The following is a 268,514-nucleotide window of genomic DNA, read 5'->3' on the forward strand; positions in this document are numbered from 1 at the left end:
AATTTCTTCTAATAGGCTAATACTAGCTACTTTGGGGTATATCTTTCTATGCTAACTTATGAAACTGTCTTTTGCTTGCAAGATATCTGTCTATGTTGCCTTATTTATTTAGCGCATGCTCTTATTCCTTAAGAACAATGCCATTAATGTCCACTTTATTGGGTGAATTTTGACTTTATGAATTCAGATTTAATAAGAGTAATAATTAGAGGTGTATCAGTTTCTGGATGTGGTCTTTGGCGGCCAACGTGATCAATGCTGCATTATGTTTCATGCTGCCACATATGTCACACACTTGAGAGAGCTGAGTGGACTCTGAAAGCACCAGGGCCCTGTAAAATGATACAACTTGTTAAGTTCAGAGACAGGGTCCCTAATGTTTCTAAAGCTGACTGGGAAGTCGCTTTTCCTGAATGGATTTTACATTTCAAATCATCAGATTGTTTCAGGTCGCCATGGGACTGTGATTTATGGCCTTTCTGATCTGAACGACATGAACTTGCCACACGATGGCACTGTCCTCTCATGTGCTACAACCAGGGTTCACCAACAAGGATTTGGACAAGTCCTGGACTGGCGGTTTTCTCTAGCTTTGCTGTTTTTTTTCATTTTCTTTATTTATCCCAGTGCGGGGAACGATGTAGCCTATTTTTAATGTTACACGTGCCGATAATCAGCTTCTCTCACCTCGAGAATGACTTGACTTGACCTGGCTAAATTTGTAACTCCTATTTTTACTCAAGGATTAAATGTATTTCGACAACCAGTCTCCACTACATGCCATCAAAGACAATTCGAGGTTAAACGTGCAAATCTGACAAAAATACTAGATTTAAAGTGCAAGATTTTTAAACAAACGTATTAAAGCACAAACTCACGAACCGCCTTTCTTTCATAATATGCTGCAGATAGGGTATTCTGTTGTTTTGTGTTTATTTGCTTAGCTCTTCAAGTTAACTCAAACTGTATTATACCACCAGGGATAATTTGGCTGCAGCCAGGATTACAAACATTCATCATAAAAAAACATTCATCACATAATGCAACAGTCTGGACATGTCACATGGACACACAGTACAAGTGCAGGATCACGTGAAATGAAGAGTGCAAACAACTGAATGCCAAAGAGCCTGCATAAGATTCAAATTCAGAAGCCCTTTGCGCAATCACTGTAAGAAAAGTGAATTTATCCATCCGTGGATACGGTAAGCACATGCCCACAGTCCTCATCCCTTTATGGTTTGACAAGGGAAAAAAAGTTTTCCTGTCAGTCGGTTAAAACTCATTGTTGCCTGTCCAGCCAATCATAGTTTTTGACGACACAAAAGAGGCTAAAGTTGGAGTATAAAAAGGTGTGCGCTAATAAAGTATGATGCCTATCAGAGTGCGATATTAATCCAAACCCAGACCAGTCGCGCAATAGGTCCAGCACAAACCAAGGGATCTTTTTAAACCAAACTGCACACCTTAGAGACAATGCATCTGTCTCAGACTGTGCTGTATCTTAGCTTGCTGATTGCTTTGGGTCCAGTAGTTTTGAGTGACCAAGAGACGCACCAGCAGCCCTCCGCCACCAGCCCAGAGGACACGGAGCAGTGCGCTACCTGCGAGGTCCGGCAGCAGATTAAAACCATGCGATTAAACGCGATCAAATCTCAGATTTTGAGCAAACTGCGGATGAAAGAAGCTCCAAATATCAGCCGAGATATTGTGAAGCAGCTCCTGCCCAAAGCGCCGCCGCTGCAGCAGCTTCTCGACCAGTACGACGTGCTGGGAGATGACAACAAGGATGTGGTTATGGAGGCAGACGATGAGCATGCCATCACGGAGACAATAATGATGATGGCCACTGCACGTAAGTCTTTATTTTGCTTTGTTTTTCGCATTATGACATGGACGTGGTCAGACGTCTCCAAAATAGTTTTTTTTTACGCACGGGACAGAGCGCACGAAATACGCTGTCAATAGTATTTATTTTGACAACACGTAACTTGACCAGGTTTTGATATAGGATATGTGGATATACCAGCATTACCAAGATTTAAAACTGCAAAAAAATAGGTCAGGGGAGTTTGGAAGACAGCGCGTGCGGTCATTACGCGCACAGACTGTAGGCTTTTCTAAACTGTATTAGCCCACTTTCAGAGTTCAAACGGCGTGTCAGGGATGTTTCATTACACCAGTTTATTTATTTATGTGAATTTAAACTGCACATGGTCATCAACCCCCTTCTCTCTCTCTCTCTCTCTCTCTCTCTCTCTCTCTCTCTCTTGTGTCTCTCCAGCCGAGTCCATCGTCCAAGCGGACGGGGAACCAAAGTGCTGCTTTTTCTCTTTTACTCAAAAGTTTCAACCCAATCGCATAGTCCGGGCTCAGCTCTGGGTGAATCTGCGCCCGTCGGACGAGGCGACCACAGTGTTCCTGCAAATCTCCCGGCTGATGCCGGTCACAGACGGGAGCAGGCACATACGCATCCGCTCCCTGAAGATCGACGTGAATGCCGGGGTCAGCTCTTGGCAAAGTATAGACGTCAAACAAGTGTTGGCTGTGTGGCTGCTGCAGCCGGAGACCAACTGGGGCATCGAGATTAACGCCTTCGATTCGAGGGGAAATGACTTGGCCGTGACCTCGGCAGAGCCCGGAGAGGAAGGACTGGTGAGATGAACCACTATTTTACATTTAACTGAAACCTTATGATAACGTTTTTTTATACAAGTGATCGCAAGCAGTTTGTCTCATCAGTTAAAGTGAATAGTGTTGGCGGCATGGGGGCAGAGCTGTTTACTGCTACAGCAGCAGAATTAGCCCATTGTATCTGTCCTAATCAATATGATGATTATTATTACAATAAATGGACCGTCCTGCATGAAACAAAAATCATTTCTAAAAGTCCAGTGCGTTTTGGTTTCTCTGTTGTGCTGTTCCGGAGGTTTTAACTTGGGGCTGTGCAGAGAGGCTTTGCAGAGTCAGCAGGTGGTTAAACATTCATGCATTTCACTGCTGGAAGAGGGAATCAAGATTTAAGACTTTTGAAAGCTGTTAATCAACACAGACTCCATGCAGGCGCACACCTGCATTTGGACAAATGCCCAGTTCACAATAACCTCAAATCTTATCGCTTGATTACATAAAAGTCACCTGCCCCACATTCCTTAAAGTATTCTGTATGACTGTGCAAATCAGAGTAATTGCCGGCACACAAACACACACACTGCTGCTATCAATGACAAACACTTATCGTACGGCTCAAATACTGGCACGGGCTCTCAGGCAATTAGAATACCTAGACGGCTGTGGTTAACCAACCGTCAGATGATTTAATTTCTTTAAAACTCAAAGTTTCATAATATTATCGGGCCATGTTTGAGCACCAGCTGCCAAAGGGTCGAGGGCACCAGATTAAAAGATGCAGGAAGAATGCTGTCATCCGCCTCCTTTTGCAAACCAGCTATTTTCAAAGTATTCACACGCGCTTTGTCGTTGCAGCAACCGTTCATGGAGGTGAAGATCTCAGAGGGCCCCAGGCGTGCCAGGAGAGACTCGGGCCTGGACTGTGACGAGAACTCTCTAGAGTCCCGGTGCTGCCGTTACCCGCTCACTGTAGACTTTGAAGACTTTGGCTGGGACTGGATTATTGCTCCAAAGCGCTACAAGGCCAACTATTGCTCCGGGGAGTGTGAGTACATGCACTTGCAGAAGTATCCGCACACCCACCTGGTGAACAAGGCCAACCCCAGAGGGAGCGCCGGCCCCTGCTGCACTCCCACCAAGATGTCGCCCATCAACATGCTCTACTTTAACCGAAAAGAGCAGATCATCTACGGCAAGATTCCTTCCATGGTGGTGGACCGCTGTGGATGCTCTTGAGTTGGGACGGGGAGACCGTGGCGAGAGGGAGAGGGGAGGCCGGAAGGGCTGTGGCTTCATCCGTCCTCCAACTTCAAACTTTTTAACACAACCAGTCCACCAGTTCCAATGCTTTCCTGCAGAACACGGTGCAGTAGAACCAGAGTAGAGGCCACAAACAGCCCGACCTTCCCGCAGGGCAGCGCTATCACAACCCGGCATAGCTCTTACTTTTCTATCCTCCAGTGAAATCTTAGCCATAGAGGCTTGAAGTCAGATGGATGCAGAAACATACACATACTCACACACACATGCCGGACTGTGGAGGGAATGTAGACAGAAAATGATCAAAGTTATCCAAAAACTGTTTTTCCCCCCTGTATCTGTGTTCTGTGCTGTCCATTTATACACACATGCCGACAGATTATACTCGTACGCCGTCTACTCCACTCCACTTCACTTGTAGCCAACATAAAAGCTATTACACTTTTTTGCTAATGTGTTTGTGATAATCATTTTTCAAGTTATGTCGTCAGAGTGAAACCAGGAATCCTCATGGACTTTTTGAAAGGGCTTGGAAAAACACAACTGGAGACTCATAAGAGTGATATTTCTCACTGGCAGAAAGTGTTTTAGTGCACATAGGGTCATAGAAGTCAATTGAAAAAGATGAAAACTGGCTGCGCGGCAAACCCTTAATCACTCCCATATTATTTGAACTGCATCACTATCTTGGAAAATCAAACGCAATCCTAAACAGAGGTGGTGACGTTGTGGTTGGTCAGTCCTGAGATCCTATTGACACAAAACTGTTCCACCAGGGTGAAATACCACTTTAGGTCTTGACATGTTTTCATGTACTCTACCATACATACATGCAGCAACATACCCGACTGAGGAGCACTCTTGCTCAGACATAATCTTCACTATCCAAGAAAACAGCCTGACCCTGGACCCTGCCCGATACACTTGAATTATTCTGATTGTAAATTCACATGACTGGACAGAAGGACTTGAACTGAAGGCAGGCACAGTGAATGCAGCCTACAAAATGAAAAAAAAAGAAATGTGTTTAAGACAGAGAAAATGGATTGTCGAGATGTATGAATGTTGAGATCATGCTTAAAACTCTGTCGACAAACAACACAGTTTGCACTATGGCACACCAATAGAAGGAATTGGTTGCTACAAAAGTTGTAAAAACTGATTTTGATATGTTTGCTAATTTGTATTGTATACATATGCCATTGTTTCCATGAGGAGTTGCCTTTCTAAACCACCTGTTGGTAAATGTATAAAACCACAATCTAGCAAGATGTAATGCAGCAACTCTATATACTTGTTTTAACAAATAAAGTTTCTAGCTTGTTTGTTGAGTTTTGTTTCTTTGAGTATTTTGTATTTTGACAGCATGTCCTACCAACTGCACTTCACACAGCAAGTATGCTCATTTTCTATAAATCTGATTCTATACTGATGCATTTAAGCTATATTTAGTTGCGATTCAGATCCATGTTCTGGAATACGTGGGGGACACAATGTCTTCTTGCATTTCCCAAATCAAACATAATATGAAATGACCTCTTGCAACCATAAAACAGAATCGGTGGCTTCAGAGATGACTTAGTGTCATTCTGCTGACTCAGTCCAGACTTGATGTTTCAGTGTGAGTAACACCATGACCTGAACCTGAACATCGCAGCACCATTTCACACTTCAGCAGCTGAGAATCTTTATGCCTTCAACAAATGGTGTAAACTGATTACACAGGCGATGTGTGAGTGTGTGCACTGGGGGCATTGGTGTGTGTGTGTGTGTGTGTGTGTGTGTGTGTGTGTGTGTGTGTATGCATGGAGAAAAGTAATGACAACACGCACACTGTCTACCTGACTACACTTGCACAATCCCATCACCATAAGCCTGTTTTATTGTGAGCGTAATTCAGCCCAATTTCCCTGACTTAGCTTCTTTTTTCTTTTTTCTTCTTCCAATGAAGGGATGTTGAAAGTATTGCTGTCTAATGAGAGGATGTGAACTCTGGTGCGCTCTGACAGCATGACCTATCCGACTGACGGCCTCATTGAGGCTTGACTTCCGCCCAGTAGAGGGCGAATTGAGCACTGCCCCCGAGAGCCACTTCCTTTCCTGCTGAGAGCTGGAAAGCTGCCATGACGATCGGCCGCAGCAGAGAGCAGACGGGTAGAGTGGATCCACAGAACTTCTTCTCCCCGTGGGGGAAGGATTTTAGATTTGCTGGTGACGAGGGGGTGGGGATGTCTGAAAAGATCTGTAAACAAGAGAACACTCAACGACACTTAACAAGAGATGAGTTAAGGTAAAATAGCAAATTCAAATTTGAGCTTCATAAATGATTGCTGATTCAAAAGCACATGGGCAGTACTGTGATATCTCCATCTGCAGTTTGACACGGGCATGCACTTATTATTAATATAATACTCTTCAACAGTTTCCAACTCTTTATTTTCACATTGTTACTAGTGTGAAAATATGTATGAAAATACCATTGCTCCCAGGTCCCATGTATAAATGTCTGTTCAACTGGTTTTCATAGCTTTCTGCTACAAAGTTTCAACTTTACACATCTTTGTGTCTTCACATTTCATACACAGCTGTGTATGAATCCCCAGTTCAGATAGTAAACATGAAAGGTAAAGCTGGAAATTAGAAGAGCTAGAATCAAACAAGCATGAACGTGGTGAGCCTCTCGGCATCGTACTTTTCCCTTCAGCTAAGAGGTACAGCCGTAAACAGCTTGCGCCGGTATGAGCGGCTCTGATTCCTCTTTATCATGCTCAGGTGCATCATTTCATCCAGTTCTGTCCTGCAGTAATTGCTGCTGTCTGCTTGTTTCAAGCGTCTTCGCGAACGGGAGCTGGGAAACTTTTTCACTGAGCGTCGCTACATCTGTCAAGAGTCAGACCCTGGAGGACTGCATCCGCCAGCGACATTCCACCTCTGACAGGTGAGGAAGTGAGAGTGAGAGAACGGGAAGAAGGATGTTGGAGGGGTAAAGGAGAAGTCCAAGGCAGCTGGAGACCCCGTTATTGGACAGGATTCCTGTTGTCGTTAAATGGTGCGTGATATAGCTGCTTAATAACGTTTGATAATAATATGAAAACAGGCTTTGCTTATTGAATACTAAGAAACAAAACGTTGGCACCTTTTCAACACAAAGTTGATTTGAAGTCAAAGAAATCATATTTTCCTATTTACCGTTTGTGTATTCTGGCCCCACTTTTTGTATTATTTTTGCATCTTTTTGGAATTCTGGTGCTCAAAGCTTTCAAAATATACATTCAAAACAACTCTTTCCAGAAAAAGGGGAGTGCACAAAACTTACTGTCAACATGTTTCTTCAGTCGATCACAGAGTAATTTGACTTTATCCCCTGGGAAATATGGATATCGGTCCCAAACGTCACGGCAATCCACCCAGCGGTCGACTAGTCATTTGACCCCAAAGTTAATATGTCAGACTCATAGTGGTGCTAGATGAAAAGTCAGGGCATCACCAAAGTCACCGGTATTCATCCTCTGTCAAACAGGAATGTTTCATGGCAGTCCGTATTATCTCATTGAGTCTGGACCACACGGACCGGCCGTGCTATCTAAAGCATGTTAATCTACACTTTTCTGTGAGTAAGCAGAACACAAGAGACGCGGTGCCCAGAGTTTATTTTAGGACGGTCTAATAGGTCTCTAAAGAAGGTCAATGTGCGCAGGTCAAGACACAGACAGGTGGTAGCAGCTATTCAAGAGAGCTTTCACCTACTAGAGGCCTTTCCAGGAATGTGCGATGTATGGATGGAGAGGAGTTGAACTTGACTCTAGAGATCATGGTCAAAGGACCAGAATAGAAAACCTGTCTGGGTGAAGAGATGAGAAAAGTGAAGGTCAAAGTTGCTGCAGTGTACTTGTTCTCCAGCAGTTATCAGCTGAGCTGTTGAGAGTCTTTTGGGATGTGGTTATCCATTACAGTGGACCTGAAAGTCCATTCAATTATTTTAGTTATGGACCATTGTGTTTTTCTGTTAATATGTTTAAACTATACATGTAGTGTGCGTACAATGATTGTCTGCTCTGTGTTCATTTATTTGGAGGAATCATATCTCAAGGCTTGGTACAGCTGACTTACTTACTTATTTTAATAAACATTGTACCTAATGACCTGCTTAGAGACTAAAACAATAATGTTTTTCCTCACCGTGTTTCCATTATTCCATAGAAGCCATCATAGATATAATCAGTTGGCTTTAAAGAGCAACATCTCTATAGGCCTCCAGATTTCCCCCACATCTGCATAAAGGAGGGGATACCCTGACCTGGCCGTGGTGCAGGGCCATGGACAACCGGTTGGGAGAGAAAAGGGGCTTGCCAGGTGCATCCCAAAACATTTGGAGCCTTTAACAGATGTGCAAATCATCTGGAGAAGTGTTGCTGACAGATCGCTCTGTGGCAGAGATCGTCCTCGACAACAACACGGTTCAAGACTGACGACAGATCAAGAGACCGAAGCAAACGTGTCTGCAAGGTTGGATGGCATCGTGAATTATAACTAAACAATGCTTACAGCAATAATGCACTGAAATACTTGTATTGCCTCCCCCCCCCCCCCAAGAAGAACAAAACTTAATAACTTAAGCTCCTCAAATGGTGATGTATGACATCCTCTGAAACCCGCGGGATCGTAGCTGTTAATGTCTTTCAGCGGCTGTGATAGTAGCGTGTCGGGAAAAATAACGCTACAAATTCTGGCGAGGAAGATGTGAATGAAATGGGTTTTATGGGTTTTATGGGTACACACGAGTGTCCCCCACGACAGACATGCCCATTCTAAATTATTATAACCCCATACATTTTGGGGCGAAATTTGCATGCAGTATAAATGTGTTATTTTAGGTGTATTTCAATATTTCTGAACTAAACAGTCTTGGAATAAGATGATACGTGTATGACTGGAAAGCAGAGACTTATGTGGCTCCAATGAGCCCAATTGAATTCATGTGTGATGATGTTAGTCCTCATAGTAGCCATTTCATTGTTCTTGTTTTAAAACTAGACATCGCTGTAGGATAATCACAGCTTCATATATCTTTACAACCACAAACTAAAGGTCTTGGTGTCTTAATGTGGTATTTTTAAGGGATATCTGATCATTAAAAAAAACAAAAAACATTCAAGAGTGGTAAAATATTGTTACATTTAGCACCAAATCTGTGTAACAAATGGTTTTAACCCAGAAATTGCTGCAGCACTTTATGAGACATAATAATGTTCTAAGACCATGTACACTTTCACAATTTATTTTGATTAATTAATACATTTTTATTTCTGATTCATGACTAGAACACAAACTAGACTTGGCAAACACTGCTGAGATGCATCTGCATCTCATACTAATCTTCAGGTTCCCAGCTTTCAGATGATGTATACCACCTCTATGTGACATATACTGTTGACCTGCTATTTCCCCCTAAAGATCCCCCTTAAAAAAAAACATGTCTGTGTGGGTCTCTAAGGGTTAACGGATAACATGGGGCATTCTTCCATAATATCAATTTGATCATGTTTTTTTCTTGTCCTTTCAATCATTTTCTTTATCTTCACCCTCGTTGATTATGGGCTGGTCAGTAACCCAACATGTTTCTGTAGTGGGGGTTGCTTTGAGGTTTTAAAGATATTATGTAGAACTTATATAAAATAAAACAAGAATTCTTTTTGCTCCAAAATAATATTTTTCCCCACTACCAGGCTTGTAACATCATTACATTATAGACTATTCAGAGATCTCTCTGATCCAGAATTAAAGTTTGAGAAACAACCATTTGAACCAACACCAGATTTTCCCCATGAGTTACAAGTGGAGGTACAATCAAGTTCAAGTTTGTTAAAAACAGTTTTATGTGGCAACTTAGAGAAAATTTGAATTAATGTTTTGTTTTGGAATTGGGAGTCCAATGTCCAATCTGACTGAAACAACATGCCACTGGTAAGCCACTTTATGTTATGAAGGCATGATGTTCAAGATGCACATTGTAATCATGTAGCCAACCAGCAGAGGATGATCACCTCAAGCCAGACTGACAGGTTGTTTGTGAAGATCCCTCTTGGGTCTACGGAAAGCAATGAAAAGCAATAAAATCAACCAGTCTGGGACACGATAAGGGCCAGATGGCCAGCTGCTGAATGCTAGCTGTCTTCACTTCTCGAGTGATTTATCCTTTCCGTCTGCACTCCGCTTGCTTTTTCACTTAGGGATGAGGAATCACCATTCCTACCTCGAGACTGACAGTCACCTCTGGGAAGCTATCATATGATTAATGACTTTGTAAAGCTACTGGACGTTTGGAGACAGGACAAATTTGGTGTTCACTCCAGATATGTTTACAAAATTCCTCAATGTCAGTGTTTGTTTGCGAGGAGGGGTTCGGTGACGAGCAAAAAATGTGGCCCAAAGCTATCCAAGGTCCAAGGCAGCAAAGCATCGCATCTCTGGGGACGGAGGGTTGACAGTGATGAAGAATAGATGTTCCTCCAAGGAGACTAAGAAGGGGGGGGCAGGTCATGGAAACCTCCTGTCTCTCGATAATATGCCTATGCTCTTAACACAGACGGATGTAGAGTAGTATCAGGTATGTGTCAAGAGGCCGGGATACATTTTGACTTCTCAGTAATAACATTTATGGTACATTTTTACAGATTACTGCGCACAATTAATTTTACAAGGAGCTCAGTCGAGTGACGTCCATGCGTCAAGCAAGACTTTCAAGAATTACGCCTCTGTGTATATATCCAGGAGACTGTCTGAGCACAGGCTTGACATTTATCGATATGAAGGGAAACCCACCTTTCAAAAAGGTTTCAGAATTTATTCTCTCAAAGCCTGAAAACGTCACATGATCTACAGGTTTGCAGCTGAAGCAGATATTCCTTGAAAGCAGATTTTCATGGAGCATAGCAGCCTGACCTATTTGCCCCGTGAATTTCTGTAAATGTACTTTCCTCTTTTCTTTAATGACCGAAAATGTATCCGTCCAAGTAACATGTCTTGGAACACAACTTCAAAACTTGCTGTGGGAATCGTTGACAAGTGATTACAAATTAAAAGGAGTAGACTTGATGGCCCCACTGTGGATGCCCTTGACCCATGAAATTGAATGTGGTGTGGCTGTAAATTCTCCAACAGTTGAGAACCTGTGGCTTTTTAACACCCATCACATTAGTGTGTGCCTGAAGCCCATAAAAAGAACTAAGTGACTCTTCGGTGGTTGGCAGAAAAGTGCACAGTCACAGCACGGCACCACCACCAATTACCAGCTGAAAAACACAAACTTAGATGCAGCAAAGATTTTATAGTTGGTCCCATATGGACGGTTGACGGTTTGACGCTTGATTAGGTCCTTCTGGGAAAGTTTGGTGTTGATATATGTGTGTGTGTGTGTGTGTGTGTGTGTGTGTGTGTGTTGGGTTTTGGTGACAGATTAAAACCTCTTTGTTTGCGTCTGATTTAAAGATTCTGTCATAGCTTTTTATGTTTCAGAAACACGTTTTAAAACCCTCGTCAGTCATTAGGATAACAACGATTAAAATGTCTACATCCAGCATGATGGGGTCACTTGCAGTGACGAACCATCAGACAACAATCCCCCATCTCTAGTCTATGCAGCATTTTAGCCTGTTTATGGTATAGTTTTAGTTTGAAGGCTCACACTGTTAGTGTGTCCAGTCCCACTACTGTCTGTTACCAGGGGGCAGACGTTTTTAGCATATGCTTTGAAAAACAAACTGCACATGGGTTGTAGGATTTCCTGTGATCCTTAATTATACTACTCTGCACTACTCATACAGTGGTTACAGTTGATAACGCCGTCCTGACCGACGATGTTATGGCAGAAGCGCCATGTCCGTCCTCCTGTTCCCCCCCAGGCTAACACTGTTAGCTGTGAGTCATCGACTTAGCCGTCACCACGGTGAGAGCCGTGTGGAGGCAATTGATATGCTCGGAATTTAGCACTTTTAAGTTTGATTTTAAACACAAATTTGAGTATAATTCATTATGAAATGTTGTTAGTCAAATCGTCTGATGATATTCTTTTACTATGTGATCATATTTGTAGTAGAACATTTCCTCTTTAAAACAGTCTATCTTTGGAAAATACGATGCCAAACAGTCAGATTGTTTGATCTGTTTCTTGTTATTGGTTTAATAAGTCCAAATGGCTGTATTAAGGAATCTAGGCCACCGTCATCAAACAATATGCGTGAGGACAGGGACACTGGAAGTTAGTCGGAGTTGGTGGTGCTCAGACAAAGTCTATAAAATGACTTTTTTTGTATTAGTTTGAATGACCAACAACATTTTGCTCCCATTTTAGAACGTTTTACACATGCGCTAATGGTTGAAGAAATACAGCGTTCTATTTTTATATGAATTAACAAACGGACAACTTTAAATTTGAAATAGTATAGGAATACTTCAGGCAGCACTGTGTCTCTGTGATCCTCTCTCTCTCTTTTTGATGCTTTTAATGGTTTTATGTGAAGCACTTTGAATTACCTTGTTGTTGAAATGTGCTATACAAATAAACTTGCCTTGTACATTGCTACAAAGGTGACACTATTCTTTAGTATATCGGCTACAATATAGTATAGAATTGAACACTTATAATATATACCGTGGCTAAGTGGAGAGCAGGGCTATCCTTCGACCAGAGGATCGGCGATTCGATCCCCGGCTCCGCTAGTCGCATGTTGATGTGTCCTTGAGCAAGACACTTAACCCCAAAAAATGCTCCCGTAGCTGTGCCTACGGTGTATGAATGTGATAGAATCTTGTTTTGGATAAAAGCATCTGCTAAATGACTGTAATGTAGTTTAGAGAATATTATAGATCCAAGACGAAACAGACAGAGGAGCAGGACTGAGAGAAAAAAAAAGTGATTCAGATTTGCTGAGTAAACGTTTTTGTCTTCAGTAACAGCCCCCTGCGAGTAGTGAATGCTGCAGCCCACTCAGCACCCCTTCTTCTTGCGTCCCTGCGCGCACATGTTGGCAACTGAAGTGGCATTTTCCACCAGCCATCCAGACAAGTTAACAAGCTTTAAAAATGTAATTCCTTCAGAGCGACAGGTGTTTCAGTTTCACAAACTGGTGATTCTCAGCTGAATGGGTCCATGATTGCTCGTAGTAACTTACGTAAATGATTGGCATAGATAAAAACTGAAATTGATTGAAGGCTTTTATGTTCTGACACCTTCATGTTCTGTTTGTGTTTTCAACGTTGTTTAACGTTCCGTATATGACCACAGATGTCGTAATATTGTGCCCCTTGCTAATGTATTCCACTAATAGCACACAGATCTGGAAAGTCGATTTGTTTTGGTTGTATTTACTATCTTTGGTGGTTAATGCACTTGCATAGCTTCCCAAGCTATTGCGCTGCACCATACCTCCGTTGCCAAACTGTGCGCACACTAACGTACGTCATCATTGTATACAAACTGTAAAAGGGTCTATAGGTAAAGTTACACACAGTTTACAAAGACTATCATTTGGCAAAAAAGCTGAACGGGCTATTTGTGTTGTAATAGATTAACGCAGGGATGACGAATATTTGGAGGCCAACCCCGGACGTTAGCATCACGGACGTTAGCATCACGCTGGTTACCTCTACATAAAAGTCAATGAGATTTTTGCGTTGGATGTTGGATTATTGCAGAAAATAAGCTCTGTCTCAAACAAAGGTGTATGATACTGACACCAGGGGTTCTCATGCTAATAAATCCCAATAGGGATCATGGTAAACAAGAATATTAGCATTGCCATTGTAAGCATGCTAGCATAGTGGCATTAGCAGCTCGCAAAGCTGTGTCAGTTCGGGTTTAAGTGCAAGTCAAAATTGCCCTTAAAAAACCCTTAACATAAACGCTAGCAGCAGAATACGAACAAATGTATAAAGTATGTTCTGTTGATGATCACTATGATTCAATTTAAAGGGGCTCAACTCAAGCATTAGACAGACGTAGCTTTAAACAGAGGGGCATTGGTTAAAGACCAGAATACGCTTGATATGAAGTAGTTCGTTCAAAGATTTGTCCGACCATGTCTGAAGGCCAAAGTGTCTGTGGCTGTTCTGAACGGCCGCACGAGGACAAAGGGTGAAAGCCTGCTGTCATAGGTGCAATACATGATTACAGTTTACTTGTTGATGTTTCGAAATGTTGAGACATGTCTCTTCATGGGCATTTTCGGCAATATAAAAATAAAAGCTAATATGAAAGGTATGGTCTGGTTATAAATTACTTTTGAACACGCCCTAAAGATGTATGTTTTTAATCTATAAACTATATTCTTTTCTCATTTGATTGAAATTCTCTCCATCTAGTTTCACGCTTCTAAACAGAAACAGGTGTTGCTTGCACCCATTGCTGGGCAAGGTACTCTATGTGACTACTTCTCATTGCCGTTCCAAAAATAGAGCGGTAAAGGGGTTAAATTTAGTACACGTCGTTTTATTTTGGATTTGATGACTCTGTGCACTGTTACCTCTGGGTTGTGAGTGGTGTACAGTTCCCCGGGCTGCTGATTACAACTTGAGAAGCAGTAGCTCTGCACATTAGGGCAGTAATCGGAGAACAAATATCTATCTTAGATGACGCTGTGTGTGAAATGAGTATTCTTGTATCGCGTTTTGGTTATTCAACATTTTGCTCGCTAACCAAAACTGTTCCTTCATAACGTTCTTCAGGTTGGGTAAATCATTAGCAAATACCTCAATGTGGTTGCAGAAAATGTCAAAAACAGTGAAACAGGTGGTTTAAAAGACAGCTGGCAAAATGAACCGTTGCTGACCTTTTAAACAGTGTGGTCACATGGTCAAAAGATGATCATCAGTTAATCCTCGCCAATTACTCTGATATGCCCCTCGGGCGCCGACGGCAGCATGTACTGAGTAGATTCTGCTGCCGCACGCATTTCTGGACACAAGCAACTGAGGAGTGAGAAGTTTCAAACAAGAGTTTGTGCAGGAGCGAGGGGCAAAACAGCCGAGGGGAGAAGGGGTGAGGGGTCCTCACTGGTATTTATCCCCTTCCCTGAGGCACTTTGCAGAGTGTTGGCCCTGCAGCAATGCTGACGCCATCTGTGGGTTCTCTCAGCAGAGGCCGTGTAAAACAAGACGTGTGCTGAGGTTTGACCTTTCACGGTCCTAACTATAATATTATCATAAGACGAGCGGTCAGATTGCACTCTTCCCTGTGGTGGGATTCAGTGTCCATATGAAAAGGCGATGAGTGAAAACCCCATGTGGCGTTACGTGTTCCTGTTATCCAGGTTTGGTCAAATCACAGTTAATGTTTCTTTAATGACAAAACCAAACTTTTCCCAATGAAACTCTTCGCTAAAGTACCACCACCTCTCATTACATAAGGCCGATTGAAAATAATTAAGACATTTTATGTATGCTAAAAAAAAAAAATCATATGCTTTGAGACTTCTGCCAGTCTGCTCTTTATTTAGTTGTAGAGCGAAGCCTAATTCAGCTTGTTAACCAACAGGAAACCTCAAGCAACACTGAAAACCAGAATGATGACGTAATAGACTAATGTCTTTAGGAAGTGGCAACACCACAAGTTAGTGCGGCGTCAAGGATTTGCTCACCTTTGTGGCTGAAATTACAGTGCAAATCTCTGAAGTATTTAATGCAGCCAGGGATAATATACAACTATCTGTCAATACTAAAGGGCGAGCAGCTGGCACTAATTGAGGGAAAAGAATTATGGGTAGTAACTGGCAGTGTATATCTCTGGCTTGAAGCTTGCCAATACCCATCCCATGATGCCACAATGAGGCTCTGGGGTAGTAAGATACTCTGGCTTTGGTACAGAAGTGAAGTTAGGGAGTCAGATATCCCTCTGTGGGGCGCAGAATGCTGTTGTTGATCCAAGTAAATGCAAAATATAAAATAAATCAATCTACGAAACCATAACATCAAATTCAAACAGACGCAAAGAGCAAATCTGCATATGAACACGGCCCGTCATTTTTGTGCAGTAGCTATACTGAGGTTGAAATATGAGTTCCTTGTTGCCAGGAATCTGTTGACAAAGTTCAACAGATTTACTGTAGTTGCACTATTAAGTGTGACCAATGTATTGTCTTTTCTCTACATCTGCAAATCCCAGGGCACGTTTTTCCAGTTCCTTGACAAAACTACGGAAATGTTTGGCTATTTGTGAGTAAAACACTCAAGTCTGGTCCTCAACTATTGGCCACTAACTAACAACGTATTAACGTATCTAACAGTCATACAACAGTCGATGCTGAGAGAACATTACCTGTTTACATTCTTCATCTAGACCTTTTGAGTCAGTCCTCCACAGCACAGCTAAACCCTTTGCAATCATAATAGTTTGGCTTCAGCGATTCTGGGTCAAATTAATTACAAGTAATATATTGCAAAAATGGGAAAACTAAATAGAAATGAACAATTCAAGGTTAACATGAGTTCAATGCTTGATCCATGCACAAAATACTTTAATCTTTATGTTTTGCAATGAAGTTGGACATCATTTGAGCAGAATGAAAACAACTCAAGTAGATGAGATTATTGAGAATAATCAGCAGCGTCAAAATGAGGCGACTGCTTCATAGATTTTTGATTGATTTGTCGTCTTCTTCTTACAGCTCTAAAGGCCTCAGCAGAGCTTTAGCTTCCTGGTCTGTAGAAGGAATGTCCGACAGGTGTTGGAGAAACGGTCGTCCGTGGATGCAGGTCTGGTTGCTCCCAGCGAGCTGCTGATCCATCCGTAGAAGGGTTTCCTCCACATCTTCCCTGGACAAATTTGTAGGTAACTGACGGGCAAGTCGTACTGCTTCACCCTGTGAGGTGAAAGATACAATTCAGATATATATATATATATATATGATAGAGCTAACAGTTTATCCACTGCTAATCTTAATTCATAGCGTCTCTCACTTGCAGGTAGTTTGTGACTTTAAGTGGCCGGCACTCCTGTACGGTCCGGGCCTTCCTGTGAAGAACTGCTGTCAGGATCTCCCTGAGGTCCTCCACACCGAGGAAAGGCACGCAGTCTGCCATAGCTGTCACTTCCAGATGTCTCTCGGCTGACGTGAGGCCTGGCCAAAACAAGCAGAAAACAAGGATTAATATACTCCAGACGCTACTACTATCTCCAGGAAAGAATAATAAATAAATATTGTGGTTTACGGCTGGAATGATGACTAAGTCAAATAAGCGAAGGGCCAAATGGAGTGTTAAATGACTAATAGAAGCCCCAGCAGACTGGAAGGAAGTTGTCTTGTAGGGTGGAAGAGTGATAGCTTCTCATTTCATGAGGAAATACTGCAAATCATGCACAATTTATATTTCTGACACACAACTTTGGATGCAAAATGAACTCAGAAAGGTACGACAAAAAACCTGGATGAGTAGAGGTAGGTATAATATTTTAACCAGTCTTTTAAAAATGTATGTAGAGAGCAATAACTGACAGAAAATGACACATTTTTAGAGAATCCTAGCTAAAGGATGGGATACGCAGCAGAGGTTGTGCAACGAAACCACTTTATATGTGCCGCTTACCTTGCACCCCACTCGCACGCACACCCACCCACCGAGGCTGGCAGTGCCAAATGAAAATTCCTTGAATTTCTTAAAGGGCAACCATTCTCAACACCGGCCCACTGGGGTACAAACCCCACTGTGAGACCACTCAGTCCGGCAGAGAGCCAATGTCAACTGAGGTGAACCATTCCAGCAACGAAAACAACCAACGCTCACAGGACACCGTACAAGCGAACAAAGAAATAATGTCTCAATAATGATGACGGAATCGACAAAAACAAGTTTAATTGGAGTTTTTCTGACATTATATTTAGAACTAACATCACCCTGACTGATGAATTAATCTATTACAATATATACATGATTAAACTACACTGATGTACACTGTAATTATTAGAAAACTCTACCTGTCAATATAAGGACCATCTCCTTGAAAAAAAAACTATGCTCAGTACAAACATAATTCTGCTTTCTGCTCGGCTCTTTGCATTATATCTTATATTAGCTGCATTATACTAACTTGTTGTTTTCAGTTACCAGATCTTTGGTTAATATGGCTGATTTCTTAGTGTGTTGAATGTTAAAATATGTGCTCAGTTCAAAGATAACCTGTCACAACACTTTACCTTTCTCCTTGTATGTGTGTGTGAATAAAGATGCTGTTCTCTATTTCATCATTCATAGTTTTTTCATGATGGACAAATTTGTTGAAGGAATGGGAATATTTAGTTGTACCCACAAGAAATAGAAAACAACACAGAAACTCTGTCAGTAATAATTGCCTGTAATCCAGTTACTCAGGTCTGTATGTTTGACATTTCTAAATGAACTATGACATTTAATGATGGCTCCTACATTGTGCTAAATAACACTTGACGATCCATGAGACCTTTAAAAACACAACAACAAAAAAATAAAAATAAGATTGACCGGTTGTGCTAGACCATTTTGTAAGCAGGTTCAGAGGGACACAATTGGCAAATGAATGTTCATTCAATCCTATTAGACTGCCTCATACAACAGCGTTATTTACAATGTACCTGGAGTGAGTTTGATTTTGAACCCATTAGCCATGAGCCTGCGATCGCAGAAGAGGGCCCCTCCGTTTAGCTCAGGGCTTTGCTTCTCCATGTTGCACAAAGCCTCAGTATATTCAGCCCCCCCTAGACTTCTATAAAACAGAGACAAGGAGATGTTTAACATACAACAACTGTGTGTTTCGGGAAATTAGAAAAGTCATGATAGAAACCAAGGATCACGATGTGTTTATCTTAAAAACGTGTCTCTTGCATATATGTATGTAACGAAATTGGATGAGTGTGCAGTTTTCCAAAGGGTTGGCATTTTGCTGGTGAGAAGTGGCTGATACGTTACCCATCTGTTAACTGTATAGGGTTCTGGAGACTCACTGCTGGAAGTATATTATTCTCTAGGAGTCTCTTAAACAGCAAGGCCTCCTCCACTCGAAATGTGTTTAACAACATGAGCCTCTGACCATATAAAATGACCCAGGTGCTCTGAGAGGCCAGCCGGTTTACAAGACGGAGGCCCCGTGGCACTGCGCTGCTCTGGGATGAAAGGCGCTGAAGCTGCAGCCGAAGGGCAGCTACGCTGCAGGGGAGGACCTGTGAGGGCTTAGGTGCAGGGCTCCTCATCTTCTTTTGGGGCTGTGCAGAGAAGAGCTGGTCCAGCAGCTGCTGGTTGGACAGCGGGCCCTTGCGTTTCTGGCCCTGGGCATGGCCCCTCGGGGTGCTCACACTCGTCTCTCTGGGGCCTTCAGCCGAGGCCAACTTGGTCCTTTGGTCGTGGTGTTCCAGGTGTTTTTTTGCCTTCTCCTCATACCTGCAGAGTTCAACCAAGTCTCTTTGAGTTAAAACAGCAGTGACTTCAAATCTATTCCAAGTTACCAGTCCAGCATGCACTGATTTAGATATTTGTATGGCAAAAACACGCCTAAATAAGTGGTATGGATCTCTAAGACTTCTGGAAAATCTTGCTTTATATACAATGTTGTACAAACTTGTGTGTTTAACTTCTTCTGTGTAGCACAGCGGCTAAGCTGCCATCTGTTCCTGTCCACAAAACTTGTGTTTCCATAGATCTTCATGTGTTAAGCATTAGGGCTTACACTTCAGCACCCCATTATTCAAAGAACCTGTTTCGTGAACTTGTGCAAGTGTAATTCCTAGAAGTGGTGTGCCACTTACCAGTGGCGGTGAAGGGAGCCAAGCGCTTGCCACATCTTGTTTCATGTTTAAGACAGCAGTTACGGCAAGGCGGGATTCTAAACAGATGTCTTTTTCCATACGCTCTGCCATACCTTATATGAGGCCCCAGCCACTGCTGACACATGATTCAGCTTTGTAATGACTTTAAATTGGTATGCAGTGATCTAACGTAATTGGGTTGAAGCGCCGTCGGCGCTGTGTAATAGTGTTGTTCTATGATGCTACTTAGCTCAGTGGATAGAGATCGTCGGGCATCTGGACCATTACAGAAGTTGCCAATGACCGTGTGACCAGATTTAACTCTCATCCTATTTCATAATTGGCTTTGATTAAATCAATTGATTGTAAAAACGTGTGCTGTGCTCTTTGACCTGCTAATAGCGCCATTTCTTAAATGTTTTTTGTACTTAGATCTTACACTTCGGAAGCAAATTCCCATCTTGAGGCTAGAGAACGACACACTACTTCCCAAAGCGCCACATTTGTCTGATCACCCCATTTTTATATTGTGTTTGTTTTGTTTTTCAAATAACTCCACCCCTGTCTCACCTTCATTAATGTAAATCCTTTGACTCTGAGGGAGCGAGGATTGAAAAAAACACCATCTGTTCTGTGCCAAATCTGTTCTTGACTGGCCAACTATGTGTCACTCCTCATACCACTTGTGAAGTACGTGTAGGTGAGATTTTAAATGGACAGAGAGACTGCAGCCTGAACCTGGAAACAGGACAGTTAGATACAAAACGTATGTTGTGGTTTCTCTTTAGAAATCAAGAAATATCATAGACTGTGTGTAAAGGCAAGAATCAGTTCATAGCAGTCTTTGTCTCTTAAATCTTCTCATAGTGTCTCTATGAATGTCTCCGTTTAGGGATTTGTGTAGGTATGGGAGATTAAGACAATTGCAATAACACATTAAATAAGTAATTTATCAAATCTGCCACAAATGTGAGAAACATGTGAGAAATGTGTATTCTCTGGTTAGATGGCATACTTTGGAAATAGAGGATATTTCACCATTAGTGACACCTGTTAATGTACCGCGGTAAATCTACCTAACCCCCTTTTAGACACTGGAAATTAGAAACACAGCTCATATCAACAAACTTTCCAGACTAGACAGTACACATGCAAATGACAGGTCAGGCCCCCCCCCCCCCCCTCGCAAGTAACAAGAAATGGAAACAACTGCTTGGAAAGGTGAAGGTCTGGAAACTCACTTCTTACGGTCTTCCTCCCTCAGATTTTTCCACCTCTCGTGAACGGCGACGCTGATATCCTGCAGGCCGGCTGTGGGTCTCTCCCTGAGGACCTCTGCTCTGGCCTCCTTCTCGAACAAGGCGGCGGGAGACAGCGGTGCCCTCATGGCGCGGTTGCTGATCAGGTCGTAGGCCGTCAGAGCAGCCCGCTTCTCCGTTATGGCGTTGAACATCTTTTTGTTTGGGCCGCTCTGACTCTCGATGTCGTCGGAGCCCGAACGACTGCTCATCGAGGGTTGGTGGATTTTGACGGGCCGCAGGGGTTCTCCCGACGTGGGGTCGGTCAAAGCCGTCCCCCGGCTCCAGTCTGCAGCCGATATCTGGCCTTTGCTTGACTCTGCACCTGACACAGCATTGTCCTCGGGTCGCTCTGCTAAACCCATTCCTGCTGCCTGAGCGCAGCTCTGAGCCGTCTCATCGTCATAGAGAGAAACGTTAGACTCAAGCCCAGCTGGGAAATGGTTGACAATCCAGTCCTCTGCTACAGAGGAGGAAGAGCTGCCGTTGGAGGACCGGCGGTCCAGTGGAGCATCGGTGCTTCTTGCTGTTAACAGAGCTGCGTCACCATGTTCAGGTGCCTTGTTGAGGAAGTTACCGCGGCGGTTGGTGAGACCGTCATCCCTCTCTACGCTTTGTCCGTTGTCCGGTCGTGAAGCATCAGTCTGCAAAGTGCTAGGCCGAGAAGAGGACGTCTCACGGCCGAGCTGCTTCTGAGCTGGGGGGTTACCATCGGGCCGATAGCCATAGAGAGAAACCAGCAATGCATCTACTGCGGTCAGCAGAGCCTCCTAAAGTATTGACGATACACAGAATTTATTCCAATCACATCTGGCAGCCTCTAGTCTTTGTCTATTCCCCCAATAAACCAAGGCTGGAGCATTTTCTACCAAAATTCTATCCGATTATCGTGAATTTCATAGCTACCTTGTCATGAAGAAGAACCTGGGTCTTGTCCGGTGTCAGATTAACGTCGACTGAGGACGGTGGAACCGTAATTGTAAGCATGGCGGTGGGGTAGCGGTTTCGGGCTGCGTCACCCGGATACTGAGCGGTGTAGTGTTGACGTAGCAACTGATGATCGATCACACAGTCCCACCAGGAAAAAGTGTTCAACAAGAAATAAAAGAGTGAATGAATTAGATTCAAAAAGTGTTCGTTGTAAGAATTGTGTTGTGTTGAGTGATCCAGAAAGACTCTACCTTCATCACATCTTTTTGGTGGACAGGCCGGTTGTTGACGAATATAAATGTTTTGTCAGGGTTAGAAGAGCTTGTGGAAGAGTAATCTGATCCAGGCTTTGGAAAAAAGCCATCTAAAACAATCTGAATAAAATAAGAAACAATGATAATATTAAACAGATAAGCACAAAGCAGGTAGCAGACAGAAACTAGGAAAACATGACACTACAAGGCAAATAATGGTCGTAGTAAAGGGCTGAATTTGACATTTTCTTAAATGAGACCTTCTGGCTTTTTGCAAACACTTTACAATTGACATGCTCAGCAGCCGGCTGGCACAGCGGCATAACAGTGTAACGACTTGAAACCTGGACGTGACATAAACTTCACCGTCAATACACGTTCAATGAAGACGGCACGGCTGAGCCATTCTGCTGACGGCACAGCTGCACATCTGGGAATGAGGCCTTTCATTCGGCTTGTGCGCAAGCAAACACGCACTCGGCACCGGTCGTAGCATACTGTACATACGCTGTCACGGTATAATGAGAACAAGATTACCTTTCACCTAGAATCATGCCAGAGGCGCTTCTCATGCGCTCAAACTGATGACTCGACACAAAACCGAACAAATACACTTAAAACTCCATTATTAATGTCAGCTAGTAAGAAATTATGGAAAGCTATTAATGTTCTACAGATTGTAGGCGGCGTGGCTATGCCCCCCCCCCCCCCCCACATGGCCTAGGGCTCATTATTAGCAGCAACGCACGCTAATGAAGTTAATAAATGAACTGCTGTTTCAGGTCGGGCGCACATATGCTTCTCTCTATTCCTGCTCATTAGGGTCACTTTATGAGAGCACGAATGGCACCTCTGGCCCCAAAGGGCCGCGGCTGTGTGTAGTCCCGCAGCCCAACGAGTGTCACATTTTGTTCTGCAGAGGAACAGCTCTTACAACTCTCCCGGAGCGAGGCCCCGGAGAAATTGTCAACCCGGTTCCCTTGATCACGAAGGGACAAAGAGGAGGAACGTTCTCTTTCGTTGCTAAGGGGAGTACGAGGGAAAAGGTGAAAGGTCGTCCTCATAACTGGGCACCAAGGCAGCAAAACAACAACAACAAAGAGGAAAAGGGTGAAAAGGGCTGCTCCACATCTGTCAGGCTGGATTAGTTGGCAGGCGAGCAGCAGGTACGAGCCGCGTGACACCTACCGTGACCAAGCAGAAAGTTGCCGCTCGACAATAATTCGATTACGGTCAGCACAACAAAGCTTAGCTAACGAAAATCACTCACACTTCATCAGGAAAGAACTCAGGAGAAAAGGGCAAGGGAATAGTTGGCCAGCCACCAGCTGACCACATCTGCTGGCTTCAGACCAGGCGTTCGTGATGAGGTTATTAGCTCGCGGTCCAGTGCGTAACGTGCATGCTCTCATTTGCTCTGGAAAAAGTATCCGTCTTAACCAGGCTTTTAACGTAATGGTGACAGTTACAATTAGACGTTCCTAAAGCAAGTAAAACAATGAAGATGTTGAGTCATCATCATTTATTCCCAATGCACTTCAGAATATTTTTCAAACTTGTTTCTTTTCTTGTTAAGCACTTGGACTTGTTGACAATGACCTTTTTTTTAAAGGGGGCAGGTGTGTGCCTTATGAAGATGAACTGCCACAATGTGCTGTGTGCCCGTGACTCCTCGTCGTCTCTTCACATTCACGACTTCCTTTTTTCAAAGGAGACTTTGTCCGACTGAGCAACGGTCCATGAGACGGTCAGACAGGGTTAGCTCGATCAAAACTATATCTCTTCAGTTACATTCCTCCTGTTTGTTCTTAAATATCTACAGGCAGGGCTCGGCAATAAGGGTTGCAACGTTGGCAGCCATTTTCTAGAAATTGGCAACCAATTGTTGGCCTTTGGTTGCCGTCAGTGGCAACTACTTTTTAACATATAAATAATAGCCACAGCAAACAGGAATGGTTGCACCCTAAAATATGTATTATTTTGTATATATATATTTGTTGCATTAGTGATATTTAAATATAGGATATTATATATTTGGAGCCACATGATGTGGTGTTACCAAACGTATTTTTAAGTTTCGGCAACCAAAAGCTGATACCTGGTTGCCAGCCTGGGAAGCACTTTTAAAGGTTGAGCCCTGATAAGACACGAACATTCTTTTTCTACTTGACTTACACACAGGCATGACTTCACTGAACGACTGTCAATTAACTGTATCGACTTGTATAGTTATGGTTGGTGATTTCAACAGTAGTGCTGTCGAATTATCTTGCCCCCCATGCCAGGCTGAACTATGTGTAGTTCTCTTTCTTTTACCATTTTTACATATCCGTCTTCCACTGGCAACCCCGTGTTTAACGTCGCATTGCTATGAATTGTGGGTAATTCCCTTAGGCAAAGTCTGCAGAAATGCGGACTTACGGAAAGGGCTCATAAAGGGCTCAACATGTCTGCGAGAGAGCCCTCAAACACTCGACGATTTGACAGTTGGACATCCGTAAACCCTTAAGGATTTTGCGGTAACGAGACCGCAAAGTCCCTGACTGTGGAGGTTGTGATTGGGCCATCGTGCAGGTGTTTCGTGCATGCGCACGAGTCCAGTGTGCAGAGGGAAGATTCAGACAGCGTCATGTTTCCTGTGTTAACGGAGTTTGTTCATGTCTCTCCTCGTCTCTGTGGTGTGTCAAGAGAAAAAACACTTGATCCAGAGCATCAGGAGAGCTCGGCCTGTTGGGGAGACGTTGTACACTGCGTGGAAATAGAATTACAACGTTCAGGGCTCCACGGGAAACAGGGTGACGCTGGAACATGTGGGAGAAGTTTAAGAGAGGAATGAAAACAAACAGCATTTCTCAACAAAGTTATATTTCTGAATAAAGCCTACAGAAACACTCATTGTTATACATCATAATGGGCTTTTTGCCCCCCCCCCCCCCCCATCAGTAGCACCTGAACTCTACCAAATCATGACAACAACTTTGCCGCCTTTTTTTTTTACAGACAAAATTCAAAAAAGCAGGCAAGCTGTCAGTGTCTCCGTATCAGGCGAAGGCTCCATGTCATCCATGCGTCCTCTTAAAACCAATTCTATCTGCATGACACAATTTGATCCCATCAGCCATAACACCCGGGAGGAGATTGTGTTACGTTTAAGTTCTTCCTCCTGCAGCCTTGACATTCTTCCACCCAAGCTTTCTAAAGAATGTTGTTAATTGCATAACACCAGACCCCCTGGAAATAGTCAATACTCCTCTCCTTTCAGGCCATTTCCCCAAGATACTGAAAACAGCAGCAAATCAGGCCTCTATTTAAAAAAGAACAATCTTGACACCTGAAACTTGAAGGCCCATATCAAACCTCCTCTCTGTAAAATCATTCAAAAAGCAGTTTTTCCATCAGCTCAATATCTTCTTGAAACTAAATAATTGTTTTTTTTCCAATCTGAGTTCTGACCACATCACCACACAGAGACTGGTCTCATGAAAGTCCTAAAATACATCAGACCTCTGCAAAGTCTCTGTCTTAGTACCGGCGGATCTCAGTGCTGCGTTTGACACAGTTAACCATAACATACTACTGGACTGACGGGTAACTGTGTGGCACTCTCTCTCTCTCTCAGTCTCCACTGGTCTATATCTTATCTGCAGGATAGAGACTATTCTGTGTCAGCTGATCCTCACAAATCTGAACGAACAGCAATGACTCGTGGAGTTCCCCAAGGGTCCATTCTCGGTCCAGCTCTATTCAACATCTAGCTCGCATCTTTGGGAAACAAGAAAACATCCTACCATAATGATGCGGACGACGCACAGATTTACATACCTATAAACCCAGATTATTATCAATCTCATCTGGCACAGGCTAGCTCACCCTCCCCTGGGGTCAGAACCAAAGCCGAAGCAGCTTTCAGTGTTTGAGCACAGCAGATCTGGAATAAACTTCCAGAGCACTTGAGGTCTGCCACAAACTTTTGTTTCTTTAAACTGAAGCTCAAAACGTTTCTGTTTGCCACTGCCACCGAGGTCATTCAAAGATGTTCAATTCTTATACTTCTGCACCTCTTAAATCATTTAAATCTACCTTATTTATACTTATTTTTTCTCTCTTTTATGACTTGTCTTATTTTCAGTTTTACTTGTTTTGTATGTTAATGCTTATGTAGAGCACCTTGAATTGCCTTTGTGACTGAAATGTGCTATATAAATAAACTTTCTACCAGCGATGTCGTGAAAACCAAAAGAAAACCGTAGTTTTGTTCATTTTCTCTCTCAACGCTGCATATTTCCCCTTAACTAACCTCTGGTTGCTCCTGGTGATGGTGGCAAGGGAGCAGGTTGGCAACGGCGCCGGCTCCCAGCGTGGCAAGGAGGGCACCTCTGTGATCGGCCACCGTGGCCTTCTGCCAAACCCCCACCTGCAACAATATGATACCAGTCAGCTTCCATGAGTCAGGCGATTCACACAGCATAAACACGCGTCAAGTTAGTAACGTGCATTTTGTTTCCGTCAAGTGATTCAGCCAGAGATGGACAAAAACCAGCAAAGCAGCAGACGTCGTATCAGTCTCTGACCAAATTTAGGGAAGGGAACGTTAAAGATATGGAAAGGCCATTGTTGCCAATGTCAAAATGTATACGTTTTTTAATTTACATTAAAAATGAACCATTCCATTATTTCTAACCAAGAAGATCTGTTGGCATTATCTAAACTTCAAACCCAAGACGCCACACGCGACAAATACTTGTAGATCTATTCATGTGAAAACAGTTGAGTCGACACGCTGCAATAGTAAATCCCAGGGAAAAAAATCGTAATTACAATATTGGCTCAAAAACATTTAGTTTATACTATGATTTTGTTCAGGGACCGGGGACACAAACGTACCTTTAAAAGATCATGTGCTTATATCCTTTTGGAATTACGTCGGATCAGAAAATATGAATATGTTGACACCCACAACGTGTGGGCGAGTAGTTTGTGTCCACCAGTGAATACATTACCCGGGTGTTGATTTCTAAAAGCATGCACTCTGTTCGCAGGGCATGTCTCGGCTATTAAATACGCAATTTGGCCCATGTAAACGGATCAGTCCTGTAAACGGTTCGTGAAGAAGCTGTGAAACACGACACAGGCCAAATAGCAGAGTTGGAGATAAAGGATAGGGGCAACTGAGTGCTGATTGTACAAAATGGCTTCAGTACCTTCCTCTGACTACCTCTAAACTGATTTCTATGAACGCGTGGCCCCTGCGTGACCCACACCACCTATACACTCCTGTGTACAAACTGGCAGCAGCCTGAAACGGAATCCGGGGTTAAGTCCGCAGCTGTGTTCAGCGACTTACTCAGGTGTCATAATCAGCCAAATCAGAGCTCACAGTCAGCCATATTTGTGTTCGGAGCACCTGACAGTTACGCTTAGCTGTGGTGGGAAAGGGCATGAGGGATGGAAATGTCTAATTGCTAAATAATTTCGCCGCTGATTAATCGAGGGTTATGCAATGGAACAACCGGCTTTTTCTTAATTTATTTATTGTGTACTCCAAAAGTCTATAACCCTGTGCAACCCAGAGGGCAGGTCACAGAAAGTGAAGGAAAACGGGTTAAAAACTTGCTCAAAAAACTAAATTGCTGACATTGACCTTGCACCAAAAACATGCAACCTCCATTTAACTGATGACAATTAATGACTGATGTTGACGATAAATGATTAAAACTTAAGTTGTGGAATGTGAAGCACTGTTTTGGTATGTGTGTTTGTTTTATTTATTGAAGCTTCTATTGTCATTAAGTCATTTCACCGTTTCCATTTGGTAATGGACAAACAACAAACACTCCTCACGAGCAACGCTTTAAAGCAATTTACACATTACTTTGCAGACACTACAAACGCAAACTGTCAACGCGAGAGTCACATTTTTTTTTTACGATGGAAAGTAAAATCATGATCAATAATTCCTACTTTTTGTGGAGTCAAGGTGAGTGATATTCAGGCATGACTGCAGACACGTTCAAGGCTCTGACTTCTGTTCACTTCAGCACGTCTCAACCAAACCTTTCAAAAGAACCTTTAAGCTGCACCTGAATATCAGTACATTGGTTACATACCAAAGAGCCCTTTCATACATGTATGTTCCTAGAGGTTAACATATTGTATCCCTAAGTGTTATTAATAAATACTAGAGCAGAAACTGTTGAAAGTATATCTAATTTGATAATCAGTGTCATTTAAGTCATTTATCAAGTAAAAGAATCAATTTTCTGACTTTGTGTTGACTGAACGAATTAAAGAAAAAGGTTTCAACAGATTGGATTAATCAGTAATAAAGAGGATTGTTAGTAGGAGCCATAATGAATTCATGCACTAAAGTCTGTTCAGGCAAGGTTGTACGTTTTTGAGGGTAATTAAAAAAAAGTCCTTATAAGTCTTATTATTGTTCCTTAATAGCGACGGGTATAATTTGTTGCATGCACGACATTTTGAGACGCGTTTCTTTTAATGACCTGAACTTTCATCAAGCAGAGCCAGCAAAGAACTCACTAACCTTTCTATCAAGTTAATCAATCTGTGCTCGCTTGGCTCGATAACAGGTTTGTGCGTTCCTCAAGTGCTTCTACAAGTCAAACTAATATTTTCCGTCACACGTAACGACTTCACAGCTCAAAGACCCGTGTTAGCACAGACAACAAAACAACAGGAGGCTGGAGACAATTACTGTCTTCAAGAAGGGGTTTGATTAATACTTTACCTGACAAGCTCCTGAATATCCTTTTATAACCGTCTGTTTAAGAGCTTTTACACGTTTGACACAGAATTTATATTATCATGAGTGAAGCTTAGACAGGGAATTGGGTGCAAGCATATGACAGGATTGGCAGTGGGGATTATAGGCTTTTTGTATTTTTCGCCCCATTCTTCTTGTTGTAATAACTGTTTTTATGTTGTTGTTTTTTCATTTATTGATTGAATGTCAAAGAAAACAAACTCCCCCTTCCTACCCTCGTCCAATAGCATTGTGGAACTGAGTTATATGTTAAATAAATTCATTAATACAGATATATTTTTAAAAAGATGCACTGAATCTCTATTTTTCCTATGCAGCATTATTCTCCATACAGACCATTTTTATTTAATGTAGAGTTAATAGTTACTCCATTCACTTTATTGTCAATACTTTATTTTGCTGGAAGCAACCATTTTTTAGAAAGAGCTTTATAAATATCATGTATTGTTATTAGTAGTAGCACCAGATGTAGTAGTAGTAGTAGTAGTAGTAGTAGTAGTAGTGGCAGTAGTATCATAATGTTGAAGACCAATAAACTTCATGGAATCAAGCGTACCTTCCTTCGCTCTTAGATCAATGTCATCGTTTAAGTTCGCCACACATGCAACACTATACTGTAAATACATGGAATACTAACTAAAGCTGAGGGTGAGACGTTGGTTCATTCGAAGACTAATGAGGACATCTAGTGGATGCTGAGCATGGAGGACACGCTGTGTGAGCAGGGATTTAACCCCTGCATCACTTGGGACATTTTTGGCTGTGTTAATGCATTTGGCATTCATTTTGGCAAGGTTGTTCGGCATAATCCACTGAAATCAGAGACACGGCTTCCAGCGTAGCTCTTGGAAGGACAATAGCGCGACACAGCAGTGTATTCAGTCATCTTTTGAGAAAATGATGACTAGTTAAAATACACCCATCGTGCAGATCGACAGCTTAAGTATGATTTATGCTGCAGGATTGGTTTCAAACAATTGTGATGACATTTTGATCTCCGCTTTCCACCGTAAAATTCCATGTACCAAACTACAACACTTTTACGATCAACTGTCAAGCCCAAAGGAGATCATTGTTAAGGTCCTCAATCATTTTGAGCAGCATATCACTTTAAAAGGTAGAGCTATATGACTAATAGCGGTGAGTGACTAATGGAAATGTCCCCAGTTTTGATTGTAAATAACATATATTAAGCATATATTTGTATTCTGCTGAGTGAAAGCAGTGAAAGTTGTCAGAATAGATTTTTTTCTTTACTAACTGAAAACTGAAAAGGGAGAAGGAGTCACTGACCTTATTGTGAATGAGTGTGAGCCTCAAGTCCGGTTTTATAATGGCGTAGGCCATCAGCAGCTCCTGTATTTTCTTCAGCTCCTCCTTGCACTTCTTGGTAGAGGAGTAGTACTGACGCCTCACTGGAATGTTCTTGAAAAGCTTCAGTGCACTCACTGTTGTGCCTATAAAACACAAAGGAGCGGAGGTGTGCAACAGCTTCGGACATAAAATGTACCTTTCGCGCAACGAGGCTCAAGGACTCCGGTAGACAGATCTAACTGGACGCTGGTCAAAGTGTGTGTTACTCTGAAACGTTTCATAACAAACACTCAAACATTAAGTCTAAATCTGTCAGCGACAAGGCGATGCATTTCTAGTTAACCAGTATACTTTTTTTGACTGATGTCAAAGTGTCTCAATCTGTGACTACAATGTTCCACGTGACCACTTCATTACACAAAAGCGGTCCTCGATTTTCGATTCAATTATTGTTGCCTTGCCTTGACCTAAGTGAGACGGCTTCTGAGAGACAATCTGCCCGGTGAAGTTAAGCGTGTACTGGGTGCTGATGTCATCCTCCTCCGTCTTCGTGATGACAGCCACCTAAAAGGAAAGAGTACAATCAAACATCAGGTTCCCGACGAACCCCGTTTACATGCTGTATTAAACCAGGGTGTATATTTCACTCCTAATATATACTGATAAATCAAAAAGTCACGCTATCTGTGCATTAATATTAACGTGTGCATGAGTGAGAACTGTTTTCTGAACTTTAGCTCAGTGCATGTAGACAACTTACTGATCAATATATAATATAGAACTTCTGATACTTTTGTCCCATTTGGCTTTTTTTTCCCTTTTGATCTCAGCGTAACGTAATAATTGTTAAATTCTCACCTCGGCCACGGAGCAGATGGAGCCCAGCGCCTCTCCTCTGAAGCCGTACGTCTCCAGACGCTCCAGGTCCTCGTCGCTACAGATCTTTGAGGTAAAGTGTGTCACGGCCATCACGGGAGTATCTTCTGCTTTGATTCCGTGGCCGTTATCGCGCACTTCTATGCGGTCCAACCCGTAGTTCTCCTGCAAAAATGCAATAACACTTGTAGACTGCCTGTACAACTGGAGGGGGAATCCAAATCAGTACTTTGACTTGTGAGGATTAAATAAGCACACGCTAACCTGCAGACAAAATATATAGCTATTCTCTATCAATGTCTTTATAGCAGTGTGTTGTTTTACACCATGCTTTATGCTGATATTTTATAAATGTCACTATCCATTACAACAACAACAGCGCTGCTAAATAGCCGGGCATCACCAGCTCTATTGAGACAAAGCCTCCTACAGACAACACTACTTATAATTCATCATTTACTAACCAATCATATTTTTCAAAATACATTCCTCCCTGTTCCAAAGACCTTTAGAGACCGTACCAGTTTAACGTCAACGCTGGAAGCCCCAGCATCCAGGGAGTTTTCCAGCAGTTCTTTCACAACGTTCACTACAGAGGTGATGACCTGGGAGCTGGACAACAGCCGAACAGTGTCCGGAGGCAGCTGCTTCATGATTTAAGGAGCCTGTTGTGGAGAAGTCTGGTTTTAGTTTGATGCTTTTGTTGAGTCACCGACAACATGACACGAGAATGGAGCGAACTGGAAACCTGTAATTCAACACTGCACATGTTGTTATTGTTGATGTTTTCAGATGAGTTCAAACCTGTCTCTGAGCCCAAGGGTCTGACCCAAACACCTAACACATGATACACCAGTGTCATTCATGTCAATTAAAATATGGGCATAGGTGCAAGCCTGTGATGTCGACAATACAGTGAGCAGGTGATTTGTTTCATTGCTTGTTGGCCTCGCCTAACACATTAAGAGAGGCCAACAAATGCGTCCGATTGCCCATTTGCATTAATTAACAAGCTTGCTCTTGATTGAAACAGAAGATCTAAGTCTTGACTTCTGGTTTCAAAATTATCCTTTATGGCAAAAATACTGATTTATTGCAGTCACCTGACAGAAAGACTTTAACGTTACCTATTGCCGTTATGTTAGATTTGTACAAATGCCAGTTTACAGAAACACGCGAGTTATCTTATTTTAGTCAGAAACAATATAGAAACGTGATGTCATCACAGTATTGTTAGGTTAACATTAGCTAACTTAAGTGCTGTGGAACTTATCTGAGTTGCTTTGACTCGTTAGCAAACAATTAAAGCCACACTTTCCTATAAACGTAAACAAACTCCTATTCAGCATAATATGAAAGATAACAAATAGCTAAATGTTAGTTAGATACTGACTTGGACGATGCAGACCCGGTTGTATCGATTCATAAACAACAGACACGAGCCCCCCAGCGGAAACGACCTGATTCCCGCCCCCTTCCTCGCGCGTTGATTGGTTAGACGTCACATGAAGGCGGGTTCTGTATATGGTGGGTTATTTCTACCCTGAGTTTAGACTAAATGGTTCAACCGTTGGTAAGGCTAAAAAGAAACCTAGCTTTTTGTTGGAATGTCATGCCAAAACCAAACACAGACAGCCTCTAACCAACCCTTACTTCAAACCCATGTTATCTAAACGTCAACATAATAACCTGGTTCGTGGAACTCGTTGGTGTCGAGTCCCAGCCTCAGTCTGGATATTGGGCATAATACCCTGAGAAACATCAGAACCAGGACTACTTCCGCTCAGGTCAGTCTAACGACGTGCTGCTGTCTGCGCTCGGGACCTGCACACATCAACAAGGACATAAACATTTCTCCCCATAGCAGTTTGTTTCTATACCTACCGCCACTGCTCGCTACTACTTGTAAGTTTGCAACGCTCGGTGTTTAATGTCACGCTTTTAACCCCATAACGCGTCTTTTGCGGTTTCCTTGCGTAATGACGCTGAACAACTCGGGTCAGAACAGCGGTGGTTTGGTCTGGGCTATGTACTGGTGACGAGGACCCGTCTCCCTGGTCTCATGTCTACACATCTAGTTACTTGGCAAGGCAAGACATTAAAGTATAGATAACATTGGGCCACTAAGAAGTTTTATCAGCTTGATTTCATGTATTACTAAAGGTAACGTTATGTAAGCAACACATTTAGCTATTGCTACGAAAGGTAATCAGCGAAAGGACTATATTTGTATTGCACCAAAGCACCCACTATTTGTATGTAAATATTGTCTAATTATTCTTTCCAGTGGTCTTGTGAGTCCTCTAGTTGCATTTATTGTTAGGGCTGATGTAATGTTAGACTGAGACTTACATTTGGTCCAAAGTCAATCAGATACAGTCTTGTCATTCATAGTTGTGTGTGTGTGTGTGTGTGTGTGTGTGTGTGTGTGTGTGTGTGTGTGTGTGTGTGTGTGTGTGTGTGTGTGTGTGTGTGTGTGTGTGTGTGTGTGTGTGTGTGTGTGTGTGTGTGTGTGTGTGTGTGTGTGTGTGTGTGAGTAAATATACATATTTATTTAATAACAAAATCTAATCTGGCTGTTAAAATAGTAGCATTGGGTGCTGAACGTTGGCATGCACCAAGCCTTGTTGGGAATGTGGAGGAAATGTATCATTGGCTTTAATAACTGCAGCTTTGCAACTCTTTGTTTCTTTAATCCAGTCTGGCAGCCGAAACTCTGTCTGAGGATAAAGTTCAATAAGATTGCACAAACTTGCCATAACATTTAGACTGACAGGGAGGTCAAAGTGCTACAGTGACATTTAGATAGAATCATTTGTGTCTTCAAATAAAGAGTTACCAAATAGGGAATTGTTTTTTCAGCACAGCAATAAAGACCACAGGAAAAGAGTAATGTTTAATCTTTAGTAAAAACATTTTTCACCCCACTGATGAGTCTGACAGCCAATGCCGAAAGTTCACTCCTAACAATATCACTACATCTGCTTTACTATGAACATCGCTACTTGTTGAAGTAGGTTATAGAAGGAAAGCAGAAATCCAAATTTGGCACCTAAATTTGATTTGTGACCAAATGTATGTGTTCTCTGTTCACAGACCAGAATGAATGTGGGTGTGGCACACAGTGAGGTGAACCCAAACACTCGGGTCATGAACAGTCGGGGGATCTGGCTGACCTATGCGCTTGGTGTTGGAATACTTCACATTGTGCTCTTGAGCATACCCTTCTTCAGTGTGCCCGTGGTGTGGACTCTAACTAATGTTATACACAACTTTGTAAGTTACATCCTCACACTGTCACCAACTGTCGCTCCCCCAAACCGATAATCATCCTGATGTTTTTTGATGACATTTTGAACTCAACGAAGTTAGTTGCAGCCACACAGGACGAATGAATGTTGCATGCATGCTCGGCCGAACAGCCTGGTGTCTGTTGCCCTTTTTCCTTGCTTGTGTGCTCTTGTTAAGATATGCTCTATATTTGGGGGGGAGGCTGTCCTTGTGACATTATACGACAATTTCCCCCACTCCGCATGCGGTCCGTGGACAAAACTGACCTTTCATTGTTACATGGCCGGCCTCAAATAAAGAAACAAAGTCGCCGTGTGTGACATCATCATCAAGTAGTGCGAGCTCGAAGCAGTTTACAAGGATTGTGTATCGCAGCCGATACGGAAGGCTATTAACAGTAACGGCTGAGGTCAACTATAGCCTTTTGTTTCCCACACAATACAGCTGCAGTGTGCTGATTATGCCTCGGCCGTATGTCAGCATTTAAGTTGTATTTCTTTTCCCCTCTGTAATGCAGCTTTTCCATTTAAAGCTGCATTCTTGTTGTCATTGCTAAGATTACTTTGCAATTAATCTGCATCATCCCGTCCTTTTTTTTGTCTCCGTAACGTGTATTGCACCAGGCAGCAGCTGTGTTATTTCCGTTTAGATTCTTCTGCCTCTACTCTTTTTGACTAAGACACGAAAACTCTTGCAGCAAAGAGTTTTTTTTATTTTAATACTTTTTAAGGAGACAGGAAAGTAAACAGAGTTTGGTATACAGCCAGAATCTTTATTTGCAAAAAAAATAAAAAATCTCTCCACCAGTCTAATTAGCTTTTCACACTTTTTCGAGATATCCTTAGCCCGGGACTAACTGGGATGAATTAGTCCCTATTCACACACGCACACATTGTCGATCCTGGGTTGATCTAAGATCCACACTGCATTTCTACTAGCCCCGATGTTAAATGTCCACTGTAACACGTAACTAATGTTTACATTCTCGAATGATGCACAGATTGGGCAACAACGTCTAAAACGTGATGAAATTCCATTGTTTACTTCAGCCCCGTTTCACACGGGCAACCTTTGGCCAGACTGGAGGCTGTCCCTGCTCCAGAGCACGGCCAACAAGCCCAAGGCTGAAGATGGTTAGCCCTCTTTGGAATGTGCCAGGATTGTGTCAGTGTGAAAGCTTTTTTTAGCCCTTATCCTGGGACTAAGAAAGCTGTCACACTGACACAATGCAGTGCAGCCCTTTTAGATGAAAGCTCAAACTCCCTCTTTTACATTTGAATTTCCATATTTACACTATTCACAGAAAGGAAAACTCCCATGGAATCAGACTGCAAGCACTGCACTACTGGTTGTGTTTTTGTCTCCACAGGGAATGTATGTGTTTATGCATGCGGTGAAAGGCACACCCTTTGAGACCCCCGACCAAGGAAAAGCCAGACTTCTCACACATTGGGAACAGCTCGACTACGGCGTGCAGTTCACCTCGTCTAGAAAGTTCTTCACCATCTCCCCGATCATTCTGTATGTATTAGATGTCACGTGATTCTGTCTTTGCACTGATTTAGACACAGATACAGGAAACGTTTTATAGTCGTGTCAAATCCTGGGTCACCCCCCCTCACCACCAGACATTAAACAAAGCATTGCATCATCAATGGCATCAGCTTTGGAAATTGAAATGCTGAAATTGATATCGTATACATGTTGTCTTACCATTTCTTCTATTTTAAGGGATGTCGTGGTTCACTTTTTTTAAATCAACCCGTCTTGTTTTGCAGATACTTCCTGGCAAGTTTCTACACAAAGTACGACACGGCGCACTTCGTCATAAACACTGCCTCGCTTTTAAGCGTTCTGATCCCCAAGCTACCACAGCTACACGGAGTAAGAATCTTCGGCATCAACAAGTATTAATTTATTGCAAAAAAAAGAAGAAAAAATGCTGTGGCCCACGGCAGCAGGAGTCGAAATGTCGGCTGTAGTCCGTAGCGCAGACGTGTGTACTAAGTCGTACCGTTTGTGTAAAACGTCACTGTCGTCGTTTAGGTATATCAGGTTTAAGATGAAATGTTTAAAACAAACAGGAGTAGGTTTGCAGGTGACAGGATGCCATATGCATTACTAACTTATGTGAATATTTAACGATGTATTTTTGGCCTGCATAGACCTGGGCTGGCCCAGGAATCAGTGAGGCTTTTTGGTCGAGTTTTTCTTTGCCCTCAATTCACATGACGACACAAATTGTGAGTTTGAGTCCGTTTCTAGCCACAGAGACGTCCCTAAATGTATTTTTCAAAGATGTTTACTTCGTAAAGGGTAGGGGCCTGTGGCTCAGTGTTTATTGGTACACTCTCATTTTGTAATGGGTGTCAAACGTATTCATGCCGAGTGAAGAATAGAATCATACTCTTTATTTGCACGATTTCCTCGGTATGTGAATCTTCTCTCGTTTGTAAGTCGAACGGGGCAGACTGTCTCGTTGTACAGGTTGTTTTTTTTTGTGAATGTTATGTCCTGTATGTTAAAGAAAAAGTGTAGAAATGAGACAAATTCTTATTGTCTGGTTAAGTGTTTACTGAGGGAGGTCTACAGTATCTCTGTGATCAACTTACATTCATGTAGCTGCTCTATTTTAGATTGACTTTTTGCTACCATCAAGGCAGCTAGTCCTACTTTGTTTGGCCGTAGCTCTTTATTTCTTCTTCTTAATCTTATTAAAACGTTTGTGCCCTCTACAGCGCTTCATCTCTTACTGTTGTGTATAAGCATGTTTATGTAATGTAAGGAGAAGTTGTGTCATTTTCACATAAGGAAAGTCAATTCATTTGAGGATTCTCTCAGATTATCAGGGAATCATACACATGGTTTTCTGTTAAAGATGAATATAGAGCATTTACTAGCCACCTTTGATGTGAGCTGTTCATAAACTGTTGTCAGCTATGGTGGAAACCAATTCTGACCTTAGAAGCAACACTGGGCTTATCAGGAAAGACATCAACACCAGCCTGACCGGTATGTTTAACACAAACACAGTTCAATAGATGTAATGATTGAGCATTACAACAAAGTGCACCAGAGGCTTTGGAATCAATCAAAATGCATAACATCTGCAAAATTAATAAATTGCATACAGCAGCATAAAAAAATAAAATGCCTTTCTTTGCAAGTTGCTGGATACTTTCAGATTCCACATTAAAAAAAGGACAAAAAGTTAAGTCAGTTGCAGAGGCAAACCACCTCTTGAATATTGACACATCAAACATTACAACACTTGTTTTTAACATCACCTGCAAGTTAATGTGACAAAACATCCACGTTTCTTTTATTGCGCTGGTAACACGGTAAATGTGAAAACCTCAAAGATGAGCACAAATAAAGCAGCAGCTATGAAGAAAAGAGAAACGTCCTGCAGCTAAATACTGAAAAAACAAACAAAAGCTTCCTCACCTGGACCTGTTCACTAAGGCTCTTACGAAAGAACTGAATTATTAACATTTGTAATGCTAATGTCGTATTCAAATTCAGACTTGTTAATCCTACCAATGAGCCTGTAAGTCACAGAAAGGTCACAGTCAAACACCCAAACCTAAAGGACAGTCAGCCCTACGGTGGGAACCTTAGTTGTCATCTACAAACATGCTCTCAATAGAATGACCAAATGATTAAAAACTTTAATTAAAAGAAATGTTTATGTAAAACATTGGTTTAGTCCTGTGATAACTGTGAATTCTGCAGCTCAGACACGTTCATTATCAATCTCTCTCTTGATGTGGCTGCCCAGTCCATTCAGACCCTCACACTGCTTGCCCAACACGCCTTTGTAAACCTCAAAGCGATGGTTCAAATCTTTCTGTGAGTGGATTTTATATTTGGTCCCCACGGCCCCGTCGGCGGAGGAAGTCCCGTAGAAGATGCGACCTATCCGGGAGTGCACCAGCGCCATGGCGCACATGACACAAGGCTCCCGGGTCACATACAGGTCATACCCGGTGCATATGTACGGCTGGGAGCTCGCCTCTGCACCATCGGCGCTTTGAGAGGTGTCCGGGGTTGGCGGAGTAAAGCGGCAAGCGGGGTACCTGTCAAAGGAATAACATCCGCCGCCCTGGCTCTGAGCCACGAGGTCGATGCAGACCATGACCGCGTGGTGGAGGGGGTGGTCCCCTCTGCAGTCGTGGCCCACCGCGATGATTCTCTCCGTCGCTGGGTCGACCACAGCGGCCCCCACCGCCTCCATTCCCAACGCAGTCCCCGCTCTGGCAGCAGCCAAAGCAGCTGTCATGTACGTGTGCATCCTGGCTTTCTGGAGCGGACTGAAGAGCTCCCCTCTCAGGGCGACGGTCACCTGCTTGTCCTCGTGGAAGGAGGTGGGCCAGTGTTTGCTCGCCAGCTCAAACTGGGGTCGGGTCAAGGCGGGACGCGCGGGGACCTTGACCACAAACGGTTGTCCCAGTCCGTCGCGTCGAACGCCACCTGAGGGGAGCAGGGAGTCGATGCTCACAGCCTTCAGGTCTGGGGCGTCGCTGACAAGGCACACCAGGACTTCCAGAGGGTGAGGACTGCCCTTCTCCCTGACCGCCCGCACCCTCTTGATGTGCTGGAGGCCGTTCAGCGGGTAGAGGCCGCTGAGCTCCCGGAGGAGTCGAGAAGTCTCTTTCTTGTCGACGATGGGGGCCGCAAATGCCTCGATCAGCTCCACATCCTGGGACTGCTTATCTGACAGGACCGGATAAGCGACCCAGGAGTCGGCGTCGGACTCGGACCCTTTCCAGCGTTTCGTCTGCGGCTCCATTGTTTCGGTGTTCTCCTGTGAAACATGATTTCACATCAGAGTTAAAACAAAGTCCGTGCATCTTTCTGAACAGAGCGCATGATGACAAAGCCTTTCAGTTGTTCTGGACAGGAACTAAGGCCGGTCTGTACAATACAACCGCTTTAGCCCAGAAGACCTTTGAGCTGCAGGTTGTGTCCAAACAGTCGGGGCAGATTTTCTAACTCAAAACATGAACCATCCAGTTTTAACTTAAAAAGATAAGTGGACTTGAAATAAATCCTTTAGCCCATTTTGGATGCAATACTTAATTTCTTAAATAAAATGTAACATGTACCTGTGTCAGTGCTCATTTGAATTATATTCAATAGCTTAGTTGAAGTAAAAAGGATTTATAGTTAGAGCCCAAACTGATACTAGAGTGTTGAGGCCGATATTGATATCCATATTTTTGTATTCCTAAATAACCCTTACATTTGATTAATCAAAAGTTGTGACCAATATTATGTACTGGGGCAGAACATTTTAGAGTTGAAAAACTAAATTGTCAGTGTTCTCCCAAGGACAAACTGTCATGGTGTCAATGGGGTTTCTTAATGACCTCAAGCATGTCTTCTGCACGTCTTTACTGCAGTTTCTTGTTACTTATCTGCTGATACAATACACTGGTAAAAATCTGAAATCAACCTCTTGTATGGGCCATGCTTGTATATCGGGCGCCATTAAATAAATCCATAGGTAAACAACGCATAGGCCAACACAAGGCACAACCAATGATGATTTGACGATTTTAGATCCATTTGATGTATTTAATGCGAGAAGTTGAAGAATCAACAGAAATTCATTCCAGTTTTAACAATTGAATAATGATTAGAGCCATTCATCCATTAAAAACACCAAGTTTAAAGACACCATTCTTCTTCCGTAGACGTTTTCTACGTGGATCCCTTCAAATATTTGTAAAGAATGAAACCATAAATTAAACAATTTCAAGTTGCTACCCTTTCTGTATTGTTGTCTTTGACAATGTCTTTGTCTTGGATGATGTCCAGAAAGGTTACAACAGCAGTAAGATCCCTTGAGGCAGCACAGATGTTTAACCAAGCTAGAAGCGAACGATTACGGGTGAGATACACTTCACAAAGCAGCCTGGGGGAGACAAGCGTAGCATCATAAACTATCAAGCCTTCGTGCGGCCTTTCTTCATTTCCTCCCCAGGATAAGCTTCGTCTTCATAACTTTGGGCACATGTCGTACGGTCAGCGACACTCTGGTGCCTCGGGTCAGCGTCTCTCCCGGCGAGGCCCCGGCAGCAGACAGGTTCACCACCTTGTCCGTCAGCGTGTCCCGGGCGCAGGGCTGGATGCCGTGAAGGAGACGCTGGTACATGTCATCCTGGAGGATCAGAAGACTCCGAGGCTTGACCAGCAGGGACAAGAGGAAGCGGTTCTCCTCCGTCTGCGGTGCGTCGCCCTCCTGGACGCTGACGGGCGTGTAGAAGTCCAGGAGGGTGTGAGACCCCAGGCTGATGGTGGTGACAGTGGGGTGGTACAGAGGGCCGTCCTCATGAGGCATGATCCCTTCCCCTTCTTTGTACTCGTTCACCAACACGTGATTGGCTGCTTTCCCACTGAATGCACCTAGGGAGGAGATTTTCTCACAGTACGTCCGGAGCCAGTCGGGCATCTTTTCTGCCAGCATGCCTTTGGGGTGTGGTAACCCTCCCCAGTTCTGAAGCCTTCGGCCCGACAGCTGAGTCCATTTGGTTTTGGGAGACTTGTACACCTGCTGCTGAAGATAAGTCTCCTCATCTTCAGATATGAAATCTGGGATGTAATACACTGTTGGTGGGGCGTCCTCTATGACAAACTGCTTCAATTCCTCCAAAATACAGGCTGGGTGTTCCATGCCTCCTTTAGAAAAGTCAACATGAAATGCTTGTTAAAAACACCCAAGACAAAAAAAAAAAGTGCTAATGCTAGCAAATCTCCCTGGTGGTGGCTAACAGGGAGTAACGTTAGCACAGTTCTGTTTGATAACTACTAAAAAAACTGACTGTAAATCTACCAGACGCGTCTCAGATATGTATTAATACGTGCAGGCCAGGTACGGGTTATCCAATTAACAGGTTTATAATAAAATATCAACCACTCGCTGGCAGCAGGACGTCCCTCATCAGCCACAGCAGTAATATTACGATGTAATCAGAGGCATTTCCTTTAGCTTTAGCAGCATTTAGCTCCCTCAAACCCTGCACATACCCTCTCTGCCTTCAATACAAGAAGTACAGTACAGAGACAGCGTCAAACGTATTGTATGATACAAGTTAATGGACTCATATTAAACCAGTTCGTTGCAGTTAAAAAGCCAGTCTGCGACGGAGAAATCACAAATGGTAAAATCACGTACAAGTGAGAGTAGTGGTGCCTTTAAAGTTGTAGTACTTAGAAACCCTCTGGTGTTAAAAGCAATTCTACTCTCACCCAAATAAAGTGCTTTTGGTTTTAGCTTTCTAAAAATGAACCCTTTAATTGCTGGTTTATAGTGGTGATACTCTAATCACTCACGTCGTCGTTGCCTGATGATTCCGTGACATACAAGATACATGTAAGTAATGTAAATAAGTGTTATTTCAGCTACACTGAGTATCAATGTGTTGCCTTTTACAAAACTGAGTGTTTCAGTACATGTATCAGCAACCCTGCCGACTTTACCAACAATGCATCACGTTGAGCCTGGGTTATTATTTACATTTTTTTTTTATTAAAGTTCCACTTTTCTGGTAGCCGTGAAGGCAGCACAGCCACATTCCCGATACAAAACAGCGCCATGTTGGTTACACACAGCCGAGCGCCACTACCGACCCAAACCTAAAGAATAACATATTTTACATTGTAAGTGACACAAAATCAAATTTACCTCTTTCGACATCAAAACGTATACCGTTTGGTCAGCTAGCTCAGTTTCGACTCCATGCTTACATGCTTGTGCAGCTGACTAAAATGTCCCCCAAAATAAAGCTTCAAAACTTTGGATCCATGCTTTGTTTTCCAAACAGCTTCTCAAATGATTGGCTATTTAAAAGTATACGTTTGACAGGTGTAACGTGAATGTTTTACCCGTATTTTTGCAAGTGTCTAGATGTCTGTACTTAATCTAAGGTCACACACTTTCCGTACACGGACTTATTTACATGTGACGCAGCCACACGGCCTCAGAGCGAGTTATCGGTGAAGAAAGACTACAGAGCATACTCGTGCTTTCTGCGGGCTTTGTGTGTGTTTTTTTAGTTTACCCTGAAACCTGATGTGATACCGTCGCCATGTTAGTGTCCGTTTTCAAATTAACGCTATGGGTTTAAAATTAAATGAGAAATGAGGTGAGGTCACCCTCAGTCATTAGACTATTTTAACTCCCAGTTGGCTAGCATTCGGGTCATGACCATGTTCCCTGCAAAAGTAAAATGTCTGCACAGGCTGCTACAGCTTCAGCACACATTGTGGCGCTCTCCTTCACTTGGAAAAGCACCTTGCTCCAGACTGGTTTTGGGCATTGAGACAAGCTGCGACGACACTGGAGCTGCTGTGCTGGACGAGACAGGTGCAATATTGGGAGAGTCTCTGCATTCACAGAAAGAGGTTCATCTGAGGTGGGTGACAGAGCTGTACTCAGTTAACAGGATCTTTGCCTTAGGGGTTTTGCTTTTGACTTATCTCCTCCCCTCTTGGAGCGCTGCAGGACTGGTGGCATCATCCCCACAGTGGCACAGCAGCTCCACAGAGAACACATAGAGCGTGTGGTCCAGGAGGCTTTGGAGAGGAGCGACGTGGACCCGAGCCGGCTCTCAGCTGTGGCCACCACCGTGAAGCCGGGCCTGGCCCTGAGCTTGGGCGTCGGCCTCGAGTTCAGTCAGAAGTTTGTGAGGCAGCACAACAAGCCCTTCATCCCCATCCACCACATGGAGGCCCACGCCCTGACCGTGAGGATGCTGCAACCTGTCGCCTTCCCCTTCCTGGTCCTGCTCGTCTCTGGTGGTCACTCACTTCTCGCTGTGGCCCGAGGAGTCGACGACTTTCTGCTTTTGGGTCGCGCTCTGGATGAAGCTCCGGGGGATACACTGGATAAAGTGAGGCCTTAACGCTAAGATACGGTGTGTTTGTTTGTGGCCTTGGTGTTGAATTTGTGATTATAATCAAAAGAAATATTGTCTTCTGTGGGTTCACAGGTGGCAAGACGTTTGTCCCTCATAAAACACCCACAGTGCTCCACACTAAGTGGAGGACAAGCCATAGAGCTTCTAGCAGAGGATGGCGACAGGACGAGGTTCCCTTTCAGGACACCTATGGGACAAACATATGACTGCTGCTTTTCTTTCGCTGGACTGCGGAATCAAGTTAACATGACGATAATGAAGAAAGAGGCAGAGGAAGGTACGAGGACACACAAGGTCTCAGGAAACGATAACCGTGACCCATGTACCAGTGATCAAATTCATGGACGTTTTTCTACAATATACATTTTGATTTGTCCAACACAGGTGGAACTTAAAAAACATGAATTCCTGCATTGCAAGAATTCCTGGGATTACTCATGTTATGAGTTTCACCGGTCCTTTTCCTGCTGTGACAAGTCAAAATGTCTGCTGTGAAACAGATCTTTGAGCAAAATACAAGATGAATAGATGTTTGACAGGTTTATATGTAAAACATGCGGTTTGGGAACATCTACATTTTTCATTTGCACACCAGGAACGAGACACTCTTAATAATCTTTATTCAATAACATGTGCTTGGCTGCTGTTGCTACTAACTCCTGAGTATTGTCACAGGTGGACAGAAACTAGATTAGTTAGATAAGTAACTTTTTTTCCCTCCATCTTTAGGTATAGAACAGGGGACACTGTTGTCATGTGTGAAGGACATTGCAGCTTCTGTACAGCACACAGTTGCCTCTCATCTTGCAAAGCGAACACATCGCGCCATCTTGTTCTGTAAGGCAAACGGCCTGCTGCCCTCAAACAGTCCCACCGTGGTGAGTTCGTTAGTCCAGGTTGTATTTTATAGTTCAATTTATAATATTATGAATAACATTTTAAATCTACAGTATATTCTAATCTAAGTAACTTTCTTTTGTATTGATCTTTCACATAACATTAACATTATATATGAGGGGGTCCTCATATACATACAAATAAAGAAGAATAAAAAGACCTCTGCTGTAATGAGTTGAGAGCCACAGACAGGGTAGGGGTATTGGAAAGTAATGAAGGATGGACATACAAATATAGAATAACACCAGCATCATCCTTTAATTAAGAAAAAACTGTGGATATAGATTCAAAGATTTCATCATTAACTCTTTTTTGACAGGTGCTGTCTGGAGGAGTTGCAAGCAATCAGTATATCCGCAAGGCATTGACCGTTATCACCGACGCAACAGGACTACGCCTGCTCTGTCCGCCGGCCAAATTCTGCACTGACAATGGAGTGATGATTGCATGGTGTGTCTATTGGTTTTGAGTGAATCTGATTGGCTGTAGAGTTGTGTCCGTCCGAGACAAACTCACTTTTCTCTTTGTTAAACAGGAACGGGGTGGAACGCCTGAGAGATGGGAAAGGGATACTTCCTCCAGATGTGGATGTCTCCTATGAGCCAAAGTAAGTCGACACTGAACCGAAGATTTCATTTGCAATCTCAGTGGAGATTATTAGAGATACAGATTTGACCATTCGCTCACATACATGTTGTATTCCAGGGCACGGCTGGGTGTTGACATGACAGCAGAGGTGAAGGCAGCGGCGATCCGGTTGCCGTCAGTCAGGATGAAGATCTCCAGATGACAGACTATTGGTCTTATTTGTGACCCCGAGATTTTCACAGTTCAAGAGTATATAGTGTGTTTATACTGTATTATAAACATGTTTTTATACATCTCAATTGATTTGTTTTGATTTGAATACTCCTTACAAAACTACTGAAAATTTGATTTATTTTGGTTTTCTATGACTGGATTTTTAAATAATATATCCGTCATTCTTGTCATTACCAAAAATGAGTTCAGCTTATTGTGAGCGGGCGACCGATAAATATGCAAAACTAATTATTTTGTAATGATGGCAGCATTTGTTTGCTGTATGCATGCACTTGTATATTTATATTGAAATTTATATTAAATCCAATCTGCCCTCGCTTAGAACTGTAGAACATTTTAACAACAAAATAGATCTTAGGATAAACAGCGGTTAATGACCTTGAGTAAACCCCATTCACATCTGTCAAACCACTGTACTCTACAGCAGATACCATTTAATTCCCATTGAGGCATATACTTGGTTGTTATTGGCTAAACAGCACCCTCTAGTGGTTAGTTTATGTAAACGCACCTCAGCACACTGGAGAGGAATCACTACAGTAATTGACCTGATGACAAATGAAAATAATTTTCTTATGGATCATATACAGAGGAAATAATTTGCATGTCATACACATTATTTGGGCATAATTTTCAGAAAAACACCTCACACTAACACACATTTGTCTTTTCAGGTCTGTCCTCAAATTCCAGTTACAACCACTGGACCGCTGGAAGTTAAAACTGCAAATTCTCTTTTGAACGTTTTTCTAATCTTAGTAAAAAGCCCATGAATGGTTTCAACCACTGAGAAAAATATAAACCACTTGTGGCATACTATATTTTTTCCACATACACTATGGTTTGTTTCTTGTGTTGTTCAACTGGATACAATGGTAGTCACTATTTCGACCACATTAAGATGGACACACAACTTGTAAACATGTCTGACAAACCACAACATTTAATCATCAAACTGGTCAAACACAGCCCACAAATTCTGGCTTGTTGGACATCCTCTCTTAGTAAGAAAAGAACAAACATCCGTTCAACAAACCCAACTCTATGGATCCGTACACTGGTGACATATAGCAGAGAAAACTCACAGGAAGGATGGGATCCTTTCAAATCTCATGACAGTCAACAGCCAACCATTTCACAACATTGTGCAACATTCTGGTTTCTTCTTTGTGCTGCAATGTTCACCGGGACACAAGACTTAAAAAATATATACTGTATATATATTTCAAATGCGAAATTTAGTGGCATTGGCATAAAAGTTTACACACGTGTTGGAGATGTTCTTGCATAGTTTAATACTTGGTATATAAAGTTAGTAGCTAGTTTGTTGGCTTGTAAAGATGTCTTAGTGGCTCCAAACACCTAAATGCAGCTGCTGCCAGTCTGCTTTTTAAAAGGAAAAAATCCATCTGGGAACAGCTGGGGGCTGATTCCTCTGCATTTTAGATCTCATTTAGGTGTTTCATGTTTTCATATCATTCTAGTGGACAACTGGTCAAACGTGGATAAAGTGGTGTCTCATTGTCATTTTTACTGCTACAATATTTTCATAGAAAAAAAAGAACATCTGCATTGTGAAAAACATCTGAGGGTGGATTTATTCCTTTACCTATTCACGTTTTCTCTCTAATTGATCAAAGCACATTATCTAAAAATAATTCCCAAGATCCACTGCTTCCAACACTAGAGCTCATCGTGTTCATATATATTATACTCCTTGGCACTGATCAGCCCGTCGCTGTCCTGGTCACTCTTGCGGAATATATCAGCCATGATCTTCTCATAGAACGGGTCATCACGTGGCTTCCCAGATTTTTCATACTCCACCTTCAAGTATGCTTTTACCTGTAAACAAAAGCACATTGTCGTTCACACTTTGGAATCAGTAACAGACATTTATTGTACTTTTACAACAATGTTATCATATCATGAGCAACTGTTGTGCCTCACAATCAACATGTCATATTGCTGATAATTTAAACTGCAAATGGTATTGATAGCAGGTCCTTCATGTCTTCTTTTAATGTGCTGATAACGTCATGAGTATAAGCTTTCTTTACATTTGGTCATAACAATAATTACTGTAATTCTGGGATTGAGCAAACATTTTGGTCCCTTTTAAAATGGGCTTCCTTGGTGGTTTGCAGTACTAATGTCCTTTATTTTGTATTGACACTGCTGTAAAGAATTACTGTGAGCAAAAGCAGTAAATTAATTAAAAGTAAAGTGATTTATAGCCTCACAACCTTCTAGTACAATCCATGGATGTTTATGATGCGAGATAATGAGATAAGAAACCAGCGTGGCCTTCAGTCTTACTGAGGCGAGGTTACTTTGGGTTGGAATGTTTTATTCTTTAGAAGCGGTTTGGAAAGCCTGCGATTAGAAAATAAAGTAACAATGTGAAATCAAGTTTAAATGAAGGTTCACTGGGATGGCAAACACATTTCTAGTTTTTTTTTGTGCTCATTGGATCCGTTTAAAAAATACCCACTACTAAATGACAATGTAAGGACAGTACAAACAAATACACTTATTTAATTACTTTCTGAGAATGAGATGACATGATTTATACAACTCTCAAGTCTGTGTGTCGAGTATGAAGCTTGAGCCAGAAGCTATTAGCTAACTTTAGCTTAGCCTAGCATAAAGACTGTTAGCAAGGGGAAACAGTGTAGCTCTCTGCAAAGTTCAACGATACACCATTAAAGCTCACTTATATCATATTTGTTTGAACAGTACATGAACAGAAATGTAAAAACATTCATTCATTGCTTATGACATCAGTGACCATACCCCAATTTTATTTTTTAGATGTCCTCGAACCCTCTGGACTAACATCAATCCTTGCATAATAAAGAAAATGAATTAAAAAAGCTCCCTGTGAAGATTTTCAGAATAAAACACCGTTCTTATCCTTACTTCTCCCCAAACACTTCCAAAGCTGTCAGAGACGCCATTTGGAAGAAAGCGCAAAGTGACAATCATCTGCCTGACTGATAACTGTCTCAGGAAGTTCAGGTGAGGTTTAAAGTCAACTGGTCGGCTTAAACCCTGACAAATCTAAGAGGGAAGATTATTTAGATCTTTCCCTCAGCACTGATTTAATTGCAGCACCTCTGGCTCACATTTTTAACTTGTTATTTGCATCAGGTAAAATGCAAAAAATCTGGAAGTCTGCATAGGTTTTTGTATTACATGAAGGTGGTAGTGACTTACATAACTACCCACCAATCTCTAAATTGTCCTGCTTATGAAAACATCTGGAGTCTCTAGTTCCTAGAGTCAAGACAGACATTACAGCCAGAGCAGTCAGGACTTAGATCAAGTCACAGCACAACAACAGCTGCAGTATATGTATTTGACAATACCATTGAAGCCTCGAACAATCATCAACAATGAGTCATACGCCTATCAAGCAAACTGAAGGTTCAAATGAGATTTTAGTCTAGAAACAAATCATGTTTCTCTTCTGCTACTCAAAAGACCAAACAATCAATCTTCAACTCTGTCTTTATTATGTTGATATTGTATATATGCATGTTTCTTACTTCTAAGCCTTCAAGAAGAGGTCTTTTATGCCTAGTTACGTCTCCTCTCCGGTGACATTTGATTACAGTATCACAGGTATCATCCTGAAAGGAAAACATGTACACACTGCACAGGAAGAGGAACCGGTGTTTAAAAGAGGCCTAACGGGCCCGTGGGGCCCCCTAGCATGTTAATCCAACCGTGGTTATTGCCTTTTCTGTCTGAGCTACTTTTGTGATAATTACCAGCTTGTGAATAATGATTACCTCAGCCTTTGTGAGACTTCTGTCTCTGTCAAGGTCCATCAGTCCGAAAGCCTCCATGCTGCGTGGTCCCCTGGAAACAGAGTAGACCTCCACCTCAAAGACCACCGTAGCATTGGGCGGCACAGGATCTGTTCCATCAGGAGGAAATAACAGCACGTCAAGACTCTAAAAGACCACCAGCAATAATAACGCCATAATCATTAGTTACTGATCATTTTCATCATGCGCTAACGTAGGGGTCTCCAACAAGTAGCTCGTGAGCTGCCAGTGGCTCACTACCCATTTCTGAGTTGCTTGTTAAAAGGTTAAAGAATATGTAGATTCAAAGTCACTTTAAACACGTTTTAATTTCTATGCAATCAAATTCACAGACATCCCGCACGATCAGCCATTAATTAAACAAGTAACGCTGTTTCAAGTGTGGCATTAGTCACATTACTATTAATATTACCATTAACGCACATTACTGACTTTGCTTCTTCCCCGGAGTCTTTGTGCTTTCTCGCTTCACAGGTTTCTGTGGATCTTGGTTATATCTGGACCGTGGTCTTGCCTGCTGCCGTGGTCCTACCTGACTCTTACTTACTACTCTCTTAAATGAATTGTTTGTCATATGCATGTAATGCGTTGTAACTCTGTTATGTTGTTCATTCTGTACACATGACATCTATTGCACTTCTGTCCATCCTGGGAGAGGGATCCCTCCTCTGTTTTTCCTGTTCCGATGTGAGGGTCCCGGGACAGAGGATGTCGTATGTGTACAGATTGTAAAGCCCTCTGAGGCAAATTTGTGATTTCGGGCTGTACAAAATCAGTGACACTGTAAATATTAGGCGATGTTAGCACACCAGATTTGACAATGATTGCAGAAAATAGCCAGACCACTAAAAGGCAAATATACTATTTTCATGAGGAAATGTTTTTACCATGAATGTGAATGACAAATGTCTGCTATTGGTGATGAACAACTTGGTGCTATGAGAAGCTCTCGGACACTTTTATTTAGTCAAATTAGCTGTCAGAGGAAAAGAAGGTTGGAGACCCCTGCTCTACCGTGTAGGGTGGAGTTGTGAAGTTGGTTTGACAACATTTCAGGAGGGATGGGAGTTGTGTTTTACTGTGTTTATCTGGTTAGTGCTTCTACTACATATTCAGACTTTGTGATGAAATGGACAAAACAGCCACTAACTACATAAATGAATTGATCTTAACGTAGTGCTGATTTGGCATCAAGAGCTAAAGTCATTACGAAAATGTAAAGGCTAATAAGGCATTAATTCAGCAAGAAAAGAGAAATAATGTCAGTAGAGCAACATGCAATTAAAGCCGTTCATCTTTACTGGTGGTCCCATTGCAGCTGAACAACAGACGTTTTTAACTCTCAGCCCTGGAGAGCTTTACATGGACGTCAATGTAAAGCAGGCTGATGCCGGGATAACTAAAGCGTGCACTCTTTAGCAAAGCAATTTCCTCCATAGCCAAACAGTGAAATCAACGGATGAAACCTGAAATGCAAATCCCCAGGCTGTGCAACAGCCTGAGTCAGATCACAGCATAGTGCATTTATGAACAACATGAAGAGGTTTGTAGGACATTGTAGTTAAAAGGTGAAACACTTATCGGCTGTTAGTTTTCAGAAAGTGCTCCGGTGCATGCAAGAAAGAGCGAGAAGAAGTAGAGACCTTTAAACCTTTGTGCATGCTGACAGTACATGCCATGGGGGGGATGAGTAGCAAACACTGCGAGAGGATGTGATGCCCTTCCAACTAAAGTGCTGTGAAAGAACACAAGACAGCATGATGGCAGCTCCTCCAGCAGAGACAATACTAACATAATAATCACTTTAAAGGATTTATTGTTTTTAACTCATTAATCACATCATATGCATACCACTGCTGCCCATTTTCATCGATTTCCAATGTTCCCTCCGGCCACAGACATGCATTCATTTCACTAAGACATTCAGTTGCAAACATAAAACTTGCTGAAAACAGGTGATCCATCAGCATGTGGACAAAAACATTTTTGTTACACGTTTTAATTGCATTACATTGACATTACAAACTGAGGCTGTGAAGTTTGAAAGACATGGATGTTCACCAGGCAGGGAGTGTCTAAAAGACTCTATCAAGTTGCATTATGGGAAGTGTAGGATCCAGTGTTCTTAGAGTGTGTAAATCTGTGGTTTAGCATTGTATTGTTTGGTGACGCGTGGTACGGATGCTCATGATGTTCGGCCCAGAGCGGAAAAACGACAAAATCTACGGTTTAGCGATGGGCAACGTAAACCCTGTGCTGACACTTGCAAAAAATGACTGTGTATTGCATTTACTTACCTTTGCCCGTTGCTCCAAAGGCCAGGCCAGGCGGAATAGTTATTTTTCGTTTCTCTCCAGGACACATGTCTTCCATCCCTTTATCAAGGCCCTTGATGACTTGTCCGACGCCCAGCACGAACCACTGAGGGTGCCCAGCTTTGTCTGATCGACTACAGCAAACACAGTAGAAAAAGAGACAACATCCTCTCAATCAATCAGCCTTTACATCTATAGCATTATTGTGTTTTTGGTTAAGGACTGCACTATTACAGTGGTTTTTTTATTATATGTAAGGCTCAGCCCCCACCTTTACCACAATTACTCTTTGTCCCTTATGACCATAGATCCAGGTGAGGACTGATGAAATTCTATACGCAGGTTTAACTACAATTCCCAGTGTTTACCCAACCCTACCTTCATTTAGGTCACACTGAAATAAGGGTATACAATTTTACAAAACACATACAAATAAACCGTTGCATAACATGCAACGTGAAACCTGTAGTGAAATACTCATCACTCCCTTCAGTTATTAAAGCTACATAATAACAATATTAGTAATGATAATAATACATTAATAAAGTTCCCAGCCTCATTTGACTTGTAGAGAGAATATCTATTAACTGCAGCTAACTTTTTCTCAAACCACCAACCTGCAGTAGAACTGAGCACCACCTTGGGCGAGGAACCCATCGTAGTGGACGTTCATCAGATCTCCTCTTTTACTCTTTTGAGTGCACTGCTCGGGTTTGAACAGGACTTCAATCTGGACCTCGCCATCCAGCTCAGCTGTTGTCGCCAAAACACACCATAAACTGAGCTGCGAAAAAACGAAGAGGCACAGTGTGCAGCTCACCAACCTCCACATCATGCCGCTGTCTGTGTATGCGTGGCAACTTCTGGGAGTGACGTTTGAACACACCGGAGGACGTGGAGAGCTGCTGCTGGTATCCGGGGTCTGTACTGCCCTGAATTTGGACTGTCAGGGATTTCTGCCTCCTCGTTCCTTAAGTCCCACCTCCTTCACTATAATTGGCCCAAGCCCTGGTGGCCCTGGCCCTTCTTTAGCGATCACTCATTGGACTACCGAACCTTGCTGTGGCTTGCAGCCTGACAGACTAAACTAAGAGCAACAATAACACTCAATTGCATTTCAAACAACTATATATGACTGTATATTGTATATGGAATGAATATATGAATAACTAGAAGTGAAAAAATGTGCTAAAATGTGAAACACACTACATGTAAAGATTATGCATTCATATAACTGCTAAACTAAAACTGTAAAATACTTCCGCATCAAGTCTGATTCATTTTCATCACATATGCATGCTAGTTTATAAAATAAAACCTTATACAAGTAAGAGCAGCTTCCGGTACAGAACAGTAAAACGTAATGCCCGGGACTATAGAAGTACATGGAACAAAAGTTAGGCTACATGAAAAATAAAAAAACATTGAGCACGAGCCAGATTTAAGTAGTTCCATCTTTACTGGCAACAGTGGTGGCATCTTCAACTACACTAAGGTGTGACGAGATGAAATGGTCTCCAGTTTTGAGGAATGACAATTTAAACAGTGCAAAAAAGATAGATAAAATAAGTTAAAGTTGAGCATTTGGTAGGTAGTCTATCACAGAAAGATACAGTATAACAAATGATCCTGTAAATCAAAACGTAGATAAGGTTATTGTTGCAACATCAGTACTATTTTTTTACGAGACAGCTTTTTCACAAAATAATGTCCCCCTAAGCATGTAACTTACACATACATCTCTCTATATAAATAATTTAAATGAATAGCTGAGAGAGGATCCCATTATATCCAACGGGTATACCAATAGCCAACATGTTGTAAAAAAAGTAATTATATGTTGACTTTCGTGACCTGCAAAATTATCTTTTAAATTAACAAACATGTGTAATTCATGGCACAATTCATACAGGATTAAAAATATATATTTGTTTCTCACCATTGAGTACAACATTTATTTTCAGAAATAAGTCATTTGGTGTCTCTTTGCAGTTGTTCTGCCCATTTTCTCGTCTTTGAGATCGCTGTCTCTTTGCAGCTGTTTTGCGCGTCTTAGTTGGTCTTTTGTAGTCTTTGTAGTCTTTTTATGTTGCTTTGTGGTTGAGTCTCTTCTTGGCACCGCCACTGTGAGAATTGGGCACCTGAGCCTGGGGGCCCGTTCAGCAATCCATCCATGGTTATTATGGTGTTATTAATAGGTAAGTGTATTACCTGCAGAACAGACAGGAGCACCAGCACGGAAACAAATGTACTGCTGTGGACAGCGGCAGCAGCAAAACGTATTTTAGAGACCTAAAATAAAGGCCTAGTTTAAAGAGAAAGCGAAATCAATATCAGATTAAGTGCTATATTTAGAATATATTCTCATGGGTAACTGAACTGAAAGTAAAACTATCTATAATATGTTTGTCAACAGAGTCTTGTGGCTTTGAAGAGAGCAAAGATAAAGTTTTACTTTCTGTTTCACAAATATAGCGTAAACTTAAAAGATAACTTTTTAAGGTGAGCCTTATAGGTGCCCCCCCCCATCCTTTGCAATACATTCCTTTGCTCTCGTGCTGGTACTCCTGCCACGCAAACAGATTTAATCACCCTACTGTGAAAAACAAAAAAAAACATAACAAGACTTGACAGACACGAAGACACTCCAATAGAAAACTTGAAAGCGCTATTAGTTATCTTTGAACGCGCGCATCACTTCGATTCCACCAATAGGAGCCACGGGGGCGTGAACGTGCGCCTCTATGTATTTTTGGACGCCGGCGTTTCTGAGTCATCGCACCTCAGTCAGTCAACGTGGTAGCAGACGCAACGGCCGTGTAGTTGCCACCGGATATATTTGGAACCACGACTTTCTCTCCAACTGCCCGACAGGATTGAGATGTTACATTTTAGGTGTTCGACAGTGCTGAAGGAGTTGTTTGAAGTCACCCTCAAGCGTCCTCTATCCGGCTCCATACAGAAGCCCTGGTCCCCGACCCGCCACCGCTGCTGCTTCGGCGCCGCCTCCGTTGATGCCAGAGCCGTCTCCACTCCACTGAAGGTCCTCTATGCCGCCACGCACCGCCCGGCGCTCCGCGCCGCGCCCCGCGCCGCCCTGTTCCGCTCGTACTGCACGAAAACGGAAGGCGCCGTGGAGCTGGAAGAGCAGCTGAAGAAGGATGGCGTCAGCAGCGAAGAATCCAGCGACAAGTAGGTTTCAAGCACTTCCCCGGGGAACTACTGTGTGGCACGTTACGGTCGCCGTAGGATGCATGGCGAGTAGTGACGCATGCGGACGCAAGCGGATGTGCGTTACGCTGTCTGCCAGCGGTTACAGACGCTGTTAAAACCGCGTTAAATAGCGCTCAGTAACTAGCCAACATAACATCGTACACCTTAAAATACTAAACGGGTGTATTGTCTATAGACAAGCTCACCTAAATACACACGTATGATATACAATAACACAGCTTACCATCTGCCATGGCTTCACAGCTGCAGCGAGCATACCATGTGTGTGACTTGAATACTGGGTGCAGCCTCCTATGGCTCGGTGCCAAGAAGCTATATAAATACGGCGCTAGCAACTTAACCGAAAGTCAATTAGGATTCTGTTTTACCTTGACGGGTTCGTATGTGACGTTAGGTTTGCTTGAGACCACGCGCTGCTCGGTGCGGGCAGGTTTCAAAGTGAGGCGGCGGGGATCCCCGTGACAAGGTCAGAGATAATGTGGAGGATAATAACACCAGCTCGTGGACGGGATACGAGATGGATAAAAAAAATTCTCACTTTTTTTAGTTTTTGTTATAATCATTGCTGCGTGAATTTGATTTGTGGCTTCTTTTGGTCGCTTCTACTGTGACCTCCCACTCTCCTTAGTGACGTGATGTGGGTCACAGTTTGAGGGCCGCACCAGACTACTGACAATACCCTTCTGTCCCGTCCACAGTAGGCTGATAGAAAGTGGAAAACAAGAAAACCCCATTTAAGTCTCTGTGTGGCTTCAACTGCTTCATGTGACAGTAACACATAGAACATATATACTATTACAATTGTAATGTTTAAATGTCCACAGTTGTAGTTTTTCCAATAGAAATGCATGCCAACCATGTGTGCATAGTTGCTCTTCTTATCATTCCCTGACTTTTTTTGGTGTCTGTAGAAGCACTGCCACTTCCATATAGGGCTGCAGACATGAAGCCTATGCCGCCTTGTCTCATAAGGGACTGCTCCATGTCCAAATTGTGCCATTTGTCCAAGTCTATGCAGTTGTCTCGCTGTTTAACAGTAATTTCAGTCCTAACTGCCTTTGCCATTTGTAATTACAGAATAACGCACTTGTACAAGACTAAAGATAACAACATGAAGCTCAAAGCAGTTTCTACGGATTGTACAATGACAACTTTTACCTTTTCAAAATACCAGAACTTTTACCAGATTTGAAGTGATAGTTTGTCTCAATGTAAATACAATATGTGAAGGTATTTTATTTATGGAGTTGTAATGGTATTTACAGAGCTATACAGTTTTAAAAAGGTATAGATCGGATTATTTGAAGTGAGGTTGAGTGAGCTACTTTGGCATAATCAGTGTATTACTTACAGTAGATGTCGGGAGCACCAGACCTGGAGCAAAACAATGTACTGCTGTGGACAGGGGCAGCAACAACACATTTGAACATCAATTTAAGTGTACACTATATTTAGAATATTTTCTGATGGGGAACTGAACTGAGGATAAAACTTACACCGTTTTTGCCAACACTCTTGCAGCGTTGATGAGAGCACAGGTGCGTCATCATTCTCAGTATGCTCTCTTCAATGCTACAAGAACCACAAAAACAGTTGCCAAGAATGCCACAATGTTTCACTTTCAGTTCAGTGGGAAAGGGATGTCTGACGATAAGCTAAAGCGGTAAAATATTCTTGATAGCACAACCTTAAACTAATATTGATTTTTTTTTAGGGTGGGGCCTTTCTTGTGGGTGTCTAAAATACTTTTTTGTTGCTGCCCCCGTCCGCAGCAGTACATTGCTTTGCTCTGTTTGTCTAAACTGGGGGGCGTGCCGTCCACCATCTACTGTAGATAATACACCGACTACAGATAAGTACCTCATACAACCCCCCCCTTCAAGTCACCCGTTTATCCCTTAAGAGTGAGCTGCAATCTCCCATATCATGACACTACGGTAGAGCATGTTCCCAATAAAAAAAACCTGGTACTGATTTTAAAGTCAGCCGTCCAGATACACGAGTAATGAAAGCGCTTTCAGATTTATAGAGTCAATCCTGTTTTGTTGGCAATTTCAAAATTGCCCCGTTGTTCAATATTCCTTATGTCGGGCATTTCACATTCCTGGTAGTCAGCTGGCTGTCTGTACAGTGACTCCAGTCCATTTATTTCCCTTCTGCCTGAAGTGGACCGCCTGAATGTGTGCGCACAGATGCACAGTACGACAGTGTCCATGGAAACTTACCGTACTCTGAGGCCGGTCCTGTGATTCATATTTTATGGGTCAGCAGCAGCAGCAGCAGCACAAAAAAAAGAACTGTTGATGCACGAGAGGGGGATGACGTCATGAGGCCTCACAAGATATATCTCAGAAAGAAATGCAGTTTATGCATTGAGAAATCAATCGCGATACAGCGTTTTGATTGTTATTCCCTTCCGAGAGCCTCACAGACGTGTTTTACAGAATAAGTGTCCCTGGCTTAGGGCCAACTACCCGGATCTATTTGTGCGGTCAGTTACAGCTTTAGTGGGTTGAGGTGGATAAGATTAAGATATCAAAAACGGAACAGACAAATTACTTGTGAAACACATGACTGAGTTGGAAAGTGAAAGACACACTTGGTGTTAATCTCTCTCTCTCACACACACACACACACACACACACACACACACACACACACACACACACACAGTACTTAGGGAAGTGTGTTAAGTCACTGATATGACCATGGATATCACCACACTCTCAGGCCAGATAATTGAATATTCATTTACAGTTAGCGTTTTGATGTTAAGATGACCCCTGACATGGGGTGAATTGAACAATAATTGCTGTGTGAATACTACAATACTGGCCATCAATACTGCGCTCTAAATCCTCCAGAGCAAAACATACATTTCAAAATCACAGCGCAATCTTTACCTAGTATCCAGGAAACTCTCAAAGTGCTCCGCTTACACCAATGAGCAGCCATCCAGAGGCAAATGGACTGAGCCATCTGCCTGTAAACAGGATTTTTAAATGTACCAGTAGAGAGAAACAAGGTGTGTTTAGGTTGTATTCACACCCGATTTGTTCCGCAGTTTTGGTCATTAAAGCCGCCGTCTCAACCAAGCAGTTCGCTTCGTTACACATTAGAACCGTTATAGTCTATAGCCAAAACCAAGATATTGACAAGTTTAGTCCAGTGTCTGCTGGTGACAACTGAGAGTATCAACCGTCCACAAGATTATGTGATATGCATACGTGGCACACGTTAATTCTGCCATCTGCCCCATCTTGTTGCAGTACACTGTCTGTCGGTGTTCATGACCAATGAAGTTCAGTTGCAGCATGTCTGTTATAAATTGGTATTTTTGTGTAAGCTCTTGCCAACTTCCCTGTGGCTTCTTTTATTGTTTGTGTTACAAACTTAAATTGTTAAGAAGTTACCTAAAATTATTAGAACTAAAGGGCAACAGTGGGTCAGTGTCTGTTTTAGGCCCGGTGGGCAACTTGACCACAGATGTGAACGCAGCCGTATACTATAGCACTGAGGATACCTAATAACAGCGTGCCTGAGCAGACATTAACACTAAGCATCCGCATGTTGCATTAATGGTAGGATGTCTGTATAAGGCCACAGGCAGATCTGAACAAACAAGTTTATTCGCCCCAAACATGTTTTTTTTCCTTTTTGCGACAATGTTCTGAAGGGTCGTGGGTCGCATTCGAACCCTGGCCGCTGCAGTAAGAACTCAACCTTGATTTATGAGGCAGGTGAGCTACATGGGCTTTACACTTTTTAGAATTTTCTTTTTCCTCAGGCAAAGTATGTGAAAAATGCTTCTTGTGCTGTAGTCAGTTATTTACAGACTCAAAGCAAATGTATCATGAGCCTTGGTGAAGTGCCCCTTAAATTGCCTAAATACTTCCTAATTGGCCCTCAAAGTGCTGCTTTTTGGGCCCTCAAGGCAGAAAATGCATGTGTCTAGAAACACAAACACTCATCCCCTGCTTAAGGGTTTTCTCATTACAACTCTCTTAGAATGCGGTTGCACAGGTTGTATGAAATACGATTGATCCTCCCACTCATCCATCACTCTATCCTCAATTCAACTTGCACGTAAACATGTCACTGTGAGGCGTATCATCCGTTGCACACTGCTTTTGCCGTTCGCCTTGTGATAATGCGGTGCACCTGTCCACTGCCGTGTGGAACGCTGTTGTAGTGACAGATGTGCTGGTCAATAGCACTCCCTTTGAATTAGGCATGCCTGACAGACGGCATTTTTGACGATCTTGGTCTGTTTGCACATGTTCCGGCGTAGTTACCTTGGCTGTATGTGGAGTGTTTACTCTGTGGAGAGTGGAGGACGTACCAAAAGGAGAAGAGATGGAGGCAGAGAGGGAGGTGCAGGCTGAATCCTTGCGTATCAAATGCCGATGTGTATCACGTGACATGGCCATTGCCCCATCAGTGTTGAATTAGAAGCATCTGTGCCATGCAAAAGCTTCTGTTTTAACAGGGCACCTGTGAGGACAAGTTTGGCTATTCGTGGTAAAAGGTTACATTGAACGGCATTATGCCTTCTTCAATGTGATGCATGGTCTTTAGAAGCAGGATGTTGGAGTGGGACAGCAGACCGTACAGGATAAGTCTGGAGCACAATAGTCGCTGCTAGTTATCGAGAGAAAAGGACTTTGATTCGATTGGACGAGACCATTTTGAATTCTGGTCCTGCACTGAGTGGAGTTTGCCCCACCGCAGACCACGCTGCTGTGTCATGATCAGCGTGTGAACGGGCCACAATGTTGGCTTTATTAATCCAAGAGCCACTGTGGGCTGGACAGCGCTGACGACCAGAGAATTCCTGGAATTTAGGCCGCTTAACACCGCTCCAGACACTACCGCCCCGTGCTGGGGCATTATGTTTGTGTAATCAAACTATTAGAGATACAGGACCACATATAGTCACATGAGTGACTTGACAAAGCAGTCTAGCTCGCTATGCAGAGGGTTTCTTATGATTTATAATTACCCCAGTTAAGGTTTGATTGTTTGTTTTTCACTATAAAGGATGTTCACTGAAAAGGGTGTCCTGTGATGCAAACAAATTATTTCCTTCTTTACAAAATGTAAGGTAACGCAATTATCGGGATAATATCGTGCATTCTTATGGCCAAGAAATAGGGCCATTACATTTTCATATCGTCCCATGCCTAACAAATTGCCCAGGAGGTATTTGTTGTCAACTATTGTCCAGATTGAAAGGATTTCAGAAGAGAATTGGTGTTGTCTTTAAAATGCTTATTTATATCCTTTTTATAATATTATTATTGCTTTGCAGGCGCCAAAGCTGTTAGAGCTGCGTTTCTCAACACAATGTTGTGAGCGAATGGACCATGTAGTGACCATATAATGAACAAATATATAAAAGCCAATAGTTTGTATTAGTTATAACCGTACTGATTGTGTGTCTATTAAACAGGTGCTTTTTTTTGGTTAAGGAGAGCTTAATGTGCCTCCATATCTGTGACATTTTGCAGGTGGACACACCTGCAAAGTGTTGGCTGTTAGTTGAAAACAGCTTTGAAGCATTGTGCTCAGGCCGGACATGAGCATGCCGCCCAACGGTGACCCCAACGGATCCACACTGACTCTCTTCTCCCTGTGGAAAATATGCAAACACTACAGAGCACAGTAAAAATGGAAAGTTATAAAGCCGGCTGTATCTTCTTGTTGGCGGTTTTAATGTGGGCCTGTTTTACAAGTCACGTTGTCCAGCTGTGCTGTATCACAGAGGAATCTAGAACTCAGTTTACTTCTATCGGGACCAGGCCCTCTATACTAATTTAGCCCATTTTTTGAGCAGTGACCACCTTTTGATCTGTCTTTATCTCCCGATTTCCAGCCCAACATGGCGCTACCCATCAGGGAGCACTGCCAACAGGAAACATTCAGTAACGTTGTCCCGCACAATGAAGGCTTTGGGCGCTACGTGCCACAAACAGACACACGCGCCCCCGTGGCTAACGCTTCCACTTGGATGGCATGTTTCCAGTATAGCCGCTCGAATCCCTCACTAATGTGATAAGATTGTATCAACTGCCACAGATAAGCTCTTGTGTTTACACTGGCAAGCCAGGTGGGAATGGGCTTCATTGTGGCTTGTGCTAAAGGGCGATCCTGTTGCACGCCAACCATGCCTTCACCGCAGTGCCACTGTGTTTACTTACATTTACACAACAACACATGCTTTGCTGCTCCCATGTACACCGTTAACGTTGAGTGCTCCGTCTTATACGCGTGTGTTTGTGTCTCTCCACCACTTTCCAACCTAGGAGAAGAAATGCAAGCATTCTGCCCAGTTTGGAGGACTTGCTCTTCCACACAGTCGCAGAGGGTCAAGAGACGATTCCTGCCCATAAATTTCTCACAGTAAGTCCTTCAAGTTCAGTTCAGCGTGATGGTTGGGGCTAATGTCACAGCATTGATAAGTGCATTAACACCAGATTGTCTCCTCGCTTTTAATTGTTTCTTTTGCATTGGCCCTGTTCAGACTTGGCAGTAACATGTGGACAGTAACATGAGATATACAGCTGCAGTAGTATAGCTTACAGGCCTATATATATATATATTTGTTTTATGTTTCTGTCACCCAAGGTGCATGTTAATGCCATGTCTAAACAGGGCCATTGTTTCTATTCAGAGGTGTTTCTAAATACTCTTTAATTCTAGGCGCTTAAAGCCACGGGGCTTCGCTCTGGAGACCCCAGACTGAAGGAATGCATGGACACCCTCAAAGAAACTCTAAGGAACACGCCAGATGGCGTTACGCTGGACAAGCACCTATTCAAGAAGTAAGGCGTGGCGTGTCTTGTCTGTACACCATAGTGGCACTTTGTTTTTTTTACAATGTTTTCAAAAAGCATTTTTATACATTTTGATGACCGTATTTATTACCAGCAAATTCATTGAAAAATGACATCCATTGAGTTCTGAGATATGCACTTCCATTACAATATATTCTATGCATGAGATCCTTCTTTTCCTGAACGCAGTAAGAATGATATCAATAGCTGTGACGTAAGGTCATGTAATTATAAAGTCCAAAGATGTGTTTTTTCCATTATTATTACATTACATACTTGGTCAAAGGAAACTCCAGATTGCGCTCATTTGAAAATCCCCAACCTCCCTCCTTTCTTTTAAAGAATAGTAGAAAGTCAATAGATGTGTGTTTACCGGTTGATGAGCTATAATTTAGTTTCACTTCTTCTTGTCACAAACTGAGAAAACCACAACACATTAAGGCTTAAGGAAAAGTTTGCCCTCATTTTTCCACAGAGGCGCGCTCCACTTCTCTTAATTATTTTGGCCCTAGCAGTAACATAAAACAGGAGCGTCAACATGTTCCCGAAACCCTCGGAGAACGTGGTGTTGGTCATTGACACACGAGTCGCTATATGGATTCATGTTGGACGACACTATATAGATAAAAAGCAGCTGATCAATATGTAATGGTGAAGCCTCTTCATCAGCCACTTTTATGAACATTCACAGAAGTTTGTCACACTTCAGGGTTGTCCAAACTTGGTTGACAAACTTTTCCTCCAGTTGCATGCAGTCACAGTGTTTTAGCATGCTTTCTGTGGTTTATTCATCAGGTGTGTCCAGAGCAACATTGTCCTGCTCACTCAGGCCTTCCGCAAGAAGTTCGTCATCCCAGACTTCCAGTCCTTCACCTCCCATATTGATGAGCTGTATGAGAGTGCCAAAAAACTCTCTGGAGGACAGGTGTGTCCTTAGATCCATGACTCTTTTTTTTTTGCTTCTCCCAGTGCATCATCGTGAATGATTTAGCCCGCACAGATTCATCACCATCACTCTGTTTTAACAGTCTGGTTTCAGTCTGCATTCAGCTGGTATCAATGGTGTACATCAGTCCTTGATTACAGATCCAGCAGCACCCTGATCTGATTGAAAACCACCGTATTGCCATCTCACACCTGAAGGAAAAATCCGACCCAGAATATGTTTAAAAAAAAGATCATAGTGGTTTTTCCCCCAGCAGCCGTGAGCGAGCTGCCTTTTTCACACGTCGGTGCAGGAGTCTCTTCTGTGTGTTGAGTCAAGTCATTTTAGCGACCAGAATGTTCACACATTTAAAGACAGGAGAGCAGCAGAAATTATGAGTAAAGAGGGCTGATTCTCAAATTGTATGAACCTCCCACAGGGAAACTCGCAGCTCTCAGTTGAAAAATGCATCTGGTACATGGGGTTCCTGCTCCCGAGGCCAACAGAAGGGTCTGTATTTGCAGAAATAGAGACCCTGTTCACGGTCGACATTTTGAGGCTAGCGGCAGGTCCTGAGTCTATTAACTCCAACGGGAGAAGTTCGGGTGAATACAGCATATGACAGTGTTTTTCACTGCAGAGCCACCAAAGTAAATATTGGACCCTCTTTTCACAAGCCACATATCTTCCAAACATTCTGACATGAAGTGGTCTTTTCCGGACAGACAAATAAGGACTTGTCTCTTTCTTAGCAACATACGCTGCATAGAAACATAACATATGAAAAAATGGAAGTATATGGGAAATTACGTGCTGTACTTTTTAGCGGAAGGTGATGAAAAGGCACAAAGTAAGCAAAGCACTTTGTCCAAAAGTAACTTTCTTTTTGACAGGGGTACTGAGGGTGAGTTTTTCCTCTCCGGTCAACAGATGAGGAAGTTGTTATTTTGCATTGCCAGTGGTGTTGGCTTTCCATTGAAACCTGAGCCTCAGCGGTGTAATGTGAACCGCTGCTGCGCCGGCACTCTTTCAGCTGCCTTGCCTCTCTTTCAGGTTGCCGACTATATTCCTCAGCTTGCCAAATTCAGCCCGGACCTGTGGGCCGTCTCCCTGTGCACAGTCGACGGACAGAGGTGAGCCACGAGAAGTATTACAGCGGTACTGTGATGTTTTTGAAATGTTTGTGTGACGTTTCTCAGTTACCATTACAATGGCAGCTCTGTGCTGTGTTCATTCCTGTGTGGGATCACTGAGACCCTGTAGGTTACATAAATACCAAATTGCCTCCAGTGGTGTCAGTGAGGAATGCTAACAAGCCGCCAGTTGTGATTTAGAGAAACTATTCATAACGTGTATTAGTAAAACATTCCGTTTCTAACTGTCTAATAAAATCTCCCTTTAGTTTGTAAAACATGTTTTAACCTGAAGGGCCACATGATTATTAGACACAATATTTGTCACAAAATATTGATTTAAAGATGCTTAGCAAGGGCGTGTGAGTCATACCAGCAGTCTGCTGTACAGAAAGAACACACCCTAGAATTGGCCAATCAGAATCGAGTATTCATTAAAGGCGTGTAATAATGCTTAATAAATCTGTCAGACAAGCATTACTCAAACTTCATGGTTTGATTTATTGCAGGGCGTTGCATTGTAATATACAGGTGTTTTGATCAGCTTGTTCTCTGATAGACACTTGTAAATTGACGAAGGAGTGTATATATTTGTTATGTTTGTGTAAGAGAGGACGTCATAAAGATAACATGGTACTGAACTGATTGTGTCACGCTGGAACGCTCTGTCACTGAAGTTTATGATTTTCCACCAACACCAACATTATTCTATGAAATGGCATCTTCATAAGTATTTACTTGATAATATTTTTCATTCTGAATACGTTGTTTCTCATCACTGAACTTGTATTACAAATAAAAGATTTACCTTTATTTAGACGGGATGGTCCCATTGAGATTTAAAAAGGGGGTTCTGGCCAAAATTGCAGGGTGAAAGATTTGCATAAAAGCACCAACAGCGAAGAGTTTAAAACTTAAAAACAACAGCAAATTACATCAATGATTTGGCGGTGTCATTCTTGTACCAGGACAGGTACAGTCAGTGTTGAAGTAGTCCTTGATCCTTAATGTTGATTGCAGCTGCTTTGTCTGCTTTCATACCTTGGTATCTGTTGTCTTCCGTAGGCACACAGTCGGAGACACCAAGGTCCCTTTCTGTCTGCAGTCCTGTGTCAAGCCTCTGAAGTACGCCGTCGCTATTCACGACCACAGCACAGAGTACGTGCACAGTTTCATTGGGAAGGAGCCCAGTGGCCTGCGCTTCAATAAGCTCTTCCTGAGTGACGATGGTGAGCGTTTAGTTTTCTCCTTCCATTTGTTCATTGCATATTCTTCCGTGTCTGTGAGCTTATCTTCTGTCCGCACACACTTATCAGCCCACACACACACACACACACACACACACACACACACACACACACACACACACACACACACACACACTATCATTCCTCCTCAAAATGTTGCGGTGGAGACCTGATGCAAGTTTGATGATTTGAGAGTGTCCAATGGAGGGCTTTGACTGTGTTTAGGAAGTTAGTGTTTCCTATTTCCTTAAATCATTGAGCAGAAAGTGGGATTGAGTTATAGTATCACATCCTGTGTGTCCAAATCTTTAAAGGTTGCATCTCAATCATTGAAAAACATGGATAATGTTTAAATAATAGAAATATTTTGAATGCTGCTGTTACAGTGACTGATGCTGTTTGCTACATTCCCCCAGAACCCCAAAGACGCTAGGTAGAGCTGCACGGTTATGGCCGAAATGTTGATCAAGAATATTTTGATCAATATTGAGATCATAATTATTCACTGGCTTTAGGGACATCATATTTCTATTGACAAGCTACTGCACTCTGCTTTACTTCTGTTGCCAAACTGTGTGCGCACGCTTACTTGCGTCATCGTTGTTTACAAACTGCAAATTGGGTCAACAAGAACTGGAATAATTTGTTTTCATGTATTGAAATGCATTCAATATTCATCTTCAACGGGATTCGTATTGTAGTCACCGTTGTCGAAACAGTCAGTCTTGCAGGTGTGTGGCACAAAGCTCGGTTTAGTTCATAACACAACAGCAGACGCTAAGTGAGGACAAATTTGCCAACACACTTTGTCACCTGCCAAGCTGTGTACGTGCCAAAACCTACAAACTTGCATAACACTTCGTTACGTGCCATGTCATTAAATAAGTCCTGCTGCTATTTCATATATACCTTTCTTAAAATAGATGTTTTTTTGTCTGTAGTTTCTTGAGTCAATGTGTGCTCTACATGTATTTGATTGTCATTGTGTGACCGGTCTATATACAGAGCTCTCACACATGGCCGCGTGTTTACACTGTGTTCCTCTACAGCACTCTAACGGAGCTCTTGTTGTTTTGCAGATAAGCCCCACAACCCCATGGTTAATGCTGGCGCTATCGTTTGTACTTCACTGATTAAGGTAAAAGCAATAACACTTCTCCCCCTCCGACCTTCATGTGTGTTTTTATGTCCAGTCTGTTTGTCATTTCCACTGAAACCGTAGCGATATAATTCCTGTATGGTGGGTATTATTGAGCTGCTTTATCAAGTAAATAAAATCAACGTTAACGTAATTATTGGCCGCAGACACAATTTGACTTTTTAACAGTGGCCCAATTAACCTACATTTGTTTGAACACAATGAAACCCACTCACAGTAATGCAGAGTTTTGCCGATTTAACACCATGTCCACGCTTGTCAGACCGTTTTGTTATTATGTGGTGGTATTGTTACTCACTCAGCAGACTATAGACTTCCCTGTGTGTGCAGAGATTTATGACTCTTGACTCAGCTGGAATCATTTCTAGGTCACTACGTTAAGTCCACTGACGTGTCTTATTGTGGTGATTAAGACTTGTGCTAATCCTTCCTGAAGGCACTTAGCGAGCCCCAGAAATCTCACACACACACACACACACACACACTGTTATTGGCCCTGCTGAAAATAACCTGGATGGAGAGCTAGTCAAATGCAGGTGCACGCAAACCTGCACCCGGTCTGCGATAAGACCTCACCTGCCACAGCTCCTCCATTTTGTGACCAAAGTCTGGTGTTACACTGTTTGAGTGTCTCCCGGGTAACTCAGCGTGAAGACAGATTGACAGAGAGTCCATCAAATCAAACGAGCTGCTGTTGTTATAAGTATCTTCAGCATTATATAAAGGACCCTACAGAGGAATACAATTATTTTCTTTCTATTGGTGGTTGTGACTGCGATCGCCCCCAATACTGGACCAATTTCAAACACAGTATTTGTCACATAGACACAAAAGCAATAGGGTCCAGGTTGAACAATATTGAAGTTACCCTTTAAAAACCAGCCTAATCCATTCGGTTTGATTATTTACCTCCTTACAGCTGTTGATGTTCTCAAGTTTGATGTTTAACTCTTTAACCTAACCAGCCTCTCTTTGAATAGTTAGTGCTAGCAGTGAATCGTTTAGAATAATTGTCTCATGGACACACACTCGTACATCAGTTGTCTATAAATATCTTCTTACGGATGCAAGACTCAATCACAGATGTTTGAAGTTTCTTTTTGCTGTATTGAACTATAGATTTTTTTTTTTCTTCTTTTTACACATTCTGTGTTAATTGCTTCATGGTCCTGTATTTGACTGTAGTTTTTTCTGGAGATGACCTGATGTTATGTCAAGCTTTTGTCCTAAGTACTTTAAACTGAATTTGTATTCATTATTGATTTTTTTTAAGAAACAATGTGCTACCCAGTTTAGAGATGGGATTACTATTATTAAGTTGTTTTTGGGGGGAGGAAGCAATCTAGAGAGGGATTTTAATGAAATCCTTCACAGAGTAATTAAACTGTGGATGATGCCAAATTCATCCACTATGTTTGACAAAGCATGCTGAAGCATGTGGCCTGTTTGATCTTGATCTGATGTTGGACCTCTAATACTCTCAGGGTCTGGGACCTGTGTGTTTTCAGTGTCCATGTTGTTAAAATCACATTCCCTTTTCTTTTTTTTTTCACCTGTGATTGTTGTGCATTATCACCATGCAAACATAACCCTAGTCAAGTTAAATATAGTTAGCCTAATATTCTGTCTGTTGACAGGGAAATCCTTCGGACACATTGGCATTTATTTGCAATTTTAGCCTTTTGAGATTAAATATTGTGCTGTTGTTTTTCCATGACAGCAAACCAACATGCAGCCACTTGACCTGGGGTCGATGATGGTAGATTTAAATAAGTGGAACAAGTGGTTTTACTCTCTCAATCCCAATAACTGCTATTTCTCTATAGTATACAACAGACGCATATTTTAGTTTTCGTTGCTGTTGTCACACAACTGCTCAACTTTAAAAGGTTTGAAGTCACAAAATACTAAATCCCGGATTAATAGTTGTTTAGCCAGTTAGCAGTCTGTCACCTTGAAAAGTGTGTAAAATAGTTTACAACAATACACACACGTAACCACAGACAGCCGTGGGTAAGTTTGCTTTTGGTTGTAGTTTAACAGTTCTAAACATTGGCTTTCTCTCAGAAAGTAAGATGTGAAGATTGGTTTCAATCTAATGCCAGCACGATAAGGCTACACTCCTTAATTTTGTGTCCGCAAATCGCTATCTGTAATATTAAAGGGTTGGGTTTTAGTGAAAAACACACAAGGGATTATCACCCATCTCTGCAGCTTCCCACATTTTTAGTTGATTTTTTTTACATTGTTTTGGTTAAATGGCTTGCAGCTCTACTGTTTTGATCACTTTCTCAGCTCTCATTAATGTTGCTTTCAGCCGCGTCAGGAAAAGGTTTTCAGCAAACAACTGTACATTGTATTCCTCGGTACCAAACCACAGACGGATAACGTGAGCAACTAGCTGGTGAAAGGGTGAAGCATTAAGCAGCTTAAAGAGCCAGACATTTCCCTCTGGAGTTGATAGAGAGCTAAAAGAAGAGTGGAAAATTAAGCTTACATTCCTCGGGTGGTCAGAAATATGAACCTACATTAATGCTAATGTACCTTTGCCCCATTTGTGTGTTTGGTTATACATTCGACCAAGTGGCAAAAATGGCCGCTTTTAAGTACGGAGCTGGAGTCCGGACATGTTTAGCTAGCTTAGCAAAAAGACTGAAAGCAGGGGGACGCCAACTAACCTGCTGGTGGGTGAGCACAGGTTATGGTTTTGGTCTCCACACGGGCACAATGATACCAAACCTGGCACACTTACAATCACACTTGTTTTTGCAACCAGAGGAGTCGCCCCCTGCTGGCCATTAGAAATATTGCACGTTTGGTTGGCTTCACTTTTCAGAGCTGGTGGTTACCACCTGAATGAGAGAAATGTTCGTCTTGCACACGGCCTAACAGACACTCCATTGGCTCCATTAGTCTGTTTATAAACAGACATTATGTTAATAACGTTGTCATGTTGCTTATTTCTAATGCAATGAAAGTTGGATTTAGCGCTGTGACACCGTCTTCTCAGGTTGCTGATGTAGGCTACTTTTTGAATTTACCAGACCGGGTCGTAACGACAAATGCCTCTGATTTGCCTAAAATCAATCCGGTTTCAGTTCGTACACCAGACCAGACTGGCACAACCGGAACCTCTCGTTCCAACACATTGCTCCCTCTAAAGAAATTCAAAGATGCGCAATACATGCTCGCTGTTTCACCCTGCTTCAGTCCTTGTGCCAAACTAGCTAAACACGCCCTTGACCTTCTCATCTCACTCTCTGAAGGAAAGCTTATAAAATGTTGAACTACTTCTTAAACATTGCTGGCAGTGGTGCGAGCAGATCTTTACTGCACAGAAGAACATCCACTGTGTTTTTAAATAATTTATTATCCGAGATCTACTTTTTTTATTCTTTGAAATGCCACAAATTCCAGTAAGCTCCTCCTTACGTACGCTAAGGAGCACTTACAGTAGCTGAACTAGTAAAATCAAACAGGTTTCCACCAGTTCCTCTTTGATTTATGATACAGTGTGACGGGGCTTCTCCTCCATCACACAGAGAACCTGTTCAGCTGCCTTCTCGAGAAAGACAACATCACATTTGACGAGACAATCATGTGTGTCCGTGTCCACATCCGCTCACCATTGTCATCAGTGTCTCAATGTGTTGTTTTTTTTCATTTTTTCTATACTGAAGCACAAATGTCAAGCCGTTGATCAGGTCGCCCAGTTTGCTTTAACCCCGGTGGGAAAACTATGGGATGGTTGCCGTGGCAGAATGCCCCAAACTGTTGTTACATGGTGCTTGAAGGCTACATGTTGTTGCTGTTTTTGTATGTTGTTGCATATTTTCCAGACTTAGGAACTGTGGGAAATAATGACTGCTGCTGCAGGTCAAATGACGTTGGTAATTTTTTCTTCCTTTTCCATATCTATCTCCTCGCACTCTCCCAATCCCCTGATCCCCCCCCCCCCCCCCCCTCTTCTCTCTTTCTCCCCCAATCAGCTGTGTAGAAACCCCATTTAGTGACTCTTTAACACCTCCATCCGTGTCAATAACTTTTTTTTTCTGCACAGTAAAGTGTAGAATTTTTTTAAAACGTACTGTCAGTCACACATGAAGCATTCGCATTTTTAAATGTAAAGTTAATCTTTTCACGCCATCCACATCATAAATTGTTCAGTATTTTTATTATTGGCAACTAATGCTATAGTACTTAAAATGTGCATGCAAATGTCCATATATATATATATATATTGTTTTTTTTGTTGCTGTGTTTTCTTTGGTGTAATAGGTAGCATCAATGAGCATGCAAAATGTACACTGAGCTACAATACAAACTGTGGATATATTTCTCAGAGGAAGACCATTCCTCCCTTTGTTCCCTTCCCTCTGTTTTGGCTGACAGGCTCTTTGCACATGACACATGTTGACCTACAGTAGACGCACATCCTCAAACACACCTGCATTATGGTAACCCATAATACAAACATGCGTTCATACACCCATGTGTATTTTATGTAAAAACATACACACAGTCAGAGCTGCTTCAGATTTTGAATTCTTTTCTTTTTTTTTACTCTTCAGACTTGAAATAATAATTTAAATTTAAATAATAATTTTGGAATCAGTGAGATGGCATAGTGAGACATGTTTTTTCTTTAACTGGCTAAGCTCTGTTAATGCACATGTCTACTAAATCTCCCTTTCAACTCAAACCTATTTGCAAGCTAATCTTATTAATATTTTGTATCTACCTGTTTAATTCTTGGCAAGTAACAAGCTCATGTGATTTTTACATTTTGTTTGTAATAAAAATCTATTCATGTCTTTTCTAATTCCGTAGTTTGAATTTGTCAGCATTATCATCTTAGTATAATCTTTTTCTGATGTTGTGCTTGTCCTCTGCTACATCCTTTGGTAGATGAACTGTACTAACTGCTTGTTCACTCGTTCTCCCCTCAGCAAGGTGCAAGCAACGCTGAACGATTTGACTATGTAAGTATAAGAGGTCAGTCCTGGTCAATCATTGAAGTCAGAAGTAGTCGGTTAACTTTCATGATCTTTGTGAAGAGTCCATGTCTAGATGACTCGGCACTGTCTGTATTACTTAGTTGTATTGTTTATTTGATTTCTCTCTTTAGAGATTCTAATCAAGGTAATTAAGCTGTGACCAATTCCTTACTACACAGTGATTCTAAGAAGTGTTTGAGTGTTAATGTGTTTGCACCAGAAAAGTGACCAAATAGTGACTCAAAAGAAAAGAACAAGCTCTTATAAACCACTACCTGCTCACCACCAAACCACAGACAGACAAAGTGTCCAACCGGTGAACATAGTGGAGCATTTAGCAGCTAAAGAGCCAGATATTTCCCTCAGGAATTGGTGGAGACCCAAAACAGACCTAAAAGAGTGAATACTAAGCCAACATTCCTCAGGTGGCCAGAAACACGACTCCAAATACTAATGTTGTTCTCTATCTGCTGAATGTGTAAATAAGAAACTGTAAACAAGTTTGCCATATCAACTTAAAAGATGATGTGTTAGTGTTCCCCCTTTTTTTTCCTTGGCCAAAAAAATCAGTAAATGTAAAGTTTATGTTGCGATAGCTCTAGGACGATCCCAGAAGAATGAATCTACTAAAAGCAAAATCCGTATACGGTGACACTAGTGTGTGTATATATAGTACATACTGTATACAATTTGTATGGAATTGGGACACAGCTATTTTTATGATGGACAGGCCATCAACCAGTGGTAGAATTTGACCTCATACCATTAACCCCTTTTGATCATGTTGTCGCTTTGCTTTCCCTCCAGGTCATGAACTTTCTGAAAAGAATGGCGGGAAACGAGTATGTGGGTTTCAGCAATGCCACGTAAGTCCCTCTAAATCATGGGTTGATGTGATCCAAATTCTCTTTTTTCACCCGCGAGACATAGCAGAAGAATTGCTGCACTCAGGGTTCAAACTTTGAAGCCTGCTGTTGAACCTCTTACCACTCCACAAAGAGTCATGTCACAGCAGGTGTCTTTAATCAGCTCTTAGATAATGTGCTCTAAAACCCAATTGGCTCTGTTGATGGTTTGAAACCCAAATCCGGAACCTGAATCTGTGGCAGTGCAGTGCACCATGGAAAGAAACAAGCTACGCATATCAGCGTAAACAATAATGACTGGTGAATCTATGTCTCACGTGGCTTGTTATAGTTGAATCCAAGCCACGGGATTCATTTTAACACGTGTAAGCTGTCAAAACTCAATGTATCAATTAGAATATAATAACAGTGTTAGTTGTTCCACTCTCATAAATTCAACAAAATAGGTGCGGTAGAGTGTAAATCTCCGTCAGGTGTGTCCGCAACAACCACCGCTGTCTTATGTGATTGAATGTATCTAACCCCACGTCTAGACACCACTGAGCTATACGGCGTCGTAAACGCACTTCATTCAAACTTCAAAAAACAAACAATGATGAATGCAGGCAATTGGCCTAGAAGTCGGCGACTAAGACACGTCAAACTATTGTCCATAATTGGATAACTCGGACCACCCTCTCCACCACCTACTGCAGGGACAGCGGAGCACTTTCTCCAACAGACTCATCCAGCTCCGCTGTCACAAGGACAGATACAGGAGCACATTCCTGCCCTCTGCAATAAGACTTTATAATAAATCACCTCAAGACTATAACACCGCTACACTGTTGTTTTACTCTGCTGGTTAATCTTTGCACTACTGTTTAGTTAGTTCATTTAATACTATACAATTTAATTGTATACGCTGTGCATTTTTTATATTAATATTTTTTACTCTGTTGCTTTAATTGCTTAATTATATTTATTTGCTGCTGTAACGAACAATTTTCCCCCTGGGGATGAATAAAGCATACACCGATCTATCTAAACTCAAAAACTGTACTCAGCAGTGTGTTAGCCGTTAGCAGTCAGCCAAACACACAGTCCAAAACAATAGAAGTGAGCAGACTAAAGACCGGGGATGATGGACGCAACCAGTGGCTCCTTCATCCCCCCTTGTTCGGACCACACCCATCTTCGACCACAGGCTTAATTTTCGTCACTGCATCTTGCACGGTTGCTATGCTATCATGGTCACAAAACCTGTCCTCAGAAATGTAAACACCTGGCAAAGTACTGTGATAGAGTATTTTCCCTGTGTACCTTGGAGAGTGGTAACCGGACCGTATGGGTATCTCAGGCCTTTGCTTTGATAAGAGGGAGTGACTCAATGGGGTGGCAGTTTAACCAGAGCATGTTGAGGTGTGAAGATTCTCAGAGATAGGCAAGGGTAATAAAGAAAGTTCTCTTTGTGTGACAAGGCTCAGAAGATGAAGGTTGAAGCTTGAAACTGCTGATCAATTGTTATAATGTAAATACCTGATGTTCCCCCACCCTGTGGGCTGACATGCTTATAAGCATCTCAGAAACTGAATTCTTGGCTCATCCTCTGCAGACTGAACTGCAGTCTGTATGACGGTGAAGCCTTCTCTGGCCAGAGAATAAATACTTTAAAGACAAACTTCTTTCCTCAATGTTTCTTGTTTCAGTATTCAGTATTATAGGACTCACTCGGTACGATTGAATAGTTTTTTTTTCCACCACAGTACGCAAAACCACCCCTGTGTTAGTTCCTGCCATGCCATTTTGCCATTCTGACACTATCTAAGATCACCTGCAGTTATCAAATTGGTCAAACTTTGACCCATATTGCTCATACAGTAGGAGTTATTTGTTGTATTGGTGGATTTTATCAGGATTGGAATTGGCATCAGTGTTGTAAATATCATGATTTCTGATGACACCACGTGCTAACAATGTGTCCTGAAAAAGAGCAAGCGCTGGGGGTCACGTTGCAGTATCATCGTCACATGATAGCATGAGAGGTCTGATTGTACTGTACACATGAGGGGAGGGGTGGTGGCATTTCAACACACGAGTGCAAACACACACACACACACACACACACACTCGTGTGCAAATATTTCCTTCCTCTATGTAATTGGAGCTCTCTGCTCTTTGTGTGACAGATTCCAGTCGGAGCGTGAGTCAGGAGACAGGAATTTTGCCATCGGCTACTACCTGAAAGAAAAAAAGGTCTGAACTTAAACAAAGTTTAAAAGCAGTAACTGAAAGTATTAAACAAAATTAAAGTAAGAGGTGGAGGAAGTTACTGCCAGAGGCCCAATAGAAGAAAAAAAACATATTTTTGTGTTCCTCAATTGATCATAATTGTTTGCTGGATTCTGGTAATCCTTTATTAGACTTGTTATCTAACATTAAGAAATGTGTCTGTCTCTTTCTTAACTGGAAATTCAATGTACTGCACTTGATGAATGTTCTTGTTTTATATTCTGTTTCTCTGCAGTGTTTCCCAGAGGGGACAGACATGACATCTGTACTGGACTTCTACTTTCAAGTGAGTCTAGCAGTGATTTTTTCTTCTTTTTTTTTTTCCCCCAGTATCAGTTTTCAACTCGTTCATTTTTAATGTAAGCAGAATATTGTTTTCCTGTTTTTTGCTGCTCCTCCTACTCTATTGATTCCAACCCTGAGGGTCAGAGATCCTCCTGGCTGGATCCTCTTTCTGCTTCTCTCCCAAATGTAGTCTCATATCCCTGTATTTCTTTCATACTCCCTCTGTTTGTCATCATATTTACTTCCCTGTATTCTACATCTAGCTTCTTCTCTATGTGCAGACGGGTGATTATAAGGCGTGTCTTAATAAGGCGCGGCTCCACCATGATCTCCTCTGCATAGATTGCCCAAGTGGCTGAAACTCTACAGAATGAATGAATACAATTCTTCTTCTTTTAATGGTTTTATTGAGAGAATAGAGCAAATCAAAACGATTTGTTGTGAGCGCCGTAACATGTGATTCACATAGTTTTCATGAAACCATTCATTCAGCCCTGAATGAAAGCTTTCTTGTCACCTTTTCACCTTCCCACTTGACGTTCCCATTTCTGCTCTCCTGTTCCCACACCGCCGTGATTCCATTCGGCTGCCGTGACGTGAGACTTTCTGTGCGGAGTGAAAGAAGTATTGTGATGGAGAACTGAAACAAGTTGTCCTTTTTTGTGTGAACCTCCAGCTGTGTTCCATTGAGGTGACCTGCGAGAGCGCCAGCGTCATGGCAGCCACCCTGGCTAATGGCGGCATCTGCCCGATCTCGGGTGAGCGCGTGCTGAGTCCCGAGGCGGTGAGGAACACCTTGAGTCTGATGCATTCCTGCGGCATGTACGACTTCTCAGGACAGTTTGCTTTCCATGTAAGTAAAAAGGCACGAATCACAAGTATAGTAGAGGACATGTTTTTTTGTTTTAGTTACGACGAGAGGCCGCTCTCTCTATTGCCCTTCCTAGCTCCACCTTCTTGTCCAAATATGATCAGTTATCGCTCTAAAAAACCAAGATGGCGATGGCCAAAATGCCAAACTTGTGGCTTCAAAACGGCAATCCACAAACCAAGTGGGTGTCGTTATGGTGATTTTGTTCACATCTTACATACAGTCTGTGAGCCCCACTCAAAAGTTATTCACATAATGTAAAGGCTTTGTGTCATTTGTTCGTTTGTTTTTACCAATACTAAAACAATTTGAAATAGTGGTGAATGGTTTACCCACAACAAAAAACTCTTTAAGACTTGATATAAACGTGTGTGCTTGTATTAAGTGCCAACACACCAAAGCCTCAGCAAAGCAGAGCTGTCACATCACATGGTCTGTCTGAGCTGAGGTGTTTGTGCTGATAGGATGGCACATTTTAACGAGACTCTGCTCGGTGGCAGGAAAATGTAGAGAAGGAGCAATGTGTGAAAATATTTTTCAGTTCTTCATGAAGCAGTAGGTTTTAGTCAACTGTGTGACCAACTGCAGTTTCACCAAAGTGAAACTCTACTCTCCACTGATCATGACTTTTAGCATATTCTGTTTGAGCAAAATGTCACAGGCGGAGCAGTGGAACGATTCCTCTAACTGATGAATTATTGAAGCTGTGTTGACTTGTTCTGTGCCGACTTTCCTATTTCCAGCATTGTGCCGTGTTGCGACTGTAAATGCACACAGCTGATCTTCTGTTATGTAACTGTTCACCCTGTTGTAGGTCGGTCTGCCGGCCAAGTCTGGAGTGGCGGGGGGGATCCTGCTGGTTGTGCCCAACGTGATGGGCATTATGTGCTGGTCACCTCCACTAGACAAGCTGGGCAACTCCGTCAGAGGAATACAGTTCTGCACGGTATGTGATGTCCGGCATCAGAAGAGCAGATCACAGCAGGCCTGCAGTGTGTGCTTAGAATCCATAATCCCAAGAAATACCTGCGTCGCTACTTTTTAGAAAGACAGGTTGCAGTAGTAGAACACCTGCGGTCGACAATATAGAACAAAAAATATCTTCTTCACTTGCGTTTGGTGACAGCGTTTCGGTACATAGAGCCTCATCGGGTTACTTTAAAAGACAATAGGGGCATGTCTTAAATATGTTGATAGACAAACATTGACCAATCAGGTCACCCTAAAAAATGTCAACCCTCCATCAGGAATCCTAATCATCACATCATGGCACCAAAGGCCTACAATAACCATGAAAACATATACATAATCACATACGGAAAGAGTATTGTGATATTGATCAAAATACGCAACATAATGAAGAAAATCAACCACACCAAGAGGAATATATTAAATATGTCATTTCAAATTGGTTGGAGCTTAACAAAAATGTCTTCAGGATCCTGTCTCTAGACAAGTAAGGAAAAGAAACGGGATTAGAGAAAAAATATATAAATAGGCTATCACGAAGCTCCTAAAGACGAAGTTCGTCATAAAAAGATCATATGATGAGATACTCGTGTTATCTATTTGGGATGGAGTACAAAACAAACATACCAAGGCTAAGAACAGCCCAGCAGCATTTTTTAAGAGCTGAAAATATATTGTTTGGATCCATCTTGAACAGAGCTGATGATAGCTTGACATGAGGCGTGCCTCACTCTGTGCCAAACGTTAAAGAGTTAAAAAGCGTTTTGGAGTGATTTGTATTCCGTACATATATTCATAGATGTACTACAACCATAGTCACTCAGTGCAGTGAACCATAAATACACACGCATATCAGCATTGAACTAAATCTAAGAAATGTATCCGCTTTCTTTTTCATTTTGACAATATAACTTTACGTTATTTTATAATATATATATGTATATATATATATATATATATATATGTGTGTATATATATATATATATATGTGTATATTGTTATTTTTTAATAATAAATAATATACTTTTTTATTTTATAATAATGGGGCTTCAATGAATGATTGTTTGTACACAAACGGTCACAAATTAAACTATGCAACAGAGTACTGATTCAACTTGCTGACATACTTCTAAAGTAACCGAACCTGTTTAATTAGTAAGTGATGCTTGACTAATGATTACCGAGAGGCCAGACCCAGATACAGAGCTCAGTAGACACTGCACGCAGGAATCCGCGTTTGCCGCAAATGTAATCAGATTCCAGCTCATATGCTTCTTTTTTTCCCAACGTATACACTACCGGAATCATTGGCTTTTCAGCTTCCAGGCTCGTACCCATCTGATGTGTGTATCTTCCTTTTTCATTCCAGGACCTCGTGGAGCTTTTCAACTTCCACAACTACGACAACTTGAGGCACTTTACCAAAAAGCACGACCCCCGCAGAGAAGGAGGGGACCAGCGGGTAAGGACAAACAGCATGATGTTGTGAGGAACAAACCATCCAAAACGGCACCCATTTCCCTCATCAAACACACTGACCAGAACACTATCTCTCCAAGAATGCGGGTGACGCCGAGGTTACGGTAGTTCAGATTTAACTGCTGTTTGCGGCTGTTGGCTAACGTGTTGCTTCTCCATGACTGCACTACACCGCAAGCAGAAAAAAAAACAAGCTATGCAATTTCAGATAAAGAGCAAACCGGGATAACCCTGGTCCTCTTTCTTGCTCCATCCTCGGGTGCTCTGTCTCTTGTGGAGATCGCTGCAGGTGTTTTCAGGCAGACTAACTATTCTTGCGAAGGCCTAAGCATCGGGAATATTTTTTTTACATTTCTTTTTAAGAGGTTTTTGAATGTACAGTTACAGTGGGCGGCTCGGTTGGAAACATAGATATGATGGTTGGAAAACTCACCGGCGACATCTGTTGGTTGGAACGCACACAGGGTAAACAGCAGGTCCGAGATCAGTGGTCTTTACTTCCAACTATCACAAGCACAACGGTACCTAGCGACCGTTAGCCAAAATGTCAGTAACTTGTAGACGACACAAAGGCATATGAAACCTGGTGAGTAGCATCACCTCCTGACAATAATAGGAAACATTATCGAGAGAGCTGGCTAACGTTAGATATCATTAACCGTAACAATGCACCGATCAGTCAAATACTGTCTCAAATAGCTGGTGTATCGGTGACAACGAGACGATTTTGGTACGAGATACCATTATTTCACTAAATAACAATTAATTTATGTCTATGCATTTATTTGTTACATTTTGTTTTACAAAGTAATGAACACAATGTTTAAGTCAAACCTGATGTTGCCTTCCACATAATAGACTGATCCCAGTCTCTTCCACACAGTGAGGCATACAGCTTATTAACACTGGTGCCACTGATAACCAGAGCCCAGTGTCGTTAATAACAAAGATGCTCTATGACAATCAAACGCATGTAGAATACTACTGGCTTGGCTCCAATGTGAGTTCAGTGAGGTCACGACCCTTCCCCCTTTTATTCTATTGCTTGCACTGCAACAGAAAATCAACTGGGACACATTTTGAATGTTAACGTTTCCAACTCTGAAACGGTTTTTAGCTTTTTTCTCAAATCCGTGATTCCGTCCGTGATTGTGTTGTCATAGAAACTATAGGGCCCTACCTAAATACCGCCATCAGTCTGTCGCTGGCCCGCGCCGAGCCCCCGTCAAAAGATATTTGCCACCGGGCCTTACAAGTTCTCTGGCGGACACCCTGCACGGAGGCCCACTCTGACGACAAACTAGAGTCAAAGTCTGTCTGCCTTAGAAGCTGCCATTCTTAAAGCAAAGTGCTGAAACTTGTGCAATTTAGCCAGTAAATCAATACATGGACTGTTTTTTTTTTCGCTCAGGTATTGCAAAAGATGCTTCGACAAACCACAGGCCACTTAGACACGACACACACACACACACACACACACATACGCACGCACAGAAGGAGCGGGACTAATTTGTTATTCGTGTCAATTGAAACAGCAGTTCTCCTTCGGACCCATGGATTACGAGAGCCTCCAGCAAGAGCTAGCTCTGAAAGCCCCTCTTTGGAAAAAGGTGTCCTCCGCCGAGTCGCACCAGGACAGCTCCACCACTGTAGTCTATAGGATGGACAATGTCACCGAGAGAAATTAAATTTAAAAAAACAAAACAAAGGAAGGGACACCCGCCTGTCCCACCACACCCCCACCTCCACTGATCTCTCTCCCCACCTCTCGCACAAACACCACCACCACCACCACCTTCCCTCACCCTCGAATATGTTTACATAAATTATGTAGAAGATTATTTATTGCCTGTAAAGCAGTTGGTGTGTTTGTGGACAGTCGGGGGAGCTTCTTTTGTTTTTATTTGTGATGGGTAAAAATGGGATGGGTTGCTGCTGAATTTTGCTATGAATTCCAAATGAACTCTAAAGCCTCCACCTGCTGGCTTTCTGCTTCAATGTAGGCTGAGGGTTGATTTGAAATTCAGTTTTGTGACGTGTCTGCGTGTGTTTGCGCATGTGGAGTGTCAGAACAGCCAGCTGTTAGACCAGCAGTCTTAAAATATACATTCAGTTCTCGAGATAATAGTTCACTGTAGCTTTCACTGAGGCCGGATACTTGATGTTGATATTAGACCATAAGTACAGATGCTGGATGTAGCGCAGTACAGTGATGAAAATATCAGTATAATAGAATGAAGGGTTGTTTTTTTTTTCAGGATTATTGACGGGACGTTTTTGGTCAAAGGAGAATATTGTTGACATATCAGTTAGCTGTGAAAGCCTGGGCTGGAGTGCAGCAGTGTTATGACTAAAATGATGTAATTTCTCATTGTGTTTAAAAGTGAGCCATGAAGGGCTGAAGGGATTTTAATATTGCAGGTATTTTGCTTTTCCAAACTTAACATGCTGGACTTTTTTTATGAAGAAAAATCCACCCAAAAAGAGAAGGCTTGTCTGAGTCGCTTACCTTGGACACAGTCTAAGAACCAAAGAGCTTCTGATCCTCCTTTGTAGTTTAATGTTAAAGTGTTTTTCTTCACAATACACAAGCACTTGTTCCATGTTTATGTATATGGCTTTGCTGTGAAATGCAGTATGCTTGCCGAAAGATGTCTGAAGTAGAATAAATACAGAAATATTTGATATGCGATTAGGAGGAAACCCCCCATTGGAGTCACTATATATGCAAAAAGAATTGCAGGAGATTATAACTGCACATTTGTATGTGTTCCTTCATTGGAATGACTTTGACATTTAGCATCGTTTGTGCCTCCCTTCATAGCTTTAAAAAAAAAGAAATAGAATACACAACAGACGTTCGCTTAGAAAACACAGCTCCTGTGCCCACTTGAACAGAACTGGCATATTGGACAGAGATATGCAGTAAAAAAAAGACTTTAACCTGTAGGCATTTGTGCCAGGCAGTTAGTTTTTCTGATCATATGATGATGATGTGATCAGAGGTTTGCTCAGGAGAGAGGTGACAAAAAGCTGTTTTCAAGACTCCTCCATGGAGACTCGCTTAACTTGTCCTCATTCGTGCCTCTCGCAGGACTGGCTGCATCCTTCTGAGCTGCAGTTGAGTTTAGATGGTGTGTGACTGGATGCCATGTTTGTCAGTATGATGTTGGCAGAGTGGTGGCGTGCGTTCAATGCTCGTATCCGCCCGACCAGTCGTCGTACCACCTTTACCTTCTCTGCTGTGAGCAGGTGACTGCAGGGTTTATCTGGGCTGCTTTCCAAACCCACTGCACACAACAATATGTCGAAACAGGATGCAGCCAGTCTACGAATGAAGTCGCTTTCCTCCAGAATATGTAGCATTGCAGAGTTATAATAAAACAATGGTTTATAATATGATTAATGGTTTAAAAGCTTTAAGAGGAAAAAGCAGCAGCAGCTGTTTTTTGGGGGGTATAATACACTTTAAGAGGGGGGGGGGGGGACTTGGGACTGCAATATCTATTAGATGTTATCAAATTGAATTGGATGCCTCAAGTCTACTGATCCAGAAATGTTTATCCGTATAAACCAAAAAGTGTATTTTGAGTATTCTTATGCCCACACACACACACACACACACACACACACACACAGCAGGTATTCAGTATTGCTTGTAAAGTTATCAAAGTGTTACTCTTCTAGTAAGCTTGTACATTACCGAAACGTCTTTCCGCATGCATAACTGCTGTTCCTCTGAATGTACAGAGTGGCGGGTGTATGTAGCTTTTAGGTGCGCGTCTGTACATGAGTCATGATCCTCAACTGCAGACCACAACGTTTGTTGAAAATACACTTCCGACGTTCCACATTTTGTAACACTGTCTTTTCCAGAAAATAGAAACACTTGCACATGAATGTCATGTCAGCAGCTGCCTTAGGTGTCGCTCTACTGTGTCTAGTAGTATTAAGGGTCAATCTGTTTGTGATTCAATCATTGTTCAAACTGTAGTGGTGTGTGGTGTGTTTGACTAGAGCTCAACGTGATGGCTGCTGGAGCCAATGATGTCATGTAATAACTTTTTTTTAATTTTTTGTTCATGTCATGGACTTCTGTTAACATAACTTGTGTTTTCATGTTTCTGCTGGTTATTGTGTGGAGGTAGAAGTATTCAAAAGCCTCTGTGATCAGTGATGCTCGTTGGAAACGTTTCCCACAGGAAGCAAGAAGTAGAGTTGGTTCTGTAGGTTACTTTGAAAGATTTCATCCGCGGACCGTGTTGCGTCCCACTGAAGGTTTTGCAGTGGACCCTCTTAGGAGGTACTGAAAGTAGTAATAGGCTTTTTTGAAAGTTATAATCCTAAAAACTTCCACCATAGCAAACCGAATTTTTGATACAATTTGTGGCTGGCATTTCATCTGCTATAACCATTAACCATTGCGCAAACACTGCACAAGTAGGCGATTTCCAGAAGCGCTGATGTAATCGTTGTCATGTCCTTCATGGCGAGAAAGCCTGCTTCATTTTGCTTCGGTTGTTTTTCCAGTAATTGAGTCCTGAATACTCCCGTTTCACCTCAGATGTGATCAGGTTCCAAGAGTAGCTCTCATTTCAGCATCTCATCTCGACCTCGGTTTTGCCTCTCTGGCATGAGAGTGAAGGGAAAAGTGTGCAAGCTTCTGTTTGTTTTCTCTTTGCTGCTACAGTACTGGGTCATTGGCACAACATCTCAAATACTGTGTCTGTATTACCAGAGACTGATTTCACCCTAATGCAACCAATCAGAGCTGATTATCCGATCTGTGGATTGGAAACATCAGACAGACGAGCCGAGGGTTGCCATGCATGAGGGCAAATGACCTCTCACACTTTTAAGTTTGTAACTGGCAACCCCTCTCTCACTCCTCAAACTGTGATTATTATTCAGTTCAATCAGACTCATGACAGGGGGGCTTTTGAATGCAGTTACCCTTTCCATGGGAATCATCCGATTGTTCTGGTTCATGTTACGTATGTAATGTTTCCTGGTGTTCATTATTTTTTGTTTTTCTGTGAATTGTCATTTTCCATCTTGCATGCATATTTTTGTATGATTTAATAAATATGTTTTTAATCCCATGTAATCGATATGTCTGAAATTCACTGGATCACCTTCCACTCGTCTTTATTTATGTTGATCTATATATTATATTATATTATCTTGGACATCAATTTTGCTTGTGACGTGGAATTTGCATATACATTTGTAAACCATCGCTACCATTGCAATTTGGTGACCTTGGAATTGTGAGGTTCTCTAATGTTTTTGTCAGATATTAATGAGTAGTTCAACAAGTGGAACCGTGTGATTTACTCTTGAAAAAGATTCTGAAGTTGCACAATTTTAAATCAGACGGAACGTTTGGAAAGTTGTTACATGGGTTGTAAAATCCCCAAAAGTCTCCAAACGTACAATAGATGAAGCCACGCAGTTCTAAGCTCATGACCGCCTCACGTTTCTGTGTTTTGGTTTCTGTTCTCAGTCCACATGGTTGTACTTCTGTATGTAAAGTCTCCATAATCTTCATCGGTCCTGTCCGCTTTTAGAAGACGCCGACTTCAGTGTCTTTGACAATTGATGGACTTGCAAACATGACAGTGAAAGTGGGTGTTAAGATTTGTTTTTTTTAGCCTTCGTGTCCTTTGTATAAAATTAAATAAAGTACTATTATATATCATCTAATATATCATTCTTATTTCTAAGAAAGTATTCAAATCTTTTTTAATTAGGTTTGTGGTCATGCCAAAAAAAGACAACTGATGACAAATCATTATTTATGTCTAGTCACTGTTTTTTGTTTCAACTTGCATATATTGATTCCCTGAGCATGGAATGTAATTCCCCATAGATACATATTGTAGATCCAGTGTTCCCAACTCGGGGGGGGGGCGCTAAACAGGACATTTTTTTGTGTTCCTCTAATCTTTGCTTTTTCATGCAAATATTTCTAAAATTGTACCTGACTACAACATATTCAACAACAACATCTTATTCTTATTCCACTGGCCATAACCTAGAGCATTGGCTCCCACCGATTCAGGATGCAGCAAGAATATAGTTTCATAATTTTTCAGGGATTTGTTTCTGAGCATTAAGTTTACTCACAAGTCTGGACGAGTGGTCGCTTGATGACAGCTTTTATTTTCAGGGGTCACAAGAGAACAATGTTGGGAAGATGAACATCGGCTCCTTTTACACAGAGATTCCGCAATCCTGCCGTGAAGAAGATCTGCTTTGCTTCTTTTATTTTTTTTTTACTGAAGCAATCAACGCTGGCAAAATGCTGCCCCGGTGTTTTGATTTTAGATAGCATGCCGCCATTAAGGCCTTATCGGCTGTAACCTACTTATAAGCACAGTGCAGAGCGGCGGCCCTGAGCGAGCCAGCAGGTCACGCTCACACAAACTAAAAGCATTCATTCCTTCTCTGCTCAGGCAGACGTTACTCCACTATCTATCTTTACATCGCAAATAGTTGTTTGCTGCTACATTAAGGTTCACAATGTCGTGTATAGAGAACCTTAAATTACCCTGTGTCAATGACGTGAGTTTGGATACTGGCTTTAAATTATTAGTGGCTTCTAACAATCGGTACTGAGAGTTTAAACGTGATGTGAATCCAAGCAGTCTGAGAAGAGTTCAGTACAGGGGCGGCCCACAAGCTATTTCAAAGTTCTCAAAGTAAGTAATTTCTTTGGGTAAGTGTCTTTATCTAACATTTTGAGGACAAAAAGATGGTTTTCTAACTTTGATGTGACTGACCCAATTTGATGAAAGCTCTCGTGCATTCTTGAGCAACATTATGAAATGATTTAAGTGAATACCCTCACGCTCCGATGAACTGAAGTACAGAAGTTGTGAGTGTTTGTGTCTGTTGCGTGTTTTAACAGGTTTTAACTCTCCGAGTCTTTCTGAAGCAGTGATTGGCTTCTTAATGATTCTTACTGGAGTGAGGCTTTGGGTGAAATGAGGCCAAAATAGTTTTGTTCCTCTTCGTCTTCTCTTCGGTCTCGATTTCTGCCCTTATAATCTTGACATAATCATTTGCAAGAGTATTTGCTTTCAGTGTTTTTCTCGACTCCTTTGACGTCTAGCTTCAGCTTGGCTGTTGATAGTTGTAACTGGTGAGGTGGTTCCTTTTGCTGCATTGGCTTTCTGTGTTTACAAAGTGATGTGGCGCTTCTTGCAGTGGTGAAGTTTGTGTATACCTATTTGTTCCCTTGTTGCACTAAACACTATTACTACTCTTTTGTTTTTTGAGTTTGAAAAATCCTTCTCTGCGAGGTTCACAGCACACTAACATCTCAGGTCATATTAATTCTAATTCCCTTGCTTATTAATCCATAGTATACTATTATTATCATACTGAAATAGTGTGATACATTCTCTCAGCCTGGATTGAAATACCTATACAGGCTTTGTGTCTATTCTCACTCACATTTCCAAAGTGTCTTTGTACGAATCATGTCCTTGCTTATAGGACATGATTCAGTCCTGTTTGATGGTAAGTCTTAATCGATGCAGGGATCTCTTTCTGATCAGGTTTTGTAGCGCTAAGCTAGTGATATCCAACTTCTGGTTTAAGTGTATTTTTCTGATCGTCAACAAATTCCACAAAAAGACCAAAAAAAATGAATAAATTGATCCCACTGACTAGTATTGTCTGTGTATCCATTGAGCTCCATCGTTGTCCATTTAAAAACACATCAATGAGCCACACTGTTGCACTGGCTGACATGTTACTTCATTACCATGGGATCTGTTGACTGTAAGAAAACTATAGAATAATCTCATCCTCTAAGTTTGATAGGAGAATGAAAGACCCTGAAACTGAAAACTGCTTTGAAGTTAAATGTGTTCGAGTCCCCATCAGTGATATATGAAGTCATTCCTGTTTTGTACCTTCCAGTCCCTCCATAAAAATACAAATATAATTTGGTTTAACTTCCTATAGTTGGTGGAGCGGTAGTGGAAATAGGGTGAGTCTGTGGTCCTCCAAATGTTCTCTCTCTTTGTCTCTGCCCACAGGTCAAGTCTGTCATCAACCTGCTGTTTGCTGCCTACACAGGAGACGCCTCTGCACTGAGGAGGTCAACTTTCTTTTCTTTTCTTTTCTTTTTTTACGTTTACCAACTTGTAATATTGGCCACAGAAGAATTCATGCTAATCTCACCTTTATCAGCCTCAGGAGTCCATTCTTAAAACATAAACTGTGTGACGCTCACAGAGACGGAAAGGTGGCAGACATGCTCTCCTCTCTTACACACTGGTGATCTCAAGTGGCAGCAAGAGGAAGTTTAACTGATTAGTGGAGTTTTAGCAGAACTCGTGTGTATCTTTCAGGTCATGCATTCCTTTCCCTTATCACAATACATTTGCATTTTCTTAATGTTTGAATCACAGACTGTATAAGAATGGTTTCCATATACATTTACACTCTTGCAGTCTGTAAGTTGGTGGAGTTTTGTCCGCCGGAGCGCACCAGGCATAATAACCTTTATGTGGAGGGAATGCTTTCCACAAAAGATCTTAAGATGGGGAGTCCAGCTTTTTTACATGCACTAATTAAAGGTACTGACAAAGCTAGTTAAACAAACGTTGTGTTTGTAGGTTTGCACTGTCAGCCATGGACATGGAGCAGAGGGACTACGACTCTAGAACGGCCCTCCATGTGGCCGCAGCTGAAGGTAACCTGCATCCTAAAGTCATTCTGTTCATCTTGATTGACTTCACAACTTCACAGTTGTCAAAATCTGATTATAATAAAAGAATGATAAGAATATGCAAAAGTATGTGCAACCTTGTCCACATATTTTGTGTATTTTGTGATATGGGGCCTTAAATCCAAATATTAAAAATGTTCACATTTACATTTTAAACTAACGGGTGATTTCTATAGAATGCCATTTATTTTCAATATTAAATAAACAAATACATACATAAATAAGCCTATGAAATGAATAAACATTGCTATGAAATAAATAGACTATTATAACTACTAGTATGAACTATTTATTTGTTTAACTATCTTGACTAATTTCTATATTTATTTATTCATATATTTATAATGTCCTCGTTTATTTATTCCAACTTTTATTTCATAGGCATATTTATTTAGTTGATATATTTAATATTGAAGGAAATTGCATTCCATAGCCTCTAACTTTGTGACAACAATTTGGGGAAGGCCCTTTCATGTTTAAACGAGACAAATTAAATACGACCATCTGGTGGAAAGCCTCCCCAGATGAGTGGAGGCTGTGATGACGGCATATTAATGCCCATAGCTTTGGAATGAGGCATTCAGCCATCACACATGGGTGTAGATCTTGGTTGTCCTTTTACTATATTTATATATATATATATCATATTTACTATATTTGGGATGAAGCACACAACCTGTTTACGTTGTTACGTTTATGCATGCTTTGTATTTCCAACATCTGCTCTGCTCTCAGGACACACAGAGGTCGTGCGCTTCCTCCTGGAGGCCTGCAAGGTGAACCCAGTACCCAGAGACAGGTGAGCCAGACTCTCCATCATCAGCCTGCTCTTTCTCACCATCTGTACCTCTTTGCTCTCGTTATGGAGCAGAAAATTCACATGATGTCAGGCCCTCCATCTCGTTGGCTTTCTCTTTAACACGAGTGATAAGCGGCAGGATGAATCTTGTGTTAGTCCCACAGTCCTCCTGGTTACATACTTGGGTCCAATTCAGGTCGTACATTTGTACGAGGGACCATAATGGAAGTTTATGATGCCCATTGATTACAAATCATATTCTTACAAAACATTTCTGCTGGCCATTTTCCAAAGCATCATAACAACAACATAACTGTAGATGTATTCGAACTTGATTTTTTTAAAATGTCAATATGAATTCAGACACTTTAGGCTTTGAAGGGTTAAACACGGGGATTATGAGTCACTTTGATTGTAAGACTTGATTATTTTAACAAATAACAACAGATGGCAGTTACATAATAAAAACACAACTGTAAAAAGTATAGTTTGGTCATTTTTGGCATTTAAAACAATGAATACTTTTGAAAGCAATCCATGCACAGGAATGCATTTATGAAAAGAAATCTATGTACGAAAAGAAAAGGCTTTAAAATGACTATTTAAAGCAAGTTTCATACAAGTTGTTTCAAGAAGGAAATTAATCTATAAGTGTATGTTTATTTGGTTTTATATTAAGACAGCAGTACTGTTTTAGTGAATAGGATGAATCGTGCAAAACCACTGGTTTTGACAGTTGGTGCAAGTATATTTTTTGAAACGATTAACCGATTCCATTTTGACAAGAAAGTAGGAACTAAAAGAATACGGATGCCCCCAAAAAGGAAAGAAACATGTAAACTCATCACGCATTAGTGTAGCATACAGTCTGTTCATACTGCGTATCTACTAGCCCACTGTATAACTAGTCAGCCACACAGTGTCGACGTACACTGACTACAGAGAAAAGCGGAAGAGTGAAGTGGTTTATGTAAAGCTTTGAGGCAAAAATATCTGTTTATAAATGACATTACCTTTCAAGTTGTTGGTAAGGATTGTAAACTGGGGCAAAGCAGTGATCTTATAAATAAAACTGACTTGACGGGACCGGAAGTATAAGCTCTTCTCATAATCAATAAAGGAAAGTCAGAAGACTCTTTATATTATCTCAACTATCCTTTGTATAAAAGGAGAAGAATTGGCAGTCCTGTTTCTAATGAGATTAATCACAAAGCTAGCAGCAAGTCAAGTGTTTTGTGAGAACGCTTCAAATATTGAGTTCCAGAAATGTAATGAAATGCATGACCACAACACGTGTCGTAATGTTGCTGGTGACCAGTGAAATGTAGAGCAGGTAGCCTATTGGATGAACTGCTCAGAATGGCAGCGGGCAATGACGCGTAATGTTTGCGTTCGCGCGCCATACTTTCCACCCAGTAGTCCTTTAATATGTTTTCTTTGGTACAGATGGGGGAACACGCCGATGGACGAAGCGGTGCACTTTGGCCACCACGATGTGGTCACCATGCTGCAGAGCTACCACGACAAATACAGCCCGCCTGCTGGCGCTGACGACAAGGAGATCGCTGAGAAGAGCCTGGACAGCCTGCTGTAGACCTGCGGCACACATCTGCAATATTTAGGTTTCTACGCTCCACTGGACCATACTTCTGATGAATTCGTTATTGTCTGGTGTGCTTTACTTTCTGGCTGTACATCGCTGCTGTCCTTCATTTCCCTCCCTCACCTCTATCATAATGTAGTGAGTGTTGTACGTGAGAGTGAGCACATTCTCAATACTGTTCAAACAAATTATACATCTGGGTATCCGTAATGCAATCATTTTGACAGTATACAGTATTACTCATGTAATGTGTCGGTAAAGCTTGTGGTATCCCAGGCTATAGATTGTATCAAAGTGTATTAGTTTAGTTACAGTATAGTTCATGTTATATTATTCTCTACCTGGAAATATTTGGGTAATACTCTCTATGTGTTCGTTTTGTGAGATAGTGAGGTGTGTGGAAATGATGATATAAGCTTTATAATGCGTCTCTGATTGTGTAAATGTATAAAGGCCTGCAGGCCTTACGCTGACAGTGCAGTTATGTGCCTGTTTAATCTCCATATAGCTGCATCTATATTCTCAGATTGTTCTCCTGACTGCTGCAGGTTTCAATGAAACCTTATCTCCTTTGAAGTCATTGAAAGATTGTACTCCAAATGTATTTTTCAGTGGGAACACTTGCAATAGAAGCACTATGTATTTATTTCACAGAGAGACTTTTTAAAGAGTAACATTTATAGAGATGTACGATTGTGTAATATGTCGCATCTGGGATGGAGTCAAGTTGGTTTCTATATTTTTGTTGTCATAGTTTACATTTTTTTCTGTGTCATCTGCATTTCCCCCCCACACACATCCTCCATCTCTTCCTGTCAAATGTCAGATCTTTATTCCATGACTGCACATGAGGAATCCCTTTTTTTTTATTTATTTTTTTACTTGGCTTAATGACATTGGTTTCTTGGATAGTCACAATGTTGCACAGAACAATTTCAGCAGCACAAGGACCATTTATAAAACTTTTGACAATTATCGATGTGTATGGACGTCTTGCAGTAATTCTTACTTAAGTATGATGTTACCTATGCACTACAAAGTTCCACACAGATCTAATCCAATCATCAAAGTCTGTACTATAAGAATGTACTGAATTTCTCTTAACGATATTTAGTTGGAAGAAGTTTAGAAATATGAACAAACCATATAGTACAATAACTGACCTGAACTAAACTAAATGTGTCAAGACACAGGATTTTATGTTATGCTGTAACATTCCAAGTGGCGGTTTCTCCTGGTCTCACTATTGATCACAGTGAGTGTGTGTGTGTGTGTATGTGTGTATATATATATATAATATACACACATACACACACACACACACAATACAAAAATATTCACCCTTTGAAGCCCCAGAAGTCAAGTGTCAGTAACGGAACACCTGATGAGTCAAAAGTATAGTTTAATTCATACTTTAAATGTATGTAAATTAGTTAAATAATTGATCAACAAGGTTATATACATTAACTCCAATGAGGTGATTTAAAAAATAAAAGAAGCTAGTTTCTCTTTGACTGGCTCTGTTCAGCTACGAGATGGTTCGCCACAGTGCTAACCTTGCTATCACACCAGATAAATAGCCTAAATTAGCTACTTTTGTAGTGGTATGTAGGGTATTTGTAGCAGATTTAAGCAAACTATATTAAAACAAACCAATACGTTGCTCCAAATTAAATGTATTTTTTATTGGATTTTATTTTAAAGTGTGCTAATGTTAGTTATTTTGGCCAGCAGTGGGGCATTTGCAGACATTCCGTTAACAGTTTGCGGACACGTCTATAGTTCGTGTCACCAAATGGGAGATATCGTTAGTGTCAGAAATTCCAAATATCTACGACATAGAATTACAAGTCAGAGGCTAACATGTTTTTCTGACTCGGGGACTCGTAACTGCTAATGTAAACAATATGACTTGACAACCCAATGCTAACACTAGCATGCTGACATGTTCACAATGACATTGCTCTGTAAAATAATGGCAAAGATTAATCTTAAAAACATGTCGATGTTAAGCAGGTAACTTATGTGTTTACCATGCTCACCATTTGAGTTTATTAAATATTTGCACACTGCAAATTAGCACCAAACAGAACATACCTGAGGTTGATGGAGAAGTCATTAGTTTTGCAGGTATTTTGTCATAAATACAATCTCATAGTGGCCCAAATTTCATGGCAATCCATCAAATAGTTTTCATAAAATAAAAAAATGACAGGCAACCTCTCAAGTTTTTAAAGGACCAATCTGTATTTAATTTTTGTTTACCACAAGTAAAAGGTTTCAGTGCAATTACATATATATTGACGATATTTAGTTTTGGAGGAAAAATATGAATCTTGAGTTTTCATACAATCATAAGTGACAATATAGGTTTGTTTCACCCCTTCCATCCTTTCAACCTGTAGGCCTAGCAAACATGCAATAGTGTCAGAAGACAGTAACTTAAACGTGGGTGTCAGATAAACTCCTTGATTTCAGGCACCTCTGGTAATTAATTACATCCACTGTTTATCATTAGAGGAAAATATTAACTGTTTAATTTTTACAAGAAATTCAACCTATTCAACTCACTCTTATGATACCTGTGTAGTCAGTTATACATGGCTTAACTTGACTCTTCAGGTAACCCATTTGTGACACTTGTTGTATATGGGACCGAACATATATAAAAGTAATACAAAATGACACATATTTCAGTAGGTGTAATGTGCTGTTCTTGAACTTTTTTATGAAATGTTTTTTCTTATATTGAACGGCTTTCTAAAAGAGCGTGGTATTTTTTAGTAGTGCAAGCGTGTGTGTTTTGACCAGAAAGACAGAAGACAGAAAAAACTGAAAACAAGCAGCCAAGACAGTGTTTGTCCTTTGTCCTTCTGTATAAATAAAGTTGTTCAGTACTGTAAAATGCAGATGTTATTTCTCTTGGCGCTGGAATGATATGTTTATTTTAATAAACAAAAGTTAAGAACATCCACAGTAGTTTGGTGTTTTTACGCACGACAGCAGGATTTTCTGTTGAATCAAAGACATATTCAAAAAGTGGTCATGTAGTAGAAAAGTTTGCAGTTTACATTTAAACAGTAATGTAGAAAACCATCACACAATATTTTAGAACCACCTCTTGCCTAAAAAATGGTTTGTAGTTTTGCACAATATATACATTTAGCAAAATCTTAAATAATTACATTATTTACAACATTCCATGTATTTCATTAATGTTGCCCAATGTGATAACTGTCTGATTCTGATACAATGACCCAGCACATTTTCAGAAGGATCAAATAAAATCAACGAAGTCGGTCTCAGTTGATGCTGTTTCTTGAAAAGACGTAAAGAAGTCGGGGAGTTCAGGAAAGTCAGGGAGTTCAGGTAAGTCGAGTAAATCCATCAGCTACAGGGAAACAAAAAGATTTCGGTTTAAATTAACTGCAGAGGAAAAGCCATCTAATACAAACAAAGGTAATTAAACGTTATCTCTTCATCAAACTGCATCTTTAAAAAAAATTGAATTACTGAAATGGTGAATGATTGTTAAAGCTGCACTATTTAATATCTTCATATTAAAACCTCTTCAACTCCGTGAGGACGCCGGCGTCCTCGATCCCCTCCCCTTCCGTTCTTACGGCTTGCTTACGAAAATTCTCGAAACGAAACAAATCATGCAAATAATTCTGAGTTTTGAAAATGTGGTGGCGTGTCGATACATATTGAGACTGATAGCTCAGGGAAATGTCCGGCCCCAGGGCCCTTAGCTTTGTGAAAATGTTTCGCCCTTGAACAATATAATTATATGGCCCTGCTATTGATTTATTATGTCAATATTGTGTTAGCAGCAAAAATATCAATAAAAGCCGATGTCTTGTAAAATTTCAAACCCACTGTTATTTCTGTGTCCATGTCCATGTCCATGTCCATGACCAGAATAGGCATCTCCCTAGGTGGAGAAGGAGGTGGCGTAGGATCGCTGTAGAAAAAAACTTTTATTTAAGGCAAGTTTCTCCTATACGGCATTGAACTATAGAGTAATAGTGAATACTATTTATATTGATACTGAGGTATTTTTTTGTTCAATTATGATTATCTTACTCACTTTGAGGTAGGAATGGGATTTCTCTTCACGTAGCCTTGTATGATCTTTTTAGTTGCCGACATTTCTGCATGAACAGAGGTGATTAGACAATATTCATGTAGATTCATGTTCAATTATGTATAGTATGCTACTAAGAACACGGCACTGACTTAAACTGGATAATCTCAGCATTAACATTATGAACCCATTAATCATAACGAGTGTGAGGAGCTTCATTTCCTCCAACCGTTACATGAAGGTCAAATTAAGTTGTTATGCAATATATGTTAAATTAGACAATACGTATCTAGAAGAATATATATATACATTTTTTAGGTGTGTTAACATTTATTTAGTTATTTAAATTCCTGTACTTATGGGGTATAAAAGTACCAATCATGAAACAATTAAAATGTTGTCCTCAAGGTGAAAGCCAAACGAGAGACAATACCTGGGGGCTTGTAGTAGCATCCAAAAGCAGCGTCTTTGTGGATGTCTGGGTAAAGGTAGATAAGTGGATTCCTGTGCGTTCTCCCGCCTCTCAGACTGTAGTTGTAAATGATGTCCGGCAGAGCATTGTCCAACAGCTCACTCTTGGTGTAGGGCTCTACTGCATGTACATGGGCGTCTACAAGGGAACCACATACAGAGAGAAAAGTAAGCGAACACAGAGATAAATACCGGAATGTCTGGTGTTAGAATAATTTCACTCAAGACAGGAGCACTGGAGGCAGCGAGTCTGCCACAAGAATGATCATTTGCACATTGTGTATTCTCAGTTCATGGTGGTTTGTTTGGGCTGGATTTAGCTTTAGCTTTGGTGTGCTTATGTGGAGGGACAATAAAGGAGACATATTAAAACAATATATATTTGTGTGCACATGCACACTATGCAGGCTGCGTTTGTTATTAGTTGTTATTGCATGACACAAACTGTGGCAGGGAACAACAACAGTGTGAAAATGCTGTTACGGTGTGTTCACACCAAATACAAAGCAAACTTTTTGTGCGACATGATTACATACAAAGTTAATGTAAAAACATGAATACGTGGATTTTGCGTAAGTTGAAATAAGTCACATGAAGCCGTGTCAGGAAAGGCTATCCTATCCGTCTGAAACCCATAAAGTTAAAATCCTACTAAACATACCACCATTGCAGTGGTCAACCCAGCTGAAGGAGATGGCTCCATCTTTGTTGCTCTCGCTAAAGCGTAGCAGAAAGGTCCCGGTCTGTTTTTCCTGCAAGAGAACCTTTGTTCTCTCCCTGCTCACGAACCCCATGATGGACCTGAAACCCACACACAGAATATGAGGAGTGTTTAGTTCACTGGGAAGTATAGTGTCATACTACTCAGAAATGTTCGGTTATTGTGAATGATACAAACAGTAAACCAAACTGTAAAACATTGCTGAGTTGACTGGGCTGCGTCTTACCCATCCCGCCAATGATCCACCACGTGTTTTTTGATCAAATCCAGGATTCCATCAATCCAAATCCAGGCATTTTCATTCTGTCCACACAGGGAAGAGAAAGTCAACATGTAAACACACACACACACACACACACACACACACACACACACACACACACACACACACACACACACACACACACACACACACACACACACACACACACACACACACACACACACACACACACACACACACACACAGAAGTCCCTCAGGTTGTAGAAATAGAGTAAACAACAGTCGACCAGAATCTTGCTCAATGCTCACCTTGGAGAACTTGCTCCATTGAACCAGAAAATCAGGATCATCTGTGAAGAAGCTAACAGTTAGCCTAAATAAGAAATGTCATGAAAACTTTTCCAAAAACAAAAATATGGACACACTTGCTTTTTTCACTTTTCTCTCATATAATTAAATATAATTAGATGACGCTGAAAGTGTTTTAAAGGAATAGTTTGACAAATACGCTTTCTTTAGTTAGATGAGCAGATCCACTCTCTTGTCTGTCAAGCATCAGAAGCGGCGCTTAGCTTAGCATAAAGACAGTGCCCAGTCAAGAAATAGTCCAGTAGACTACATAAACCATGGTAAAACCAAAACGTGTTGTTTTTAACATCCGTTTTTTGTACACAGAGAGAGAGAGAGAGAGAGAGAGAGAGAGAGAGAGAGAGAGAGAGAGAGAGAGAGAGAGAGAGAGAGAGAGAGAGAGAGAGAGAGAGAGAGAGAGAGAGAGAGAGAGAGAGAGAGAGAGAGAGAGAGAGAGAGAGAGAGAGAGAGAGAGAGAGAGAGAGAGAGAGAGAGAGAGAGAGAGAGAGAGAGAGAGAGACTAGCTGTTTCCCCGTTTCAAGTATTTGTGCTAAGCTTAGCTAACCATCTCCTGGCTGTAGCTTATAACACAGACATGAGAGTCGTATCAAACCTCTCTTCTAACACTTAGAAAGAAGGCGAATTAGCATATTTTCCAAAATGCCAAACTATTATAAGTTCACAAATGATTTGCACTGTCTCCAATACTGATCCTTCGTGGAAGTACAGTATGTTGTATTCTTATTTTCTGTAGAATCAAATTTAGACTAACTTCCAAACAAAACACAAGAAAGGGACATGGTTCAATTGCATCCAAGAAGCGGTCAAGCACTCACCCACAATTTTGTGTTTTAGCATGGAGAGCTGGTCTACGTCGAGCTCCCGTTGGCCAACGGACAAAAACTGCCAGCTCAGAACCTGTGAGAGCTGCTGCCAGCTGAGTGGAGGCGGGTCCACAAACAACAACAGGTTCTACAGAACAGAGTCACGGGCTTCAAATGTGATTCAAGACTTGACAATTGGACTTACAAATATGAACCTCTGCAAAACAATAAGAAGAAAAAAATGGTACAAACTGTAGAAGAGAAAATAGAGGCATAAACCCAAAATGCACACGTACGACTGGTGTAATCTGAATGTGTCCTATCATGTAGCTAAACAGAGCCTGATATTGTTTATTTGTTGTGTTGAAGTGTGATGGCTTTACCGGCGGTTCACCGGCGGACAGCATGTTGTACCACATGATGGAGGCCCAGGCATTGACGCCCTGACTGGTGCTGGAGATGACAACCACAGGCAGAGAGCTGGCCTGGACCAACACAGGAGGAAGAGGCCGTTAAATAAACAGCCTGGCTACAATTGTTCTGCTCCAATAGGGCCTCCTCTTCAGCCAATAATATCTTCAGTTCAGCGGCGAAGAGAGCACACAGAAATTGAAACGCCTCCGACTGAAATTTGAGTGACGCGTTTACTCACCTCGATGTTAAATTCCAGCCCAGCGTGCTGAAACCCTGTCACAAACTTAATGATGTGGAGTTCCTCAGTGACCAACAGACGACACTGATGAAGAAGAAAGAGAGAAGGAAGAACTACTTGTTTAATCATTTGCAAGCACGTAGAGGTAATGCAATTAAATAACATTTAATTGCATCTGATACAAGTGAAACACACTTATGTTGTGATTTGCTGGTGAATAAAACGTCATGCCCCCTGATTAACTGTGCTGTTCATATTTATCATCCATGAAGCTTCTCACTTTTCTTGCTCTCCTTACTACTTGGGTTGCAATATTGAACTGAATTCCATTCATCTGTCTTATCTATCAACATGTCCCACATAAAATGTTCACGTGAATGCTACCTTAAACCTGCATTAACTGATTTTAGGACATGTTACTCTGTAGCCTCTTCTTTGGCCACTTGTGAGCAGCGCAGCAGGCTGTCAACACACCATTGACATCATCACCTTATCAATGTGATATGCAAAAACACTTATTTACACATCCAGCAGATACAGGGCAACATCAGCATTCATTCAAAATTGTGTGTCTGTCTATGTGACAGAACACCAGCACGGCCTTGACACACCAAGATTAGTGCTTGAACCCTTTATTTTTACCAAGAGGTATTTATTTTAAAAACACAGTTTGGCCCACATCTGGCTGGATAACTGGCTCCACTTTCATGCAGATGAGGAACACATCAGAGCTGTAAAATGTTGTTAAATAAATGTCCACAACCAGCAGATGCCGACCAAGACATGGTGTATAGAGTACAAATAGCAGTTAATTCAATTTGAATGTCTCATCTTACCTCATGTGATCCTTTGGTTCTTGCTTTGCGTTCCTTGAGTGACTGAAAAAACAAAAAAAGTGTCTCAGAAAATGCACTCATTATATACTCGACTATATTTGTTTGACGTGCAGTATATAACACGTATGTTCATAATACACAAAGCTATATATTCGTTTAATGATCAAAGGTTGAGTGCTTCTTCAGCTTCTAAATTAAGCAGTTTGAGGAGTTTTATACCATGTGACTAAATTTTGCCACCAAGCCTCCACAGGGCGAGTCCACGTCCAACACCTTACTGATGTCCTCGTTGAAGTCAAAGTGACGGAACCTACAACCACATCAGAGCAGAAAGCGTTAATGTCCGAAGATGTATCAGTAGTTTATAAGAATAGGTCAATTTACATTTCCGATTTTTAAACTGTTTTGTCTCCCTTTACTTACCCTTTAAGTGTCTTGGCTTCTTCAACATCCCTTTAAGGTGAAAAAACAAATAAAAAGTTTGATCACAAAACAAAGGCTAAAGTGTTTTTATTAAAAAACTAACAAACAAAATCAATAAAAAAAAATTAAAAAACCTTTACAAATGTATTGGAAGACATCTTTACGTAAGATAAAAGTTTTCTTTGACTTACTTGTCAAATACAGGTTTGACTTTGAGGCACTTGAACTCTGGGAGGTTTGCCAAGAACCTGAGAACAGAAGAAACAAATACTGGTAGAATAAAATAAAGAAATCTCTCCATCTGTCCATAAAATACATCCCAAAACTATTTTAAGAATTGTTTTTATGCTCTGAAGCTCATATTTGGCATTTCACTAAGATAACATGTTAATAAGTTAATTTGATATGTCAAGGCCCAATAAAATAGTTTTAGAAGTTAGGGTTGGTGTGAGGATTTTTGTGGATTCCATTGTTACTGCTATGAATCCAGGCTGATGGCAGCTGCCGTCCTCCGCAAAAGGAGCAGGCTACAAAAACGACACAGCCACTTTTCAAGCCTACTGGCACTAACTAAGTATTTGATGTGGAAAATATTAACGTGGCTTTATCTTCACACATGGAACATTTAATGTCAACACAGCATTTACAATTAACACTAATAATTCCACAGAAAAGGCAGCTGCTGTAATATGAATTACAGTAACACCTCTTACAGTACAGTGCTGTATTTGAACAGACGTTCAACAAGGGCTGTGCGTGAAACAAAAAGCAACTTTCTTGCAAATTAAGTAACCTAGAATCACTCCACAGTTGACAATTATTTATTAGACATATCATTCATCTCAAGTAGCCTGCAGAGCAACACTGTGTTAGGTGCAGCCTTACCTCACTGTCACTGAGAACCGCACACCGGTCTTCAGTATTAGAGGTCGTTGTTGTAAACTCGACATGATAGGTTGTTTCTCAACCACTAGAGCACTGCAAAGCAAGACCACAACAAAACATGTCGACAATATGAAAGAGTAATGTATCAGTCTGTGTGTAATATATGACACAGAAGAGCCCTGACGCCATGTCTCACTTTGCAAGAAGTTTTGTTAACAAGGACAGCGTGAATTTCTCAAATTCTGCCATGGGGCCTGGGAGGCTGGAGGCATCGGTGCTGTTGTATTTCTTGTTCTGGTCTCGCAATTTCTGCAGCTGTTCGCGTACTCCCAGCAGCGTCTCTGCCACAGTCGTGAAGCTGCACATACAACATGAGCAAACACACATAGCATCAAGTTTGTTATAAGGTATTCAGTGTGACAGCATGGGACACTCAGACGTTTCCTCAACACGGATCATGACAATGGTAGTGCTAATAAGTTCTCACCACTTCTGGAGATGGTCCAGAGAGACGTCAGCTGGACTTCCAATGCAGGCCATCTGCTGCCTGCGCTTCCACTGAGGTAGCTCCACATCTGTGAGAGTGGCCACAGTCTTCTGTGCCAGGTTCAAAATGGTCACAATCTGCTGCAGCACCATCTGCATGACAAAAGAAGTTCAGTCGGTTTTTGAGCCACAACAAAGGCTTGCAACAGACTAGTTGAGGCTTGCTTTTACCCTAGCTGATTGCGAGGACATGTCTTTTACTGCTGAAGTGGTTGTTGAGCACTTGCAGCCCCTACCGGCCGGTTAATTAAGAAGAGTGATGAGTCAGCAGTCAATGACGGTATAACAAAAAAAAATTGTGAATCACCGCAACCTTTGACAACTCGAGCAGACAGTCATAAATGAGCACAAAAAACATTAGGTTGATGCGTTCAGCAGTATGCGAGATTAGCTGCGGACAGACAGATACATGCACGCACACGCACGACCGACATTATGATCCCCCACACACTTACGTCTGACGGAGATAATAATGTAAAAATTGCTGTGGCTTACAACCATTATATCAAGCATTTTATCAAGAAAAGCATCCGTGACTTAAAAAACAGCAAAGTAAAGTGTTTCAACTCCATGAAAGAATAACCGTAAAGGGAGAAAAGGTGCTTTGAATAACAATCTATACTTAAAAAGAATACCCAAACCCAACACTGTTGGAACTAACTTTCTTGCTTTCAACATGTAAAGCATAAAACGCATTGAGTAAGTGGTTTATCAGTTTGTGCTGTTTTCTACAGTACCTGCTTTGTTTGTGTGATAAGGTTGGTCCGCTTCAGACATTCCTCTTCCACAACAGCATGAGAATTGGCCAATCCAATGTGCTGCTCCACTGGAAACGACAAATAAGGCATCCATGACGCAAAAAATAAAATCACACCAAACCTGCCACCTGTTCCTTTTTTGTCTCCTACCATACAGTACCTTGGCTTGGCCATGTCTTCTGTATGAAGTCAAGGTTTTCATTCAAGAACTCCAGTTTCTTTATTTCCTTCTTCACCTCCTGCGTTAAGAGTTTAAAGTCACAAAATTAGAAATGATGACGTGTGTTTTTTTCCCTCCAGGATGGCTGTCAGGTGGAAAGCAAACCGTGTAGTCCAAGTGAGTTTACCGAAGTCTGTTTTTTCAGTTCATTGACATTGTTGTCCAACTCTTTCCATGTTTGATTCATGGCTGGACTGCTGCAACCCTGGCAAAGACATATCATTTCACTCTTTTGCTATTACTGGCATATCGTGGTGATTTTTACAAAACAGACTCTTATCACAGTGTGTGACTTTTGAACTGCAAGTTACATTTCAGGGTGCTCTGCAAAAGCTCATTGTGCAAAAAAACAGGGTTTAGATGCGTCCCTTCAGAGCAGGAACAAAGTAGTAAAATCAAACAAAAGTCAGATTTGAATCATCTTTAGCACATTATTAGTTCATCCATCTGATACCATCTTACCTGTGCTTCAGAGGCTAAAGCCAGGATTTTCTTTTCCTCCTTTAGGCTTTCAGACAGGATTCCGGCCAAGTTCAGAGGCTTATCTTTAAAGTGTTTCTAAGTTAAACAAGATAATAATAATCACATACACACAAAATCAATAAGAGGTTTCAATCATTCTGTTTTGAGTACACAAATGAAGGTAAATCCAACTTGAATACTTAATGTAATGTTCAGTTCAGTTCACATAACAGCATGTCTGTCCTACCAGCAAGTAGTCTTTCATCCCTGAAAAATCAGGTCCCTGCAAGATGTTGTTCTCCTGAACAGAACAGTTCCACAGTTCTTCCAAATACACCAGGAGTACATTGAAACAAGTGCTTGCTTTGTTTTCATCCACAGCTGCCGAATCCCTGTCAACGAGCAACCACAAATGTACATTCACTTAGGGATTGTGTCTGTCTATGTGTGCTGAATTAGGGCACACTTTGTGGGACATTTCTGAACAGTGAAAACAGGTAAATCTACTTGATCTAAATCCGCCAATTAGAAAAGCAAATTTTGGGCCATCCAGACAGTTGAACTGTATATGTGTAACAGGGGTACATAATCTGTGTCCCAAAACAATTTATTTACAGTATATTGGGGTTTTTTTGCTGCATTTTTTAGGCTTTTCTTTTTCTTCTTCCTCTTTATCATCAACTTTTTCTTATTATTATTAAGTAATCATGTACTATACATTGTTCAGTACATAGATTTCTGTTTTTCACCAAAGTCGTGAAAAATTATAGTTTTTAATCTTAGATAAAGCTTAGATAAGCTTTCAGGAAACGCACCGGCTAACCCAGTAGGGGTCACCTGGACAATAAAGGACCTACCCATCTTTTCCACTCTATGTGCCTTTTGTATGCATTGGTTAATAATTTGTAATTAGTTTGTGGTAACTAGGTTAAGCAAAACATATTTAAGTAAAATACACCACTTAGGGACAATAAAAACTGACAAAACAACTAGATTTTATCGACAAAAAAAGTGTTTTAAAGATGGCAATAACGCAATTGTGTGACTACACAGTATTGACAAACGTGCAATTACTACACACTGACTGCTGAAGTTACATTGTGGACCTAGAGGATGAGCGCCCCCTACCGCCAGGTGAGTGGGTGTCTCTCTTACCAGTCCTGGCTCTCTATGGGGTCGCACAGACTTTGGCGGATCTCTCTGGGGAACTTCCTCTCGTACAGCTGACTCACTTGGCCCTGGAGGGCTGAGTCCAGCTTCAGCAGGTCCTGCCACTGGGCCATCTGCAGTTAGCCGACAAAACCAACAGAGACCATGCAGTCTGAACATCATCACAGAGAGAAAGTCAATAACGCATTAATGCGTTTTGATTTATTTTCTCACAATCGAGAATTGATCATGTTTGAGTTATGTTTAAAATTGTATTCAATTCTGTCGTCTTTTATCCACCAGAAGTAATGATAATAACAACAATACTGATATTATTAATAACAAAAATAACAATAATAGCAGATAATTTGCACTCGCGATCATTAGGTTTAATACCACGCACGTTAAGATCGACTTTATATCCACCTTATAACGAAACAGTTCCTAAAACAAAACATAGGTTTTTCTTCCGTATTTCCTACAGACAGCAAAATAACTTACGTTGTGGCTGTTTTGTCCTCGTTGTTAGACTGTTCGCGCAGGATGGTATAACATATAATAGAATATGTCCTGACTGTCTCGGTTATGAATGTATTAAGGAAGAAGGGGGCGTTCATTTATATCCTCAGGGCACGCCCTCGCAACACCACGTGATTCTCGAGAAATCGTCCGGGCTGAGTGGTGTCAAGTCGACCGGTCTTTACACCGTTTTCATTTCCGCTTTCAAAATACTACAGGAACATTTATTATTTGTTTACAATACTGCCGGGATGCTTGTGAATTCCCCCCAGCGATCCATAAAGTATTATCTTTATCCATAATAATACACCCTAATTTGTATGGTGGATACATTTTGTATTATTAATCTGCAACTGCATTGTAACTGCACGTTTTCAAATAAGTCGAGTAAAAAGTACTACATTTCTCTCTGAAATGTGGTGGGAGTTGAAGTATAAAGCAGCTAGAGCCGCCTTAGCTTAGCATAAAGACTAGAGGCGGAGGGAAGCTAGCTTGGCTCTGTCCAAAGTTTTAACAAATCCACCTATCACTACATCTACATTTTACATTGCATCTCTGTTGCTTAATCCACACACATGATCTTTTACTTCCTCAAAGCCAGAAACAACACACCCGTTCTTTATTAACGCTCTCCGGGAATCACGTGGTTTTCGGTAAAAACGCTGTAGGAGCGTGCATCAAGTAAGTAGTAGGCAGATTTACGCTTAACTTCCGGCTGCTTCTAAAATAAAAGCCCTATCAGCAGGTCCTGCCACTGGGCCATCTGCAGTTAGCCGACAAAACCAACAGAGACCATGCAGTCTGAACATCATCACAGAGAGAAAGTCAATAACGCATTAATGCGTTTTGATTTATTGTCTCACAATCGAGAATTGATCATGTTTGAGTTATGTTTAAAATTGTATTCAATTCTTTCGTCTTTTATCCACCAGAAGTAATGATAATAACAACAATACTGATATTATTAATAACAAAAATAACAATAATAGCAGATAATTTGCACTCGCGATCATTAGGTTTAATACCACGCACGTTAAGATCGACTTTATATCCACCTTATAACGAAACAGTTCCTAAAACAAAACATAGGTTTTTCTTCCGTATTTCCTACAGACAGCAAAATAACTTACGTTGTGGCTGTTTTGTCCTCGTTGTTAGACTGTTCGCGCAGGATGGTATAACATATAATAGAATATGTCCTGACTGTCTCGGTTATGAATGTATTAAGGAAGAAGGGGGCGTTCATTTATATCCTCAGGGCACGCCCTCGCAACACCACGTGATTCTCGAGAAATCGTCCGGGCTGAGTGGTGTCAAGTCGACCGGTCTTTACACCGTTTTCATTTCCGCTTTCAAAATACTACAGGAACATTTATTATTTGTTTACAATACTGCCGGGATGCTTGTGAATTCCCCCCAGCGATCCATAAAGTATTATCTTTATCCATAATAATACACCCTAATTTGTATGGTGGATACATTTTGTATTATTAATCTGCAACTGCATTGTAACTGCACGTTTTCAAATAAGTCGAGTAAAAAGTACTACATTTCTCTCTGAAATGTGGTGGGAGTTGAAGTATAAAGCAGCTAGAGCCGCCTTAGCTTAGCATAAAGACTAGAGGCGGAGGGAAGCTAGCTTGGCTCTGTCCAAAGTTTTAACAAATCCACCTATCACTACATCTACATTTTACATTGCATCTATGTTGCTTAATCCACACACATGATCTTTTACTTCCTCAAAGCCAGAAACAACACACCCGTTCTTTATTAACGCTCTCCGGGAATCACGTGGTTTTCGGTAAAAACGCTGTAGGAGCGTGCATCAAGTAAGTAGTAGGCAGATTTACGCTTAACTTCCGGCTGCTTCTAAAATAAAAGCCCTATCAATTTCTGCTGCGCCGTATCCGTAGATCTTGCGATGCCTCATCTTGAGCTATAGGTGGCAGATGAGCTAACCTCAAATATTTGAATGAATTATCATGTGGGTGAGTGTGTATGCAACGCAGGCAAACTCTAGCCAAACCAGATGGTGGTGCCAGTGATGCAGAAATAAAGAAGCAAGCTTACGTCAACATGGTACATTACAGACAAAATAAACATGTTTAAATTGTTTTATATGCAATAGAAGAATAATAGAAAATAGTCAATAGCTAAAATAAAACTCAAAACCAAGTCGTCACAGACTAACAATAAAAACAGAATACATATATAGATGATTGTGTATATATATATATATATATATATACTGTATATACGCAATTAGTCCAATTAACCATAAAACCTCTTTAAACGCAACAGGCTCAGTTTCGGGATAACAAAGATGTAGACATTGATCGAAGACTGGTGTCAGGAATCCTTCAGCAAAATGTTGCATGTTTCATCTCGCTTTACTCTGAATATGGAGAGCTCATCTGTAAAACAAAAAAGAGAGCATTATAGCAGCACAACATGTCGAGAACTCATCTATAAAACCAAAAGAGATATAACATTTGCAAAAGAATACTAAAACCAACATAATAATGCTAATATACTAATGTGCCAATGTTATGTATTAACCCAGTGTCATCTTTGATCATTGGCACAACAGCATTAGCACAAAAGTTAAATGTCAGCATAAGTTCCTCTATTATTTGTCTTTTGTCTTAAGTGGTTTTGAGAAGATAACACAACACAAAGATAAAACAGCTTGTATTCTACATTTTTTGTTATTGCCAACTAATCCCATTAAAAGACCGAAACCAACAATGTGTGTGTATCTTTCATATCCTCTCTGTGGCACTCGGTTCAAAGCCTATATGCTCCCACTGAAGACGTGAATCTTTTTTCAAAGATTAAAAATACATAGTTTCATTCTTTAAAACAGCTCAGCACTTTCTGGGTCTTTTGTAGTAAACAGTAGTAAATAGTGCATTTGTTGGGGGCTACTTTCAGTTGCGGATTAGTACACATTTGGTGTGCTAGTATTTCCAGCAGCAAGACGGTGTATGTAAGATTGATTAGTTTGGCTCATCAATGTGATTTTAATAGTTGACATCATGACAATGATTTTGACAATAGGGCTCTGTGGCAAAGAGGAATAAAATATAACAGTCTTTGAATACAATCCTCCACTGTTGTGGTCTTACCATGGGGTTTTATTAATAATAAGTAAATATGCAGAGTATTGCAAGCGTTTCTTTCAAAGAGTGCTGGCAGAGAATGCAAACTTACGGTGTCAATGTCAAAGCACAGTTGTTCGCTGAGCATGTCAAACTCCCCAGGAGTCATTGGTGGCTCAGGAGACTGACAAGAAGATGGTGTGGTGATTGCATGGGAGCTGGGATAACAAGAGAAAATGAGACAATACAAGTGAAGCGACTGTGTTGTGTACATTTTGCTATAGGTCGCATTGACAGCACAAGCAATGTGCCATAATTAATATCTATTGCCCATCTTTGGTCTGATAATTAAATGTTAGGGTGAAATTTACAGGAAAAAGTACGTTTAGTACGGGTCTCATGTAGTCTTCAAATGAACTCACCGCAATTCAGAGATGGGGATCAGGGTAGATGGTATGTATGGATGGACTGGAAATTGAACAGAGATACAAGAGAGATTAGTGTTGTCGCCTAAAATCTAGTGAGCCAACAAAGATTCAAAGCAAGCACTAAAAAAAACATGAACCCTTAATGAAGAAATATTATTTGCACTCTTGCCTTTGCTTGGCTGACTGTTGTAAAGACGTCCGAAGGCGTCATTTTTGGGGATGTCGGGGTAGAGGAACTTGAGCGGGGTCTCTGGGACGACCCCGTCTGAGATGACTTTGTAGTCTCGTATGATGTCGGCAAATGGGAGAGCGCTGAGACGGTTTTTAGTGTATGGCTCCACAGAGTTGAACTTCACTTCTCCTGTAGTAAAACGTTTATGTTAGCAAAGCACAGAAAAATATATCAAGTAAAGACAACAGGCAAGAAAGCTGCCCAAAATATATCACTGGCTTCGCATAACTGACCTTGACCAAATAGTATTTAAAAATATACTTTTTTGAGCCAAATGTATGCGTTTTCTTCTCACCATTTTCGTTGTGCTCCACCCAGGTGAAAGTGATTCCTCCGAGGTGGCTCTCGCTGAAGCGTAAGAGGAACGTGCCTGGCTCTCTGTCCTTTAGCAGAGTGCGCTCCATCTCTTTACTCACAAAGCCCATGATGTAGCTGCATGGGTGTGTCAGTGAAAAAGAAACAAAAAACAACAATGACTTTTTCATTCTTCTTCTTCTTATCACATTGTAACATTCTACTAACAGTAACATCCATTGTGGTTAAGTTGTGTAGCTTTGTCTTTTGCACTACCAATTGATTGAATTTGCTTATTAAACCTGGATAATAATACATTGTTTTTGACTATGTCTCTTGTTTGCACTATCCACTATGCTGCTGTAATCCTGTACATTTCCCCACTGTGGGACTAATAAAGGATTATCTTATCTTATCTTATAAAAACGATCAGAGAAAAGAAAGTCTAGCCTCTGTTTGTGAGTGTGTTTTGTGCTTTTACATTTTAAACCTGAAAAATATGAACTTGAGCATAGTAGTTTCTGATTAACTTGTCTTTCTCTGTTGGCAGGCTACTTTGGCTTGTCAACTACTGCATGTCTGAAATGCTGCTGCTATCTTTTTCCTATGAGTGGTGTAGTTTAACAGTGTATAACTACTCAGACAATAACTGAACAAAATGCTGCTAAATATAGTGATACAAGCCAATTTCGTGAGATGCTTCACATCTAAAATACACTGCCTACACTGCAATACATGGGAACTAATTTAATGTGATACACGTGGAGTTGCCTTGTTTTACACTGACAAGTAAATGGAGAGGCAGTTAGTGAGAAAACCAGCAAGTACGCTACATTCAGCATTATATTGCCTGCCTGTTATGTGAGTCTATGCTGGTTGTTTGGCTACCAAACAGCGAGAACAACGTAATCAAACAATAGATAACCTGTTAATTAGTGGGCGCCGTTTGGCGAATTTTGTTTCCTTTATAACAGGAACAAAGTCTTTATGCTAAGCCACCTGAGGGAATGATGTCGATTGTCTCATCTAACTCTCTCAACAAAAAAAAGAGCCAATAAGAATATTTCCCATAATGTCTAACTATTCCTTTAGGCTTTTGGGTAACGGCAGACAGATGCTGAAACACATTTGTCCTCTTCAGCAAAGTGATTTTAAACACGACCGAAGATAGACAGGCACATACACTGTAACATCATCTCTTTGACAGGAAGTAACAGTTTTTTTGGCAAGGGAGGGTCTTAACTTAGAGAAACAAAGCTGGACTCCTACATCTGGTCATAACCTTGTTGAGGTGCACGAGTCAGTGCCTCAAAAACAGACATTTTCTTATCCAGTGAAATATAGTAACATACTAAGAGGAGCGGTCCTACGGCATGGCAGCGATCTATTGGGACAGTTCAGGGGGCTGGACAATCAGGTGGGGTGAGACATAGCAAGTGAACCAGTGGCTTACTTCTCATTCCAGACTGGCAGCAAGTGCTTCTTGATGAGCTCCAGGATGGAGTCCAGCCACATCCAGAAACTGAAGGGCTTTCCTGGAATATTCTCCTTGAAGAATGAACGTCACACGGAGGAGGTAAAATGAGTACTTTTTAAAAATGTAAACACAACATTAGATATATAATGCAGATATGAAATGGAATAAAAAATATGTCCAGGATCAACGATACAGCATGGGAAACATTACATGCCTTTCTCATTGGCCACTAGATAGCACAACCATACGGGAGAAGAGACCACATTGTACTTTGTGGTACATATTATTCAACACTTACCTTGGACAACTTGGACCAGGACACTTGATAGTCACTACAGGAGGCATGCTGACCTACAACAACACACAGCAAATAACATAAACGGCAGTATTGTACCGAACTCACGCCAGCCTCCAAAGACTATCAGCTAAGCATGCCAACATTTACCCGTGAGGTTTGAATACAAAGCTTCAGCCTCCAGGTGAAAAAAAAACACATGTTCAATGCCATCCCAAAACCTACAATCGTGTTCTTTAAAATCTAAAGGGCAAACATACCGAGAAGCTTTTCTCCCAGCATGTTGAGCTGCTCCTTGTTGAGGCCTTGACCCGCAAAGGTGGAGAACTGCCAGCTGAGGACCTCGGAGAGCTGGCTCCATGTGGCTCTAGGTGGGTTCCCAAAGAATGCCAAGTTCTGCGGATTATATGAAAGAGGAGGAAAAATGTAGGAGGAGGGAAGTGGGCATGTGGAAGTAGTTTTTGAAAACACCTGTTAATGTAATGCAATACAACCTCTAAAATGATCATACATTTGAATCAACTGCTCACTAAAACAGTTGAGTTAGTTGCACCTAATAAACTGGTAACAGAGTGTAATTTCAAATGGCGTGTGTGAGCTCACCCTCGGCTCATCGGTCAGAAGGTTATACCACATGACAGACGCCCAGCCTCCAGGCAGCTGGCTCACATTGGAAATGACCACCAGTGGCAGAGAACACGTCTGGAAGGATTCACACACACACACATGGTGAGCAAGTTGCGGCGTCAATAACAGAGAGTCAAACATCAAGTCAAATCTACACTGCTTGTTCTGACCTCTAGATCAATGGTGAGGCCCTGCACTGTGAAACAAGCCTCAAAACTGAGGGAGTGAAGTTCCTCCGTCACAGAGAGGAGACCCTGCGAAACACACAAAACACAGACTCGTTTTAGAGTTTATCCCTCTAAGTGCTGCATTGTGGATTTGAATTATGAGGCTCATTCGGCACACTATTAGAATAATAATAGTATTTTTAGAAAGTAGAAACGACAGTTGCAACATTTACTCATTTTGAATTCAAACAATTACACATTACAGTAGCATAGGTATTCAGCATCAGTGGTAAGGGACCACTCTGCTGGTATATTAAAGGGACAGATCACCCCAAAACCATCTGATCCAAACAATCTGTCCCTTAAATGGTCAACTCATCTTCATTTCTTACCTCATTCCCCTTTGTCCCATTGATATATTTCTTCTCTTTCAGCTGCTGTAAGATACAAACTCCATGTCAGTAAAACAACACAAATAAGGGAAATCACCACTTTGACAAACTGGTCAATGCTTTATACCATATCCAAGTAAGTACACACTGATAGTGTATGACAGCTCCTGAGAATATTGAAGTATGAAGTAATATAATGACTTTTTCAAGTTATGGGGGAAAACAGCTTTTACTCTTCTGTCTGAGCGCGATGGAGGTCTGGTTACGTGTAGTCCTGCAGAGAGGGAATGGGTTGTCTTACCAGGTGTCTAAACTCCACAGAGAGGCAGCCGTTTGAGTAGTCCTCAATGTCCATAACTTTAGTGTTGTTGGTCAGGATAAAAAACTGACGACTTCTGAGGAGAAAAAATAAGGTAAAATAAAGAAGCCTAACTTTTATGCTATCCGTATCTATGCTGACTGTTTTTAGATGACACAAATGCACCTGTAGCTGCTGAAATCTGAATACATTTTCTAAATGCTTACAATTTAGAAATGATAGTTTTGTGTATGGTTTCAAAATAAAAGCTCACAACTCTTAACCTCAAACCTTGTTAACTGCAAAGGAAGACAACTTTGAAACTTCAACTGTAGAATTTGAGCAACTTGTGCTGCTGGAGTGAAGAATCTCTCCAGGTAAATATTCAGTTACAGTAAAAGTATTTTGAATAGTTTTTTAACAAAACTGAGCTGAAAGAAAGACATTTATTGTTATGTTACCGACCACAGTATGAAACATTGTCTGTTGGCCACTGTTCTTCAAACCTACTAACTTGCTGCTACACTATTTTTATTTGTTCTTAAATTAAACATCAGCCCTACGTCCTGTTTTGAGGTTTTCTGTACTCACACTCTGCCAGGAGGAAGGTCCCTAGAGACACACACATACACACACATAAATAATGATTAGCGCACAGACATTTAAGATAGATATAATACTGTATGTTCATTTATATTAATTTAAGTTTGTTTTCTTGGCCTAGAAGTGCAAACCATTACAACAATTGTAACATCAAAATCTCACTTGTCAAATATTGTTTTCACTTTCAGCTGGTAATCCACTTCTGGAAGTTTAACCAGGAGTCTGAGAGAAATCAGGAGGAGAAAATATTAAATTAAGAACCACCATTACTACTAATAATTTAAATACAAACTGAGGTTTAAACAGGAGCCAAATATAGCATAAAGAAATCATACAAACATATGATGTCACATATCAATACCTGACTTTGGTGGTGAACTGTACTCCGGTCTTGATGATGAGGGGTTTCTGTGGATGTGTGGGCATGCATGGCTGCTTCTCCACCACAAATGAGCTGAGAACAAACCACACCTCGTATGATCAACACAGTTTTGACCATGTTCATTTCACTTGACAGCTCATGCCTGTAGGCCAGGGCATTCAAGCCACCAGTTGGCTGTGTTGGTCCTGTATTTTAGCACCTTGTTGTATTGTGTAATGTGTTATCAGTGCTGCACGTACAGTAGGAAGTGGTTCATACATGTCAGTGTTGTCTTATCTTACATGTACAATCTGCATGTATTTACAGACAAGGACAAAAGCAACACAACTTTTAAACTATAAAACAAAATGTGAAAACTGGTTTCAAAATAGAAACTCACTGTGTGTGTGGAATTAATTAGTTCAAACAAAAATAAATGCGAAATAAAAGGATTATGAGTAAAGTGTTCATGATCAAAGCACCTAATTACTACAAAAGGTGTAGGAGCACTTGAAAGAGAGTAAGAGCATCTGTATTACGTTGTACTGTGTTGCATTTTTTAAGCACATGTACATACTTTTAGTTGCATCTAATGTTGCATTGAGTGCTGGTCAGAGTACCTCTTGATGAGGTGATAGATGAGGTATTTGATGCGCTCCTCCATCTGAGGTTTTTGCAGGGGGATTGGGTCACTTTCGTAGGTGACCTTAACAACCAGCTCCACCAGTTTGTCCAGCTGACGCTTTATCTGGAAGAGACTCTGGGCGATCAGAGTAAACCTGAGAGGGGACAGGTGAGAGGGAACAAAACCAAGCTTATTTCATACACATGACCTACAAATATTATGTTAAGCTAATCTGGGGTTTATCCCCTATTGGTGATAATTCACACTGGAAACAACTGGATGTAACAACAGAGCAGAGTTTGACCTAGTTTTCAAGCCAAAGATGTTAAATAATAGGCTTTAAAAGGACCATAAGTAATATATCTAATGTATTAAATTATAAAATACCACCACAATATGTCACCAGAGACATGACTTGAAATACTAGCTTCTCTGACAACAATGCTACAGCCAATATGTGGAAATTTCCATTCTGGTGAGGAACGGCTGTTTTTGTTTTGACCTGTGTGATTCCTCCCGCTGATTATTTCTACACCACTGGTTGCCAGATATGAAACAAACCGGCACACAAACAGCGTGCTGCAGCCATGGAAAGAAGTAAACATGAAATGGATTCGAGAGATTAGCCTTTCATAAAGAAAAAACAATTAGGCTATTACTAGTTCAGCATTATTGTTGATGAACATCTCTCTGTGGTCCACGTGCAGCATTTGAGTTTTTGAGACACACAGCCGGGTGAAGTCAAAACCAACTAGTGCTGGCTAACGCTGTCATGCTAACACATGCTATCACTCATGCCGGAGGAGCGGACGGGCCACAGACGTTTACTGCTTCTGCCAAAACCAGCATGACCAATATATATATGACAGAAACTCAAAATTGACTCAATTTATGGGGAGCAACCTTCTCCAAAATGTTAAACCCTGGCTATCAATATTCCCATAATGCTCAACATTGCACGTTTAAAACATGTTCTAGAGTTAACATTGGATTGAAAGTAAAAGATTTCTGTAAATATTCCTTCATTACCAACTCTGCAGCTGGTCCAGGCCAGTGAGCAGCGGACCACCAATGGCGGCGATCTGCTGCCTGCGCTTCCAGTCCTGCAGCTCAGGGTTGAGCTGAGAGGTCATCAGGTCCTCAATCTCCTTGATCACAATATCCATCTTTGATAAGATCTCCTAAGAAAGGTGTTTAAAACAGCTGTCACGGTTTATAAGATGCAACATGTTTTGATTTGTACACTGATGAGGTGATGGCACCTCTGTAACTTTTATACCCGGAGACATTTTGGTAAGATTGCCTGATCCCTCACATGTCAGAGCTCTGCGTGATGATACAAATGCGTACCTTCCTTTTAAAGTCGAGCATGTTAAGCATTTCCTGCAATCTTGTTACTTCCTGTTTCATCACATCAGAGTTCTGTCGAGTATCTGTTGATTCTGACACACACACACACACACACACACACACACACACACACACACACACCCACACAACCACAGTACATAGTTTTGAGCATATTGTGTGCATCTTGTGTGATGTGTGCACATCGTATAACAGGGCACACCTCGAGACTGCAGTGTCTTGTAGCGGAAATCAAAGTCATCCTGCATGTCCTCGATGTATTTCACAGCCTGATCCATCAACTAGACATAGACAGACATTTGTTTTTAAAGTTCATTTAATTGGATGAAATGTAGGTATTTTGATATTCCCTGAAACGTCTGTGTGTTTCAGTTACCTGCACGCTGGCCCTGATGATCCCAACTCTGTTGTCCATGTTCTTCTGTCTCTCAAAGGCCACAGAATTCTGCAATGATTTCTCCAGTGGACCCTGTTGAAAAATCTTCCTTTTTACCTTTTTATTTTATTTTAATTGACTTGCTGTGTTTGTTATTTTTAAGTTACAGATCAAACGTAGACTTCTAATCTGTATTTTCTTCTGTAAAATGTATTCTTTTTAACAAAGAATTATGATAGCACTTGTAATATAATACAAATTTCACATTTCTGCCAGAACACACCTGAAGATATGATGTGGTGGTTCAACCAATATGCACACATTTGATCATTATGAAACAAGAGTCGACAGCCATACTAGCAGCTCTGCCAGACTGTGTAGCTACTCAGGCACAATGGTGCGTCGAGATAAATGTTAATGTCAGCATGCTAACAACGGCCACAATGACAATGTTAGATATTTCCCATGTTCACCACCTAAGTGTAGGGTGTTAGTATGCTAACATTTTCTAATAAGCAGTAACATAAAGGGAGCTGAGGCCAATGAGAACGTCATTAATTATGCAGATAATAAACCATTGGACAAACTACAACTTTGAGCTGATTGAAAAGTCAGGGGATCACCAATTGTTTTGTAAACTACTTCATATCATGTTAGTTAGCCAAATAGAGAAATTACCGCAAATGAGAGGAGAGACAGGGAACAACAAATGCGGCCCGGTGCGCGGTCGACACTTCAACCTCTAGGCCACCTTGGCGCACCATCAACGAAGTTATTAGGATTCATCCTCTGGGGACCTTATCTCTTCCAAAGTTCATGACAATCTACCAATAGTTGTATCGGGGATGTCTAGACCAAACCACATATTGTGGTATACCAAACAACATCGCCAACCCTACGGCAATGCTTAAAACAGATGATGTCCAACATACTGTCAACAATATGCACCATGTCCATTAATATGGTGCAGCAGTTACATGACTGCTGGACATTCGATATATACAAATATTTCTCAGAAGCAGAAATGAAACTCAAATTTAGCTGAAACCTCCAATAATTGTTTTTGGCCATCTGGGAGCAGAACCCCCCCCCCCAGTTTAAAAACCATTTAGTTTTACAGCATCTTCGCGGCAGCCTCCCTGGAATACTATGAATTAAAAACGTGTTGGGTTGTTTCAGCACTTTCACTTACATAAGCACCATATCTTGCCATGCTGCATTGTTTCCTGGGAATAAAGTGAAGCGGCTGGGAATATGGGGGTGGCTATGATACAGTATACTGTTTTCCTGGTAGGCCAGCAGCACTGATTTCCCAGCAGCAGCTGTTTTTTTTTGTTATTAAGGAACCAGAAGGGACTTTCCCTCTGAGCGAGACGGTGTGACAAACCTGTTCCTGCATGCAGGCGCTGGAGAGGATACGGCGCTCTTCCCTGAGGCAGGTGGAGATAACCCTGGCCATGACAGCAGGGTTTGTCGTGTATTTCACCTGTGGGGCCACACACACACACACAGACACACACACACACACACACACACACACACACACACACACACACACACACACACACGTAGAGAGAATATTTCATGTTACAAAAACACCCACACACAAGAAATGCACAAATGCCATAAAAGAACCAAGAGCCTAATTGGCTTTACATTTTAGTTTTAGTTTCCACAGTGCCTGTTTAACTGTTTAACCATAATTTCACAGACATTTGTCATCATGGGTCTGCTCGGAGATGTGAGGTTTTCACTGGAAGTACTTAACATATTTAATCGTAAAGGAATGAGGTTCAACATGACTCTGGCAAGAGACAAAAGGAACACAGAACAGTCATGGCGAAAGAGTAAATATGAGGCACGTAGCCAAAGGTGTGCACAGATACCTGGAGTACAACCAGTTTTTTTACCCATGGCATTATAGCCTGTAAGTCTTTGGAATCTCGGAGGGTGTGATCATCAAAAGGCAAAACAAATTAAAACAAAATAATGATGAAGTACTTTACAGCTACTTGAATTCAAGGAAGATCCCTATTAAAAGTAATAGAGCTCAGCCCTGGAATGAATTACAGTATAATTTTGTTTGACTAAATTCTTTGAAAATAGTCAGGGCTTGAGGCAGTGTAGATACAACAGTTATCTATTGATGCACTTCTGTAAAGTTGGGGGACTCGCATGAGACAGATTTGAAAAAGAAGAGTCAAAGTTCAAACAAAAGAAGAAGAGATATTCTGACTTTTAGTCCCTTGTATATGGGTCAAGCTCCAAAAAAACACTCGGCCCTACATTTCCCATAATGCAACCATAGCCTCTTTTGATTGGACCCTCCCTGCCTGTTAAATACCATCGTCTTTTAAACTCTTTGCTCCCGTTGTGCAACACAGTCTCCTGTTACAAATCTCCAAATCCGTGATCACCCTGAGGACATCCCTATGAGGGTTATTCTCCCAGGCCTGTCGAAGCTCCTCCAGAGCCACAGAGCAGATACATAAGCTGAGTGGTGCTCCCTGTGACTAAACTGACCTTTGAGTAAAATCGATGGAGGAATTTAAATTTCAAAATATAAACCAGATATATTGTTCTGTTTCATACGGGAACTAGACCTTGTTCATTGCAGTATACATACAGTACATAAGGTTCTATGTGGCTTATGTGATAGTTTTGAATATGCTTATAATACAGGATTCCTTTCCAAATATAAACCAAAATAACAATGCCTCATGTTAGTCCAGTACATCTAAAATACAGAGCAGCCACAAACTTTCCCTCTGCAACACTCCTGCCTCCGCCGCTGTATCCACATCACCACATGATTTTCATGTCCTGCTTGAGATTGAAGCGTGTGGTGCTGTTTTGCTCATCAGCCCAGTCAAAAAAACACTTAGAAAAGTACGAGTTATTCTGAATGTGGGAAGAGGAAACTTTTTCTCTCGCCTCCAGGTGTGACTAAGTTTTCGTGCATCAGCATCATTGCCAGAATGATGACTGAGGATGCAACAACACACACCTACACGCTCACTTTCATTACAGTAACACCGATGCCACTTAGCATCGGATTAGTGTGGTTTAGTGTTTCTGGCATTTAAAATCTATTCTTTGTTGACCTGCATCATTTTGCAAACATGTATTCCAGGCACATCTCAGAGATCACTTGTCAGTCAAACCAGCGGTATGCTGACATATTATATTACTAGATAATATATATTATATTTGATCAGATATTTCAGATGCATCCCTGTGTGTGTACCAGAGGGGCTTTCCTAAGGAAGATTCTGCTTGAATGTGGGTGATGAGACAATCAAATGAAGGAGAGATTCTACAGCTACAGTTTGAATCGACGAGACAAACTTCTCTCACACATCACAACAACAACCCTCAAGCACCCCTGACTACCGCACAGGAGTAACTGCTTCCTCTGAGAAGTGTTGACTTTGACACATACACACACACACACACACACAAACATTCAGACACAGGAAACAGTGGTATGAGCCTCATGGGTTTGTTCTGCAAAGGTATATGTCTTTTCCAGAATAAAATGTGTGCTGAGGCTCATGACGTTGGTGAGCTTCGACCACAACGTCCGGGACTAAACTGTCGTGAGCTCACCGAGAGATTACCTCCAGAATATGATAACACGAAAGAAAGTGGCAAAGGATGTCTCTTTTCCCTTAACGCATCACAAGGATTTTAACAAGCAATAAATGGATAAGTTATGAAAGAACGGACTGTCTTTAACGCTGTGTAAAACACCAAAAACGTATATCACTACTTGCACGGCCTTTCCTCTCTTCATTTTGACATTTGAGTGTCTGAAGAGTGAAAACAGTTGCTGCTTTTAGGTGACACAGAAAATAGAAACAAGTTACACATTCAAAGTGACTTTTTCATTTACTTCCCTTTCACTTCCAGCACACATACATTCATAGATCAAAAAAACACTTCTCCTTATAACAGACATTTTAAAAATGTGAGTACCGCAAATGATGAGTATCGTCAGTCAGTGGTTGAATATTAATTCCACAATGAAGCTAGCAACTTATTTTAATTTTTTTTAATTGGGAGTGATAACGTACAGCAAGTGTAGGGCGATTTATATAAAACCTAGTTTGGTCCGATTTTCTTTTGAAGATAAGTGAACACTTCACCTAAGAAAATATTGAACCTTGTTATGATGAAGAAAATGACCAGACTGAAGACTACTGTAATCAATGCAGATCTCTGTGCAGGTGTATAAGCAAGTAGACTTGGACATGTAGAACTGACGATACACTAAATAGCTCTAGAGCTTTTGCCTTTCTGTTCTAGAAATATTGCAAATACCAGGGATCTAAGTTGTTGTTTCTTGTGCTTTTAACCCTGCTCATTTTCCCTGCTGTGCCTTTTGCCTGCCTCTCATTCTGTCACCTCGAACTTTATGAAGCAGTTTTTAAAGAACCACATTTGGATCCTATTCCCCGACACTGATCAGTTCAAACCATAGACTGCAAAGTTGACAAAGTTTCTTCCCTCCTACTTCCTTTGCATTGATACACGTCAACAAAAACATGTAAGTGAAATGATCTACCGTACAGTCATCTCTTTCTAACAGTTTTGATCGCACCTTTGCTATTGCATTAGCACTTCTTTTATTTACTCTTTGATGCTCCTGTCTGTCTAGATACACTGCTACATATGTAATCCAATTTCCGGCAATGTGATGAACAAAAAAAGATCCTTTAAGTCATTTTCAAAATAATGATATAGATAATGAGAAGCTTTCTCAAAATAATTACATGAAGTTAATATTGAGTTTCTTGTTATTTTGCTATACTGAGTCATTCTTTTTAGAAAGATTCTCCTAATTTTTGCGATATTAAGTCATTATTTCGAAACACTAAGCGATTACTTTGGGAAAGGTAGTCATTATCTTGACAAAGTTTATCATTATGTTGAGATAATAAGTCATCATAATGACTTTTTTTTAATCAAATTAGCGTAAATGGGCTTCCATAGTGAAAGTTGTTCATGGCATTTGATCCCAGTGGGACAATCGACAATTGGAGTACAGAGTAAAATATAAACAACAGCAAAAACTACGTATTAAAGTAATTACTGTGTTGTGCAAGTATTGCTGACAATTGAGTGAGTATTGAATATTGCATAATAACTAGGACATGAAAGGATAAAAGAAGGGTGACACACCTGTAACTGCTGTTGTATGATTTTCATGTTGTGTCTCTGTAGGAAGTTCTGCTCCTGTGATCGCACCTTATCCAACTGGGACAGCAGGTCTGTGAACAGCACCGACGCCATTGACTCATCGTTAGCTGCTATGTCCCTGAAAAGCAGAAACACATAGTGTGTGGTGTTTAGGAGATTCCCATCAAAACACATGAAGAAGAAGATCGCTGATATTATGCTCTTATGATAAAAAAAATAGACCCCCAATAAAGAAATTCAGTGTGTGTGCTATTACTTTTTAGTCACCCACTTGGGAGCAGCTAAATAAGCTGAAAACGCATTGTGTTGCTTATTATCACCTTATAAAGTTATGGGTGTTTACATGTTTACACGCCAACAGACGGAGCAACATAAGCTTTCATTTGCAGTCATGTTTCTGGCCACAGGTCTGGTTCACTCTATTTCGGTTCTGCATTGTTCTCTACCCACTTGTTACAAATATGTGTCTGTCAGCTGTTTGGGGCTGGGCAGGTGAAGTAGACTTGGCTCTAATGATAATCACTGGGTTTTTTGCCCCTCAGACTAACAACAAGGTGAAGACATTAATAAAGGCTGTAAAACCAAAACTGAGAGCGGAATGACGCTAAAGCACACGTTCCACTTTAAAGGGTTAGTTCACCCAAATTGCAAATATCATATTATTTTACTAAGGCTACCCTCAATTTTTTTTTGTCGGTGAAAACAATTGCCTTTTTCCTGTAATTTGGGAGATTTGATCTTTAAGGTTGATAAGATGGTCATCTTCAGAAAAGTGCAGGACAATGTTCAACATACACACAAATACCCAGGGAGCAGGACTCACCAATCCTGAGACTCGATCCAGCTGGACAGACCCTGACGGATGTCCATGGGGAAGTTATCATCATACAGGTAGTCCACATGTTCCAGGAGTCTGATCTCCAGCTGCTGAATCTGCTTCCACTGGCTCATACTGCACTGCACACAGGCAGCACAAAAACATAGAAATCATCATGCACTTAAAGATAAAGTATCATCTTGTAATTGTATCATAGATACAGCAGACATATTGTAAAAAACGAAATAGTCTGCAGTTCAGTGCTATTTTTTCATATTTGTTACCTGTGCTGTTTCTGCGCTGCTTTTCCGTCAGTCTCATTTACCATGTGCACATGTTTCCCTCTTCGGCTTTCGATTTTCAATGTTCAGGAAGCGACCTCATTTATTAAGGGGCTGTCCTCATACTCAGGAAACCCGCCCATCCAGACATTACGCACATACGCAGTATCGTGTGTGTGTGGTGAGAGACACGGGTGGGAGAGGAAGAAGGTATAACCTTTTACCGGTAATCGGACCATATACGTCACACACGTGAGACCGTCATCAGTAAAACAAAACAATTTTTTTTTTTAAAGGATTGGAATGGAAGAAATATCAGCTATGTCGTAGTACAAACAATAACTCTTTCGAATAGCAAATTAGTTAGTAGTTTAATAAAAATAATATCACGAGGTACACTAAATTGATGAGATTTAAGGGTCATACTCTGTTTATGTAAAGGTGTTTTACTCAGACTACCAGGTAGAAAAGGTTACATTTTAAAGCTTTAACGTTATAAAAAAATTGTTAACTTTTGAGACAGTTCACAAGACGTGAACTAAATAATGGCACTGCAATTCAATTCAGCTCAAATCAAGTCAAAATTTGATTCTATTCGGGTCCGTGCACGAAGTATAATTCATTTGACATTGTTCACGTTGTATAATGAACAAAGTCAGTTTAGTAATATTTCCTAATCTCATTGGTCTACTTGTGTTAGTGTAAATGTATTCTGCTACGTGTTCGTTGTTCAGTTAACGCTTTGCATTGCACGTGAATCAACAGGTGCAATGCAATTCAGCACCAAAACATCAGCTTGCTCCATTGTCCAACTTTAATGAACATTGAGTAAAGGAAGTCGAGAGTCGGAAACAGAGAAGTAAAGGTTGCGCGTTTTCAAACGTGTTTGCTCCAGCGATCAATTTAAGGAGAGCTAAATTAAATACGTAAACAAATATCATAAATAATGGACATAATATATGATTGTCATAAAGTCATATTTATGCCACTTTCCCACAATTGAACGGGAATAAACTGCCAATGGGCATAACCACTGAATTATGTGTAATGATTCATTATGTCATCAATTTATTTAGGTTTTAACTATTTGGGTGAATGTTTCAGGCTCTAGTGTTGCGATATGAGATGAGTCTGACTGTAAAAAGAGTTGATTTCCCCTGAACTTTGACTTTAAGGCTGGCTCTGTTGTCATGACAGTAATGCCACTAATCCTTCAAGTCTATTTACTGTTTGCAATTTTTACTATTCTACATAAAATTAAATTAATAAATAAAAATCATTTTGCAGGATTATCCTCTGGGCGGTGTATAGAGTGCTTCAACATCAAGACTTTCCACCACATAAAAGTCACTATTAAACATCGTGCACATATGTCTGCTCACAACACGGGTCTGTGTTACAATACTTATTAAAAATACAAAACATACTTTTACTCTTCAAAATGCTTAACTTTGAACAGAGGTTTTCTACCTGTGTCTGCTGCTCGTTGGCATTATGGTAACATGGATTTCAGGCGAGCCAATCAGCTCCTTCCCATCTAAAAACTCTATTTCAGACTCTTTTGTCATCTATTATCAAGTAGTACTAATCATTATTATTGCAACTTCCTTGTTAAATGACATTTGATTGATTCAGTGTAGGCAACGCAGAGACACTGCTCACATGAAAAGCAAAATTACATTGTGCAATAACTTTATGAGAGAAAAATTATAACTGCTGGTTCTATGACCTCAGTATTTGTCCTCAAATGCATGTGTCAAAGCAAGAGTTTCATGCTAGTCATTTAAAATGGTCAATACACTGTAGTTAATAAACAGGTTCTGGGTTTCATTAAACAACTTTTAATGAATAATGAATTGCTCCTGAACAAACTTGCCTTTTCATTTTCAGATCCTGTAAGAAAAAGCACGAATATCTATGGGGTCAGATCAGTCTCAATAATTGCAAATGCACACAGAAAGACTCACAAATGCAAACAGAAAGATTCACAAATGCGCACAGAACAATTCACAAATATATTCGATTTACAAATGCACACAAGGATTTACAAATATATTCGATTTACAAATGCACGCAGAACAATTCACAAATACATTCCAATGCACAAATAAATAAATTACGATTTATATAAATGTAAAAAAACAAACTATGTGTGTGTAAACCATATGGTACAAACAATGAGGCCATGAGGCTGCTAGCGTAATGCTGCGTTCACACCAAACACGATTCGCGCCGCGTTAATCGCGTTATTCGCGCCGCCGGTCTCGCCGGGGGACTATTTGTGTTCATTCGCGTGAATCGGTGAATCGCGCTGGACGCGCCGGTGAGGGAGCGCGGCTTATCGCCCTGATAGCCGTTCAACTGTCCGCCGTCAACTGCGGAAAAAATAACCTCTATTTCTGCTTAGTACGTGTTGTGGAAGTCCCAGATATCACGGGGAACTAAACGCCGTCATGTCTGGTTCATAACATAGTCCGGAGGAGCTCCGTGGATTTCATCGAACTGTATTCACTGTGTCTAGCAAGCCACACGTCGGCTGTTTACCATAGCTGTATGAACACAACATAAACTGATTTGGCTATGATTTAACGGCAATAAACCAACAAAAAGGAACTCCGAAACAACATTTATACACATAGTTTGGTCCGGTCTCTAATATGAGGTATCGTAGAGCTCTGGGTGAACACAGACGGCTACAATATTTATTTCCTGATTCAACAAAGCTGCCAGTCTCGTGGGGAGGGGAGGGGGGAGCTGCGCTCATGTGATTGGTTGAAAATGAGGCTGACATCTGATTGGCTACAGATAGGTCTATGTTGAAAAAAACGCATTTGTGAATCCAGCGACATGAGAGGAGTCTCATAAATCCACAAATAAATGTGAAGCGATTTACAAATAAATGCAGTGCGATCCACAAATAAATACATACAAATCCACAAACAAATGCAGAAATATATTTGTGATTTTTTTTTTACATTTATATAAATCAATTTATTTAAGTAATTTATTTATTTGTGCATTGGAATGTATTTGTGAATTGTTCTGCGTGCATTTGTAAATCGAATATATTTGTGAATTGTTCTGTGCGCATTTGTGAATCTTTCTGTTTGCATTTGTGAGTCTTTCTGTGTGCATTTGCAATTATTGAGACTGATCTGACCCCATAGATCTGACCCCATAAGGCAGAGAGGCATCTGGACTCTGAGCTCCAGTAATGCTGACGTAACTAGGCCTGCAAACCGCTCTGGTGCGTCCATGAATCTCAAACTAAAGATCTGATTGGTTGAATCAACAATATCGTCCCCATTCAATTTAAACTGCACATGCCAGCACTGGGTGAGTCTGCAGGCTGGGGCCTCTCTTCTTACTAGAGACACAGAGGTGAAATCTGATTGGATAAAAGCTCTACTTAAAACAAGCTGCACTGGAAGCAGAGCAACTGAGGAGCACAGTAGCTGTGCAATGAGAAAATAAGATAATGGCAAAAATATTTTTATAAATTATAATACATATAAGAAAAAATGTAATGTATTTAAGAAAAAATATTAAATTATAAAATAGCTATAACTTTGTGATTCTGTTTAGGCCAGCAGAGAAGGCTTTGCAGGCCCTGACGGCCCGCCACTGCCTTTAAGGCATATTTTGTACAAGTAAAAAAAATAGTGCTTGGGTTACACCGAACTTAAAACTTGTTCTGGAGGTGATAAAATGAGGCCGGTCTTGAGCTTGGCGAGGTCAGTCCTCTTCCCTCTTCTCCTCTCCCCCTTCCCTCTCCCCCATTAATCAGAACTGTACACATGAAAATGAGCTTAACCCTTCTTAGCGTGCAGCGTTTTACTTCCACTCAAGGACATCTTGCAATAGCAGGTATAAGAAGGATCTCTCTGTGCATATTTTCCTCCTGCATTTCCAATGGACACCCTTCAGTCTTGATCCAGCTTGACTTAGCGATTAATATATGCCAGATGGGGCTTTACCCTCTCTTGTTAAGGCTGTCACTCTTCCTTGTGTCGCCTCATAACAATTAACACTTCCATAAACCCTTTTGTCAAATGCTTGAATCTGAAAAAAATGGAATTGAAGGACTTATCTGTACCCCCTTGAGTCTATCATAATTTCACTGCATAGCAACTCAACTATGTGAAAGGAGGTTGGTGTATAATTTACTGTAAATGCTCATGAAAAAAGAGGACGACGGAGAGGAAGAGAGAGAAGATAGTGAGAAAGAAGATAAAGTCGCCTAGGGAGGGATAGAAAGAGAAGTAGGTAGAGACTGAGTAAGCGAGAGAACGGGAAGAGAAAACTAGAAAATTCATTTCCTGCAGAAAATGCATTGGAATGCTGAAAGCTGAAATTATTCTGATTTTGTTTTACTCGGCTTTCATCCAGTCTGTTCTCTGTTCTTCCATCTCTGTGTGGTTGGGATCGGCCACCAAACAGGACAGAAACAGACTACAACGGATTGTCAGGTCTGCAGAGAGAATCACTGGTTCCAGCCTGCCCTCCATCCTGGACTTGTTCACCTCCAGAGTCAGGAAACGGGCAGGAAAAATCACTGCAGACCCATCACACCCTGGGCACAAGCTGTTCCAACTCCTTCCCTCTGGTAGACGCTACAGAGCACTGTACGCCAAAACCACCAGACACAGGAACAGCTTCTTCCCACTGGGGCCCACTGTTAACTGTGCCTGTAAGAAATACAGATTTACTGCCATACTATATGTTTTTCTTACATCTAACATTAGTGATGAACTGCTATGCAGCACCTCCTGCTGTCTGTATATCATAACTGCTCCCACGTTCTAAACACACCAAATCATAACTTGCTAATAAAGTCCTAATAAGACAGATAAGGGCAGAGTTAAGTAAAACTTAATGACGAAATGGATTTGTGGTTCATTGTCAGTTTTATTGCTTTTTACTGTTGATTGATTTCTTACAATACAAGACAATGATTTCATAATCACAAGAAAGAAAAGAGAATACATAGACTGATAAAGCACATAATGGGCTTTTCCCCACAAGACGTTTTGGCATGGTAAAAGCAGAAGCTTAAATAATAGAATCATATATGGCTGAGCTCCATTTTGCTTCAGGGTCCTGGTCCTTTGCTTTTGCTACAAGTCAAAATTTCTGCTGCAAAAAAAGGCCTAATATACTTCCTCCACCTGGCAAAATAAGGAATAAAATATAACATGAAAGAAAAATCTGACAAAAATTCAAGTGATCAAAATTTGAACGTTGTCTCTTCTTATCCATCGAGTGTTTGCTGTGGAGTCAGAGCTTTTTTTCTAGCATGGGCACCCAAACCGGACTTTGTAGTCTAGGCACATCCCAGAGTTCCGGTCTTACATAAAAATCACCTCCCCTGCTGCAGCCACACTGAGACCAGGCAGATCATGGGTTCTCTTTACGAAGACTGGAAAGAGTTTCCCAGTCCCCACTTCCACTGGGGTCATCTCTGTCAAACCAGTCTGTCCAGCATTCTGGACCAAGGTTTTTGAATTCAGACAAATTACCAACAAGACATTTGACTTTCAGTAATTGCACATGTTGTGATCGGTCAAATGTAAAAGATAGATAACCAGACAGATGAAATAAATGTAAAAACAAAAAGGAGGAATCTGCTTATGAATATGGGTGGGATAGTAGCAAGGCCATGGAGAACAGAGTCCAAAACAAAACAATGAATGGCCTTTCTGTACAAAGTGACCCAATGAATGGTTTGGTCTGTACTTTAAATATCAGGATTGCCACTGAAAATAATCTCTTACCATCGTTCAGTGGAGGGATGAGGTCATAGGCAACTATCCCGGGGTCATAGACTTTTAAAATCTACAGTAGTCTCATGCAAAAATACTTGTATAAATCACCATGATAACAAAAACAAAAGAAACCCAAGGTTGTAAATGTACACAAGTTAATAATCTGTTACGGAGTTTCCTTTTAAGGCTATTCCCGGAAGTGACGTCATTGCCATAGATTGTATCGTCCGAAGGAGAATCACTTCAGTATTCAAACAATGTCCCAATGACCCAAACTGGACATGTGTACATTCACCCACGCATGCGCGTATTGATCTAAACCACTACAGTTTAGAACCCGTGTAGAAAGCAGTAACGGGACGGTGTCACCGGACACGTATTTGTACTCCTCCTCTTGTTTTGTGTTAACACGTGAGTTTCCACCATAACACCAACACGTGAACAGGTGCTCCTCTGCCCCTGTACTGCCTCTCGGTGCAGTTTTTATTTGTTTTTTTTGGTGCGCAGAAATTACGGCAGAGTGAGAGCTCGCTGATCCTCCTCTCAGGTCCCCGTCTGTCTGCATGGCGGTGACTTTAGTCCGATGTGCTGCAACACCATTCCACGTTTTCAGCGGCTCTGCGTGGAGGTGAGACGAGACTGCTCTTTTACACATGTGATCTAAAAGCTGAAGAGACGCTTGAGACACTTCACACAGACACCGATACTTGCAACGTCGTCATATTTCTCTCTAACAGTTGTCATGTTAGGTTGTTGCGTGCATCTGTCGACCAAACAGATTAATGAACTCGTGGAAGACATTTGAAGGCTCGTGAAAGAAGAAATTACAGAAATGAATCTTGTCACTATATTTAAACACACACATTTTGCCAATGATACAAACGTTTCAAAATCAGGACTGTGACAATGTATACAATTTATGGAGTATTTTTTTTCCTATTACTAATTTGACTAAAGTTAAGGATCTTCACCTTTCACTGTAAATGTACTTCTTTGTATTAATTCAATTTGAATGTGTTTTGCATGGGACACTTGCAACAAGTGGTGTGTTTATTCTGTTAGACATTGATTAAGAAGAAGCTTAGTTATTATTACCCTTTGCTTCCTGTTACATACACTCAGCCCGCTCTCCATTCAGATTCTGATTTACCTCTTGTTGCTCAAAGGTTGTTTGCAGCTGACCGTCTTTGGTTCCGCTCTGTGAGAGAGAGAGTCCTCAAACAGTGCAGTTCATCTTGTTCCCACTCAGCTACAAGTAGGTGTGAATTAAACAGCCAGCAGAGCTCACCACAGCTCTCTATAACCCTGATCTAGGGTAAACGTTGTGTCCATCTTACTGGAGGAGAGTAGTAACAGTCGCTCTCAGCAGTGTTTTGTTCTTATTGGACCGTAGTCTTTGCTCCTCAGGGTCCACGATGAGCAAGAAGCTGCTGGTGGATGTAGACTGTGGGGTGGACGATGCTCAGGCCATCATGTTGGCGCTGGCCGCCCCCAACGTGGAGCTCCTGGGCATCACCTGTGTGCATGGAAACACCACGGTGGAGAATGTGTGTAAGAACACACTGCGAGTGCTGCAAGTCTGCAGTAAACTTGAGGTGGGTGGGTGCAGGAGGTTACTGTTGTTCTCCATACAGTGTAGACATTTTATGATGCTGACATGTTTTACTGCTGAGTATTGTCTTTTTTTTATTTTTATTGACCATCATCAATGTGTTTGAGTGCAGCAAGGCAATCACTGGCGCCATGTGTGCCGTTTATAAAACGGCCCAACAATGACTTGTTGTTTGTCAAGCCGCATGACATTGGGGCAGGAACTGGACGAAAGGGCACAACCGGTGTGGGCTCAGATAGCTTGAGTAGAAAAGTAGCGTGAGTAGATATCAATATTAGACGACTGCATTTGAATTCCAAAATAAATGTTGGGGAAAATGGGGAGTGAAAAAGGAAATAAAACCAAACATTCGACACAATGTTATTTTGGTGATTATATTAAATGTAACCACTGCTTGTAATTTAGTTTTACACATAAAGCGCTTTGTCTCACTCAATGGAAAAGTCTGTTGTTTAGACTTGCCATTAATCGACCAGACGGTCATCAATCCCATCATACCAGTGCCTACAAATATAGACTGAACACTTTTTTCATGTTGTTCCCCGTCTCCCTGCTGTCAACGGCTGTATCTATTTAAGGTGTTAAATGTTCCAGAAGAGTACTTCAGAAAAGCCTAATGTCATATAGTCCAGATTTGTTATACAGTGTATTTGAAAAACTAGCATAGCATACTAGATATACTACATCTTTGTAAGGAAAATGTACAGAAGAGTTTTGTTGACCAATAATTAATAATAATCATCCAAATATCTGTTATTCAATAATTCAGTCGGAAGTAAAGTAGAATCATTTAACATCTATTATGGTTGTATAATTTGCAAACTGATGTCTCATAATTTGTATCATCATATCTTGTAGTGTGAATTAGCATAACAAGGAAAACCGTTGCATGGATGGTCAGAAAACAGCTGTGTAGTAATAACAGCAGTATACATGTTTGTTTCATCTGTTGTGCTCTTCTTTTTTTCAGATTCCAGTGTTTAAAGGTGCAGCTAAGCCGATCCTCGGGAACAGCATTGATGCGGGACACTTCCACGGACAGGACGGGCTGGGAGACGCTCCTGACCCCAACGCTCCCGGTCTGGACCTGGTTCAGAAGGAGGGCGCTGTGTCGGCCATGATCAGGATTGTCAATGAGAACCCAGGGGAGGTGAGAGAGGTGTTAGACAGGTTTGTGTATGTGTGTGTTTATCCCTTTTAGGTCTTTTAAGTCTAGGTTTATTCCCCAGGTGTCTCTGGTTGCCACGGCCCCTCTCACCAACCTGGCTCTGGCTGTGAAGATGGATCCGTCTCTACCGAGCAAACTCCGAGGGCTCTACATCATGGGAGGCAACACTGAATGTCAGTGAAATCATGAACTTGAACCAAAAGGTGGTGAAGGTGACACAGAATTAGAGGGTTAGACAAAATCATGGACTTTGAGGAAATGGACTTTTCCATTTCTTTCACCATTGCACCTCTAAAAAGGGCGAGGATTTTCTGCTTTATAAACTGAATATTTTGGGGTTTTGGACTGTTGGTCAGGTAAAGCAAGTCAATATTTTCCATAAGTTTCTGCTATTCTGACAAAAACACGAGACAATTAATCGAGATACGATTATTGGCTGCACCCCTAAGTGTGACCCCAGTGTTTGTAATTTGAATCAAACAACTTCAGATTTTAAATCCTTGTCTGTTCAAGTGTTCTCATTATTCTGTCCACATCCTGTAATGGTGGAGTTCAGTGTGTAATCAGTGTCTTTCTTTTCTCCTTCAGCTCGAGGAAACACTACGGTGTGCGGCGAGTTCAATTTCGCTGCTGATCCAGAAGCTGCCTACATCGTACTGAACGACTACCAGTGTCCCACCTACTTGGCCTGCTGGGAGTTCACCTGCTACAGCAAGCTATCCTGGGCAAGGCTTTTTTTACACATTGCAACATATTAATTCCTCAGACTAATTACAGCACATAACCCTTTTTTAATAAGTTAATGCATCAACGTATTCATCGGAGACACAATCCTGCTCTGTGTTCACATTTATTCTGGTGTCGACAGGAGTTTTGCGACGCCTGGTTGGCGCAGGACACCGACAAGGCTCGCTTCATGGCGCGGGTGTTCCAGCACAGCATCGAGGCGTCACAGAGCGAGCGCCTGCAGAAGGAGTTTGTCGCCGGCACAGGTTTCGTCTCCTGCGACTCGTACGCCATGGCCGCCGCCGTGGACGACTCGTTCATCACAGAAAGCGACCATTATCCGGTCAGCGTAGAGCTGACGGGCACGCACACCAGAGGCATGATGATCATGGACACTGTGGGCTTTCTGAAGAAGGCTCACAAGGCTTGCATCATGAAGAAGGTGGACATGGAGAAGTTCAAGCAGATGATGACGGCCGCTTTAAAATGATGTAATGTTAAGGTTTACCTCAATTGTGACATCATAAAAACAGTTGTTTACACTATAAATCATGTTTTAATCAGATGTGAGTTTGATGACAGCACTTTATTAATTATTTCATTATATTAAGTTTCTCATAGCACAAACACACACGTACACACACAAAGAAAACAGCTCCAGTGTTTTGTCAGCACTACATGTTGCTGTAGAGTTGGTAATCCTTTTGCGTACATTGTTCTTTTAACATTTGGTAGTCCTTTGCTCCAAATTTTCTTGAAACATGCGCTTCAGATGAGGTTGTGAAGCTGCACTGACCCGTGAGCAGCGCTGATGGACGATTTGAATCATTAGAAGTGTTGACACTTGCTCATCCAGAGTTCACTCTACCACACGGCTGCATCAGGCGGGTCCTCAATAGCCTTTCCTTCCTCTGAATCTCGACCTCGTGTCCAGCTGTCAGAAGAGGACAGACATTGGTCAGTGTGCAGCTTAAAAACAGGAGTGGAGTTATCTTTGTACAAGACAGAATTTAAGGTCAACATCAGGCATTCGTTTTCAATATAATTTCTGTTTCGTTGTGCTTTGGGTCAACATGAGAAAACGCAGCTTACAGTCACAAATGGAAAGAGGAAGATAAAACATTCCCTGCACTCTTTAATCTTCCAAATGCACAAATGTTTTCAGATGTGCAAAGTAATTACCGCTGACTCACCATTGACCTTTTGCACTCAAAGAAAGATGTCTGCAGGGCTTTGCAGTGGCCCTCCTTCAAACACTCACTGGGCAGCTTCCCCTCCTGACAAAATAAGAAACCAGTTATAATACACTGGGCACTTCCCATGAGCACAATGTGCATTCTCTCCCACAAATATATTAGAACCTGATATACAAGTCACATTGACCCGTTTAAACAAGATTTAACACTGAACTTGTAATGAATCCGATGCTTTCTGATGGTGTGAGATGTTTTGACAGAGCAGCTTAGCTTATACTGTAACTTATTTTTCTTAAGTAGTTATGGTTACTAGCATTGCGTTAGCTTTTTAGCTAGCAAACGAAGCAATACGTATTCTTTAAGGAGCAAAGTTGACACCGAATTGAACCTCGTCTCACATCAACTCCATATTAAAAGGTCAGTTTCTACAGTGGAGTTCGGCGTTACGTTCAGTTCCGGTTTGTTACAAACTGCTTGTGGTTGGTTGTTGCAGAGGTGACCGGTAACTGTTCAATTTAGGTGGCTTAAAGGTGACTGTTCAACTCCAGGTGTTTGTAGACTAACGTTAACATTAATATGGTCCAACAACGGACCGTTTCAAACATGTACTTACTACATCTTACTTACTTTAAGACGTTACGACCAGAGGACGTTCACTTACCTTTACCACGCAGTCGTTCTGAAGGAGACACGCCTTGAAGTCCTCTCTGATGCCGGCGCAGGCTCTGGTGTCTTCCTCTTTGTCCTCGTAATATTTCGGCATTGTGCAGAATCCACTTTAACGCCAATGTTCACTTATTCATAAATTCACAAGAGCAAGAATGCGCTAGTTAACGGTGGCACCAATGTTATGAAAGCTCTCAGCCGCCATGTTTCTCAAACTGCATGATGGGAAAACGGAAGCACATCGACGCAGAGAAGTCCATGCTGGGAAGGTTTGTAGTTTTTTCATGTAGTTACATTTTTTTTTTAGACAAATCATCTAATTGTGAAAAGTAAAACAAAACTACTTATCATGGATCTTCTGGTCATGTTCGCAATAGATTTACTTTGCTTTACAAATGTTTTCCGAAATCAAACCGGGTGATGCAAATGGCATGAGTAATGCAAGTAGAACAAAATCACAACAATGAAAATGGCGATGACTTCCAACAACTTTTATCATTTATTTCAAAGATGTCCATGAAAAATGATTTCAAAAACATCAGAAGCAGACATACACATGTACACGATGAAGGCACATGAACTGATAGGTGTATGTATGGGGTTGTCGATCAAGGAAAGAGTTCCTTTTTTTTTTTTTTTTGTCCCAAGTCCACTTCCACCGAATACAGAAATCAGAGGGAGATTCATGATTGTTCATGCTGTTTTCATGCGTTCACTTCCTGTCTGTATGTGGATACAGGCCAAGAGGGAGAAGCCAATCCTGTTAGCAGTACTGAAAATGTCTTTCCCCCTTTTAATGTTCCACCATTTAGGTGGCTTGCTCTCATCTTCTCCCAATTAAAAAAATCTGATGAAGAAGCGGCGATCAAGCGTTCAGCTTAAAAATCAGTTTTCTTGACTACAGCTCTAGCATGGATGGTCAGAGGGGGTGGAGGCACCTGCTCTGACCAAAAAAAAAACAGTTTATGAATTACAAATAATGATCATGCATGTGAACAAGATGATTAGCAAAAAAATCTATTCCACCGAAAGGCACTTGAATAAACCACTAAGCTGCAAAATGAGTCAAGTTTCATTTAAATGGCTTCCACTCAAAACATTGGCCACACGCACACGAACACAAAACATGTCCAGTGAATTTCAATAAACTATTAAATGAGGCAGGAGAGTGAGGGACAGAAAGACAGATAATGCTCATTGCTTATTTAAATGTTTGCAATCAGTGAAAGTCTACATTACAGAGGCGAACTTTGCAATAATCAGTAGTCATAGTATTTTATCCAATCGCAAAACAGATACTCGATTAGACAAAAGATTGTTGTGTAGATTTGGAGGAGTCAGGGAAATGAGCATCGTCTATGCGATGGCACATTTAAGTACAATGGTGAAGCGTGTGGTGATAACAAAAATAGTGAAAAAGCAGTGCAAATCATGCCGTTTCAGATGGTAATCTGGTACAAAAACCTATTCTCTTTCTATCACTTTCACATGGCGCAACACAGAAATATTGTTCTTAACACCCAATCCCTAATAGGACAGTGTGTGTTATTTAAAAAATATGAGTATATCCAGCAATCAAAGTGTAGGCAAGCGTGAGAAATTGGAATAATGTTGCTGAGACAATTTCAAGGGACCTGGATATAAGGCACATTTTTTTCCAATTTTGACCCACAACTTCTTCAAGAAAATCTATTCACAACTCTCCAACCGTTCAGACTTCAAGAAATCAAAATGAATCGTTTTAGTTGCAACGTTTCGCTTCAAGTGAAAAGAAGCGGACCAAGCTACTTGCACCAGCAGACAAAAGCAACTTCGCAAGTAGCTGTAATAATGAAAAGAAAATGTACAGTAGCGAAAAAAAAAAATTACACAAATAAAAACAGACTCTGAACTACCATAAACATCTCTTAGTAGAATAAAAATATATTTTACCTCTTGTACAAATTAAAGATTTATTTCAAATAAATTAAGTCACCTTCATAGATCGTCAAAGCTGTAATAATATATCAATATAACAATATATTCCTTCAGGAAAATGACGCCAAGGCAATGTCTGATTGGTTTACTATAAATGGACACCGAGGTCACACAGCCCGTCAGACAGGAGGTGAGACAGATAGAGTTTCGTGGTACTTTTCATGATGGATTGGGGTGGTTACCATGGAATCTGGCCTATGGTAGGGTCAACGTTGTTTACTGACCGGCTACAGGCAGGGTTTAGGAACAGTGAGCTCATCCCCAGTTTGTTTTTCAGGACAAGTGGAGTATTTGAGCGTGGCTGCTGACAATACTCTGGGAGCGAGGGAAGCGTTGTCGTTCGGGCTGGTGTTGATCTAGAGCTCCGTCATCTCTGTCGAGAACAGAGAGCAACTGGCCGTTAGTGATCACAACATACTTGATCATCGTTGGGCTTCTGCTGGGGCGCTAGTGACAGTGCAATGCCCCAGCTGGCCCCAAGGTGGCAGCATTGAGTAACAGGAGGAGGATTTGGCAGCATCTACACCAGTGGGCCAGCTGACTGGTTCTCCCCAGATGTGATGATTTGTCCTGTTTGTCCAAGCGTTGTCCGATTGTGTTCAAAGCTGCTGAACAGCGCAATCACTTTGAGAGCCAGAGCTGGGAACAGATGTCTTCATACACACTCCACGGTTGTTCTTTAGGACAGTAGTATTCACATTCTCACAAATGATTAAGAGCACAAGAGTGAGGCGGGGGGGGGGGGGGAATGGAGAAATCGATCGATGAGAAGCAAAGCAAAGTACATTAGGAACAGCGGGGACAGAGAGGTGGCGTTCCTCAGACAAGCTCAGACGAGCAACTCTAGCGGGCTCTCATGATTTCACTGCTGGGTGCCAGAGGCCCCGCGTAAGCAATCTAGGAGGATTTTGGTCCCCCAAGGGCCATGATTCATGTGCCCGCTCCAGAACAGTCAGCCAGCGATCCGTTTTATATGTACCTGCAAGAGGAAAGCAGAACATCACATGCGTTAACGGACAGAAACAAGGAGGCAGTGAACATCTGGAGAAAAGTGTTTTTTTTATGATCCGATTGGACAAGAGAAGAAAACAGGCGCGGTGTGTGATTGGCTTACTTCACTGAGGATGGCCCACACTGCTGAGTCTTTGACCACTGAAAGCCGAAGTGCTATGATGGGATTGAAAGAAGGATCTACAGTACCTTCGGCCACACCCTTCTCAAACTGACCTGTGTGTTTAAGCACACACACAAAGCACATGTGAGGTGTTATTAATCATATTTATAGATAGAGTACAATACACAGTCAATAATTAACTTGGGTAATTATTAACTGACTCACTGGAAGATTATGAACTTTATTCAACCATCACATTTCAAAAAAAGCTAAGAAACAACCAAAAAATATCTGCAGGAAGAGCAGAAAACTCCAGATAACTTTTGGAAAAGAAAAAGGCAGTGATTGAGAACATTTCACACACTTTTTGTATCACTGTAGGACACACACACACACACACACACACACACACACACACACACACACACACACACACACACACACACACACACACACACACACACACACACACACACACACACACACACACACACACACACACACCAAGTCAGTCAAATCCACCTACCGATCCTGTAAAAGCGGTCTTCAGTTCGCTTGTACTTCTCTTTGGTCTGCAGTCCAGGTTCCTAACATACGAACACAGGGAAAGATGTATCGCGGAATAAAACATGAGACGAACGAAATCGTAAATGATTTGTCATTTGAGCAGATGCTAGTATCTGTGCCTAGACTGGTAGCGTGAATCGCAGTGTCAGAATGTATTGCCTCTGTCACACTCACATTCCTGTCAATAATCAATAGGCTATGTCCCTAAGAGCAACCACTCAATGGAATTGAATCAAAACAGTTTGCACAGCACACCACAGAAGGGTGACAGACTGTGTGTGTGTGTGTGTGTGTGTGTGTGTGTGTGTGTGTGTGTGTGTGTGTGTGTGTGTGTGTGTGTGTGTGTGTGTGTGTGTGTCCCTACCGAAACAGGCAGTATTTCCACTGTTGTGTTCTCGATCTTGTCCCCCGGGTGCTCTTGATTACCACTGCGAAACAGGAACCTGCCAACCAAATCAAGCATTTATTTTTAATATTGACGCCCATGGATAAGGATTTTCTTTGCACTTTGCCCTCATGCTAGCTGCCACTCGGATGCACACGGCCCATCGTTACATAGTGGGATAGAGACTATGCAATGGTGTTGCATGTAAATGAACGGTTTAGTGTTCGGTCTGCCATAAATCATCTCTGCTCAATGTGAGATTATCATTTTTGTGCATGGTCCTTGTTTAATAAAGACTAATAAATCTAAAGTCACTCGTGGGCAGTAGGTTAGTCAGGAAAGTTATGATTATAAAATGAAAAAGTGAGTTTGCAAAAGTGTGCACACCCCTTTTGTCATCAGGGGTTGAGGGTGAGTGGGATATACTTTCAAAGCTTATGCTTCTCAGATCTTATATTCAGGTTATAGCTACAGGCTCTGAACATGAATTCCAGTATATCTTCTATTTTAGCCTACTGAGGGATCTCAGTATATTACATGGAGGATGATTTGATTTCACAAAGCATGCGCACAGTGTGGAATATGAGCTGCACTTTAGATTTAGGGTCAGATTCAAAGAAGAAATAAAACAATCATGAATCCCTTACTTTATCCAAAAGAAAAGAGTCATTTTCAGATCGCTGGTGCACCGTATTTACTTGTGTTAAATGTTTAACAGCCGGAGAGTAGGAGATGGGGGATGAATGCCAGCCAGAGACAAAGACAGTGACGGATCATAAAGTATTTTGTATCTCCCGACCAACTGCTGAAGAGACGTTGTCTAATCAGCATAGCCAAAGACTCTGAACCAGTTGGTTCCATTAATTGGTGCCATTCAAAAGCAGACAAAACACTCCAGAGTCAGACAGTGGAACACTAGACAGGCCCTGTCCCACTCACTGGCTGAGTGACTGACAGACAGACTCGCACACTCGTCTCGCTGACCGAACATTATCTTTACGAGAGCAGCGGAAACATTCATCGCTCTAAAATGAATATCCCCGTGAACAAATATTAACATCGCTTTCAGGTCTGTTCTGATGCGGGCCGTCAATCTCGCAATCAGCTCTCTTTATATTCACCATCTTTCTCCCACTCTACCCCCGGCTCCACAGAGAGTAGGAGGCAGGCCAGAGAATGCTTATTTTAGAGCACTCTCATTAGCTCAGCCTGATCCCTGAAGAGAGACACACACACACACACACAGTGAAGCTAAACCTGGTTCACTAAAGAGCAACAGGCGGACATGAAGTGAAAAGATTTTTGCATGTGCCCGTATGATCATGATGATATGCGCGCTCGCCAAATGATTTGAATGCAACAGTCACATAAAGGCCTTCATACGTACTTCTCTATGCTAACAGGTCGGTCAAATTTGAAGAGGATGTAGTCTCCTGCAGTGGGAGTGATGGCCCAGAAGAAGTCCTCTCCTAGGTACGTCTTCTCCAGCGTGTGACCCTGATACACCTGTGTAACACAAAACACATGTGTTGTTCCACCTTGATTGATTGACTAATGAAGTTGGGGGTTATTACATTAATTAGTTATTGCTTTTATGATTGTTTTAATGAATTAGAATATACAAATTCAACAGACACATAGGTCCATATCACATAAATAAATGCAATACGAGGACAACAACACAGAGATATAATCAGTGCCGTTCACATGTCCATGTTCACACATGATTAAAAACACAGAAACATTTATTGTAATGTTTAAGGAATAACTTTGTGTCACTTTGCGTTTGCTCGGTTTTTGAAATGGGTGCATACTCATTGAAACTGTAAAACTAACTGTAAAGCAAAAGATCCAGAGATCATATTTTTTATTGGAACCCTGGCATGATACCTTCACTGAAGTGGAGACCTCAGCTGGGGGGTTGACGTGCATCTTATGGAGCAGTGGCTTCAGGAAGTCCTTGTCCTACAGACAGAGGGGGAAATCAACATTTCTACACAGGAAGCAGCCTCTACTGTTTTTGCAAATAAATAACTGTGAGGGCGTGAGACTGACTGTGAGCTTTTGGATCTTTCCAGCAAGAGAAGAATGGAGTCCCACGTGCTGAAACAGGGAAGGTCTGAACCGCACACGTAGGCTGGACTTCTGACGCTCGCAGTGTTTCTTTGAAAAAGAAAAGGACAAGGGAGTAATGACGACACCCACTCCCCTTACAAGGTCACTCGTATCTATACAGTAGTCACAGTGCATACCGCATCTTTCTCAGGATTGCAGACTTTCACCCAGAGAATGTGGTCCAGCAGCCAATCGATGGGCTTCTCCTTGTAGAACATGAAAATGAACTCAACAATGAGGTTCAGGTCCGGAGCCTGGAACATTTTCCCTGTAGGAGAGAGAGAATCAGGGGGTTTACAGACATTCATTGGTTCTACACAGAAGCATTCATCATCATTAACGAGATGATTAAACCATTACGCTGAACAAGAACAAGAATTCTTCTTTCGATCGGCTTTCGACCGGGTCCCTCTGGGGTTCTTGTGGGGGGTGCTGCGGGAGTATGGGGTGCCGGACCCGTTACAACGGGCGATCCGGTCTCTGTACGACTGCAGTAGGAGCTGTGTCCGCATTCTCGGCAATAAGTCAGACACGTTCCCGGTGGGTGTTGGCCTCCACCAGGGCTGCCCTTTGTCACCGGTCCTGTTCGTGACTTTCATGGACAGGATTTCTAGGCGCAGCCGGGGGGTGGAGAACGTCAGGTTCGGGGGTCTCGGGATCACCTCTCTGCTATTTGCAGACGATGTGGTCCTGTTGGCCTCCTCGGATCGTGACCTCCAGCATTCATTGGGGCGGTTTGCAGCCGAGTGTGAAGCGGCGGGGATGAGAGTTAGCACCTCCAAATCCGAGGCCATGGTGCTCTGCCGGAAACCGGTGGATTGCTCCCTCCAGGTGGGGACGGAGTGCCTACCTCAAGTGAAGGAGTTTAAGTATCTCGGGGTCTTGTTCACGAGTGAGGGTAAGATGGAGCGGGAGATCGACAGGCGGATCGGTGCGGCTGCAGCAGTAAAGCAGGCGCTGCACCGGACCGTCTTGGTGAAGAGAGAGCTGAGCCGGAAGGCAAAGCTCTCAATTTACTGGTCGGTCTACGTTCCTACCCTCACCTATGGTCACGAACTCTGGGTCGTGACCGAAAGGACAAGGTCGCGGGTACAAGCGGCCGAAATGAGTTTCCTCCGTAGGGTGGCCGGGCTCAGCCTTAGAGATAGGGTAAGGAGCTCGGACATCAGGAGGGAATTCGTGGCGTAAGGTGGCGATTCGCGAAAGTCGAGCCGCTACTCCTTCGCATCGAAAGGAGTCAGCTGAGGTGGTTCGGGCATCTGATTAGGATGCCTCCTGGACGCCTCCCACTGGAGGTTCTCCAGGCACGTCCAACTGGGAAGAGACCCCGGGGAAGACCCAGAACACGCTGGAGGGATTATATCTCCCAGCTGGCCTGGGAACGCCTCGGGATCCCCCAGTATGAGCTGGAAAATGTTGCGGGCGAGAGGGAAGTCTGGGTCAGCCTGCTTGGCCTGCTGCCACCGCGACCCGACCCCGGATAAGCGGAGGAAAATGGATGGATGGAGAACAAGAATTGTTTTGTTTGGACTAAAAATATACCCACTCCTCATTTACATATTGTAGTGATGTGCTTTCCCCTGCCAAATCATAGTACTTTACAATGACCCAATTTCTATGCCGATCAATATCATTTCCATCTTTTCTTTACTGGCTGCTGCAGATCCATCATTGGTGCATTTGACCGTTTATCATAAATCCAACAAGTCTCTGAGCACGTGAACGCTTTGCCGAGTGGATCTGAAAATCCTGAGTTAAGAGAATGAGTTGATGATCACTTTTGCGAGACCGTTTAGCAAGCAAGGCCACCGGTTTGGCTTTGCAGATCTTGCAGCATTCGACAGACCCCCGGTGGATACCGAGTATTGATCGCATGCTTAATGTGTCGTACCGATGAAGCCCAGCTGAGAGAACTCCAGGATCATCCAGTCCTCTGACGAGAGCTGCAGGGCAAAGTTCTTCATAGTGGCAAAGTAGTTGGGCTTGGCCACAATGTCATCCTCCAGCTGAGGGAACAGAGGCACAGACAGACAGGAGAAAATACTTTTTAAGAGTTGACGAATAATGTTGATGGAGAGGGTGAGAAGCAGGAGGGGGGGGCCTCAGGGACTACACTCTGAACCGAGCTAAGACACACTTCTAGGTCGCTACACTAAACTAGAGTAGACAGACAATACCTCTTCCCCTCAGGTGAGAGCAAAGACTGGAAATGACACACACGCCGTGAATGAGAGCGGAAAGATTAACAACACAGTGAAACGGAAACCGCGGACGGCTGGTGTTAGCGATTCAAATCTGCTAAATCGGAGAGTAAACATTTGAATAAACATTCCCAAATTGGACGCCTAGTTTAGCCAAGAGGACAGATAAGAGCTGTAGAAGTCTAAGAGGATTAGGCTAAGAATAAGTGAAACAACACCGGCTCTGATGAATGACTGCAACAACATGCATTTGCTTCAAGTACTCACCATGTTTTAATTTGGTATGACATGCTCCTGACTAAAAGCAAACCGGTGTTTGCCTGGTAACAGGCTTTCACACCGACACCGACACCCATGAGTAACTGAAGCCCTTCATAAATGCGCTCCAGCGAGAGTTGCTATGGAAACATTCCTTTTATTCATTTATCTATTTAAAGACATACCTGGACATAATAAACTCCTTTGCTCACAGCATACATCATGAGGAAGGAATAGTCCAGATTCTGCTTGGTTCGCCATCTAAAAAAAAGAAGAAGGAAGAAGTCACTGATAAACATGCATGAAACTATACATGAATGAAAACACACGTCACCTCACTGTATTTGAAAAGTTTCCCTCTGAGACATAAGAATCACTGCAAAAAAACTCAATTGTGCAAATCAGGTAATCCCAGGTACACGGAACAACAGGCTCTCTGTGAATAATTTATAGAGCGATGCTGTCACACTAATGGTTTGATCGGAACGATCTGCCCTTGTTGCAGTCTGACTCATGGCCGTTCACCGCTGGCTGCAGGTGTTTGTGATGCTTCCAGGGTGCAGGTGTTGAAGGTGGCGCACACACACACACACACTTAACACTCAGGTGAACAGACACCATAAATATGAGGGCACAGACAAACATATAAGGCACAATCCTCTGGGCCTAAAGGGTATTATCAGAGTATGTACTGTATGTAGTAAGCAAAAAAACACAGCATGAACAGATTTCTAATGAAGCCAGTTGTTAGCCGACTATAAAGAGAAGATAAGTACAGAGGATAATTAGAGGGAGCACTACAGAGAGAGAGATCGAGGGTGCTGCTGCTGATGACCTTGATCTGACTTTGAGAAATGCCCGTGGAATACTAAGTACCTCGGCAGCCGACCTAAAAGCTCTCGCTTGCTCACTCCCTCCCACTTTCCCCCTGACTCATCCTTCTACTTCTTCACAGCTCTCCTGCAGTCCATTTCTCCGGTTTCAGCACGATTACCATAGTGATTTCTATCACATTTTTTCATCCTGATTGGAGGTCAGAGCAGTGAACATACAGATGACACAGATGTCTCGGCTACGTGAGTGGCTTACTTGACTCTCTCTTTGGAGTCTCCAAAAGTCTCTTTGAGGTTGGCGAGTTCGGGGTAATAGGCGGCCGGCGGGGAGATCACCTCCAGCAAGCCTGAACTCAGCTCCGTAGAAAACCTGAAGAAAGATGGTCATGTTGCTACGGTGAAACACACAAACACACACTTCACTCTCACTCCGTCACGACGGGCCTCAATCACTAATACGTGTGTAGAAACGTTCTTCATTTGCGCTCAAAGAAGTGCTTGTATATCTTCCAGTGAGGCTACATATGCCATGTTAACACCTGCTTGGAGGTAAATTGCAATCATGTATATTCCCCTGCGTGCCTGTTAATAGGCTACCAATTAACCAGTTGGCTACCAATTAACATTCGCTACATTTGCGCAATTTCGTGGCACTAGAAATTGGTGGGAGTAGCAGATCATTATAGACCATGTCAATAAAAACAATGAAAACCAAAACGGTCACATTTCAATATGGATAATCTCATATGCTCCTGTGTAAACTGGGACTGAGACACACTTTTAATTATGAGAATAATTGAGGAGGATGAATGGACAGCAACATGATGGTTATTTTATAAATGTGTCCAATGCATTAGTAAGTTAACAGTTTTAAATATTGTTGTCTATCAAAGCCCCTTTTAACTAATGCAGTTCTAATATGCCATGCATTTAGTTAAATGGGGTTTTTTGGGGGTTTTTTCTAGGGCAGCCGGGCCTTCATCATTTGTGCGCACGCATGGTGTGAAGCAAGCTTGTTCGTAAAGTACGAACAAATTGTTAAAAAAATACGAATGGATCCCGCACGGCTCAAGCACAGATCTGTGCGTCGCCAATAGTTCCACCGTTCTGTGCGTCTGTCAGGAAGCAGAGATGTGTACTCACTCTTTCTCCAAGACAGCTACCACGCTGTGAACGTACTCCACGTCAGTCTGCGGAAACAAAACAAGGACAACACATTAGACACGCAGACCTTTTTCGCATAATTTTTTATTTTATTTTATTTTTTTTACTTCTTTGTGCAGAAGCATCATTTTATGACTCATGCTGTACAAATATGAGATCTCACCTCCCCAACGTAGACAATAATGACACAGTCAAGTTTCTCCTCTGGTGACAGCTTATCTATTAGCGAACGCAGCGTCTCTGACAGATAAGACTTCACCTTCCGCTTCACTGTGGGGATCCCCATCACCATGGTAACTGAGGAAAAAGTCTGAGGTGAGAACAGGAAGGCTGCAGAGCTGGAACCAAAACCAAATCATCTTTGCTCGTTAGACAACGTCCAACTACATTAGCCAAAACCTCACAAGAACAGAAAGTCATGCCGTACTACTGTCTGATAGTTTGGAATCTGCACTAAAATGGTGCATGTTCAAAGAAGTATCTTTAAAACTACAATCGTACACTATGTAAGCTAAATAGAGTCAGTGAATAAACCACTAAAAGCCAATCAAAATAAATGTATGAGCTTGTTCTACCAGCAAAGTAAACAAAGCCAGACGAGCAAGAAGAAACCAGAGAGCAGAACTGATCAGTTTCAGAGAGGGTCTGACCACTCTGACTGTAATTATCTATAAAAAAACAATTAAAAGTTATTACATTGTGTTACACTGTGAGAAGCTGGAAACGGCAGATTGTTTAATTACTTGATACAGAGCGGTTAATCAGTCAATTAATCAACCGAAACTATCATTAATTCTCTTGTCGATTAATCCGACTGTCCGCAAAACCAACTGATCTCACATATGAAGCTGCTGAGACAACAGTAAGAGGAAAAGAGAGTGGCTATTGTCATCCGGGGTTGAGGGGAAACACAAGACCGCCTCTTCGTCAGTGTAGAGAGACACAACAGACTGTTGCAGACATAAAATGAGTTCATTCTACTCACTAGGATACAAGGATCACTTTCACCAGGGAAAGAGTGAGGGAACGACAGAGAGCGAACAGCGGTGCGACAGAACCATATTCTGAACGAAACAGTGTTTTCGTCAAGCTAATGAAAATAAGTCAAAACAGCAGAATGACATTGACTACCAGCCTGTGTGCTTTCTTTGTCATGTTTAGCTTTCTCTTCCTATATGAGCGCTATACTAGCATTTTACTGCATTCAAAACAGAGGGTGGTTTTGCGTAATGTTTTGCTTAAAATGTGCAGTGCTTTTTAAGGAGAGGTTTTGTATTAGTGGAGGTTACAGAGTTCTTGCACTATAGGAAGTTATAGTTGTGAAGTTCATGAACCCGGGGCTAATGCGGGCATGTGTGAGTTTAAAGGGGGGGGGGGGATGCTGACTGAGCTGATGTGGGGGCACAAACTTGAGGTGCAGAATGAGCGAGCGGCACAGTGGACTCGAGAAAGGGTGCAGAGGGATCTGTGCAGCGTGGAGAATCTGTCCCAGTTTTGCTTTGTGTTTCTCGCACTAAGCTCCGTGTCGTATAGCGAGCGACACCCACCACCAGCACCACCGCCGCAGAGAAAGTAGGTCGAGGATGAAAGGAGTGTGTGGGAGGAAGGAAAAGAGACAGAGTGACAGAATAAGGGAAGGTGGCAGACAGTGAATGAGTGGTAATGCATGAGAGTGCAGCAGGGAGCAGGACCGACTCCCACACTGCCCCTCCCCGTGTCCCTTGATCAGCCTGGACGCTTCACTCAGCCAGTCTTTTTATGTGCTTCAGAGGAAAGACAACAACAATCTACATGTCTGTTCTCTTCTCTGTCGCATCAGTGAAAAGAGCTGATCTGGCACGCGATACACGTAAAGGAGCTATGTTTGTGATATCCAGAAAATTGTTGATGTTTTCCCCGATTAGTGACTATGGCTAACATTATTTAGGGTTAAGGTTAGTGATGCTACTGGATCATTGCTTACAGTGGGAATAATGATGCAAGCACATGTGCTCAAGCAAATAACACTCACTTTCAAAAATCCCACAATTAACCAATTAGAACCAAAAAGAATTATGTACGAGTAGCCTGCATGTTAATAAAAAAAAAATGTTGTTACATTTAGAGAGCACATATGTATATAGATTATTCTTATTAGAGAAAAAATAAGAAACTATGTTCATCAACTATGGAGTTTTTCATTTCTGTTTTTTTTACAGATTTAATAACCTTGTTTGTTGTTTGTTTGTATCTATACAGTAACATTTGTTTGCTTTTGATATTACATTAACTAACTAAAACTGAAGCAAAAAAAAAGGCACAATGCGTGGGATTTTCCTAACAAATGGTGTATAAAGAGTCAGAGAAGTAATCCCTCTCCATCATCACGTATGACCCATCAGAAGTCTGTATTTACAGACAACCTGCCCTCTGCCTGTATTTTCTCTTTTCTTATTATTTTGCTGTGCGGCCCCTCGCTCTGCCTCTGCCTCGAGCTGACACGGTAATCGGCGTCGTCTGAGTCGGGAGCTCTGCTAAGATTCTCCTGTCTGGACACAAATGGCCTACTTTGCCCATTAGCTAGCTAGACTTAAGATCGCTAAAACTCTGTGTCTGGTGCCGTTGAGCCGGGGAGGAAGGGGCCCCCTCGCTGCTCGGGGTGAGAGGCTTCCTGAGTAATCTTGGTGCTGAATTTTATGGCAAAAACTAAAGATATATATATATATATATTTTTTGTAAACGTCTAAGCTTTCATGGTCTAACAAAGCCTGACAGACACTGTGTGTGTGTGTGTGTACAATCCACACCCTGAAAGGATCAATATCACCTATTAAAAAACCTTTTGCGTTTGTAAAAAAGGTCACATCTCTCACATGCTACGTTTATAGTATCCGGTTACTTAAGAGGTTCATTCAATGAAGTGGATCTCAAACACACGGGGCCTGGTAGAAGAGCAGTCATAAATCTTACGCCACATTATAAGGGTTGAATCATCCAACCAGCAAAGTATAGAGGCGACTTTTGCAGAAACAGCAATACTCCTTAGAAATTAAGAAATTCACAATATCCCAAAACGGGATCAACGGTGCAAGCTTCGCAGCCTGTAGGTGAGTGCTGAACATACAGAGGTGGCACACGCTAATTAACTGACAAGCATCTCAGAATGCCTCAAACCTGATCATTATATTCCAACGTCAACGTGTGGGCATCAGCTGTTTTCGTCACTCTGCGTGCACATATTGCCATGCGTAGCTGCTTGCAGCTGGAAAATAGAGCCACGTCCTATTTCTATTTATTTTCCTCAGTGTAGCATCGCAGCGATGGAGGGAAATCAGTGATGGATGAAAGCTTTGGTTTGCGTTTGCCGATTCATTTTGCCAAAAAAAAAAAAAAGTCTACACAAAGGGTGAGGTTTGAATACAAGGTACAAGATTGTAGCACAGCCCGATGTGAGGACACGGGGATCACTGGTTTATAAAAGGGGTACGAGTGTGTTACAAACCCACAGGGTGGTAATTAGTTTCAAATTAGATGTTGTTGATTAGATTATGATGATTAATGAACTGAGAATTACAACTTCTACCATTTAAACTGAATGAGAAACCAAGAGAAGCAAAGGTTTCTATCTCATACTGAACCCTCTGCTGCTGTTGTGTACAAGCAAAGATATCAGAGGCAAGAAAATAGAGAGCGGGTTAACCAGCAAAGACAGAATCAACAAATATGCAAACATGAAGTTCACGTCACCGTCAATTGACGCCTCTTTCACACCAAAGCAGAAACTGAGCCTGCACGGAGAGCAGTGGGGTCTGGGGGAGACCCACCCACAGTCCACAAAGACCTCTGATTGGCTAGTACTTGTTGCTTTTCTTCTGAGGATTTGTTTCGTTAATTGCTGATAAACAGGATTGGTGGAAGGTTGATGGGGTTAATGAATTGAACTCGGCTTTGGATGTTTTCATGAAAAGGATGGCAGCCTTCTTGTAGAGTGCTCTCATATGTAATTGCAATGTCCTGATTATGGGAGAAAAATGGTGTGTATGTTGCCTATATGGATGGAATAAAAGTACAGATATGTTGGAAGTTTAAACTTTAATGCATGCCATCATTAAACATAACGTTAATATGGCAAAACTGATCAACAAGACATTATTAAAATGTTGAATCCTACTAATATGGTTGCTGAACCCTGGTCTACATTCTCCTCACAAGATTCTGCAGCACGAGGAATTCCAAATTGGGGAGAGAAAGAGATCTTCAACTGCAGCTTGTGACATGTTAAATAGCTGGCCAGTGTAAACAAACGTCGGCGCTGCTTGGCAACAGCATAAGTACCGACTGTGTGCAAAAGGGCACAAGTTGGCAAGCTGATGGCTCGCTAAAAGGCCATATGTGTGTTTGGAGCGAGCGAGACTGCATTTACAATCACGCTCTTTTGTTGGTTTCCGTCTATAAAAGGAGCTCCAGTCAGGCCCGACCCCAAACACAATCTAAAGTGAGAGGATGTCCTAATTTGCACAGCTATAAATATCAGATATGTCAGATATGCTTAGACCAGTAGTGAAACAAGGGGGGAGGGGGGAGTAAAAAAAGAACGCTAGATGCAGAGGTAGACTGAGCAGAACAATGAGTAGCAGTACCGGCAGCTTGGTTTTGCATTTTGGTTTTGCATCCAGTGAACACAAGTGATAGTGTTTCAGATCGGGAAGCTAGTGAGAGAAAAAAAGCAGTAGGCAGCAACAAACTCTGCATTCTCCGTGGCGAGACATTCTCTAGAGAAAGCCATGAAGAGTCTTAAAAAGGTAACAAATACCTGCCCACCTTCTCTTAAATCCAGACTGGCAATGGCTAACAGATGGTTGTGATGGGCCTTGCTTTTTTAGTGCGTTTGCTGTGGGAATACCTCGCACGCATCAATCAAACAAGTTTCGAACCAAAGACAAGAAACTCTGGTTTGTTCCCGACTTGTCCCTCCTTCCTTTCCTCGAATTTGTCTGTTCTTCCCCCGAGGTAATAGTCATTAGGAATGTGGAAACGCCACTTGAGCTGTTCAGCACCTAAACTCGCGCCCCCAAATTCAGTCTATCGCACTCGCAATGCCAGATAAGTAATCCTCTTAGAGAGAACTTGATATAGCAGAGGTCAAAGGAATGGAAGAAGCATTTTAAAAAATAAATGCTGTTCCTGAAAATAGGAATTAACAGAAAAGAGCGAAATAGTTCCTTTGAAAGAGGCGAACGACAGACTTCAGCTTAGACCGGACGTGTTGCACCTTCGTGAGCTTTGTAAAAGTTTTTGAGTGTCTTCGTTGAAGAAATCTACCTAGCGATGGAGTGTTTTCTAAGGTAAAGCATTTGAACACAAAGTGCAAGTAAATGTCCTGAATATAAAGTGAGGGAAGCAAACCCTCGTTGGATCAAGCTAAGAGACGGGATACATAACTTGTATCCCGTTTATAGACAAATCACACCCTACATAATCTTCTCCAATATGAGCCTAATGCCAAGCTCCGTCCAGAGGGGATACTTGTTGTGAACAAGTCACCAACTGAAAAACTTGTTGAGACTTGACTCTCTCCCCGGTGTAGTGAGGATCTCTGTGTTTGTGTAGCTTGCACACTCTGGAGAAAAGGCCTCATTAATCAAGGAGGTTACTGTTGTACTGCATTTGCTGCGTGTGTGCGCGTCTCACCTCCTGTGCGGCCGAGACCAACCTGCACGGCAGGCTGCAGGCTGCCCTCATTGTTGAGCAGGTGAGGCAGGTGGTGGTAGATATTTGGCACCTGGAGAGGCTTCCTACTCGTGAGCTCCTTCAGTAGCTTCTGTGTCTCATCTGAAAAAGTTTAGTACATTACAAAATAAGCTTTATCACAAAATTTTGAGATTGTTATTTGAATAATGAGCAGTTAAATGTTCTTGTGACTGCTGTGTCCACCCAGTGGGCTCGAGGGTGGACTGAGACAGATTCAACAATAGAAGTCTGCGAGTATCCTGCCACTCAGAAAAATGTCACTTCACTGAGTCTTCCTTTGCGTTTGTGAGTTACCTGAGAAGTTTATGAGAGCATCTTTGCTGCCGTTAGTCTCGGCTATGGCACGTCTGAACTGCTCGAGGATGTTGTTGAGCTCCGTCGAGCGCTGCAGAGTCCTGTGCTCGGCCACGCGAAGGCGCTCTTTCAAGCCGTGGAACTCCCGCTGGTACGCTATCAGCTTGTCTGTGAGGACAAACAAAAAAATAAAAAAACACAGCAGGATGCGTTAGCAGGTGCTACAGAAAAGGTTTCCAGAAATTGAAAATAACGTAACGGTCTGATAAACGGATCACTTTTAGCGCCACGGTGCAGGGTTCAGCCATGCAGAAGAAAACATCTGGACAGACAATACGGGAAGTCTATTTAATGTATCATTATATACACAATGTGTATATATTACACCGCCTCATCCAAGCAATCAACTGCAGCTTGTATTTCACTATGGAACCACTTAATAGCCTAAGCCGGAATGTCTCAAGTTAAACTAATCAAGGGGGATGAAGACTTTGAATTACATAACAAAAAAAAGCTAATGTAGCAAATAACACCATACAGTAGAGTAGCCAGAAATCACCCACAGAGCGCTCACTTCTGCCAGGGCTGCACAGAGCACTAAATGAATGTTATGAGAGAAAATGTTGAGGTCATTTGCATACAGGCTTGGCTCTGTATCAAAGTACTGGTTATGACAAACAGTCACTTGTAGCAGGTTGTTATTATTAAAGTAAGTATAAGAGTTCCTAAGAAGAAGAGGTGTTTAAACATGGCATATTTCACAAAGGAAATTACTTTGTGTTTTTTTTATTTCCTGGATTTGGATCCACACCAAACTAACCACTTCAACTGGGATCCAGTGAGTCCTCTTTTTCAGCTCTCACATCCTAACACGACCTTTTTCTGATCAGGTTACCTGGAGCACTTTGAAGTAGAGGCGCATTGGATCTGAAGAGCACTTCAAGACAAGCTGATGAGCGAAGGGAGAGAAGCTCCTTTTTCAATTTCCTGAGCAGAATTTCTAAATTATTACAGTTTTTTTTTTTTTTTTGGCACTTGTGCCAAACCTACAGTACCACATGATGATATCATCGACAATGATGGAGCACTCAGGAGCAGCTATTTATCGGCAACACCAGCTGTGTGTTTTTTTTTTTTTACTGGAATTTACTTTTGAGGTTCCAGGCAGTTTACTGTGAACACGTGAGGAAACCTGCCCTTTGATGGGCTCTTATCAGGAACGACAAGTTTAGAGGTTGGTGTTTTAGAAAGTAGAGGCTGTGAAATTCTATGAAAAAGGGAAATGGCTGTGGTCTGTTGGTAAGCTGAGATCATAGATGTATTAAATACGCTAGATACGCTCGTCTCAGGACGCTTTCATGCAGTCCGTTTGGCTGGTGCGAATCAGAGTGAAATTGATTCTTCTGGTTCGTTTTCTATTTAGTCTGGATGAGTTTCGCAGTACACAAATCAAAGCCGACCAAACAAAGACAGTATTTGCTGAGGGGTGTTTACGAAGCAGCAGGGGCCCAAAAAAAAAGAAAATGGCCACTTTGGCTCAGCATTTATCTGCTGTGCACACAAATCCTTTCTCCTGACCTGCAGTTCATCGCAAATGACTTTATAAACGTCACTTTTTTTCGTGGACCTTATTTAGCCTGTGCTGTATTTTCTCTTTGGCCCAGATGTCAAGCAAACATCAGGCTGCTGCAGAAGTCACCAGAGTTCAATCAAAGCGGACTGAATGTTGGCTTGCGAAAACGACCAACACAAACACTTCAACAAGTAGAGTAAAAGTGGTTTTTCATTGTTGTATTTTTAGTTATGTCTTCTACCCGACTATTTTTTTGCTTTGGTGTTTACGTACTTCATAACCTTTTTTTTTAACCATATAAATGGTTTTTTTTACAGTATTTATTATTTTTTGAGATGATGAGAAATTATTTAAGCCAAGAAAGCACATGTGTGGTGGTCATTGACACACCCACAAAGCCTTAGTGTCAATATTAGCGGTACAGTCGTCCACAATTCACAAGGTTGGAGGGAGAGAAGGAACATCTCAGGTGTGTATCTGTGCGTGAGTTAGGAGGGGATGTGGGTTTGGTAGATTTATTGTGCCCTTTCGGAAAACCCCTCCCAGCAACAAAACCCAGACTCCCTTTATCTTCCCCTCTCCATCACTCCCTCTCTGACTGAGCTATTGTCCTGGCCCTTCTCCTCCACACAGAACCATGTTGTTCCTCCTAAATGTTGATTTCTAAGACACACAGACAGATGTTGTCATACGGACCAAAGCTCATGAAAAGGGCAGCTTCAAACTAAAAACAGACTTTCATCTTCCCATCAGTCCTTTGATTGTAGGACTCCAGGCCTGTTGATATGAAACCACACCTGTAATCCCACTCTGCACCACAGGAACAGAAGCAAAAAGCAGATACGGTTTCTATTCAGCTCTATGTATCCCCTGCACTATTAGGTGGTGAAACTGGAGGCGTTTCTTTGCATATATTGCATAACATCACATTCTCTTTCAAGGAAATGCCTCTTCCACCGAAACAGAATGACAGTGGAACAGACATTGAACTGTTAACCACTTCAAGAGAAGATGGATATTGTTGTGGACACCTCAGTAAGGGCCGTAAACTGTGTCACCTTCTCCGCTAAGCCAGCAGTGAAGGCGGTCACTTTTCTTTTTTATAAATCAAGTGGTATCAACATTACATTTTAATTAAGTAATAGGGTGAATGAGGAACCTACTCTACTGGTATACAGCCACTGGGCAACTGAATGGTTACACAAAATGCATTAAACAATTACCTGAGGTCTGGAGTACATCTAGACAATCTCATTATTCTTCTCTGCGCTCTAGAAGCATGAGTTGTGGGGGAAGGGCTAAGTGGCTGTGCTTTACCTCCGAGGCGAGCTTAACAACCTCTCCTCTTTTCCTAACGTCATTTCATCCCTTCCTCTTAATTTAATGCAGGTTTTCACATTTCTGTGTTCTTTTAGTATCCTGTATGCGTCTAACTTTCTACACTATCTGCACAGCCACCCTGGCTTACACTTTTGTTTTTTTCTCTGTACTTGTTGCCTCTTCTCTGGGGTGATATATTCGCCTCGACATGTTATCCTTGATTCCTTTGCTCTGTCCATTTGATTTATTAATGAGATACGGAGTCGGATATATAATGGGGGTTCAAACAACTAGACTCAAGGCCACACACACACACACACACACGAGTTGTGCTATTCCATGTAAAGTCTTTCATTCGGCATATTTGAAGTTAATGTGTTAATTGTCGCCAACCAAAACTTCAGGTTTGGGTGGAGATGCTCCAATCGTGTAAATGAGCGAAGGCCTTAAAATGGAGCCAAATGATGAAATGTCACTTGACATAACATGTACAGAGCAGCCATGTCATGACTATTGCATCACCTCACGAAATGGATGAGGAGAAATAAAATATAAAACTAAAATGAGCCGATCAGCATGGGTTAAATCCCCCCAAAAAGGTGTTTTTAAAGAAATCAATTCTAGACAGTCATGGCATCCATTATGAAAACAATCGATAGGGCACGTTTGACAAACACTCTTGTAAGCGTTATCCACATGTGCACTGCAACTTGATAGCGAACCTGACAAAGAGCTTGCATGTAATGACTGTAGTCAGTTTTAACTTCACATAAAAACACATCTGAAGAATGTTTGTTTTCCACAGGAAAGAGAAACATAGATGTTAAGAACAACATACGTTTGTATGTTCATTAACGGACTAGGCTGCATCATAAAGAAACGGGATCCATACATCAAAAATGTAGCCCTCCTTTGTAAACAATGTTTAAATGCACGTATTGATCCACAGTCACAACATCCTTGTTGTTGGACCTGTTGTGCTTACTCGTGACCTCAGCGTGAGCTACACAGATCAATCTACCGTCTTCTGAACGTCACAGGAGAGAACAAGGATGACGTCAGTGTTATGTAAATACACTTAATCAGAACGTTATGTGCTAATTAGCGGAGTTGCGAGTTACAGGTTATGAAGGGTTTAAAACTCCAGGCGGGGCGCTCTAGCACTCGCCTGAACAAAGGAATGAGAAAACTGTAACTCTGAAGGACACGCTTGGGCAACTATACACTGATATCAAATCTTGGAGTAAACTGCCAGCTGAGAACAGTACGTACCACAGCTTGAGATAGCAAAACGTAGACGTCACACTTTGGAGCCTGTTAGGCTAGGCTTTCACAACATACACACACACTGATGACGCATCGAAGGAGGATCCCGGACGAGAGCCAGTGCGAGCGGATATGCTCAGTGCTCCAACCAGGCCGTCGCTCTGCTAAAATCGATCCCGCCTGCAACTTGACTTTGACCAATAGGCTCCTCTAAGGAGAACCTACAAAACTTACCGCGCTGCCGTGTCCAAGCGCCTTTTCACGTTGCTCTCAATCGGAGAGGAACTGTTAGGACCGTGCACGTGTAACTGCTCGGCTAATATCTCTGTGATAAATAAAACTATTGCTTGAATCTAAGTAAACGCTTCGAACTCAATTCGTTAACTTGTCTACACGACAATGACGTCAGCGTGCTTCATAGAAATCCAAGCCACAACTCACCAGGGTGTTAAGAGTTTTATCAGTCAATCCATTAGCTCATCAAAAGCCCTCCCAGTGATCTTGTCCTTGACCTGGCGCTCCCTATGCTGCTGCATGCTGCTGACTGCAGGTCCGTGGGTGCTGATGAAGGACTTGTGCATGAGTGGGTCGCGGCACATCGTTCGCAGATGTCGGCTGGTGAAGCAAAGTTTCACTTTGAAATACACAGCTGCCCAAAGAATGAGTAGTAATCAGGAAGTACATACAGCCAATGAGCAGAGCTGAAAAGAACTGTTACTTTACAGTTTGTCTACTTAATTTGCTGAACCCTGGTCTGTTGTATTCAAAACATTACATTTTTAGTCGTAGTGTAGTTTGTTTAAACACAATTTCCTCTGAAAAGCAGTTGTTGAATCATCTGTAGAGCTTTGATTTCAAACAGAATGAATCACCATTTTGTGCCAAAAGAGGTGTTTAACGGAGTGATTTTGCATTTTTTGTTGCAAATATGGAATTCTTTTATGAAATTTTACATAGAACATATTTAAAAAATGTAAACAACTAAACCAATTCCATTCTAGCCATTGATTTGGTTGAATCTGCTGAGGTATGGCGGTATCAAGTCAAGTCAACCTTATCGCTGAAGCTTAATATCACAAATCACACATTTGCCTCAAGGGGCTTTTCATCTACCTCTTTGAAATTTCCGCTGCCATTTCAACACAACGGGCATGAAAATTGTATTTGTGTTTGTGGTGCTCACTGCAAAAATGACATTTGAAGAATTTTACAACAATGGGCCTTTTGCAAGAAAAGGTCCCAGTTACTCAGGAGGATCCACAGACCTAGCCGTCAGCAGTTTGCACTGGAGCTACATTGAGTCTCTTTGAAAACGGTTTCACTGGGATTGTTATGAATGAAGACTCATTGTTGCGTTTTCAGATAATTTTTTTGAAGCATAAACAGATCCCACTCATCCCGGCGTCTCCGCTTGTTGCCGGACAGCTAGTCCAGACCAAGATATAGCCCGGCACATAACTCCCAGTAAAAAAAAGATTTGCACAATTTTAGTTTTTGTATGAATCAAAACAAGATACAACGTGTGAGTGAGTGAGCTCAAGATATTTGTTTGGTGGATTTTTGTTACAGATGCACAGAGCTCGGCTAGCTGTTTGAGTGAGACACGAGAGTGGTATCAATCTCGTCATCCAACTGTCTGCAAGAAAGCGAATAAGCTCTCTCCCAAACTGCTGCACTGTTCCATTAAACTATGGATTCTGCCTGCCAAGTGTCTTGACCTCAGTGCCAGAAGTCCCATTTGGATAAATAAATGTTCCCCCTAATTTCTCTGTGTAAAATCGGCAACCTTAACGAAATGTAAAAGTCCTTAAACTTTGTTTGTGTTGCTGAAAAGATGCCACGTCATTGAGCCTTTTCTTATTGGACTTGCGGCTACAGATTCCACCTGCCAGACAAACTCTGGGAATAAGACGCACGTGTATACAAAACATGTCCACATGCATTATGCATGTATGAACACCCCAGAGTGGTGCACCTGCTGGCCACGTGGTTCTACGCTGCAGCTGCTATGTGCAGCACAAGGCCTTTAACCAGGCCGTTATCTCTTAAGTAGGGCAGATGGTGCAAAACACTAATTTGAGATTAATGGGAATAAAAACAGGAATAGTTCTGACATGTTGGGTTTTGATCTAATAGTTCACGGATGCCCCACCATTAATCTAGCATGACTGATGGGGTCAAACAGACATAAACACACCACAGGAGTTATTTCTCTTTGACCCCATATGAAGCATTTTACTCTTATTCAAGGGTAAGAAAATATCTGACCAATGTGCCAACAGTTGAAACAAGATAAACGTTTTGGGTTGATCAGTCCCACTAGGTATAAGTCAAGCAACATTGAACTTCACACAGAGTAAGAAAACAGCACACCAACACACAGAGTAGCGGTATAGATTTCTGCTGGTATTTTCCAAAGGAGAAGTGCAAGTCGATCCACGAGGAGGCAAGTGATACTCCCTGAACGGTCCTGTGTAGTTTGCAGAAAGAGAAAACGCACACCTTTGTCTCAATCTGTCCCACTTCTTTGGTTTTGCGATACAGCGCAACCCTTCCACCTTTAAAGTCAAATCAAAGGGTTACGGGGGGTCAGAAAATAAAGCAGTATCAGAAGAAGCTGGACCGATATTTGCCCTCTCGGCAACTTTCCAAACCCAGATTCTTGTTTTTGCTTCCTCACATCGGGCTCCTTGTTTCTTCTGACCTCCACCCACTCTTCTCCCTTTACTGTGGTCACAATAAGCTCCTGCTGCGTCTCTTATGCTGACTGACAGCAGAGAGCTGAGGCCCCCGCTTCCACTTTCTGGCTCCACTTGGCGCCTGTGAGGGGGCCATTGGAAACTCCACTTTCAGGGATCTTGTTCACCAATCAATTGTATAATGGAGATGCAGTGGGAGTCCAGAGAGTCCACTACAACAACAAAATGTTCAGAGCTGAAATAACGAGTCCATTTACTGATTCAACAGAAAATAACACACAAGATAATCGTCTAATGCATTCAGCCATTTCTCCTATAATTTGATGTTTTTCCCTTCTCAATATGATAGGACTCTGAGTATATTATAATGGGCAAGTTACACATTTTAAACAAAATAATTAATAAAGTTAATTAGGACAATAGCTGAAAAATAGATCATAAAAATAGAAGGCTTTTTGGAGCCCTTACTATTTTTCATAAGTTACCAAGAACCAATATATTTAAATCCAGCTGATATTTACCGACAGTGGACAGTCTAAGCGCTGGTTTCTGTCGGTACACTTTTAAACAAACGAGCCTTGTACGACTAACGGTTACATCACAGTGGCCACGAGCATTCGCGTGATGAAAATGTCCTCATCTCCCCATATCAGTGAGTTATCAGAGTGCACGGAGACACCCAGAATTTATGGATTCCTGTGAAACATATCTGGCTCTTAACCAGTAAACTCCTCGTGTTTGGTAAATGAAAATGGCCCGTCACCTTCAGCGGAGCGGCCACAAAGCGTGAAGGTCTGCATGACCTCATCCACACAGACAAACTAACGTGTGCAAACCGGTTCTTGTATACGGCGAGCTAATGCCACAGATTAATCAACAGAGAGCCGTTAAAGCCAAATAATCCACCAGCTCTGCTCTGCTCCCTGACACTGGGGAGAAATTGTGTGTAGTCTGGGAATGCTGTCCCGAAAAAGAGAAGGAACATGCATGCATGAATGAATGAATGAATGAATAGCGGTGTGGGATACGGGAAGTGAGCTGAAGCATGAGGAGGGAAACAACGATGATTGTTAACTCGCTAACGGCAGAAGACGCCTGTTCCTGTTTGGACAGAGTATACGAGCTGTCTGGGATAAAGGAAGGTGTGTGTGTGTGTGTGTGTGTGTGTGTGTGTGTGTGTGTGTGTGTGTGTGTGTGTGTGTGTGTGTGTGTGTGTGTGTGTGTGTGTGTGTGTGTGAAAGCAGGGTACAAAATACAGGAAAAAAATAACTTATCCCACGGCCTTACTGCCGTGTCAGCACTCTCATCCTTTCTCTCCAACATACATCCCACCTAGGGCATCTTCTCCTCCTCTCTCTTTTAAGATCTGGCCTTTCTGCTCTCTTCTTCCTTCCAGGCCACTTAGGAGTTGTCTGGCAGACTGCCCTCACTCACAGCACGCACACACAATATATATATATATATATATATATATATATATATATATATATATATATATATATATATATATATATATATATATATATATATATATATATATATATATATATATATATATATATATATATATATATATATATATATATATATATATATATATATATATATATATCCAGATCCCTACAAAATAAGAAAACACAATGTGCGAGCTATAGTCTAACTAATTAACCATGTATCTGACCTAACACCTTGCTTTATCTGCGAGCTCACTCGCCCCCTTTAACTGCAATCACTTGTGCTATTTTTGGCCCATTGTGTTTGGAACGATGTGATGATGGAGGAAAGACCACAGCTTTAAACACAGCAGGGGGGGGGGGGGTGTTCATGGAAGCATGCATGGGTTCATGGAAGCTGAGGAGAAATAGGAAGTCACATTTGCAAAAGGGAAGCGTTTTGTGCTGGGTAACTGTTACTGTAACCGCCAGACAATCTGCTGAGACAATAAGAACCTTCGAGCCGTCTTAAAATCCCGGCTGGGAACCAAAGAGGAAACATGAACACATTCAATGCGCTCAACTATAGCCATGTCAAAATACAAACAAACATGACCGGTAAAAACACCTGCAGCACATCCTTTCTAGAACTTAACTTAAAATTGGGAACAGAGCTTACTTTTCCTTTAATAACAGGAAAAACGTGATACGAGTCACTCTACTATTTGCACCACTTTATGGATATATGCTGTAAGCTCATGCTACTCTTAAACTATTGGGTACCATTCACCACAGTGGCGTTCCATTCATTACTCAAGACATGCATCGCACTCACCGCTGTGAGTTACATGAAAAAGGTCAGATGATCGTCGCTTACATCCAGAAGGCATCGACAGACATTGTTTTTATTCCATTGCGCCAGACACTTCACATCGTCAAGTAGAATGTGAACAACAGATCACAGTTCAGACGTGCTTTAAATGTTTCTTATAATAACTGTGATCTAGGGGAAGATAACTTACGACTGTAATGGACTGAAAAACAAACCAGAGACACTCGCTCCTCCGTCTCAAAGTCCTACTTACTGGAATTTCAATAATATTTGTGACCGTTATAATTAGTGTCTGTGCGTGTGCGATGGCTGCTTTGTGTGACTCACTCATCTTGTGAGGCCGTATAAATATCATTTTGGTCATCAAGTCTCTCTTGTGGAAAAGATCTTGATTCGATGAGACTTCCTGAGTAAGGAAAGCAAAGCCGGTAACCAAGTACGCCTTAAGGAGAAATAAAATACATTTAAACGGGGGAAATAGTGTTTAAAAGCAACCGGTGGTGGTGGCATAACGCTAGTTTCCTCACATGAGGTTGGCAACAAACAAGGTGGCTATAAATGCATGTTCGCTGTGTCGCCAGTGGATTTCATCATCAGACGCCTTATTATATTATCGATATCTAGCCTGTGTCAACACGGATATTGTTAAAGTCTGTTGTATAGCCGGGCGGATACCAGAGAGCGCTCTCTCACTGGGGGATGAGGCGGACTCTGACAGAGAAGTACACATACTGGAGAGCCATTCAACATGGAGTGTTTGCACAGCTGACTGGCACAGCGCTCACAGCAGTCGAGTGACCAGGAACGAGACAGGCTGTCGGAAGCAAAGGGATAGGCAAACAAAGAATGTGAAATAAAAAATAAAAAACATTGCTCAAGATTCATCTCTCCACCGTAATAGCACCAAAAGCAACAGTCTTCTCGACGACAGGGAGTGAATCACACAAACACGGTCAAGAGCCTGAATGCAAATCGGTCTTATGTGTACAACTGAAGCAGGTTTTCAGAAATTCTCGTTTTCAGAAGGACTCAATGCCCGAGGCCAGAAACACTCTAAAAACACCCACGCCGGGCAGCATCAAGAGGAGGAGGCATCTATAACCCCGGGGGGGGGGATACGGCACATAAAAGAGCCTCGAATGTTGAAAAAGAAAAGAAAGAAAAGCCGTTTTCAAACATCTCATGTTAAGACAAGACACAGCACAGACACAGCCAGTGCAATACAGAACATGAATAAAGCTTGTTATGTTGTTCATGCAGGTAATGCATACACACTAATTCAAGTTCTACATACCCATGGGTAAATATACCGACATATATAAAGGACTAAATCGGTTTTCTGCAGGCGTGTAAGTAAATTGCATTGTATTTGTGACCTTTGAAAGAAGTCTTTCTAGCTAGCACTTCTAGCTAGAGTGCTTGGTGTTACATTTGATCAGTGTCACAAAAAATAAAATAAAAGCAAAAAGAATGCAACTTATCAGCAGAGAATGAGAGCCGTTTGTGTCAGCGGCCTTCACAGAAACTGCAGCCCAGAGTTCACGGTGGAAATCAATACTCAAGCTTTCCTTAAATGCCCCCAAAAAAAGGAGATTTTCATCACTGCTCACTCCCACCAAATAAACATTTGACACATTCTGTAGTCCAAACTGAAATGAACCTTGATTGAGCAAATAGGTTTGCACATTCTCCTCGAAGCATAAAGAAATTGGCTGCATTTACACACACTACAGTACAGACAAATATGTATGAATATGTCGACACTGATGGTGTTTGAAAAGCAGTGTTGATTTTACATATAGTTTGGAGATATTGTCTTTATGCCAATTACTGTTTGCTCTGTACACATAGCTAGTTTTGACAGCTTCTATTGTGTGGTTAGTCATGTTGTGGTTGTGTATGACTTGATGCCTTGTTGCATTTGCAGCATGTTTCTTTATGCTGTCAATGTGCGGTCAAACAGGAACATGTGTTTAAACCAACACACAGAGGCGGCATGCAAGCAAATGAGGAGGTTTTCTTTAGGGATTCACTTTTTCTGTTAATACCGAGTTGGATCCACTAGTCAGTGGGACATCCCCAATTTTCTTCACTTGCTTGTGTTTGGGTCTGTTTGCTTGAGTTAACTGAAGTGGCGGTGTGTTGAGCTCTCTCTGCCACCAGAGACCTACACATTTGCTTTTGAATAGTAGTTCTAGTTACTTTGCTCACTGAAGACATTTCAACATGTCACAGTAGAAAAAGCACAGGTGCAAATAACAACATTGAAGGTTACTGGTACTGTGAATGCTGCTGGGTCCTTGTCACACTGACGTGGTTTACTGGGAGACTTTAACACGACGGAGCAATCGTTAATGTAACACACACAAGTCTAAATGTCTGTGGTAAAAGTGATCTATTCACCATCCTTTGAGACAAAAAAAAAGTGTGTACTTGCAGAAAACTACTAGCCAAAGCTTTCAATATTCCTATTCTGAGGACAGATACTAGACTATCAACAGGTGAAGCACACAGAACAGAGGGCATCGTCTCTTGACCTTTGCTTCGTGCGTGTACTTTCATCAAGCCAAGGACCAGTCCCAGCGTGCTCCAGTGGGACTCACTGCACTCTATCTACAAGGAAAGTATTTCATCAAGCTGATAAGCTCCACAGCAATCACAACGTGAAGCCTTCGCTTGGAATGTATCTAAAGGCTGCAATTATTTACACTCTGCTGATAACAAATAACTAAAAAGGCCCACCAGCCTCCCACATGGATTGGGTTAACCCTGGCAAATGAGCACTGCCCTCCTAAACTGCTAATACACTTGCGCAATAGAGCCTTAATGTTTGACAGGACATGTAAATACATGTAAACACATGTAAACACATGGTACATATTCACATCACAGACATTGAACGTCTCTGCAGGAGGTGAGATGGAATTGAATGGCGAGTTTATCAGGACGTGTTGCTTTAAAGTGACTGGGACACACTCGACTATCCCTAAGTGATTGAGGTAGGATGGAAACAGAGGAGTGTGGAGGATGAGCAATGAGCCGCGAGAGAGACGGGGCCTGACTTCATCATCGGCCATGCTGTCAAAGTGTGAACACAACAGAGGGAATAAATACATGCACGTGAACGAGATGCTGACGATAGGACAGTAGAGAGGCTAATCCTCAAAAGATACCCATTGTGCAATGTGCGTTTTGCAATTGAGGGATTGTCACTGTGGGTGTTACGGGAATAGAAACCGGATGAGGCAACACCTGCCGTCCTAGGACCGACATGCTGCTGGACCCACGTCAGCTTGACGTCTGCTAGTTTGTCAACGAGGCCCCACAGCTGTCGCTTCTACTTGAAAACACAAGTACGCCTTCAAATGTGTGCGGCAACCGCGTGTTCAAACCTACCTTTGCCATTCTGCCACGCTGTGTACCAGGACAGGCTGAGGAAGGACGTGAAGAAAATAATCGCAGTGGCCACAGTTCCATTTCTGAGCCTCATCTCATTTCAGCGAAGCCTCTCCTCGGCTGAGTTTTCGGGGACCCCGGAGCGGCCGTTGCCTCCTTCCCTCCTTCCTTCTCGCTCTGCCTTCAGGGTGTTGAGACTGGCGTAGGCGCAGGCATATGGGTGGGGGGGCGTGAAACGGTTAAAAAAAAGAAAGAAAAGAAAGCCCGTTATAGTTAACCGGACTGAGCACGGACCCCTGCTCTCGGAGGCGATACACCCTCAGTCTCGGTCGTTGAAACTGGCTCCTCCCGTACCGTCCTACGGAGATCGGTCACGAGTCAACTGCCCTCCGTGACAACATGGTCGGTTAAGATAGAACTAGCCAGCTGCCGACACAATCCATTGTAATTTGTTTTTACAGCCAGTCGTTAGTTTCAACTAGAAGAAGCATTTCCAGTGTGCAGCTGTGGATCCTCCGGGATAGGCTGCTCGCTCTCTGACGGTGTCCGACAAGGAAACGCCTCGAATCACGTTGATACCGCTTCAAGGCAACTGGCAACAGATGAATTTACCAAAAATAAAGAAAGAATAAAAGCAGCGTGTCCGTCGTGTTGCTCACTCTGAGCCTCGCGTCAACGGAGCAACCTGAAGCCTGTTAACCGACACGGAGTACGTAACAGTCTGTTACAGGGAGACCACTTTGTCGTCCATAGGTAACTTTAACGATAATGGGCCGTACCGCTTCAATCCATTCACACACAGCAGCACACGGAATGAGCAGCGTACTCGCGCGATATTTGGCAACTGGTGCGCGCGAGCGAGATCGAGAGCGAGAGGGATAGACTCGTTAATTTAAAGACTTTCACATAAATTGAATCGTTAGAGAAGTGAATTCAGCTGTCTTCACTGTACCGGACTGTGAACACGTCAGTATTTAAAATTATTCAGTTGAATTTCCACAATCTTACAGATATTACATGTTGAAATACTTCAAAAGAAAGTGAACCTGAGCAACGACTTCTTCATTAACAAAGCGCGTCATCTAGTGGCCCGGCCCTCAAGCCGCATTAATATTAGATAATAGGCATCGTTTGTTTCATGCAATAGACATGTTCAAAACAATCAGTGGAAATCGCTGATTAAATAAGTGCACGGCCCTAACATTTAATAATAAAAAACTAAGAAACATCGTTTTTATTTCACATGAGAGATGACTTCAATCAAAATGTGTATTCCTAAAAGTTGTTATTGTTGGTATACGAACATCATTCATTAGCTGAGTTACCTGGAAAACATTGGCTACTTTGCAAACCCGATGTCACACCCAGGGAGTTAGAACAACTAAAACTCATTATTTTACACCTTTTATATTAGAGTGTGGCTTGTGCTATGCACGAAATAAATTATGACTCAGACAACACTATTAGTTGGCTGTCATTGATATCAAAGCATGTTGCTTATCAAGGAACAGAGATTATTTGTGATCTTTGAAACGACAAAAACAATTTCACTTCAAGGTATATTTATTGATTAAAATCTCCACCACAGCTACTAAACAGACCTCGAGTTCAATCTAGCTAATAATAGCAGATGTAAACTCATAGTAGCCCCAGTTATTGCCAGGCACTAGATTTAAAATAAATAAATTGCCACACTTAACTTTGGACTCCAAACCATCCGTTACATTTCAGTCTCAAAATGAAAACCCAGAGCTCAGAAGTGTTGACATTACAAATTCTCTTTGAGGGTTTAAATGCGAACTCGACACAACAAATTGATGTGTACTTTAAAAAAGTAGGCACGATAATTGTGTGCGCTGACATTCATTTATTTTTCAAACAGCACACATATTTTAAGGTCAACCCATAAATTATGAATCAATGTTTATAAAGAATATATTAAATGACGTAGAATGCTCTAGATGACATTCACACACCAAACACAGGAAACTGATGAACTGATATTGTGGGATGTTATTCACTTAAAAAATTAAAAATAGCAACAGAATTTGCACATGGCTGCTTTGGGAATGATTGCCCCTTATTAGCGTCTATAGAGTAGACAGCTGAACGGATCTGTGTCGGTTGGCATGATGCACAGGGAGGGGTGTTCTCAGAAAGGCGTGGCTGTAAAGTAGTCCTCCAGCGGGATGAGTGATATGCCTCCGATCCAGTCCTGCAGCCAGACCTGGACCAACTCCAGCTTCATGAAGAACCACTTGTGCCCCACTGGCCACTTTACCATCACAGGATGTCTACAAAAACAAGAGCAGCACACATGACACATGTCGAACATTCTGTTGTTACCTTATCATCAGGGTTGAAGGACGCCAACGTGTATTCATACACCACTACATCTTCCGTCAGGCGAGTTACCTTGAGAACATTGCCTCCTTCGCAAACCCGAGCTCCTCTGGGGCCACATCCACCATCTTGCCCGTTAGTGTGAGTCGAGCACATCTGGGATCTTCCGGGTCATACACCATTTGCCTTGAAACACAGACGGCCATGTTACCCATCTAACACACACAAACAATAAGGGTTCTAGCTTTTCTGACCCTCTTTGTAACTTGAAGTTATGTAATTCAGTGAAGTTTGGATCACCAACCAGGCAAAGTCGGCAACAAAGGGCCCAAAAAGCCGCGTCAACTTGTTTGAACTAATTATATTGATACATTGTTTTAAAATAAGCAGTTTTAAAGCTGTCAACTGATATGATTACAGTCCTTCAGGGTGGGTCCTGTTTTATTATCTGTGTTGAAGAGGGTCCCCTTTCTTAAGTTTCAAGAACTTTATTAGTTACATTTTGTGCTTTGTTACATATTCCACAAATTATTTTTGTTTAGATAAATTACCACACACCAAACTTTAAGACCAGGTAGTATTCAAGCAGGGACAACTGTTAAATGTTGCCTATATTCTGGAAAGAGCTGGGCGTTAATGGGGGCCTTGGATACATTTTTTTTCTTCCTCTGGACCCTTTAACAAATGAATCTGGCCATGAGTTCAGGGGAGTATACAATAAAAGCTGGAGGTTTACCTGCAGAATTCTCCCTCAGCCTCTGAGAATGTGAGCGAAGCGTAGGGGTTACTTCTCAGGTCCGATACGGTGTAGTCCATTGGAGTCACGTAGAAGTAGATGACTCCAGTGCTGTTGTCCAGCGGTCCATCACTGACTGAGAAGATGTTGCCAAAGGGGAGACCTTTGATCTGTTGATAATAATAATAATAAATAAAATATGCATAGTCCAAATCAGTGACATTTTAGATAAACTATGTGGTGCGTGCACGCTAAGATGACAAGAAGTTGTGTAGTGGTGGAAGAAGTACTTGGAGTTAGAATACAAGTACAATGTACTGCTACCACTAAATGTCCTCCATTCAAAGTTCAGAGTAAAAGCGTTACCAGCAAAATGCACTAAAGTTGAAGTGCTCATTATGCAGAATGGTCCCTTTCAGAGAGTTAAGTTATGGAGGCCCCTGGGTCCCCAAAGAGGATTGTTTTTTTAATCTTACGTGGAAGACATTAATTTGTGCGGTGCACACACGTTGGGACTTCAGAGGCTTTCTTGTTAGTTTTGTTGTGGTGCACATTTAAACTTTATCATTCTCATTAGTACAAAGTAACCTTTGCTTAAATACCAGCACGGCTTTGCACAACTCCAACCCAATCAGCCACATAACTGAAAACACCTGAGCGGGTTTGCAGGGCCTCAAATCTACAATAATGCGCCACAGATTACACAGTGACGAATAGAAAGTTGTGTTTTTTTGTAAAAATCAAAGTAACCATAGATACATGTTGTGGAGAAGAAGTATAACGTTGCATGAAGTGGAAATACTCAAGAAAACCCCCAAACTGTACCAAATGTAATAGTTGGACCTCAGTGTCTCTAAAATCTTAGCTATGGCTCCCTTGACTCTCGTGCTCTCACTTGAGTTTAAAAGAATAGTTTAAACGTGTTGCTTATAAGCTAATAGTTCTAGTTTAAATGCATTGATTGTGTTCATAGAGTAATTGATAAGTCCCCGTCCAGAGAGACCCTACCAGGACCTTTGTGTGTGTCTCACCTTGTCTTGAGTTGAGATGGTGGACAGATGTCCCCAGTCACTGTAGTGAGCGATGTATCTGGCGGTCCTGGCGGTCTCCTGGTGCGGGGGAGGGCCGCCGCTGCCGGACTTCTTCACCTTCTCCAGCCGATACGAAAACAAGCGAGAAGAGAGCTGCGCCACATTGTCGGTCTCCGGCTTCGCTAGCTCTCCGGGGCTGTCTGCGCCGTCTCCGAGGACGTTGGAGGACGGATACGCCTGCTTCCACAGCCCCGCGCTGTCCACCAACAACGCCGGGGCGACCTCCTCCGAGAGGTCAGCGTCCTCCACCACGTCGTTGGAGGAGACGACCCAGGACACCGAGCTCCTCAGGGTGTAGCTTTGGCACAAACACAGGACGCCGGCAAACACTGCCAGGGAGAAGTGGTGGGCCCTCATATCATTGAGCTCAATGGCCGCCCTCGTCCACTCGTTTGTTTACAACCTCACGCGCTTAGGCTTTCGTAACACGAGGAGATTTTGCAGCAGAGAGCAGCTTTACAGCGACATCTACTGACAAGTCAGGGAAATACATTTTATAATCATTCATTTTTTTCAGAATTATTGAAAAACTTCCTGATATTTATAACCGAGTTGTTTAAATAGTGGTGGAGAGTAAAAGTACATTTACTCAAATCCAACTTTGAGGTACTTGTACTTAGTAAAGAAGGCCCGTGGTTGAAATGTAGACGTTACAACATAATTAAAGCGACAAGAACAGACATGTTACCTAATTTGCTCTGACGTACTTATTTAGGCGTCTGAAAATCATATAACTGTTCACACCCTTAGTGCCTAACCTGTCACACATTTTTGCTACCCAACAGTATAATAATCAGTAAATGATTTCCTACTTAAGCAGCTAAATCATTAAGAGTGGGACTTTTGTTCTGACCTTTACAATGAGCTGGCGTTTATTTAAAAGAGGAGTCCGAATATATCCACAAATGGTGTTGAGACAGTACTCTGCATGGGTGGTGTTGTATTGGACTAAAATAAAGTTGTATCTGTTATTCTGTCCACTTGAAATAGATGCAGGAGAAAACATTATGATTGTTATTGTACCACATTTTTACAATATAATCCTATCAATAACAACAAATCAGTCTCCAAAAAAAGAGTTTAAGCAGCATCCCTCTGACAGACACATTACAATTCAGGGTTTCACAATTTACAGAAGTGACTGGATTTATAATGTTGGTTTCTATTTGACTGGATTTTATTTTATCCATCCTAATCTAAATGTATGTGGAAGATACAGCAAAGCTAATGCCATGCATGCAGTTGCAGCATTGGAGCAAGTGTCTTAATATATTTTGTATGACTATGCAACCTGACAACTAAGTATTAGTAGCATGTGTTCAATACATGCTCAGGTTTCAAAACAAAAACCCAAAACATGTTCGTAGTATGCAGTGTAACTTTCCATTTAAAAACCTTAACATTTCAGGCAAGACTTCCAGCGGTGATCTCTTTTCACAGGGATGAGGCACAACTCGGGACAGGATCAAGATAAGGCTGCCAGGAGGGCCTATAGGCTCTGATAGTGAGTAAGTGGACGTCCCATGATATACTGGTACATTAGTGCCATGTTTATGCACAGGGAAAAGCTGGGACAACAGAATGTTTATGCACTTATTTACATCTTGACCCACACTCTCCACATACGGTCTTGAAGAAATACTACAATTAATTTAGGGATTGTTCCATAGTCCCTCTTTTTTGCCTCAACACAACTAGTTAAAAAGTTAATGAATATTTGAATTACATCATTCAATATTTTCTCCCTAGCCATCTTACAAAAATGCACTTGACAATTGACACAAGAACTTAACATTATGAATTTTAATATTTATAATTATTTATCATAACTATTTACAGCAGTGACAAGCTGAATCACACAAAACATTACTCAGAAATACCATTTATCTTGAAGTGCTTGTGGTGGAGAGGGATGATAATAAACTTGGACAATTTAAATATATACTCTATATGTCTCTCAATATAACATTAACACTTAACAACTGAATGAAATTCATCACACAAACACAACAGCCTCAACAGAGCTTCCTCTGCATCTTTGTGGCAGACTCAACAACACAACTGGTCATACTGTTGTATCTACAGCAACATCTGTCTGCTTTCCTCTCAGTCCATAGACTTATCGCTCCAAGCCATTGACTTTCTTTTGGCCAGTTCCATCCAGGACGGCTGGTCGCTGTCAGTCATGGACTGCAACACTGATGGCATTGTAGGTGACGATGAGGGCGATGAAGATGGCGCCACATTTTTCCGCAGCCATTTGTCCTCCCGGGGTCTTTCTGGAACTTTGGTGGGACTTGACTCTGAAAGAAAAAAACGTTGTCATGTTGCTGCACATGGAGATACTGAATATTATATTAAGTAGTTCACAGTTGTAATACATTTGTGTCAGCACACCTGCAAGTTTCACCCCTTGTCGTCCCTCTGGTTTTCTGTCCTTACTTAGGGGCTTGGTTTTGACGGAGGCAGGGGATTCACCTGATATCTGCTCCTCTGCTTGAGCTTTCTTCAACTCCACCTGAGAAAATCAGTCAGTTAGATCATCTGCCCTGGATAACTTGTCAGTCTAAAACAATATTAGTTGAATGAATCTAGTGCAATGTTTTGATTCATCAATTGTCACCAAATCTCATGAAAAGACCAAAACCAACATGGAATTGATACTAATTGTCTGCGTAGCCAAAGCCTGATACAACTTATTCCTTTGCAGCATATACTTCCATTGGTGTCCAAAAACACATCAACGAGCCACAACATTGTATTGGCTGGCATACATGTATTATTTCACCAGAAGTCCCGGGACCCATCGGCTATAATTCTGACGACAAATAAGCCTCAAGTGATTATATTTCTGGGGTTGTGGTGTAGCCACCAGATATCCAGGCTAAGACTTCCTTTTACGTGTGCTGCTCAATGTTTACTGTCCGATTAGTAATTTGAGATGAGAGACTGGAGTTGGAGTCGAGTGACATTGTGTACGACCAGATTGTATCACAAGTAGACCGTTTTTAAGCTAATATTAAGCCAATAAAAAGTTAAATCCTCGTCAGTCGATAGCCGGTGGGTTCCCAGATTGCATTTCGGCCAATGGGTTCCACCTCTTTTGCTCTCCACGCGGACCGTTTACCTGCATTAAACCAAAGACCAGAATCTGTTTATAGAGATACATTTTGAATCAAATGCACCATTTACTTCTGTTTGAGTAATGCTTGCTAAACACTACAGTGCCCAGCTGTTTTAGCCTTTATAAAACATTAAACTATGTTGATGATCTCAGACAGAGTTTGGAGGTCAGGAAGTATTGAGAAACAGACTATCGCACGTGTTTTTTCTAACTTTTCATGGAATTTGTTGACAATAAGAAAAATATAGAACATCACCAGCCTTATCCTTGAATTGATTTACAGTCGAACGCGGTGTGAAAGACAGTTACAAAGAAGTACCACAAACCCCCTTGGTTCCTGGTGGAGTGGTCCACTCTGCCCGTTTCTCCAAAAAAGAAGTCATCTCGCCGACTCCTACTGAACCGCCCCAAACTGCCCGCCTCGGTGACAGTGACGCACCCTCTTTTTCCTGCATGGTGGCTTCTCTTTCCCCTCTTCCCAAGGCAGAAACGGGAGGAGGAGATGAAGCAGATGATGTGGTGGAAACCGAGTTCGTTGATTTGAGCTGGTTGGCGGTGTGAACACCTCGACTGTTCCAGGGGGGTTGCTGCTGGCCCGAGGAAAGGTAAAACTGTGCAAGAGGCTGTGTGACGCTCCCTTGTGCAAACTGAGATGAGCTCTCTGTTTGTGTTGAAGAGTGCGAGGGAGACTGGGTCGTCCATGGATTGGTCTGTACAGCCGGATGAGACGCAGACTGAGATTCACCGGTTTGTTTTAATGTTTGGGGTTCTCTGGAGGTGCTTGACTGAACCGGAGGCGTCTTCTGCTGCGGTTTGACAGTCTGCACTTGACTTCTACTTCTTTGCACCGTTTCTGCTTTGACTGCATCAGTCGATGGTTGATTTGCGGCCTCTATTGGTGTTGTGCTCTGTTGCAGTTTGACGGTCTGTGCTTGTGCTCCTGTCGGTGCCTCCGCCTGCACTTGTGCTTGTGGTCGAGCCGCTGTCTGCGCACCTGTAAGATCTCTGGGAAATCTACTAGTAAAAAGGTGCTGAAGGCTTCTGGTCTTTAACATTGCCAAGCTCATCCAGGACACCTCAGATGAGGCCGTTTGGGGGGCAGACTGGGGCTCCTGGACGGAAGGTTCAACTTCTTTGGGGCTTGAGGAGGACGTTTTGACTTCTGTTGCCGTGGTGTGAGGGTTGTCGGTAGGTAGCGGGTTATGCTTGACTGGAAGGGAGAAGCCAGATGCGGTTGGATCTAAGGAGTGACACAGTTTAGTTAGACGCAACACTTGGCAGGGCTGTTAAAGTTAGCCTGAGCGGTTATTCAAAGGACAAAGGTCCCCTGTGATGAGTACAAATCTTATCACTCTAGACTGATTATTTCCTAAGTGCAAATTGCAGTGTGCATGTGTTCAATGTTTAACTCTATAGGGAACTGAAACGGGATAGCAGCACAGTATGGAGTAAGAAAAATATACTTTTTTTGAGATAAAAGATCTTCTACATGCTGAAAATAAAGATAAAAATCTCAGAGACTCACCTTTTGACCGAAGGTCTCCTATTTCCTGTCTTTTTAGTTTATCACATTGCTCCTCACACACTGGTAGCTTAGAGCTATGGGTCGAAGAGGAATCCGACTGGAATCTCATCGACTGAGATGTGGAGCGCAGTTTAACACCAAACGCTGTCTTTCCCTCGTCCTCCTCGACCTCCTGTGCTTCCACTGCCTCCTCCACCACCTCCTGGTTGCTCTCCAACTCCTCCACCTTTGCGGCGCCCGTATCTGCGGTCACATTTTGAGACGGTGTCACTGATTCCACTTGTTTGAGGCTGTCCCTCCTGTCCCATATTACTGAGCTTTTATGTGGACCTCCCTCTTGTCTAAGTCTTCCCACAGCAAAGGGGCCTCCTCTTAGTTCTTCCTTTTCCCTCGTGCTTGAAGGGGGTTTATCCTCCGTTCCCCAGACCGTCTTGTGTCTGGCCTCAATGTGTTCCAGCACTCCAACAAAACTGCCCGATCGGGGTCTTTCTCCATCCCGGTTTTTGGCAGTGGTGATTGAGAGATGGAAGGACCCAGATCCAGGGGTGGGTCTCTTTATTCCCCTTGTGCTTTCTGTCTCACTTTGAACCTGCTGCTGAACAGAGGAAGACCTGAGGCTAGTGGAGAGCTGGTCGCCGGAGGCGTCAGTCAGTCCGGCCTTGTTCAGAGTATTTCTTTTGTCAAGGGACATTGCGTGTATCTCAAAATCCCTGTCTCTGTTGTCTTTAAGTTCTGACTGTATAAATGATGAGTGTGGCCGTTCACTTGGCCTCACATCTGCTGGTCTGTGGGGCTTAACTCTAAGTACCTGGGAGGGTGCAAAGGGCACTCTCCCAAGAAGAGCTTGGTCCTGTTGGGAAACAGCTTGGCTGGATGATTTGTGCGCCGCCTCTGATGTAATTGGTGCCACCTCTGGGGATTTTGAAGGAAGGCGCTGAGATGTAATAGGAATGGCAGCCTCTCCTTGTTCTGTTTCCAGTGTCTGCTCCTCTCGAGTACTGAGGTGCTGCGTTTCTTCTCTCACCGATTCAGGGCGGTTGATGTTGTTTAGGGCGTGTATGTTAGGCTGTAGTTCATTCAAGTCATTCTGTGAAAAAAAGAGATAGAAACAACGTAAGGACAGTGCAAAAAGCGTGTGTCTTCACAAACTATACAAGGTGAAAAAATGGTTATTCACTGCAATGAGTGTCTTCTTGGTGCTGGCCCTCTGGTTTCTGGGCTTGACAGACAGCCGGTGGCGTGCAGCAGAGGTATCCAGGCAGGGGGTGAACTGGGCTGGAGAGCTGAAGTCCAACGGCGGCTCAACAACAGAGGAATTGGAAGGGACAGTAAGAGGCAAAGGGAGGGACGGAGTCAGGGGCACTGATTTGATGGGCGTAGGTTTGAGGATGGGCGAGAGTGGACGAGACGACGGCTGGGATGTGGTCTGAAAAGAAAGGAGAATCATTATGTAATGCTGCAAATACAGGGTCAACATGAAGACACGTGTTTTATTTGAATATTATTGATGATATTTATTACCTAATACCTAACACCAAGATGACGATGACTTTGGGGACATATGATGCTCATTTCCAGGTTCACTTGTATTTTCTACTAGAACATGTTTTTAAATGCTTTAAGTTTCAAAAAACACATTATTTTTCTCATACTGTCTGAATATACATGAGGATGACTGTCTGAAAAGGGATATTCTAATGGGTTTGCATGTGACATAGGTACAAATCTGAATGGCTTGTTGAATTACATGTTTTCTGAACCAGGCAGCCCACAACAAAATGACTGGGTTGTCTTATTTTTACAGTTTGTGGCTTGGTGGGCACTCTAGATCCCTAAATGTCGGTACACAAGCACCGAAAAGTTTTTCATATGTCCCCTTTAAGGCTGGCTATATTCTACATTTTTTCTTATTGTAAACAAATCCCTTTTAAAAGACCAAAAGCGGTTAAGAACAAAGCATTGAGACACTCTGTTACACTGGGGGACATGTTCAATCATTATGGTGAACATGGGCCTGATATGGGCCCTGACTATTTAACAATGTTCACTAAAACACAGTGTACAGCTGTTTAAAAATTAAACTATTGAATATTGCCAGCCTTATCCTTTGTTGATCACTTGAAACTAAATCAAATCCTAATTCTTGACTCAGACTTGAACCCATAAGACCCATTTAGGATTGGCAAAATGTCTAAAATTTGGGTTTGCATAACTACAGACATTGAAGAACATACAGCCACAAAAAGAAACAAACATGCACACAGTCACACATGTATTGCATTTACTTCTAAGCAGGCATAGGCAAGATGTTTGCATGAATGCGACTACACACAGAGAGTATGCGAAGTGTTCCTCCTCTTCACTTCCTGTCCCTGATGAACAACAAATGTCTACGGCTCCTGGTGACGGTGTGACATTTGGATGGAGTTGAGTCAAAATGGTTGGGGAAAAGTAAAGAGGAGAGTCCGATAGGTAAATCCACTCGGGAGGAACTCTCAAAATCGTAACGCACCCTCAAATAGTCCTAAACTGAAGGTGCACTGATCACATTAGCAGATAACTGAGCATGTGTCACTTAAGTGGGATAATAAATCACCTTGCTGAGGGCTCCCTGGATCTCAGGGAGGCTTTGGGGAAGACCGTCATCCTCGGAGCGGCTTCCCAGATCCTCTGCACGTCTGACTGGCAGAACCAGAGGCGGCGGCCCCAAATGCATCTTCTGCTGCTGAAGCTTAATCTGTGATACCAGAGGCACAGGTGATTTCAAGAGAACTAAAGAGCCACTTCCCAACAATATGCCTAGAATAAAAGGCTATACCTGCAGAGCTTTGATTTTGCTATGGACATTCTCCTGGGATAAGACCCTAGCTGGCTCGGTGTCTGTCAGGACCTGATCGGCCAGAAAGATGCTGTCAGCGGACAATGCCCGCGAGCCCATCATCCCCTCGGAGCATCTGTGGTAGCAGGAGTGGAGGAACAGTAAATGGGGTGAAGGCATGGACTCGAAATCAGAAAAAAGAAAGAAATGGAGCTGTAAAGCAATCATTTACAACATCGTGGAAACACTCACGCCAAATCTTCCTCGGATCCGGGTCCCTTTCCTGCAGTGATGTCACTGGTTGACTGGCTGAGTTTGGCATCTCCCTCTCCACCTCCCCTCTTACTCTTCCCGAAGAGACGATTTTTCAGAGACTTGAGTTTGGACTTTTTACGTCCTGACAGAGATTGAGATGGAGACAGATCCAGGTCACAGCAGCTCTCACACACACACACACACACACACACACACACACACCCACACACGTGCAGAACTCTCTTAGCAGTATTTAATCGTTACATCAGACACATGCCATTGACAATAAATGGTTCTTGGTTTGAGCTAGTGATTTTTATTTTGATCGCCCCTTTTTTGTCAAAGACTTGCTTTCTCTTGACCATAATGCTAAAACTGCATGACAGATAATCTCACCTGGAATGTCCTCGGTGCTTCCTTCTGTATCTCCAGAGAAAGACTCCATTGGTCTGTTTGCCAAAAGACGAGGAGGACAGCGTGTAAAAAAAAGACACGGATAATGAGAAGCAACTGTGACAACAAAAACCTCAGGCATACACTTGTTAGTGGCTGTTGTCACATGCTGGAGGGCGTCTAGAGTGAATACTCCTGTGGTTTGTTCCCTGTTCTCTGGCAGGCACGCATATGCACTTAACTCACTCGTGTGATAGCCTGAAGATGTGACTCAGGACTTGAGGTTCAAAGGTTTATTGGTATTATCAGGGACGGCGCAAACTAGAGTTGAAGCTAGGCAGGGCACGCTGAGGAAACTCTGTGCCAAGAATATTTAATCACAGTGGCTTTTATGAAAGGAAATGCAGTGTCATCAAGAAAGAACACACCGGCTAACAGAGAAAGTGTTAATATTTCTAATCGGAAATTGCTCCGGTAGAAGTATATATCACGCTGAAACCAAGCAGTCCAGTTAATATTTTGTGAACTAAGCAAAAGCTAAACACTCGCTCTCAGACCACTTTGCTTATGCAACACTTTGTCTGACAAACACTCAGGTTGGGTTGATGTGTCACTGGGTGCAAGATTCAGTGCAAGGTGCTTGCCTCCCTTGTTTTACAGACTTTATTTTTTTACCCTGCCCTGCGGCTCAAATGTGTTATTTGAGATAGACCACGTTCTGTGAATCCTACAGTTCTCAGCTGTGTTGCTGAGGAACTGTTAAAGAGAGCGTGGTCCCATACAGCATGTGTGCCTGATAAGACAAGATGTGGCTGGTTATGGATAAACATGCAAAGTCCACACTGCACCTCTCCTATCACCCAGCCTGCTCTCAGAATATAAGCACGCCCTATTTAAAAGGATATAAGAGCATGAATAACCTAGGACACTCCAAAAAGGTTGCTTGTGACTTCCACAACACTAACATTTGAACTCCTTGCCCTACGAGAAAATGTCAACTTGTCTGTGGATTTTCCACCAGAATGAAACTTGAGTATTGATGAATCAGTTGTTTTTTCATGCACTGGGTCACACTATAGCCCCAACAGCAACAAATGATAATCCGGTGGATTATTAACATTGCAGAGAGATCCATGTGAGATTCCACAGCACCATAATCCACAAGAACAGCTTAATCACAAACTTCCCATGCCAGGTATTGCATTCACGGGCAAACTACCTCTCCATATAAATGTTAAAACACACACACACACATTTAAACACTTTCTTGTGCAAAAATGAGCAAATTTACCCAACGTCTAATAGCAGCACCTCTGCTTCTCGTCCTCTTCTTCGTCCTCCTCTCAGGGCAGAGTTGTCCGGTCACGGCTGTGTCCTAATGTTTAAACCTCAGGCTTCAGTCGTCCACATCTGAAGACGGAGGGAGACGCAGAGGGAAGGGAACAAGGGAAGTGGAAGGAAAATGAAAAACATGCAGGGAGAAAGAGAGAGAGAGGACACTCCATGACAGGGTAAGCAATTGCACAAAGAGGAAAAAAAGGACAGAAGAGAATGAGAGAGAGAGAGAGAGAGAGAGAGAAGGGAGAGAGAGAAAGATACTCTATTACATTAGTGGCACACTGGGGCCCTCTGCGTTAAGCTGCTTATAAAACGCTAACCTGATTTTAGGCCCAGAAATGAGAGTAGAGGGAAAAAAAATAAAGCTCCAGTTGGAAAGAGGACAGGCACACAGGAACTACGGCTCATAGGACTGTTTACGCATTACATCGGGTTGCTTACTCCCCCGGTCGATCGTAAAGGGGAGCCTATGTGTGTTTGTGCGTGAGTGTGTGTGAGTGTGTGTGCGTGTGCGTGTGTGTGTGTGAATGTGTGTCTAAAAAAGTTACAAATTTGAAAATAAATAAACAATTAACAACCAGGAATTAGCCATTTCCCAGCCTTGGTGAGATCCAGCGTTAAGCCAAATGTACCAGACATTGGAGCTAAAACAATCTTTTATAGAATTATTTGTAGTTATACAGAGATGTGTGTTTTTTTATGAATGCAATGTCCAAACATCACTGGTCAGGTTCTTTTGCATGCACAAAATGGACCTTTGTTGCATGTTTCCACTACATCTACACATGTGAACGTTTTTTTTTTTTTTTTTTATAAGCCAAAAACACCCACACAAGTTTTTATAATCAATGAAATGCAACAGTGAATCCCACTTTCTGCACATTGACGCAGGATAGCCTTCAGAGATGGGAACACTATCTAGGCCACCGGGCTACAATCAGTATGAGGGAAGGAAGCACTAAGAGGAAAGCAAACCTTTGTGTGTGGCTGAGCAGCTTGTCTGATGAGGCTCCTCATCACACAAATCCTTATCTCTTCCACCAGAATATAAACCCAGCCGGTGACATCTGGATTACAGGCAACCAACCGCATGTTAACAGACCACAGTGACATAAGAGTCTGGGATGTGGTTTTATTCGTGGATTTATTGTTTGCAATCTACACATAAGGGACCATATGCCAGTTTATTTAATTTAATTACAGCTGGTGTGTTGTCCTATAAAGCTGCTCATACTTCACATTGACAGCACCGGCCTTTTGTCCTCTCTGCTCTGAAAACAAAGGTAGTGACGTGTGTTAGTCATGGTCATCTCTGGTTCATGTGGTTCCCTGATGGATTATAATTTCTTACCCTCAGAGCCTGTTTATATAGAGATTAAGGCCGTTAGATAATCCGATCACGCCGCTGTTTGAACTCATGCGGGTTTCCATTCATTCAAACAAGCAGTTTCCCATGAATTTTAGGGGACCTATTTGTCATTGAACTGAATAAAATTGGACTCATATTGGACTTAATATGAGTGCTGACCAATATCTGAAACCCCAAACAAGTGACATACATCAAATTACTTTTCTCATACAAGTATAGAGCTTGATAATATTATAAAATGTTTTTTTAATATCAACCATTAACATAGAGGCCAGATGTTACATGTCAAAATAAAAACTATACAGTACTTTTCAAACCACTGTCGACTGCCAACTATCTCATGGCAGTTTTAACTCTGTACAGTGTGCCAAGAGCCAACAACAGCAGCAGACTGTGGTGTGAGGGAGAATAAAAAGTATTGTTTTTATATGAGGCCTACAGGATGAGAGAGGGGGAACGCAAAGCAGTGTTGGAGAGTTGCTGACCACGGTGAAAACACAAGTTTAAAGGAAAAGAGTTGCACACTGGTAGCCACAATGCAAAAAATGATTTAATGATTTACCAACATTTCGACACCAGTCTTCTTCAGGGTGCTTGATAATGCTGCATTACTGTTTTGTGGAGTTGCACATTTCAAGGTTTTTAATTAATAGGTAATGAAATAATGCAATTTAAATGCTTGAATCTGCAATCTGCTGCAGTAAACGAACAATAAAGTTCGATCTTGACCTTGGAAACGTTTTTTAAGCCAACATGGGGAAGAACATTAACGCATCTACTGTTCAACAGCCAACTCAATCTTCTGACGAAGACCATGTGATATGGTCAAAAGCTCCGGCGCAGTCAAATAAATAGGCATTGACTTGAGATTCTTTTTTTAAACTAGAAATAGTAGTTTGACTAAAAGAACTTTGCACAAGGTTGACGTTCTCATAATTATATAACCCAATCTAAATAAACTATTACAACTGAATAATCTGCTGCAGTGTATTTGGTATCTTTACATTCCAAGACAGACTTTATTGAGTTAAATATAGTTTTAATGTTACACAGTTGCTAATCCTGTAAGACTCCCTTTTGTTATCATATTTGTATATGTATTAAATGTTTTTGAATAGCATACTTTAAATGTAAGACACTAAATATAAAGTAATTGGATGAGATCATTTCATGGTCAAAATTAAATAATAAAATACAGAGACATTTTATGGTATAATAAAAGCACTTCAAACATCAACATTTTATGTTTTATTATATTTGTCCACCAGATGGCGGTATGACATCTTAAAAGCATACATCAATAGAAAAGTTAAAAAAAGGCATAAAACTCTTATGAAAGAAAGTTTTAAAAAAGCCTCTTTTGCAAAACTTTGTTCACCAGTGTGACAAAAAGCATATTATAAACCTGATCAAATGTGCTCAGTTACACAGTTGTTATAAGGCCGATCACGTGCATGTGTATGTTAAGGCAAATCCCAAAACACAGCAGATGTGTCCGTGCGTTTTGAGGCAGGTAAGTACATTACGATGGGAAAAAAAAAAAAAATCAAGCTTTATGAATCTCATAGTGTTTTTGTGTGTTTGGTGTGAAAAATGTCTACGTTGGTCTCGTGGCACTGCCTGAGGTCATAGTCACAATATCCAATAGAGAATCGGCCCTGGAAGATAAAAGTGAGACACAGACATTCAGCACCCCAGTCCGGACAATGGCAGCAACAGAAAAGGATTACTATCGAGTCTCACCGTAGGTCTCTTGAAGTAATCCAGCCCTCTTCCTATCTTTATGATCCAACCATTGTCAAACCTAACAAAAAATAAATACAACAAACTGAAGCAAGAATTTCTTTCAAGAAAAGATACCACCATTTGAAAACAATTGCTCTAAGTCTCTCACTCGTATGTCAGCTGTACCTGATCTCCCTGTCATGTATCGTGGAGGAGTACTGCAGATCCAGAGTCACTCCCTGAGCACTCAGACTCTCTTTCAGCTCGGCCAGAGCGCCGCTCTGCTGGCCGCTGGCCGCCTGCAGGATGAGACGAAACGGCAGTGAAGCAAACGGCACCAAACAGAGAAGAAGAGACCGCTATGGCTGCCATTCAATCGCCACATAATGTCAGCTCATTAGTTAAACAACCTACTTCATCCTGTGAAGTGAGGAGATGGATCTTTGTCACCTTGCAGGACGCTTTCAGCAGCATCTCACTGAACCGCAGGAAGTTGTACAACTGTAGTGGAGAGAATGGGGAGGCAGTATGGTACAGTTTTATGTTGAGATTACACTTTAGACATGAATACAAAAATACTAAGTGCTTTGTGTTTTGTAAAATGTTCAACATTAAGGCATTAAACTTCAATTCAAATGTTCAGTGTGTTGTGGGATGCAGGATAACTAACTTTCAGAGTTCACTCCAGGTTTACTATAAACTAACTAAACCTACTTAAATTAATTTGAATAAACACAACCAATGAATTCTCATTAACAGAATGAAATTGTGCATTATTGAGCATGACTGACAACTAAATCAGTCACAATTCAATCAATTAATCATTAAAGTTGTTTATCTGTAACAAATACCATATACAAGTTAACAATTTGAGGATATTACTTTTGTAACCCGATTAAACATTATCTAAATTAGGAATATGCAACATTTAGAATGAATTAATGATTGTCTTACAAATATATTTGACCATATTAACATCTCAAGATACCGTAATAAAGCACAGCCCACCTTAAGACCCTCGTGTCTGTCAATAGTGTGTATTAGTAGTGCATATTCTCATTTACCCAAACAAACAAGTAATCATAGTACCAATTTCCACAGAGTGACACTGGAGCTCATGGGGCCGCGATCCAGCTTTGTACTAATACAGTACTGTAACTAAAAAGATAATTGAGGGACTGATTGATAATAAAATAATCAGTGGTTGCAGCCCTTGAACAAAGATTTAAAAAATAAATAAATATTGATGAAAACTTCATACTTGGTGCGTGTGCCGTATGTAAGGGTCTTGTACCCAGACTTCTGTGAGCAAACTGCTCATGTAAGGCTTGAACAGAACCTCGTAGCTGTAACCAGTAGCATCCTCTGCTATTCTAATCTGCTCGTGGTACTTCCCATCTGACAGGAGAGGGAAGAAATAGAAGTTAGAGGAGGCACAGACAGCAACTGGCAACAATAAAAATCCCCTTTGTTTGTCATATATTCCTAAATAAACGTATGTTAGGCCGGTTAATGCCAGTGGCCCACTTTGTTTGTTATTCAGCCTTTAGTGGTTGTATTGTTTACCTTCTTTCATCTGGTTCACGTGCACTTTGATCTGCTCTGCTCGGTCCATGTAGCCCTTTATCTTCACCCGGAAGTGGCCTCTCTTTGAGTCATCTTTCACAGCTGCTGGCAAGAGACGGGAACAATAACACATGGGGGCTCGTGTCTTCATCGTGCTGCCTCTAACTGTGTACTTTTATAACATAACGTTACCTTTCAACACGTCCATAAGCAGCTGGATGCCTTCCTGGTAGCAGACCAGAGACTCCTGGAAGCGGCCGCTGTGGTCCAGCTCCACCGCCCGCTTCAGAACGGAGATGGCGGACGTCTCCATCCCCGCCACGTGATTTTGTGTCATATTTCTGTCTGTCCTCCGTCTTCTCAAGAGCTTCTAGAAAACCGACAGGGTGGTCATGCTTCTCTACTGTCAGGAGAGACGCTGAAAGAAGCGCTACCAGCTTCCTACTTGACAGCTACACAGGTGCGCCACAAAAATAGTTCCCGCAGAAACTCAATGGTGGAACTCTGTATGGAATAATGGTCCACGACGGGTGCAGTTTTGACAGAAACCATACAAATAAAGCAAATATATTTTAATCACATCTTATATTATATAAATAGCACATTCTACCCTTAATAAAATCTCAAACATTGTTCAAAAATAGCTCCGGGAACCCTTATTAGGGGAATATTTGCCATATCGGCGTGGTTTCGATGCAACTCCTGAACGCTTCCGGTGTAGATACACGGAGGGGGACGACGCTGCCATGATTCTAACGTTTGTCTGTTTGCGGTTGTATTTCAGCTCTTGAATTAATATTATTCGTGTACATTTGGTGAATATGATGTTAATGTATTTGCGGTTGTGTTTTTATTCATAACGTTTGGTCCACGCGCTTATTTGGCAGTAGCAGGGCTGCACGTTGACGGTAACCTTGGCGTGCATGACTAGTTTTTTTGTAACTGGTGCCTGTTTTTGGTGAACCTACCGAATAGTACAACATGTCAGGTGTCTGTCGCGGTTTGAGCTCTCTACCTGTCAAGGTAAGAACACCTCTCGGTATGTTTGATGTTTCAAACTGTTCAGCACTCACAGACTCATATAACTCGTATATATATATACCCCTCAATGTCGATACTGTGAAGGTATTTTCTATTGAAAAGTGAGAATGAACTGCCTTTCTTCGTCTTGAATTGGGTGATATTAATATTAATTAATTAATATTGTTCAATGTATTTTCCAACTCCAGCCTCCAAAACGTGCAGTAATATATGGTCAGACCTGTTGGAAAAAAAAATGCTTTGAAAAAATTAATTAATTGTACCTGACAAATTAAAGTACTTATTTATTTTGTTTCATAGTGTTGCAAAAATGATCCTCAAAATGAACTAATATTATAATAATTAACTGCCAATATATTAAAGAGATAGCAATCACAGTAAAAACATGACGGTTTAATCTCATCTCTTTTTTTTTTGTTGACACTTGGAGACAAACACTGAAATGCAGACAGAACATGAAAGATTAAATTCAGGAGAGACTACCCTATGTCACGGGGTCTATCAAATGTTTATTGTCTCGTGTCAAACCACTCCAACCCTAGAGAGACTGTATTGGTGTGCTCCTGTATCAGGAAACAAATCTGCCTTTCAGCCTATGCTATACTACATCTCATTGCTTGTCGTTTTGTCTCGTCACTGTTTGATGTTCGTTTACAGATCCTGACAGAAGCGTCACTTTTGTCACCTTGCCCGTGGTTCGTGCCGGCACGCAGCAAATTCACCAAAGCGAGAATCCCAAAAGAGGTAAGAATATCAAGTCAGAAGCCCCGGGTTCCCTGTATGCCAAGAAGTGACACCAAATGTATTAAATTGCTAATTTGTTCTGCGCATCTAAAGGATTAAAGCATCACTTTCTCAGCTGTCAATGTTTAAAGGCTCTGTGTGTGTTTTTTTTTTCTTCACAGCTGTTTGCAGAGAGATCAAAAGAACATGAGCGATATGGAGGAGATCCAGACCAACCTCACAAACTGCATATAGTGACACGAGTCAAAAGTGTGATGCGAAGACCGTATTGGGAGAAAGAGATGGTGAAACACCTCGGTCTTGGAAAGGTACGGCTTCTGTTTAGTCGGTAACATAAAATAAATGTTTTGGAGAACACAAGACCTAAGAGATTTGAGAAATGTACGATACTGACATTTATTTCTGAGGACTACCCACGCATAAAATAGGTTGTGTTTGGTTCTTCTTATACCTACGACATAAGCATGAATTAGCACCTCATTAAGCGTTATACACAGTGTGTGTTAACATTGCCTTGTAGACTGAAGAAAACACTTTCATTAAGATGGATGATCTCTAAGAATGTAGAGGCACAAAGAACATTCATTAAAACATGTTTTAGAGGCAAAATTCAATTTGTAACTTGTAACGCTCTCTGTTCTCTTTGTCATGTATTTAGGCACATACACCCGTCATTCACAAAAATACACCTGCAGTCAATAGCCAACTGAAGTTCGTCAAGCACCTTGTAAGGTAAGATGAACGTAACATGTCAGCCTAAAGCTATGAAGCTCAAGTCTCTGCTAATCATTAAAGCGTCTGATGACGCAACAGATGTAGATTGTTTTTTTAGAACATGTGATAAATAACTATTAAAGCTACTTGTCTGGACCTTTTTAAAGAGGCCGTTCGTCTAATTATCATCTGTCCTGGTTAATTCAGGATCCAGCCGCTGAGGACGCCCTATGGACTCCCTGCTGAACAGGACATGGGTGACACCTACATTAACAGCAAAGGAGAGCTGATTGTTCGTCGCCTCCTCCAACCTGCAGACCCCAAGGCTCTTGAATCTTAGCTCCACATTCATAGTTAAGTTCATAAATATCATTATAAAACCATAGCTCCCTGTTGTGGTTCCAATACAATGAGAAATAAAGTTGTTTGTTTTGAATGGGTTCTGGATTTACTCAATAAGTGTCCATTAAATAACTTATCGGTCATATTGTATATGATTTTGACCTGAAATGTCTTGCTTTGAAGCTGCCCCAATGTTTACTATTTTTTGCAATATGTAAATAAGAAATCAAACTTTACTGTTTTTACTCAATGGAAATGGTGCAATCAATGTTAAATTACTTTTTGTTTTCTGAAATGTTTCACCACGAATAGATCTATTTCTAGCTGTTAGAAGCTCCTCAGTTTGCTTTGTGTAATGCATTGTAGAAGAAGAAAAAAATTATTTGGTGCCGTTTCAGTTGGTGTGTATGGGCTGTTTTAGATTTGACAAATGCACCCGTTAACAGGTCATTCATATTTATTTCAGCCATCTATGATCTGAGCTCTGCTCTGAATAATTGAAGACACCCTAACCCACATTAAGAGAGTACCGGCCCGAACGTGTTTTTTAAGGAGGGGTCTAACAAAGTAACAGTATTGTTGCATTATGGAAATACAGGATCCATTGTTTTCATCCATGTTACCAACTAAAACAAGATGCTGCGACATCCAATTTTTTTTATCCTATACAGAATTTCAAGAACAAATTTTAAAATTCCTTTTGTATTTTTTTATTAAGTCAAACTGTTGCTACAAGTAAAAATGAAGTTTGACGCTGAAAGATGATCTCGGCTGTCATGCCTCATGGTTTCTGTTTTAATATCACTCACATGATGAAAAGGAAAAACATAAAGTACAGAACGACCTAAATGATCATTCAAGACAAAGGTTCACGGCTTTGGTCAAAGAGACATAATCAACAACAAAGCTGAGCGCTGGTTGATAGATGATTGGTTCAGTGAAGTTCTCTTGTTCTTGACGTGCATGGCAACATGGCAGACAATTCACTCAACAAGGCTGAAACCAAAAGGTTTTATAAATAGGGAAGGGTATCGCAAGGATTTTATCGATACTGCTTATTGGTTCTCTTATGTTATATTTCAATGCCAACAACAAATGTAAATTTGAGAACATTCCTAAAGAGAGGGAGTACATTTGGAGTTGAGAGCCTCGGTCATCTCCCCACAGCAGAGAAACTATTGTTAAGGTGTGTTGGCTGGAGTCGTAGTGGGACTAGCAGCTTCAAAATAACTAAGAACACCACACAGCTGCTCCCCTCATTATGAACCATGTATCAAACAACTCAAGCTACACAGAGACTTACTGGTTGTTACATAAATCCCGTGGACTCCTCTGAGAAGCGGTGCAGGCCTTTAACAAACTTATAACAGCCCTGTGACACTCGTTCACCCTCTCCTGTGTCATCTTCGCTAACGTTACCTGCAGTGGTCGAGGATGGGCGGCTGCTCCACAAACAGTAGAGCGCTGAGCATTTCTGCAGATTGATGTTCTGCTTGTTGGCCAAATGTTTTGATAGATTGCTGGCGTTTCCTCCCTTACTCGTGAGGGAGTTATTGCATTTGTGCATTTGCACACTGTACTGAGTCGGTTTGTGTGTGTGTGTGTGTGTGTCAGAGTAAAGCACGACTCCGCCCCTCGTGCAAAGACACAGAAGAGGTTTGCAACGGTCGATACTACCGTCTTATCGGTTCCCGTTTAGAACCGGGTATCGGGATGCATCCCTATTTATAAAACAAATTGATTTGAGATACTGTAAATTAAAATGTTTTTAATTTAATTAATGGGTAAGTCACTGCGAGAAAGGGGGAAGAAAAATCTTAAGTGGGCTGTCTGCTAAACTTTTTTTTTTTTTTTAAATGAGGTAGCCCGGAGAGAGAAAACAAGACAAAGATAGGTGCATTTTAGTCATCTCCAGAATCAGAATCAGAGTCGTTAGCTCGCCCTCTGATGCTTTTCTTCTCCACCTTTGTGAACTTTGTTCCCGACCTCGATGCCATTGTAGGAGGCTCCATCAGGTTACCACTAGAACAGGAAAGAAAAGACGTTTTCATCAGCTCATTGCTGTGATTCTGTAGCTATGATGCCTGAAAGGTGACGGTGGGAGTCTACTGCACGCCTCACCTGTAGTTAATAACATCTGCACAGCCGAGTCTCCATTCAAGCATCTCTGTGGGAAACTCGTCTGTGTTTCCCAGGTCAGAGAAGCCAACCACGTAGTCCTTTGTTTTTCCGTCTAAAAGCAAGACCAGCGTCGGAATAATCTTGATCCGCAGCTTCTCTGTCAGAAACGGGGCCTTGTCCACGTTCAGTTTGATGAATTTGGTCTCAAGATGCTTCTTTGCCAAGATGGCCAAGTGTTTGTCGAGGATCTTGCATCTGTATGTCGGGGACCGAGGACAGAATGACAAGTTCAGCAATCAAATGACAAAGTACTCAATGAACTAAAAGCTGAGTGCTGGTGAGGTACGGTGCCGACTCCTGGATGGAAAATGCTTTTGCATTCTCAAAAGTGACTAAATTGGGATCTGCAACTAAAGATTTACATTACAGAAGTCACCACAACGAAAGGTGGCATCTTAAAATCGCATGTTTTGTTCGGCAAAATGTTAAAACCCCCAAAATGTAACTTAAAAACAGAGGCACACTTCCTGTTTGAGAAGCAGAAACTAGTGAATGTTTTGACATTTTTAATTGACTAAAAGGATTCATTGATTATCAGTACTGTTGCAGTCAAGTCAGGTTAATTCCATTTATATAACCCAATATCACAAATTGTGCAGCATACTACACCCTGGTACACCTGTCACTCTGTCACTATGATCCATAAATACAAAGGACTTACCTGAAGGTGGAATTTCTGTAGAAGTGGACAACAACATTCTTGCTGTCTTTGACCTCGCCGAAAAAGTCTTTCTCACTTGAGATTTCTCTGTACTCTCCATGGCCTTGAGACAGCCACTCCTTAAAAAGAAGAGAACTAGGGTGACTAGCAGAACAATGAAACTGGCTTTTATATTCTGGCACAATATTTTAAAAAAACATGACGTCCCTTTTGTTGGCTGATCTGGGATGTGTGTCAAAACTATTTTCCCATGAAAGATCCACAAAGATCCTGATGTATAGACAAAGTCCAGAGCAAGTCTGTAAATCACCCCAGGCTTCCGACAATATTATCATCACTTCCAATAAGGCCACATATCATTGAGTTGTATATAATTTAAACAGTGTCATTAATATATTTTGCAGTGGTTGCTGATGTTGTGGTATAAATGTTGCACTTGATGTAACAAGAGCATTCATTTTATGGTCCAGATAATTTGATTTGCTTCAGACACAGACTATAAAAACAGTTAAAAGAAAACATCCCACATACCTGCTTCTGTTTCTGGGCTTTTTTAAGTGCATCTAACCGCTTCTCCTTCAGTCTTTCCAAATCATCTTCATCCATTTCATTCAGTTTGCTCAGCTGTGCATCCACCTTCTCCTCCACCAGCTTGGCCGACTGCTCCAGGACCTTTGCTAAGATGTCCATTGATTGGCTGGCCATGGCTGCCTGCTCAAAGTGAAATGATCTCTGGATTCTGAGGGTAAAGGACAGATAATATAAACCGAAACAAGACGTTAGATAACACAGAAGTTAACGAGGACTTGCGTGAATTACCAAGTGTGTACGTAACGTTCCTGTCAAGTCATCGACAAAACCGTTAACACTACGCAGAAAGAAGTCAGACGGAGCTGCGCAGTAGACAAAAAGCCATGGTAACGTCAGGCCACACCTTCTTTTAGCCAATTGTTAGCTAGCATTAGACTAGCTGCGGTTATGGTTGTCTAATTATCTGTTCGACATTCACCTTTAACCGTCCTGTGCATTTAATTATTACACACCAGTGAATTGAGTAACGTAGCGAGCTTAAGTGCTAATTCCCGCCAGCCAACAAGGAACAATCTAACGTTAGCTAGACAACACCATGTTAGCCTGGTAAGCTAGCTGACGTTAGCCATGCGAGTTTCATAGATGTTAACAGTCGCACGGACAAAGATAAACACTTGACTAACGTGAATGTGTGAGATGATGAACTTAACGTTAAATTGTGTGTTGTGTTAAAATGAAATATGGTTAATTCACAACCACGCTGCCTTAAGTTAAGGGTTAGTTACCTGATGGAGCTCGTCGACACTTCAGTTCGTGCGCGAAATGCAAACAATCGCTGCGTATGAAACGTCACTGCAGGCCCGCTGTGACGTCAAACTACATCCGGTCATTTCTTAAATTATTACTATTATCTGCAAAAAGCTATATTTAAATGAAAACTATCCTTTATGGCTTTACGGTCTGTCTTTTTAATTTACAGCTCAAACACAACTATGGCCTGTATATTGAAATCTTTTTTTATATAAAATAAAATCTTGCAAACCGTGAAAAAAAGAAAATGACGGATACTTGAAACCACAGTTTGTTCATTGGCACAAACATGCACGACTTTAGAATATGTTTGCAATATTTTAGTCTTGCAAGCATACTGCAAACACAATCAGAATGAGAAAAAAGGTGAAATAAATATTGAAGTTTTGTATACTACTGTATTGAGCTCCTCACCGTCAGATCAGGGACAGTGTAGATGAAGATGAACAGCCTTGATCTTTCAAGACTAGACATTCATCACTATTTCTAGTTTGTAAAGTACCAGTAGATAAAAAGCTATTTCCCCCTTCAAGGATTATTTTCAGAACCAGCGCGATATTGATTTAAAGCCCTTCTTCTACTATACAGGCTGTGACTTTAAACAATGACAAAGACAAATAAAATAATACATAGTTTACAGTTTATTACCAAGATTTAGAAAACTTACAAACAAGTTCACAGCTTCGGGTCTTCAGGCACAAGCCAGTGTATAGAAGACAAGACTGGCCAATTTTAACGTCTGGAGAGATATGACGGGTGAAGAGAAGCAAACATCTTGGAAGTGACTGAAGACTTGCAGATTCTGAATTACATTCATGTCGACAAGTTAAAAACAATGACTGATGACCAAAATGATTGATTTGGTTTGCATATAGGGGACACTGCTTTAAACAAACGTTTCCACCACACACGCGATGTCTTGGATGGTGAGATCACAAGCCAGCCAGCCAGCCGCATCTGCTGAGTATTACTTATCACCGATCATAAGAGTTAACGCCACAGAAGTACAATGACGTCGCCACAAGACGTAAAAATGTCTCCAATGTATGAAGTACACAAGTACATACGTTGAGTTATAAAATAAGGTCACCTATTCCTCTGCAAATCCAGAATTATTTCAATTTTCAGATTTGTAAAACAGGTAACTAGGCTGGAAACACACTAGAAAAGATTTACTCCAGATACAAAGGCTGTATGAAATGTTACAATATCTTGAAGGGACGTCTCACTTGCTAATGAAAAAAAAAGAAAAGAACTGCATAGGCTACTTATCGATTGCCATAACCCCTGTCAACATCCTCCCATGTCAGAGTGCTACGAAGAATCAACAGTTAACCTCACAGGAAGAGCTTTGGCCAGCTTCAGATTTCCGTGTTGGAACACCTACAAACAATTTAAAGAGTGAGAAGATTTTACAATTCAAAGACAAGTTACTAAGAAGTCACTACATGTAAACAATACAAGAGGTACACCCTCCACTTACATCTTTTCTTTTAAAACTTTTAACAAGCGTCTTTAAAAACATTATTTACATACTATAATAACAAGGTTTGGCACTTTGACAAAAAGAAAAAAAGATACTACTGTATGCAGCAGACCATTTCAGATGGTTAGATAGTTCACAGGTCAGTACAAGTGGCATTAAGCTCCAAAGAAATGTTGATGAAAAATAATATATTTTATTCCTACAATTTCTGGTATGAGAAAGTCTGATGTCTCAGGAGTGCTACAACACAAAAAACTAAATTCTAAAAAGGTGCTTTACGTTTAAACATGATTGTGTTTATCACAGTCATTATTTGAAAACTAGACTGATTCAACTTCATAAATGGAAAACAAAAACTCAAAATGTGCCTGTGTAACATTATTTAAACCGTAGGAACACATACAGTAGGAGGAGTCAACTGCTAGTTCAGATGGAAAACGCTCATCAGGACGGAAATTTAAAATCCTGTAAAGGCATGTCTTGTTTAAGAAAAAGTTCGGCACTGCCTGCAAAAATCCTTATATAAAATGTCACGTGTATTTAGAAAAAGAACCCCAAATGAAAAATTATGAATTTGCAAAAAAAAAGCTACGATTATCACTGTTCTGAGTTTTGGTGAGTAGATCCTAAGTACAATTTCGGCTTTTCAGTTTGTGTCACTTGTCCCTTAAAAGAGCAAGTACAGGAAAATAATGAACTGTACACACTCAAATACTGTCATGGCTCATGTAACACTTTCTCATATTATGTGTGAAGTCATCAATGTGCGTCTCATTCTCAGGAGGCCACTGAGGACCTGAAGTTCAGAAGGAGGAGAGCCATCATTCAGACGTCGCACTTTGTATTGCAGATGACCTTGCGAGAGTGGCAAAACGAGAGTGGTTGTTGGAACGGTATCACGCAGTGAAAGCCGTACTCCCTCCTCCTTCATGCCACCTTCAGGGTGCTACCGTAAGCCTGCTGCACGACCACCTGCACGTTGTCTAGGATGAAGTCGAACGCCATACTCCAAACAGACTCCACCGACTGCTGCATGAGCCTGCAGAGAGGAGATCAAAAGGTGACATAAGAAATGAATGAAAGCAAAAAAAAAAAAAAAAGAGGGGGATGTAGAGGAATGGAGCAGGTTTAACGGTTCAGTACCTTTTCATATATTTTATAATCAAATCCAACTTCTCCAGATCCTTATCCTCAATTAGATCAGTGCAGTATTTCACCACCTGCAGGATGTCCTCCTCCATCGGGTCTAACAAACAGTAACAGGTGATTAAATATGCATAACAACATAACTAACCGCGCGAGTAGGCGCTATGACGGAGCGGTTCTTCACCGTGTACCTGTTATGGTGGTGACCCATTCCCGCAGAAGTGTTTTGATGTCGGTCAAGTCATAGGCTCCGGCCAACACTGGAGCAGGGCGGGGGATGAATCTGGACAGAGACTCTGGGATGTCTGGTTTTGAGGTTGAGGTTTCAGCCTGGGAAGGGAAATCCGGTGTGAGCCGGACAGATTACAAAGAAATTCTCTATCGTCACATTCTGCCACCATCTTCACGCGTGAAACTGTCCACTGGCTCACCTTTAATATGTTCATCGGTTCTCGGGATTTTATAGGAGGTGGCAGCGTTTTGCCGGGGCTGTTCGTCGCGTGACGCCTCTTCAGAGGGGAAGGACCTTTTTTAACAGGGCTCACCGCATTCTTTCTCTTGTAGCGCCGCTTCACTCGACCAATGCCGACTCCGAGTCCTGACTGCTTTAGCTGCAGCAGTGGATTCATCTGCTCCACTGCTGGGATATCAAGAGGAAAAACCACGAGATAAAGAGAATATGCGTGCTGACAATAGCAGAAAAAAAGAAAAGAAAAACTGGTTCCTAACAAAGTCACCGGGGGGGCTTACGTATATTTTCCTGAGGCTGGACATTTGTTAAGCGGTTGTAGGCAGACTTCAGCTCGGCCTGGAGCTCTTTGGGGAGGGCAGCAAAGACGTCTGGATCAACCTGCGGTCAGAAAGCCGAGGGACTAAGTGAAAATGAACACCTAGTCACAATCAATGAAAACAGCTTTAGATAAATGGGTACAACTATGCACAATCGAAGAACAGCTTTTGCCCTTCCAATAAAAAAAAAAGATGGTGCCTCTTAAGGATTACACGTATTGATATTTTTAACATGCGCCGTAATAAGTGCTCACATTTCTAGGTGACAACTTGGCCTTCTGACACAATTTCATTGACGAAAGGCAGAATCTGAAACGGTTGCTTCCCTACCTGTGAGAAGTTTGGTAGCTCCAGTACAATTCCCGGACTGTCTGGCTGGTTTGGGATCTGTAGAAGCAACGTGCCAACGGGTGGAGCGTACAGTGCAGGGCCGGGGGCGGCAGGACGAGACTTCAGAGAGGGAGGCTGCGGAAGAGGAGCAGAGGGCTGCGGACTGGGTGACTCGCGGTTACTTGGCCTCCCATCGCGATCGGTCCACGACCGCTCCACTTGTTCTCTCAGCTCGGCAGGCAACGCCTCCAACACAGAACGATCCACCTTGGGTACCACGAAGACACACAAGATGCTGAAAACGTTCAGCTGTTGTTTAAAATCACAAATCAGACATCTTCTTCACGTCCTTACCTGTGAAGGGGAGGGGATCTCAATACTGAAGTTGAGACGTGCTCGTGAATGTTTCGGAGTTTGTCTGCGTGCCCGCTGGTCTCTGCTTGTGCCTGGGACCGGCTCGGGAGAGGACAGAGGACGTGGTGGAGCGGAGACAGACGATGGGCCTGTGGTTGAGGAAACGCCGTCCCGATGTGTGTTATTGTCAGCAGACGACGACAAAGTCATAAACTGAAACGCAAAGACTTTCCACAAACCTCTGTTGCTGGATCTCGCACTTAATCCCCGGCCTAGCAACATCTCTTTGATGGAGCGAGCCCCGGGGCCCGCGGAGCCCTGAGGGACGGAGTGGTGTCCGTCAAGGAGCTGAACCTGGATGCCGACTCCTCTCATGTCCTGAACCTGCAACTTCATGGCATGGAGCAGCTTGATGACGGCAGCGGCAATCAGCTGACCACTGTCGGTGGACTGAGCGAGCATCACAGTCCTGACAGAAAAAGGGGAGACGGATAAAAATGAGTCTAAAAAGAGAGACAGTGACACGAATAGGCAATGGAGGGACGACATTATCAACCATCTGTAACACCCACAGATGAAGACCCCTTTCTTACTTGGCGAGGTTGTCACATATGCCATGACCGCCGTATTTGGCCGATTCCAGTGGCGCTCCGACCTTACGAACCATGACCTTAAGGGTAACTCTGCGCCCCCGCAGCCCTGCTTCTTGTAAACGCTTCTGCACCTCCATGGACAAGTTAGTCAGGAAAGACTCTGCCTCATCAACCTAGTCAACATATGTAAGGGGGGGGGGGGGGGACGACAAGAGGGTTAGCGAGAGAGGGGCGGAAAACGCAAAGAAGACAAGAAAGAGCAGGTGCGACGGGGAGGAAGGAAGTAGGCCGAACCCCAGTGAAGCGAATGTTGTAGTTCATCTCAGCTGAGACGGACTTCCTTTCCTTCTCGTAGCGGACGGGCCGGTCGTCCAGGCCTCTGCAGAAGCGGAACAGGGTTTGTCCGGTCCGGGGTCCAAACTTCTTTTGCAGCTGAGACAGAGACACCTGCTGGAGGTCCCCGCATGACCTCACACCCATTGCAGCAAGTTTTCTGCCCATAACAGGCCCAACACCTCGACAAAGGAAAGGACAAGTCATCAAATATTTACCACACAAGAAAGCTGAGAGACTGCAGAGCGGAGGACATGAACAGCAGGTGGTGCTGTAGCTACCTGGTAAGCTGGTCACTGGCAGCTCCCTGATGAAATCATCCACTTCTTCAGACTTTAGGAGGTGTTGCCCATCTGGCTTGGCCTTACGGGTGGCAAGCCGAGCCAACAGGATGTTGGACCCTGAACAGATGAGCGGTCAGTTTGGGTCGTTTTTTTTAAAATAGGAACGCCGTCTTGATGGATTTTTCATAAGACAAACATAAACTCACCCATGCCCACTGAAGCACAGCATCCCGTCTTCTCCTCGATGTCTGCTCTGATCGCACCGGCCAGATCTTCTGGGTTGATGCTCAACTCAGCGAGCAGAGCAGAACCGTCGATCAACACTTCATCACAGCTCAGAGCTTCGATGTCATGGGTGTAACTGCAAAAGAACATCGAAATGAGAAGGTGAGCTTGAGGTCATTTCGGCACGTAAACGACGGTGAAGTGAGTGAAACGTCGACCCGGGGAAGTTGTTCTTACCCCGCCAGAGTCTCATACATGGTGAGGGCCACGTCTTTATAGGCCTCAAAATCATATGCGACGGACTGCAGCGAGGGACACAGCTGTTTAGCTTTGCCAAAAAACATCCCGTTCCTCACACCCGCCTGCCTGTGAGAGACAAACCGAATCCGGTTGAGTACAAAATACACATATGCTGCTTAATATAAAATCCCCATGAGTGTGTGTTTATATCTCACCTGGCTTCATAACTGCAGGAAGCAATCTCCGCCATTGAGAGAGTAGCCACATCCTGCACCACTCCGTTAGCATGGGAGTCAGGACTCTCTTGTGAAGGAGATCTGTCTAGATCCTCATCTGCTGCATCTGAGAGGCAGAACAAGCGTGCAACAATAAAAGTAAGACAAGCACAGGGACACATAGGAGACACACTGAGCCAGGGCCGTGAAAATAAAGGTCCGCATGCTCCATGACAAAGAGGTTAGGTATGAAGATCTCACCAGGTCTAGGATGAGTGTATTTCCTCTGGTAGTACTGCAGCTCCATCTGAGGTTGGGCCCCGGGCCTCAGGGGGACTCTCTCCCGTCCACGGTTACTGGTCACAGCCACAGGCTTCCCTGCAAGACGACCATGAACTAGATGTATGAGACTATTCTATATATATATATATATATATATATATATATATATATATATATATATATATATATATATATAGCCGGTGCCTGTGTTACATATGAACACGTTTCACGGGCAGCACGATATTTTAAAAACAGAAGAGAAAAAAACAAACAGCCGCCTCACCTTTGAGCTCCGGTCTGTGTCGGATCCCCACGGACACAAAGAAACAGTCCATGTCCACGTGAAGAATACAAGACTTGACACTTGCAGGTGCCGACGTACCTGACCGCACAAATAAATGCATACCGGGTCGTCAGAGGGAAGTTTTCTCCACGTCACAGAAAGACGTGAACGCAACATCGAGCGACGCCACCAGCATCCCCACAAACCCAGTTTAACGGGAAGGGGCGACATAATGCGACACAAATACGGTGGCTATGTCTTAATAAGCAGGCACAGATAGAAATATCTGAGCTCACAAGAGAGAACATTGTGTCCACCTTTTAGAACTTGAACCTCTTGCACTGGTTTGCTCATTCACTTTGATACACCCCGTTTCTTAAAAGACGTTTTTAGCATTTTGCCTTTGGAGAGCAACGGGAGACATTTTGAAAATGAGAGATGGGTAGGACATGCAGCTAATGGCTGAATTTAAAACTGGTTAAAGTGTCAGTTGTGCCATGACAACCGATTACAACCGTCGTTAATAAAATAATAAACACAGCCTGGATTTTACAGGGGAAAGCAACAGTGGCCCTTCCCTTACTTACCTCGACTGTCCGTAGAGTGCGGGGCCACAGATTTCCTCAGCCTGTCTTTCCCAGGAAAGGAGCCCCCCCCCACTGCTTTGCGCTTGCCGTGCAGTTCGTTGACGTACTCGGAGAAGCAGGACCTCCACGTGGAGATCTGATGTAAACGGGAGTGAGAGTAGTACTCAGAGATCAAACCGCCCGTCTGAGCCAGCAGCTGCGCTGAAGACTTAGACGGCGACGACGCCGCCTTTTCGGCGGGACGGTCGGCTTTGGCCGCTACGTTGGGTGCGTTTAAAGAAGCGGGGTCAGATGAAAAGGCATTGTGGTGACTTCCGTTCAGGCGAACGGGAGTGTGTGAAAGAGAGCGAGACGCGGGGGAAGGGGGAGTCTTATCGGGATGTGAACCGACTTGATGGGGTGGCTGGAGCTGTTTTGGGAGTAGGTGGCTTTCTGTGCCAGTGGCCTCCTGGTAGGTCGGTGGTGGGGGTTTAGGTCTCTGCTCGTTGGCTCCGTGGGAATTGGGTTGCTTCAGTAAGACGGGAGACGGGTCTGATTGCTTCGGAGGACTGTGAGGGAACTCGTAAGGGTCCGGTTTGGTCTGAAACTGTCCTGGAGGACTCTGAGGTTTGTCATCCGGACTCTTGACTCTGCACTGAGGCAGTTCCTTCTCAACAGAAGGGTCGTCAGTAACAGGGGGCCGGTCCTCTGGCTTTAAGGCACCATTAACAAGGTGAGTGTGTCCATTTGTCAGATGTGCTTCCTTCACCACCTGCGGGAAAGGATCACCTTTGCCACACTCTTGCATTTCATTCATTTTTGAATGGCTGATCAATTCCAATGAGGTCTGAAGTAATCCGTTTCTGTGAGATTAAAAGAGATTTCTTATTTAATAACAATGTATGGAACAAGATCCAATTGTGTGCACAAAACTCTAGAATCTCACATTTAAGTAAAAAAAAAAAATTGTAAAAAATTTAGCATACTCACATTTTTAAATCTACTTCCTTGTAGCCGCTCCGGGCAGCGTTGCACGAAGAGTTGCTCTGAGGTTGCGGTTGGCTAGCTCTCTGCTGCTGGAGATCAGTATGAGGTGTTTGAGGAGTAGACTGTGGGGGCTTTGTGGGGCTTGGGTTAGACAGCGGGCTCCTGTGTCTGGGGTCTGCATTGAGGAAAGCTGATGGTAAGTGACTTGGCTGGGGGTTAATGAAGCGGACAGCAGCGCTTTGCTGGATGGACTGAGGTTGGATGTTGCCTTGGTAAAGATGACTGTGGCTGGCGTTGGGGATGGAGTTGTTCTGGCGGCTGGATGAGGACTCCTCGTGGTTGGGCACGGAGTGCTGAATGCCGCGCTGGGGCAGATGAAGCTTTTGATGGACGCCCGGCAGAAGCAGCCCATGGCTGGGTCCGGCAATCTCTGACGTCTGGCGCAGAGTCACGCCAGGGAACAGTGGGCCTTTCTGTTTAGTGTACAGCTGGAACTGTTGGTAAGGCAGGAGGTGCCCAGCCTTGATACTGTTTCAAACAAATGACAAAGTAAACAGAGATTCCCCGCTAATATCTTTACAATATAGAAATAGATGAGCGAGGCATGCCCACTAAACACACCTGTCAGTGATCCACTGTGGCCTGACGACCTTTTCCCCTTTGAGCTCCTTAATTTTGTTGTTGGGCAAGTTATTGGCGATGATGTGGGTGGTGTTGGAGCGAGAGTAGTACACGTGGAAGCGGCCGCCATGCAGCATCATCAATCTGCGCAGCTCATCTGCACTTGGCTCTAATCACAAAGAGGAAAACAATTAAACAGTAAACCAAAAATGAAATCATAATGTCTGTTAACTGGGAATCCACACAAGACAAAAGTCCTACTTATAGATCTGCCCAAAACATCACAACCACAGGAAACATATACAGGAGTAAGAAATAGTGCCAGTTATCGCACAAGAAAAACATTTACATTTTTTTTAAAGTTAACATTAGATTCTTTGCTCTTTAGACCTTTTTGGTGTTACCCAAATTATGAGGTGATCTTTATGACCATAAGAATGAACATTAACATATTCTTAAAAGCATTAAAAACTAATTTGCGCATTAAAATGAGGTTCTGTGGCTCTGAGTTTATCAAATACATAAAAAAATAAAAATTATATTTCAGGAGAGGGGAAAGAAACACGGGTCAAATCACAAAGAAAAGATTGTCCTCTGGGACATTCTTGGAGAACATCTGCATTGCCCTTCTGTTCTTGCAGCTGGTAAGGACGATGAAATCGCGACGAGAAGAGAGACAAACGAGTGATGTGTAACAAAAGATATGGCGGTACCGTTGCATAGCTTTACCTGTGTATCCATTGACATAGATGGAGACTCCACTAAACATGTGCGAGTATGAACCGTCCTTCTGTTTCTCTCTGGGGGCATCGAGATTAAACTGCTCGTCCAGCTTAGAAACTTTGGCAGCCATATAGCCTCCCTACAACCAAGGAGAGACAGTTAGGACATCGTTCATAACAAGTGTGCCTGCAGAATCACAGACAATCTGAAATGGGATGATGAAGTTACTTTTTGTGGTTTACATAACAAACCCCCCCAAAAATGCATGGTTGGTCACGAAACGTCATATATACACAATACATATATAAAGTCTTGATATGCTGATAGGAAAAGGCCTTTAACTATATCAAGATACAGGTGTGTAACTACTATTTTAATTATATGTATAAATAATAGACTTTACACATAAGTACTGTGTGCATTTTACCTATTTTCCTGTGAACACACCCTAGCAATGTATATAACATTCAAATAAGGGCACTTATATGTTGCTTTAAAGATTGCAGATTAAACAATACTTTAGGCGCTATTGTTTCTCCATAGTTACACCGATACTAGAGATTGTATAAAGCACTTACTGCCTGGCCTCTATGGTGATACTACTGTTAATATGGTATGTTCTATGTATGCATGTATGTATGCATGTATGTGGCTATTTGCAGCTCTCACAGTTGTGTTAAAGCTCTGCCTGGCAGTGTATCCTTTACCTAATTAGACAGTGACTTGTGATCTGCTTCGGGCTCATAGCCGTTATAATGAAATTGCAGGGGGTGAAGAACAACAGGGCTGTTCAACTCCAGTTCCACAGTGATATTGTGACGCTCACTATGCACAAACCATGTGCCTTTTACTCCACTGCATTTTTTTTTAATTCTCAATATAACCAGCTGTGAGTGGGAATGTCCTCATGCTGATGATGAGTTAATCCTGCCTTAAAGTTGTTGATGATGACGACATGACCGGGTGACAATACTCACCCTTTCAGCCCAACCATTGTCACCACCGGCATTGGCTCTCTTCTTTGCCCACCCATCTCGACTCATACTGAGCTACCTGAAAGCAGCACAAGAGGAGTCAATAACTGTGTCCAGGGAAGACCAGAATGTACTCAGTTTGGTGTTAATTTTATTTAGTTGAAGTTATTTTAAAAAACAGCCTAGGAGGAGACTTCGTGTCCAAGGGCATGCCCGGGCGGCTCCTCTGTGTTTGACAGGTAGGTTACAACAGAGCCCCATGTGGCACTTTGGGCACATTTTCTCCATGTAAGCAGCTAACAGTAAGTTAGCTTAGCCACGATGTGCTAGTTGATCGTACATGTCGCTGCGCCACGATCATGTCAATCCAAGCAAGCGAAAAATAAAATAAAATACGAGTACAAGTGTGTTTGACTGCACTCGCCTACAGTGCTGGTATAACAGCTAACGCAGCCAAACAATAGAGAAGGTAACGTTAGCAGACTGAGTAACTTCACGCGTTGATCGCGGGTATAAACAAACAAACAGCACTGAGTGGTAGTTCACTAATAGAAGTCCCGTTTACCTTGTTCTCCTGTCAGACTGGGTGGTTCGCCACAGACTTCTCCCTGCAGACAGTGGCCAACACGAGCGTTGAGTGCGCACTGATTACGAGGTGAGACCAAAAAAGCAAAGCGAAATGAAAATCCTCCAGACAGCAAGCGTTAGCTCGACTCCTCAACCTGGACTTTGCAACTAAGAGAACTCCTGTCGGTGGACTGAGATGCCCCTATTTTGTCTTGCTGCCACGCCATGTCTCTCCAACGTTTATGCTCTCCCTCCCGGTCCTTTTGCTCTCCATTTCTGCCGCCTGAGCTCGTTGCTTTCCCTTTCCTCAGTGGGAGTCAATGCGAGAAGGTGACGTAAAGTCATTCCGGAGATGTCTTTTCAAAATAAAACATTTGACAATGAGTGGAATGTTGGGAGTTTGGGTGGGGAGCAAATTAACTAAACAGTGTGTTATTTTGTCACGCCACACACATATATACTATATAACTTATATACTGTAGGCAATAGTCCAAAGTAAATGTATACGTATATGTAAGTTCATACGACATTACTTAACTAACTACTCAGTCAGTGAGGACTGAACGCTATTGAACCAGCACATAGCTCGCATACAGATAACCAGTAACGAAAAAGAGGTATTTAACTTTAATTCGTTGTGAATAATTAAATTATTGCTGACAAATTATTCAGTCATAAAGATTTCAACAAAAAAAAAACCTGTATTTTATTTTCAAAAACGAAATACGCTCAACTTCCGGTGTTCTTGTAGCTTTCCGTAGTTGCATTGCAATGCTGCCACTGTGCGGGTACCCGGGAGCATGTCACCTGAATTGACAGTAGAAAATAGCCCTTAGCTTTGTACAGTTTTTAAACCGCCCGCTCTGATATTTTCCACATAAATATGTATACTCTTTGGGCTCCACATGATCACAAGAACCGTTGGTGTAACGTAGTTTGATATAGAAGCGGTTGTCGCCTTCTGACAGATAGTTCACCTTTTAAAATGTGTCTCCGTGGCTTAAATCAGGAGGGTTTGTGTTCACAAGCTGCCCACGCCGCCTGCTTTTCCTGCGGCAGACAGTCGATCACAAAAAAACAAAAACAATCTAAGCTGGGTTTTTTGTGTGTTTGTACTGTCTGGCTCCGAGCACGGTTGTCCTCAGATGCCCCGGCACACAAGCACAAACGGGCCGTGACGCAGCGGCACGTGCAGATTGAACGAGTCGAGGCAGCGTCACGGCAGCGCGTGAACACGGTGGTCCGCTCCGCGCGAGCTCACGTTGAGGCAATAACAACTATACAGTCTGAGAAAAGCATCGTGTCAGCAGCTCTATATGGATGGAGTGAAATAAGGTCAGGCGGACACAATGAGTCGCCTATAGAGCAAAGTGTGTTTTTGTCTCATGCATTTAGTTTTAAATCAGTGCCTGATTTGATTTGGATAAAGAGACACGTGATCTATTTGCTTTAATTGATCATGTAAGGCAACAATGGCAGGTTTTAAATACTCTTAACAAGAGCATTGATTTACTGACGTCAAATGTAAGTGACCTACTTAAATGTACATAACAGTCCCCTTCAAGTGATAGCGGAATGAAGCAGGTCATAATCCAGGGAAAGAACATTAAGGTAGTTTGCAACAAATCCCATTTCCCAGAATCAAAAGCACCAGGATGCTCTGACCCGAGGCTTGTTGTGTCCTCAAGAGCTCCCTTATTGGTTGTTCTCTGTTGCTATGGCACCAGACATCGGATGCTGAAGTTACATGCGCGACTTCTGTGTCGGTGCAGCAGGAAGTATAGTAGCAGAGATGGAGAGTCAGGGAGTGATTGGTGGTTGTGTGTAGAGAGACAAGGAGATCTCTGCCTAACTGGACCAAACAAGTCTGACTCACCCATGCCTGTAGTGTGTGTCAGTACCTGAAAGAAAGACAAAGAAATAACCCTGAACCTTCAAACGAGGAGCAAACTATATTATTAAACAAATACGAAGGAGTTAAACACGTAATCCGGGCTAAAAGTTACACAGTTGCAGCTGAAAGATGCAGGAAAAATATATATAGAGTCTATGATTCTTAGAGAATAAAAGTTACTTCGTTCACAGGGTTATTTAACCTTAAAGTTACCTCAGTAACCCCAAACCTTGCTTTGTAGTACCGGGTGCAAGCTGCTACAGTATAACCAGATTCTGATAACATACAACGTTCAGTAATGTTAGGAATATAACGTTATGGGAACGTTAGTATTATAACTTTCTGAGAAAGTAAAACAATTACAAAATCCTGTTAACATTCAGTAAACGCTGGGAAAACAACAGTTTAACCAAATCAATGTCTTGGTTTTTCAAACTGATGGAAAATAATACTCAACTTGTCTTTGTGTGCAGATTTTTGGTGACGTGTGTTCACGTCATGGCGCTCTGAAGCATCACAGTTAAGCTCTCCTTGCTGAGCTGTAGTTATCACGTTTCACTGTGATTGGCACTGCTGGTTCAGAGCTACGAGACCAGTGATGTGACTGGGAGAGAGTATTTACGTACGGAGTATAACAATAGAGAAGAAAAGGGAGAAGAAAGATGCCACCCAAAATGATTAACAGCTGACTGTCTGGGCTAAAAGGCACAAGAAGCCTAATTGTGCTTTACAATAATACATGTTTACAAAAGGCAAACTAAATTATGCAATAGTGGCATTAAAAAGTGCCAGAGGCCAAATTTAAGCGATTATATCCAAAGTTTTTCACCCAGCGGGGGCATGCCCCCGGACTACCCTTGCTGTCTACTTTCTCCCACTTGCTGGATACTTCATATCCTAGTGGAAGGCCCTGATGACTGGACATGACCTACCTGTACTCTTTGGGAGATAGATAAAAACCTAAAACGGTGCACGTTATAGCTTGCAGTCCTAAAGAACACTCATCTTCAGACTAGTCACTGGTGACCAAACAAGCTGTGAATTTAAAATGCAAACTCCTGAACCAGACCCAAGACTATAAAGTTGTTGATCTCCTTACCTTCATTATTCACTAAATTACAAATTCCCACATTCAAAACAGGGACAAAAATAAACTTTTTCATAAAAGGAACCTTGAGTCAGCAACTAGACTCCCCAAGATTTTATTTCTTTCGTTTTTGTTCTTTTAAAAAAAAAGAAAACTGATAATCCATCAAATATTGCACAGTAAAAACATGTAAAAGTGAAAACATAAGTGATAAAAAAAAAATAAGAATTGTTAAAACCTTCATTAGAAAAGATGCAAACAAGTTTTCTACTTCGTAGAAAGGGGAATATGATTGACTGGTCTTTTTCTTTTTTGCATCTTCTCTTGTTTTGGCCCGAGAGAAACAGTCTGCTGGATAATGATTTATTCCAAAGTATGAAAAAAGGCTTCACATTATGCAATTGCACAAACAGCTGTGTTGTACGAGAGTCCTGTTTCTGTCACCGTGGGACATTTGGCAAATGGTTACAGACTTCGAATCCATAGCACACGCGACTCTTCAGCTTAATCCAACGATGAGGAAGAAGCTGCCGGTAGTTCACCGGTGACAAGTTAAAAGGCTGCTCCTTCAGAAGGCTTCGCACACAGTAAGCACCCCGACATCCCATGAGGATCGTCGGGCTCCATGGGATTTCAACCAACTCCAACCAGCTCAGAGGGTATCGGTGCCGTCCTGTCAGCTGCATAGAGATCCAGAGTTCTGTCTCTTCAAAGTGAGACCGGTTATAGTAAATCCTCTCCTTGTTAGTTAAGTTTGGCACTAATGCGTATCCACTGAAGAGCCTGTCGGGTGTACTGGACCGCATGAGCGATGCTACTGTGAAGAGTCAATGGCCCAGACAAAGTATTCAAGTAGTTGAAGAACTCTGTAATGAAAAAGACAAAAGACAGTGCTCTCAAAACCTCCCACTATCATGGGTGTTCAGAAACATCCATTTTACATATGCGGCTTATTTTCATGTAAATCTGTGTCGCTCAGAGCAGCTGCTATACCTTTATTCTCCTTTGCGAGGTTGTCTGCCACCTCCCAGTACTCGTAGCTGTACAGGACACTGTTGGTAATGTTCAGGTGATTTGCTGCCATCTGGTGGATTCGTTGGGGAATGCTTATGAGCGAGGGGAAGGCGGTGCCCCCGTGTGAACCCCGTCCCAGATGTTTGGCATCGGGCGAGAGTGAAGAAGGGGGCCCTCCTGTGCTCCTGGTGGTGAAAATACATGTACAACCGCGTGGTAATGATCGAGTATTTGGTGGCTGGAATGAAAAGCAAATGAATCAAACCGAGATCATGTAATATAGTCATTATCCACCTACTTCCCAGAGTCACTCCAACCGGGTGGTGTAGAAGGCACTTTGGGAGAACTCTGTAATGACACCACAAACCAGTCATCCAAACCCAGATGTTTACATTCCACCAAAAACGGTCCAGAAATCTCTCAGTGTAAATGCCTTTATGTACCTGGAACATCAGACCTGTTTATAGATATACCTTAAAGTAGTCCAGCAGAACTTTGGAATACTTAAACGCGTGGTCCTTCTTTAAACGAAACATTTGCCAGTAAAGGAGGGCAAGGCATCGGAAACTGTGGACAACACAAGCGCAAGTCAAAGAGGCTCAGACGGAGTCACAAATCATCGTCAGAATGCGCGTCCTTCACTGTGATGATGGATGTGGTGTAAACAGAGGAAAGGACATACGCACCACAGAACCGCCAGCTGTTTGTCTTCCTGTCTCGCCCCAGGGCCGGAGTGGCTCTTCAGCCTCATTGCGTACCTTAAGACACAGGACTGTTACCAGTGGAGCTGCAGGTCGTGTATGTGCACATATGCATGTGTGAGAGTGTATGTTTAGTTTCTCAAATGTAAATGACTTGCATCTGTTTTTGCATGAATGAGGAATTCACCTAATTAGCTCCACTGTCTCTGAGTACATGGTATAAGGAGACTTTGCCTCTAGTGGCCCTTCCTCCATTGCTTTCCCACATTCCATAAAGGAGAGGGCGGCGTCGACGTAATTCACAGCCTTCCCCAGCTTATCCACCTGGATATAAGACATCCAACATAAGTAAGAGTGGGAGAAAATATTAAAGGAATATCGTCACAGCCTTAAGTGTCTAAAACAAGCAGGAATTAGCTGAGAATGTCTTTAGCTCTTTGCAGGAGAAAAGATTGATCCAGGAGGTGTGTAGCACAACAACTCTATGTCGGGGAAACAGCTGACCTCGCTCCATCAAAAGGTGTCTGATAACAACTGTGAGGCTCCGTTCTTCACCTTCATTTGCCCGCTTCAGTCATGCCGGACGAACTAGTGTAACACAGTGGAAATATTAGACTTAATATTGGCCTCTCCCTGGGCAAATATTTCTAATTTTTAGCTGGGAGCCGATCTGTGAGGTCACAACATATCTTTAAAGATGCAACTCACTGTTGCTGTTTTCCCCCTTAGGTTTTTGTTTTGGTAACACTATGTGACCGAATCACTCAGTAACTTCCACAGTTTCTTAGATGTTTCTTTCTGTAATTTTAACAAAAACCCAGGTGATTCTTGGATGTACCAGTGGCTGGCTTGCTAGCCAGAGAGGTGATGTCTATAACACAACTTTGGAGCACCTTGAATGTTATATATTTTTAATCTTTAGTCGTTTCCCTCTGCTCCCAGTCTTTGTGCTAAACTCGGCTGAACACGTCCTGGATCAATCTGTTTATGACTTTCTTGGGCAGGGAATATGTTCTTATTCAGCCTCTCTCTCCCTGTAAATACACCACTATAGCTCAAGAATTCTAGGTGTTATCATTTATTCTATGTTACACAGCCATGCACACACATTACTGCCATTTACCATAAAAAAACCTACAATAACAGAGTTCTTGTCTCAAGAAGATGCAAAAAAAAAACATATACATGGTTGTATCTTTTGTTTGTTGGACTAATGCAGCATCTCGCTTGCTGGTCTACCTAAAAAGACTGTGGACCAAAATTCTCCATTTTAAAGCCGTAAATGGCCGTGTTAAATACCTCTCTGTCTTGCTTATTAAATATGACCCTATCAAAAATGACAAGTCATTTGACACAGGCCTCCTGATTGACCAAGGCATAGCATTTACATACACTGTATATAGATTATACATATAGTATCTTTGTGTTTCTCTGTGAGGTACTTTGTATCTTCCCTGAAAACAAATGGGCCGTGTACATAAAGTTGTTTGTGTGCTTGCATTCTGAACACATTGAAATTCAAATGTTGCCCAACTTCACATTTTACTCCAAGTCAGAAAGCAAATGTATTGCTTCAATTTGTCATTTAGGATCGCTAATAGCTTGAGCCAAAAGCAGCAGCTATTCTTCCTGGGGTCCACAATCATTGTACAACATCCCAGCCTTGCTTCACTGTCAGCAATTCATATTCAGACCGAGATCAATGACTCACCATTGCGTCTGCACGGTGCTTCATCCTTTTAGCTTCATGTAAGTAGTACTCAGCGTGGTGCGGACTGAGATGCACAGAAACACAGAAAAATAAGTGCAGTGCAGTCGCAATGTTTTTGTCACCGGTATATCACAACACACACAGGTGTCTGGTTAATCTGTATCAGACAAACATTAAACAGTGTGGCTCACGTGTCATTGTTTGGCACGGCCCCCCTGTGTCCTGCAGGGCCCCAGGACTCGGATGGTGGTTGGGGCTGTCTTGACACTTTCACACATTCCACCTCCGTCTTGGGCTGTGTGGCGGACAGGTGAAGAAAAAGAGGTGAAATAAACCGAAAGGCTGCGAGGAATGGTGTTGGGATGATCTCAACGAGTACTTCTCTGTCACACCTTTAGAGCAGAATCTCTATTCTTGTCCCTGTTCTTGTGGGCGTGATGCTGCTCTGAGGTCTTTGTTTTGGGGGGAGGCTTGGTGGACGGAGGGCTGTCGGACAGTGGAGACAGGGGAGACAACGGCCTCTTGCTGTCCAAGTACTCCTCCAACAACCTGCAAGTACACACACCCACATACGTACAACGTGCTTATTGTATTTGTGCAAACAGTGTGATTACACATGCGTTTGTGAGACAAAGTGGTGTGAGTGTGTGTGTGTGTGTTTGTGTGGTGTTATTTTACCCGTTGTGCACGGTCTCCGTCACAAAGTTGCGCTCAGCCGAGTGAGATAAAGACTCTGTGTGGCCTGAGAGGTCCTTTGCATGAGGGATGCTCCTCTTGCTTTCTCTGTGTGACACACCATTCTCCAACTGGTCACACACAAACACACATGCTTTGAAGAACAAGCCCGCATCGATGCTTACATATTATTAATGCGTGGAAGCGTGCACAGATCTACGCATCAAGGCAAATGTATGTACGTGTTGTCTACCTTGCGTTTCCTTTTGCTGTCTTTCGTCGCGGTCTCGGGGACATACAGGTGTTTCATAGCCTCTCTTTGCTTGTCCTTGGTAGATGAAGGGGTGGAAGAGGAGGAGGGTTTTTTAACAGCGGAACTAGTAGTGCTGTCCGGGACCCTTTTGAGAAGGCAGAGGTCTATCTGCACCACCAGATTTCTAAGCCCTCGCTGCGAAGGCGCTGTAGTTTGTTCACCTCGCCCGTATGGGACCAGGGTGTAGAGTTTTTGCTTCCCCTCACTTGGGTGACCCGAGGTGGGTCCTCCGGGGTGCACAACCTTCGGCCTGTTGGCGTCGGGCCTGCCCAGACTTTGCTGCCCTCTCTTGGGGAGTCTCTTGTAAGAGGTGGAGTCTGCTGGAACTTTGGTGATCGGAGCCTGATATTCAGATTCGGAGTCTGAATTTGGAGAGGAGGAGACGGAGGGTGAGGAGGATGGTCTGTGAGGAGTTGGGGAACGTGACGAAGGAGGTGATGGTTCTTGCTGCAACTCTCTCTCCTCACTTCTCCCTCCCTTTTTTGTCCTTCCCTGATGGTGGGAGTTGTCTTCAAGGCAGTGTCGCTCAGTGTTGGCAAGCGGTCTTTGTTTGACCTGGACTGTTTGCCATTCACGTCTAAGTTGCTGGTCCCTTCCTCTTCTGTTTTCCCCTCTTACTGTCTCCTCTCTCCTCCTCTGCCTCTCTACCACTCCCTCCTCCTCCTCCTCCTCGTCTTCTTCTGCCGAACTATGGATCCAGGGACGTCTCAGTAGCTGCTCCTCCGCCAGCCTCCTGTCTTCCTTTCTCTCCTGTGTCCCTTGTTGCTTTTTCCGATGTCTGTCCTCTTTTCTCTCGTGTTCTGTGCCCTCAGCTTGGGTCAGATGATCTCCTCTGAGGTCTACCTCCTGTTCCTTGGACTGGGGTTTCTTCCGTGTTATCGTATGATTAACATGCACAGGAGTTGGGGCGGCAGCCTCCGAAGACTTGGCCCTAGGTTTAAGGCTGGGGTTTGGTCTGGAGCTCAACCCAGTATTATGATTAGTTGCAGCTTTAGGGTTCGATTGGGATTGAGAACTATGACCAGAGTTGGTTTCACGACTAGTGGGAACTAAGTGCTTTGATATTTTGGGGCTATGTTGTGAGCTAGATTGAAACAAAGGCCTGGGTTTGTTGTTGGAGTTGTGGTTTGATCTGCTACTCTGGATTTGCTCAAAATGTGACGTGTGTTTGGGAGCCTCAGAGAGCTGTTTAGAACTAGGATGAAAGTTAGACTTGGGTCTAGATTTATGGCCGTGACTCTGTTTAGAGTTTAAAACAGCAGAAGTCTTAGTTTTGCTTTGGTCTTGGTCCTGTGTGGGTCGAGTCTTGGGCCTGTGCTGGTGAGTTGGCTGAAGATTAGTGCTGTTTGTCGGCCTGCTCTTGGTGTCGGTGTTAGGCAATGGGGTAATCCATGACCTACTTTTTGTCCTGTGGGGATTGGTCGCTAGGCTAGGTTGTGTTCTCTGAACCTCAGGGCCGTGTCGTACCCTGGAAGGAGTAGGTAGGCCTGGACTTGGGCTTCTTGGAGGGTCTCTCGATATAGGGCTAGGGCTACGGCTGGCTCTCGGGCTCCCACACGGACTGGGGCAAACACTTGGAACCGGACTGGGGATCAGGCTTTGCCCCGGGCTTGGGCTGGGACTTGGGCATGTGCTGGGGAATGGGCTGGGGCTAGGGCAGTAGCTGTAACCAGGGCTAGGTAGGTGGCTGGTGTGGCTGAAGTTGAACTGTGGGCTGGGAATAGGGCTTTGGCTCGGGCTGTATTCCTGATTGCTGTCCCAGAACCTGGCTGGAGATGGGGCTCTTTGGGTGTGGGGAGAGGGAGGACGTCCTGGAATGCTCTCGGAGGGCACTTGGTCACTGCTGGAAGATTTTCCCCGGGACTTCTTCAGCCATTTATCCAACTGCCACTGGGCCGCAGAAGGGTGATCACTCTTAAGAAAGCACAGAAGAAGAGAGGAACAAATATTAATCATAAACTAGATGAAGTTCAAATGAATCTTTGCTGATAGTGAGGCTTAATGCACTCCTTCTCGTAGACAGGTGCGGAGTTGAGTCTCAGTTCAAAACAATTCAAAAGCTCAGATTTTATAAACACAATTCTGACTACATGTGGTTCCTAGTATGAGTATGAGTCTATTTTCATATTTTAAAGACAAATATTTTAAAGTGACTTGATAAGAAGGACATTATATGTATGCAGGGAACATACAGTATGTATCATCATTTAAAAGGTGATCATTTGAAAGTTGAAACATCTCAATAAGAAGAGTAACTTAAGCTCAAATATAAATATAAACATAGTGAAGCAGCAGAAAAAGGAAATACTCAAGTAAAGTACAAGTATGTCAAAATTGTACTTACGTACAGGACATGAGTATATGCCCTGTGTTACATTCCACCACTGTACACATGTCTTTAGGTACAGTATATTAGTTCAGAGATAACAAGGTGCAAGCAGAGACCTTCAACCATGTGAGGAAAGGCAAACATATACCGCAATATTCTCACATTGCAAAAGAACCATTTATAATGTACATAACAAATCACTGACCCAGCTGCTGTTAAAACAATTCAAGCTCCAAAAAAACGCAACTCTGGATTATGACTCATGTCTGAAAAAGTGTGGGTTCACCAAAAATTCCAGCTGACATTTTACCCTCCTTTCAATAGCCTACTTTCTACATGGTCTCACAGTCCACATATGTACTTACAGTAGTTCAACCCCCATCCAATTATGGCAAATGAATCACCTAATGTTTGCTTAACAACTGGCGTGGCAACCAAAAATGAGACAACCACAAGAAAGCGCAGGAGTTTCTCCTGAAAAAACCCCCAAAAAAACAAAGAGAATACTCACGGCTGGAGAGCAAACTTCTTTCTCTCTCTCTCTCTCTCTCTTGCCCGTTTCTCTCTCGTCGCTGACCAGGAACTAAATTAAACCTCTACTCCTCAAGTCAAACAGTGACCCCCCTCCCCACATCCCTCGCCCTCTTTCCAGAGAAGACACTGCATCTCTTGTACCGTCTCGACTGCTCTCCCTCCTTCTTTTCGGGCCCTCCCTCTTTCTCTCACTACCTGGAACTCTGGATTCGCTGCTTCCATAACTCCAACCCCCATCTCTTCCTTGGGAGACATTTAAACAGTCCACGTAAATGAAAAACACATGGTGTGCACCCCCCTGCCCTCCTGCCGCCCCCACCCCCAAACACTCCACTCCCTCCCCTCTCTATAGAGGCCCAAATGTAGTGCATGTTTAGTAATGCAGACCACTATGTTGTACAGGGCCTTCCATTCATAAAAGAGGAGCAGGTTTCCCTTTCATTCCCCACGTAGCACACGTCTCAACCCCCACAATGCCCCACACCTCCAAAAGTCCATCATACCAACCCGGCGCTAAGTCACCCATTCAATACTTATCTAAGAAAACGATACGCAAGTAGTCCACATCCTATGTGTGCACTGTTGTTTTGAAAGCAAAGGTAACTCCAGTTGTACATGTCAACATGAGATCGAGTCTTGATGACTTCCACCTCCCGAGGGCTTTTCCTTTTTAAGACTGGGCCTGTTGACATGACACCCAGGCACTAATTCCCAAAGCTAGCTCTGCCCCTCACCCTCCTCCTCCTCCTCCACCTCCTATCCAACTCACAGTCATTCCTCATTCCTCTGTCCCTCTCCATACCTGCCGTCAACTGCCTCGAGGCCACCACTCCCTGTAGAGAATTCCCCCCGAGGGCACACAACCAGAGGAAGAGACACACAGGCGAGGCATGGGTCAGAGAAGATTGAGAGCGGAAGAAGGGGAGGCCGGATACTCAGCATTGGTACCTCCTTGCTGTTGCACGGCGGTGACGCGGGATCAGGGCGAGCGTCTGGGCTCTGGCTGGGGCTCCGGGAGTACAGACTGCTGCTGCACGACCCGACGGCGGAGTTTGAGCCCGAAGAGTCAGAGCTGGAATGTCTCACTCGCCTGCCATGTGTGTGCGCTCGCTGTGCTGACAGGCTGTCAGTCAACACACGCACAAACATCAGAGAGGAGTCAAGCGTATGTACACAGTGGAGCACGCGCGCGCACACACACACACACACACACACACACACACACACACACACACACACACACACACACACACACACACAGAGGCAGACGGATACAGTTGTTAATCACACTATTTAACTTAAGTTTACAGACAAACACCCAAAGCTCATATCCACAATATGCAAATTATATTTGGAATGAAGTACCTGTGCCCATCCCAGGAAGCTGACTCATGAGTTGCCTTCAGGGACAACACACAACAACAACAAACAGAAAGAGAAACGTATCATACAAAGCTGCAGCGTAGTGAACAGCTTGCTACACTCAATGTGTTACCACTGCTGTCTTCAAGTCTTATCATCCTTGGTAGCAAGTACAGAAACAGTTCTTAAGTAAGTGGCAGTTGGCCTAAACTGCGTACGGGCGTGTGTGCACACTATTAAACACTACTGGAAAAACAGCTTAGGTCAAACAGTTACTTAATTAGTTATAGTCATTATTTCTCTCTCATGCCAAATATTTGGCCCATCCCACATGGGATTAGAAGACACTGCTATCTTACAAAACATGCATCTTCCAGTAATGCATATACAAAAACAACAATCAGTTACATATTAAGTGCTTCTATATACAAAAAATATATTTAACAAAATAAACTACACTGAAAAAAGATGCCACAAGCCTGTCGTTTTTTTTTCCATCTAGCTTTCTCCCGTTGACTGATTGAAGTGGTTCATACATCAACAGCCAACTCAGTCTTTGTGTATGATCCACATTTATAAAATTCACTTTTTGTATCTTACTAAAAGAAGAATACTAATGTTATCATTATTAACCATTATCAACAAAGAAATGTTAATATAGAAATAGTATCTTCAAAGCACTTTGAGAGTCACCTACCCTTTGAGTGTCTTCATCGTCACTGCTCAGCTTCAGGTCATCAGCAAGCATGCTGTAAGCAAAGAGAAACACACTGACGCAATGTTGTACTTTTAATCGCCAGTGTTTTCAATAGAGACTCACCGATCCAACCGTTTCGCCCCCAGTGGCGATTCTGAGCCAACCTCAACTCAGCCAATACCGATTATCGAGCATTGCTCTCTTTTCCACACATTTAAAATCTACATAAATCCCTGCGTGGGACACATGGAGATCATTTTCATGTACAATAACACAATACCCGGGAATACTGTGAATTGTATAATGATATTGTGGAATAAGCTGTTTTTAATGTGGATTGGTCACATCATGGCCGATACCAGACAGACTTAATTAAAGGACAGTTCTGGTGCTGGTACAAATCCATCAGTATTTCTGTGACTGCTTCATTATTAATTTCAGTCAAATGTTTCAGTTTATTTGATCGTCAATTAAGTTGTAGAAAGGACACAAGCTCGTTAAGTTTGTTTCATTTCTGGGCTCAAGGGTTGCTCTTCAGTCTGGGATGTGGTGGATCAGCTGCTCGGCAGCTCAGTGAAGGAGAGTGTTTCTTCTTCTTTGAGCAGGGAGGGGCTGGGCACTGAGATAGGTACGGTGTAGTTCTGCAGTATATTTGGAGTGCTCATTGGTACGTAATGAGAGCCCATAGATGAATCGAGTGGCAGCAGCAACTCAGAAACCTTGTATTGATGGTATTTACATTATGCTTTTCATGATCTGGATGCCTGCTCTGTTTGGCTCACCCTGTGCTGACCTGGGTAGGTGGAAGGTTCCAGTTAGGTGAGGCTGAGAAAGGGAAATGCCATTTACTGGAGCAGGGGGAGAGAGGAGTTGGCAGCTTGCTGTGAGGCTGCAGCTTTCTTTTGTCAGGTGTTCTTTTTCTTCAGTTTTATTCAAATAGCCGGGTTTCATTTTTGCCCTTTGTTTCAATAACGTTTTGCTTAAGAGCCAGTGTGTAGCTTTCAGAGGGATCTATTGGCAGATAATAATATTAATAAAAAAGTATCTTTTCTTTACTGTATAATTACCTTAAAATAAGAATGTATGAGCCATTTATGTTTCTACAGTAGCCCTAAACAGACAAACACTGGCTCTGGATCGGGTCATTTGCATTTTCACGTCAGCCACCATAGTTTACACGCTTGGCACACGGGAGAAGTTTCAGTTGGCTTACAACTCTGAACATGTGTTTCACAGTAAAAAGAGGATGTAAAGAGAAAACAACCAGGAGCACATCGGTCTCAACTGAGAGCGTTCAGGAATGTTCACTGGCCTTTGACCTGACCTTTGTTATGTAGCCTGAAACGCCGTGTGGACTGGCTCTATATGTCCATTTCCCTTCACTGTCGTTAATGCTTTTCTCTGTAGCTGTACAAACGAGGATGTTCGTGATTTCTACCTGATTTTACAACAGCTGTTGAGAAGAAGACATAAATCATGTGTGTGATGTATTATATTGTCTGTGTTTGATGACCTTCGGTGGATCATGTTTCCTCATTACCCACTTACGATTTGTGAGGTGCCACGCGAGGGTGACGGGTCAGTCGCAGCTGAACATCCCCTCGACCTCACAGAGGAAGAGAGAGAAAACATATTTAAAACCAGGCAACAAACCATATATCAACCAATTGTAAAATATTGCACATATCAGACAAGCAAACGGTCAGTGAACACATACTTTGCCTTTGTTGTGCAGTCGGTAGTTTTGCTTCCTTGGAAAGAAGGAGAACAAAAGATTGTGAGCAGAATTCTCTGTTTACATGTCTAAAAGAGTACTCAGATTTAGCTTTGCCCTACAGTATAATATTATTCGACTCAAGACAGACAGTTTAAAAAAAAAAAGGATAAATATTGACGCACCAGGCGCCTACATTACAATGGAACTTGATTGACAGTTTGCTTCTGAGATGCAGGTGTGTTATTCTGGTAGCGGCTAATGTAGCATTGAGCTGCTAGCCCCAAGCAGAGATGAGGAGAGGTCTCCAGGGGTCTGGTAAGTTCACTTGTTTCTAACTTCACACCTCCAGATCTGGAGGCCAAACTGAGTCTGATAATTTGCCTCAAGTGACATCATTTGAGGCAATTCATCAGATTCCCCTGTGGAGCCACAAAAGGCTTCGTACAATTTTTCACATACGCAGTAGACCTGTAAACGGACTTTATTATGCAAAATCTGTGAAGTTCCCCTTTAATTAATCATCAAAGATAAAGAACAAACACATATGCAATACACACACATACTTTAGAGTTGTAGAGGATTCGTTGGGCCTGGTCACCCCCTAAGGCTTGCTGGGTCATGTCCTGTGCAACAGAGAGGGAGGGGGGGGGGGGAATTTGTGAGACGCCACTGTGATTAATGTTCTTCACATGCAGAAACTCCAGACATCCTAAAACTGTCACTCGAACTTTCTTAATTTTCTTTCATTTAGGAGCAACTTATCTCTTAACATTTAGATTTACACACATACAGTTTTACAGCTGAGCCTCTCGTTATCAGCACGGCTCCTCCCCACCAGAGGGAGTGTGACAAGATATAAATAAGGGTTATTCTCAGTGTGTAGTGTTTCTTGTAGACCAAGAGATGTGTGTTGGTGTGGGAGTGTGCACTTTGCAGCTGTGTGCAAGATTTCTGTGCTATCATTTAGTTTCTTTTTTATTGATCGCCAGCTGTATCTATTTTCAGGTATTTCAAGTATCTGCTTTATTTTTTTAATCTATTTTTTTGTTCTGGTTTCACTGCTCTTTTCTCTTTCGAATAGTAAATGTTTCTCTGTTCACTAAGTGAGCACATTAAAGATCCTGGCCCCATTTGTTTGTGAACCAATTTAAAAATCGGGCTAAAAATCGAATCTAAACTTTTTTTTAAAAGACATGATTTAGCATTCCTGAGTACCGTTAGTCTGTCGAGTTTCTTAGCTTATCAAAGGCAGCGATCTCAAAAGTGCGCAATCAGCGAGCCAGAACACAAGACAGCTCATCAAAACACTTGTTGCATGAAACGTGGCTCTGAGAAAATGAACGTATGAGACGTCAGGTGTCTCGTGTCTCGATTACAACAGGTAATCATCAGTACCCAGTGCAACAGGGAAAATCCCTGTACAGTTGGAGGATACAATAGCCAACTGAAGAACGCACAATAGAGGTGGAAAAATCTGAATCCATCAACCCTTGGGCAGCTGCAGGACACACTGATACAGCATCTGCACAGTCACCTTTCAGTCTCCAGGTCCTTTGTTGTTCACTGCTGCGACAAACATGTCGGCAGTTATAATGGACACAAAATGGTCCAATCTGGACTGAAAAGGGGGTTATGTACTACAGGGTACCGATAGTGCTGAAAAAACCAAGTGGTCTTATCACAGAAAATTATTCAAGGACACATTTGGTCAGTGATTATTCATTTTCCTCACTTATAAAAGAAAAATACGGGTCTGCTGGTTACAATCTCTTGAATGTGATGATTTTGTTTATTTTCTTAATATCATATCAAAGTAAATTGAATACATTTAGGGAAAATATTAAATTCTAAGACATCAGTTCATGCTCAGTTAACTTGTGATATTTGCTTTCTTTATTATTATATATATATATATTTGTATTTGATTATTTTTGACATTTCACAGACTAAAAGATGAATGAATCATCAATACAATAAACAATGCATTCATTTACTATGAAAATGATGCCTGGTCTACCCACCCTGCAAAAGTGGATGGTACCTCACCTATAGCTGGTAGCACAACTACATTCTTATGGCCATAACCTTCTAATCATGAGTATGTAGCTCTCTTCTCTTCACACCCTTTAACAAATCCACAACATTCCCGCACCTGATTAGATATTCTCCAAAAGCCATGTCTGCCATGTCTCAATCAGTGTCACTGTCTGTTATGAATGTCTGTTATGTGTTTTCGAATGCATATTCATTTGACATAAAAATAAGAAGTAAAAAAGAAAGAGAATGAAATTACTCAGAATCTTATATTTCAAATACATGTGGCGAATGCTCACAGTTCAGCGACAAGCATGTGCCACCGCTCCCCCTGAGGGAAGACTTGAGTGATGATTACATATGATTATACACCTGGCCTATTATGAAAATTGATCCCGTTTCTTATTTGTTCCCTCTGCACGGTACTCAAGAGGAAGCCAGCCACATGGAGAGAGCTCTGCATCCACAGTGCACCGTCTTTGCTCTTGCTCTGATTATAATCTCTGTTGATTAGATTGCCCGCAGTCACACTCAGACGAACCAGACTTCATGGATGCTGACAAAATGGCCTGATTTTGTAAAATGTTAGCACGACCTTTGTCCTCAGCGGTGCCATGATGTGGGAGCATGGGGGTTCAGTGTGTAATGTATATGTAATGTGTGTGACGATCCCTGGGTGAGGGCGGAAACAGTGAGCAAGATCTTGAAAAGGTCACGTTTTATCAGCTCGGATGTCCTGGGATTTGTGTGTCTGTGGTCTGAGTGTGGCTGTGAGCTGTGGAGGTCTAAAGGAATAGTTTTGGAGAGTACAGTACACTACCACTCTCGTGTCTGCATGCTGAATATGAAGCTACAGTTAGCCAATGGCCACTTAGCACAGATTAGCTAAACAAAAGCCAAGAAAAAGCCTGGCACATGACCCCCGCGGCCATTTTTACACTTCAGTGTTTGTACGCATTTTCAAAACACTGAATATAACATGTTAATTCGTGAGTTTAGTGGTATTTTAGGCTAGTTGGCATGATTGTGTTACCTTTAGAGAGAGCTAAGCTAGCTGTTCCCCCTGTTTCAAGTTTTTATGCTAGTTTTTTTATGCTAAGCTAACCAGCGGCTGGCTGTAGCTCACCAAACTCTCGGCAAGAAAGCAAATAATTTCTTTACATCGAGTCTACTAGAAGGAATGTTCCCAGTTTCATTCTATCAAATCCAAAGAAGCTTATTAGATGACACATCTTTTATGAACCTGGCAGGTGAGTCTGCTCTCCTTCCTCCTCCTCCTCACTCCTGTCATCCTCCACAGTAAGCCCTGGAGGGAAAGTGTTTCCTCTCTCTGCTCATCCTTTCACTTGGTTATCTCTCCTGCAGTCACCAAGGACACAGCGCCAGCCCTCATCCCCTTTCCTCCTTCAACAACAACAAGGTCTCCCAGGTGGAGCATTATGTGCGTTGCTATCTTCCTTCTCCAACGCATGTTCCGTATCTCTAATCTCCTCCTCCGCTCCCCCTATCTGTCCCACACTGGCGACAGGAAACATACGACACATCCTCTGCCTTGTAAAACCTCCAACATAACAGAAGAAATAGGTAGGAACCTCAAGGCCACCTCGATACCTCAAAACCTTGAATAATTTATTCATAGATCAACAAAAATAGTACCTGCAACTGTTCTTAGATAATACAATTATTTGTTTATGTCATTTTTTCTCACGTTCCTGCTCTCCAATGTGAGGATTTACTGCATTTCTCTGTTTTATAGCATCGTAAACAAGATACATTTACTGATTCTAGCATCTCACTTTTACGATTTGCAACTTTTTTGCACTATTTTCTGACATTTTCTTCCAATATCAGTTTTAAATGGATCAAAATTGGAGTAAGATTTAATCACATGCAAAGTCCAGAAAATATCACCCACAATATGACTCGAAACACACCGAATGATTGCACATATAAACGGACACACAGTCGATTACTGATGCTGTTACGACTATTACTTTTAACAATTAATAAAAAAAGTAATTATTTACCTCCAGAATATCTTTGGCACAGCTGTTGTGTTGGCTTCTTGTTACCTGGGAAAACAGAAGAAAGGAGGTGATGGGTCAACGAGGAGAAAATGTCACAGGAAGTTCAGACTGAGTTCAGAGTTTTGCAACACTTCAGAACAACAGACACAAGTCCAGTATCAACTACACAAGCACATGGAGAAAAGCACACATACCGTATTGTAGCATCTGAATTACAGTAGTGTGCAGAGTGTCTCATCTAAAATCCACACGTACGCAAGTTCAACAGCAAATACAGCTCTGCACATGTACATAGACACACAGCTCTTAGACTCATTCATTTCTTTCACACGTCGTTGCTCGAAATGTGAACTTTTCAGTCTCTCTCACAAAGATAACACACACACACACACACACACACACACACACACTAAAACCTTCCGCACTCTGCTTCCCGCCTTTTTGCTGTAAGATTCACAACTTGGTGTTAAACTTTACTGTAAACCTCACACACACACACACACACACACAGTAATTGTGAGAGTTGAGACGAGGCTGTTGATGACTCATATCTTAGAAATCACAGCTGCAGATGATCAGACGGATGCTGATTCTGTCGCAAGCAACTTTCTGTTTCCCTGCGTGTTAGGCAACCCCGCTCTCCCTCCCCCACGTTTCTCCCCTTTGTACAATTCAGCCCAGAATTCAGATTCACCTTGTTGGCACGACAGCAGGGAACCATGCTGCTCAAGCTTTAAGATAAAGGACAAATACTCTACATTACTGTGTGCAACTGTGTAGGTGCTTGACATTTTATTTGCGTTTTTTTTATTATGACTGGGAGTTTTGTGTGGAAACAGATCTTTAATTTGTACCAAAAAACATTGTTTCCTCTAGTTCCTCATTCATAATCCCACTCATTGTATTTGTTTTGTTTTTTGACTTTTTCATCGTTCCGAGTTCATGTATTTATTTCTATGTGGACCTCATCTGCTGAACACTTTTTTCTTGGTTATGGAGATCTATTATCTTGAGCACTTCCTTAACACATTATATCCCATTTAATTTGGGTGATTTGCTTCTTTCTCTCATGCCCCACCCTTTGCCATCTGTGCAGCATAAGTATGCACAGCAGAAAAAAATGTGTGTGTAGTGCAGCATGCATATGTGAGTGTACGAAACTGTCTTTTCTTGCATGCATGACTCACTAAGGTCAATGTCTCAGTTTGTGGACTCTTAAGGCTGCGGATGGAAAACAGTGTGTGTGAAAACTGTCTACAGCCACAAGGCAGTTATGGGGCCGCGAGCACTAAATTAAAAACATAAACACAGACAGTATTTTACCTCCCTGTGGCGTTGCACAAGCAACAGCCAGGCCTGCTTCCTCAGTTTACACGTCCATTAGTTTGGATATTATCAAGTGCAATATGTTTCACGTGTCCATATACCCACTAGCACCACAGGCTATACAGCTCTGGTGCAATACCCTGATGAGTGAACTCCCCCAGGGCCAAACAAACCACAAGCCATCATAACAAGCATCAGGCAAGCCAACTACAGTAGCACCTGTTACATTCTCAAAGTATCAGCAATTACTGAAGTTATTTACAGCTATTTACAGCTTCTATTCATGACTTCCATCTGTGTCGAGTGCCCTTAAGTGAAATCTGAAACACTTTTAATCTGTAAAATGATTTTTTTATGAAGATAGGAGCACAAAATGCACCAACTCTGCAGGAATTATCCTCTTATTTTATTTTCAATAGTCGGTATTCTTTACAAATAACCTGCAGGTACTCTATGTACAATTTGGTGACTTTAAACAATCCTGTGCAAGAACAATATTCAAGGACTCCCTCGAGCAGTTTAATAAGTAGGCTATAATCCACACTCCGCGCTCCCTTCTCACCTGAGAATACGCGCATCTGAGTAGAAAACAGACAACGGAAAGTTTCCCTTTTCCAGCGAGGACAGTAGGCATGGTTCCTGGATGTTCAGCGCTCTCCTCCGGTGTCCATGCCAGTGAGGACTCGCGGGTTAAAAGAGCTGCGGACGCGGTGCCCCCTCCGTGACGCTCGCTCGCACACCGGCTCCTCACTGCCGGAGTGTCCGCGCGCGCGTGTGTGTGTGTGTCACCGGGGGAGACGGAGCGCGATGTGGGCGGGCCGGTGACGTCAGAGATGACACACACAGCCAGCTCACGCAGGGACATCACGACTCGCAGCTCAGAGCGGCACGGTGGATGTGATTAGGATGTGAGAGCTGCTAAATACACACCGGTGACGGTCACGGGACACTCGATGATTTAACGTCAGGACGTTTTTACCGTGGTGACGCTATGAATTATGGGGCCCTTAAATCAGCATTTGGCACATTATTTTGTGCCACTTGAGGGTGTAGCAACAAACTGTAAACACTACATTTGTCAAGTTGATATGGCTAACGCTAAGGTGTTAGCAAAGAGTTGCCTGCACATCTAAGAGACACTGAGCAACATTAACATGCATTAAGACTTTCAGTGTTCACTTTCTTCTTAGCTTTGGTTTCATCAACTCCTAAAAGCTTTTTAGCTTTTTAGCTGCTAGCTTAATTGCTCCACTATGTTAACCACTTAGCATAGTCGCTAACTGTGTTTGTCTGTCGTTAGCTGTTGGCACTTTTTGCTGAAATGAAAGGAGCAAGGCATTGCAAAATCATTTAACACATTATTTGTGGGGATAGTCTTAAACGCACTATGTGATTAATTAGCCTGAAAGTCAGCCACACTTTACACAGGAAGTTAAATATCACATTTACCATTGAAATCAATTATTTTTATGTAAACACTACTGTCACGTTAAACCAATGTTTCCAAATTCATTATTGATTTTTTTACATTATTTTCAGTTGTCATACACCAAGTAGGCATAAAATAGAAAGTGGGCAACCATACTTTATGGTATTGTATCCATATTGTTGAACGTGAGCGTGCCCCACTGGCTGCTCACGGCCGCGCTCTGCACTGCTGTCACACGGCGTTACAGCTAATAAGGCTGACAGCAACGCGTAAGATTAGCACCGACCCTTCGGTTCCCTTTCAGATAAACACATTTAGCTCTGTCAGCATTTTTTTTTTATAATGCCGACATGTTGAGAGCCATTGAGAGGCAATCGAAATGATCCTGCACCTTTAATGGTAGACTTGAGCTCAGTCAAACACCTTGTATGCCTTGTTACAAATATCTTGCAGGTTCATGAATGAACTTTCGTTTACAAGTAGATGAAGTCCAGCCCAGCTTGATGTTATTTCACACTAACCCAACCTGATGGTGCATAGTTCATAGAGTTTTGTCGTACAATTCCCAATAAGGTCCAGGAACAGTTTTTCTAAATCCCCATTTAGAATTTGTTTTCCAGAACAAACAGAGTAAGTGGACCTTGGGTTGATTTTGTTTATTCAACTGTTGTTTTCAAGGTCATGAATGAACTTTTAAGTCGTCATGCTGAGAGATCAACAAACAGCCCAAGGCAACTGAGTAAACTCAACCTGCTCAGGAGCATGATAATGCTGTCAGTGAATCAAAGTTTCCCCAAAAAATGTATTCATATTACTTACTTAACCTGTATGTTCTTGGTTGACTGTTTTGTTTGTAGGTTTCACTGCTTGTATTGCATCCCTCTCTTCTTAAGTAAAGGGATGAAGGTGTGTGATTTTATATGTAAGGCCATAAATACTCAAACTGTAAACTTGTAGAACAGTTCATTGACTGAGAGCATATTGTGGGCCAATGACGAAATCCTATCATATCCCCTTCCTGCATCTTGGCCTTGTATGCTTGTCTAGTCCATCCATTATTCTGCGTAATACATTTTGGCCTGTGAAGTTTGGTGTTGCATGGATTTTGCCTTGTCAAGATAAAATATGAGCCTTCTCCCAGACTTAGATGGCTCCGGGGGGAGAGGAGGCTGAGAGAAGACGGATAAGAAGTGCGTCATGTATTAAAGCATTGACTGCATTGATTTGAGGGAACATAGGGGACATTGCGTACCTTACATTGCGTACCTTACAACCGCATATTCTCTAAAACAGAAACATGTTCTTTAGAGAAACAGAGGGGAGGGATGGGTATTTGTAATTTGATCAGATCTAGAATTTGGTCTGCACCCACACCCCTGAAACCACAGTGTCCCCTGTTTGTTTATGGCACCTGTCAAAGACCGAACACACAGGGGCAGTCCCGGTTGAGGAAGTCCAGATGTAGAAACTCACTTAATCTGCAGAGTATTGTAGAGCTAAACACCAGTTAAGGAGACAAAATGAAGCCTTTGCGTTTGTGTTTATGACACTTTTTCATGGGTTTGACATCCATCCATCAAAAGACTTCAGAGGAATGTGCTGTATACGCTCACACATGGCAATAAATGAGAGAGTTTGTGACCCCCTTATCTTCTGTTTCTTGCTAATTTAACCTAACTTCCCTGCATTCATTCATTCATTATTGTTAGTTCAGTCGATCAATGTGTGCTCGTGTGGGCGCACAGATGTTTGTTTCCGTGTTTTTAAGGGAAGTTTCATTTACTCTGTTTCTTGTGCATTGACTCGAGGAAGTGTTTAGCCCTGCACTCACAAGAAAGATAAAAACTCAACATATTACGGGTCAGTCTTTCTCATTGATTAAGTTAATTACTTCGTTTTGTAGTTAATTAGTCACACATGACACACAGGCAATACAAGGCAATACATGTAAATGATTATTATGTAACACAGCATCAACAAACATGATTTAAAAAAATATAAGTGAACACAAGTTTGGGGCATTACCTCCTTATAAGCATGAAATTGTGAATAAAGAAAACAGTAAATGTGGTTTTGGGAACATACTCTGAGAACAGACTCAAAGGTTATTGTCGTCGGCTGTCTCAGTACAATTTGAATATTTCTGTCGTCATGCACCAATGACGATGTGAGAGGGAACACTTCTTAACGTCTTCATAACATCTGCGCACACTGACAGAGTCCTTCCTTTTTTTTCAATGCAGGGCTGTGCTGTGAGAGGCGTAAGTGCCAGTGTGGAAGCTCTGTGGCAGAACATTGAGAGCTTTATTGTTTGATCAATAAGTCGATCAACAATGGCAACAATCTAGATAGACTCTAAATCTATTTAGCTCATTCTTTAAGCAGAAAAAGGCCAAACATTTGCTGGTTTCAGCTACTCAAATGTGAAGATTTTATGCTTTTCTTTGTTGTACATGATCGTAAGAGAGGTTTGTCCTCCCCATTTACTTACATTATCTGAGTATAATACAATGCTGTTCAACGCCTTGAGGGCAGAACAGTTTTATTGGATTGCATTAAATAGCAATAGTGTACTTAATAAAGCGTATGCGGCCGTCTGTCTGCACCTTCTTTTGAACTGGATCGACTCACAGCATGTCGTCCTGATATCACAGCAACAATTCTGTCTGTGAATCTTTCTGTTTTCTTATGCTTGCTCACAACACGAGGAAGCAAAGAGAAGCGAGAAGCGACAGCGTCTTTTCCTCCCGTGGAACAGAAATGGAGGGGATGAACTGGGAATGGAGGGATGAGAAATGCCCGAGGCTCCACAGCCACAGTAGCACCCTTGGTTACAGACCCATGACGACAGGACCTCAAAGGCACAACGGCATCCCTTGACGCTGCCTGTTTAGATCACGGCTGGCCTCAAGAGTCAGCCTTCTTGACAACAAACTCACTCTCCCCCTCTTTCTGCCTCTCTCTCTCTATCTCTCTCTCTCTCTCTCTCTCACACACCGCCTAAACGAGGAAGATGGAGATCGGGCTTGAGCGACATTTTCTGTCCCTGCAGCTTGCTTTGGTTACATTCCAGATTCCTGCAGGTGAAGAGGGAAAGGCAATCTGGTACCACTTTTTTAATTAGCCGCCCTTTTTTAAAGGCTTAAATAAACAGTTATTTATGGATTTTCAATGGTTATTAAAACATTTACTTGTGCTTTATAGACAAATGTAGTTATAGTCCTTTAATAAGAACAACTTTCGGGTTGCCATGTTGTGACGACCATTAATAAATACTTAGTCGTTTTTCACTCTCTTAGAAGCCAAATTGTCTACTGTTATAATTGTTAATAAAGTGCAGATGTTCTGCGGCCTTGTGTCAGAATACAAGCGGCCCTCTATTAAAGAGGGTCTTCCTGATGAATTTAAGAGCTAAAAAGACATAACGAGTCCTGCTAGAGGAGAATAAACACTGGCCACAACCTGACAACCCAAAATGTGTTCTAGTTAATTGCTTGTAAGTGATTTATAAAGATAACAAAATGCCATCATAAAAACGTTAATAAAGAGCGCAGTATTAGAAAGGGGTAGCAACAGTTGCCCCGTCAAATAATTGTCAGAGCCTAAATGTAAACTACACACAAATAAACACTTCATACATTTTTTACTTGTATGACTTAAGATCTTTTTTTGTTAATTAACAAGCAGCTTGAATTAATGGCTCCTTACAAACTTCCTGCACACCTACTTCAGGCACCTTGCTCGGACCACACCCATCCTCGTGCTCGGTTTTCATTTTGATCTCAAACACACATCTGTGAAGTTGAGTGACTGCATCCCGCACGGTTGTAGATTGATCGGTTTGTCTAAAGGTGGAGGCCACCAAGAGCTGCCCTCTGACCCTGGCAGCGTCCATGCAACCCTGGATGAGTAGATGATCCGATGGGTGTGCAGTGAGCAGAGAGCCCCACCCTGTGGCCAAAGTGAGAAGTTGTATTCTTCTACACTGCCAGTTCCTGCATTACTGTATGTAACACTATTTTTTTCCTTTTGCATCAGTACAAACACAATGAGAGGGCTGGATTATGTATTCTTGTTTAATAGCACCCCCTCAACATGCACTTATAGGCACACAGGCTATGTGGATGATATGATACGTCTTAGAGCTCCAGATAACAATTATGTTCATTATTGATCAATCTGCGACTTATTTACATGACTTATTATTTCAATAAAAAGTCAGAAACAAAGTAAAAATAGTGCAGGAATACAGTTTCACCAAATCCTAGCTGACGTATTCATACCGCTTGTTTTTTCTCAACCATTAGTTCAAAACCCAAAGATATCTTGTTTATTATCATATAAGACAAAAAAAAGAGAAGTAGTTCCCATTAGTTTTTTAGCTCATAAAATGAAGTAATGTGTACTTGTGACCTCACATCACAGGTTATAGCCTAGTTATAGAAGAATGCTGTATTTCACAAGAAATAAGCATAAGATAAGATAAACCTCGAAGTAAACATAATTTTGTATATTTTCCCTATTAATTGTTTGTAAGAAATAATTCAACAGTGACGTTAGAGCATCACTGAGGCCTTCAAAGGTAGATCATCAGTGGTCAAATCCGCCTGCCCTGCCTATTTTGTGTTGTTGAAATGTAGGCAAATGTAAATACAGTGTCAACATTAAAGCTCCTTGTTCTATACCTGCCTTTTGAATCGAGGCCTGTCCAAAACACCACAGCTCACTGCAGATAACAGCAGATAGTCTGCGGCGTGGTTCTAATAAACAAAACAAAAACCGAGCAGGATATGCAAAGCCGCGCAGAGAAAAAGCCTATTCATGTCACGCTGAGGCGCACCAACAACTGCTGGGGCTGGCTTGTCCCTCATGTGTGATGTCATCCAATGGATGAGGGGTGGCTGGCGGCTGCGATGCGCATGTATGCAGTCCGCTGCCTGAACGCATCACAGAGAACCGCGCTTGACAGCTTGCCAGGTTAGCGGGGGGAAAAACACACACCATTCAAGGGAGGAAACCAGACCTGCTGAACATCCACCAGCCAGCCGTCATCCGCATCCACCAGAGGTAGAGGGTTTCCCGCAGTCTCTCTCTCTCTCTCTCTCTCTCTCTCTCTCTCTCTCTCTCTCTCTCTCTCTCTCTCTCATCGACATCTCATGCATCATTTTTTTTTGGAGAGGAGGGGGGATTGATTATGTTTCTGTTCTAACACACAGATGACAGCGTAACCGGGGCGGTGAGCTGTTCAGATACCCCCCCCCCCAAAAAAAACAAAAACCCACAGCCGCTTTGTTGGACGGGATCTGTTGTGACTGGACATGAATTCGGCGGAACAGACGGTTACGTGGTTGATTACGCTCGGGGTGCTGGAGTCGCCGAAGAAGACCATCTCGGATCCCGAAGCGTTTCTGCAGACCTCCCTGAAAGATGGGGTGGTGTTGTGTCGGCTGCTGGAGCGGCTCAGCCCGGGGTCCACGGAGAAAGTAAGGGCAACATACACCCCCCCCCCACCCCCGCTCTTCCTCCCCTTCCCTCTGCATAACCAACCGCCCGCCCCGTCGGCGCGTCTGTGTGCTGCACAGATCCGTGAAACCGACGCGGGTTTGTTGTCTGGCTTCTCTCTCTCTCTGCCCAGTGGTCCGTGAGGCGATTTCTTTTGTAGGTCACGGCAGCCCGGGTTATTGTCTGCGAAAAACGGCGCTCATGTTATACGGCTGCACACAACACGTATGTCAGCGTGAGGCCCCTGTCTCCACCGCGTATCTTGCTCTAACATCACAGCAGACGGGAAATTGACAGATCAAATGTCCAGGAGCTATTAGAACCGCCATGGTCTTAATATTGAAGGCCTCTTTTAGTGTGCATTTAATGCGGGGTTTAAACGCTCAACACATCTGCGTTATCGTGTGGAGCCCCCGTTTTAAATGTCCTTTCTTTTTAATCCAGGGCGTTGTGGCTTGTATGTCACTGCTTGTTGACACTGATCGGCCAGTGATGACCAGCTATCTGTCCACAGATCACAGCAATAATAAGAGTGGGCCGCCATTGACTGCAAAGGCACACAGACAGGAGATGGACCCTCTCCCCATTTAAAGAAACAGCGCAGTGTTTGTGTCTGTCGGAGGATAGGGTCGGCCACTTTAGACAGCTACCTAAAGGGAGGCAATGTTTTCCTCCAAATGTGGCTGTTAAATGGCAAACATGGTCCATCCGTTTTCCCCAACTGACACCGACAATGGGCTGTTTAAATTCTGAGACGAAGCCAAATAACGTTTCACTATTGTGCACACAGGAGAGGATTTGATGTGGGCTAAAACAATCCCTACTTGAGAACAAATGCAATAGGTGCCTTGTCCTGATGGGTTAAATCCAAGTCAGTGTGGCAGAATCAGCCAATATATTGCTGATCCGAATTCTGTCATCTCATTTGGGTAGGTTTGAAAAATAAAATGTATTGAGACATAACTGCTAAGATTTCAAGACTTGGAAAACTGTTAAGGGTTAAATGCCTCTGTCCCGCCCCACAACATGTTCATATTATCAAACTAAGCATTGTTGTGAGAAATTAATCCCAAATGGTGTTAAATTGGAAAAAAATGAGTTACAATACAAATCTCTTGTCAGAGAAGACAGCTTTCTGTGACTCTCTTTAAGTGTACAATTCCAATAGCGATATATTGGCCAATATTCTACCTAAACACGTAACATAAACATGTTTTTTAAAAGATAAGGATCCCATTAATTTGCTGTAAATCAATTTTGACTAATAAGTGTACTGAGAGGAACATTTATAGAGGAAAATGTAACTTACCATTGCCCTCTGGTGGACAAACTATGCATTGGGGACACTTCTTAAATTAACCTCAAACATATATTTGACATATTTGCCCTTACTGTACATTTGTTGTTACTTATCAGCCAACGTAAACACCAATATGATACATATGTGATAAGCTGACAATGGCTGATCTATCCGTTACATACTACTGCCAGTTATTACTACAAATAGTACTTAACATTTTCCTCATGCCGTGCTTTCCCATTTTCCCCCCAAACATTTACATGTTGCGTTTTGTAACAGTTATCTAAAATCCCCGGGCTAGTCGGTAATTTGCTAGTCGTATTGTGCCACTGTCTGGTCCAGATGTGGCCTGTTCTGTTTTGGCTGAGCAGCACTGTATGTGGGCCACAGCTGGGTCGGATGTCAGTTGCTATCAGGGTAGATAACAGTGCTTTGTGGATCAGAGTTTATACATACTGTATCATGGTTCTTTCCAATTAGCTGTAACAAGCCTCTTTGCCTCCCTCACTTGCATCTCTGCCTTGCCTTTTAGATTCCTCCCAGTTACTTTTCACGGACAGATGAAAGGCCATGTGAGGCTGGTGGACCTGAGGCAACATGTATTGCCTCAATTCCACCGGTATTCTAACATTTTTTTTAAATGAAACATTCGTTTGATTGCTCAAGTCTGTATTAATCACTGAATGTTACATGCACACAGACTAATCTCTGCCCAGCACTTCTCAGTATACCAAGAGGTAGATGTATTGAGAAATATAAGCAAAACTGAAGTGAGAAAAATGTAAAACAAAGATAACGTCAATATTGAAGCTAATAAAGGTGGAGCTCATTTAAACTACTCTATTATCTGCTGGACAGCTTTTTAATTTCTCCAGAGGGTCAATACAGTTTTATCTAAATCTATATTACATTATAATGAATTTGTTGATTGTGTTTTGTATTATAAGCCTGATCTGAACCTGTAAAGTAACTAAAGTTATTCGATAAATGCATGGGAGTAAAAAGTACAACATATGCATCTGAATTGTAGAGGAGTAGAAGTTTAAAGTAGCAGTAAATATAAATACTCAAGTGAAGCACAAGTACCTCCAAATTTTACTTAAGTACAGTACTTGACTAAATGTAGTTACTTTCCACCATTGCTCATATACTCCGTTGCCAGCTTTTTAAGTACAGTAACTAAAACTAATGCAGTCTAATGTTGCTGTTTTATTAGATTCAACCTTATAATGTAAGGTGTTTCTAGTATTCTGTCCAACCCCTGAGTCTTTCTTTTTCTTCTTCATCTCAACATTTTCTTCTCCACCAGTTTGTCAGAGTAGGTCGTGATTAAACAAAACCAGTGCGCCCATAGGCCACAGCAACATCGGTGGGGAGCCCTGTTTGCCAACGTCATTTCCCTCGACGCCAATACACACACAGCCTCCTCCACTCCCCCGCTGCGGGATCAGCCTCCCCCGGAGTGTCAGGCCCGCTGCAAACACACACACACACACACACACACAGACAGTAGAATGCGTATCGAGAGAGAAGATACATGTTTTACGCCTGATAAACCTGGCAGCGTGGGGAAAAAAACAAGAAACGCGCGCGGCGTGAACGGAACGCTTTCTCTCTAACCGGGACGTTTCCGTCTTTTCCAGATTTACCAAGAACCGAAGAACGACGGCGAGTGCCTGAGCAACATAAAGGAGTTTCTGAAGGGCTGCACATCGTTCCGCGTCGAGGTGAGTACCTTCTCAGATTTTGGGCTTGCCCTGCGTTTACACCGCAAACCGCCCCGCACATAATGATACCACCGAGATGTGCTGTTTGCGAAAGCGCACGTTGAGAGAGGAGAGACACTGGCACAATAAACAATGGGCTCATGGAGCCCCTGACAGAGGGAGGAGGAGTGAACTGCAAGCGGAGAACAATCACCCATCGGCCGGCTGAGAGACATTTGCTCGTCCGCTCGGTGGCGATGCATTATTACAACATGATGGCAACCTCGATCAGCTGTAAGTGATTACACTATTACACTGTAGAGCTGGCTCACATTTTCCTGCTTAGGTTTAGAACGTATGGTGTTTACGCTTTCTAATTAATGCAGAGCTTTGTCCTCGGGCTCGTGCGCGGCTTTTGTTGACACACTAGCCCTCGTAGAACCATTTTTTTGTTAAGAACCAATTGCCACAGCTAAGAACAATATAGGGCCATGGTTATGTAAGTGGGTCTTGCTCAAACATGGTGATTACGGTCTGATTGTTATAAAGGTGTACAGTTTAGACATGTCCCCGGATCAAGTGCCTCACCCTTGCAGAGCTTCCAGCGGATGGAAATATGTTGGGTATAATGTAGTTATGGCTGGTGTGTGGCAAATGGAGGACAGCGAGCTGTTTAAGGCTGTGTGTGTGTGTGTCTGTGTCTGTGTGTTTGTGTGTGTGTGTTGGCCAGTCCATAGAAGGGGTCATTGAACCATCCTAGTTTGACAATGCAGCTCAGTGTTCCTCAGGGTCGCCTCTGCCTTCTAAGTGTGCAGCCCACTGAGGCTGAGATTGGGTGAGACATGAGCGCTGTCATATAAAGTGTGTGAGACGTGCCCTGTGGTAACACTTTAGTTTACAGACAGATGAAAATGTCAGGGAAGCAAAGGGCATCCTTCATCGGAAAGAGGGCCTCTGTTTGTTTTAGCTCACCACAGGGACAGGTTCGGCCGGCGTTGGGCAATAATCTGCCGTTTTTATTGGTAACAAATAGTCAAATTCTCATCATAAACAGTCTTTTATGTCATGCTGACTCGTGCCTTCACTGGCGGAGATACTGTGTTACACTACGTTAGGTCCTTGCGTTCAAGAGCGTGTTCGAATACATTTTTTTTACAATTTAAAATTTCTTTTGTGAACCGGACACAGCAGGAGTACCGTACTTTTGGGACATGGCGGTCCTCCCGCTGATGGACCTCCTCCAAGAGCCCAGGTAGCAGCGGCTGCAGATTAGAGCAGTGGCCCCTAACACGAGGAAGCCTGTCAGATAGACGCTGTGCTTTTTGCAGTCCTGACCTGCCTCTCTTTAATGGAGTTCAGCTGGGTGTTGGGCTGAACAATCAACAGTGCTATGGCCCGTCTCGTCTGGATATCTCAACTTGGATTGATCGCCTTTAGATCTAATTTGGATACCTCATGCAGATTAGACACTCAAGACCGCATCTCACACTCAGGCAGCTGCTGTTACTGACCCTTAACCCCTAATGTCTTTGACCACAGGAAGTGATCATTAGAATTCCCATGACCCCACTGCTCCCTCTGGAATAGTAACCTTACCCCGTGTCTGCACTGAGAATAATCACGGATCCATCTGTCTGAACTAATGGGAGACTCTGAATCCATTGCCATCGAAATATAGAAGACCCAATATAGAAGAGTCTGATGAAATGAAATGTGAAACGCGTCTCTTTTTGTTTTTAATGTAATCTGTCAATAATGTAGTGTCCGTCCTAGTGTCCTTGTGTGCGCTGGAACTTTGATTTATTTTGGTGTGAATATACAGGCATATTTATATTCATTTGGCAATCTTCTGCAGTCAGTGGCTCTGCGACCCGTAGACCTCAGCAGCAGGTCTGTGCTGTACTGCAGCCGTCTGCACCAGATAAACGATACCGATAAACTGGCCCGGTCGATGCGTCCAATCAGATGTAATGCAGTCTCAAATACCAACATTGGCCTTAAAAGGGCAGTATCAGTTGGGCCATAATGTTAATTTCTTGCTTGTCTATGTGGTTTTTGTCATCAGGAACTCAAACACATGATCAGTTTGAATTGGGGTCTGCTGACTTACTTGGCCGGTGAAGAATATCCCACTGTTTGGCTTTTCAGCTGCTTTGGCTGCCTTGTCTGTGTGTTTACGATCATTGTCCTAAAATTGGGACAAAGGTTCCAATTCTGTCAACTCTATATGGATGTGAACACCCTCAGTTACCGTTAAAAGTCAACACTTTAACCCCATCGCTTTGTGTCAATCCAGTGTCCAGTCTAAATACTGTGTGTATTTAAGTAATCTCTTACTAAGAAGTCTGATGTATAACCATATCCCGTTAACAGTAGCATACATGGAGTAGTGGATTGCAGGTAAACACTGCCATGACACAATCATGGGAGCAGTTCAGCACGTTGTTGCAGCTTGCTGAGTCACAGAGGGGTGTTGCACTATTATTGTCTCCGCCCGCTCCGAGGGATCATTACCTGACTGTGATGCCGAGGCCCAGCGGACATGTCCAAGCCCGTCGTGCATCAATGTATGATTTACATCCTCCGTCGTGTTTCTGTAGACTGTTAACTTTTTTCCTTCTTCTTCTTCTTCTTCTTCTAATTGAGGATCTGTTAGAATGACTTGAAGAAAAGTTAAGTACAAATACTGAATGTTAACAGTTTCGGTCCCGGTGGAAGTATTGACGGGTGAGGAAGAGGATGCTTTCACATGAATGCTCCTCAAGGACAGAAAGTCTTCCTGTAGTTTGTGCGCACACACACACACACATATACAAACACACTCCTGCAAACACACATTCATATATTCCCTTAGGACATATCTGCAATCAGAGCGGAAGATGAAAGCGACTCATATCTCTCTCTCTGTCACTCACCCTGAGTATAACTGAAGCGAGAGTAACCAATCACGTGAAGCTCTTACACAGTAACAGAGATGACGGCTACAGTCATCAACAGAGATACAATCACTGCCTTTCATAGTGGCCGAGAGGCTAGTGAGGGTCACACTGACGGTGATACAGACCTTACACACTTCTACTGCAATGAAAGGAGAAGGCAGGCATTCTACATCTTTGTCAACAAATCCTATTTGAAGAAACAAAAGCCATCAATGCATCGGTCTGTATCTCGATACTTTCTGACTTCCCTGCCCTGTCTGTGACCCCCACGCCCTGTTATGTTATCGTCATTGCAAGTTTCCAACTCGTAAATTGCGTTCACAACCTCTTAGACTTTAAGCTCCGATATATCCGACTTGGTGCTTAATATTGTGGAAGTTCCTGAAAGCACGCAAGCAGGGACTGTTTTGTCACGTCCTTTTAGGAAACCCTACTTGAACACAGAGCTGGGTATCACTTAGAGTTTTCTTGATAATCGAGCCGATGCAGTGCTTGAGTTTATCTGGCGATACCAGAATGGCTCTTAACTTTGAGAAATATGGGAAATGTTATTTAGGCACAAGCAGCCGTCTAACATCTGTGAAATGTATGTTGAAGTCAGTAACTATTTAGCATTGTAACAATATACCACCGTATTAAAATTGACAGTTATCATACCTTAGCTTAGCCTCGCAAATGAAACCTGCCGTAAGTGAGTGTGTGTGTGTGTGTGAGTTAAAGGTACAGACAGGAGCAGTCCGACTGTGACGTTGTGCACCTGCAGTACATGTTAATTGTAACTAATCGAAGGACATTATTTCAATAGCTTACAGCTGATGTTATTTTTGATTTAGTAGTTAATTTAACATGCTATAGTGCTGCTAACATGTAAACTAATATGCTTTAGTTATATAACATAGAACATTGCACTTAGTTTTGATGCGAGTTCTGGCCACATTGTTATTGGATGACAATATGTAAATTAGCCCCATACATCAGCCTTTGGCTGACAGGAAAGACTTGTCAGTAGTATAGATTCATTGTTGGTTATGGGATTTCCATGGGATTTGCTGGCAATAAGAAAAATACAGAATATAGCAGACCTTATCTTTTGATGCTCCTGTATGAAGGGAACCGTGCTTCCATCAGTGTCTTTTGTAATGCACATAACTCAGCCAGTAAACAGTGTGTGATTGTAGCTGCTGCAGATATTTATCTGAGCTATATATAAACTGAGCTACTTCTGTCAAGGGTAAGAAGAGTTATCGATTGACTGCTCAGTGCTGGCAGTGTGGCCCAGTGACGACACGCTCCTACTGTGCTCGAATTAGCGATTAAAAGGGAAATGATACTCTCTGGCTCATGTTCTTCTTCTCTCTCTCCTCTCTCCTCTCTGTCTTCTCTCTCTGTCCTCTCTCACCCACAGCCGTTTGAGGCCAGTGACCTCCTGCTTGGACTGAACTTCTCGAAGGTGCTGAGCAGTCTGGTTTCTCTCAATAAAGTGACTGCAGGTGAGTCAAAACAAGGTGCAATGTGTGCGAGTTCCGTGATGCGTGCGGTTGTTTTTATGAAAGACAGGCGAGCAGTCATGAGTGTGTGGGAGCTGACTGCAGATACCAGGTCTGGTGTATTTATGTTCTCCCTCTCTGTCCAGATATCGGCGTGGGCAGTGACTCGGTGTGCGCCCGACACTCTTCGGCCCATCGCATCAAGTCGTTTGAGTCGCTGTCCTCTCAGTCTTCGCTGGGCCGGTCCTCCAAGCTGCTGCAGAACCAGTTTCGCAGTCTGGTAAGGTCAACACTCACTAACAGCACAGTTTAGGGATACAGTAGATCCGAGTCGCTGAAAAAATCACAATGAACACCTGTCAAATACAATGCAATACAAAGCTACGGCCATGCAGCGGATACTGCCTTTGTGAAGCTTTAAATGTACAGTTGTTGATGAGACTGTGTCTTGATATTTCAGTTCACGGTTTATGTTATGTTGTCCAATTGTTATAGCACACAGATAGATAGTTAAAGGTCACAACCACGCAGGTGTTTTCAGTTCTTTCTGTCAGGATAAATTTGGTCGGACCATGCGTGTTGAATGATAACGGAGTAAGTTGTCTAGCTAACAGGTGCAACAAGACTAATGTTGGAGTCATGGACAAACAAAAAACTAAGTCTTTACATGTCCACACAGTGTTGCGGGGTAGTTTGTACAATTTCATATCATTTTGTGTAATTAAATTAGCACAGAATGATGCAAACTTTTGTTGAAGTGGCATCTTAGTTAACAGAAATGACGGGGCTAAAGAGAGGGACAGGATTTTAACAGAGGACCCAGCCAAAATTGAAGTGGGTATGTTTCATAACCACGAAGGCCATCAAGATGCCCACATAAGGCACGCCTTTTCATGAAAGCTTTGTAGAGACACTGATGCAGCAACTTAAGCAGCCCTGCGACAAATACATAACAAGAAAGGGAAATGAGATTGAAAAAATCAACTAAGAGTTAAATGCACATAATCAAGATGAACGAGGTGCCTTAAACCAGCGTGTTCCCTCAAAATCAAATCCACATCTCTAGTAGTTGTTTATTGTATTTGTGAGGATGTTCGTCCCACCTGCTGTCTGTCACAACTCAGTCAAGCCAACAATCAATCGAGTTGTCAGTTACGATATAATAATCCTAGCTTCACATCTCTTGATATAGTATTTCCCCTCCTGTCTGTTTCTGCTCACGTTTTCTTTTTTGCCGCTCTCCCTCCTTGGTGACATCCCTCCCACGTTCGCCAGGACATGTCAGAAAACAGTGGACAGCATCTGCTGGTGAGGGCGCGTTTCAACTTCCAGCAGAACAACGAGGATGAGCTCACCTTCGACAAGGGTGACCTCATCGGCGTGACTCGCCAGGAGGAGGGCGGCTGGTGGGAGGGGACGTTCAATGGCAGGACTGGCTGGTTTCCGACCAACTATGTCCGCGAGCTCAAGGGCTCTGGTAGGTACCTCAACTACCTCTGTAAGAGACTTCAACCGTAATACAGCCGCGTAGTGATTCATCACATTATATTCTATTTGTTTCAACCTCCACTTCAAACGACATCCATTTAAATAGTCTCCCTCCCCTGCATGTGTCTGTGAATGATCACAGAGCAGCTTGAAAGATTAAATCATTTTAACAGGCGTTTTTTACAACCACTATAACACATCACAGTTGCTATTGTCATTCCATCTGGCCTCACAACAGTAACGCAGCCCCACATCTGCTGCTTCTCAGGCCTGCTGCCTGCAGCTTAAGATCTGATCCTCTGTGACTTTGATTTATTCGCTTCAACAGTTTAATGACCATATTTGGTGAGTGTAAGAACAAACGGTATAGGATACATTAAACAGATCATGTGAGGAAAAACGGTACGAAAAGCAATAAGAACACGGATAAGATGAGTGAACCAAGACATTTTAGAGCATTTAGAGCGCTTATTGCACATGGGATAAATGAAATGCTGAGATCAAGTGGACAAGAGGACAAAACAGTGCTGCTGAAGCAATGTGTTATTGAGCTGTTGATACTGTATGTTTTTTAAAAAATTTTTATTGATGTTATTGTAAGTGCAAATACGACTTTTAATATTTCATGCATAAAATATTTAAGGCTCGGTTTTCATTGAAAATGTTTGTTTTCGTGTCTCATTAGATAAAATGCTAGATAAGACGTGTGTGCCCTAATTCATTTCTTTTGTCTCTGGCTGCAGACAAACAAGTGTCCCCCAAGTCTGGCACTCTTAAGAGCCCCCCTAAAGGCTTTGACACCTCTGCGATCAGCAAGACGTACTATAACTTGGTAAGGACGCAACTCAACAGTTATTTAAAATCGGATTATGTTCCTTTTTTTTTAGCTTCTCTTTCTCCACAAACATGTTGAAATGAAAGGATTCTGTCTCCGTCTTGAGCACTTTTTAGTGCCTCTTTATTCGTCTGTGCTTAAATCTATGCATTTTTCCCTTTTTGTATTGATAAATTCTCTTGCACCAGGATCAAATCTAGCTGGCCTCTTCAACACAGCTCTCTGAACAACTCATTGACATACTTTCTCTCCTCTGAATGTCTAAAATGCTCTGTGACTACCCTTGAAAATGTTACTGCTGCTGAGAGCAGCGGTGGTTTGTAAAACTGTCATCACAGTTGGATAATAAGCAAAGTGAATTGGACCAAAGAAACATTTATATTGTTATGGTTTGTGTGGATTTATAACTTATGAAATACACTGCAATGAAACTGTAATTCCTGAAGAAATGGCTGCTATAATGTACAGAGCTGTTTTTCCTAGACCTCTTCCAGTTCTTTAGATCAGGACACTTTCTAAATTTAAGCTGTTTTTTTTCCTGTTTCTATTGTAGGTGTTGCAGAACATTTTAGAAACAGAGACGGAATATTCCAAGGACCTTCAGAGCCTCCTGACCAACTACCTTCGCCCTCTTCAGAACATTGACAAGTATGACTCATTTACGCATAAAGCTTGCTGAAACCAGGTTATTCATGATTGTTGTACAACAGGAACCCTGGACCAATTAGATTATAGACACTTCCCTAACAACAAATCTGAGTTGGGTACCTGACTTTCTTTTGCATGTCACTGAATATGATTTTTTTTAAAAATTTTGCCCACCGTGTCTTTTTCCTGCAGACTGAGCAGCTCAGATGTGGCTCTGATTCTGGGAAATCTTGAGGAGATCAGCACCTTCCAGCAGATGCTCGTCCAATCGCTGGAGGAGTGCACCAAGTTAGTCCCTCCCCACACACACACACACACACACACACACAGACACACACACAGACACACACACAGACACAGCCTCACTGCAGCAGCAGCAGCCTCATTGTTGCATAATAAGCAGAAGGACATCTAGTGCTGGGCCACATGTACTACAGAGATGTTGGATTAAACCATAGACTAAGGGATTTGTCATAATTGTGGCACACATACACATTCCATATACTTCTGTTACGTTTTCTTGTCTGTGTATGAGAGTTTTTTTTTTAAAGAAGCTCTTGTGTGACCTTTTTTTTTGTCTGCAGGCTTCCAGAGAGCCAGCAAAGGGTGGGAGGCTTCTTCCTCAACCTCATGCCACAGATGAAGGCTCTGTATGTCGGTTACTGCTCCAACCACCCGTCTGCAGTTAGTTTGCTCACCCAGCACAGGTACGTGTGCAACTACATATAGTTTCATTTTACGGTGTTTGCAACCTGTTTTCATGCAACCGTTCACAAGGGGAGAAGAAGAGTGGCTTCGTGTTGCATACACAGGGAAACAGCTGAAGGAGAGATAATTAAATAAACACTTTAGAGGTCCACATTTTGAACCCGCCTTGAAACATACACGTGCAAAACCTACCTGTACCTGTAAATCGATTTTTACAAAAAGAGTCCCAACCCAAAAGTAACCCAATGACCCTCACACCTGATCTAAAATGTAGTTTACCCCAACACTCACAAATGGAGAAAGATAACACCAACTCTGGCAGGAGCATGATGCTCCACCAGTGAACAGGTAGCTGCATTGAAAAAGAGCAGCAGAACCTTTCATATTTGCCCGCACCTTCCAGTTTACATGCATCACTTAAAAAACACACACTTTTCTCTTGCACTGATCGATTGAGACCTGCTGCAATAGAACGGGGCTTTGTTTGGACCTGATTAAATACTTTTATATACTTTATAACTCAACTGGTAGAAGTTGACCTGAGCATCTGAGTAATGTGAACCGTCAGCCTCGACAGTTTATTTAAAATTATTATTTAGGAACTATTATTGTGAATCACAATACACTGCCTTTGAGGCCTCGTGATCACAACATCATTATGGAGGATGTAATTTGTGGAGCAGTAAAGGTGATTCGGTGATTCATCCTTTGCCAGAACAGTTTTACGTCAAAGTTAATTTCGTCGCCTTGCAAAGACAAAGGCAGCAAGTGAGTGCGTTGTAACAAGTTGACTGCCGGTTAGCAACGTGCGTCAGCTTTAATAAGAGGTCTGACGTTCAGTGTCTTTGTGAATGAGTTTTATAGCCAGTAAGAGTTAACTAACAGAGGCCCATCTCTCGACAGTGTGTTTGTGGCAAACCCTGTGAAGTTACGGTTTGTAGTGTGAACTGAGAAGTCATCGTCGGTCATGAAGGTTACGTGGTAGATTAAATGAATCATTTATTTTGTCTCCCTGTCTCTGTCTTTCCGTCCCCTTGCAGTGAAGTGTTGGGGGAGTTCATGGAGGGGCGAGGTGCCGTCAGTCCTGGGATTCTCACCCTGACCACAGGCCTCAGTAAACCCTTTATGAGACTCGCCAAATACCCAAACTTACTCAAAGAGCTTGAGCGGCACATGGAGGTGTGTATCTAAACATCTGTCTAGAGCACTTGTGTTATGATGCGTGGTTAACAGCCAACATGTTTCTTTTTTCTTTTTTTTTTTCTTCAGGAGAGTCATCCCGACCGGCCAGACATTCAGAAGTGCATGGCGTCTTTCAAGAACCTGTCTGTAAGATGATCTCACTTCCTCCCCTGTCAGATGTAGCATGTAACCAGACTCAATAAATTAATTAGCAGCAGGTCTTTAAGCATCTAGTTTGTTTCCGTTGTGTCAGGCTCAGTGCCAGGAGGTGCGGAAGCGTAAGGAGCTCGAGCTGCAGATTCTCACGGAGTCCATCCGGCTGTGGGAGGGGGATGACATCAAGACCCTTGGCTCTGTGCTCTACATGAGCCAGGTCTTAGTCCAGAGTCCTGGCTCAGAGGTACCAACACCATCTAAAGATAGCGTCTACACTAACCTCTGCCCAACCTTGTTACTCTGCTATGTTGATAGGATGCACACTGCTGACTTAAACTGTGGATGAATCACTATACATTTATGTCAATTAACTCATTTACATCAGGTTTTTTTATGCTGTTGCACATTTGGGTTGAACCCTTACTTATCGTCATAAATATTACTTTTTTTGTGGAAAATACATCAAGTTTATGTTTATCAAACAAGAGTGTGTAGTATGAATGTAACACATTTTTGGCTAATAAGCACATTTCAAGTGAAGAAAAGTAATGCAACAACATATGTCTTTAGATTTCATTAAAGCAGCTGTTATAGTTTGGTGAGAATTCTCTTAACAAATCAATATAATCCCGAAATACGTCTTCGCTTCAAATACAGTTAACCACTGCTTTAGTAAGCTCAACAAAGCAGAATCAACAACATAAATGGCGGAGATCAACCCAGAAATCATAAGTAAATCTTATTACTTGACAAGAACTTCTGGATCATCACCGTCCTTCAGCTTTCATTCAACTCTCACAGTGATCATTTATTTGTCGTAAATTAACTCTCAGTTTGAGTTCTCTGTGACTGAGAAGAGCAAAAGTAATCTTTTAATTGTGGCATCTTAAGTGGACAGAAACATTAATGGCGATTAAAAAGCGCTTTCCAGTTTGAATGCACTAATCATAAGTAGCTTTGGACCAAAGCATCTGCCAAATGTATGACATGAAATTGAATGATTTAGAGAACATGTTCTAAATGACTCCACAAGACTGTGGACTGTAGAGCACCTCTCTTTAAAAGATTCATCACAAGTGACAGGTTCCAGGCATTTTTCTTCATTGTGATTCAATAGTACTTCCACTAAACTCAAAGATGTATCTTGTAAGCAAACAATGTAATGTCATTTGCTTAACATGAGAGCTTTTTCAGTTACCGCATGCATTTTTAAAGGTGGACTAGTTCATGTCAAAGATTCACAATAATCAATGGCAACCCTACAAAAATACATTTGTAATACGTAACAGTCTTTCTTCTGAGCTGGCCTTCTTGAATCAACACTTATTTCCATCTCGTTTTTTATTTTTGAAGGAGAAGAGTGAGCGTTACCTCATGCTCTTCCCTCACGTCCTCCTCATGTTGTCTGCGAGCCCCAGAATGAGTGGCTTCATATTCCAGGTCAGTAGAAAAACATTTTGTCGGATCAGCCTCTCCTGAATCTCCTCTAGGGGATGATAAAATATGTATCTCTCTATCTAGTTTTGAACCTTGATGAAGTGGATGAAAGGACATCTTGATTCTAATGTGATGATTTCCCTCCTGCAGGGAAAATTGCCCCTGGCCAGCATGACGGTGACCAAACTAGAAGACTGTGAAGCACATAGAAACGCCTTTGAGCTCAACGGTAAGACTGCACGAGATGAGCAAGGCTGTAATTCCTTTACGCATTAACACCTTCATATTGATTGTCTCCGTCCCTGCAGGTACAATGTTTGACCGCCTCCAGGTTGTGTGCACCAACCAACAGGACCTGCAGGACTGGGTGGAACACCTGACCAGACAGATCAAACACACGGCATCCACAGGACCCAGCCACAAACCACTCACTGTTCCCTGCCACACGGTCAGAAGCCAAATAATACATACTCGACTACAGCTTTTCTTTCTGTTCCTTTTTATACCCAATGTGGTGTAAACACTGTGATTATATATATATATGTTGATTTCTCACAGATGTTTTTTTTATCAGCCATCACCGCCTGGCTCGCATAATGCCCAGCAATCATCTCAAATGACAGTACAGCCCTGTGTGAAGTGGCTTGCACAATTGCATTTAATGAATTGAATATGAATACAATCAACATTCAGCGCTATCCTTGTATAAACAATCAACAATAATGATCGCGTTATCTACAATAGGCCATTTGCATGTAGGTGGCCGCATTATGGCACAAGGTAACTGTCTGAAAAATCATTATAAATCTATCTGCGGTACTTCAGTTAAGGAGAATGTAATGTTCTTGTATGATTTAGTTTTTCTTCATCGATTTGGCTCATTTTTTTTTTAAACAGTATTAACATTCAGCTTTACTGGTCGAAGGCGAATGTGTATCGCACTGAGCTTTTTAGATTACCATTTCAACCCAATGTTTAGTGGGAAAAGTCAATACAGTACAATGCTGTAGCACACAGAACAAGGATATGCACATTTGTATGAATACAGTAGATGTGCAGCAAATGTGTTGCATGTACCGTAAACTTAAAATTCACCTTTTGATCTTTCATGTAAAGTCATAGGCAGTGAACAGAAAAACAACAACCCCGCGACAAGAAGCTGCACGTGATGGCTCAAACAATGAAAGAATGTTTTGAAGAGCAAGACGATTTCACTGAAAATCAACTCGTCAGTTTTAATCAGCGAGACATGTGGAAATGGTTACTGCGCAAATTGCCGACAATTGTGCTCACTCTTTTGCGCACGTGTGCCAAAGCACATGCAGGTTTGCTTGACTGAATGAGGTGTTCAAATATGTTGTTCACAACAAACTAATTGTTTGAAGATTTCTCGGCTTCTAGGCGCTGCGTTTCTGAAACGGACCAATGAATATTTGCAATATTTTGATGACAGCTCTGAGAAACAGTTGGCTGTAACTTCACTGTCACTGTGTTGGAGATGCACCCCTGCCAAGTTTTCTACCACTGTGACTCAGAGTACACAATAAAATATGGTGACGCATCTACTGGGTGTTAATTAAGCATTCAAGAGAAAATGTTAAGTAGAGGAGCAGAAGTCTTTTTGTGATGTTATTAAACAAGCCCTTTTGTTTCGTTCCTCCTCAGCTCCCATCTCACCCTCTCACCCCGTCCCGGCATTCTGAGGGGAGGGGCATGACAGTGGCTCCCACCTACCACACCCTGCCTCACCCCTCCTCCCATGGAACGTCTCACAGCACCATGATGTGGGGCCCACTGGAACCACCCAACACCCCCAAACCCTGGAGCCTGAGCTGCCTGCGGCCTGCACCCCCTCTACGACCCTCTGCGGCCCTCTGCTACAAGGAGGTGAGGGGCCACGTTGTTATGTAGGAACAGGACTTCGTTATATGTCCTGATGTTAATTGTCATACAATTGTCTCACTTCTGTCTTTTTTTTTCAGGATCTTAGTAAAAGTCCTAAGAGTGTGAAGAAACTCCTTCCCAAGCGCAAGCCTGAGAGGAAACAGTCTGAGGAGGAGTTTGCCTTGAGGAAGAGTATGTTTTAAAGTATTTCCTGTTTATGTCCAGAGTTTGTGTTGAACTCAACAAATGCACCAAATGTATTTGTTTCAATAAAATACAAAAAAAACACTGCTGTGTATATGTCCGTTAAACATGGAGATACAGCCCAGAGACTGTTAGTTTAGCTTATCTCAGCTTAGCACGGGGAAACGGCTAACCTGCTCCTACAACTTCCAGAAAATACAGATATTGTCGCTTTCACATTTCTGTCTGTGTTTGTGTAACAAATGAGATATAATGTGTCGATTAGTGAGCTTTTAAGACACTGATAGGCAGATTATTTTCCCCTTCTGACAGCTAGCTGTTTCCCCTTGCCTCCAGTCTAAATACGCTAAGCTAATCTAATCCTCTGCTGGCTCCAACTTCATCCTCAACAGACAGGTGTGAGAGTGTTATTGATCTTCTCATCTCACTCTCTGCAAGAAATAGAAGAACCGTACTTCCTAAAATGTCAAACTATTCTTTAAATGTTTGCAGACGCTGTTATTTGTGCCGAGAGTAGGAGGGAAACCAAACCAGGGAATTGAGGGGCATGAGAATGTAAATTGATTATCTCCCCTTCACCTTCTCTTTTCTCAGGCACAGCTGCTCTAGAAGAAGATGCCCAGATCCTAAAGGTTATTGAGGCATACTGCACCAGCGCTAAAACCAGGCAGACCCTTAACTCCAGTAAGAAAACACCACATCTTACTTCTATAGAGTATGTGCATGCCCAAAAGAAGAAAGGTTCACACTGGCGCTTACAGTCTTTGTTACTGCTCTACCTGTATTCTTTTACTCGATGGCTTTCTTTAACCCCGGTGTTCTGAACTGATCTTTCTAACAGTATCTTCTCCTTCTGTCTGTCTCTCCTCCACTCCTCACTTTTTGACATTGATCCGTTTTACCTGGAGTTCCTTCTTTTTCTCATAAATCTTTGTTTTTTTTCCTCCATCCTGCATCTCTCATTGTTTGTTTTATGATTGATCATTTGTTGCGTGCTACATATGCTACTCCCTTCTTCTGCACCACCATTCTTTTTTTTGTTTTTTTTCCTCTTCCATTTCCTCCCTCTACATTCGCACCATCACCGCCAATCTTCGCCCCGGCTCTGACCAGCCTGGCAAGGCACTGACCTGATGCACAACCACGTGCTGGCCGACGTGGACCGGTCCTGTATGGACTCGCCGGGCCGCCGTAGCAGCGTGTCGAGGCCAGAGTTGTCCTCTGACCTTTCGGAGGACTCTGACTATGACTCCATCTGGACCACCCACAGTTACAGGATGGGTTCGGTGCCGCGCAAGAGCTGCATCTCTCACCAGAACTAAAGATCGTACAGTACCGCCACGCTGTACAGTAATGTAACGTACAGCGCGCTTACCTCTTTTACCGTCAATGTATGAAAAGAAACTTGATTTTTTTTAATTTATCTATTTATTTTCTATTATATATCTGTTACGTTTTTTTGTTAACTTATTTGCTTAATTTATTTTTAGATTGTTTGTTTTAAGATGTTTTAAGCATCTCCCTGTTGCCTTTGCCACTTTTCCCTTTTATGTGCCTCCTCTCTTTGTGTAGTTGTCATGCAGTAAGTGTTTGGTAATTCCTGTTAATTTATCTTGAATGTGACCACTCCCCTTGCTTGACCATAAATGTGGCGGACTCTCAGCAGGGAGCGGAGGGGTGCTGGAGTGGAATATAGGGGAGGGATAACTAATGGAGGGAGAGATGGGGACTGAGCTTTTCCTGTCTGATATTCAGATGTAATTCAGGAACGACGAGTGTATTCTATTTACCATGTACTACTTCTCTCCGGTATGTGTTTCGAGAGTATGTATGCTCAAACATAGCACAGATGCCATACACACACACACACACACACACACGCACAGGTTCAGGCACACATGCCCCTGCTGCCTGATAATATAGCGGCATGCAAATGAAATATCCAAATTCTTAATAACATTGCTGTTTTCATAATTTTTTTATCTTTATACATGTTACTAAGCAGGTTTAAATTTAACGTACCACACGACCAAAAGCTACTAAATACTAAAATTGCTTTGCAAAAATGTAATAGTTTGTGAAAGGATAATAGCTAGTGGACTAAGATGGTGAATTTAAAGGGTCAGTTCATCAAAGAAAAAAAAAAAACTTTTCTATTTTCACACTTATCTATAGTTGTATCCAGCCATTCATATAGTTTTATTTGCCCATTTCCTCTTAGATTTCTTCAACTCTGATCCATTCGAAGTGAATACAATTTTTTTTGTGGTGCTCCCAGCTTTGAAAAATGATATTTGCAACACATTTTGTCTTTCCAGAATCAGTGTCTTCATTACTCTGGATAGTCCAAAGATCTCACTGTCAACAAATTAATTCAAACTAGTTCCTACTGAGGAAATTGTCACTACCAAAACTGTTAGCAACTTTACCAACACGTCCTTTTTGGAAAGTTATTTTTTCTATCCTGTGAGTGCCACAAACTAAATTCCTGGTAATGGTGTGGATACAGATATCTCAGTCAGTATCCTGGACCACTTTCTCTGTCACAGAATGAGAAAGTGGTTTGTTTTAGCTTTTTGGCAAACTGGCCCTTTAAGTCATTCATTTTGAGATTTTACTGTATTCTGTAGTCCCCTAAGTATCATCCTTAAAAGCTTGATCTTCCATCCAGTAATGTTGCTGTCTGTCAGTGGTTCTACAGGGTTGCATTTATGTTAAGTTTGAAACCTCAAGTTAGTGCGTTGACAAAATACAAAGATTAATTTAAACCAGGCATAGCATACCAGCCTGACAAATCTAAACTACTGTGTAAACTGTTAACTCAGATACAGTCCTGTAATACAAATAAAATGCCTTTTGTTTAATGTCTCCTGCTAGTTAAAGAAATAGTTTATTTAAATACGCTTATCTGCTTTCTTTCTGAGAGGTAGTTGAGAAGATCGGTATCAGATCTCTTCCATTTAAAACAAAGCTGGAGCCAGGAGCAGGTTAACGTAGCTCAGCATTTAGAGTGGAAATGGGAAACAGTTCTCCTGGATGTGTCCACTAATCAGCACCTCTAGAGCTCACTATGCAAGATAAACCTTTGTTATCCCCGGACATGGAAGAGTAGCAGACAAGGACCCGCCGAGATAAAGAAGAACAAAAAATAGATAATTATGAAATAAATAAAAGTGGGGAATGAGACCAGGCTGGAATGACTATACAGTGCGTATAATAGTGAATATATGGACAGTCTATCAATATACATATACACAAACAAAGCCTGTAACCTGTTGATCAGTGAGCTTTCGAGGTGCTTGTATGTGGGTTTGGACATGGCCAGGCTAGCTTGTTCCCCATTCCAGTTCTAATGCCAAGCACAACAAACACGAGATTGATATTTATGTTTTTGTCTCAGTCATGGAAATTAAGTAAATGAGTAAAATCTAATTTCATGTTTTAATCCTATGTACCAAGAGAATAAGTAATTACTTAAAATTGGCTAGGCTCCTCTGCTTCCAGTCTTTACGCTAAGCTAAGCTAAGCTAAGCTAAGCAAAGCAACTGCTAGCTCTAGCTTCATATTTATTTTACATACATGAGTGTGTTATCGATCTTCCCATCAAACTCGAAGCAAAAAAGCAAATAAGCCTATTTCCCCAAATGTTGAACAGTTGTAGCAGTTACTAGACTCTGACAATTTGACCAGGTTAGCTTAATGTGACGACAAACATCCCTCGTGTCACAACACAACTTGCACCTATGCTACGGCCTCATAAGCCAGACATGCCTTAGTGTTGTCCGGCTTGTGAGGTTTCCCATGCTATCTCTTGCATTAATGACTATTTTTATGAAGAAGTATTTTTCCAGTGTCGGTAATAAAAGTACAGGTTGGCATCCACTTACAAGTAGAGTCTATCTCCTCTTACAGCACGCAATGTGGGTGAGATATGGAATATATTGGTCCATGTTACAGTACTATTTACTGTTTCTGTAATGATTCCTCTGTTGTATTCATTATTTTGTTTACAGGCGTTTCTTTTTATTTATTTACAATTTTTTTTCTGTATGTCAATGTTTACAAAATGATCCCTGGAAGAATCATTTATTTTCTATTTTACAATTTTATTGCTCTGTATCAAAGTTTACACTGAACATTATAACATGAAGTGTTTTAAATTATTTTGCACAATCATGTAACGGGCCAGCCGGGGGTGGGGGATAGAATCTGTTAATATCTGTACTTTTTGTCGTCTATTTAGAGTGTGTATGATATAGTCCTAAAGGTAGACTTGAGTATTCAGTGTTACTGTAAAGTAAAATGCTCATTCGTAGTGTAAATGCTCACCGTTGGTGTTTTGAAAGCATTAAGGAAAAAAAAAATAGAAACAAGAGACCGTGATCATACAGAAACATTTCTATGTGAGCTACTCATTCAATCTCAGAAAACTGTCAGAGTGGACTTTACATACAAGAGCACATAGTCTCCCTTTCTGTAAATACTAGTTGTCATGGAGCAAGAAAAATAAAGTCCATTCTACCTTCTGTGAGTATTTGAGCTAAGAATATCACTGTCCTTATATCATGTGCTATACTTTGTGACAGGTGTATTCTGTGGTTTAAGAAGTCAAACAGGCAGAGTGAAAAGAGACCAACTGTCTATGACCAACCGTGTCCTCTGTGTGCTCTAATGCTGTATTCAGTTCACACATGTGACCATGTCTTATCTGCAAACGGCGCCTTCGGTGTATTTGTTCTACTCTGCTGAAGTGTTCAAGTCCCAAAACGCTGTATTATGAGTTTTGAATAAATCTGTCATTTGATAGACGCTGGCATTCTGGTGGTTTGTGAGAACAGCAAATCTGATTGTGTTTAGCGTGTTGTTGGGTTATCATTCATTTCTGATTGACAAAGAAATGTGAATGAATGAATAGATTTGTGGTTTTTTCTCCACAGCCTCTCATTTCCTTTTCACTTTTGTCTGGCTCTTGTCTGACGTGTCGTCTGTGCATGACTAACACGCTACTACTACCCATTTTGGTCTGTGCTTGGTTCTCTTTGATGCTGACTGTAACTTGTTCCAATAAGGAGTTCTGTACCGACTCATCTTACTACAAGGAGACAAAGCACAGTACCGATTGTTGAGTGCTCTTCTGTTTTGAAACAGGACCGCAAAGGGAATCGGAGCTGCACGTGATCATCCCCGGTGAGAAGAAAATCCTGGTGGAGGATCCCCGTCGCAATGGACAAAGTACTGTAGAAGAAAAGTAAGTTCATAGAGAAATATCTCGCTTCACATTTGCCTGATTCATGTTATTAACATATTGTAAAGACCAAAACCAACAATGCCCAAACCCGATTGGTTCCTGCTACTGAAGAAGGGGTCACAAATGTACAACTTCATGTTTTAAAAATGCTCAGTCATGTTCTAAATCAGATGGGCACTGGATATTCTTTTACAAACATCACTTAAACAGGAGTAATTGGTGCATTTTGTTTGAGACTATTTTCATACATCGATTCATTTTTTCAAACTGTTTTTGTCATGAGTACTTTCACACAGAACGCTAAAAAAAAGAAACCGGAAGGTCAATTTTTTTTCCGAGCTTTCGCACCGTGAATAAAGGCGTCAACCAATCATGCTGTGCGGAACAGACGTATTCAAAAAGTTCACTATAGTGTAGCTGGTGGTTGTGAGTTGAGCCCGTGCTTAAAAGGATTATAAAACAAACCCAAGTCCAAAGACGACAAACTTCATTCATCTTTTCAACCTGGACAAAGGCAGCGCACACTAGATCTAATCCTTCTGTTCTTATGACATAATGTTTACCAAAGAGAACTTAAAAATCACTTGGAGTTTTTCTTTAAAAGGAAACTCAATAAAATAGTTTACAGTAGCTTAAGCTATACAACAGTTTACCTCAGACAGACTGCTAGACGCTGCTCTGGATCAATAGGATCCTGGTAGTTGGTCCTTTTCATATCCTCATCAACAAGAAAAATAGAATATTACCAGACGTATCCTTTTAGTGTCATGTATTGGTAAACCAACTGCTTTTGTTTAATGTTACTGCGCTGAGCTAAAAGATACGCTTTCATCTTTTCAAGTAAGTCTTTAAGCGACACTCACATGCCCGTATGTGCACTGAAACAGATTTGGTTGATGTAACTCTCGTCCATACTGGTTGGGACGTGATCTATTCATAATGTGAATCAAATGGAAGAAATGGGGGGTGAAAATCCACAGCCTTTGTTCTGTGAGGGCTGTCCTAATATAGACTTTAAAAGTATGAACCTACCCTTAACCAGCCTCGTGGGCGTCACTGATGTGCCGATTTGTACATTCGTATCATCCTTAAGGAGCCTGGTGGACGTGGTGTACGCCCTGAGGGATGAGGTTCAGGAGCTGAAACAGGTGAATATTTATGAATGGGATGTTTAATGAAGGAGCATGGTGGTGTGATTTATCTAATATATGACTCCATTTAAATTAGCTGTAGTGGTGAAGAGGAGGCATACTGTTTATAGTATTTAAATGCATTTGGAGCTATCTTTTTTGTGAAACGGTCGTTTTCTGTTCTCTGGCACATACGAAGTTTGACACATCAACGTGTTCCCCATTATTTGGGCTAATGACATGAATGAGATGACTGTTTTTCCACACAGGATAACAAGAAAATGAAGAGGTCCCTGGAGGAGGAGCAGAGAGCACGGAAGGATCTGGAAAAGGTTGTGAAGAGGGTGTTAAAGAGCATGAATGACCCGACATGGGACGAGACGAACCTCTGAGGCTCTTGTGCACTATCTTCATCTGAAGCTTGGAAAAGAGAAAGAAAGAGCATGAACGTGTGAGTGTGTGTGTGTGTGTGTGTGTGTGTGTGAGTGTGCGAGAGGGAGGGAGTGAGTGATTGAAGTGCCCACACTCACACACATAATTTAAGGTTGGTTGTGAGTGAGAGAACGAGTGAATCTGTAAGCAGGTAATCGTGTGCTTGTTTGAGATGTGTGTGTGTGTGTTTGCTCTACGAGGAGAGTCGTCACTGCCCCGCCGGTGAAAAGACAAAAACCACCGACGTGATGCTGAACGGGGTCAACCATTTATCGCCACTGTAACATTCCAACACCAACGAAGATGGCGAGGAGATTACACACTTAACCCTCCGTGTGTCCATAACTTCCATCATCAGTGTCTTTGGGAGTGTTCAGCGTGGCTGGAAGACAAGTGGAGAGGAGTCCTCTCCCTCTGTGTACAATCATTTAACGGTCCGCTGTCCAATGGTACATATTGGTACTTTAATGGTGATAATATTCACAAAGGCCTTGGACAAGTCTGAACTTGAACCATACCATTGCATAACCTCTCATTTGTTATTTAATTTTGTATGAATTGATTTTGCTTCCATCTTTTCCTGACAATGGCTTGGCCTGGTGTTTTGAGGAAGTGAAGGTTGTTGCAGGAAACTCATCTTTTGTGTCTGTTTTTTTTCATTTTCATTTTTTGTCCTCTTTATTGTTTGACCACTTTGCGGTTTGACTTTCTTTCTAGGGATCCTAGGGAATTGTACAGATATTGAAGTTGTACTGTATAATGTAAATACTGCTAAAAGATGAGCCTTTGTCCTTTGGGAGAATTAAACGTGTTCTTAAAATAATGACTGTCAATAATGAGTTGCTGCTAAATCTGCTCTGACAAAACAAAGGAACAAGGAAACTCTGCTCTCTTCGTCTCTCAGACAAAGACACACTCACTCAATAGCACCATGGCTGGATTACCAAGCAGGCAAGGCCACTCGGGCCTCAGAACCCCAAATGACCAAACAAATCCCAGTTTCACTATGTTGTAATTGTTTGTATATAATTTGATTGTTATGGAATGTATTTTAGTTCGTATTGTACTTCTGTGGAGCTAAAGAAGTTGTGTTCAATCAAACTAATTGACAAACAGAAAACCAAAGACCAGTCCACACAAACTAGATGGCTTAGTGCCGTGGTTCAAAAGCTTTTTGGCTTGTTGCCCTTTAAAAAAAAAACTAAAACATATTTTGTGTATCAGATTTTCTCCATCCTTTAGGATCTCATCAGCATCTCGTGACCTCTCAGATTTACCCTGGGTCCCATTGTGGGTCCCAATACCAAGGTGTGGAACCATGTGGCCTAGTACTGGGTGTAATGAATAATGAGAGAGATACCTGAGATTTGGTTATACATGCTTTTGAAAAGTATTGACCCCATTCTTACAATTTTCTGGTGTTACTTATATTTTATTGTCTTTACATTACTAAATCATTGTGGACATATTTTCCATCTTTTACGGACACTGTTCAAATGAAAAGAAAGTACTGCTGTAGTATATAAAGTATACAAAAACAAAAACAAATTGATTTAAAAATACTGTCCTACAAGTTAAGACCTCAACTTAATTTTAGTCTAAAATGAACAATTTATTCGAAAAAAGATTAGCAGATTATAGCAGAAATTACTAGTGTGAACCAATGTAAAGCTAACCAAGAGAAGGAACTGAAAACTGCTCCCATATGCAATCAGGACAAACAAACAACCAGTTGGCTGGCCAGCTAACAATGATTCTATACTATACAAAAAAAGTCAAAAGTCACTCTAATTATAACTATTTCTTATCATACAGTATATTGCTTACTGTAATCAACAACAGAGTAAGAGCAACTTCAAAAGGAAGTTAATGCCACATGGCTTGGCATGATGAAGCAGTATTTCCCAATTGAATGCATATCAATATGTACTGTGTCAGGGCAGCTGCACTAAAAGAAAAAGTATGCAACAGTTAACGAGGGTTAAGAGGGGACTCCACGTGTCATATCACTGGTGAGGAAACCGGCCATTTCATCCGTCACTGCTCAGGTAAAGTAGACGTTATTTCAAATGGTAATGGACTGGTACGGAAAACTAAATGATCATGTTTGTCTTCTTATTTTTTTTTACCAAACTTTTGGTGTCGCACAGCGGGTTGTGAACTAGCTGTGCAACTCCGCCCACACGTGATACACTGCCACGAGTATCCAACGCACCCTTTGCAAAAAAGGCGGCTTGTTTGGTTTTAATCCACCTTCCGTCCGCCATGTTGCCACTGCACTCGTTAAACGTTATTTGCCAACTTTTCAAACACTACTGCTGCTGCTGCCCAAGTAGCATTTCAGCTTCTCTTCACTTCACCGAGGACCGAGCCAGGTATGTGAACAGATGCTGGAGATCTACTGGTTCTGTTCAGTTGCCGTTTTTTTGTTGTACTTGGCAATACCAGTAAATTAAAAGGCTTCGCTACAACATTTCAAGTTTGGGATGGGGAGTTGGGGTGTCTTAAAAGTGATACATAACCATCAGCCTTTCTAATGCTGCAGTGAATGATAAAAGCAATATTGCAATCTAATTATTCTAAATGTGTGTGCAGCTCTGCCTCGGTCGGTGCAGATGATTTGTGTCTTCTGTCAGTAATGTGTGTTGCATGATTGATTTATACACGTGCATGTTGTTTATGTATTATTTCTCATTGATACAAGGTCATTGCTCATGTGTGTGGTAGGCCTCTTTTTGAAACGTCCAGCCTATTGAAATCTTTTGTGCACCCTGATAATCGGACGAGATGATCCCATTCTGCTGCTGTGGGATGAATAAGCACAGATGTGACTCTCACCGTGTCCACTCGTTGGTGGTGATGAAAACAGTTTCCTTTTGTTTTCACGTTGAATATTACTTCATGGTAAACAAAAGGGCACAATTCCCGCTCACCGTGTGAGGCAGATCTCCTCAGATAGAGCCATGCCAGCGCTGTCGTGCTCTGACCTCGCTGGCCCGACTCTCTCGCAGTGTTTGGCTGGCCGACAGCCACTCGCCCCCCCACCGGTAAAATGAAACCAGAGCACGGAAAGACGCTCGTTCTCTTCTTCCCAGGTGGAGGCACATTAGTGCACATAGCTCTATCGACAAACTTGAGAGCGTTCTTCTTCCCGTCAAGAGTCCGGTTGGTGAGAAACTTTTGAACTGAAGAGGCGGACGTTTATTATCAGGGTTCTGCGCCCCCCCCTCTTCACTTTCTCCACCTCTTTCTTCCGAACCAGGACGGAGTGACAGCTTGTCACCGTGGGTGCTCCACAATACGGCTCAGACTCCCCGACTATTGTGGAGCTCCAAAAAAAAAAAAGCACCAAGGTCTTCTTCTCTCTTTCGTTCAGTCCTTTCTCTCTCTTTTCAAAGCAGAGAATCAATCAGCTGTACACACACACACATACATACATACGACTCACCTCTTTTCCCTTCCATCTGTCTATTCAGCAGCCTGTGATCATTTAGACTTGACATGTATTGTGAAAAACTGAGCTGCTCCGCCGCTTTCTTCTTCTCTTTCTTTCACTCCCTTCCTCTTTCAACTGTCTGTCATTAATGTCCAGGTCTTACAATGTAGGAACAGAGGAGAAGAAGAAAGCGAGGAGTGAGGGATGAATTGATGGATGGGAGGATAAGCACTCAGTGTCTTTTCTTTAAAGATTTGTTATTGTACAGTACTGTCTCCCAGTCATTTTTGGTTGGTGTTTCAGTCTGAAAGCCCGTCCACGTGCTCTTTTGTATGGGAAAGCAATAAGGCCCCATTGAATGAAGCTGAATGGACCTGCCATCCTTAGGGGCTGAGGCCTGAGGACTCCTATTCTTTAGCCCCCCAATCTAATTGGAGCTGAAATGAAATGGAGGTTTCTTATGAAAATAGGCTTTGTTTGGCCGCAAGGCTGGTAATTCATAAACAATAAGCAGGCCCCCATTGTGTAGATAATAATATATTCATGCTGCTGGAGATGGGGAGAAGGCAAAGCGAAGGCTGAGGATATATAAGGAGGATAGGCAGAGACAAGGATGGAGAGTGGAGGGATGAAGGGGAGGAGGAGGACGACTAGGGGCTAATAGCAAATAGTGGGTCAGAGAAAATTGGTAATGGTTGGGTAGAGGCTGAGGACTCATTAGAGGAAGTGAAAGGACCAAAAGTGGGTAGGAGTGAAAACTGAGTGGGAGTTGGTGGTGAGAAATGACGGGAATAGGAGGAGAGATGGACAAGATACGAATGAGGCGAGGAGGGCGGGAGATTGGGAAATAGCTTTGAGTACTTCTAAGTCCACAGGTGAATGGTGTGTGGCAGCCGGTGGAGGGGGTGGGCGAGGGAGGGAGGAGGCAAGTGAGCGAGAGCATCTTAAAAGTGGAATAGGTTGTGCGGTGCAAATCTGTGTGGAGTTGAGAGCGCCGGTGGAGCTGATGGAGTGGATTGGTCAAGTGCAGAGATGGAGCAGAGCAAATCAGTCAATGTGTCTAGCAGGCGAGGGGGGTGGGTGTGTGTGTGTGTGTGTGGGGGGGGGGGGGGTCTGCGGTGGTATAAAACTGACAGGAGGGCTTTCACCGCCCCGGAGACACGGCGGGGTGGCTGAGCCACACAAGGTGAGCTTTCCACGCCACTTCGGATGCATCAGCCATGTCCAGATCTCTCTCCCTGCCGTCCTCTGTAATCGTGCGGGTCACAGCTGCTTCTGGGAGGTGATCCTCAGCTGAGAAGTGAATTTCTCCGTCTGACATTCTCAAACAAGGAGGACCAAAACAAAAAAGTGCTGGACTTGAGTGCTCTGTGGAGTGGATGGACTGACCGAGGGGGGGGGGGGGGGGGCTGCTTCCTGTATCTGCTCTCAGCAGCTGGTACAGTTCATGTTACTGGCTTTTTACCGTTTCATTGAGGAGGGATTCTTCTTTTCTTTTGGAGAGACCCTTTCCTTTCTTCTGGATGCTACGGAAAACACTTCCTCTGTGCTGAAACTTTGACTTCCTTCATTTTTTTAATACTTTTTGATACTATTCCCTGGACAAAGTTTTGTGACACTAGAGGGAGATGATGTTAACGACTTGACTTTCAAAACTGACACTGTAAACGCGTTTGATTTGATTTCGCTGCCTAAGAGGTAGAGGTCTTAACCGATGGTGAGTAAAACCTAAAGATGGCACTTCATTTGACTTGACTTGAACTGTGTTTGTGTGCATCTGTCACGAGTGTGTCAGGGGGAGTTTGCGCGAAAGATTCCATCTGCATGCGTGCGCACGATGTGTGCAACTTCTCAGCAGCGATGAGTCGCCAACGTGTGCAGAATACTGCATTCATGATTAAGTCACGAACGTGTTACTTACAGGACAGTTGGCATCACCTTATATCCTCATAACAATGCACATGAGTTCTTTCTCAAAGTTATGGTTTATATGGGAAGATTCAAATGCATTTAGAATACCTTTGTTGTACTGATGTAAGAAAACTCAGGACATTTTTATCATCCCAAAAATAATTGTGTAAAAGATGCATTTAGCCTTCTTTTCTAGTGGTTACATGGGGTGTGTGGGCCAAGAGGTGGTGGTATTTACTTTGGTCCGAACGTGTGATCCAGACGCAGTTTGAAGGTTGAGCCACTAGGTGTCAGTATTTATCAACATATGAACCAGTGTTGCAGCACCTTGCTTGTGTGTGCGTGTGTGTGTGCAATCTTTACGCAAATGTAACGATAGAGCCTTAACATTAAGGTGTCATGCAACAGCAAATTAGTCTGACTGCTGTTTTTGAAAGTTTTAGTGGTGTTTATAAAGTTTACAATTATAATTTAACTTGCTTGATCTCTTGGTCTAAAGTCCTTGAAAGAAAAAAAAAATGGAGAAATTGCCTTTTATGTTTTCGGCCTTGGCTAAGACGGTGGAATTGAATATTTAATTGCATGTCACAGCAAAGGTTATGCATTCAACTCTTAATCGTGTAGTTACTCCTACCACGAGATGGCAATCACACACAATGAAAATCCCCTCAGCTGTGTGTGTGTGTGTGTGTGTGTGTGTGTGTGTGTGTGTCAGGGGGGGCATGTAGGGGATTTGGTGTGTATGCTCTCCACATGTATGCTTTTGCAAGATGCCTTTACATCGGTGTGTTTTGGATTTGTTCTCCTCAGTCCTTGGCGTGCGTGTCTTTTCATTAACCTGCAGTGTTCAGTGAGTATCTGCGGAGCAGGGCTGGACGCGTTCCTGCTGGAGGTTCCTCGTTTGTTTTGCTTATTTGCATCGCAGCAAAGTGGTTGCTGGCGGTGCCGGTCACTACAAGTGGCTGGCATTGGATAGCCTGGTAATCAGGCTGCGGGCGTACTGGGTGGGCAGCGCTCCGAATGGTTTGCTGGAGATTATCCCAAAATTACCCACGAGTTATCCCCCAGAATTACGCCATTCCAGTTGGGCCTTGTCCGTTGATGGGACTGGGAAGAGGGAGAGTGTTGGACGAATGTGTGTTGTCAGGGGGAGATTTGGATGGAGCACTGCTGGTGTCTGTGTCATGGAGCGTTTATTTCTGTGTGTGTGTGTGTGTGTGTAAGTGTGTGTAAGTGTGTGTGTGCTCTGTAATGGCTCTGGCAGTGTTGGTACATTGGGGTAATGGAGCATGTTAATCCACATCAAACAGCTATTAGCAGCAGATTTTACTCATACAATTCAGTTACAGTACGAGGAAGGACACAAAATGAACATACATGAAGCAACCTGTGTACTTTTTTATTTGTGTTTTTTTTTATTTTTACTTTGTAGGCCAGTGCTTTGTTTTTTTCAAAAGGCATTTTTTCTTGTTGCCAAAACAAAACAATTGTGCTCAAATCTAATGCAACACAAGTTTGGCTGTCCAGCCCTTTTTAACTAAACTGTCATCAAATCCCTAAAAATAAATCTGCGACAAGCTGCCGTGTAAATGTGTACGTCAACATTTTGGTGAGAGGCGTTTATTCCCAGAGCTAAAGGTTTTCGTGCCATTCGGTGCATTGTATTAAATTCGTATCGGTGTGGCTGCTGTCATTACAGTCTGGGTATAGGAGGGACTAGTTGCTGCTAAAGCCCCGGGAGGATGAATAGCGGCGGTGAACCTCTCTGCGATAAGTGTTCGGTAAACGGGTCAGTAGATTGTCCTCGGAAAGCTCAATCTGAGCTATTTTCCCTGACTGAGAACACAAATTATCCTTCGAATTCATCCCATAAACAGACCACCAGTGGTGCGGGCTCCACGTCGTTTGTTGTGGCTGTGTTTTGTGCGCTCAATCACCCCGGTTTTCTTGTGCTTGTGGCTGAACACAGGGCCCGCTCGTACACGTGAACTCACAGTATGGGATAACACATGCAACGTTTTCACCGCCTCGACGACAACAAAAAGCACCAAAATGCAGCGCCGGGGCGAACAGATGAAAGCACGACTATTGAAGATGAGAAAACAATTAGGAGAGCGGGTTGCAAGTGGACGAAACACACAATGAAACACACACACACACACACACACACACACACACACACACACACACACACACACACACACACACACACACACACACACACACACACACAGCAAGGAAGAGCAAAACTGAGAGAGGGGAAGGGGGAAGAGAGGGAGAGGCCATGGTGGTGAAAGGTTAAGTACTCTCTTTTTTTTGGGGGGATGCTGTACTTCCTGCAGGGCCTTGTTCCTTGACCCGCTGGTTAGGGGAGGGAGAGAGGGAAGGGGGGAGAAAAGGCTAAAGCTGCATGTGAGGTTGCAAGGTGAGAGCTGAAATGGGAGGAGTATTTGCCTCTCGCTGATGGGGAACAATTGGACACACAAGAAGGCACACACACACACACACACACACACACACACTCCAACCAGAAACAAAAATGGACATTCTCACACACACACACACACACTTAGAACTGCAGTCCCAGCAGGCTATGAACTTCAGTGCAGTTGTTGCCATGGCAATACTCTGAGTTGCTGACCCCCCGACTCCATTTTTCCTGCCGCTTGGCTATTGAAAGAGATGATTGACAAGTGTCCAAATGTCAGCCGACCCAGCCGGCCGCACAGATGGGGAGGGGGGGGGGGCATTCACTCACAGGTAGGAAGGTGTGTGTGTGTGTGTGTGTGTGTGTGTGTGTGTGTGTGTGTGTGTGTGTGTGTGTGTGTGTGTGTGTGTGTGTGTGTGTGTGTGTGTGTGTGTGTGTGTGTGTGTGTGTGTGTGGTATAGATAGATAGTGTATTTATACAGTGTAGATGCATATAAGCATGCATTGAGTGTTAAGGCTGAACTAGTACTTCTAAATACTAATCACAGTAAATTGTGTCCATGCTAGGAAGACTTTGAACAGACCAGAGATGTAGATGTTGTATTTAAACTCACGTGACTGCACAAAGACTTCCAAAATGAAGCCCCCTTTGAATGCGACACAGGGTCGTATATTTGGTTTGTCCCGCTCCGTGAAAGGCTGGATTGCTTGGTGGTGGCTATTGAGTTTTCAGTGTTTAGTGCTCTGCTCTGTGCATATTTATGTGTGCAGCCCTGATGGACTGAATCTGCATAAATTCACTTATTCCGACATCAAATGTATTAAACAATAGCTTACATGCGGCGGTGACACAAACCATGTCGTCTACAAGGCCTTTTTGCTTATTTCCGTATATATATATTTTCTCTCTACCTTTTTTAACTCTCTAGTTTTTGTATCCTCTCTCCTTTTCTCACTGTCCCATTGTCCGCGGGCTTAAAGGGATCGGTCTTATCTTGATCACCCACAGCAACACATTAACCTCTCCTCTCTTATCGCTACACTGGTCATTAGTGCCAAAACCCTTAACGTCCTATTGACAAGGGCCACCAAACTCTGCATGTGTGTGTGTGTGTGTGTGTGTGTGTGTGTGTGTGTGTGTGTGCATGCGTTGAATTATCGTAGGTGACATGCGGTTGAGATCTGCTGAGTTGGTGATCTGGGCCGATAACATTATAAGCCCGTGGTGTGTGTTTGCGTTTGTGTGTGTGTGTGTGTGTGTGTGTGCAAAGTATAGCAAAAAAGAGTGAGGGGGGGGGGGAATGTTTTTGGAATATTTGTTGAACATGTATTTGAGGTTATCATATTGATCCAGCGGTACTGGATGTTTATGTGTGCGTTTTTTTAAAACATCTGGTTTATAAGTTTCCTATTTATTTACCCTATCAAATTGATATATTTCTGAGTTACACTCTCCTCCCACCTGAATACTTTGGAGGACGATGTAATAAACTCGGTCATCCCATTTATTTTGTTTAGCTATGAGACCATTTAGAAAGTACTGAGGGAAAATAAAATGTACTTCCTGTCTGTAATGCGGCAGCAGTGGTGTTGAATGGGTTACTCCATTTGCTGCTGATGGAGCATTACACTTCAGCTCAGTCAAACAGCTGTCAACAGCGAGTGTATCGCAAATTAAATCAATTCAGCGATATCATGCCTTGACACACGGCAATCAAATCACTTATTTTAAACACTCCTCGTACGCCCGAGGGGTTTAGAAATACAAATACAAGCAACGACCACAAAATATATCTTCACTTCAATCCATTCATTCATCGTTTCTTTTTCTCACTTTAATCTCTTCAGTGCCACAGGTGCTACAATCATTGTAACTTTAAATAAAGTAATAAAAACAACAACACAATATTGCACATGTTGGTGTCTCTCTTTTGCAGACACCCATTAGAACCCATTCACTCTGAAAAAAACAAAAAGTCACATTTCTGGTAATGCATGTCACAGAGAAATGTTGGCGTTTAGTTTTGAGTTAAGTGTGAGCCACTGGTTTTCTCTAAATGCACTACTCATCTGTCTGTCTGTTGTCTGTCCCCTCCTGGCCCACTGTGTTAGTGGGGCTGACAATCTAACAGGTTCAAAGAATAATTGCAACTCTATTTACCCCAAACAGCCTCTCTTCTGCACATAATTACATCCACACACACACACACACACACACACACACACACACACACACACACACACACACACACACACACTCGCACTATCACATACTGAGACACACTCAGAGAGAGAGAGAGAGAGAGAGAGAGAGAGAGAGAGTCCCTGCACTAATATTTAGGTAGTAACAGTCATGTGTTTAAGTGAACCCTCCTCTTGTCCTCCTCTTCAACTTAAAGCACTGTTAACCACGGGCACTCACCGAGAGAGGAATACACCCCGCATTGACCGCACTCACGGCGGTGTGCGTGTGTGTGTGTGTGTGTGGGTGTGCTGTACGTGTGCGTGGGCGTGTGTACTGTATGAGAAAGACTGAGAGATGTGACAATATTATGACAACACCGTCCTACAAGGTGAGGGGCTCCATAGGGAGTCTTTTATAATATTACAAAATAATACTGTAACTTAAAGAAAAACCTAAATGTTCATTATTGATTACATTCGGATTTTATTATTCTTTTTGATTATTTTAATCTATAAAATGTCAGGACATAACTGTTCCATTTACCAAAGCTGACCGTTCAAACCTCAAAAACAGTTTTGAGTTTTCATTGCTATAAAACTAAAACAATGTAGGATTTATTTATTTTTTTGCTTCAAAAATGACCTAATGGATTGATTGACAGAATTATTCATTTGATTATTTGATGCACTAAAGTAAACAAAACGCATGTATGTTTTTCAGGAACTCAAATGAAGTTATAATATTAATTGGCTGATTATTTTTAGTGGCTTGCTGCCTCAACACTGGCTGCTAAATTATCATTATAGTCGGTGCTTCATAGAATGGAAACAGCCGAATCGTGATGAACTCCCCACATTCAAGTTTTACAAAGCTCACTTTCACTCAATAATCAGAATCAGCTTTATTGGCCAAGTGTATTTACACAAACAAAGAAATGTGTTGGTTTGTAACGGATGTCATTGTACTTATACACATTAACAAGGACAACAAAGCTGAGCAATGATTAAACATATAGCTATGATGTGCAGACAGGTGAGCGTTATATGAATAAAAGCAATAAATGGACAACACCATATAGATTCTGTACAACTCTTACAATAAGTGCAAAGAGCGCTTTCATTATCTTGTATGGATAATGTAATAGTGTTTTATGTACAGTACATGCATGTATTCAAATTTATACATTAAGTATAATAGTGACCGTAATGAATGACGTGTAAATGTTATTGCACATCTGCGTATTAAACTGTAATATATGTATTAGTAATTTGTAGGTTCCCGTGGGTGATTTTAATGGAAAAGCCTATCATAGTTAGACTTGTGCTCCATTACAGGTCCAGGTAACAGTCCCTGCATCCAGGCTCCAGGTGTATGCAGTGCCTGTCCTCGGACAGTGGTGGCGCTGCTGCTGCACAGTGATTAACGACTGCTGTCGCTGCTACGCTGTGGATCCACTCACGGCCCCGGCATTACATTAGGAGACATTATCTAAATACTCAACAAAGTGAAATTGAATTTAGGGCTCCGTCTACCACCCCCCCACCCCCCCCTCTGCTGGTTCAACTGGCCCGCTCTAGGATCCCATTCTCTCCTTATTGTTAGAGCGAGTCGAGCAGGATCCTCTGCTCCTCATCCACTCTCAAATTGAATCAGTCTCAATTTGACCATTTTATGTACCAGAATCTGCTGCAGATGTACAGTATGTGCACGCAAGTAACGTTCGACGTGTGTGTGTGTGTGTGTGTGTGTGTGTGTGCTCTCACATGTGCCCCCGTGTCAGCTTGCATTGCTCACAGTGAAGTGGGAAACAGCATCTCCCTATTTGCCGCAGAATAGACCAATTAGTGTTTAGCAACAGAGCAGGAACCCATGTGAATGTGTCATTGATTAGCAGGATTTGGCTAATCATCACATCTCATAAACTCACCCGCTAATGTCAGCTGGATCTCCTACAGTACGCCTCCTTCTCCTCGCTCAATCCATCCCTCCATCTCCTCTCTCCTTCTCCTTTCAGCTCCCTCTTCCCGTCTGTCTTTCCGCACTTGTCTCTTAGCCCATCTGTCTCCGTCTGTCTTCTCTCCCTTCCTTCCTCTGTTTTTCCTCCCCTCTTCTCAATTTCTTCCTTCCTCTCTTCTCCTTTTCTTCTCCTTTTCTTTTTTTTTTCCAACACTGGAGGGTTTACAGTAGAAGGAGCTGAGCGGATGCTGATTTTCCTCTTCATGTATCAGGAAAGGAGAACAAGAGTGTGTGTGTTGCTGCTGATCTATAAGGGCAATACGTACTTTATCATTTTAATTGTGAACCTGGCCGTTATGTTTGACTGCTTTTACTGTTTCTCATGTTAGACATCTTATAAAATAAAACATCTCACTATCAGCCACCCAAAGCCATGTTCAATTGTTTAATAACCTTGTTTAACGGAGAACTCCCTTTTTAGAATTTTGTTGTTTCAGATAAAAACGGTGGGAAAAAAAAAGAGTTGTTGGAAAAATAAACGGCTGATATCGGTGAAGTTCCTTTTACCAAATCTAAAGGTGGAACTGGGCAAAGTGACAAAACAACATATGTTTTACGAGTGAAAATGTATTTTCTTTGTTTTTTCACATGTAAAAAACAAAATGCTTTCAGAAGATTTTAATTACTAGTATATTATAGGGCTGTAACTACCTATTATTTTCATTATTAATTGACCTGCAAATCATTTTTTTGATCAGAAAATAGGGGAAAATACCTCTTACAGTCCAAGGCGATGCCGTTGCATTACACTCCAAAACCTAAAATATTCTGTTGACTGACAAAAATCCTCCCAATTAAAAAGCTGAAACAACGAATCCGTTTTTGAAATAGTTGCAGTTTATTTTTGATCAACTAATCATTTCAATTCAGTAGATTACATTGTTTTTATAGTACAACAGTTAAAGAAGAAACATTTATTATAATACATAATGACAGATTTGTTTTTAATTGGACAACAGTGACCATAGATATTGTTTGAATTTAAACTGGAATAAATAAATTGCCATAATATTTGAGCTGAGCTTTTTTTTGTTAATATATACACGTAAATACACTTAAATCTAACCACCTGGGATATAAGCTGCATTAGCTGTGATGCGGACAGGAAGAAGTTTTCTTAATTCATTTCATCTTTCTGCTTTCGAATAAGGAGAAATTAAATTAGTGGTTTTGGAGCTTTGTATGTCGTGTAATAGGTATTAGTTTTCATATTAATTAGCATCTGTTTGACACAGTGTGGTGGCCAGCTGGAAGCATGAAGGAGGATGTGTGTGTGTGTGTGTGTGTGTGTGTGTGTGTGTGTGTGTGTGTGTGTGTGTGTGTGTGTGTGTGTGTGTGTGTGTGTGTGTGTGTGTGTGTGTGTGTGTGTGTGTGTGTGTGTGTGTGTGTGTGTGTGTGCGCGTGTGAGAGGTTGTGTGTGGGGGGGGGGGGCTCGCAGCGTTTGATTTGTTGTGTTGCTAATGTGACACTGATTATACAGGTCAGAGTAAAACAAAGCGTTGAAACGCTGCAATGCTAATACAGACGCTATGATAACAGGGTTGTCACCACACACACACACTCACACACATATGCACTCTCAAACACTGATGGGCAGATATATCTTCATATGAACGTACACACGCGTGTGCATGTACACATCTACGCGTCCTTGTGCCACATGTGAAGACGCACTCATGACACACGCATTCGCAGGTCATGGTAAAACGTCTCACAATGACTTCAACAAACCACACTGAGCCTTTTTTTTTTTTTTTTTTTGTAAGAGGCAGACTGTTGCCATGGAGAGAAGAGGTTAGTGAATTTGACCTATGCTATCATGCTAGCTTTGGTACCGCAGCTGTAATTTCAAATGAGAGAGAGAGAGAGAGAAAAAAATCAGTGTTTCTCACTGAATTGATTTATCCCTATGTTTATGAGTAGATAAGTGCAGTGATGCTTAGATGGAGGGTTATTTTCATGGGGTGACTCTTTTGTGTGTATTGTGTTTATCTAGGCCACTGTTGATGTAGGGAGTACTGTAGCTCTTTTTCTTTCTTTGTGTTTGTGTGTGTCTGTGTGTGTGTGTGGGTTTTCTGTATGTGCGATTTGTTTGTGTGTCTGCCAATCTCCACCGCAGGTACGGCAAAAGCACGGGGGACATTGTGGTTTATGAAGAGTGGTGCGTGATCAGACAGTAAATCTATCACAATAGGAATAAAAAAAAGTAAAAGTGACTAAATCACATACTGTTCTGATTTAGTCACCACATAACCTGGTCTCCCATTTAAACTGAGTCCCGTGGCCTGGCTTCAGCTCCCACTACCAGGAGAAAATAAATGACCTGCAGCATCGGAACAGCTTTACATTATTTCACACAATTACTCCGTCGTGTCAGACAGAACGTATACGCGCGTGCAACATATGGAAGACGACAAGAGAGCCGGCCGTCTGTCTGGGTTTTGGGGTAATTTGCCGGGGCGGGTGCGAACGTTGCTGGAGATGGGCGGGGACATGTCAATCACGCGTTTGACGGGGCCTTGTATAGGTTGTCATGTTGCCCGGGCAGCCGAGGCAGAAGAGCCACGGACCCGGGGGTCACGCGAAGGGTCGCCGTCTGCCCTAAACGGTCCCCCGTCCCTCCCTCCCCCCATTCGACAGCACCGGGCGCAGATAGGCGAGGCGCTGCTCCGAGGAGGTCAGCCCAGGGGTGATTCAATTCTCTGTGTTTGGGGGCGTCGGGAGATTGTGTGCTCACCTCTGTCAGCCCCTCCACACACAGGTCAGCAAAAAAAATAAGACGGAAGACTCACAACAGCGGAGACGGGGGTCCACGCCAGAGAGAGTGTGACCCGTGTGTGTACGTGAATGTATGTATAATTCACCAAACAAGGTTGTGTCTCTTCCAATCCTCTCTCCGGTCGCCTGCACAGGCAATGTACTGGACACCAATGTGCCTCTTAGTTCTCAGTTGACCCTTGAAAGCCCCAGTGGGGATACGGAAGGGGGTGACTTTGCTCCTGCATCCTGGGAGACTTCCATATTCATTGTTCCCCCCCCCCCCCCCCCCCCCACCCTCTCTCTTCATATACCTGTTATCTCTCTTTCATTGTCTGTCTGTACTTCTCTCTTTTACTACGTACGCTCAATTTGTCTTTCAACTTTCCCCCCCAGAGACACTTCTCACCTTACTCACGTATGCCGAGGATGTTTACGCTGGTCGGTGTTGGGCTTTCCTGTGTGGCCCTGTCCTCACTGCGCTATAATGCAAAACCAATCAAGTAGTAATTCTTTAAGTAACGTCAGCAAAGTGGGAACTGTAGAGGTGAAGGTTTTTGCAGTTACAATCAGTTTGTCAAAGATGCTGCACCCGCAACCCAGAGTATTATGGGCTTATTACGAGTGTGACGGAGGACTTGCACTCAACAAATGTGTGTGTCGTATCACATCGTCGTTTGTGTCTGTGTGTGTGTGTGTGTGTGTGTGTGTGAGTGTGTGTGTGACAGGAGAATCAGTGGTAACAACCATCTGGTGGTGAAGGCCAGTAGACCGTTGGAGCCGTGCTGCCTACCCTTGTCAATGGCAGCTGTGTCTGTGTGTGTGTGTCTTTTGCACATGTATGTGAATGTGTATACACAACACTATGTCTACGTGTGTGTGTGTGTGTGCTCACTAATTACGGCTGTCGTGGGTGTCACAATACGATCAGACCAGCAACGGTCATCATGTGTTGACACATCTATTTTCTTTCCAACTGATCCGTTTGTGCCTCATGCGGTTCTGCAGCGGGGAACCTGTGACTGACTCGCTCAGCAATGGCTGTGGAGCCAACTTCATGTGTAGCGTTCTCCCGCAACTGATGATTATTTTCATTATTGCTTAATCTAATGATATTGTCTTGATTTAATCAAATCATTGTTTGCTCCATAAGGTGTAACTGCTCTTGTCCTACCACAAGTCAGAAACCTGAAGATGTCCCGTTTATGATCACAAAGGGCAAAAAAAAATAGCAAAAAATCCTCACATCTGAAAAATTATCAATTATCAAACTAGCTGTCACATATTTGCTGCTCCACTATTTGATATATTGACTGATTGTTTCAGCTATTGTGAGAAAATTAATAAACAACTATTTTGATGGTGGATTCATAATTAAAATCATTTTTAAGCCCCCAAAAAAAATGTTTTATATCATTATAATAGGAATATCTTTGAGTTTTTCACTTATGGTTGGACAAAACAAGCTATTTCAATATTTCACCTTGGGTTTGTTTAGGAAACGTATGCGCATATTTCAACCTCCGTTCGACATTTTGTGGAACGAGCGTTTGTCAATCGAGAGAAGAAATTGTTAGCTGCCTGCAGCCTTAATGAGGATTGCCCTTTTCATTGAAATACTGGATTATGTGACTCATATGTGCACAAATTGGATGTGTCCTGAGCTATTTGCAACTTGGAAACGTCAGCCAGTGGGTAGAATGAGCCACATGAAACATTTCAAGGCTGTGAGTGAACTGCCCCACATCAGCACGATTTCCTTTCATTTCAGTAAAAATCAACTTGCAGAGATTCAACTTTATTTTGTGGTTGTGAGCAGGGACACTTCCACTGTTGGTGCAATATGAGCCTCTGTTTGTTTACCGTCCCCTGGGTTAGATTTTACCAACAAAACCACAATACCAATGGACAGCCAACTGTCAATGTCGGAGCTTCCATGAACACACCACCAAGGAAGAATCAAGGATGTCCCCATCCGCAGTAACGTTACTAAAGTAGTGTAGCTCGAAATTAATTTAGCAAATCAAATGTTTACATTGCTGTTTAAAGGTGCCAGCGTGCGCAGCCAGTCCGTCAAGGGGGAGCTCGGATAGCAACACACACAGAGGGAGAGAGACTTCATTCTCTGCTCGGGTATAGATGTTACTCAACTATATCTTTACGTAGCTAATAGTTGTTTGCGTCTATATTAATGTTCAGAATGTTAAATACAGCTGCTTTAACCCTAAACGAGGTTAAAACAAGCCTTCAATTGGCTTGAACACACTAATGGGGTGGTTGTTCAGGATAAGATTTAAGCAATTGTAGCTAAAATCAAAAACATATTCTTGGCATCAGTGGGAATGAACCTTGGTCACCCATCCAGCGCCCCAACCACCTCTTACTTTTGACTGCACAGTGTCTATGTCAGTCGAGCGTCCTTGGCATAAAGAAGAAAACACGATTGGATTTCAACAGTCGGCTTAAGACGTACAAAACAAAAGAATTTGAATAATGATATGACTTTTTCACAATCTTGTACCCACTTTGAGGCATTTGTCAACTTTTCAAATCTAACAGAAACCTGCTAAGTATCTCTTCTCCTCTTCTTCCCCTTCATCTCTTATTGTTCATGCTAGCCCTCCTATGGCCCCCCCCCCTCTCTCACTCCAATCCCAAGGGCAAGCCAAAGGCTGACAGCTTTGTTTGTGTTCTCCACTAAGTGATTTTTAATCAACTGGTCTGCATGAGTCCTCCCAAGGGCCGGAGCGGCAGAGGCTGTGAGAGATTGAGCTGAGGGCTGGACGCCTGGCGGGAGATAGTGGAGGTGAGAAGAGCAGCAGAGAGCGTCCACAGTAAGCCGGCTAATTTTGCAAAAATGCTGTTTATGTGTGAAAAGAAAAAGGAAAAAAAAGTGTATCCACATTAGCTTTTCCAGATTGTTGATGTCTGGATCTCTTTCCATACTAAAATGCCTGAACAATAAGAAACAAATCTTTACCTTTTTCTGACGGCAAGCAACAAAACTGCTGTCTGTGACTCTCTCCTGCTCTATAGACACACTTTCAATAAATGTTGAAGGCAGCGGATTGCCTTTGAGGTTTTTAATGGAAGCAATTGTGAAGATTGAAAGCTGATTCAAATCCAGAAATGTGCCACTGAGTTAGACCAAAGGTATTTGAAAACAGAGTTTATACTGTTACAAAAAAGAAACTGGATTCACAAAAGTATAATCAAGCTGTTGTCCCTAATGTCAGAAAATATCACAAGTGAAAGAGCAACATTAAGTCCCTTTAGGAAGTAACATAGTGTAGCTGATATGTGTGCACATAGGCTATGTCAGAAATCTCTCCTTATTTCCTAAATGGTGCACTATATTTACCCTCTGCCATTTCATTTGAATGTCCAAATTCTTATTGTAAATGTATGCACTAAACTGTATAATGTCCTAAAACAATTCTCACAATGGCACAAAAATCTATCTATGGCATATATTTCTACTAACAATCCCACAATGGAATGTGTTGCATTTTATAGATGCAAATATTACCCTTGTATGACTCTACACCAAAACTACAATGATTCATCAATGTCCAAAATATTGATCTACTTCTTATTATAAACTGTGATGTCTTTTACGTAGCTGAGCCTGCGGGTTGCAGCTAACAGCACTACCAGTGCAAAACCACGGCTACAGTGCTGACAGAGGTAACGGTGTTTACCACTCCACATGTGACTATCCCGGATGAGGACTGGTGTGACGGGCACCGGTACACTGGCTCAGTTCCCTCCATGGCCGGCTCCCTTCTTCCCGTTGGGAGCACTGGAGGCTGATGATGTCCAGGGATATGGAGCCCTGTAAGTGCAGGTTTTTCTCCATCTTCGACGCAGCAGCAGCAGCTTTCTCCTTCTCCAGATCATTTGCCCAACCATTGAGGAACTTTTTTTCAGGACTTGCCAGACATCATAACAACAGTGGCAGAGCTGAGAGGCATCCCAATGCCGGCAGAAGCAACAACCTGCACCTGCTCGTGGCCTCGTAGACGTCGACCAGCAAGAGCTGCTGGCCAGACTTTCCCCGTTGTGCCATTTCTTTGGCCCTATGCGGAGGCGGCTTTTTCCCGACTGTCTCATCAGGACCAGGTTATGCTTGCCTCAGACAGCTCAGTGTGCCACGCCGTTGTCTCCGCCACGGCCCCCCCCCCGAGGCTAGCCAAGGACATCGGGAAGACTGTGACGGTGTCTACGGTGGCACTTTCCGAAATGATGGCATGGCAAACGATGATGCAGCGTTATCAGCTTGCTCCACATATAGAAGCTTCACCCTTCCAAATCAGTCAGGATATGGTTCCATATCCCCTGGTGGACAACTCCGCCTCAACATGCTCCGACTCATGCCTCCTCCTTCCCCACCATGATATCATACTCCAGCGGCTGCGGCCTAGCACATTTTGCGCCATCATGGTAAGAGTCTGACCTTACTGACCTTAATATATTTCAGCAAGACCAGTGTCAGACTTGGCTGGGTGCACTTAACGTTTGTCACACATTGCGCCCCGCAGGTTGGAGACAGTTGATGCACTTGCTAGCCATGTGGTGGTCCCTCCATGTTCAGTCGTCGGGTAGATTGCTGTCCCACATATACACAGAGGTGTCCCTCGCTGGATGGGGTGGTGGAATGTGCCAGTACCAAGTAGTAAGTTAGAACTGTCCGTTCCTCCACATAAACTGGCCCGGGAAACTGTGGCAGTTCCAAAAAAAATTCCAAAATTTGACATTGTTGGAGACATTCTGAACATGTCTGACTCCACTGAATATTTCAGCAAACTTCTGAAGGAAAACATTTATTCATTTAAACTATGAGGATGAGAAATGAGGACAAAACCCTCAGCGTCACTTAGTATCAGTATTCGTATGTACACTTAGTATGCAGAGCAACTTTATTGTTTAGACTAACTAATTTGGCTGATGAAGGGTCTATCTTTGCGCTGTCTGTGTCCCTTTTTTTTTTCGTGGTGCAACATTCTGGCAGCCCTGCTATGGAGAACAATGGGGAGTGAAAAACAATGCTCAGAGAGAAAAACCAATCAGGTGGCTGCTTCTGTCGTAACTAACTTTTCTAACGTCCCAGCAATAGTCCTAGTTAGAGTCGGGCTGAGATATTATACACTTGTCGACTGGTTTTTATCTCTCCGTCAGGAGAATATGCTAAAGTTTACTGACTGAGAGTGACTGTGTGAGTCTGTACTTCTGTGTTTGTCCACGGCTAATCTCGCATTCCGCTGCAGCAAACTGCACAATATTGTGTGTGTCTGCTCTGGGATTCTTTTGCAGCAACTCACACTTTCTCAAAACCCCTTTTTCCCTGTTTTATACCGCCATTGACTTCCCGCTCGCTCCTCACTTACTGCTCTTAACCGGCCCCTGGCTGATAGGGGCCGCTAGTGTCGACACAGCAGGGATGCATCGCCGACCCCCAGAGACGCAGTGGGGCGGAAACAGTTTGTTTTTTTGGATGGTGTGTTTGGCTAACCGCTAACCGCTAATGGAACTACCAGTGCACTCACCGCTAAGCGGCCAGACAGCTTGGTGAGTTTCCCGTTTGTATTTGGTACGACTGTATGAAGTGCATCTGTTGTGTGCGACATGCAAGAGAAAAACACATCTGATGCACTTGCAGTCTAGGCAAGGGATTCCAATACAATTACAAACCAGCAGTGGTCAATGAAGACACACCTGGCGGAGATCCACACTCTGAGTGCACCTTTCTAGTTATTATACTGTTTTAAATTGAGTTAAATATCCCTTTAATATCTCTACTTGTATGAGGCCATTGCAGGGATTTGTCAGGTATTAGCTGAAAACATTCACATCTGAAAATGGAGTATGTCATAATACATATGGCTAATAGTGATGTAAAATTATAGATTATTTTTCATCCACATTACCATCCCCTTGGCACAATCGTGGAAATGTCAGTTTAAAGTGTATTCTGCAGAGATTTCCCTGCCACACAGCTGACATTTTAAACCACGTGGTGCAGTATAATGTTGACGGGAGTGTGTGCTGATGGATTGTCATCTGGCGGCTGTCAAAAGTGGAGGCGCTGAGTCTATGATGCTACTTATTAGGAGGTGGGATTAGTCTACAGATTATTTACGTTGTTATTTACGTGGTAATCCACAGACAGAGCGACGACAGAGACTCTCACCTTATCAAGAACATACAGCCATCAAATGCATCTACTCTCCGTAGACAGCAGATGATACGTGCAATATAACGCATGCAGCCCTCACTCTCACGCAGCTATGCATCCTGGCTGTGAAAATAAATGGCAGAGTACCCAACTTGAAGCATGTATAGTAGTCATTTAAGATTGGGTCTGTTTCCCTGTACTTATTTTGCTTTATGGCTGCCACAGTTGACTTTAAAGCACTTTCGGTTCAGTTTAAGTAGGTGTAAGTACTCATAAGAGCTGTACTTGTGTTTTCCCATTGGTAAACAACCTTCAGTGAGAATTGCAGCCACTACCAATATTACAAATCAGGCCTCCACATTAGAAGGTAGAGACTATAAATAATTTTGAGGCTGCTTTTGTTGAAATGCGATTCCTTCCTTGCCTCACTGCTTGCACCCCTTTTTTCTCATTGTGTTCTTCTTACTCTCTTAAATAAGTCAAACTTTTGCTTCCTTTTCATGCGTGTGGATTTGTTCAGTGGTCGCATCAGAGAGTTGCTCACACTTGGACAGGGGCTCAGGCAGAAATGAGATTAGTCTTCCTCAGTGGCTCAGCTTCAGCACCAACAGATCGTGGGCCCGGGACACACTGAATGCATCCAGCGTCCCGTGCACCGCACTCACTCGGCTGGTTTTGCTATCCCGGGTGTCTTGGTCTCGTTCCCTCTTCCTGCTCCGCAGAAGCAGCTGCGGAGGAGCAGAGATAACTCTTAACTTTGTTTTGACACTTTTGATTAAGGACCATTGAAGGAACACCTGTATGGCGGGAGGGAACAATGCGCCGAGCCCGTAGAGAGATTGATTTTGTGCATTAGAGAAGCCGCTTTTGTCTAAAGCCACGAGGCCCTTTGTTATGCTAACCAGCCGTGGAAGATTTCCAATTCAATTTCACCTGAACGCTGGTCAGCAGCACGCTCCATTGTATGGCGTCCCTCGGGCCCCCGGCAGCCCCCCCCCCCCCCACACACACACACCACCACCAACGCTGCCATCGCTGCCTCTCCCCTGTCGTCTCTCAAACTGCAATTTAGCCGCTGAGGTGGATGCGTTTGTGTGTGGGTTGGGGGGGGGGGGGGGGGACTTTGGCCTAGATTGACAGCTGACTGGATACACTTGCTACAATATTCACTGCATCCCGTCCTTGTGTGTGCAGTGGGCCGCGGAGAGGATCACAGTGAAATGAGATGATATTAATTATCCTAATCCTGATAGCTCTCTCTGGAACTCTGCTTCCACTCATCAGTCTCAGGAGAGGACTTGGACGGTCAGACAGAGAGAATGTCAGAGAGCTGAAATGAAAGCCGACAAATTCTGTAGAGAATACTCTCAACAGAAACGCCGCTCGCTGAATAAGGTGTATTTGCTGCCGTGTCTGTCTTTCGCTTTTCTTTTCATGATTTCACGGTCGCTTGATTGTCTTTCCATTTTCCGATATTCCACCCTCATCTTGTAATTGAGTTATTTTTTTGCCTCAATGAATATCTTAATAAAAAATAATAAAAAAATCTGTAGGAATAAATAAAAAGTCTAAAAATAGAAAACATCATATCTCCCTTTTTGTTTGACTTTTCAAACATAATGGATATGACTTCCAAACTTTCTTCTACTTTCATTAAGTAAAGCATTCACACTGCCATGCACAACCCCTGTGTGCACAAAGCATTTAGAAATTATTATTTATACATTGCCAAATTTTATTTTTCTGATAAAGCTAAATGAGGAAGCCTTTTCCTTTTTTAATTGAATATCTCTGCAAAGGAGCCTCTGATAATTGAACCGGAGGGAGAAGGCAGGCTGCATGAATAGGCCTGTATGACACAGAGATTTGTATTAAGATCAAGTCTCCACAGAGACGAAGCAACACAATGCTCAGCTGCAACCATTAACTCCGACACATGCATTAAGAGAAACTTCTTAACTCACTCATTACGCTTAATGATTGTATTATTTTAGTGGTGTCACACTCCAGTAGGCAGGATTTGATAACATTACTCTCAGAGTTCACAGTCATTAATTAGTTTTTTTTTTTCTTTCTTCTTCCACCATGAAAGAAGCTGCTTGAGTGAAATGCAACTTAAGGATTCTTTCAAGTCCTTTTGAAGTTTCTGTTAATGCTTCTGCGAGAGAGGACATGTATACGTACAGATATATACCGCTGCTGGCTTTTTTTTCCCGTCCGTTCTGTCTTTTTGAGTGTGTTGTACACAGCAGGGCGTCTCGCTCTCCTGTGCAGAATTCCATTGTAATAACCGTTCGTATTTCAGCAATCGCACCGCAGTGTTGTTTGTGCAGTTTATTTCGCCCCGTTTTAAAATTAATTGATTTGTCGTGTTTGCATGGGTGTTTTTCGATTCTGATAGTTCTTTGTTCCGTAATGCAGCACATCAACACAAATGTGAGCAACAGAAAAGGCCTAATCCTGGCCCGAAGTGGAGGTACAGTACATTCAGAGCGATTTTGATTGTGAAGGTTGTTATTATTGAATTTGAGTGACGATCACGGTCGTTTGATCATGAATCAATGCCTCGCTGTTTGCTTGTGATGTGCTTGAGGGGACGCGGAAGTGTAGAAATTGTTTCATGGGGCATTTTGTGTTTCTTGATCTTTGAGAAGCTCTTGTCTTCTCTCTTGAGCTCGCCCTGTAGCCTGATGAGACCCCTGCGGGCACCAAAGTCAGCCCCCCCCCCCCCCATCTCACACACACACACACACATGCACACTTACTCACTCACACCCTGAAACCACTGCACCAGACGAAGTGAAGTGAGGAGAATAGCTGTTTACCCCTTGCGCCTGAGGTATCAGTGCCAGCATAGAGTGGCACATCCCCCCCCCCCCCCCCCCCCCACCCTTCAATAGGCTTGTGAAGTGTGAAGTATATTTTTGTTCTCGTGTTTTTACACCGATTTTAATTCCACAGCTGCATATCTGAGAAGCAGGATTTCCTTGGTTGGCTTCCCAGATTTCTCTTTCTCTCCATCATTGCTATTTCCCTCCCTTATATCCTCCCTCTCCCTCACCCACCCAGTCTTCTTCTCCTAGCCCTACAATCCCTAACCTCGCTGTGTCTGTCTTCCCTACATATTCCCCCCCCCCCCCCCCCCACCAACACCACCACCACCACCACCCCCTTCCGTTGCCTGGGGG

The 268,514-nt window shown here is 42.3% G+C and overlaps 21 protein-coding genes across 30 annotated transcripts; 7 read left to right on the plus strand and 14 right to left on the minus strand.

Moving 5' to 3' along the window:
- Positions 1-1,476: 1,476 nt before the first annotated feature.
- mstnb (myostatin b) lies at positions 1,477-5,129 on the plus strand (the record flags this gene model as incomplete). Its single annotated transcript, XM_079170638.1, has 3 exons — positions 1,477-1,855; positions 2,285-2,655; positions 3,487-5,129. The coding sequence occupies 3 exons, from the start codon at positions 1,477-1,479 to the stop codon at positions 3,865-3,867; spliced, it is 1,131 nt and encodes a 376-aa protein (XP_079026764.1). The 3' UTR covers positions 3,868-5,129.
- Positions 5,130-16,403: 11,274 nt separating this feature from the next.
- Positions 16,404-32,554, minus strand: pms1 (PMS1 homolog 1, mismatch repair system component). The gene is made up of 13 exons (XM_079170641.1): positions 32,508-32,554; positions 31,636-31,779; positions 31,097-31,279; positions 30,700-30,802; positions 30,218-30,381; positions 26,438-26,554; positions 22,138-22,260; positions 21,863-22,009; positions 20,900-21,726; positions 18,826-19,293; positions 18,492-18,622; positions 16,843-17,003; positions 16,404-16,745 (listed from the first exon to the last, which is right to left on the minus strand). The coding sequence occupies exons 2-13, from the start codon at positions 31,765-31,767 to the stop codon at positions 16,545-16,547; spliced, it is 2,757 nt and encodes a 918-aa protein (XP_079026767.1). The 5' UTR covers positions 31,768-31,779; positions 32,508-32,554; the 3' UTR covers positions 16,404-16,544.
- A 166-nt stretch (positions 32,555-32,720) lies between these two features.
- Positions 32,721-37,165, plus strand: ormdl1 (ORMDL sphingolipid biosynthesis regulator 1). 2 transcript variants are annotated; one of them, XM_079170582.1, is made up of 4 exons: positions 32,721-32,901; positions 34,211-34,390; positions 35,775-35,926; positions 36,184-37,165. In XM_079170582.1, the coding sequence occupies exons 2-4, from the start codon at positions 34,217-34,219 to the stop codon at positions 36,317-36,319; spliced, it is 462 nt and encodes a 153-aa protein (XP_079026708.1). In that variant the 5' UTR covers positions 32,721-32,901; positions 34,211-34,216; the 3' UTR covers positions 36,320-37,165. The 2 variants fall into 2 exon arrangements, with proteins under 2 accessions (XP_079026708.1, XP_079026707.1); XM_079170581.1 differs by lacking the exon at positions 32,721-32,901 and adding an exon at positions 32,906-33,019 and having other exon boundaries at positions 36,184-37,164.
- Positions 37,166-37,780: 615 nt separating this feature from the next.
- adat3 (adenosine deaminase tRNA specific 3) lies at positions 37,781-42,154 on the minus strand. The gene is made up of 2 exons (XM_079170579.1): positions 42,096-42,154; positions 37,781-39,212 (listed from the first exon to the last, which is right to left on the minus strand). The coding sequence occupies exons 1-2, from the start codon at positions 42,105-42,107 to the stop codon at positions 38,142-38,144; spliced, it is 1,083 nt and encodes a 360-aa protein (XP_079026705.1). The 5' UTR covers positions 42,108-42,154; the 3' UTR covers positions 37,781-38,141.
- On the minus strand, positions 39,978-41,576 carry alkbh6 (alkB homolog 6). Its single transcript, XM_079170580.1, has one exon. The coding sequence runs from the start codon at positions 41,082-41,084 to the stop codon at positions 40,380-40,382; it is 705 nt and encodes a 234-aa protein (XP_079026706.1). The 5' UTR covers positions 41,085-41,576; the 3' UTR covers positions 39,978-40,379.
- A 257-nt stretch (positions 42,155-42,411) lies between the features above and the next one.
- osgepl1 (O-sialoglycoprotein endopeptidase-like 1) lies at positions 42,412-45,099 on the plus strand. The gene is made up of 7 exons (XM_079170824.1): positions 42,412-42,825; positions 42,915-43,302; positions 43,402-43,606; positions 44,059-44,207; positions 44,546-44,676; positions 44,762-44,833; positions 44,932-45,099. Exons 1-7 carry the CDS (start codon positions 42,614-42,616, stop codon positions 45,014-45,016), a joined length of 1,242 nt encoding a protein of 413 aa, XP_079026950.1. The 5' UTR covers positions 42,412-42,613; the 3' UTR covers positions 45,017-45,099.
- Positions 45,100-45,975: 876 nt separating this feature from the next.
- On the minus strand, positions 45,976-52,047 carry fkbp7 (FKBP prolyl isomerase 7). The gene is made up of 4 exons (XM_079170923.1): positions 51,817-52,047; positions 51,182-51,333; positions 48,846-48,973; positions 45,976-46,893 (listed from the first exon to the last, which is right to left on the minus strand). Exons 1-4 carry the CDS (start codon positions 52,032-52,034, stop codon positions 46,732-46,734), a joined length of 660 nt encoding a protein of 219 aa, XP_079027049.1. The 5' UTR covers positions 52,035-52,047; the 3' UTR covers positions 45,976-46,731.
- A 1,948-nt stretch (positions 52,048-53,995) lies between these two features.
- On the plus strand, positions 53,996-91,591 carry LOC306704145 (glutaminase kidney isoform, mitochondrial-like). Of its 4 annotated transcripts, XM_079170364.1 has the most exons (18): positions 53,996-54,391; positions 60,739-60,835; positions 61,136-61,257; positions 62,065-62,194; positions 63,248-63,327; positions 64,393-64,556; positions 65,654-65,712; positions 70,683-70,715; positions 71,538-71,596; positions 73,765-73,831; positions 74,103-74,153; positions 74,829-75,005; positions 75,838-75,969; positions 77,362-77,454; positions 85,523-85,584; positions 86,105-86,181; positions 86,953-87,016; positions 88,463-91,591. In XM_079170364.1, the coding sequence occupies exons 1-18, from the start codon at positions 54,081-54,083 to the stop codon at positions 88,608-88,610; spliced, it is 1,926 nt and encodes a 641-aa protein (XP_079026490.1). In that variant the 5' UTR covers positions 53,996-54,080; the 3' UTR covers positions 88,611-91,591. The 4 variants fall into 4 exon arrangements, with proteins under 4 accessions (XP_079026490.1, XP_079026491.1, XP_079026492.1 ...); XM_079170365.1 differs by lacking the exons at positions 85,523-85,584; positions 86,105-86,181; positions 86,953-87,016; positions 88,463-91,591 and adding an exon at positions 78,883-80,919; XM_079170366.1 differs by lacking the exons at positions 85,523-85,584; positions 86,105-86,181; positions 86,953-87,016; positions 88,463-91,591 and adding an exon at positions 79,007-80,919.
- On the minus strand, positions 89,240-101,799 carry LOC306704144 (signal transducer and activator of transcription 1-alpha/beta-like). Its single transcript, XM_079170363.1, has 24 exons — positions 101,726-101,799; positions 101,231-101,358; positions 100,323-100,467; positions 100,076-100,171; positions 99,741-99,818; positions 99,554-99,632; positions 99,373-99,461; positions 98,577-98,728; positions 98,286-98,447; positions 98,090-98,182; positions 97,396-97,452; positions 97,205-97,234; positions 97,001-97,091; positions 96,782-96,823; positions 95,946-96,029; positions 95,677-95,778; positions 95,306-95,441; positions 94,431-94,471; positions 94,125-94,201; positions 93,839-93,978; positions 93,140-93,316; positions 92,710-92,773; positions 92,499-92,583; positions 89,240-92,010 (listed from the first exon to the last, which is right to left on the minus strand). Exons 2-24 carry the CDS (start codon positions 101,356-101,358, stop codon positions 91,897-91,899), a joined length of 2,262 nt encoding a protein of 753 aa, XP_079026489.1. The 5' UTR covers positions 101,726-101,799; the 3' UTR covers positions 89,240-91,896.
- A 2,024-nt stretch (positions 101,800-103,823) lies between these two features.
- On the minus strand, positions 103,824-118,765 carry stat4 (signal transducer and activator of transcription 4). Of its 4 annotated transcripts, none has more exons than XM_079170361.1 (24): positions 118,691-118,765; positions 118,413-118,546; positions 117,572-117,707; positions 113,775-113,873; positions 112,388-112,480; positions 112,214-112,292; positions 111,994-112,085; positions 111,673-111,824; positions 110,639-110,797; positions 110,019-110,111; positions 109,820-109,879; positions 109,646-109,666; positions 109,058-109,151; positions 108,757-108,801; positions 108,368-108,451; positions 108,174-108,272; positions 107,831-107,966; positions 107,574-107,626; positions 107,252-107,346; positions 105,800-105,936; positions 105,442-105,633; positions 105,267-105,312; positions 104,957-105,062; positions 103,824-104,157 (listed from the first exon to the last, which is right to left on the minus strand). In XM_079170361.1, the coding sequence occupies exons 2-24, from the start codon at positions 118,538-118,540 to the stop codon at positions 104,134-104,136; spliced, it is 2,223 nt and encodes a 740-aa protein (XP_079026487.1). In that variant the 5' UTR covers positions 118,541-118,546; positions 118,691-118,765; the 3' UTR covers positions 103,824-104,133. The 4 variants fall into 4 exon arrangements, with proteins under 4 accessions (XP_079026487.1, XP_079026486.1, XP_079026485.1 ...); XM_079170360.1 differs by having other exon boundaries at positions 111,994-112,076; positions 118,413-118,541; positions 118,691-118,744; XM_079170359.1 differs by having other exon boundaries at positions 109,058-109,148; positions 118,413-118,541; positions 118,691-118,744.
- Positions 118,766-125,660: 6,895 nt separating this feature from the next.
- On the plus strand, positions 125,661-128,448 carry LOC306703782 (inosine-uridine preferring nucleoside hydrolase; the record flags this gene model as incomplete). The annotated part of the gene is made up of 6 exons (XM_079169851.1): positions 125,661-125,707; positions 125,846-126,047; positions 127,035-127,214; positions 127,294-127,405; positions 127,821-127,957; positions 128,101-128,448. The coding sequence occupies exons 2-6, from the start codon at positions 125,868-125,870 to the stop codon at positions 128,446-128,448; spliced, it is 957 nt and encodes a 318-aa protein (XP_079025977.1). The 5' UTR covers positions 125,661-125,707; positions 125,846-125,867.
- Positions 128,449-128,533: 85 nt separating this feature from the next.
- Positions 128,534-130,030, minus strand: coa5 (cytochrome C oxidase assembly factor 5). Its single transcript, XM_079170036.1, has 3 exons — positions 129,816-130,030; positions 129,152-129,235; positions 128,534-128,892 (listed from the first exon to the last, which is right to left on the minus strand). The coding sequence occupies exons 1-3, from the start codon at positions 129,915-129,917 to the stop codon at positions 128,851-128,853; spliced, it is 228 nt and encodes a 75-aa protein (XP_079026162.1). The 5' UTR covers positions 129,918-130,030; the 3' UTR covers positions 128,534-128,850.
- A 374-nt stretch (positions 130,031-130,404) lies between these two features.
- On the minus strand, positions 130,405-159,714 carry mgat4a (alpha-1,3-mannosyl-glycoprotein 4-beta-N-acetylglucosaminyltransferase A). The gene is made up of 16 exons (XM_079169558.1): positions 158,978-159,714; positions 146,459-146,626; positions 146,105-146,245; positions 140,598-140,731; positions 140,414-140,460; positions 139,527-139,640; positions 138,623-138,698; positions 137,870-137,984; positions 136,116-136,246; positions 135,919-136,026; positions 135,754-135,828; positions 135,251-135,369; positions 133,843-133,921; positions 133,438-133,498; positions 132,912-133,024; positions 130,405-132,776 (listed from the first exon to the last, which is right to left on the minus strand). Exons 1-16 carry the CDS (start codon positions 159,069-159,071, stop codon positions 132,750-132,752), a joined length of 1,602 nt encoding a protein of 533 aa, XP_079025684.1. The 5' UTR covers positions 159,072-159,714; the 3' UTR covers positions 130,405-132,749.
- Positions 159,715-160,291: 577 nt separating this feature from the next.
- On the minus strand, positions 160,292-163,563 carry creg2 (cellular repressor of E1A-stimulated genes 2). Its single transcript, XM_079170517.1, has 4 exons — positions 163,088-163,563; positions 162,057-162,226; positions 161,393-161,506; positions 160,292-161,271 (listed from the first exon to the last, which is right to left on the minus strand). Exons 1-4 carry the CDS (start codon positions 163,502-163,504, stop codon positions 161,130-161,132), a joined length of 843 nt encoding a protein of 280 aa, XP_079026643.1. The 5' UTR covers positions 163,505-163,563; the 3' UTR covers positions 160,292-161,129.
- Positions 163,564-164,949: 1,386 nt separating this feature from the next.
- Positions 164,950-171,314, minus strand: cracdla (cracd like a; the record flags this gene model as incomplete). The annotated part of the gene is made up of 9 exons (XM_079170239.1): positions 164,950-165,450; positions 165,545-165,665; positions 166,598-167,511; positions 167,797-168,883; positions 168,974-169,222; positions 170,393-170,533; positions 170,615-170,750; positions 170,867-171,011; positions 171,266-171,314. The coding sequence occupies 9 exons, from the start codon at positions 171,312-171,314 to the stop codon at positions 165,254-165,256; spliced, it is 3,039 nt and encodes a 1,012-aa protein (XP_079026365.1). The 3' UTR covers positions 164,950-165,253.
- A 3,890-nt stretch (positions 171,315-175,204) lies between these two features.
- mitd1 (MIT, microtubule interacting and transport, domain containing 1) lies at positions 175,205-177,712 on the minus strand. Its single transcript, XM_079170357.1, has 7 exons — positions 177,453-177,712; positions 177,261-177,362; positions 176,956-177,092; positions 176,109-176,195; positions 175,881-175,993; positions 175,713-175,773; positions 175,205-175,627 (listed from the first exon to the last, which is right to left on the minus strand). Exons 1-7 carry the CDS (start codon positions 177,595-177,597, stop codon positions 175,532-175,534), a joined length of 741 nt encoding a protein of 246 aa, XP_079026483.1. The 5' UTR covers positions 177,598-177,712; the 3' UTR covers positions 175,205-175,531.
- A 268-nt stretch (positions 177,713-177,980) lies between these two features.
- On the plus strand, positions 177,981-180,556 carry mrpl30 (mitochondrial ribosomal protein L30). The gene is made up of 5 exons (XM_079170766.1): positions 177,981-178,283; positions 178,959-179,045; positions 179,207-179,353; positions 179,704-179,777; positions 179,967-180,556. The coding sequence occupies exons 1-5, from the start codon at positions 178,242-178,244 to the stop codon at positions 180,097-180,099; spliced, it is 483 nt and encodes a 160-aa protein (XP_079026892.1). The 5' UTR covers positions 177,981-178,241; the 3' UTR covers positions 180,100-180,556.
- Positions 180,557-180,658: 102 nt separating this feature from the next.
- On the minus strand, positions 180,659-184,303 carry txndc9 (thioredoxin domain containing 9). Its single transcript, XM_079170765.1, has 5 exons — positions 184,260-184,303; positions 183,475-183,682; positions 182,944-183,062; positions 182,223-182,477; positions 180,659-182,123 (listed from the first exon to the last, which is right to left on the minus strand). The coding sequence occupies exons 2-5, from the start codon at positions 183,646-183,648 to the stop codon at positions 182,003-182,005; spliced, it is 669 nt and encodes a 222-aa protein (XP_079026891.1). The 5' UTR covers positions 183,649-183,682; positions 184,260-184,303; the 3' UTR covers positions 180,659-182,002.
- Positions 184,304-184,914: 611 nt separating this feature from the next.
- On the minus strand, positions 184,915-195,545 carry rev1 (REV1 DNA directed polymerase). Of its 3 annotated transcripts, XM_079169551.1 has the most exons (22): positions 195,281-195,545; positions 194,719-194,794; positions 193,748-193,880; positions 193,019-193,187; positions 192,401-192,925; positions 191,432-192,273; positions 190,845-190,943; positions 190,541-190,657; positions 190,280-190,406; positions 190,062-190,190; positions 189,806-189,960; positions 189,597-189,716; positions 189,277-189,497; positions 188,983-189,155; positions 188,629-188,858; positions 188,390-188,538; positions 188,036-188,302; positions 187,667-187,766; positions 187,348-187,556; positions 187,108-187,246; positions 186,914-187,016; positions 184,915-186,809 (listed from the first exon to the last, which is right to left on the minus strand). In XM_079169551.1, the coding sequence occupies exons 2-22, from the start codon at positions 194,782-194,784 to the stop codon at positions 186,698-186,700; spliced, it is 4,185 nt and encodes a 1,394-aa protein (XP_079025677.1). In that variant the 5' UTR covers positions 194,785-194,794; positions 195,281-195,545; the 3' UTR covers positions 184,915-186,697. The 3 variants fall into 3 exon arrangements, with proteins under 3 accessions (XP_079025677.1, XP_079025676.1, XP_079025675.1); XM_079169550.1 differs by having other exon boundaries at positions 187,348-187,553; positions 188,390-188,858; XM_079169549.1 differs by having other exon boundaries at positions 188,390-188,858.
- Positions 195,546-198,362: 2,817 nt separating this feature from the next.
- Positions 198,363-215,337, minus strand: aff3 (AF4/FMR2 family, member 3; the record flags this gene model as incomplete). The annotated part of the gene is made up of 19 exons (XM_079170337.1): positions 198,363-199,129; positions 199,257-199,462; positions 199,576-199,625; positions 199,751-199,844; positions 199,964-200,035; positions 200,166-200,302; positions 201,690-201,753; positions 201,881-201,984; positions 202,082-202,238; positions 202,368-202,495; positions 202,618-204,591; positions 206,489-206,663; positions 206,906-206,940; positions 207,600-207,651; positions 209,148-209,205; positions 209,317-209,350; positions 209,880-209,939; positions 213,378-213,422; positions 215,266-215,337. 19 exons carry the CDS (start codon positions 215,335-215,337, stop codon positions 199,008-199,010), a joined length of 3,639 nt encoding a protein of 1,212 aa, XP_079026463.1. The 3' UTR covers positions 198,363-199,007.
- Positions 215,338-224,600: 9,263 nt separating this feature from the next.
- On the plus strand, positions 224,601-245,241 carry arhgef7a (Rho guanine nucleotide exchange factor (GEF) 7a). Its single transcript, XM_079169555.1, has 20 exons — positions 224,601-224,661; positions 228,985-229,069; positions 229,213-229,346; positions 230,342-230,543; positions 231,298-231,386; positions 231,943-232,037; positions 232,230-232,325; positions 232,622-232,744; positions 233,786-233,924; positions 234,015-234,074; positions 234,181-234,327; positions 235,437-235,523; positions 235,671-235,749; positions 235,829-235,968; positions 237,186-237,407; positions 237,503-237,596; positions 238,203-238,292; positions 242,757-242,856; positions 243,950-244,004; positions 244,256-245,241. The coding sequence occupies exons 4-20, from the start codon at positions 230,345-230,347 to the stop codon at positions 244,376-244,378; spliced, it is 1,938 nt and encodes a 645-aa protein (XP_079025681.1). The 5' UTR covers positions 224,601-224,661; positions 228,985-229,069; positions 229,213-229,346; positions 230,342-230,344; the 3' UTR covers positions 244,379-245,241.
- Positions 245,242-268,514: the final 23,273 nt, after the last annotated feature.

This window comes from Pholis gunnellus (genome assembly GCF_910591455.1).
Source record: "Pholis gunnellus genome assembly, chromosome: 12".
In the NCBI taxonomy this organism is placed as follows: Eukaryota; Metazoa; Chordata; class Actinopteri; order Perciformes; family Pholidae; genus Pholis; species Pholis gunnellus.

Coding starts and splice junctions, on each gene's coding strand:
- mgat4a (XM_079169558.1), bottom strand. CDS start 159,071: ATGAGGCTCAGAAATGGAACTGTGGCCACTGCGATTATTTTCTTCACG. Junction 137,985..138,622: donor AAGGAGTTTATTATGTCCAG/GTATGTCTTTAA, acceptor CTGTTCCCTCAG/CTGGAGGATGACATTGTGGC. Junction 133,499..133,842: donor TGGAAATACTGCCTGTTTCG/GTAGGGACACAC, acceptor TTCGTATGTTAG/GAACCTGGACTGCAGACCAA.
- osgepl1 (XM_079170824.1), top strand. CDS start 42,614: ATGACCATGTTCCCTGCAAAAGTAAAATGTCTGCACAGGCTGCTACAG. Junction 44,208..44,545: donor CCTCAAACAGTCCCACCGTG/GTGAGTTCGTTA, acceptor CTTTTTTGACAG/GTGCTGTCTGGAGGAGTTGC. Junction 44,677..44,761: donor AATGGAGTGATGATTGCATG/GTGTGTCTATTG, acceptor TTTGTTAAACAG/GAACGGGGTGGAACGCCTGA.
- mrpl30 (XM_079170766.1), top strand. CDS start 178,242: ATGTCAGGTGTCTGTCGCGGTTTGAGCTCTCTACCTGTCAAG. Junction 178,284..178,958: donor TGAGCTCTCTACCTGTCAAG/GTAAGAACACCT, acceptor GTTCGTTTACAG/ATCCTGACAGAAGCGTCACT. Junction 179,778..179,966: donor TTCGTCAAGCACCTTGTAAG/GTAAGATGAACG, acceptor TGGTTAATTCAG/GATCCAGCCGCTGAGGACGC.
- alkbh6 (XM_079170580.1), bottom strand. CDS start 41,084: ATGGAACACCCAGCCTGTATTTTGGAGGAATTGAAGCAGTTTGTCATA.
- pms1 (XM_079170641.1), bottom strand. CDS start 31,767: ATGAAGCAGCTGCCTCCGGACACTGTTCGGCTGTTGTCCAGCTCCCAG. Junction 26,555..30,217: donor TCACACTCATTCACAATAAG/GTCAGTGACTCC, acceptor ATATTGTTGCAG/GTGGGGGTTTGGCAGAAGGC. Junction 22,261..26,437: donor ATCACCAGGAGCAACCAGAG/GTTAGTTAAGGG, acceptor TATTTTATTCAG/ATTGTTTTAGATGGCTTTTT.
- coa5 (XM_079170036.1), bottom strand. CDS start 129,917: ATGCCGAAATATTACGAGGACAAAGAGGAAGACACCAGAGCCTGCGCC. Junction 129,236..129,815: donor AGAACGACTGCGTGGTAAAG/GTAAGTGAACGT, acceptor TTATTTTGTCAG/GAGGGGAAGCTGCCCAGTGA. Junction 128,893..129,151: donor TTGAGTGCAAAAGGTCAATG/GTGAGTCAGCGG, acceptor CTCTTCTGACAG/CTGGACACGAGGTCGAGATT.
- stat4 (XM_079170358.1), bottom strand. CDS start 118,734: ATGGTAAATGAGACTGACGGAAAAGCAGCGCAGAAACAGCACAG. Junction 117,708..118,412: donor TGGATCGAGTCTCAGGATTG/GTGAGTCCTGCT, acceptor TCTGCTTTTCAG/GGACATAGCAGCTAACGATG. Junction 113,874..117,571: donor TCATACAACAGCAGTTACAG/GTGTGTCACCCT, acceptor GTGGCCCCACAG/GTGAAATACACGACAAACCC.
- LOC306704144 (XM_079170363.1), bottom strand. CDS start 101,358: ATGGCCCAGTGGCAGGACCTGCTGAAGCTGGACTCAGCCCTCCAGGGC. Junction 99,633..99,740: donor AACTGAAAAAACAGACTTCG/GTAAACTCACTT, acceptor CTCTTAACGCAG/GAGGTGAAGAAGGAAATAAA. Junction 92,774..93,139: donor ATGCTACTACAAGCCCCCAG/GTATTGTCTCTC, acceptor CTGTTCATGCAG/AAATGTCGGCAACTAAAAAG.
- txndc9 (XM_079170765.1), bottom strand. CDS start 183,648: ATGGCCAGCCAATCAATGGACATCTTAGCAAAGGTCCTGGAGCAGTCG. Junction 183,063..183,474: donor AAGCCCAGAAACAGAAGCAG/GTATGTGGGATG, acceptor CTTCTTTTTAAG/GAGTGGCTGTCTCAAGGCCA. Junction 182,124..182,222: donor GCAGATGTTATTAACTACAG/GTGAGGCGTGCA, acceptor TTCCTGTTCTAG/TGGTAACCTGATGGAGCCTC.
- mitd1 (XM_079170357.1), bottom strand. CDS start 177,597: ATGACACAAAATCACGTGGCGGGGATGGAGACGTCCGCCATCTCCGTT. Junction 177,363..177,452: donor GCTTATGGACGTGTTGAAAG/GTAACGTTATGT, acceptor TCTTGCCAGCAG/CTGTGAAAGATGACTCAAAG. Junction 176,196..176,955: donor ACATACGGCACACGCACCAA/GTATGAAGTTTT, acceptor TCTCCACTACAG/TTGTACAACTTCCTGCGGTT.
- arhgef7a (XM_079169555.1), top strand. CDS start 230,345: ATGTCAGAAAACAGTGGACAGCATCTGCTGGTGAGGGCGCGTTTCAAC. Junction 232,038..232,229: donor CCTCTTCAGAACATTGACAA/GTATGACTCATT, acceptor TTTTTCCTGCAG/ACTGAGCAGCTCAGATGTGG. Junction 234,328..235,436: donor TCCAGAGTCCTGGCTCAGAG/GTACCAACACCA, acceptor TTATTTTTGAAG/GAGAAGAGTGAGCGTTACCT.
- creg2 (XM_079170517.1), bottom strand. CDS start 163,504: ATGAGGGCCCACCACTTCTCCCTGGCAGTGTTTGCCGGCGTCCTGTGT. Junction 161,507..162,056: donor GCTGAGGGAGAATTCTGCAG/GTAAACCTCCAG, acceptor CTGTGTTTCAAG/GCAAATGGTGTATGACCCGG. Junction 161,272..161,392: donor AAGGAGGCAATGTTCTCAAG/GTAACTCGCCTG, acceptor TTGTTTTTGTAG/ACATCCTGTGATGGTAAAGT.
- ormdl1 (XM_079170582.1), top strand. CDS start 34,217: ATGAATGTGGGTGTGGCACACAGTGAGGTGAACCCAAACACTCGGGTC. Junction 34,391..35,774: donor CTAATGTTATACACAACTTT/GTAAGTTACATC, acceptor TTGTCTCCACAG/GGAATGTATGTGTTTATGCA. Junction 35,927..36,183: donor ACCATCTCCCCGATCATTCT/GTATGTATTAGA, acceptor CTTGTTTTGCAG/ATACTTCCTGGCAAGTTTCT.
- LOC306704145 (XM_079170364.1), top strand. CDS start 54,081: ATGTTACATTTTAGGTGTTCGACAGTGCTGAAGGAGTTGTTTGAAGTC. Junction 73,832..74,102: donor ACTACCTGAAAGAAAAAAAG/GTCTGAACTTAA, acceptor GTTTCTCTGCAG/TGTTTCCCAGAGGGGACAGA. Junction 77,455..85,522: donor GAGAAGGAGGGGACCAGCGG/GTAAGGACAAAC, acceptor CTCTGCCCACAG/GTCAAGTCTGTCATCAACCT.
- fkbp7 (XM_079170923.1), bottom strand. CDS start 52,034: ATGATGTGGAGGTTGGTGAGCTGCACACTGTGCCTCTTCGTTTTTTCG. Junction 51,334..51,816: donor GGTGCTCAGTTCTACTGCAG/GTTGGTGGTTTG, acceptor TGTTTGCTGTAG/TCGATCAGACAAAGCTGGGC. Junction 46,894..48,845: donor GAAGTCTCACAAAGGCTGAG/GTAATCATTATT, acceptor TTTTGTTTACAG/GTAAAAGCATACTTGAAGGT.
- rev1 (XM_079169549.1), bottom strand. CDS start 194,784: ATGAGTCGAGATGGGTGGGCAAAGAAGAGAGCCAATGCCGGTGGTGAC. Junction 192,274..192,400: donor AAGGAAGTAGATTTAAAAAT/GTGAGTATGCTA, acceptor TTAATCTCACAG/AAACGGATTACTTCAGACCT. Junction 189,717..189,805: donor CTGTGCTTCAGTGGGCATGG/GTGAGTTTATGT, acceptor TCATCTGTTCAG/GGTCCAACATCCTGTTGGCT.